Source organism: Xiphophorus maculatus, chromosome 19 (genome assembly GCF_002775205.1).
Source record: "Xiphophorus maculatus strain JP 163 A chromosome 19, X_maculatus-5.0-male, whole genome shotgun sequence".
NCBI classification, from domain to species: domain Eukaryota; kingdom Metazoa; phylum Chordata; class Actinopteri; order Cyprinodontiformes; family Poeciliidae; genus Xiphophorus; species Xiphophorus maculatus.
Window position 1 is genome coordinate 1557717 of NC_036461.1, and position 245546 is coordinate 1803262.

Sequence of the window (245546 nt, forward strand, 5' to 3'; positions counted from 1 at the left end):
GAACAGAAACTCTGAGATGTGTGTAAATCTTTAAATTAACTTCATGCAACTGTAAAATTGTGAAATCTAGAGGTACATTTGTTTGAACACTAAAAAGTCCAATCCAAGCAGAAAGGCTGGGATCATTTAGCAGCAGGTTACCTGGTTTCAGGTCATTTTGCTTCAGATCTCGGCAGATTTCTGCTTGGAGAGACGATCCGGTTGCCTGCTGGTTCTGATCCGTCTGTACAGCTGTAAATAAAATGGCTCCTGTAGCGCTCTGATGTCGTTGCACTGAAACGCCGCTGTGTCAGTTTGGCTTCGTTTGCACAAAATTACCTCCTGTAATTGTAGGTACCGTAATTCAAGATTGTATCCAAATAAAATGAAAAATACAAGCAAATTGAGTCGGATTCAGATTTTTTATTTTATTTTTAATCTTTTTGTGAATGGAATCAGTACAATTTTTACAATTAAAGCTCCCAATCCCTCAGTGGAGCGGCCGGGATCCGGAACGGCTTCATTTCCTCTTGGCAGCCAGCAGGTTCGGCGCCGACACCTTCACCTTCCCTGGCATGTTTCTGGAAAGGTCCGCGTCCTGAAACAGAACCAGAGAGACTGAGACCCGGACAGACTGAGACCCGGACTAACGGAACCGGAGAGACTGAGACCCGGACTAACGGAACCGGAGAGACTGAGACCCGGACTAACGGAACCGGACAGACTGAGACCCGGTGTGTTTAAAGCTAAACTATCGATGCGTAAAGTGACCAGAAGGTTAAGATTTTAACCACCAACCAGCTCAGCAGTAACCGGTTTGGACCTTCAGAACAGAACGAGATTCTGGTTCAGGTCCAGCATTCAGAGTAACTTCAGTCTTTTTTCTTCCTCAGACTTTCCTTCTCAGTGTTAATTACATTTTAAAATAAACTTTTGTAATAAAAGTTTTTATAAGTCTGTTGAATAAATTAGAAAAATGTGATGTAAAATGTATATATGATATATACATATATATGTGTTAAATATGAAATATTTGTTAATTATAAATGTGTTACATAATTTAACAAAAATATATAAACATAAAATGTTCGTTACATATTTATATACCTACAATAAATGTTTCCAATTTATTCAATAAATAATATAAAATAGCTAGTGACAGGGCGTGCTGCGGTGGCGCAGCGGGTTAGCATGCCCCACGTTTGGAGGCCTTGGTCCTCGACGCGGACGTCGCGGGTTCGACTCCCGGTCCCGACGACCTTTACCGCATGTCTTCCTCCCTCTCCTCACCCTCCTTCCTGTCTGCCTACTGTACAAAAAATACGAGCCGCTAGCGCCGCAAAAACTCTTCGGAGAAAAAAATGGGAAAAAAATGAAAGAAAAAAAAAACTAGTGAAATATACGTATATATTGGTTGAATAAATTTGAAAAATGTGTTGCAAAAAACACGTAGAAATATGTATCTAACATTTTTTTCTGTGATAAAAAGTTTTAAAATAGGTTTAGAAGATGTAAATATTTGTTAAATAAATGTAAAAAATATGAGGTTACATATATATTTCTTAAATAATGTGAGGTTTTCCTTCCTGTTGGTGTTTTGGGTGTGAATATGTTTTACCTTGACGCTGCGGAACAGGTCCTTCTCCCGGGTCGAAGCGTCTTTAGCCTTTATGAAGCTGAGCACCGCCGTCCGAGCCGCTTGAAAACAGAAAACGTCACGTCAGCATCGAGCCTCGACCTGCAGGAATCATCCGGGATCTTTTCTACCTTTTCCTTTCTTCTGAGAGCCTGGAGTCAGCTTCACTTTGTGTCTGCGGACAACAGAAGCACCGTCACACCGGGGCCGTGGCTTTGGTCCCTGAGGACGGCTTGGACAGTTTGGACACCTACTTATAGTTGGATAGGGCGGTGTAGGGGGCGCAGACGGGGACGGCGAACAGCAGGACGTCGTCGGGGTGCGGCTGGCCGCTCAGAGACGTCAGCAGGTTTTCTGCTTCCTGTCGCCAGGAAACAGGAAGCCGAGAGGATGAAGCTCCGACTAGCGGCGTTTACTCACCTGAGGCAGGAAGCTCACCTCCGCTCCGGCGTTGTCCTGGTCCGCCTCTTCTTCCTGCAGGAAATGACATCACTGCTGAGTCAGGAAGTAACTAAACCCACATTCTGTTAGAGCTGGGCGATAAATTGATCATCAATAGACCCTTTTCACAGTGACGTCAGACAATGGCCGCCATAACTCAAAACTGGGTATCTTTACTTCCGGTGTGATTTTGCCTTGGGAACCAAGCTGAAAACTTCCCGCATTCTCATAATCTTAAGGATATAATAAAAGGTAAGTTTAATAATAACAGCATTTAAGTGTTAGATAGCTGTTACTAATCATTGTAAATTCACCATTCTCTATCTGTGTATAAAATAAACAGCCTCCGATCGGAGAGTAAACCACCTAGCAGCAGCTTTAGCCACAGTTAGGAAAGATATACACGGCCGCCTGTCAGCGCTGTAACGTTAGAGGTTCACTCTCTGTATTTTATAAAACGGTGTTTACGTGTTAGATAACCGTTATCAGTCATTGTCAATTTACCATTCTCCAACTGTATTCAAAGGAACCAGCTTCCGATCATGAGTAAACCAGCTAGCAGCAGCTTTAGCCACAGTTAGGAAACATATACACTGTCACTGCTAACTGTCACAGAGTCTCTCCCAAAGACGCAAAGAAGGAATAAAAATAAATACACAAGAAAATATTAATGTGCAATGATTTGGATAAATAACTTTAATCTGATTACTGGATTTGAAATACGAACTCGTTAGATTATTCGTTACCGAAAAAGTGGTCCGATTAAAGACATTACAAAGCAGCGGCGGCACCGGACATCTCTGCTTATAACAAACAAATCCCTATTTTATGGGATGAGTGGCAACTCCAGTCTATAATTTAATAATCTGATCAAGATTAGAGCCTAAAACGTTAGAGTTCAAAAACAGTAAAAAGTTCTGGTTAAGGAACAGTTATGTCACGTAGTTAGCTAGCTAACAAAATTCACTAATGCTAAGCTAACGGTTACGCAAAACAAAAATACCTACCTTCATAGTCAAACAGGTATTGTTCGGTGAAGAATTTGTAGCCTTTGTCTAATTTAGATTTTTTTTGTCAGAGAGAACTGGTTTGCAAATCGTGATATATCTTCAAATCTTATTTTAGGCAAATGTTTTAGAGACTGTGTAAACTCCATGCTCCGGTGATCTGTCTGATCAACATATGCTGTCAGATTTATACATCTCTCTCTCTCTCTCTCTCTCTCTCTCTCTCTCTCTATATATATATATATATATATATATATATATATATATATATATATATATATATATATGTCATATATATATATATATATATGAAATAGACAACTTTATCATTACTTACTATGTACACCGGAACTAAGGATACACAGCTTCGAGCCAAAACGGAAGTTGTGTGACGTCATGTGAAAAGGGTCTATTAGTCAAATTTTTGGTTTTCAAAGATTTAATTTTAGGACAATCTGGATTTTGGGTGTTTAGAGAGGCGGCCATCTTGTTTGAGAAGCGTTTTACAGTTTGTGTTTATTTGGACTTTGAATTCAGATCAACAAAATATTAGAGAACTTTGTATTGCCTTGTTGCTGAAAATGTGCTATATAAATAAAATTACCTTCAGCCAGGCTAAAATTGTTTTTTAATTATGAGAATAAAGTCACAATATTAAAAACAATTTAAGTCCTATTACAAGAATGAAGTCATAATATTATGATTTCATCTCATCAATATTTGTTTACCAGATCAGATTTCTGATTTAAATGGATTTCCATCAAATTATTATAAATAGCAGAACTTTGAAACGATACAACTCTACACTGACTGAGCGTTCATGGTAGAACGTTTTTCACATTAAAACATATTTTTCTCGTAAATTTAAGCCGTTTTGGTAAAATTGCATCTTTATTCTGCTAATATTGTGACTTTTTCTCGTAATTAAACAGAAATTATCTGAAAAATCCCTCATGCTGTTGTACAGATCACAAAAGTTAAAGTTAGAAATTTTTTCTGTCATTTGTGTTTTCTACCTTCTCCTCCTGCTGCTGCTGCTCTCCGGCCGGCTTCTCCTCTTCCTCCTCTTCGTCTCCTCCTCCTTCCTGCTGTGGTTTCTTGTCGTCGGCGGCCATGTTTCGAGGTTTCTGCTGCGGTTTCGGCTGTGGTTTCCTGCCCGGCTCCTCCTTCCCTTTCCCCTTCCTTCCTTTCTTCCCTCTGTCCTTCTCCTCCTTGGCTGCCCCGGCAGACTGCAGGGCAGAAACGGGTCGGGCGTTAGCATCTGGGCCGCGTTGGAGCGGCGGCAGCCGGCGATCTTCCTCACCCCCAGCAGCTGCATCATCAGCTCCCGGTCCTCTTCGTCCTGGTCCTTGTACTTCTCCTTGATCTTCTTCAGCTTGTTCTGTCCCGGCAGCAGGAATATTTCATTTTCCACCTGAGCGGTTCTGGTTCTGGTTCTGTTGAGGCGTTTATCTCACCTTCTGGCCTCTCTTCAGCGGCTGCTGAGAAGAACCTCCTCCACCTTTTGACTCCAGATCCACGGAGGAAACCTCCGACTTCTCCTCGCCGTCACAACCTTCCTGTTTCTGCTTCTTCTTCTTCTCTTCTCTAAAAAAAAAGAGGCAAAAACCTCTGAGTGTCGTTAAATTAATCATCATTAATAATAAATCAATTCCTTCTTTGAGCTTTTCCACACGTTTTCCCATCACAAAAAAATAAATAAAAAGTTTTATTGGGATTTTAGGCTGCAAAAATACAAAATCAAGTGTCTAGTTTGTAGTTCACTTGAAATAAGACAAAACTAACTTACAAGAAACTTTTCAGCAAAATATGGAAGCTTGTTTAGAGTAAATAATTCCTTACAATTGTGAAAGAATGAGGATTTTTTCACTTGTAATTGATGACATTTTTGCCTTATAATCAGTTTTAAGGATTTATAGATTTAAAACAGGCTCCTAATTTTTGCAGAAAAGTTAGTTAGTTTTGTCTTGTTTCAAGTGTACTAAAATATTACTAAACTAAACCAAAAATACTTGGTGAGATTTATTGTTTTTGCAGTGCATGACAGAGCAATAGTTATCACAATATCAGTTTATCGTGATAAAGAAAAAGAAGGAAATGATAAATGGTTTTAGTTTCAAACAGAAATCTGTTTTTCTCCTACTTTTCCCCTTGAATATCATACTTTGTAGAACCTCATTTTGATACCCACTGGACATCTTTTTACTTTGACTAGGCCATTCCAACTCATGAATCTACATAAAGAAAAGGTTTGTAGTGAAAACATGTTTTCAGGTTTTTACTGTTTGTTTTTGTCAAGTTTTAGGAAATCTAATTCATGAGTCAAAACTACCTGATTAATATTTAATTATTTTGTACAAATGTTAAATTACACATGTACACATGTTTGAGACGTGATAATAACCCAAAGATATTTTTGAAATAATTTGATATTTTTATGCACATTTTCAAACCTGAACAGGTCCAAGCTCTAAGTTTGGGTTAAAAAAATCTGAGAAAAAATCAATATTTGTGCTTTTTGTGTTTGAAATAGAGACGTTGTAATATAACAACACCGAGTGCTACAGGGCTAAATAAGAAATTAAACATGTTATTGCTTAAAATGCAATAACAGAATTACTTTAGTGAATGTTTGATCATTAGTAGCAAAGGATGAATCTGCAGCTCAAAATACTTTAAAAAATGAGAAAATCTGAGGCCTGTTTACTGAACATTAACGGCTGATCTGGTGAGCTGAAACTGCGACCGGAGGAAGATTTAAGCTTTTTAATTTTAGCTTAAATACATATTGAGCTCACCTCCTCTGCTTGGCACTCATGTGTTTCTTCCCTTGTGAATCCGCCTCAACCTGAAGGAACAAAACATCAGAAATGAAATAAAATAACCTGATAAAACACCTTGAGAAGAGGAAAAGGTGCAGATATCTGCCTGAGTTGTTGCTTCGTTCTTGAAGCTGGGATTCTGAGCCATCCTAGAAACGAGGAAGAACGATTTGTTGTTTCCTTCACGTTCAAGCAGGAACAAAGGAGAACTTCCTGTTTGGACGGAGATGCTACCTGATTGGCTGTAAGTGGGAGAGGGAGATGGTGGTGTCTGGAAAGCTGAACTGGTCGCTCTTCGTATCGTCTTCCACGCCGCTGTCTTCGTCGTTCCCGTCGTCCTCCATGTCGCCCGGCTGCGCTGCGGCGGCCATTTCTGCTTCTTCACGGTTCTCCGCCTCGTCTGCTGCTCTGCCCTGGTCTTCATTACTGCTGTCGTCTCCTAGAAAACGAGGAGGAAACGAGTCCAGCAGCTTTTCACACGCGACACAAATCATTAAAAACGTCTTAAATTTGGATCATGACCAGGTTTAAAAAAGCTCTATGAAAAGCTAATTTCCTTCTATTCTGCCTTTATAAATGAAATTGTCATTTAAAAACTGATTTTTGTGTCACCAGTTTATCTGTTTCTGATAATAAAATGAGTTTGGATCTGAAACATTTGTCTTGGTACCGATAAGCTCCTCCCCTTCCTCCAGCAGCTCAGCAGCTCTCGATGTCACTTCCTCCAGGTCTTCCTCCACAGTTTTCACCTTTCGCTCGCCGCGGTGCCGAAACACGCTCTGCTCATCCACCTGTCAGCCAATCAGAGGAGCAGGTGGGAACCGGAAAGACCCCAGGTGACCCCAGGTGACCTCAGGCGACCCAGCAGTGCTTGCTTACCTTAAACAGGAAGCCAAAGCCCATGATCAGGTAGGAGGGAGGAAGGAAGTTTTTCTTCCCTAAAGAGCAAAAATAGGAAAAAAACAAATAAATATTTCCAGATAAATTTATTTGCTGCTCATTGTAACAAACAGGAAGTGATGGTATTATGGACAGGAAGTGATGAAGGCTCGTACCTCTGATCATGAAGCTTCCAGTGGTCAGATACTCCCCAGTGGGAGCCGTCTTAGACACCTGAAAAACACTCACTGTCAGGTTTTACAGTGCGATTCCCCACTTGAAAGGGATCGACTCTACGGTGAAACGTCTAACTGGATTTCACTCAAAGAGCCTCAGTTTAGCTGATCCATCTTTATTTTGTATGATGGTCACCATAGTGATTTAGCCTTTCAGCCACATGTGTAAAAAACCTCAAAGGAAACAGAAACACATCAATTACATTCTGAAATGAACAAGATAAATACATTGTGAAATAATCAAGCAGATTTCAACCCCTTTAAACCAGTTATTTACTATAAAATATTTTACTATATTTTATAGTAAAATTCAACACCAATAAATAAATTAGCATATTTAACATTTTGTTAAATATATTTTTATAGTCAAAATTCTATTTAACATTTATTCTTTTTCGTTTTCTACCATAAACGATAAACCCCAAGTGTATTTTTTTAAGTTTTGATTTCAATAATATTAAAACTGTTCAGTACAACAATCAGTCAGAGTCCATGAGCTGCTCCAGGGAGATTCAGGAAGTGAGCAGCAGCATTGTGAGGCCTTCACTGTCTGTAGGAAACTTTTCACAGTTCTGAATGTACATGTGCTGCCAGAACTGTTTGCTTCTCATGAGGAACTTTTTCAAACCGGAGCGATGGGTCAGGAGATTGAGTCCACATGGTTCTCATCGCTAAGAAGCAGCAGAAAGAGGGGAGTATATATATATATATATATATATATATATATATATATATATATATATATATATATATATATATAATACTCCGTCATAATATTTAAAGACAATTTTGAATTTCTTAAAAAATATTTCTCACCACCCCCTGCAGTACCTCCATGTCCCCCTAGGGGTTGAAGACCTCTGCTCTACATAATTAATATCAAACTCTTTACTTGACAGGTGACAAGTTGCTAACAAGGTTTACAAGCTGTGTTAGTAGAAAGTTGAGTGGAAGGAAAACTGTCAGTAACTGCAGCTTTTAAAGGATTCTGAAGCATAAAGTCGTTATTTTCTCGGTGGGAATCGACTGACCTGATGGTGGTGGACCCACCAGGCGCTGGTGATAATCTTGGCATCCCAGGCGGCGCTGTAGCAGACGGCCATGATGGCGGCTTCGGTCAGAGTCCTGGGAGGAACGGCATCGCCTGAGGACGAGGAGGAGAGGCGATGAAGATGCTTCAGCTAAAAACAAGAAGAAGAAAACTGAGCCATGAGGAGACGGGCCGGCAGACAGAACCTGACGAGTTCTTGATGACGCAGCTGGTCGCTCCGTGCAGATCAGCGTGGACGTAGATGTCACCTGCAGTAGAGGAGGTCAGAGGTCAGCGCTACAGGCCAGAGGTCAGGCAGATGACCCGGCAGGCGGCCTCACCTGAGCGAAGGTAGCGCTTGACGATGATCTCGTTCTGCTGCTGGTCTCTCCCTGCGATCACCAGGTAGTTCTCAGAGCTGATGAACCACAGGAACTTCTCAAACCTGAGAAACGGAGGAAAGCTGCCGGTTTATCGAGCGTCTCCAGAATATTCAGGCTTTAACGTTTCACATCCAGAAACCTGCATTAGATTTCTGCGATCTAATGTGATCGACCAACACAAGGTGGCGCAAAACTGAAGGGGAAGGAAAGAAACATCTTTTATCCTTTTATTGTTACGACTTTATTCAAATATTATGACTTTATTCTCATGTTTTTACAATTTTATGCTGGTAATAACTTTATTCAGGTATTTTTCATACTTTAATATTGTGCTATTACAACTTCATTCATATATTAAGACTTAATTCTGGTAATATTTTGACATTATTTTTGTATTATTACAACTTTATTGTCGTATGACTACTCGTAATAATTTGACTTTATTCTAGTATTGACTTTCCCGCTATCATTATGATTATTGTACAATATCTGATATTTTTATTGTATTGATTTATTCTACTGATTGATTGATTGATCTCATATTAATCAGATTTTTCTCTCGTATGACTCAGCCAGGTTCAGAACAATAATAATAATTTTTAGCCTCTCTTTAATACTTATAAATATAAAATAAATGCAAACGTCTCTTCTCTGTTTTTATTCCTAAAACCTTTTGAAGCGTATTTATGATTTTCCTTCTGCATCATAATTCTGCCTCCGTGTCGTCTGACACCTGACAGGTTTTCAGGGAGAACTCGTCGACTCACCAGTAGACCTTGCGGGCTTTCTGGATGGTGGTGACTGTCTGGACTTCCTTCAGGGTCTGCTGCGTTTTCTTCTCTGCAGATTTCATGGCCTGAACAATTTAAAAGGATCAAAGGTCAGAATAAATAAGATTACAGATTAAATTATAGTTGTATTAGCAGCTTCCCCACCTTGCCTGCAGCTTCCATGGTTTTCTGCTCCTTTTTCTCAGCGCTGCGTTTGTGGTCGTAGTATCTGAAAGTAACAGTAAAACTTCATCCACCTGAAGGATTTTATTCATAAATCCAGAATTTTCTGAGCCGTTTGCTGCAGATGAACCTCTTGGCGTTGGCGTACGCCGACAGGCCCAGATCCACATCCACCAGCATCGGCTTGTTCCTCTGCAGCTTCCTGTTCTGGCCTTTATTCTTGTTTTTCTTTCCTTTCTCCTCCACTCTGATCTTCCCTTCCTCTTCCTCCTGCTCTTCATCAGAAACGTAGGGATTCCTGTGGAAACGACGGCGGAGGTGAGCGCGTTCCTGTAAACCAGAGGTTGGTCTGCAGATCAGCAGCAGCGTACTTCAGCAGCATGGTGATGTGGTTGGTTTGTAGCTTCAGCTCCTTGATGGCGCAGGCCACCGGGTCGCCGGACGCCTGCGCTTCCTTCACGATGGCGCCGATTTCCGTCCAGTCCACCTGATTGGCCAGCGCGCTGCGCACCACCTGCAGCGCCCGCTCCACCACCGCCAGGTTCATCTCCACCAGCTCACCCTTCACTCTGTCCACTTCCTGTTACACACATTCAGCTGAATCCATCCACCTTACAGACTAAAACAGGGGTGTCCAAAGTGAGGCCCGGGGGCCGTTTGAGGCCCTTGGAATGATTCCATATGGCCCTTATGCACAGTTCAAGAACAGAAAAGATTTATTTCACCAAGTGAAGAGATGCCTAAAACAAATTCAAGCGAAACTTCCACTAATCAAAACAAATTTTTAGATCATCTTAAAATGAACAACTTAATTAACAACATAAACTTTTCATCTTTTATTACTTCAGCATTTTGCTTTTTTGGTAAATTATGGATTTGCAAAGTAGAATTAGTTTCAAACTATTCATTGCATTTTCTGATTTCACTTTAATTTAATAGTACATATTACCACAAACATCTGTTTATGAAACGACACTAGATAAGAGTTTTTTGTTTTTAAACACGTTTGTTTAAAAGAACAGTGTTTTTCTAAGTGGGGCCACTAGAGGGCGCTGTGGAGGCCTCACAAGGTTGGAGGAAAAATGAGAAAAATAAAACGCAAAAATTAAAAGAAATTCTTAAATTCTTACATTCTTCATATTTTTTTCTGCTATTCAATCTTTTTTAAAAGAAAATATAAGTTAAAATGATTTATTTCAATGTTTTTCTGATGCTCATTTTTTGATTGGCTGACAATCAAATTCATCAAAGCAAAAAAATTTAAACGTTTCCGACAAGAAAAAGACGAAAGGAACCATAAAAACTAAAATAAAACTGAATGTGATTCATATAAAATATTACATATTTTTATTATCTGGTAAAGTCGTAATATAATATTTAATAATAAAATTTTGGCCGTCTGAAATCAGACCGTTTGAGGCAGAAGTTATGCTAAATGAATGTAATAATTAGTGAATAGTGAATAAAAAACATGGAAAAAGTTGGATGTTTTTACATATTTCGCAGAGTTGTCTTTGGGTTTTGTTCCTGGCCACAGCTTAATGCTCTTTGGGGATAAGTTTGGACACCCCTGACATAAAAATCATCTAAATTGACATATAAATGCTTTTTATACAGAAATCAGGATATTTGTTTTCATTAAAATATTCAGCTTTTACTTGATTTTTAGAATTGTTGACTTCTCTTAGCTCTACAGCTGTGGCTCCTGTTGCATAAAGTTTGTACACCCTGGGCCTGAGAGGAGCCAGCGTTTACCTGCGCTTGGTGCAGCGCCTCCAGCCGCTGCTCATGGTCCTTCTTCACATTCTCCAGCTTCTTCAGAGCCTGCTTCTCCTGCTGCAGGGCCTTCATGTCAATCTTCTGGCTCTCCATCTTGGAAAAAAACTCATCCACCGCCTGCAGACAAACGACTTCTGTCAGCGTTCTCTCTTCACGGCAGGAAGTTATCGATCAGGTGATACCGGCCTTGTCGAACGTCTCAAACTCCAGATGGGGGCTGTTGGTGTGCTGGGCGAAGAGGAACGGGTGGAACTCGTCGTACCTGAGAGAGGAAAACGTTACTGGAGCGAACTGAAGGAAACTGACCAGCAGGAAGAAAACGTACGTCAGGAGTTCTTCACTGGGTTTCCCTGGAGCCAAGCTGGGTTTCTTCTCACTCTTCTGAATGATGTAACCCTAATTACAGCAGAAAAACTGTATGAATGGAAAATATGAAACTAAGAAGTACAAGGTCTTAGAAAACACCGAAACTTTTCACATTTCAAGGGGCTGCAACAATATTTATGGTATTTAATTTGGGTTTCATAAAACAGACCAACACAAAGTAAGATACATTTTATTTAACAAATCAAAATGTAAAGGCAGTGTGAGCTACAATAAAATGCTTTAAATCAAAGGTCTTCAACATGAGGGTCGCAACCCATTAGAGGGTCGCAGCAGTTCTGCAAGGTGGTCAGAAGATTTAAAAGAACAGTGTTTAATTAAAACACTGTTTTTAATTAGATATTTGTGTTTATTTTTAAAAAATTCAAAGTTATAGTTTTAAATATACACTAACCTGAATCCGAACATGTATAAAACTGATAAAAGGAGCAATAAAAAATGTATTTCAGTCAGAAATAAACAGTCAGTGAGCAAAAATCTGTTGATTATGCTAAAAATAGTCAGACTCTCACCAGGACGTTATTTTTTTACTCACTTTCCCGCTGAATTTCTCGGTTTTGTCCATGTACGTCTCACAGAGCTGCAGAGCCTCCAGGATTTTAGGAGCAACTGAGAAACAAATGAAATAAGACGCAGCTTGTTGACTGATGTGATGGAAGGAAAATTTGATAGAAGGAAAAAAGCAGAAGTTCCTACTGGCCCAGCGTACCTTCAGCAACGTCGGCCTGACTGTCGACTTTTAAGGAGCCTGGCAGGCCGGCTTCCATCAAACTGTGTTCAATCAGCGTGGCTCCGTAGGCTGCAGAGAATATTAAAAATAGATGTTTGTTTACATAATTAACTGATTTACAGCTGAATAAAACTTTTTTTCTTGATTATTATTTTGATTAATTCGCCACATTCTGCATATTTTTAAGCCTTTTCTTGTACAATGTCAGAAATATTTTAAAAGATGCAAAATGTATGTACTTTTTTTGTATTTTCCAGTTAAAGATTGATTGATTGTTTTCTAAATTAATTAATAAGTAATAAATCAGTTCATCTCATTAAAAGTTAAAATGAGTTTGATTATTTTCATTTACATAATAGTTTGTTTTTCTTTTTTCTCTCTTTTTTTAACCAAACCTGGAAAACAAAATTCTTCAGCCTGGTGATTTGGTCTCCAGTTCTACTGCTAAATGTACATTAGAAATTAAAATGTACTAACCTTTAATTTCTAATGTGTACTGCGATTATTACATCCTTACCATTATATTACTTGAAAAAAAGTCTCAACAACATTTTCATTTATGGGACAACTTATGATCCAGGAAAATTAGCTGCCATAACTTTCAACCCCAGTTTAGCCTGATAAATTATTGGAAAATGAGAACAACTGCTTGTGTTTTTAATCCAGAGTATCTAAATATCTGGTTCCAGCTGAAAGTTTCCATAAATAATGATTGAATGAGCCTCTGGAAGCTTAAGAGACAATGATTTGGACGAATACTCACGCAGATGAGGGTTCAGGACTTTCTTCACCTGCTCCCCATGTTGAGCTTTGCTCAGGATTTCTGACAGCCTGTAGAATATTTAGATGTGTTTCCATTGGTTACAGCTCAGTGGATTATGGGATGTTTATGACTGGCGCTACCTGTTCAGAGTGATGAGCGGTTCTGGCGGCCGGGCGCTCTCCACCGGGTACCGCTCCCTCACCGCTATCTTAACGTCTTCGGCCTCGGCGGTGCGAAACCTCAGCAGGTTCAGGATGGTGTACTCATGATCCGCCAGGATGATGTTACCCTGATGGACAAACAGCCGGGTCAGCGTGTTTGGTACCAGCACCACACGTGTCGTGGTTCCGAGACTGTTCTGACCCTGTCGTAGAGCTCAACGATCAGGTGGTAGGCCGCTTCGTCGGAACCGAACTGGATGTCGACGATCCTGTCGATTCCCAGCTGCTTGACCTGAATCAGCCGCCGGCCTTTCAGATGCTTCCGACACTACAGAGCAAAAACAGCTGCTTCTATTTTCAGATTCAACTCAATGAAGGAAAAAATGTGGGAAATAATGACATTAAATATCCAAATTCACTCAAAGACAGAAAAATAAAAACACAAACGTAACTGCATTGAGTTAATGTTCAGATGTTACAAACTTCAGTCGATTTTACTGAACAACATGAATTAATGATTAATAATGAAAAGGAAATAGTTTCAACCCCGGAGTCAACAGCTGCAGGTGTCTCTAACAGCTGTTAGAGACACGCCTTTCACTAAAAATAATTAAAAAAAACACATTTAATCCTTTTAAATTGGGATATAATAACAAACACATGTTTTTTTGTTTGTTTTTTTATTTAGCAGTTTTTTTGTTTATTCCTCAAATGTTTGCACTGAATTCCCACAAAGAATTACGGTACACTTACATACTAATAATATACTTTAAAATCTGTTTTTCTTGTCATTAGGTTGGAATATATGTAATTTTTTATTTTTGACATATTTTTTATCCCATAGAAGAGAAAATAAATATATCCTCTTTGCTAAATTTTATGTTTGTTTTAAATCCTAAAAATAGAAAAAAATGGATTTTTTTAAAAATCTGATACATTTTCTATAGTAGATATTTATCTAAAATTATGAGTTGTCTTTTCAAAAAAATGTGCAACATTTGTAGCTCTACACTAATAATATTTGGCTGGCCTGAAAGTACAAATGGTTAATTTAACTCTTTATATTTTGTGCAATTTTTTACCCAAAATACTTATTAAAGTTAAAGATGGGTCAATTACAAACTTATAAAACATAAATCATGTTTGAAATGCATAAATATGCTTTACTCTATGTTAATAAAAAAAACCATTGATGTTTGTGGTTGTAACATGAAAAACCTTTAGGGGTATTAATAACCATAAGTTGGTTGTTGAGGTTCTTACTTTCATAGCGAAGCCTGAAGGCATCATGTTCTTGGGCCATTCGAAGTCCGTAGAGTGAAAGCGGGTCCCGGACTCTATCAGCAGAACGGCTTTGCTGTCGGGCCTGAAACAGCAGCACAGCAGGGGGTCAACCCTGCTCAACATGGTGGCTTAATGCCAGACATTAAACAAAACTCCAACCTGTTGCACTGTTATTATTCATCACTGTAACTCAAATGGCTGGCTGTGGTTGAACATAGTGATAAAAATTTCCGTTAAACTACTAAAAATATTAATAAATAGCTGTCTCTGCAATCAATGAGTACTACTTTAAATTAAATATTTAATGTCTTTTCACACTGTTTTCATTTCAGACAAAAAAAAGCTGTGATTTGATTGATAAAATAATATTTAGACTCAACTTGTATTGTGAAAGTTCTATTATGTGGCCACATAAAAACTTATGGCGGGCAGGATTTGGCCCCCGGGCCTTAACTTTGACACATGTGGTCTACATAATGTACTACAATGTACTTTCTGAGCTTATTTAAAATCAATTAAAGATCTGAGATGCTTTGATGCATCAATTCTCTTGAATGAAAAAGCTTTTATATGTTCTGGTCTTGAGAAAGAAATGAGACAAAATTAGATCATTTTTAGATATAAATAGCATTAGAAACAAAATGTTGCTTTTTAATTGTATTGATATAGTCTCGATAAACTATCTAGTAGAAACCCTTAAAATATCAAGTAATAATTCCAGCAAAGAAGCCATGTCTGTAATAGCGTCATGTTCTTCACAGCAAAGGTTCATAAAACTTGAGTTCTCAAGCTGGCCTTACTTCTGTAGACGGATCAGATATGTCTTATTGTCGATGTCATAAACATTATTCACTCTCATGCCGACGTAGCTGGAAAGGAAAGGCGATAAATAAATGAATGAGTGATCAACATGTGTAAACAAATCAACATCAGCCTTGTTAGCAGATGGCTATGTTAGCATTAGCTCCGGCTAACAACCGTCACCTACTTGGCATTGATCTCGGCAATAACTGCCCGGATGTCCACGGTGGTAAACCTGGTTTTCATGGTGACTTGGTTCTACGTTGAAGTTATGTTTGAAATGTAATGATTGAGAACGTTACATATCCGAAGCAGCAACAAGAAAACCATGCAGGGGAGTTCTGCACATGCGCAAACACACAGGTACGAGCGACCGCGCACTGCGTCAACGTCGACGCCATATTGTGAGGTCAGGGGTATATTTGCGGAAACGTCCATAGAGCAGGTTTTATGCTGGTTCTATAATAATAATAATAATAATAATAATAATAATAATAATAATAATAATAATAATAATAATAATAATAATAATAATAATAATAATAATAATAAAGATTAAAGGGTTTCAGGCTGAAGCCACAGGTGCCTAACTCAAGGCCATAACTATTTATGTGACCCTGAAGGCTTTTGAGCGTTAAATAAAGTCAACTTTATGATAACAGTTGTGTGCTTAAATATAATTTTATCAGTCAAATCAAATCTGTTTTCATTTATATAGGACCAAATTACATCAATGTGAAAAGATAAAACTTGTTACATTTTAAGAAATACTAATCGATCTCATTTAATAAAATGTTTTTTATAAAACGTTTCTAAAATTATAAAATGTTTCACAATGTTTTACATTTAACATGTAACAATGTTTAGTTAAATGTTAAACATTTAACAAATTGTTAACGATTTGTTAACAAATCGTTTTATTAATATCACAACCGGCCCTTTGAGGACATTCATGATCCTGATGCGACTCGAAATGAAAATGAGTTTGATGCTTCAAGCTAATCTAAACACAGTTTATGATGTAGTGTAGCTAAATTAAGGTCAGTTCAACTGCATTCATATTGATTTACCAAAATGTTTCATTTAATCTCAGTTATTACAATATTAATTCTAAAATCGACATTTATATTTTATTTAAATATGAATCAAAATGTGTGTTTATTTTATTCTGAAAACCCAACTCTGGAGTTTCCGAGGAGAACTTGCCATTCGCAATATGGCAAACGCGCTCACGCCTCCCAACCCTTAAAGAGACTTTTACGGAAGCCCATTGGGTGCAAAAATGAAACGGTCCACGCCTTGTACTCGCATCAGTCAGCATCGGTGAATAGAAAGCTTTGTGCCCGACATGAACAGGCGTCTGGGAGCCTGATGCTGCTTTTATTCACCCAGTGAATGAGCCGCTTCATTCCTGTGAATCAGCGGGCTCATGTTCTGCTCTTCGCCTGTCTGTGTGCACCAATGATGCGCTACTCCAACTGGCTCATTGACGTGAAGAACAGGGCAAGCCTGAGAAATGCGTGCAGGACAACCCCCGACACGGACTGGATTAACAGTGTGCGGAACTACGGCGTGGAAACGCTGAACAACCTGCAGCCCAATGAGAAAACGTCAGAGGCGCTGGTCACGAGCCACCTCTGGAGAAAAGGTAAGACTGCGAATAAAGGTTCGGTTCGGTCTGATATCTGGGCCTGCAGCGATTAACAAAGCTTATCCCGCAGGAGGGCGGTTATTGTGCCTTTAAAGTGTAATATTTCCAGCCGAAGGTCCGGGCTGCTGCGGCGGTTAGACCTCCTGTCAGAGTTCCCGTCTCCTCTTCAGGTCAGCGCGGAGGGCGAAGGCGTGCTCCGTTACCACGGCAACGGTCAGCTAACAGGGCGCAGCAGCGGGGCTAGGCTAGCTCCAATCAGACCATTTCCGCCTCTTATTTAGAGCTTTTATGACATGTTCTATCTAGATACGCTGACTATTGATACCCGATTAAAATGCATAAGGACAGAATCAAAGGAATGCACTGTAAGTACAAAAAAAAAGGCTGACCGGTTTATTTTTCATAATTTAACTGCTTGAAGTTTCTCATTTTTACTTCAAATAATGCACGTTTCTGTGTGGGAAGCAGGTAAAGAGAAATAAATGGATAAAGCGACAAAAACTAGTTTTGATTTTGTTTTTATTCAAAATTAAATATGTATTTTTGTTGAGTGTTCGCCCTCCTTCCACTGGGGCAGTAAAACTGAGTGGGAAAGGTCGCTTTAAAAATAATAACAATAACAAAATAAATAAAATACAGTAAGAATAATTTAGGTTTCAACTAATAAATCTGCCTCAAAATGACCAAGTGAGCATGTCATTCAGAACAAACGTGTCATAAATTCATGGATTTCAAGAATTATTTGATGTCGATGGGCAAATGTATTGTTTTACCTGGTAAAGATGTGTAAAAATCCTCAAAATAATCGTGAATGAATGGCTCTTTAGTACCAAAATGTGACAAACCAAATAACCTGTGGCAAATTTTTGGCACCTCTGCTGTCAATACTTTGGAGAACCAACAACAAATTGATCAGAGACACAATATCTTTCTCACCAAAATCTAAAAAACTCCCCCAAAAAACCTAAACCGTTTTTAGTTAATTTAATGAACAGGACAAAATGAGGTTTTTCAGGATTTGACCTGCTGATCAGAACCGATGAGCTGAAAACTTGTCAATCGATTGAGGGGTTACACATTGATTGTGCCTGCTTTCTAAACCTTTTCAACTCACTTCCTGCTAAGGAGCGTTGTTTCTTTCCACTGTCGCCACATGCTTGCTCAGGATGAGGGTTTTTAAATAACATTATCAACTGAATTTGTGTTGTTTCATAATAATGACAGAAGGTGACTGTATGTATTTGAATCTGTCTATATGATGTGTTTGTACTGTTATGGAGTAACATGATTATTTATTATTACCATGACTGTAGGTTATAAAATAATCAAGAAAATTGGAGAGGGCACCTTTTCTGAGGTGCTGAAAACTCAGAACCTTAAAGATGGAAAGTTTTATGCGTGTAAAACCATGAAGCAGACAATTAACAGGTATGTCTTCACTTTAAATTCTGATTAATATGGATTTTATTATTTCAACTTTGCACTTTGAAGTTGTACATTACTTGAAGAATGTTTTATATAATTTAATATAGTGCAGAATATTACCGTAAATATATTTTAAGTGTGGACATAAGCATAAACGTTTGTATGTTCACCCCTTATGTTGCATGTTTTTCATCTTTCTCATTAGCCTCCTGAATTTCGGGTTGGCAGCCATTTTTCAAGATGGCCACCGTTTCCAAGCCTTTAAACCAATTATTGCCATAAAATGTTGTGTATTTTCATGATTTTAATTGATTTATTTTATGTCACATCTTATGTTTTCAACTGTGGCAAACTTATTCATAAAACTTTAATTCAATCTGATTTTAAAAACTTCATTTACTCCCAGGCAGGCAATTGAAGGAAGCACAAAGAGCAGAACTAAACATAATAACATAAAATAAGCAAATGGTGATATTAAAGTGTTATTAAAGTAACATGTAGCAAAGATGATAGTTTATGGCAAACCTTGTGGCAGTCATCTTAATGGTCACGGTTATCTTGCGCTAATTTTTTAAAATATATTTAGCAATGGCGTCTGCTAGTTTTTTTATGTAGGTAGCAGATTAGTTTTAGCTTCCACTAATGTATAATAATAATAATTTAGCTTTTTGGAATTGGCTTTCACTAATTTTTTTATGTGTTTAGCGATACTTGTCGCTTATTTTGTATGCATCTAGCGGCTAGCAGCTTAGCATCAGCGCAGCCAAGATTCTTGTTCAGCAAGCTAGTGGTTAGTAAAGCTAACCATTTGGTTAACTGTGTAAACACATATTCTCCATTACAACAATGGTGGCCATTTATTAAAAATGTCCACCAGGAAAAGGAAACACTAGATCAAGGAAGTATGTAGGATTTCTATGGTTCAAAAATATGTAGGCTGTGATTTGACATCAAACAAATTCATCTAATTGGTAATTTTAGTAAAAAAAAAAAAAAAAATTGCAACCATGGTGGAGATCTTGAAAATCAAAAAAAATATTGTTTAAAAATTATTTTGATGGCAAAAATTATGATTTGATACCAAAAATATTACTCTATGATAAATATTGTCAAATTTAGTGCAAGAATAAATTTTCCTTGACAACCATCTTGAAAAATGGACGCCATCTTGAATTTTTCAGTGTTTTTTTTTTAAACAAGCAAGCAAAATATTTATGCTAATACATGTTCTTGTATATGAAATTATATGTTCAATATAATTGAAATATTCAGTTATTTGCTCCACTAATACGAGCATCATTTGATTTGAAGTCTGGAAAAGGCCAACAATCTGCGGGAAGTCCAGGCAATGAAGCGGCTCAGCCCTCACACCAACATCATCCAGCTGCATGAGCTGATATAGTGAGTCTTCCTCACAGCCACATATTCACCTGCCACGTGGGTCGTACTAATTAAACCCAATGTTTCAGTGACAAAGGAACAGGAACGGTCTCTCTGATATGCGAACTGATGGAGATGAACATCTATGAGCTCATTCAAGGTAGGACGGCTCAGGAAGACGCTTTCTGTCCTCCCTGGAGCTGGATGTGCTTAGAGGAGGTTTGTGGCCCTGCAGGAAGGAGGACGCCTCTGCCTGACCAGACAGTGAAGAGCTACATGTACCAGCTGTGCAGGTCCCTGGAGCACATTCACAGGTGCAGCACAAAACACACGTCTGATTAGATTTAAATAATCAAAGTCTGATTAGATTTAAATAATCTAAATTTACACCTGAGATTTTGTTTTTATTTTTTAACAGGTGTGGGATCTTCCATCGAGATGTAAAACCTGAAAATATTCTCATCAAGGTAAAATCACTGACGTGTTTACAGCGGCTCTGAAAAGTTCAGACACCCAACAACTTTATAGAGTAAAACAATTTAAAAACAATTTAACTGTCATGAAACGTAAACAAAACAGCTGCAACATCCATCCATCCATCCATCCATCCATCCATCCCTCCATCCATCCATCCAACCATCCATCCATCCATCCATCCATCCATCCAACCATCCATCCCTCCATCCATCCAACCATCCATCCCTCCATCCATCCAACCATCCATCCCTCCATCCATCCAACCATCCATCCCTCCATCCATCCATCCCTCCATCCATCCATCCATCCATCCATCCAACCATCCATCCCTCCATCCATCCATCCATCCAACCATCCAACCATCCATCCATCCATCCAACCATCCAACCATCCAACCATCCATTCATCCTGAAGATGAGGAGGGATTTTATTTTTCTCGTCTAAATCAACAAAAGGAATTAGTTTGGGAAAGGCCTAGTCAAAGTCTAGAGCTAAATCTGACTGGGCTCACTTGAAGAGATGTGTTCACAGTCTGTGGGATCTGGAGAACTTCAGCCAGGCAGATGTTACCTGGTCATAATCTGTCCCTCCTCCCACATAAACCTTTGGACCGACTAATTGCAGCGTTTTGTTTTTTCATCAGATCTGTAAAAACTCATTAAATGACCCCAACATTTCAACACAGGTGTGTCAAAACCAAAGAGTCAAATTTCAGGAAACATGTCACCGATTTCCTTCTGAGTTGCAGCAAAACGTTTTGAAGCTGGGCGACTTTGGCTCGTGTCGCAGTGTGTACTCCAAGCCGCCGCACACTGAGTACATCTCCACGCGTTGGTACCGGGCGCCGGAGTGCCTCCTGACCGACGGCTACTACACCCAGAAGATGGACGTCTGGAGCGCCGGCTGCGTCTTCTTTGAGATCCTGAGGTGAGGAGACGTGTCTGCCTGTCCCCGGTGTGTCCCCCGGTGGGACGGGCGTGACCCAGTGTGTGTGTTCCAGCCTGCACCCTCTCTTCCCTGGAGCCAACGAGTTGGACCAGGTGGCCAAGATCCACAACGTGTTGGGGACGCCGGATCAAAGTCTGCTGCAGAAGTTCAAACAGTGAGTCCAAAGACTGATGACTGTGCAAAAGTATTCACACCGTTTTGACTTTTTATGCTTTTTTTTCACAGTCTACCACAGAGTTCCAGTAAACTTTGTAATGCATAAAACATTTCTTATTTCTGTGCGTTCAATCAGTGCTGGGCATCTCTGACTGAAAAGCTAGTGATGCTAATCAGAGACGTTAGTTCTGCTAATGCTAAAGTGCTAATTCCAGTCATGTTCATTCACACCATGTGTCAGCAGCAGGTTGCATATTTTTCTGTGTACTTCATTTGTTTGTTGTTTTCTTGCCAGATGCTCAATAAAGTTTCTCTAAAAATAAAAGGAAACATAAGGAGAGGAAATGGAGCTGAATATGAACATCTAACTTGAAGAATTATAATAAAACAGATGTTGAACTTTATTCGGCTGACAGGTTACAAAACAGCAAAGTAAATTAGTGCTTTAGAATTAAAAAAAATTAATTAATTTAGGGGAAGCTAAGTTTGCTAATTGTTATCAAGGTTAGCAAAATGTTAAAGCACTAAATGCGAATCTAGTGTATTAGTGGAAGTCTGCCCACCACTGTACAATATACACAGCATATGTTTTTAACACTTTTATTCTGTGCACAAGTATAAATACAAAAGTGATGCCCTAATTTTGCCACGAACAGTTATTTTGCATAAAATGCTGTTTCATCACCATGATGCTCATAATTCTCTGGTTTTTGGTTGAAATCAGTCAAAACGTGATAAAGGTAGCAGGTATAGACATAGAGTCAGTAGATCTAACTCACCTTTTTCCTGCTGTTAGGTCGAGAGCTATGCAATTCAACTTCCCTCCGAAGAAAGGATCGGGCATCTCGCGGCTGCTGCCCAGCTGCCCGGCGCCGGCCATCTCTCTGCTTTATCAGATGTTGGCCTACGACCCGGACGAGCGCATCTCCGCAGACACCGCCCTGAAGCACACCTACTTCAGGGAAATCAGGTGCAAATCTAACCATTACTTTATATATTGATTAATCTGTCGATTATTTTAACTACTAAATTGCTAAAAAAAACTTGGCACATTCTGCAGAGGCCCAGCCCATTACTTAGCAACCCAAGGTTGCACATTTGGTCAGCTGGTTTTACCACTCTATGCGCTGTACAATGGCTGCTGGAAGAGATAAGTGTTTTGTTGCTGACTTAACATCCAGAAATCATTTGCTGCATTCTTGTTGGTTGTGCAGGAAGCTCTGCTAATGCTTTTCAAAGATGGATGGCTGTATAATTGAGCATCTGTTTCAGCCATTTTCAGGTGTGTAAATGTTGATAAGGGGGGCGTGGCCATCAGCAGCTTCTTTGGATTTAAAGTGACAAGACGCCCTAAAACAGCTAAAAATAGGCAGAACTGAGCAGACTGAAATCTAATTATCTAAGAACAATTTTGTGCTGTCTGGTAGCTCATAGATCTAACCTGTTCAAGGAAGCATAATAGGCCATTTTTAAGAAGAAAACTGTTGGTTTTGTGTTTCAGGATGGGAGAGAAGAAATCAGAGACGCTTCAGAGGATCTCTGAGAATGTGGACGGGAAGGGAAACATCGTGAAGTTGGTGCACACCTGGCGACCGACCAAACTGGGCAAACAGCTGAGAGGAAGACACTCCAGACAGACGCCTCTAGTAAACGTAAGCCTTTAACAAACCCAGCAGGTCGGCCTGAGAAACGGATGAATCAGTGAAAAGCTGCGTCTCTCCTCAGCACAACCTGAAGCGAGCGGCAGACACCCAGAGCCGGAGGAACGCCCCCCACCCGGAGCAGCTGCCCAGACTCAACATGGCCGCTCACGGACATCAGTTTCCGTTCCCTTTCTCTGCTATTCCTGCTTTTACCTTCAACCACAAGCCGACACTGCCGCCCATCTCGCCAAAAAAGTGCCAGACACAGGTGCTCAAGGCCCCGACCACACAGAGACGACTTTAGGTGAATCCGTAAAGGTTTTTAGTAGTTTAGGCTGAGCGTCCGCACGGATTGGGTGTCTTGAGACCAGAAACAATCAGTTTTAAAACCAAATACATTTCAGCTGGTTTCATGTTTCCATGTGGCCATGCAACCCTGTCTTTTTTAAACGATGACTTGACAAATGTTAATTTTTTTAATTTATTTTATCTCATTTTTTGTGGTGCCAAGTGAATTGTATGATGGTTACGAGGGCCATTGTAGGGAGAAAAAAGAAACTAAAACACTGCTGAGTTTGAAAAGTTGAACATTTGGTCAAAAGAAACTCAAAGATTTTTAGATCCATCTCAGAAATTTAGAGTTTTAAAAGTAGAAAATGTTGAAGTTTTGAAACTCAGAAAAATCCTTGTTTTTTTCTAGAACATTTCTGAGAAAAAGGTCAAAATTTTGGCAGAAAATTATACTTTTTTTTATCCCCAATGGTGATAACACACCGTTGCACATTCTAGATCATGAAGTTGCATCGGGATTTCTGTTTTCCACCACATAGTGACACTTTCTTTACCAATTTTGACATAATTCCAGGCACTTAAAAAATGATTAATTGTACAGAAACTTGCCCAATCTGGCAACGCTGCCGTTGTGCGTTGTTGGTGTTGTTCTCTGGCAGAGTCACAGTGCCACACCATTTTCATTGCTGCTGCATTTCCTCATGTTTTCACCGCGTTCGTCTCCGTGTGGTCAGGCCCCAGTTCAGTCTTTTCATATCAGGAAAGCTGCTGCAGCTGTAAGCAGAAAAACATCCTGTCACCTTCTTCTCTCCACAGCCCGAGGATGAGATGCCTTGCATAACCGTGAAGACCTTCTGCATGCCACCTGTGGAGCGGAAAGAAGGAGAAACCTGAGCGCCAAAATCCAGCCGAGTTTCAGATTAAAATCCGCCTGCTTGAACCGGACCGACCCGCAAAATGGAGCCAAAACCCAGAGGAACTGCTACACATCAAGCTGCCGTCTTCTCAGTTACTGCTGGGATGGACGGCCAAATGTGCCGCAATTCAATAAATAAATTATTCAGTTATTACATTGCTGTGGAAAAGAATTCCCTCCCCCTACAGATTTCTTTTGTTTTTGCTCTTTTGTTATAACAAGAAACCGGAATAGTGTTTAATGATTATTTCATCCATTAGATAGATAGATAAATAGCATTTATTGTCATTAAACACAGGATTCAACGAAATTTCTGCCATAAATGCTCAATAGATAAAGGTTTTAATATTTTTTAGCATTTTCTTCACCTACTGTATTAGCCATTTGTAAGTTCTTAGCACACCCAACAATGTAAAGCCACTTTTGATTAAAGTATAAATATACGTGGTTCTGAGTGAAAAAGTGATCAACCCCTTAAAACTAGCAGCTGTTAAGTGATCATGATAAAAATTAGTATTTTACATGACGGACGAGAAACATCAATCCAATCTTTGCTGCATTGTTTTAAATTTGACACATCAGAGTGCAGACTTTGACTAGGTCACTCCAATAAAATCATGAAATGTGGCTGATCTCAGTTGATTCACGGTTTATTACTTTCTCTCATTATGCCGAGTTGGTTTGGAGAGATTTTCTCCCTTTAATGAATAATATAATCATTTTAAAACTTTCCTGTTGAGCCTCATCTGACTTTACATTTTTACGATTATAAAATACTCAATTTATATTTAATTGTTCTAATATTTAAATTAATTACATGTTGATAGTGAATAAAGTAATTTAATAGTCAAAGAGCGAAACACAGTGTTAGAGAAGAGCTGATTGGGAATCTGCTGTGGAGCTCAACCAATCAAATCTCAGTATTAGATGACGTATGTAGACGTCAGGCTACGTTCACAAAGCAGCAGATTACGAATCAAATCCCTTTACTTTCTTGTGACGACGTTATCGGCTGAACATTTTTAGAATGATCGATAGACGGCGGCGGCCATTATTACTTCCGTAAACAAAGCGCTGCTGTGTGACGTCAATGTTCTATTGCGCACGAGGGTCGCAAAACCGTCCACGCTGAAGTCTGCGGTCGCATTTAATTTGTAGCATGGATAAAGAAAATCGGAATTGATCAGCACCTGCTGTGTGAACGCAGCCTAACAAACAATGATTAACTTATTAACTTTAATTGTAATTATTTTATTTATCATTTTAAACTGATCTGCTTTTGTAATTGTTGTATTGTGGCACTTTTGGCCCCTGAACCTGAACATATTACCATATAACCCCTTGTTTTGTCTTGTGAAACGTGGTCCATATTTTCATGTGATATGTTTACATCTCAGTAATATCTCACAAATTATTTTCATTTTTTACCCAATGAACATTTTAGGTTTAAACTCGTGTCAGACGCCTGCTGGGATTATTCATGGCTGGTTTGCAGCAAAAACTCCAAACTTGAGGGAGTTTGGATAATAACTGACTTCCTGTGTGGTGTGGAGCGTGATGAGGAAATCAGCAATGCAAATCATTTTCCACACAAATTGTTCGAGTAAAATTACTTGCAGTGCCGTCAGAGTATTCACACCCTTAAACTTCACCACATTTTCCATGGATTTTGATGAAAAACAAAGTGGAAAAAATATGATGCATCACTTTCAACTTGTAACAGTGAAACACGGTAGTGGCAGCATGATGCTGAGGGGATGCGCAGACAGGAACACGTCGCAGTGGATAGGAAAATGAGCAGACCGAATTCCAGGATAATCCTGGAGGGAAAATATTTGAGACAGACGTGCATGCCGCACTTTTCAGATTTTATGGATTATTTACACTTTTGATTAAATAACAGAATATTAATTAGGCAACTTCAGTTAAATTTTCTTTAAATTTTCCTTTGGAGTCAAAGTATTTTGAATTTAATTTATTAGTGAAAAAGTAAAAAGCTTTTCTTTTCCAGTTTTTGGCTGTTGTGCAACAAAAGGTGGAAAAGTTTGTTGGGTTTGAAAACGTTTGCAAGGCACTGCGAGCTGATGAGATATAAACCGAATAAAACTTTGATTTTATCAGCAATCAGTGTGAAAAAGTTTCATTTTAATAATATGAAAATAAAGACAATTCAAGCAAAACATGAAATAAAGCTGCTGTTGTGTAAAATGTTTTTTTTTAAACTACATTGTTGGTGATTAAACTTGAAATATTTCTTAACACAAAATGATGTCAGTGCAGAGAAATAAACCACCAGAACACAATATATTCAAGATTATTTTAATATTATTAATATGTATACTTTAGGCTTTAGAAATATAACTATCAATGACAAAACTTCCACTGGAGTAATGGTAGTTTGCTTAGGCCCCCATCAAATCAGTTAATTACAATATACACATTATGATACAGAGCAGATTTGAATCTGAAATAATATTAAAATAAATGCTCAATAGATAAAGGTTTTAATATTTTTTTAGCATTTTCTTCACCTACTGTATTAGCCATTTGTAAGTTCTTAGCACACCCAACAATGTAAAGCCATTATTTTCTTCTAATAAACTAATTTAAGTGCAAACCATTTTTCCTTTAAAAAGACTGATTGCAGCGTTCCGCCTTCAGCCGAGTGCAACAAGGCAGCCAACCCTCCGCCGTCTCCATCAGAGTATAAAAAACTAAAGAAAATCAGTGCAAAGTCATTAATGGGGAGATTTCTAGTCACAGGAGACAGAAGTGGTGGGAGAACAAAGATGGACGTAATGTTTTTTTAATGAAGTTGTTCCAAAATGTGTATTTCAGTCGGTGGTTCTGAACGAAATAAACCGTCTGGATAACAGTCTGAGATCTGACAAATCTGACAATTATATTAATAAAAAAAAAAATCTAAAATGTGTTCAAAGTGAGTAGAAAAGAGGAGCGGTGCGACGGCAAAAAGGTCGCGGCGCTCCTCTAACTCCAGTGACGAACAGCAGAACCGGGAATAAAAGAAAACAGGAAAACTTGCAATGCTTGCAGGTGAAGAGCAGCATCAGACTCTGGGTTGCAGCAGAAATATTCTGGCTATACTACTGTTCCACTGGGAGAGCTGGCTTGGTTTTGGGATGACAATAAACCCTGGAAAAAGGAAAACAAGGAGATTTGCATTGGGAAAGTCAGAAATCAAGCAACAAAACAGCCCAACTTTCCATCAAACGTCTGGGAATAACAGGAGTTTTTCATCACCAAGGCACTTCCTGACTCTACGTCCGCTCCCTCAATGCTTCACACGTCTGGATATTATATGTTAACAGTTCACAAAAATATGTTAACTGAACTGGTAATCAGAGTTATTGCAGTTCAGTTTCTCATTTCAGGGGTTTAACTCATCGTTTCTGCTGAAATATGACCTGAAGCATCATGGGAATTTTTCTAAAAACAAATCACTTGAAGTCAGTCGGAACGGGACGCTTTCTGAAAGTTACTTCACTCCAGAATCAAAATAAAAAATTTTATTGATGGCATTTCAGCTGTTTTAAAGCAAACCAATCAGGTCAGATGTGCCAAATTTATTTTTCCTCCTTAGAACAGAGATTAAATATTCTTTATGCAGATCAGGATGTTAATTTAGGTTTTCTCTGCTGTCAGTTAATAAATACAAACAGCTTTAAATGCGGTGAGATTTCTGATAAATCTTGGCCTCAGTTTAGCCAACCTGCTCAAACATTTTGATTTCTGAGCCGAGTTTTTATCCAAAACTCAATAACGTGACGACAGCAGAGGAATTTTTACTCGTCTTCCTCTGGATCCCTGAACATTTCTGAATATTATTTTGGTTAAACTTTGGCTGTTTTGGTATAAAATCTGAAAGATTTTCGGTTGAATTTGGATTTTTTTTCTCCCGTTTATTCAAATCTGAGACGATTTCCATTTCACCTCCATTACCTGAATATCCACCAATCTTCACACATTGGACAAAAATAAATAACACATTTCCTGAAATTAAAACTAATCTGTAAATATTAAGTGTAAAACTGAAGTTAATTTTGGCATTTGCATATTTAAAAAAATGTCTATGCATCACATTTTGGTGGCCATCTTTAGAAGAGCAGCAACCTGATCACTTTTGACACTTGCTGTGTAATATTTAAGCAATCTTTAAAAATACACTTATTTTTGTCTGACAGAGTAAAAACAAAAAGATGAAAATGTGAAGTAAAATGTTTATCTTCTGTTTTTTCTTCTAGAAACAGTAGAAACAGAAAAGATGCAAGGTTTTGGAATAGATTCGAATTGAAAACTTTGAAAAAAATAAAATAAAATAAAGGAGCCACATTCTGAACTTGAGGATTTTCAGGCGACTTGACAAATTTCATCCCGTTTAATGATTTTTTATGATGTTTTCATCGAAACGTTTCAAACACTTCCTATGAAAGCAGTTGCACATTTAAGTTTCACCAGACGACCTGGCTGCCTGCCAAATAAAAACGTTGCTATAAAAGAACCGGAGAATCCAACAGAAGCAGTTTGAGAAGTCAGCACTCCAACCTCCCCACACTCCCTGTTAGAAAGAACTTACCACTTTGCCTGGCCTCGCCCATGTGCAAATAAATCCCTCCTGACAAGCAGTCACTAAACAGTCCTCTAAAAATATGAGTACAGTCAGCCTCTCGTGTGCTATTTTCTTACAGATGAGCGGCTCGAGGAGCGGCACGTCCTCCATGCGCGGGCACAGCAGCGTGCCCAGCGTCTTGGCCGGGTCCGTTTTGCTCTTGCTCAGCAGGTTGAGCTTGTCGGTGCTCTTGCTGCTGATGTGACCCATGCTGTGGTTGCGCTTGTGGTCCTTGTCATGGTGCCGCTCCTTGCGGTCGTGCAGGGAGAGCGTGGCGAACTTGCTGACACCAGTGGCGATGGCGCTGTCCATGATGCCGCCGCCTGTGCCGCCGCCGGTGCCAGAAGTCTTGGCGGTGCTGTTGGCGGTGCCGGCCGAGTGCGGCAGGCTGTTGGAGCGCGGCAGCGTGGTGACGCCTGGTGTGTTGGAACTGCCGTTGTTTCCGTTCGTAGTGTTGCTGGAGGAGATGATGGCGGCGCCGGCAGGCGGCCCCGTGGCGTTCATTACGTTGGTGTGCGTCCGAGTCCTAGACAGGGGCAGGTGTGGGAACAGGATGTCCTCGGTGAGGTCCCAGAGGCACAGTTGCGTGTCCTGGCCCACCGAGCCGAAGCGGTACGTCACGCTGACGGGTCGGCTGTCCGTGGAGTTGCGCTTGGAGAGGCGGGACTGCGTGCTGTTGGCGCGGTCCCGCCCAAACTGGACCACCTGGTCCTGTAAGTCCTCGTCGCTGCCGCTGAACTCCATGGGGTCGCTCTCCTCCACGCTGGTGGTGTAGTGGTCGAACGCCACCACGCTCACCCATGACTTGTGGCCGTGTCCGCGGGCGATGACGCGGCAGTCCAGGAAGGACCAGACGGTGACCAGGTCGTCCTCGCCGCCCGCCACGATGTACTTCCCGTCGGGGCTCCAGCACACGCACAGCAGGCCCCCGAAGTAGCTCTTCATGGTGCCGTGCAGCTCCACCGCATCGAAGTTGAAGACGCGCAGGAAGCCGTCCTGGCTCACACAGGCCAGGAACTTCCCGTCGGGCGAGAAGGCGAACTCGTTGAGCGCGCCGTCGCCGACGCTCCACTTCAGCAGCGGGTTGCGCGTGGATTTGCTCTTGCAGGTGTGGACGGAGTAGCTGTCGCCCTGCTTCAGCAGCTGGTAGTGCGGCGCCGCCGTGCCGCAGGTGTGCTCCACGTTGTACAGGTACATGCTGCCGCTGGCGTGCGACACCAGGAACAGGCTCTCTGACCCCGGAACCCACTTCACACACGTCACCCGGGATTTATCGATCAACCTCTGGCAGCGCAGAACCGAGGGAGGGAGAGGAAGATCGGGTTAGAGAAGCAACATGCATGATGACTACGCCTGGATGATAAAGTGTCACAGAAGTTATTACAATAAGCAATAATATTGTGTTCAGGCCATTTTCATGGAATATGTTATAATGAAAGAACACATTCTAATACATTGATAAACTTTAAATTATAGTGAACTTTGAATCTGGAAGACATTTCAAATATTCAAAATAACCAATAAAGTAAATGGTGAAGTTTCTGTGAAAAAAACTGTCCTTCAAAAAAGATCCAGTTGACACCAAAACACCAAACTGAAGACTTTTATCATCCAATGAGAGAAAGAAAAGAGAAAAACAATAAATCATAAAAATGGAAATTATTGAGCTTGTTTTAAATTATAATACGAGTAATTCAATATACTTACAAAGATTTTGTTTATATTAAGCAAATTGTCTTTTTTAGACTCCATTTAACAATTAATTGATTACTAAATCAGTTGACGATTGTTTCAGTAATCGATCTAGCAGAGGTAACGACCAGTGTGCAGCTAAACGTTGTTGTGTTTATCCGACTGGAGATGCCAGCAGCAGTGGGAACCATCAGGTCGGCTGCCTACCTCCTCGTTGAACAGTTTGCTCGTCTCCTTCTTGATGGGGTCGATGAGCTGCACCTGCCCAGCAGAGAAGCCCACCAGCAGGGAGACGCTCTCTGCCGTGGCCGTGAGGTGGTTGAAGTCATGGCACGTGGGCTGCGTTCCTTTGTAAATGCGCTTGTCTATCGGTTTGCTCAAGTCGGCCGCCTGAGGACAGACAGAAGTGCAAGCAATTAATGAAGTAGTATTTTTAAAAATCTCTCAATTAGGCCTGAACAATACAGAATACAGCAGCATTTACACTCTGCATGCTAATATGCTAATAATAAATATTTGGGGTGATGATGGATTCATTAAAAGCAGCCAAAATATCTTGATTATGGAAAAAACTGTTAGATTTCCTTTAATTACAACTGAATTCATTATGTAATATAAAATAAGTCCATCTCTTCCTCATGCAGCTCCGCTCTACTTTGTCTTGTTGTTTTTCTAGAAGATAATCGATGAATCCTTTCAGTTTAATTTACAACACTAAGTGCTCAGTTAAAGTAAACCTCCAGGGATTATTCAGTGCATTATTCAGACTCATCAAGCGTTTACACAGAAAAGAATAAAGACTACATCACAACACAGCAACCAAACAAATCCTTTCATAGCTTTCTTGATTAAATGTTGTTTTTTTTTTTTTTTTTAAATCAGAAAAACACATTTTGAACCTTTTAGATAAATACGTGTCAAACCAACCGAACCCTTTGAGTAACCTGTTCCCCTCCTGGCCTGTGGGGGCGCTGCACCAAGAGCCACTGAAGGAAACGACACAAAAACCTCTGAAGACACTGAAGGCAACTTTCTTCTTCACCAGGTGGAAACAAGATGGAGGCGTCAGATTTTAGTGGTTGGAGGATTTCTCTTTAGTCTTTGGCTAAAGACCAGGAGCCATTTTTCCTGCTAGCGGTAGGCTAACACGTTAGCTCTTGTTGTATTTACCCAGAATGCCCTGTGCTGTAGTCCACTTCCTGCTTTTGGAGCGGTCTCTGGTCTGCTTGGCATTCACATATCAAACCGAACCAGAGTTCCTTTCAACCAAACCTAGACTGAGTTTTGGAGGACCAGAGGTCAGAGGTCGATTAGCTTTCACACCTCAGAAAACAAACCAGACGTTTTAGAGAAACGGACTATAGTTCATGTGAATGCCACCTTAAACATCAGCGATCAGAAAACTGCAGTCGGTGCCCTGCTGGTTTTCATTAAATCAATAAAAGGTAAGAAGTCGTTCATTTCACAGAAATTTGTGTTTTCTTTGTTTCTTCTGTTTTAAATTGCTTTTAGTCCATTTTATTTTACATGAATATATTTTAGAATGTAAATAGTCTGGAAACGTCAACAGTTTCTATCCTCCGTTTCATTTTACCATGTTTTATACTTAAAAAATGATTACAATGAACTTTAAACTTTTCCACTGCTGAACACGACATCCATCAAAAAAACTGACCAGGCAATGAGAATAATAACAACTGCTGCTGCTATAAAAGTAGAAGCAGTATGTAAAGGTTACACTCTATAACAACAACGGATGAAAATTATCGCTTCAGATCCAGACTGAATGTCTCAGGGAAGAAAATCAATAAGAAAAACTGTAAAAGTGCAACAAGATCGGTCCAATAATCCGGCAGCCGACGCACACGAGACGTTACAAAGATCACTGAAGGCTGTGAACAAGTAACTGTAGATAATCGCAGCAATAACTGCCTAATTTGTTAACGATTTACGGTTAACACCCGATGGAACAGAAACTTCTTGGAGAGCAATAATGATGACTCTGCTCTTTTAACAAATTTAATCAAGTTTTAAAATCTGTTTTATAAAGAAATGTCAGCTGGCCTGAGATCTGCCTCACACCAAGCAGCTGGAAAACACCAAGATACAGAAAACAGAAATAAATGCAGGATCTAATTATTTACAATTAATCTGATTTAATATTTTACTAACACAAAAGGAAGCCTTGAAGTGTTGCACCAGAACAGAGAACGATGCAACATTAATGATGTTTTCCTCACTTTGTGTTTTTCCACCAGTGGTTGAAACATTTAGCACAAAATAAATGTTTTGCATTGTTTTATTACTACATATATTATAGCAGTGAGACACTGTACACATGTGTTTTATGCTTGGTGTTAATAAGTCAAGAACACTAATGTTGACTCAGGATACAACATTTATTCAAACCACTAAGAACTGACTATAATCTCCCACCAGCTGCATCCTTCGGCCTTGTGCGACACCCAGAAGCTCAATGTAAAATCATAATCTCGTATTTACTGGCATTACGTTGTCCAGAAACAACATATTCATTAGATATGTTATTATCAGCAAGTCTGCAAAGCCATTTATACTTCAATCGCCTGATTGAAGCTGTGAAAGTCCCTGAAATGTAGCTTTTACTACTGAACGTTGCTGTTTTGAGAATTGTTTTAACCAAATAGTCTGTTAGTTGATGAAAACTGAACTAATTTAAATAACGAACTGAACCAAATGCTTGATAACTGGGTTCAACTGGAAAGTATGTGTGATTGAACTGAAAAGGCTTTTTTTGTAAAGTGCCTTGAGAGACGTATTGTGAAAAACTTAATTGAATCTTACAAACAATATCAGTATTAGTTAACAGATGTTTTATTGCTCTTTTATTTTAAATTTATTGTTTTGGCAGTTTAACATACTTGCTTCCAGCCATCATAAATGTTACTGTGATCGTTCTTGAGTTTTTTCTTGTCTTTTGTGTTACAAACGAGGTTGTTCTGTCTTTAACCAATTAACCTCATTATACAATTATGATTAATATTATTAGTATCAACACCCTGACGCTTTTATCGCCACAAACTCCAATCAAACATTGGTAAACCTGGAGTTATCGACACCTGTCAGTCAAAACCAAGTCGACAACATAACTGTTGACAGCTTCCTCACAAACTGGACCTGAAACCAAATGTATTTACGTACCAGGTCGCTGTGTGTGGAAAAAGGTCGCCTTTATCCCTAAAATATTCATATAACCTCATAGAGTTAGTCTGAAGAAGAAGTTTAGCCTCTGAACACGGCGGAGATGCAGCCTTAGCAAGTCGTTAGCCGGCTAACTAATAGCCTAGCCTAAGCTAATTAGCTCATGCTAACTTAGTTGAAAGTCAAGCACCTGTCAGAGTTCTTCAACAGCGCAAAGATCAGCCTAAACTTCAGCAAGAGCTGAGAAAGCAGAGCCTGAATCCTCGTTGACACCAGTCTCGTCAGTACAGTACCTTTCTAACGCCTTTGTAGATGTAGAAGTAGAGCTCACGGCCCACATTGAAACAGATCCTGTCGCCGTTACCCGACTGGTCGTTGACGTTCACGAAGGAGACCTTGACGGGGTTGGAACCTTGCGAGTTGAAAGGCACCCTGTTGGGACGGCTGTATTCGGAGTGAGTGAGGAGTTTGTAGACGCCTTCCCGAGTGGTGAACTGAGTTTTAATTTCGTTCATCTCCTTCCCTCCTCCCTCCGCCGCCATCTTTGAAATTAACATTCATCCCTTTCCCCCAGGCCGGATCTTACGCACGGGCGACAGAGGGCATTCCGACTCCACCACTCCCCCTAACGGGGCACTACGGAACTGCAAGAAGGAGAAGTCAAAAGCTGCAACTTTTAAATGTTATTTCTCACATATATGTATTCCTATTTACTACACCTGTATCTTCAATAGAATAAAAATGAAAATACTATGGTCATAATAATAAAGTACACAAGATTCTATCAAGCATATTGTCTTCACTGTTTTGAAAACATGCTTTCATGTTTTGATATGATACAATATGAAAGCATATGACAGTTCTTTCATGTTGAAAGCACTATCAAAATATAATATGCAGTAATATTTTTCACTGTCATGAAAAATATAACTGGATTATGAAAATAATTATCATTTCCATTGCAGAATTTTACTGGACATGATGTTTATGACAGCTGTTGTTTCTGTTTTGTATGTATTTGGATTGATGACATCATAGGAGGTAACAGAGTTGATCAGTTGGCATTAGTAAAAACTATGACGTATAAGCAGCTTGGACAGATTTTAACTTTAATTTTGATTAGATTTAACTGTTGCGAGCTTTTTGTTTGTTTGTCTGTTTACCAAAGTTTTACTCTCATTGACTCTTGTGAAATATAACACGATAAAGCCCTGATTAAATCAAAAATAATACCAACAAACTCCTGCTGGCAGATGAGATCCTCTGGAGTCAGAAGTTTAAGTTGTTTCCAGTAAATTATGAGATAAAAACCGGCTTTACATCACAAAGTCAGCACGAAACTCCCCCTGGTGGCCAGAGTCTTCTATTTCTATTTCGTACCCGGAAAAAGTCAACTGAAACTTTAATATTTACCTCCACAGCTTTATTAAACCAAAAAGATATAATTTAGTGTAGAGATAACAGGTCGTGTCCATTTTTACATTGGACTCAATTTTCTAATTAAATACCGAAATATAATTATTTTTCGCCTACTCGACAGGAAGTAGTTTCTAAACCTCAACTATTCTGATTAAACATATTTTAAAATTAAGGTCAGAAAATGGAAAGGAACCACAAAACTTTCACTGAAGCTTTCCTAGAGTTGTATAATTATTGTTTTATTTTGAAAACGCGTTTGGCCGGACGTTTCAATCTGAGCAAATCTTTTCGTTCTCAGCTGTTTCCACATTTTGCTGCTTAAAATCACAAACACCTGCTGCCGCGCTGATTTAAACGAGTTTTCCTGCAGCGTGCTTCCATTGTTTCACCCTAATATTCATGAACCAAATGCACCAGTGGTACTGATGCCCTGCAGGAGATGACAGCAGCATTTACTTCCAGGTACACACATGAACGTCACTACAGATGAAACTTGCATTTTCGGAAATGTTTTTGTTAAATATGCAAAAGGAAAAGTGACCAACACGATGTCCTAAAGGTGCGTCTCAGAGTTAGAATATCATCTAATATTTATTTCCATAATTACATTTCAATTGTTGATTTAAATTTGGGGGAGAAAAAAGTCAAATTAAGTTTTTTTGTTGCAATTTTTAAAGAACCACCAAAATATAAACCGCTTGGTTTATATTTAAATTCTAAAAGGATGGATACATTTTCTTCTATAAAATGATGTAAAATAAACATTTACCAACCTAATTAGAGAAAACAAATTAATTAAAATATATATTACTCTGATTTTACTGTCATTCTGTTGAGAAAAATTTATATAATTATTCCCTGAAAACGGAAAAACTGCTAAAAACCTGCATTTATGATCTCTATTAGAGACAACTATTGTATAATTATTATAAAATATTTTTCGTCATGATAATTTAGATTTATGATAACTTAAAAACCCTAAAATCTGTCTGTATTGTCAGAATAATCTTTACCATTTTCTCTTCTGTTGATTCCATTGGAGTATCAGTAAATATGAAAATATGATCATGTGCAGCTTCTGTGTGCATTTAGTGATGAGAATCACAGTTTCCATGTTTTTGGTGTCCTGAAGATGCCTGTTCTAAACTGTTTTTAAGGGCTGCATTTTATGTTTGACTCCAGTTCCCTAAAATACTGAAAATAAATACTTTTTGTATCGCCACTTATGCACAAAATATATTTGAGATCCGTATAACATCTATAACTAAAAGTGTTCATTAGTTCTGTCATTTTAAGCCAAAGTTTAGTCATTGTGGAAAGTCCAAAGAGTTTTAACTTTATCATTTTCCAAGAGACAAATTTTGGTCAAAATTTGAATAAATTTTCTCAAACTAATACACTTTATAGTGACATCCTAATTTACTGAGAAGGCAATGTTTGCATTTAAAAAGCCAGATGTGACTTTATTTGTGTTTCCTGTCCAGACCCCAGAAACACTGACGCACCAAACCCGATGGACCAGCTGACTCTGAGCTGCATGGTGAGAGGAGAGAAGCCTCATCTGCTCCTCATCTGTTGACGTTTTACTGATTTGGTCACATGAAACATGCTTTTTCTCCCGCTGTGATGCTGATGGGAGATGTGTAAGATGGACTCCAGCACGGATTCAGACTCTGAGATCAGCCCCAGGTGGTCGGACACCAGCACTCTGGTACTCATCAATTCATAAACAACTGAAAGTCTGTAGTATTTGGAAGAACATCAGACCTTTACATAAACTTTTTACTCAGCCTTGATGTATCTGAACTGTTTTGTTTGAGGCTGGAAGGATTATCCAGCTGTACTGACTCTTAAAGGGACAGCATCATTTGTGTCCAGGCATATGATGACATTTTATGCCATTAGCAAGTAACTGTTACCTTCAGTTGTTATAAAAATGCTATATATATCAAATCTGATGTAAAAGTTAGATTTGGGATAATTTCCAACTTGGAAAAGGTATGCACTGAAACTCTACTTTGACTAGGCCATTCTGAAACCTTCATTTTGTCCTTCTTAGCTCTTCAGAGATTTGTTGGGCTTTGGCCACAGAAACCGACAGTTGGAGATTCTTCTTGAGGATTTTCTGCGTTAGAGCAGAAATCCTGGATCCATTAATTACTAGAAGTCATCCAGATGCTGCAGCAGCAAAAACAGATCATCACACTGCCTCCACCGTGTCTATGATTGTCTTTCTGTGAGTGGTAGATCAGATCAGATGGGACGCTGAGGTTGTTCTGGGTTCTTCTGGATGAGTTGTTGTTGAGCTCTTGAAGTAATTTTGGTAGGTTGGTTTCTCCTGAGAAGGTTCTCCACTGTTTATTTCTATAGAAATGGTTTTCTAACACTTTACAGACTTTATAGCATGGACAATGCTCTACTTTTGTGAAATAAAGAAAAGTAATACATTAAAACTTGTTGCAACAATTCAACTCTTTGAAGTTGTGTAAAAAATAACAATCAGTTCATATGCAGATGATGAAAGTATGTAAAGTTTTGGCTGCTGCTGTTTAGTTGTGTCTCCCAACCTGTGAAGGTCAAAGCGCCTGAGTCTCTGCTTGCTGTGAGCAGGGATGTGTGAGCAGCGCACCAGAAAGCAGAACCTCCTGCCGGACCGTGGCGTTGACATACAAGTCTGCAGGAAGACATGGCTGCTGTTCGCTGGTGAGCATCCTCAGATCCGGTCACCTCCAACGCTACAGCGTCCTGCTGACTCATGGTGTGGCTGTTGTCTTGGCTGTGCAGTTTTTGGACCCGTATGATGGGAGCTCAGAGGATTCTGAGGAGCCAAACGGTGCCAGCAGGGAGAAGAGGCAGCAAGGTGAAGGAGGAGGATTTGGGGGGATGTTTGTCAAAAATTAACAGCAGTAATTTCAGCTGTTTAATCACCATAAAATGGGTTAATTTTTCAAAGTCATATTTTTATTCATTCATTTTTTTTAAATCTCAGTTTTAAGCAAAATATTTAATCAAATTCTTAATATTAATTTAGCTTCAACCTAAATATTTGTTACCAAGATAAATATTTAGTTCCATAAATATTTTGTGAGCAAGCTAAATATTTGGCTAGCTGCATGCTAGCTAAATTTTTACTTAGATCTTATTTAGCTAAATATTGTTTACTAACTAAATGTTTAGCAGCTCCTAAATTAACTATTAACCAACATGCTAATTGGTAAGTGGAATATCAAAATAAAAGCTGGGTCTTGAGAATTTCTCAAGCTGAAATTCTTGCAGGTGAGACTGGATTGCTTCAAAGCTGATACGTCACTTACTTTTAGATCCATTGGTAAACGTCTGTATTGCCTGTAAAATGGCTAATAGTTTGTTTTAAACTGAAACATTCAAGAAAAGAGGAAAAGAAAACGAAGTCGGGAAGGCCCAGCTTTTATTTTGGTTGTCCACTTCCGGTTATCGGCAAGTGAATTTGCATACTAGCTAAATATTTATATTCACGCTAAAATGTTGCTTTAAACTAAGTATTTAGATTGCAAATTAATTCATCCAAATATAGGTTATCTAAATGTTTTGTTAGATATATCTGAGCTAAAAATATAGGTTAAAACTAAATATTTAACTTGGTAAATGGATATTTAGCTTGGAGCTAAATATTTAGCTTGCTAACTAAATATCTAGTTTAAATTTAAATATTTAAATATTTAATTTAAATATTTAGCTTTTACCTAAATATTTACCTTTGTAACTATATAGTTAGCTTCAAGCTAAATGTAAGTTGATACTTAATATTTAGTTAGGCTTATATTTGAGCTAAAAATATTGCTTTAAACTGAATATTTGGCTTGGTAATAGCCTTAAGGGAAATATTTAACTTGACTAGATATTTAGTTAGAACGGTGAGATTTATAAATGAATCTATTATATGGTGAAAACATGACTGTGAAAATTGGCTCTCATTCTTTTTGCTCTGACAGGCTAAAAACCCCAAATAATTGCTGTTAATCTTTGCCATAGGAGGACGCAGCGGCTCTGGCCAGAGAAGGCGATTGTTGCGTCACCACGCCGCCTCTTTAACAGTCAGTGAAATGGTGACAAACAGCAGCAGAGACTCTTCAACACATTATCAGTCTGTAGTTCATCAAAGTGTAAGCTATTCAACAAAGGGGAACCATGCTATGGATGTAGAGGTGCAGCTTGGTGGCTCCGGGTTGGATGCAGGTTGCAGCCCTGGATTTCTGCCCCCAGAGGAAAGGAGCTCCTGTCGGATCAGCAGCTGCTCTTCGCTCAGGCCGCTCTGCAAGAGGAAGGAACTCCCACCTGGAGGACAGGTGGAGGCGGAGCCAATGAAGAGGCAATGTGTTAGAAACATGGAGGAGGAAGCTGATGAACAATGATGGAGGCTACTGGTCACAAATGCTGTTAAGTCTCATATTGTATCCAGAAATGCAGGTTTGTTTTTGCTGAAATTAATGTTTAATTTGACTTGTTTTGATTTCCCAGGAATATTTATATTAAGTTTCATCTAACAGATTCATTGTAAAGATTAGATTCCTCCTGATTTTTAAAATCCCCCTAATTTTAGCCATAATTTGGTCCAATAAGTTGAAATTTATTTAATTTTCACTGAGCAAATGATTAAAATTCTCCAGGATTTGCTGTTAACTTGGACCTTTACGTTGCTGTGAAACCAAAGCTTTTACATTTCATTGAGTGTTTGGAGCAAAAAGACTAAATTAAAGATTATCACGTTTTAATCTGTGTGGTGTGTTGATTATGTGAGAACATGTTGGTGGGCCGGTAGAAACTCAGATAAGGAGCAGATTACCTTCAGTCTGTTGCTATGTTGATCAACTATTTTATTTATATAGCAGGTTGGGAATTACTTGACAGTAAAAGTTTTTCTTCATGTCAGTAAGTAACTTTCAATTGAAGCGGACAAAAGAAAAGTCACATTCGGAGTACCCCAGGGTTCCACTTTGGCCCCTTTTATTTAATAGAAACAATGGAAATCAGAAAAACATTTAAACTGGACCAGAACTGGCTGCTGCATTAAAACCCAAAACACATCCGTGAATCCACCCAGGACTGGCTGAAAAATGGAGATATGAGCCTAGTCAAAGCCCAGGTTATGGAGTTTAGGAAGCAGGGCTGTTCAATAATCTCGGATCAGCATAAATTAAAAGAAAATAAAGGCTTCAGTTTTTGTTTTTAAAAACATGGGATATCTATTCTCACATGTGATCAGATTAAAGGTTTCATTCATTTACATTTTCTAAAGAGCGATCATGTTGCTACAGTAACAGATTAAAGATGAGATTATTGGATGTTGGAAGCTAAACTCGCCTTTTATTTTAATTTTTTGCAATAAAATACAATTTATTTTTTATTGCAAAAATAACTTTTGACAATTCTTTAGGCCATTGTTTTAGAAAGATTAGGATCTGCCAATCCCACCCAGTAGGTGGCAGCATTTCTTTATGGTTTAACAATTTACTGGTGCAGCTTCAGGACATAATTATGTTAATATTTCCACAGGAGCTCAATTAATTTGTTGCACTAATTTCTAACTGAACTGGACAGTAACTGGTTGGGGTTGGGTGAATGTACTGGGAGTTTTTAAACTAGTTTGTTTTGTCAGAAAATCCCATCTGGTTCCCAGCTAAATTTAAATTTGAACATTTTATAACTTGAAAACATACATAAAATAAGTTTTTCATGTTTTTCCTACAGATATCTTAAGTGTTGTGTGAACAAAGTTATTGAAGATTTTATCTCTTACTCATTAACAAGACAAACAGTTTTTTCATTCCAATGCAAGAAAGCTTTATTCAGTCTAAAAACATCCTCTCTAAAATGTTTCCAACTTTCTTTCCCCAAATTTCATTTCCTTCCCAGTTTGACCATCTGACGACATCCTCCTTCACCTTAAGCCACTTTCCAGAAAACCGTACGAACGAAGCACAGCGGCTCCACTAGCATTTCTAACGCAACACGACTACAGCGACTAAATGAGTAATTAAAGTGATTAACTAGAGCGTAATAATTATATGATCAGGACTTTTAGGATGAAGTTATTCGGTGCAGAGAATGGCGACGCCTCGCTCGTAGAAGCTGTGCGGATCCTCCTTGGTGGCGATGTCGAAGTCCACGGTGAAGATCAGGTCGGTTCTGGTGAAGTTCAGATACACGGGAAGCGTCACCTGCAGACAGAGGAAACGGCTCAGAGTTAGGAGCTCTGATCCAGTGGATCCAGTGGTTCTGTTCTGGTGCTGCTGGTACCATGTGTCTGCTCTCGGCGCTGCTCTGCTTCAGCCAGCGGAGCTGCGTGAGCGGCAGCTCGGTGGAGATGGAGGTGGACAGAGACAGCTTGTTGTTGGCGCAGGTGGCGCCCTGCAGCTTCAGACCTGGACGGGACAAACCAGAACCAATCAAGATCAAATCTGATCCGCTTCTCATCAAATTCTGCACATTTCACTTTAACAAAATCATGTTGAACATGCAGCAGACGACTCAAAAACCATTAAAACATGAGACTGAAAGGAGAGAAGAGCCCACTCCAGAATATTCCCAGATCACAGAGCTCCGCTCCGATATGAAAGTGGAAAACATTTAAACTACAATTTGCCCAAAATACAGCAGCTTGTTCCAAAAACACAAATATTATCAGGATGCACAGCATCGGTTAAAAATAAGGTGATGTGTTATATAACTTAATTATTTTATCATTTTATGTGCTGTTTCTATTATGTTGAGAGTGTGTAGCTGTTTTTGTAATGTTTTTATGATGTTGACCTAAGGAGGAGAAGCCATTGCTACGGCAACGGCTAATGAGGATCCACATAAAGTCAAACGTTTCTCCGTGGAAACGGCAGACGCAGATTTAGTCAGACCTTTGATGCCGAAGCTGCAGGCGTCGAGCGAAGCGCCCTGAGCCGTCGTGACGTTGACCTCCAGGAACAGCTCCTCCAGAGACCAGCTGTTGGCTTGCGCCACATACTGGCGAGTGGCGGTAATGTACGCCTCTGGCACAAACAGGCTGCCCAGGCACACATGGATGTTCTGGAGGAGGGAAAACAGAAAATAACCTCAAACAGCCGTTTGCTACCATGACGTGTCAGGGCCACTGTAGATAGAACATTTTTGAAAAATCCCACAGAAAAATCTTAGAAATTTCTGAGTTTGAAAAGTAAAATATTTGCTAGAAAAAAATCTAATCTTGAATTTCTTTTGGAGAATAAAAATTAGAAATTTCTGAGCTTCAAAAGTGAAAATTTTACCAGGAAATAAATAATAAAAAAAAACATTTTCTAGAAATAAAAATCTTGGAATGTTCTGAGTTTGAAAAGTTGTAAATTTGCAAAACAAATGGTGGAAATTTGCTTGTTTTTTAAAATTTGTTGCCTTGGGGTACCTTCAGCTCTTTGGCGCCCCCACTGGCCGCTGCCTGGGAGATTTGCTGCAGCTGTTTGATCCTCTCGCTGAAGTCCGACACCCACTGGATGACGGTCATGGAGGTCGGGACGGTGTAGCGGCACCAGCTGCGGGGGAGGATTCCTGCAGCGACACGGGATCAGATTTACTCCAGACCAAGCCGATCCGGTTTATTCAGCCGAGAACGAATCGAACACCTTTAACGAGGTCGCTGATAAGCGTGCGCAGGTCGTTGGTCTGCTTCTTCTTCCCCTCACAGACGCCAACGACGTCGGTCAGATCCTGACGGACCTCCTGCAGCATCTTGCCGCCCATCTTCACCTCGCGCTCGAAGAAACGGAACAGCGGGTCCTGGTTCCACCGATCAGACCGAGAGAGAGTTAGAGGAAACGCTGCAGATTCACCAGAACCAGGAATGAACCGATCCACTTTTCACTTCCAGTACCGATATCTGAGCTTTAGTATCGGTCGATTCGGATCTGATACAGAAAAACAGCTTGGTGGAACATGAAGCTGCTGCGTTCTGACCCGTTTGCTCACCTTGATGTTTTCCACGGTGCGTTTGAGCGGATTGACCGTCTGCGGCATGAGCTGCAGCCAGTTGCAGGCGGTGCTGTGGAGCGTCCGCATCCAGGCCGGCTGGGTGTCGGACGTGGACGATGTTCGCTCCTTCTTCTCCGTCTCATAAGCCAGGTCATCCTCATCCTCCAACATCTGCATTTTCAGCATCTTACCCATCATGTCAGTGCCTGTGCAGCCCAGCAGAGGGAGGTGGAGGTGGAGGACAAGACCATGGTGGGTGGAGGAGGAGGAGGGACAAGACATTATATTTTGGAACAGAAAACCAAAATGGCTTCCCCTGAGGGTGTGGGAGTTGTGACAATACAAAATAAGAAAATCAAACAAGACAAACACAAACAGGTTCAGGCAACGCTGAGGCCGATTCCTCAGCTGACAGGAAGTAAAACGACGGCATGCAACAGGAAGAGGGAGAACCTGGGAGGATGCAGAGGAACCGTTCTGCTAAAGGGAGGTGGGGAGTTTCTGGGGCAACGGGAGGGAGTCGGATATCATCGCAGCAAAGCAGCAGGATGTGTGTGAAATACAGCTGCTGGAGGGTGAGGAGCCGCACCTGGTGGCAGCTAGACTACAGGAGGCTGCAGCTGGATTACAGATTAAACCCCGGCTGACAGGAAGAGGACAGATTATTAGAGAAACCATTCTGAAGGAATCTGCTGCTCCACGCAGGAATCCAGAGGAGAACATGGAGACAACCTGCTAAAACCAGGGCGGCCATGGCTGCTCAGAATCCACACACTTCAACATCTTCGTCAGCATCACGTTGTTTGAGGAAGTTCTCTCAGTTTTCTTCAAAGTTTTTGAAAAGACGTTATACTGAGCTAAAGTTTTTTGAAACATTTTTTTTACAAACTCAAAAAAATTATTCCTTTTTTACCCGTTTCAAAATTTGTTTCCACAAAATTTTTCAGTTTCCAACCTTTTTTTTTGTTTGTTGGAGTTTCAGATTTTTTCAGTTTGAAAACATTTTTAGTTTCCAATCTTTTCTTGTGGAGTTTTCAAAACTCTGTCAGTTTATCTTTTTTTGTTAATTTCAAAACTTAAAGTTTGCGGCTCCAGTTCATCTCCGATCGGTGTCACTGTTTGCAGATTCTGCTGCTACCGTCTACCATTGGAGGTCAGAGGTCAGAGGCTTACCCTGAGTGGTGAGCAGGACCTTCTCTGCGTTACTGGGCAGTCCCAGCCAAGATGGCGTCTGCGTGTCCGGCAGCATCTCCACCCAGTGCATAAACTCTTCGCGCCTGAAACCAGAGCAGCTCAGATGAGGCGGCGGCCATTTTAGAAATCATTCTGAGGGTAGAAATCGCGCCAAGCGCCACCGACCTGATGCCGTCGGGCATTTTGATGTCCTTCTGCCCGTCAACCTTCAGCGCCAGCTTGAACTCGCTGTCGAAGCTTCCCTTGGTGAAGATTCGCTCCAGGAAGGTGATGAGCAGCCGCTGGTCGAACTCGTTGTCGATGCGGCCGCCGTAGATGGACTGGGCCATGAGGGTCTTCAGCGCCGCCCAGGGGATTTTATCTGGAGCGATGTTCTGACGACCCTGAGCGACACAGACAACAGGAAGTAAACCCTCAGCTTCCTGCGTCTGAGTTTTAGCTGCAAACAGAGAAATGTGGGTCCGTTTCAACCTTGGCGGTGTCGTCCAGCCAGGTGTCGATGGTGTCGCAAGCGGAGCGGAGGTCCGATTCACCGAACTCATACTTCTTGGACCAGCCGAGTGGCGCGTAGCGCAGCCGCTCCTGGATGATGGCGTGGAACCAGGCCAGGAGGAAGTAGAGGCGCGCGCGCTCGTTGGGAGCCTTCAGAGGGAACGGAGGGTCAGAACATGGTGGAAACAGATTTCTGACCGGGTTCTGATCGTTTCCATCACCTTGCACATGCGCGCCACCGGGATGCTGCTGAAGGTCCGCAGCATGTTGGCTTTGACGCCGGGCGGCGGCTCAAACACGAAGATACGTCCGGCGCGGAGCAGATTGACCGGAACCTGGCAGAGAGGAAACTTCACTGATCAGTGACTGCAGAACACAGGAAAGACGACTGGATCCGAATCAATTAAAATCAATAACTGTGGTCTTTATTTAACACTAATTCACATACATTGTAATCTAAATTATACTAAAATAAAAAGTTCCTCAATTCAAACTTTTGGAGTAATTGCTAAATTATTGAAATCAAGTAACAATTATTCTGAAAAATGTTAAGGTCCATCACATTGGTGACAATTCAATATTTTATATCATACATAACATTTTTTAATACAATTTCAAATTTGAAATAGTTGGGAGAAATACTGTTTCATTTAGAGGAGAATTTCATGTATTTATTACAAGTTTGTTTAATAATAAGTTTTGTTTAGTTCATAGAACAAACTGAAAATTGTATATTGAGAAAATATACAATTTTCTAACATTAAAGCAAATTAATATTTATATTAACATTTAAAAATAATTTTATTTTTAACAAAAAAACAAATGAAAATGGATTAAAATATCTATTACTAATCAGTAGTATTAAAAAATTAGAATCGTTTGGTTAAAACAGACAGAAATATTATTTTGATGTATTTATTTTAAACTGAGTAGTATTTACATAAAAACATAATTTGAACTTCTAGTCAAATCAAAATTAAAATAGATGTTAATACTATAATTATTGACTATTATCAGCATTTAAATATAATTGTGTTTACAATAACACAAATGGAAATGGACACAAATATTTGCATTACTTATTAAATAATAGCTTGCTTTTTAGAATAAAGCAAATAAAAATGCATATTTAGGAATTGTTATTAATAACAAAAATGATGGACGTTTTTACCTTGGGGTTGATCTCCATGGTGAGGAACAGCCTGAAGCTGGAATGCGGCTGCATGGAGTGAAGCTTCTTCTCCAGTTGCATCAGCCAGCCGGGGGCCAGGTGAACGTTCTCCAGCATCACCCACCTGCAGGAGTTAAACATTCAGTAAAACCATTTAACACAAATAAAAACAATCATGAACAAAACGAAGGCCGCATCAGGAGCGTCGTCGGTCACCTGCCAGACTTGACGGCCGTGTTGATGTCTCTGTCGGCCTTGTTGAAGCCTTCAGCTGAACCTGTGGAGACGAGACGCATGCTAACCGTTAAAACCTTCACTTGGCGCTTCGTTCACACAGGAAGCAGAGCGCGAGCGTTACCGATGGAGACGGAGGTGATCTGCTTGTTCTGCTCAGCAGCCAGATCTCTGACCAATCCGCTGGCATCGTAACCCGGGACAGAACACATCAGAACCGGAGTGCTGGGCTTCACCTGCAGACGTGATCAGAGCCGTCGCCATAGGAGCTTCCATCACAATAACAATAATAATAATATTAACGTTATCAATACCTCGCTGTCCACGATGTTGCCCAGGTCCAGCGGCTGCTCGATGATGTTCATGAAGGTTTCTCCCAGGACTTTAGAGACGAAGATGTGGGACATGGCCAGCAGGCGGTCGGGCCGGAAGGTGTGGATCAGCAGCAGCATGTGGACGGCCTGACCGATGGGAGCTGAGGGCACAAACATCAACCATGACGATCAATGATCGATCAGGTTATGGCACAGATGGTTGGCTTTGATTGCTTGTGAAAATGGCAGATCCATAGATATACAGTCACTAGATTGGACATCACTACGCACAGAATCAGGAATATCGGTGAAATAAACACATTCATGCAAAGAATCAGAAAAAATTGACATTTTTAAAATTAATTTTCCACATCTGAACAGCTAGAATCACGTCAGGAAAGCGGTTTACTAAAAATAGTGAGAAAGTGGGAAGCAGGTGAGTTATGCCAATTTAAATAGTTTAAATTAGCTGATCCGCCATCTCTACCACATCTTAAAAATCACAAAATAAACCTCAACCAAAATAAACATAAAACTAACGGACAGAACATTCTGTTCTTTGTGGGAAACGTTAATTTTTGATACGACTGAAAATAACCCCTGTTGTCGGCTAGTTGCCATGGCAACAGTTGTGTGTGTTAGGGGAGAAAACTATTTTATTTTCTTAGCTTTAATTTGATCCATATGTTTTAGAAATTAAAATGAGTAATGGTGCTACAGTCATTTTTGTGACATTGGAACAATCTGGTTTTGTTGACATGACTCAACAGCGCCCTCAGGTGCGCGTCACTAGCTACAGCAGCTAACAGGCGCTGTCCAATCCAGTGATTTTACATCGACGGGTCGATCAGTTCACTGACTCGACTGCTTCTCCTCCGACCACAGATAAGGAACGGCCAGCTCTGGAGTGTTGCTCTGGATCCACATGAAGAATTGCTGAGGAAACAAAGTGAAAAAAGGAAGATAATCATAAAAAGAGGAGATTTAAAAATGAAATGAATAAGGGAAGCAGCAGGCAGGATGCGGCTCACCTCATCAGCTTCAACTTTGGCTACCAGATCCTTGAAGGCCGGCAGGCGGCTGAGGCGGACCATGGCCTCGCATTGCTCAGAGGTCAGACCTTTGACCTTGGGCAGCGGCGTTCCCGTCAGGACGATCTCCTTTCCACGCAGGAAGTGCTGGAACTCTGCGTCGTACGACGGCTCACTGAAACAAAACAACAATAACTCAGACATGTAAAACTTTTGATGTCGATTTTTTTCCCTCAGTAAAGTTCAAGGCAAGTTTTCCAGCACTGGAGATTAAAATGATACAAATAAACTAAAAGACAGTTTCAATTCACCATCACATGATATAATTTATTTCTGTTAATAATGTCTTGTGATCGTATTCTACATCTAAATTATTTGAAAAAATTATGTTTTGAATCCCGACTGATCTGAAAACACGTCATTAAAATTCCAGCACCTGTGTGCTGAGCCCTGATTGGACAGTTTGAGGATTGTTCACCTGGTTATGCCCTTCAGGCTGATCTTGGCCAGCAGCATGGCGAAGGTGATGTGGTCCTGGTGCAGCATGCCTCTGGCCACTCTGTTGAACACCACCTAACCCAAACAAACCCAAACCAGACGTTTACACCCAAGTCCGGTCAGAGGAACAGCGGCTGGCGGTTTCAGAAGACGCTCTAACCTGGAACAGATCCTTGGTGATGAGCGCCAGCCTCTGGGAATGGTCGCTGATGCTCTTCAGGTTGGCGTTCTCGTACAGCACGGTGTGGTACGTGTCCAGGAAGAAGTGGAGCGAGTACTGGTACAGGAAGTGCATCTGGCAGCAGACGAAAACGCTTTGTGAGCGGTAAACAAATGAGCGCTGCGGTCACAGGTGGGCAGACAGCCCAAAAATTATACTCAGGTAACAGCAGCACTACTTCAACTTCAAGGACAGGTAAAAAGTAGCCACCCAAGAAATTAATCAAATAAGAGCAAAAAAGTATCTGGAAAAAGTCTACTCAACTAACTGATCAAATTATCAATCCTTTAATATTTAAAAATTACATCAGACAAACCAGAATATAAAGTGGAAATTTTGATATTTTTAGGACCAGGAAAATCAAGCCAAAGAAATTTTTCCTAATCAGTTTCTTTAAAAAACAAACAAACAAATAAACTTATGAAACTTTAACCAAAACTGCGGGTGTGTCTCTGCTTCTGGTGAATTTTTGGTTAAAACCTGTTTGGGTAGTAACTAGTTACATTCACTCAATTACAAGTAACTTTTGAATAAAATTTACTTTTCGAAGCTTTTTTCCTACGCTGTACTTTTTACTTTCACTTGAGTAATTGTATTGTAAAGTATTGCTGCTTTTACTTCAGTAAAATTTCTGGATTCTCTACCCAAGTTAAAGTTTCATAACGTTAGACATTAAAGTTGTGAACTTTAACAATTTTTTTCTTTTCTTTTTAAATTGGAAAAATCTCTACAAATTAGAGATTTTTCTAAATCTGATTTATTTTGTGTTATTTTTGTTTTGGTACTTAAAATACCAAAATTTTCCACTTCACTTCATATTTTAGTTTGTTTATGTAATTTTTAAATATTAAAAGATTGATAATTGGGGCCTGCCATGCAAAGCAATGGCAGGAACCTATTGTTATTGTCGGAGAAAGTGTTTCTTTATTGGGGCCTGCCATGCAAAGCAATGGCAGGAACCTATTACTCTACACCCAACAAGCGTCTCTTTAATATTATTATAATTCTTTATTTTTCTTCCGTAACCGTTAATGCGGCTCGTACCGCTGGGTGCACACCTACAAATGAGGTATCAAAACGTGCAGAAAATTCACGCCATTGGAGCTATTATTTTTGGTGGGATTTGGGCTTAACGTGGCGACATAATTCGCAAAAAACTGCGAAAAAAACCCCATTATAACTCAATGGGAAAAATCCTAGAAATACCCTATTTTTGAGGATTTGCTGTGTCGTCACAAATTCACCTAGAAATGCCATTCAAATTTCATTTTGTAGATACGTCTGTGATCTCTTCGAAAGTGAAGACGGCTCGTCGATACCAGTTACGGTTTGTCCACAATTTGCCTCTAAGCGACCCAAAGTTTCTCATTTTTGCTCAAGTTAGAGTGCGTTTCTGGCTGCTTAGAGTGAGAGATGAAGACAACTTTTTCAACCCAAATCATTTTTGAAATCGCCATCACGCCCACAAATATCGCACGATTAGTATCAAAATCGGTCCTGACATTGATACGCCTGTCTGCTCCGGTAAAATGTTTTCGAAATTTATCTAGACCGTACGGTTTTCTGTCACGGTGCTTCAGAGCAAAGTCATGCGACAGGATTTTCTGAGGCTGTCTGAGGCTCTCTCCCATGTATTTGAATAGAATTTCAGATCTGGGCACAACATTTCTTTCTCTCATCGCTGTAAATGTTCTGAGTGAGGTACAGATATGAATCTCGGGACTATCGCAGAAGACACATTGAACTGTCATACGCTGCAAACGCTTTTCGAATATGTATTACGGTTCCCGAACAAGAAGGATTTGTTTCCAATGCTTTTTTGTCAGTAAAATGTGTTTGCTCAAACACACAATTGTGTGTTTGAGAGCTCAGCGCTCAGAGCTCACACCTGCTGAGACCATTATTTACCATAGCAACGGAACTCAAGAGGCTATTGGCTGCTGATTTGGACTACAGATACGCATCGCTGTAGTTCTATCTATCCTCAGTTGAAACAGATCAGGACTGAGAACTGGCCTTTAGAACTACCTGCTGCTATGGGCTGTATATAACTGATTGAACTCAGTAACTGTTACACATGGGATTAGTTTGGAACTTTAAAATTAAGCATACTGAAAATTTCAAAATAAAAGCCTTGAATATTTTACATGACGTAATTGCTCTTTTTGGCCGTATATGACTTTTTCATCCAAAGCAATGTTACACATGGGATTAGTTTGGAACTTTAAAATGGAGCATAATAATAATTTCAAAATAAAAGCCTTGAATATTTTACATGACGTAATTGCTCTTATTGGCCGTATATGACTTTTTCATCCAAAGCAATGTTACACATGGGATTAGTTCGGAACTTTAAAATGGAGCATAATAATAATTTCAAAATAAAAGCCTTGAATATTTTTACATCAGGTAATTGCGCTTTTTGGCTTTATGTGACTTTTTTATCCAAAGCACTGTTACACAATGGAATAGTTTGGCCCTCTGAAATGAAGCATACTGAAAATTTCAAAATAAAAGCCTTGAATATTTTTACGTCATGTAATTGCTCTTTTTGGCCGTATATGACTTTTTCATCCAAAGCACTGTTACACATGGGATTTGTTCGGAACTTTAAAATGGAGCATAATAATAATTTCAAAATAAAAGCCTTGAATATTTTTACATCAGGTAATTGCGCTTTTTGGCTTTATGTGACTTTTTCATCCAAAGCACTGTTACACATGGGATTAGTTCGGAACTTTAAAATGGAGCATAATAATAATTTCAAAATAAAAGCCTTGCATATTTTTACATCAGGTAATTGCGCTTTTTGGCTTTATGTGACTTTTTTATCCAAAGCACTGTTACACATGGGATTCGTTCAGAACTTTAAAATGGAGCATACTGAAAATTTCAAAATAAAAGCCTTGAATAGTTTTTACATCATGCAATTGCTGTTTTTGGCTTTGTATGACTTTTTCATCCAAAGCACTGTTACACATGGGATTAGTTCGGAACTTTAAAATGAAGTTTAACAAAACTTCCAAAATAAAAGCCTTGACAAAAATTTTAAATCGTACTGAATGGTGCACGTCCGCCTCGCTTAACGTTCTTGCGGTTCTCCGCGTGCCATTGATTACGTTGCGGCGTTCTTTAGCGTCGATGCCGATTTGTGGCGTGACGACGCCGGGCCCGAACCCCACGGGCGCGCCTTGGCAGGCCCCGGCTAAATTTCTTCCGAAATTTTCTAGTTCTTCTTTATTTTTCTTCCGTAACCGTTAATGCGGCTCATACCGCTTGGTGCACACCTACAAATGAGGTATCAAAACCTGCAGAAAATTCACGCCATTCCAGCTATTACTTCTGGTGGGATTTGGGCTTAACGTGGCGACATAATTCGCAAAAAACTACGAAAAAAACCCCATTATAAGTCAATGGGAAAAATCCTAGAAATACCCTATTTTTGAGGGTTTGCTGTGTCGTCACAAATTCACCTAGAAATGCCATTCAAATTTCATTTTGTAGATACGTCTGTGATCTCTTCGAAAGTGAAGACGGCTCGTCGATACCAGTTACGGTTTGTCCACAATTTGCCTCTAAGCGACCCAAAGTTTCTCATTTTTCTTCAAATTAGAGTGGCAGCCCATCTCGGTTCATATCTGGGCACAACATTTCTTTCTCTCATCGCTGTAAATGCTCTGAGTGAGGTACAGATATGAATCTCGGGACTATCGCAGAAGACACATTGAACTGTCATACGCTCGAAACGCTTTTCGAATATGTATTACGGTTCCCGAACAAGAAGGATTTGTTTCCAATGCTTTTTTTCAGTAAAGTGTGTTTGCTCAAACACACTTGTGTGTTTGAGAGCTCAGAGCTCACAGCTCACACCTGCTGAGACCATTATTTGCCATAGCAACGGAACTCAAGAGGCTATTGGCTGCTGATTTGGACTACGAATACGCATCGCTGTAGTTCTATCTACCCTCAGTTGAAACAGATCAGGACTGAGAACTGGCCTTTAGAACTACTGCTGCTTTGGGCTGTATATAACTGATTTAACTCAGTAACTGTTACACATGGGATTAGTTTTACACTTTAAAATTAAGCATATTGAAAATTTCACAATAAAAGCCCTGAATATTTTTACATGACGTAATTGCTCTTTTTTGGCTTTATTTGACTTTTTCATCCAAAGCACTGTTACACATGGTATTAGTTTGGCCCTTTAAAATGAAGCTTAACAAAAATTTCAAAATAAAAGCCTTGAATATTTTTACATGACATAATTGCTCTTTTTGGCTTTATTTGACTTTTTCATCCAAAGCACTGTTACACATGGTATTAGTTCAGAACTTTAAAATGAAGCATACTGAAAATTTCAAAATAAAAGCCTTGAATATTTTTACATCATGTAATTGCTCTTTTTGGCTTTATATGACTTTTTCATCCAAAGCACTGTTACACATGGGATTAGTTTGGAACTTTAAAATGAAGCATACTGAAAATTTCAAAATAAAAGCCTTGAATATTTTTACATGACGTAATTGCTCTTTTTGGCCGTATATGACTTTTTCATCCAAAGCAATGTTACACATGGGATTAGTTCGGAACTTTAAAATGGAGCATAATAATAATTTCAAAATAAAAGCCTTGAATATTTTTACATCAGGTAATTGCTGTTTTTGGCTTTATGTGACTTTTTCATCCAAAGCACTGTTACACATGGGATTAGTTTGGAACTTTAAAATTAAGCATACTGAAAATTTCAAAATAAAAGCCTTGAATATTTTACATGACGTAATTGCTTTTTTTGGCCGTATATGACTTTTTCATCCAAAGCACTGTTACACATGGTATTAGTTTGGCCCTTTGAAATGAAGCATACTGAAAATTTCAAAATAAAAGCCTTGACATATTTTAGATCAGATAATTGCTCTTTTGAGCAATAAATAACTGATTTAACCCAATGACTATTACACATGGGATTAGTTTGGACCTTTGAAATTAAGCTTAACAAAAATTTCAAAATAAAAGCCTCAACATGCCCCTGAGGTTAGTGCACCGCCGCAGGCAGTGCAATAATATTATTCTGCATTATCTGTTTCTCTCAGGTTAGGGAACTGCCTTGCACAGCAAGGCAGTTCATTAGCATTAGCATTTTGGCTTAAATAAGCTATTAGCTATTTATTGGACTTATTAGCCATGTTTAGTATACTGAATGGAGTAAGTCCATTATAGAGAACATCCTAGTGATGTCCCACATGCTAGTGACAGCAATGATGCTAACATTAGCATTTTGCTAACTACTTGCGTTTTCAGCATTATATAACTGATTTAACCCAATGATTGTTATACATGGAATTAGTTTGGACCTTTGAATTGAAGTTTAACAAAAATTCCAAAATAAAAGCCTTGACATATTTTACATCAGATAATTGCTCTTTTGAGCAATAAATAACTGATTTAACCCAATGACTATTACACATGGGATTAGGTTGGCCCTTTGAAATGAAGTTTAACAAAAATTCCAAAATAAAAGCCTTTAATATTTTTACATCAACTACTTGCGTTTTCAGCATTATATAACTGATTTAACCCAATGACTGTTATACATGGAATTAGTTTGGACCTTTGAATTGAAGTTTAACAAAAATTCCAAAATAAAAGCCTTGAATATTTTTACACCAGCCACTTGTGTTTTGAGCATTATATAACTATTTTAACCCAAGGACTATTACGCATGGGATTAGTTTGGCCCTTTGAAATGAAGTTTAACAAAACTTCCAAAATAAAAGCCTTGAGAAAATTTTAAATCGTACCGAATGGTGCACGTCCGCCTCGCTTAACGTTCTTGCGGTTCTCCGCGTGCCACTGATTACGTTGCGGCGTCCTTTGGCGTCGACGCCAATTTGTGGCGTGACGACGCCGGGCCCAAGCCCGACGGGCGCGCCTTGGCAGGCCCCGGCTAAATTTCTTCAGAAATTTTGTTTTTCTAGTTTGATCAGTTATTCAGTACTTGGATAAACTTTAATACATTTTTACTTGAGTATTTTGAAGTATTGCTTCTCAAGTACAATGTTACTCGAGAGTAAAAATACTCCTAAAAATAATGTCCTTCCAGAAAGTTACTGAAGTAAATGTAATTGAGTAAAGGTACTGGTCAGGAGGTTTTCCTGTGAAGGTCGGACCTGGTTCAGAGCCTCCATGGTGAAGTAGATGCTGCTGCAGGCGGAGGACAGCGACAGGTACTGCTGGGACACCGCCTCCACCTCCGCCATCACAATGTCCGTCTCCTCCACCTTCCTGGTCACCTCGGCCGCCTCCTTCTTCAGGTTCTCCAGGGTGGTGATGATGGTGTCGTCGTCCAGGATGCGACCTTTGACCTCGTTTAGAGCCTGGAGGAGGGATTTCTCCAGCTGACGGAGACGCAGCTGGAACTCACCTGAGGAAAGATTTCAAATTGATACCTTGGATTAGGAGAGGGAGATATGCCCCCCCCAAAAAAAAACATTATTATTTTTTTATTCCCCAGCAACAATAATCTGATAAAATCCTTTTTCAATCCTACTTGCTAACCAGAAGCACCATTTAGAACAAAACATCTTTATTTTGAATGTTCTTCATAAATCTTCTGCAAAACATGCAAATATATGTTGAGGTCTTCTGCAAAATTACTAACTTCAAGTTATGTGCAGGCTGTAAATAACTGAGGGGAAAATAAATAAAATTAATATATAATACATAATAAATCTAACTCCAGCTACGCCCAGTTATGCCGCACAAGGCGGGTTTCCTGTTTCAATATGGCCGCTCTTCACATCAACAGCAGTGAGCTGTGGTGGAAACATGATTGTTTTACAAGGCCGACATGTTAAACTCAACGCTACCTGTAGCACCTGCTAAATGTTGTCTGCTTATGGAAAGTAAAGATTAAATGATGTTTGTAAGAACTTCTGCTAAATGTTTATGCCCGTCACCATGTTGGAATACAAACTTCTTAACTAGAACCTTTCAGGTTTCTCATAAATAACATTTTTTATTTAAACTTTGATTTCTCTAATTTTGTATGGCTTTAGGTCAACAATTGCTGGTTCTTCTCTTCCATAAACTCCAGACTTGTGAAGTTCCGGTTTTCCTGTCAGACTCTCCCACCTGAGCTGTGGATCTCTGCAGCTCCTCCAGTAGGCCATGTTTTTTTTTTTTTTTTACCCCTCCAGGGGATCTTTTGTGGGCTCTAGTGTCCCTTATATGACAGCAGGCTGACAGGAAACAGGGAAGGAGAGGGGGGAAGACATGTGGCAAATGTCGTCAGGTCCGGGAGTCGAACCCGCGACGGCCGCGTCGAGGACTCAAGGCCTCCAAATACGGGTCGCGCTACGCCCTACGCCACCACGGCACGCCCCTAGGCCATGTTTAAAGGTTGTAGCAGTCATGAGAGGTTTAAAGCTTGGGATGTTGTTTGAGAAGCTAACTGTGCTTTAACCGTCTCCAGAACGTTCTCCCTGTTCTGCTGCTGGGTTCCTGGGTTTTTATGATGCCGACCGTGTTGTTCTAATAAAACACGCTGAACTTTGTGATTGTGGCGGCGTTTCTGTCCAGCTCACCCTGCAGTTTCAGGAGATCCGAGCGTTTCTCGTCGACGTCGGGCCGCTCGGCCTTCAGCACCTCGTTCAGACACTGGCTCTGCAGGCTGCTGCGCGTCACCGTGAAGTTCACAAACGTAACCCGAGAGCACAAGTCTGGAGGAAACTCCACCTGCAGAGACAGATCATCAACCACCAAACTGGGAGTTCAGAGGGTTTACTGACCGTCTCCTTACCGTTGGGTCTCGTGTGGACAGGAAGATTACAAACGACGGAGACAGATCGATGTCCTGGTCTCCCAGGGTGATGAGGACGCGCCCTCCGGTCCGGCGCACCTCTCTGTTCAGCACCGGGTTCAGGATCGGGTCGTAGCTCTCCACGTCCTGAAACATCACAGTAAGTTAGAGCTGATGGGTTTGAGAGACGATGGAGTTTAATTAGAGATGAACCAATCAGATATCAATATTTGTATTGGTCCTGATATAAAACAATATTTAGACTGAGTATCTGTGACAGTGTGCAGCTCTATCCAGTCTAATTCTATGCTTGTGCTCTGAGCAACGGCATGTTTTAATATTTAATTACTTTATATTTAGAGTTCTTAACTTCTCTTTCTGAACCATTTGAAAGAAGGTTTGTTCTGTTTAACTCTACATGTTTGACCAACACAGTCAACCAGTTTTTATCAGTTTCAGTTTATTTTACAGTCCTGAACAAATTAAAGTTATTTTTACATGTTTGATCAAACTGGTGAAGCTGTTGCTGTTTTTAAGTGAGCTGTACTGGTGCAGAGTTATCAGATAAATTTATAATTCATGTCTGTGTTTAAAAAAGAAACATTTTAAGCCAATTCAGTTGTTTTTCTGAATCGGATCAGTATCAGAAATGAAAAACATGGATCAGTGCATCCATATTTTAAATCGGGAGGAATCAGAATCACTGCTCTCACCTGGACCAGCAGCGGGTTTCCGAAACGCAAAGCGCTCTCCAGGTTCTTCCTGAAGGCGTCGTCCAGGAAGCTGGTTCTGGTGATCTTGCGGTCCTTGTACTCGTTCATGATGAACTCTGTGGCTTGGCCCGACGGGTCGATAATCAGAGGGTACCTGAAGTGGACGACATCAGGATTAAACTGCAGGTTCAGCTGCAGGAACATTTCTGTGACGTTTCGGGTTCGTCGGCGCCGACCTGTTGAAGCGTTTGAGCATGATGGCGTTCTCGGTGCAGAGGTCGTCAGCAGGCAGCGAGTTGGCCTGCCAGCGTAGACGCTCGTCTGCGTTGGACAGATACTCAGTCCTCGCGATGTCGGTGCGGAACTGGGCCAGAAATTAAACACAGGGATAAAATCATGCACAACCAGGTTTAAATATAATAAAACATAAACATTTCTCAAAAGAACTCTGGAGAAATGGCTTAAAATTCTGCATAGCTAGCATTTGAAGCCATCTCCATGGCAACAAGATGTTTGGGATTGATGACAAACATTTCAGTGGAGTCTGGCATCCATTGGTGGAGGACCTGTGATGCTGTGGGACTGTTGGTCGTTCATAAAGTCCTGAGAACCTTGTTATTGCACAAGTTATAATATGACAGTATTTGAGAAAAACTAAAAAGTAGTTTTTATTACATTAATAAAGTCATATTAGTAGAAAAAAGATGTAATGTTACCAGGAAAAAAACCTTGGAGTTATAAAAACGGAGCAGCTCGTCAGTCTGTGCTTCTCTCTTCTTAACAGATTAAATTGTTTTAAAATCCTGCTGCTGATAATATTTGATTCTTATTTCTTTATTTTTAAATCCAATACTACAGCATAACTTCACATGATTCAACATTAAACATTTTAATTTCTTAAAATTAAGAAATTAATTTACTTTATAAAGTATTACGTTTATAAACACAATACTTCGTCCTCTTAAAGTGACCTTCCCCTCGTAAAACTTTCTTCGAGTGTTATTGGGACTTTTTATTAAGACTTCTTTCTTGTTTATTACAACTATTTTCTTATTTTGACTGGCATCTGCACTCTGGTGCACTTGTTCCACTTTCTTCTTGTATTACAACTTTCATATTATTAAGCCTTCTTACTATTATCATTTCATAAATGTACCTTTATTTCCAGTTTCCAGATGTTTTGACTGAATGAGGTACCTGGATGTTGGCCTGCTGCAGGTGATGAGACCAGGTGGTGAACAAGTTCTGCCTCATCTGCTGCTCAAAGTAGCCGGCGTACGTGATGAAGGCCGCAGACAGCAGGCAGTCTCCGGCGATGGTGGACATCTGGTTCTTGAACGTCTCACTGGTTTTCTCCCAGCGCTCCCTTTCAGCAGAAAGACTCTTCAGCAACGCTGTGCTGCGGTTCACCTGCAGGAACAGAGAAACATCAGGAGAACCTCCACAAGGAGCTTTGGATCAGCTTAGAGCTTCTGAACGAAGCCGACAGGAAACGCAGACCTTTGCTTCGACGGCGGCCAGGTCGGCTTTGATGGCCTGGGCCTCTGAGATGAGCACGGCGTACTCCTCCTTGTAGCGGGCGATGCTCGCCTCCAGGTCCCTGATCATCTGCTCCACCTCCTCCGCCTTCGTCTTGTTGTCCTTTGCGTCGTCTTCCAGCTTCTGCAGCTCGTTACGCAGAGGCTCCACTCGTTTCAGCATGTCCGCGTAGTTAAGCTGCAGGAGTGAAGGATGTTGTTCTTTAGCTGGACTTTTATCTGCTCACCAGATCCATGTTCAGAGCGTTCAGGATTCCCGACCTGAGCAATGGCCCATTTCACCATGGGCCCACAGGCCAGAGACGCTCTGTTGACCTGGTCGTAGTTGTAGCTCGGGTTGGACAGGTAGTTCTTCTTCATCTTCTCACGGATGGAGTCACTGAGTAAAAAGCGAGCAAAAGGTCAGAGCGTCGGCTTTATGTGGAGAAATGTGGTAGAAATGATAATAAATCACAGAGAATTGGGAAGGAAATTTAAAGAGACGTTGCAGAGGATTGTTTTGATTTGTAGGGAAAAAGTTATCAAAATCAAACCTCCACTGATTAATCTACCTCCACCTCAGATTAAATGAAAATCAGTTCAGGAAAGAAATTAAAACATCAGGGTTCCTGCTCACTCTTTACTTTCTAACTTAAAACAAAACTTAATGTGAAACATTTGTTGGTGGCTTCAAATAATAACATATATATATATAAAAAAACAGTTTAAAATGTCTATCATGTTTCTACAGTAAACGTAAATTTGCAAACTGGAAGTGCAAATCTTCTGTTCTGGAACTCCAGGCTGTTTTCTTAGCCCGTTATTTTAGAAACAAAAAACAGGCTAAGAAAATAAACATTATGAGAAGAAATGTCATATGAAAATAAAGTCGTACGACATTATAGATAAAATATTACGAGAATATTTATAATTCAAGAAATAAGTTGAAATAATACCAGAATACAGTCATAATATTACAAAAATAATAATATGACAATATTACCAGAATAGTCATAACACAAGAAAAAAGTCAATTATGAGAATCAAGTCATTTGACACTAAATTAAAATATTATGAGAAAAATCATATGACAAAGTTAAACTAAAAAATAAAGCCATGTGGTTTGACTTTATTCTCACATTATGACTTTACTGTCACAGAGCTTTATTCTCATAAGACGACTTTATTATTGTAAGCAAAAGGTTTCAAAACTTTTCAATGATCTTTTAATTTACTGTTGAGTAACCAGAATATCCAGGATGGAAGTAAACTCGAGTCTATTTGGACCGAATTGTTCTGGAAATTTCAGATGCTTATTTAGAAGGAAAAACGTTTGGAGATAAATGTTTACCTTATACTCCCATCATCTGTTTCATAGCTGGAAAACTAAAATGTGTTAAAGAAGTGCGTAGGAAGCCTGCTGGTTTCTGATGGCAGTGATTAGTTCTCATCGTCTGGTTAAGACAAAACCTCCTTCCTGACCTCATTTCCTCAGAGGAGAAGTTGACTATGCTGCTGATGAAATTATCCCTGATTATAACTTGTCTGATTTTTTTCCAGTCTCCGGTCTCCTCGCCCAGCATGAGGCAGATAGACTCCAGGGCCAGTTTAACGGCAGCGGGGGGGTTGGTCATGGCCCGAACTTCTACCAGGTGCTGCCGCTTAATGGAGCTCACGGCTAATTAAGGACGAGGAGACAAACCCAGACAGAGAGAGAGCTTTTAGAGGACAAGCAAAAACCCATTTGTCTTATTTCACCTGATTTCTTCAGCTTCAAAGTTAACGATGGTGGGGATGAAGTTCTCCCTCATGATGATGGAGCGGATCTGCTTCCAGTCCGTGGTGCTCTCCCCCAGCAGCAGGCAGATGGACTCCAGAGCCAGCTTCACGGCGGCGGGGGGGTTGGCCATGGACCGCACCTCCACCAGGTGCTGCTTCTTTATAGACTTTACAGCTACCAAACAGGAGGGCAACGAGACGCAAACGGGCCAAGATGGAGGACGGATGTGGACAGAAAGCTAGCTGTTAGCTGTTAGCCATGTTTACACAGACAGGCGGGTAACAAAAGACACTCCACTTAAAAAATACTGATAAATAATCCATCAGATAAATAAATGTCCACATAGCATAAAAACAATTAATACAAAATATATTCTTTGATATTTTACAGCTTTTGTTAATGCTAACCTCACATTTGGATATAAGAACATTAAATAAAAACAGTCAAAAAATATAAAAGTCCTGTTAATATGCAACTATTCAAATTTAATTGTGACAAAGTAAAAAAAGAAACTATAAAAAAACATTGAGTTAACCAGAAAAAAATTATGAATAACTAAATACAAACTGAAACAAATGAAATACTTAAATATATAAATAAAAAATTATTAAACAAATATTGAATACAGTAAATATTAAAATTATAAAAAATTAAATAAATATCTAAAATAAATAAATGATTAAGAATTTAAAAACATTTATTTAAAGGAGAGGTTTTGTTTATTTCATGTGGAAAATGTATGAATTTGATGGAGTCTAATTAATAAACAAGCTGCTCTTCAGAGCAGCAGAGGAGCCATTTAAAGCCAACCTTACCGTTCTGGGCCTCGATGACGGCGGGCTCCACCTGGTCCAGGTCCTGCTTGACGCTCAGCTGCTTGTCTTTGATCACTTCCTGTTGCTTGTAAACTGCTTCCTGGATCTCCTGGCTCATCACCTGCAACCAAAGAGGAACAGCATGAAAACACGCTCAGCACCAACAGAACAGCAAAGCCTGCATGTGAAATGTTGGGCAATGTTAAACTGGGAAATTAAATATTCTATCCCAAATCTTTATACATAAATTCATACGCTACAGCAGCTGCATTGTCAGGACTTGATTTAAGGGATATTTTGGTATCTTCTTCCTCCGGTTTACCTTTTTCTTCTCGGCCTCCTGCTGGTCTTTGACCATCTTCTTCAGCTTGTCGTTAGCAGCTGCGTTCTTTGCCTCCAGCTCCTGGCTCTTGATTCTCAGATCACGGCGAAGCTCCTCCACCTTGATGAGGAAACAGACGCCATCGACACGATGAACCAACAGCAGGAACATTTCTGACCTTTTTTCCATGTTTTACGGCAGGAAAGCCGGTTCTACCTGATCCACCGTCTCCTTGATCTTGCGAAGGCCGACGTTGAGATGCATCTGCTGCTCCTCCAACTCGCTGCGCTTCTCGTTGAACAGGTTAGCGTACTGGTTGATGAAGTCCAGGTAGTGGCGAGGAGTGATGGCCATGGTGTGGCCGCCGCGCTTCGCCAGGCGATTGTTAGCCTGGAGGATTTGGTGACGAGCGTTAGCTTCAGCAACCAAAATAGAGACTTCCTGTTTACGTCATTAACTCCTGGTTAGTTTGATTCTCACCTGATGAAGAGTTTGATGAACGAACACGCAGCCGTTGACGATGGCCTCGCGGTGGGACGGCGGCTGCGGCAGTTTGTCGTAGACGATGGGCATGTAGTCTGGAACCTTGTAGTTGGGCTTCTCCAGGTCCATCTTGCTGGTGAACTCCTTACCCACCTGGTAAAGAGCCTCTGTTGACCAGTCTCCAAACCAGTTCAACACGCACCTGAAAGCAGAGTTTTAGTATTAAAACCGTTTCAATCTTTTCGTTTTCGCTCCAGCTGGTATTTATGATGATTGGACCTGTTGAAGAGTGCAGGAGACGTGGCAGCCCGGTCCTTCAGGCCCTCTGACGACGGGTTCATGGTAAAAACCACGTGCAGGTTTCTGATAACCTGGCTGGTGAACCACTTGTAAAGCTCCTCATGAGTGTCCAGCATCAGCCCCTCCTTCTGGGCTCCTTCCTTGCACTGAGTCATCAGCGTGGCATATTCATCTCCCTCAAACAAACCAGGAACCTACAAAAACAGCCATAAATATGATAAAAACAGGAAGAAAGCTAACATTCTTTAGTATTTCACAGGATAAGGAGTAAAATCAGCAGCATAAAGCATGAGGTCACCTCTCCGTTGGCTAGCAGCGTGTTCATTCTCTCCAGGAATCCAGAGTCCAGGACGTTGGACTCATCCATGATGAAGGCGATCTTCTCATTCTTGCACCCTGAGCGACGCAGCACTGTGCGAAGGTCTTCATCAAAGTCCTCCCCAGTGTACTTCCTGTGCACCTGATGGTACCAAACAGAAAATTAACAGAGAAATTTCAAACGCATTAAAATAATAAACGATCCTGGACTGACGGCACCAACCTTAATCTGGTAGACGCTCAGTCCGTTCATCCAAGCTACGAAGCGGGAAAGCGTCGTCTTTCCGGCACCGCTGACTCCGATCAACAGCAGATGACCCTGAGGCTGCCGGAAGATTCTGCACAGAAAAACATGGAAATTATAATATCCAAAGGGTTTGGGTTTAAACTGTCCACCAACGATATTCATATTTTGTCACAAAGAGTGGATTCTCTCAGGATTTTTGTGACGGAGAAAAACAAAGTGAAGCACATCTGTATTATCATAATACAGATGATAACACATCATCTACATTATGATAAGACGATGCTCGCAGTACAAACTACAGACACTGGGCTGTAGTGTTAAAATGTACAGCCTGGTGTCTCCAACTAGCTTCGTAAATCAACTAAATTAAGTCCTGGTGATTAATTGAAGCTCAATATAAATGCAGCCGTTTTGTTTCTGGTCGTTGGAGTTTGATTAGAGAATAGTCAAAGTCCAGACCTAAATTAAATCAAGGATGTGGCACAACTTTAAATTGTTTTTATTAAAGAAAAACCCAGCAACAATGTGATAAAATGTGAGCTGGATGGGACTGTACAAAGAACTTTTCAAAATAAAAGCCAGAACGCTCACCGGTCAATTCTAAGGACGTGGTCCAGAACCTCGTTGAACAGAACCAGAGGGACGTCCAGCTCCTCCTCGTAGAAAACCTTCAGACGGGCTTTCACGTAGTCTCTGAGTTCCTCCTGCTCAACGGGGATGTAGTCCTGCAAACACAAACAGAAAATTAAAAACTGCAAAACAAAAACTGGTCAAAAGGATCAAAATGGAGGACGGCGATTCACCTTGGAGAGCCAGTTGCTGTAGAGAATAGGCCTGTTCAGAGCTTTCTCCTTATCAATGTTGGGGAAATGTTTGAGAGCCACCATGTCGATGTTTTCATCCGTCCATCTTCTCTCATCGTCACCTACAAGCCTGCAGACAAAAACACAGTTTCATTACAGCCTGGAGTGAAACGATTAGTTTTCAGGCCGATTTCTGAGCTTTAAAACGTCTGACCTGCCGATTCCGATTTTGGACAATACAGATTTTTTTGTATGAAATATTGCTAAAAATAACAAGAAAGTTGCTGAGTTGGAAACAGTGGGATGACTATTGCTAACTATAAACCTGTAGACATGACCTGTTGGGCGGGGCCAACAGTCAAGCCTCTGCGTTTCTCTCACCTGTCCTGGAAGAGACGCAGCCCCTCGTGAGCCCAGATCCGGATGAGCCCCTCCACTGGCAGGGTCTCCAGAGGGCGCAGCGCCTCAAAGATGCCCCGCACCCAGCGGGTCATCTCTCTGGGGGAGTAGATGTAGTGTGGCTGAATGTCCTGGGTGAAGCGCTCCTAAAGGACGGAGAATCACGTTTAAAAAGCGGCATTATGATGGGAACGGTTCTGCTGACGCCGGGTCCACTCCTCTACCTGAGACATGGTGTAGAACTCCACCATGGCAGCGGTCAGCGGCTCGGCGTAGGTCCGCAGAGACGGGATGAGGCGCAGCATGGCGCGGTTGAAGGTCCCGTAGATCTGGGTGAGGGAGGCGGGGCCGGGGTAATCCACGTACACCACCGGAACGTGGCGCAGGAACCTGGACACAAAACGCCACGCATCTCTTATTCCTTCTCCAAAATTAATATACTTCTCTTTTAGGATGAACGACTAGAGCAAGGTTAAGGAGAAACAAATGTTAATTATGAGAACAAAGGCATAATAATAATAATAATGTTCTATAACAAAGTTATTATAATATGAAAATAAAGTTGCAGTGCAAGAAAAAAAAAGGTCAGACAGCAAAGTCGAAATATTACCAGAATAAATTTGTAATAATAACACAATATTAAAGTCATAATACATGAAAAATGTCATGTTAACAGAATAAAGTCATAATTCTATAATATTAGATTAACATTACAAAAATGTGGTAATATTTTTTTTATATATTTCACAAAAATTATGATATTGCCAGAAATAAGTTGTAATAATACTGTAATAAAATCATAATAAAAAAAAGAAAAAGTCAATATTTCTGTAATAAAATTGTAATATTAGAAAATGAAGTTGTAATTTTATGAGAACTCCTACATAAAAAACATATTTAATTGAGGAATGTTAAGAATCTTGTTAAATTTTACTTCTGTATCATTTTACAAATAAAATACTTGATCTTTTCACACATCAGCATCAGATTATCAGCAGCAGCAGGACTGTGAAACAACTGAAGAAAGAGGTAACATCAGACATAGAAAGTTTTTCCCTCATTAAAACATATTTTTTTCTGTAATTTGAAACTTTTTTCTAGTATTATGACTTTATTCTTGTGATAAAAAGTATCAGATTATATAATCTGTATGCTGTACCTGTGTGTGAGCGGCTTTCGGCCGGGATCAGTGGGAGGATTACAGGCTCCGACGAACTGAATCCGCTCCAGTTTCACCCAGGTCTGGTCTGAAGTGCGATAGAAGCCTCCATGTTCCACCATCTACCAAAACACAGGAAGTTAAACGCCCGGCCCGCTGCAGGCTGTCTACATCCACCTGCAAACGGAGCGCACCTGTCTCAGGAAGGAGATGACTCTCTGCGTGCCGTACTTGTCCATGTCCGGCAGGTTGATTTCGTCGCAGAACAGAACCAGCCACTTGCCCAGCTGGACGGGGGCCAGCACCACGCCGTTGGGCGTCCGCCGGTACTCGCAGTAATGGTCGAAGGTCTTCAGCAGCAGCTCCGGGGTCGTGGCGCTGGAGAAGTTCAGACCAACAACCTGCCAAAGAGAACAAGACATTCGTCAGTCGTCTCGTTCAAACGAGGAAACCGTCCCTGACTCGCAGGTTGGAGAATTTAATGTGCTAAAAAATGATGAACTTGAAGATGAACTTGTTAGTTTTGCTTCATTAGCTAGCGATAAAGAGATATTAAACTCATTAATTTATAAAAACTGTTTCAGTGTCCGTTTGTATTTAAAACACATCTCCACCTGCTCCTTATATATTATCATCAATCTTGTTTTATATGCTAATCTCATTATTTCGACATCTCAACAGATACGATGTCAAGCTGCTTTATTGCAGAATTTAGTTATTTTGAGATGAGGTATAAAGCTTGTAAGCTTGTTTTACCAAACACATTTTCTCATTCCTAAAAACAGCAGGTCAAGCCAGTTCTCCTGACTTAAAAGTTTTATCTTGACATCACAACTTTAATGTTGTTCAGTCGTCAGAGCTACATTTCTTTCTGAATATGAAGGCAAGATGTCAAGCTGGAAACCAGATTATCAGATTATCATCATCCAGAAAACCGCTACTTTATCTCGAGATTAGTGAGAACTCAACCTTGTGTCAGCATTCCTGTGACTTTTGACTCATTTAAACACCAAGATGAGACCTAGAGCTAATTTAGAGTCAAGTTATCTCTGTTCATTTTATCACAATAAGTTTCACTATCTGATTAGATCAAGAAAACTTTGATCTTGTTTTGCTGCTATGACTATTAAATTATATAAATATCTCCCTATCTTTAATTAATTTATTCATTTCAACACTAAAACTGTGACCGGGACGCTGCACAGAGGTGGAGAGTCCCCCTGACTGCCCTAATGGAGACACTTGATCACACCGGAGAACCATAAACCACATGCATATATACTGAGGTAGTTTCCTCCATTTTTCTCAAAATGTGGATGTTTTTATTCCTAAACAAAATCTTTATTTTTCCATATTTACTTAAATTTTTCCCACACATAGAAACTACTGTTGTGATGTTGTTAAGGAGCTGGTTAAATGTTTGAAACGGGTTTGTTGTCTCACCTCCATGTCAGGCAGAGCCCTGAGGGCGCTGAACAACGTCATGGTCTTTCCAGAACCTGGAGGTCCACACAGAACCAGCGGCTTGTGTTCTGCCAGCCACGTGTAAAGCAAGGCTTCATGGCGGACCGTGTCCAGCGTCGGAACTACGACGTCCGGAGACGCCACCTTGTGGGTTTCCACCTCAATCTGGGGCACTTTGCCCTGCCAGGACTGCCACTCGCCTGAGATGCAAACCTGAAGGAGGAAACAGCCCAGATGAAAACGAGTCGGGTTGGTCTCTTCCATCAGCGCCAAATAAAACCAGCTGGACCTCATAGTCAATGATGGGAACGTTGGGAGCAGATGGGAGGGGCACAGTGGTGATGCGTCGGATGTATTCTCCAAGCTCCGCCCTCATTTTCAGACGGCCATCACCAGAGAAGGACCAGAGGACGGCATAGATCAAATACCTCTGCAAGGCGAGGAGAAGAAACGTTTGAAAGTTTCCCTGAGCGAACGAAGCAGGCGAGAGGAGAAGGCGTCGCTACCTGCATGTATCTCTCCAGCTGGTCGATGGGCATGGGGAAGTCAGGGTGGTTGTTGTTGTACTGGGCCACGTTCCGGCAGGCTTGGTGCAGCATGGAGAACAGCGCGCCCAGGCAGCGCAGGCGCGTGAAGTCCATGATGTGCTCCATTTTGGAGGCGTGCTCCAAGGCTTTGATCACCAGGCCGGTAGAGGTGAAGTACGGCTGCAGGATCGCTGCGGCGTCCCTCTGGATCTGCAGCATTAACACAACCTCAGCAGGCAGAACCTCAGAAGCAGCTTTCAGCTTCTACGCACCACAAATCTGGAACAGACTTCCAGAAAACTGAGCCCAAACACTGAGTTCTTTTAAATCAGGACCAAAAACCCAGCTGGCTAGAGCCGCTTTTAAACCATAATAAATGAAACATTGACCAACATATTTGATGTGTATTATTTTGGTGATGTCACTCAGTTGTTGACTGTATGCCGTTTTCTTTATAATTTGGTAATTTTTTGTTTTATTATGTAAAGCATCTTGCTGCTGAAATGTGTCGCACAAATAAACTGGATTTAAACACGCCATCTAAACTTTTATCCACGCTTAATCACCTGCAGCATGGGGGAAGAAGCCTCCTCCTCATCCTCAGTGCCCTTCCTCTTGCGCTGAGCTTCGTCCTCGCCCTCGTCCAGCGGGATGCTGCGAATGCGAGCCAGGAAGTTGTTGAAGATCATGTCGGTGCTGAGCACGTCTTCGCTGAACCAGACCATGCCGCAGCGAGACACGGTGGCCAGGGTGGCGTACTTCAGGTCCTGCACCTCGAACATCACACGCACCTGGACAGAGACGGCAGAACGAGGTGAAAACGGACCTGAGGCTTCACGCTGCGACGGGATAAAGAGGAGGAGTGGGCCGGCATCAGGCCACTGCGTTTCACTGGATCACAGCATTTAGCTGCTTTAGCTTAAAACAGAAAATCAATAATTATTCCTACTGTACTGAGTATAACCTTTAAATCATTACCATCAGACTTACAATTATTAACAAGATCAAGAAAAGACGGCTCTAATTTGATCATAATTCTATAAAACAAGCCAAAAGAGTTCTGAAGAGTAAAAGTTCCCAGAGAACCAACGATGATCGTCTAACTTAAAGTGATTTAAAAATCTTTGGTGAGATTTGAAAGAGACGGTCATAGAAAAGCTGGAGGAAGAGGACCAGAAGCAGGAATCTGCTCATTAGACATGTTTTCTATCAATTAAGCCCTTAAGATGCTTTAAAAGTGGAATTTTGTATTTAACTATGAGAAATTACTTAAAAATCCATTTAAATGAATGTGCTCATTGCAAACAGCTGCAAGTTTAAATATTCTGTCAGTAAATTGGTGGCTCAATAGTTTTACCTGAAAAAATCTGCAGCAGCTCTCAGGTAGCAGAGCTTACTGCACAGAAAGTTATCCAAGTGAAAAACAAGAATGCAGCTGGTTGAATGTTTTTGCTTCTTCATTGTCCACCATGTTTGTTTACTCTGAACTCGTTTGGTCAAGACGATTTGTCAAATTTCCCATATGATATCTGAATGTTAGCAGGCGAAATCTGCCTGATATACCTAAGAAATATCACTGTGTCGTCCATCAAGTTTTAAAAATAAGTTTACAATTTTGCCATTTGAACCAGGCATAAGTTCCCAAGCCTTTCTACAGACCCACCTTTCGTTTTGTAAAAGAGGTAAATGTGTTTGAGTAGAACAGGTAACCATTAATGCTCTTACGTTTGGTGGTAAGCTCAGACGCTCTCCGTTTGGCAGAGTGAGCAGCTTGTTGTCGTCCAGCACAGAGTTCAGGTTCTCCACCCACTCTGGGTCGACGTCACCATCGAAAATGATCCACTGGCGCTTCTGCAGCTCGCCTCGGACGTTGTCGATGATCCTGAAATTAAAGGAAAATTATCTCTTCTGTGTTTTTCTGCAGACGGTAGTTTGTGGTTGGGATTCTGAAGGCGTCGTCGCTCACTTCCTGAGGATGTGTGTGAACAAGCCGTCGGTCCATTCGCGGGTGTTTGGGTCCAGAGTTCCGTACAGGTGGTCCTTGCTGATGGCCTTGGGGTCGATGATGTGGGCCACGCCCTCCACCCCCTCCAGCCGCTCCAGGGCTTTGAGGAGGACCCGCCACGCCATGGTCTTCCCACTTCCAGAAGGACCCACCATCATCAGGCCGTGGTTGATCTGGGTGATCTGGTACAGCTGGAGCACCTGGAGAACAGTTAAAGGTGCTCCAGGTTAGGACAGATCTGTGGCCTATACAAGACATGCTCAGTACGTTTTTGGCACAAAATCATTCTTAGATTAAGAGATTTCAGTCTGCTCAGTTCTGCCTATTTTCAGATGTTTTAGGGCCTCTGTCACTTTAAATTAAAATAAGGTGCTGCTGGCCACGCCCCCCAAACTCAATGTTACACATGAAAATGTCTGAAAACAGATGCTCAATTATACAAGCATACATCTTTGAAAAGCATTAGTAGAACCTCCTGCACAATGCAGCAAGTGGTTTCTGGATGGTAAGACAACAATAAAACACTTGTCTCTTCCGGCAGCCATTGAACAGTGCATATAGCGGTAAAACCAGCTGACCAAACATGCCGGAATTCAGCTTGGGTTGCTAGGAAACGGGTGGAACTCTGCTGAGGTTGCTAGGTAACAGGGCAGTATCTGTGATTTGTGACATTAATTCTGGAGGCTTTTGAAACGGCTCATTACCTTATTGCCAAAAACCAGCTGTTTGGTTTATTTAAGCGCTTTGGCTGCTTTTAGAAGCAGTAGAAACCAAAGGGAAGAACTAAAACATTCATCTAGAGAAGGTTAAACTGTTAAAATGTGTATATATCCTGGTGAAGGGGGCAGCCTTACCTTCTCCACCCACATGCTGCCCACATCGTCGCCGTCTCCGTAGGTGAGGTACATCTCACTGCAGACCTTCTTTAGCTCCTCCCTCAGCGCCGTCATCTCTCCTCGCTGGTACTGGACTCCAGGGAAGACGTCCGACAGCAGGCTGAAGAGCAGAGGGATGTCCTCCGCCACCAGCTTGGGCACCATGGTCTCACACACGCTCTGGATCAGGATCTAAAGCGACAAACCCAAACTCAGGACAAAGAAGGACACAACCTAACTAGTTTAATCCAACCTCAGTTTTTCTACCTCTTGTTCTGGAAGGTTCTCGGCTATTTCGTTCTCGTCGACGTCCTCCCCGCGCTCCTGCTTCTCCCTCTTGATCTTCTGGATCCGCTCGCGCTTGACGTTGCCGGCGCTGATCAGCACGCTCTTCAGGGCGCGGAGACCAAAATCATAATGGCTCTGAGACGACAGCTGCTCATCACAGAGCCTGAAGATAAAAACAGAGCGTAAATCAGAGGGATGCTTTCTAAATCGAGTTAAGCCGAGGTAAACCTGACACACACTTGAAGAAGGGTACGATTTTCTTGGCGAGGATCTCGGCAGTCCGGAAGCCCTGGGAGTAGAGCATGACCTGAGCGATGAGCTGCCGGTCGGGCTTGGTCATGGCCAGGCTGCGGAAAAGCTTCTTCAGGTTGTCGGGCAGGTTGGAGCGGCCGGCGTAGCCCGGGTTCATGGTGATGAAGATGGCCATGTCGGGGCTCACCTTCACCTGCTTGTTCAGGAGCTCCGTGGTAACGGGCACACCTGAGCCAGAGGGAACATATCCCACTCAGCGCATCGCATTTAGGACGAGCAGAGCACAGACTGTTCACAGATGACCAATAGAAATATTGATCTATAAACTTTACATCATCTCTGTGGAGAGTTTGTAAAAGTATTTGGACCAACTTTTTTATTGGTTTTAATATAAAAAATTTTTAGGAGTTTGATTGAACATAAATGAAATCCTACCTGGTTCTCAACTTTTTCATTTTTAAATAAGTAAATTTCTGAAAGCAGGGAGTGTATTTAGTAATCAGCCCTCGTGATTTCTTCTTTCAGCTCAAATTGTAGAACTAAATTATGTACTGTGTGTTAGTCTATCAATAAAATCCACTGAAGTTTGCAGTTGTAACATGATAAAATGTCAAAATTACAACAAGGCATATAAATATTTGTGCTGAACAATAAAATGCGATTGTTCAGTGACTAAAGGAAGTTTCTTTTCGTACGTACTCCTGTCTCTGTTGGGGTTGCTGTGCTCCCTCAGCGCCACCTGGATGTACTGGACCTGCTGGGAGACGGCCGACAGCATTCTCTCCTCCAGACGGTTGAACTCGTCGAAGCAGCCCCAGGCTCCCACCTGGCACAGACCCACGAAGATTCGACCCATGGCCTAAAGAGAAAAGAAAATATCTGCATGATGTCCAGACATAATCTCTAATATTTAACTAAAAAAGTCCTGGACCAGCCATGCTGCACCTGGAAGTCGAAGGTTTCATCACAGTTGAAGACCAGGACAAAACGTCCCAGCTGGTGACCCAGAGCTTTCACAGACTCCGTCTTTCCGGTTCCAGCAGGTCCTGCAGGGCGAACAAAGAGTCAAGATCAACTGTTCTGTTTAGAGAAAGGTAATTTAAAAAATGCTGCTCCACTTCCATACCGAAAGGTGATCCGCCCAGACGGGCCTCCAGAGCCTGGGTCATGGTGAGGTAGCAGCGGTCCGTCAGCGGGGTCTGGACCAGTTTGTCCTGAACACCCAGATACTCAAAGCCGTAGTTGAACTTGGCGTTGGCCATCTGGATGGACAGCTGCTGCAGGACGTCCGTCTGCTTGGGGTCGAAGTAGAAGCGCATCTGGCAGAGCCACTCGAAGGACTTGGGGTTGTCTATTTTGTTCTTGATCAGCGTCCTTGTGACGTCGCGCTGGTGCACCAACTCTGTGATCTGAACAGAGTGAAACAATTTTCAGACAGTTTATCTAAAATCAAAGCTTCAAGTTGATCTGACTCTCCGTTTACCAGATGCTCCAACTTCCTCCTGCGGAGAGGAGGCTGCTCCATCAGCACTGTGTCGGCCAGGATGTTCAGGGTGGCCTCGACGTTCGACTGCACTCCCTGCATGGGCGACATGTCGCCGCCTCCAGAAATGGATGTCAAGGCCGACTCGATGTTCTCAGACCAGGCGATCTGGGCGGACAGGACCACCAGCTGGGCCTGAAGACACACACAGCATTTTAACTCAACGTTTCTGTCTGCAACACAGCAAATCTTCAGGAATTCTGTCTTATTTTTAAATCAATACTTTACTTTGTTAGTAGCGACTTTATTTGATTTTAACTCCAAAGAATCACTTTAAAATGAAGTTTGTACTGCTTAGATTTGATTATTATTTAGTTTTTATAGCCATCTTTGATTTTCCTCTTTACCAAAACATTTTTATGGTAAATTAAAGACAAAACCAGCTATGAATGCATAAATGAACAAATGCACAGATGAATGAATGGATTCATAAATTAATGAATAGATAAACACATTTATGAAGGCATAGACGAATGCAGAAATGAATAAATGAAGACATAAATATGTGTATATATATTAATGAATGTATGCAAAAATTACCTAATGAATGAATACAATAAACTGATACATTTCTTGCTTTAATATATGATCACTTTCTGCAAGCATCACCATCTGAATACTTCCGGCCTCCTCATTAACTATCCATCTAATTGTCATAATTAATGTTACTTGGTTGAGGTTTGTTGTTTGGACTCCCAGTTCTTCCCAGTTAACCCAGACTGGATGAAAACTGCTCTACAAACGGTGAACTCTCCCAGTCTTCCCAGTTCTGACCTGGTAGCGATCGATCCAGTTGATGTACTGCGTGAGGTCGATGGCGGTGCCCTTGTTGAAGGCCGTGACCTCGGTGACGGACTCGGCGAGCAGCTTGGCCAGCGTCACCCTCATCTCCTTCTCCACCAGCGTCAGCCACTCGTTGATCTTGGGGTGATCCGTGATGGAGACGGGCGTCTTGTACAGAATCTCTTCTCCCTCCCGGGACGAGATCCCCAGAACCTCGGTGTTGTCTTCGTTCAGCAGGATGCTCGACACGCCGGCAAACATCTTCTTGAAGTGTTTCTGGAGCTTGGCCACGTTCTTGCTGTTGCCGATGATCTCCAGCAGGTCCTCGTCTCCCACAAAGTAGAACCTGTCAGCAAAGATGGAGGACAAAAGTCAGACACCGAACGGTTAAACGGCAATTATTGCTCCAACAACACGAGGCATTACTGACTTCAGCTCCCACACTGTTTTAGAGCTAAAATTATATTTATTTCATTGCATAAATATTTATTCAGCTCATTTTTAAATTTCACTGAAGTGATCAGGATTTATATCTGGAAAATAAGAGACAGAATAACGGATGGAAGAGTGGAGAGCAAAGGAAGAAACCAAAGAACAAGTGAAGAAAAGATGGATGGAAGGAAGGAGAGGAAGAAAGAGAGGAAGTAATTTAAGAAGTAAGGAAGGAAGTCAGACAATAAGCAAGGAAAAATGGATGGAATGAAATGGAAGATGAAATAAAATCAAGGATGGATGAAAGGAAGAATAGTGCTAGAATGAAGGAATAAATGGAATGAAGGATGGTGGTTGATTTTTAGCTTTGATAAAATATGAAATAAAAAGTCTGTAAATGTTTACTTAGACTTCCTGATTTGTTCCTATCATCAGCACCGCAGGATACTCTGCTTCCTCCGCAGCGCCCCCTACCTTGGGAAGGAAGATCTCTCCCTCTCCAGGTATTCTCCCAGAGCTTTCTGGATCTTTCCCAGCAGGTCGGCCAGTCGCTCCAGGGACCTCTGGACTCCCTGGATGTTCAGGACGTCCATCACCAGCGGAGACTTGGTCACCTTCTTCATGAGGGCCAGGAACTCTGTGCTGATGCTGCAGGACAGAGACGGTTCTGCTTCAGTTTTTACCTCCTTTAGCTCCATTTGCATCATTTTTAATCAGATTCTGCTTCACCTCTGGAATCTCTGCGTTTCTACAGGCAGCAGATGCTTGATGTCAGCGCTGCCGGTGAAGATGCCTTCCAGATAAACCCAGCGCCTCTGGACGTCGATCCAAACGTCAAACAGAGCCATGATGCGGTTCAGCTTGTCCTCCCAGCTCAGAGCATCTTCCTCAAACACCTGAAGAAGAAGAAGAGAAAAAATAAGAGTTAAAATATCATCCAACATCTGAAGCGTCTGAGGTTGAGATGAAGAGATGTTAGCCGTTGTTACCTTGTAGTAAGGAGACAGCTTCATGGCCGACACACTGTTGATGTGCTCCTTGACTTTGTTGAACAGATCGTCCCAGCCTCGGATCAGGCGGCACTTGTTCTGGTAGTTCACCAGGTCCAGTTCATACGAGTTCCACACCTCACGAATCTGATGGGACCAGAGACCCAGTTAGAGAACCGAGAGAGTCCAGGAAGAAGGACAGAAGGAAGGATGGAGGGCGGGGCTGATGGACGGTTAGACAAGTGAACTGTTGAACTGTTGGATGGATGGAGGGACTTGATGATGGACAGACAGATGAATGAAAGGATAAACAGACCAACGAATGAACAGAAGAATAGTTGGGTGGATAAACAGATGGATGGACTAACAGGAGGACAGATTAGTTGATGAAGGACGGATCATCAGAAGTACTAATTGGTCGTTAAATCTGTGTCTGGTCCAGACGTCTCACCTGCTTCAAGAACTCCTCCAGCGCCATTTCTCCCTGAGCCACCAGCAGGACGTCCTTCACCACCATCTCGTTCTTCTGCAGATCCACGTCCCAGATCTGCCCCAGTGTCAGCTCCGAAAGCACCCAGTTCACATGCAGCCGCTTCATCAGCTGCTTCCAGTGGCGATCCTTCAGCGCCTCTGACTTCAGCTCGATCACCAACATGTTGACCTGGAAAAGGGAAGAACAGGAAGTGAGCTCTGCTTCCTTTAAATATAACAGCTGAAAGCCCATTTCCTGACCTTCAGGTATCCCTTCAGTAGCCTCTGGACAAACTCGTAAGACGCGTACTGTCTCAGTCGGGCCTGGAAGTTCTTCAGCTGGTTCAGGAGAGCATCCAGACTCTGGCGAAGCTGCAGCAACAACAACAACTTTAGTCTCTACAGAAAACAGTAAACACCACAGAGTTTTTATCCGTTTACCTTGCGAGGCTGCACAGAAACCCACGGCTGCTCCTTCATCTGGTCGATCTGCTCCCACACCTTCGACAGCTCAGACCACACCTCCTTCAGGTCATGCAGCTCCTCCAGTGCCACCTTAAAATGAGAGGCAGAAATGGTTAAAATAAGCTCCTGACCATTATTTTTTAATCAATCAACATTCGAGGCGTCACCTGCACTCTCTCCTCGCTGCCGCTGAGCAGTCCGGTATCGGTGAGCTCCAGCGCCTCTTTGGCACGAGCGCACTTCTCCCTCTCCACCTTCAGGCGGCCGAAGTTGCCTTCATAGATGGTCAGAGACTGAAGGGCTTCTTCAGGACGCAGATTCCCCTACAAGAAAAAGAACGTCAGACGCTAAAGTGTCTGAAAGAATTTGGTGGTTTTGATGTGGGAGACGTTGGTCTTACTGCAACAGGTTTGGTCTTCTCCCAGTCGTTCAGGAGGTCCGTGGTGCGGTTCTCCACGGCTTTGTCCTCCTGGACTATCTTCATCTGAAGGTTGGCCACCTGCTGCTGGATAGCTGTGTCTTTGCGCTTCATGATGTCACTGAACGCACCCCATTCACCTTCGATGTTGTCGATGTAGAGCCAAGATGGAGGGAACTGGAAGCGCTGCTTCTCCAGCAGTCGCTGTCCATTTCGGAACAGCTGCAGGAATAAAAGTTAGTAAGGGACACGCAGACACCAGAGCCAGAGGACGGTGAATCTCAAGGCTTACCTCCACGTTCTTCTCAAACTGCTTGATCTTACGTTTCAGGGTCTGGACATACGTGATGAAGTTGACGGCATCCGAGGTGCTTGCCGTGTCCACAGAATGCTGCTCAAGATCTTGACGAGACTGGGAAAGGAAAAAAGCATTTCTGTTAAGTAATGATGACAATTTAATATATTAAGAGATGTACAAAAAAAATTATCCAATGAACTAAATCTGAAAGTTTTTAGTTTGTTTTCCCAAATAATGAACGCCATGCTTACACGTCACCACTCTGTTACCAATGCGAGGTGTTTAAAATTAATGCATTTTTATATCTATGCATTTTTATTGAAAAAGGTTACATTCTCACTTTATACATTTGTTTTACATATTTAATGTATTTTTTATTTTTAATATTTCTTGTTTATTTAATTCATTAAATTTTTTATGAAAATTAATGCATTTTTCTTTAACTGATTTATTTTTGTAGTAATAAATCTTTAATATTGTTTTGTGAAAAATGTCTGCATTTTCTTAAAGTCAATTTCATGCTGAATGAACAAACGGAGCACCATTAAATTTCACCCTCCGTCACTAAACATCCTGACTTTGCAGCAGCTTCCTGGAAAACACCAGCGCTGGTTTAAGGATCTACATTTTCTAGGCAAAACACTAAATGCTAATCCCTAGAACAAAATGCCTTTTAGAAATCATGAAACCTTTCTATATACTTGCTCATACAGAGACTGATATCTCTTCTGTTTGTAATTAAATATTCAAAGCCCACACTGATTTTCAGATCAAAGCTCACCTTGGAGATCTGGGAATGGAAATCCTGCATGTTCTGGCCGAGCATCTGACCGAACTTGCTGAGGACTTCTTTATGCCAGGAGTCGTATTTTAAGTTGACCTTAGACTGAACCTGTTGGTGGGGGTCAGAAAATAAAATGCTTAAAAACGCCACAACAGGAAGGGAATAAACCCAGAGAAGCTGCCGTCGTTGTTACCTTGCCATAGTCAATGATCACTGGTCCAAAATCTTTTCGAGTCTCTGCATTGTCGAAGGTTCCACGCGCTTTACGGATCTGGACCAGGAGGGCCTGCCACTTGGTTAGGTCTTCACCCAGACGGTTGTAGATGTTTTCAGCCTGCATGTCCCACAGGCACTGGTACTGCAGCCACACCTGGGCAGGAAACACAACAGGAGGATAACTCAGTTGTGTTATCCTCCTGCATCCCAGCTGTTCATTTAAAGTGACTCCTACCTTTACGTACTGCTCCACTTCTCCAACTATGTCCTCCACCGCGTTGTAGGCCTCCTCCAGGGCTGCAGGACCATCTGGCATCCTGGTGAGGGCGTTACGGTAGAACTTCTCCTCCTCTGAGAGCTCGTAGTGGACCCCCACCTGATGCAGGAGAACAGACTGGTTCAGGTAACAGCAGCAGCAGAACCAGTAGATGTTTTAGTAGACGATCCCTGCCTGGTATCTTTGGCTCTGGATCCTGGGCAGGGAAAGGATGATGGTCTTCCAGGCAAACATCTCCTGATAGAGCTTGTAGCGGCAGTCTTCGATCGGTGGATTCAGATAGATCACCTGGTTGGTGATCCTCAGCTCATGGACAATATTCTAGAAATTAAAAAAGGTGCGGTGTTCAGGTGCGTTCATATATTTATTTTTTTAAACTAAGAGGTGCGGTGACAGAGTTACCTTTATTTTGGGATCTCCTCCGGGTTTATGTCCGGCCTGAGGCGCCTCTGTGTCCATGTCCACGTCAGCTTTGTCCTCCACCTGTCCATGGAGCACCTGGGTCCAGGCCTTCAGACCGGCCTGGAGTCGCACGCCAAGGATGCGCTCAATCTGAGAGAAATCAGCGTTTATGAGCACACTTAGAGTAAAACAGCAAGCAGAGGTACTTATTTACATTTGACTAAACTACAACCAGAAAGTTCAGCAGGTTATGCTGGGATTTTAGCTGACCCATGACAAAAAGTTGGTTATAGTCATGAAGCTGAAGAAAAGTTTATAACAGTATGAAATGATCGGTGCTTCCCTGAGCCAATACTTCATAAAATCAACCTGTTTTTGATGTTATGTGGTTTTTGGGGAATATTCCTGCACCTGCTTTGCAAATTGTCTCAGATTGGATGGACAACATCTCTATTCAGTTTATCTTGCATAAAGGACAGATGTGTGGCGTTAGGCAATAGTTGAGCAGCAGTTTCTGCAGATCTTCTACAACAATTTATGTAGAACAGCATGTCTAAATAAGTTCACAATTATGTCACAATCTTTACATTTTGACTTGGATGTTGTTTTAGAACCTAATGCTGCTTTAAATTCTCTACAACTTCCTCCCTTTGGTCTTCTTGCTGCCATTTGTTCTCCAAGGTTTTCTAACAAACATCAGGCCTTCAGAGAACACCTGCAGTTACAGAGATTGATCAGATGTCTTTTGAAGGTAACTGGTTGCCTTAATAAAACTGGTGGTTTTATTTCAAAGCATTGTTGAACTTTGTGTTTGCAGCCTGAAGGGAGACTGAATACTTTTGAAAGCCATTTGGTACATTCTGACTTGCATACCTCAATGTCCAGCTTGTTGACCCAGATGGGCAGGTTGGAGTAGGAGTGCAGGTTGAGGTCATCCACAGCTTTCTGAACCCGGTTCAGGATGTCGGAGAACGTCCTGTGGTCGAACATGCAGGTCTCCAGAGAGCGGACCTCCAGATCGATCTTCTCTTCAATCAGCAGCAGGTCATCAACCTGGACGCAAGAGCAACACACACAGTTCAGCATAAGAAATTAAATCATTTTAAAGTCAGAATTTATGTCACAGATGGCTGACATGGTGGCATCCTGACCTTCTCCTGGAAGTTGAAGACAGTCTCAGCCAGTCTCTGGACATACGGATCCAGCTTGTAGGACTCCCAGACCAGCGTGATGCCCTCAGTGATGAGGGCCTGCACCTCCTTCTTCAGGCCGGCCACCAGCAGCGAGATGGAGGACCGCTCCTCCACCTTCTCACAGGTGCGCTCGTAGGTGCGCACGCTCTCGATCAAAGAGATTGCGAAGGGATAGAGCTGGTTGGCCTGGTGGGCCTTGTTGACGATGGCCAGAGGAACTCGGAAGCTGAGCCACTTCAGGTTGCGGACCTCCTTAGATAAGGTGATGATCTCTGGGAGGAAGTTGACTTTAAGCTTCAGCATGTTTCCGGTCCTTCCACGAGCTCGAGTGCTCTCAATGGTGAAGATCCGTCCAGACACGCCCAGGTTACGCTGCTGCACCTGAAACACAAAAGCACCACATATCAGATCTTTTTATAGATAAACTGTGTATATTGGTCCTTAAAGATAGCATCTGTATGTTTTGACATTTTTGTGCAAGTTTGTTTAGTTCTGAATAAGCCTGCAACAGAAAGAAATAAATCAATTAATTGACCATTTTTGTTCACCAAAGTACTAAACATTTTCCCATTTTCCCTCTCAGACCAATGATGAATATTTTTTGAAGGGAAACTATTTACAGAGACTTTATGATTAATTTTATTTATCATTTCATTTATGTGTATGTTTCTATTAAATTTGTTTAGTTCTTTGAATATTTAAAATGTCTTCCAGTTCTTTAGAAATTAAGGTTTTATTGGTCTTTAACAGAATGTACTTGCATTATTATGCCAATATTGTAATGATATTAGTTGAAAATGTAGTGAATTTTTAATCCCTCTAGTAACTCAAAAAAAAATTTAAAAAACACACGAGTGACAAATCTACAAACACTGAGGTGGTTTTAGGCAAAATATGGCAGAACTAGGCCCGTCACAATAACAAATTCTACTTGACAATAAATTTTCCCCAGAAATTCTTGCAATAAATATTGTTTTGATACCAGGTTGGTAACATTGTTGTCCCTGTTTCTGACTTCAGCTCGACTTAACTCTCTCAGATCATCCCCACACTTGGCCCTCGGTGTCTTTTCTCAGTTCCGCTTTAAAAAAAAAAGCCCAAATAGTTTGAAAAAGTTGTTAAAATATTCCCTACCTTGCGAGCCCAGTCGTCAAATATCTCCTGGGTGTTGAGCTTAGCTCTGAAGCTATCTCCATCCTGCTTCAGCTTCAGCCCCTCCACGTGGTTCTCCCAGCCTTTTCCCAGAACGTCCTCCACCCTCTTCATGTAAGCCGTCAGCTGCCGATCGATCTGCTTGGCCCAGATGATGGAGCCGGACACGGGCGGCAGGTCGCGGACGTGGCTCATCTTGCAGGCCTGGCTCTGGGGGTACTGGACTTTGAACTTGTCGTGCAGTGACTCGATGTCGTCCTTCACACGCTGGATGAGCTGCGTCTGGTACTCCCGGATGGCGCCGCGGATGTGGGGGCGCACGAAGAGCGCGTTGAAGCGGGAGAAGATGCGGAACATCTCGTTGGCGTTCTTGGCGGTTCCCAGCTGGTCGCGCAGGCGGGCGGTGATGCGGGTCTCCACGCGGTCGATGCGCTCGTCGTAGCGCTTCATGGCCGCCTCCCAGGCCTCCATCCCTTCTTTGGACACATCCAGGCCGTCAACCTCTTTGACGTTCTCATACGCCAGGTTGACCTCTTCGATGGCGTTGGCATCAGCTGCATCAAAGAGGACTCCAGCTACTTTCATGTCTTCAGGCTCAACCGTTTCTCCAGGAGCGTGCTGCTGCACGGCAGAAACCTGCAAACAACAAAACGTCACGAGGATTTAAATCAGATTAGTAAATCCAATCAGTAATGTACTAATAATTGAAGAGTAAACATCTGTTCACCTTTATAACTGAAGGATGAATGTGAAATCAATCATTGATATAGTAATAATTGAACCGGGGAGGTCATAAAACAATTAATATAGTAATAATTGATGGGTGAACATCAGAATAGGATCATTATCATAGTAATAATTGCTCGCCGTTCACCTGTGGACGCAGCACCCGGACAATGACGGCCCTCAGCTGCTCATGCTGCCTCCTGAAGCGTCTCATGTGGTCCAGTCTAGACTGGAGCTTCCTGTGGGCGGGGCTCAGGCGCCACACCATCTTCAGGTTCTCCTCCCGCTTCCTTTTCACAATGTCCCTCAGAAGCACCTGCAACTTCTCGTACTCATCCTCCCAGGTCTGGAACACCTCAAAGCAAGCCACCATCACCTGTGCAGGGAAAGCAGAAGGCTCAAAACTAATTCAACAGGAAAGAGGCTGAATGGAGATGCAACACCCCCAACCTTCTCAAACTCCTCGTAAGCAACATGCATGAGCTTTCTGGTTCCCAAAACTTTGAGGAGCTGGGAGCTCAGGTCCCTGGAGATGGCCTCCACCAGACGCAGCGCTCTCTGGATGGGGTACTTGGTGTTCCTGATCTTTTTCAGGTGAGTGAAGATGGCGATGAGAGCCTGGCGGATCTTATCCAGCTCTGAGGCGGAGAGCAGGTCGTTGAGAGGGAAGTCTTTCATCAGAGGATTGTAATCGTTCACAGTTTCCACTGCCTGCTTCAGACCTGCAGGACAAAAACAGGGTTTTAGGGCTGCAGCTGACGATTATTTTAAAAACTCATTATTCTGACAACCCAAGAAAAAAAGGTGGCCACATTGTGTAGATTTTTCATTTAACTGTGTAAGCCTGTTTTAAATAAAAGATTAGAAGTGCATTAAAAATGCAAATAAGCAGACAGTTAATTTTTTAAAAGGAAAACATTTTATCGTCTAAAATGCAACATTTTTTAATGAATGCCAACAAAGAATCCATCTACATCTAAATGATCAATACAGTGCATGACTGATCTGTTATTTTTGACTAACTGATTAATAATTAGACAACAAAAAGTACTTAAGAGATTTTTTTTTTTTTACTGAATTTGAATCAAACGAATCTAAAACTATTCTGCTTGAGGAGTTCTGGGTAGAAAATATTTATGGAAAAAGGGTTTTTCTACTGTTAAATGCAAAATGTTTATTTGTTTTATAGTTTTGAATCAACTACTGCTCTGGTTGCATTATTTTGAGTCTGTATACATCAGCTAACGATTAATCCATTACTAAATCAGTTAATGATTATTTCAATAATCAATTAGTCAGATCGTTTCAGTTTTAATAAACCGTAGATAGAAAATGAAACAACAGTGTTGCTGTGGAAGCAGTTTTTCCTCACCAGTGTCTGTATCAAAGCTGACGGTGGCATGGAAACGTTTGCCGTGTTTGAGGATGTCCAGAGTCAGCAGAACCTCGGGGCTCTCCCTCTTCTCCTGGATCCGGTTCAGAGCTCTCTCCAGGTTCAGCCAGAAGCTGATCTCCTGCAGGGCCGTGCCTGAGGCTGGATCCCGGTCCAGCTTCGTCACCTGGCAGGGGGAGTTAAAGAAGAGTCAGAAAAAATGTCTTCAAAATAAGTCAGAATTCTTGGAGGCTTTTCTCACTTTCTGGATTTCTCTGATCCAGCGGTTCACTCCGGACTGCAGCTGATTCAGGAAGGTGGGATCTTCCACTTTATCTCCAAAGTCAGTGACCTTAGGCTTCTCCCCATGCTCGTAGCACTGCTTGGCAACGTTTACGATGATGGGGTGGATGAGCAGGCTGATCTCAGGAATCTCAATGTTCTGCTGCAGGTGGAGAAGACCCATCTCCAGCTCTGCAATCTTTTTCTCCACAGAGGGAGCCATCTTATCCCCGTCTCTACAGGCCACCGCAGAGAACATTGTAAGATTACGTTCACCACCCATCATCTCTTCTCAAGAACAAAGGAAATTAATGATTCGTCACCTGTCGGCTTTGCCAGACTCCCGGATGTAGGACTTGAAGAAAGGAGCAACAGCATTGCTGATGAAAGAGTGAAGAGTCTCGTAGGGGGAATCCTCGCTCAGGGTCAGCACCCGAACCTGAGTGGATATGGGCTTGTCTGCGTCAATGACACCCGTCCTCTTGATCAGAGCCAAGCTGGAAAAGAGGGGATGAGATCCATTTGGGTCCAATCGAACCTGAGGTGAACCAAAGCTGTGCAACGTCCAGGAAAATGTAATCACCTGTTAGACTTGATGCCGTAGCGGATGTCGATGCTGATGTTGTAGCTGATGCACTCTTTCTCCTCTTCGCCTTCATCTCCAACATCCTCTGTGAGAAGAGCACAAAAACAAATCCAACAAACTGAACGAGAGGAGACTGGTGTTGATTTTGTATTTACTGTAATAACAATTAAAAGAGATGTTTTTAAAAAATCTAAAAATTAGGGTTGGGACTTTAATAAGTTCATTTCAATTAATTGCATAGATTTTGTACAGTAAAAATTTTAACACAATTAAAGATTTTTTTAAATACATAAACCGCTTCAGATGTAATCTATAACACGAGTTCAAATGGTATGAATACTTAGTTATTCATGCTGTCCTACTCACTTTCAAATAAGACAACCAGGAAAATGGTTGTCCCATTTGAAAACACAATAATATGAACTAAGTCAAAAGATAACATAAATCTATTCTCCAACATCATGACTGGACAGGAGGTTCACGGTGTGGCGGGTCATGTGTGATCTTGAGGAATAAAAACACAGCTGTAATAAAAATGTTAAAAAAAACATCATGCAGCTGAGAAGATGATTGTCTCGCCTGCAGCTGACTGAAAATAATGTTTCCATTGACAAAACAGGTTCACATGACAGAAGTCCAAAGATACAACATTCATTTGGAACAAATCATTTATTCATTAAGTTGTATAATCTTAGATCTTCTGTTCAATTTTGAAGAAAGCTTAACTCCAAGTGACCTGAAACGTGCAGGAGCATCTCAATAACTTTGAATATCATTGAAAAGTTATTTTGAAACTAGAGCCACTAGTGTCTGTTCAACCACATTTCTTCCTTCCACTCAACTTTCCAGTAATATCTTTTAATACAGAATTCAGCTTGTTTAGAAATCAGTGTTTGTGACTGGAAAACTGTCAAGTCAGCAGTCTAATGATTGTGTGGTTTATAACATGCTCACAACCTAACAAATCAGAATTAAAATTATTATTTTTATTGGTTTTAAATGTCATTTTAATTTTCTGAGAATTTGAACTTGGGTTTAATTAGATGAATAAGCAAAAATGACCAAATCTGACAAAAATGAAACACTTAATACATCTGTCACTGTGTCCATCCAATCTATAGAAATAAGTTAAATTCTTGAATTGAACCGCTGGATACAGAACTCTTCTGGTGATACTCTGTCGACATCAGGTCATAGACATCATAATCAGATGAAGCTTCGAGAGCAACTCCACTTTATCCACCACACCCCGTTTACAGGTGGAGAAGGAAAACTCCGGTTTTTACTCCGTCAGAAAGAGCAACCGGCTCTGATGGAGGCTGAATAACTGAACACTCAAGAGGTCGATTAAAGCCCCAATTAGTCAAACAGCTCATTTACTAACGTTTCTTTGTAAGAATATTAGGTTAAAAGTACCTTTCAGGGCACTTCTCTCCACCAGGACGGTGTGAATCTGGGGGTCGGATAGAAATTTTTTCATCTGCTCCACGGAGCTCTTCTCCTCCAGGGCGGTTTCCAGAGAGGCCGGGGCCTCGCCGCCATCTTCCAGCAGCAACGGCACCAGCTTCCGAATGTGTTTCTGCAGCACCGAGGTGTCCGCCACCGTTTGAACGGCCGACACCTCCATGGTGCCGCTGCCCTCCTCCGTCCCCCCGCCGTCGGACATTCCGTGGAGAGGTGGACGGTGACCAGAAGGTGTATGAAGGTGAACAAAGAACCGAGGAACGTCTCTGTGCAACCGGGTGTGATAGAGGCTGACAACCCGCTGTCAAATCACCGCAGTTGGGACTAGCTTCATTTATAGGCGCAAAGGATGCTGGTACTTGTCGTTCTGCGGGCGGGAGAATCACCGTGGTGTGCGGTTAGAATACTACACTACCCATAATTCTGTTCCAATCGTTTTGTCTCTCCAGATGGCCGCTAGAGGGAAGGAGGGAAGAGTCTCCAATGATGCAGCATTTTCTATGATCATGTCAAATCAATGTTTTTCTGTCCATATTTTTAGTGGCATTATTGCCTTTTGCTGATATTTAATCAATTCCAGACATTAGCGCACAGTTTTCTAATCTGATTTAATAAAAGAAAATGAAAATTTGTTTTTTTTTTCTTTTACATTTCTCATCAATAAAACCACTAATGAGTAAATACTAAAAAAAAATCAATAGCCTATCTCCAGCTAGGGGGTCTGCAACCTTAACAGTTATTTTATAGCTACACGAGCGTTGCATGATCATTTAAAAAGGAAAAACATATATATATATATTTTATAAATATCTACAAAGGAAATGTTTAAGGAAAACATTAAACTAAACATTAAAGAAGATGGTTACATTTTGTTTTTTCAATAAGATGTTGATATTCTTTTTTTTTTTTAAATCGCGTAGCTTAAAACTTAAGAAAAATAAATTTGAGCTACTATTCAGAGCTATTATTGGTTCTTTTTGTATCATCTTTTCAAAAATCAGAAAACATGATTTTCTGATCATCTTTTCAGGTTTATTTCATGAATAAACCTGAAAAAATACCCAAACCTGCATTTGTTTATTTGTTTGTTAAGAGCCATTGTGGAATGTCCAAAGAGTCACCCTAGGGTCCGGAGCCGCAGGTTGCAGACCTTCATGCTACAGTAAACGGCAAAAATCAACAAAATAGCTGCAGATTCTCCAACATTTAGATACACATTGTCTTGCAAAAATATGTCACTCCATTAACTTTTACACATTTTGTGTGTGAAACAATTTCAGTCTAAACGGAGCTGTTCTGTGAAGGTTTGTTGGAGAAGATTAAAAGACAAACGGGATCATGAAGACGAGTCAGAGAGGAACTTACTGGGAAGATTAAATCAGGGTCTATCAGAGAACTTTCCTAATAAAATACAATTAATTTTATGGTTGAAATGTGACAACATTAGAAAGTTAAAAGTATATGTAAGCACCAGAGCTCTGTCAAATGTTTGTTAAACTTTGAAATTAAGATAATGTCACAACCAAAGTTCTTTAAAAAGTCAAAAGAATTTAGTTCATCTAAGAGATCTATTTTTTTAATAAACAGAATCCTATAAGTTGGGCATAAGAGCATAAATAAAACACGCAGGAACAAAATAAGATTTTGTTGTTTTATTCAATAAATATTAAGATGATAATCATTTCAAGGAACACTAAAAGTTACAAAAGCTTTGAAGCCACCCAACAAAAAACATTGAGAAGAAAAGCTTGTAAACCATTTCCCTGAGTCAGAAATAAATATGTACAAGTTTTACAACCTTTTAATGAAGCATCTTTCTCAAATGTAACTCGCCGGGTCCGGGTTCGATTCCCTGACCCGGCAATATTTGCCGCATGTCTTCCCACCTCTCCTTCCCCGTTTCCTGTCAGTCTACTTTCATATAAGGGACACTAGAGCCCACAAAAGACCCCCTGGAGGGGTAAAAAAAATAAATTAACTGCCTGATTAGTTTAAAATGGCTTTTCATGAAAAATATGGCTTTAAGATTATTGACCCATCGGTAGGAGGCAGCTTTAGCCCTGAAGATAAAAGCCGTTAAAGAAATACAGATAGAAAATGTAAGAAAAATAGAACACTAGCGATACATTTAAACTCCAAATCCTAATTTCAACAGTTCAGAGGTCACTATAACCCTTTGTTTGAAGCCAGAGCAGCTTTTTCCAGCTGAGGTTGATCAACTACATGGAAAAGTTTCCTTTGGCATTTTTTCAGGTGCTCAGTCGTCTTCGGCAAACTTGAATTTAGCATACACAATAAGCATAACAATGGACATGACGACACACATGGAGCCAACCACGATGTAGGCGATGCCCAGGAAGTCATTCTTTCCTCCCATCCAAGACACGTTGCTGAGCACCACCTTCTTCCTGCCGTTGAACGAATAAACGGGGTAGTCTAAGGGAAATATGTTAAGGATATGCACCAGGTTTAGACTTCAGGGATCTTAATGAGAAAACTAGAAAAGTATAGACAAATCGCTCTGGCAGTAACACTACATTGTGCAGGCCATTTAAGAACCTTTCATTGTTTTATTGGAGGAGTTTTCATCAGTCATAATCATTAAAATTAACAGAAATATACACATTTATGAGTTTCACTTATGAACTGAGCTAATGAAATAAAATAATCCCCCAATGATGCTAATTGTAACCGACTGAGCTGCACCTCAAATGTTTCAGTATTTTGACCTCTCAACCTGTTACATGAAACTTACTTTTTAGAGTCAGTGACATAATGTGAGGAAACAAACAGGAGACAAAGTAATGAGTTTGAGTGATGTTGCTTCAAAAGAACCTGTTGACAGGTAATGGAGTGAAACCCTCAGCAGTACTGATGATGTGTAGAAAAATTTGACTTTCACCTGCTTCACCTTACACAATCACTGGCTCACCAATATAAAATACTCTAGTTATGGTTAAAAAAAAATTGTTAAAAAAAATAAATAAATAAATATATGAATAACAGACAAACCAGGCACACCACAGATTGCTTTTAAAATACTGGGTAAGGTGCCAGTTGGTTAGGTCTCTAAGCAAACTCTCTCAGATATTATTCCTGCATGACTTCTGGAGTTTAAGAAAAATAAACAAAATCTATCAATAAGTGTTGCTTGAGTCCAAACCTTTCATCAAGATGCAGCTGAAGTGGTTCAGCTTCTCAAAGCAGTGAGAAGGTCCTTTGCATGGCAGTAGTTATTTGCCTGGCTTGTTTGCCTGACTCAAAATATTTGCCTGATCCTCCTTCACCTCAGTAAACTCCTGAGTCATTTAAGATAAAATTCATCTAACCAGATAAGCAAGTTGGTATTATGAAGTTTATGCTTAACCCTAAACAGTAACAGCAGGATAAAAAGGTAAAACCAATAATAATTCATTATGTTTATAATGAATCCGAGCCTTAGTCACCCCTCCCAGAATTCATAATGTGTATTAAAGGATACTGTATTCAATTGTCAGAGTGTAGTTTCCAGCTGGTAGGCCATTTACATAGTCATCATGTGTGATTCGTCGATACAGTTTCCTGAAGTCTGGAAGAGCAGCCCTTCTCATCCAGACCAGAAAGTCTTGATTGATGAAGCCGTTGTTGTACACATCTGTGGTGTCCAGCTCATAAGCGGGTTTAGGCCAGTTTGTGGGCTTCTTGGTTCCTGGGAAAAAACACTGTTTAAGGCTAGCTCCAAAGAGAAACAGAGTTCATTTTGATTAGTGGTACCATTGAAGGCGTTGATCAGGGGCGTCACGCTGGGATTTCTGAATTTGACATTGTAGTCAGTCCACCAAGCAATCCCTTTTCCATTCAGAGGCACAATCTTTTGAGTCCCGTTGACCACATGACTGAGCGAAAAGGTGTCTTTCGAAAAAGGCAGAAAGAATAGAGGCAGTCAGAAAACGAGACAGTATTTATCATAGGGAATAACTGCTACATCATGCATACCATTAAACATGCTGTTTGCCAGCGCTCCACAAGGCACGATTGGTATGTTGCGGCTATCAAGGGTATACGGGTCACAGCTACTGGAAGGATCCTTTCAGAAGACACAAATAAATAACTGATCAGTTTGATGCCTGAAATATGTTATTACTTGGTTTATGTTAAGCACACTTTTACAAGATTAACTGAAACTATTGATTAGATTGATGGGAGGCGCTACAGAAACCTACGGACCAGAACCACCAGGCACCAGAACAGCTTATTTCCCACAGCTGTCACGCTTTTGAACGCCTCCTGACATAAAACATAAACTATAAGGACTGTACTCCCCTATCCTCTCATACAACAATAACACATGGACTATCCTCACACACACACACATCACGGACTGTTTTCTTCACACACACATACAACCTGTAAATTTTATCTGCCATTATTTATCTTGTATTATATTATATACATATATAATCCATTCCCTAACATTCTTATATATTCTGTATAATCTGTGCATATAGCTCCCATATTTATATTTATACACAATATCTATATCTCTTGCTATAACCTCTTATAGTCCATACATACATAGTCTTGTACATCTGTAAATAAATAAATATATCTCGTAGAGCACTTCTGGATAGATGCAAACTACATCTCGTTGCTTGTACTTGTGACAGTGCAATGACAATAAAGTTGAATTCTATTCTATTCTATTCTATTAGCTCCTCAAATATGGCCTTTATGGGAGAGAGTCAAGAACACAAACATCGTTCTAATGCTGCTCTTCCTCTGAGTAGATTGGTTCGGGTCAGTACATTATTTTGTGAAAGTGGCCCATACTGACTCATACCTTCAGTATGGTGGTATGGTCAGGACAGAGCTACTGGCATCACACAACACAATTACTGCTCAGTGAAAACAAGGCGTAAGAAAGCTATACAACATCCTGTTTACAATTTCCCACAAGCCAAGTAGGAGAGAGATCGAACATTGAACATCTGAATGGTGAAACATGGTTAAGAGGGGGGGTGTCATACTCTGCTTCTTCAGGATGAACTACAAATGGTTGCAGTTTATGAGAAGATGGATGGAGCTAAATCCAGGAAAATCCTGGAAGAAACCATGTTAGAGGCTGCAGAAAGCCTTCCAGCAGGACAACCGACCTAAACATACTGCCAGAGCTGCAATGAAAATGTGACGTTTTGAACAGGTATTCTGTTTAGCCCTTTGTGAATTCTTCTTTAAAAAGGTGTATCGTCTCACCTTAAAGTAATCTAGGTCTCCATACAGCTGATTATCGTCTTTGGATGCCCCGTACTTTCTTTGGTTCTGGAAGTAGTTGGTCAAGCCATAATAAAAGAAGACAGGTCCCTGTGTGGCAAAGAAACATGCAAAAACAAACAGTCTCAGATGACAAAAGCAGAAAGCTTAAAATATCAGATTGTAAAGCACGATGTGTGTCTAACCTTGAACAGATTGGGGATGGAGAACGTCATGCTGCACGTACATTTCTCTGTACTTGATCTGCACTTATAGCAGGGATGAGCAGAGTCATCACCAGTGTAGTCCAACTGGTAAGAGGGGAAAGGTGCTCAACAAATTGTTTTTATGGTTACAACACAAATGTTTGCTAATCTATAGTGTCAGAAAGTCAAGTGGGTCGCCATTTTAGCACTGAAAACTAAAGACTCTGTCGTGTTTGTTTCTTTTGACATTTGACTCTTCATTCTCAGACTGGTAAAAGCAAAAGTTGCATTAAACATTCCTGTCTTACCTCCTGCAACTGGATGTCTCGTGAAGCGATGAAGAGAGCAACTCCAACACCAATGAAAGCGGCCCCAATGAGGACAAACATTGGAATAACAATGCTTGCAGAGAGAATGGGCTGCCATGCTGGAAGCCTCTGCTGGGTGAAGGCAGTGTTGTCAGGCCGGTTGGGCGACTCTTCCTGCTCCTCCTTCACCATTGCCTTGATTCTGTTGGATTGTTTCATATCTCAAAAAATATGCTCCTGATTTATAGTTTAAGTTGTACTTTTATTTAAGCGGATATAGAATATCTTTGGCAGTGGAAAAAACATCAGAAACACCAAGTTTATGTAATTTAGATGGATAAACTACTGAGTACTCGACTTCCTGTTTACGCTCATTTTACTATTTGTGTTCTGTTTAATTTTAATGAATTACTGACCCAGATAAAACACACAAAAATCCCATATTTAACTGTCACACACCAGTAATTCAGCGCTGAGCAACACATAGACCGTTTATGAGCATTAAATATGACACTTAATACATTTCTCAGTCCCAATAATTCACTTTTTAAAATAAAATGTACCCTTGAGTGGGAATATATATCAATTAACTAGGGTTTCTTACCAGCAGTCGGCTACAAAATGAAGAAACGAAGAAGTCAAAATACGCTGGGACCTTTTCCTGGGTTGAAGGAACGATGTATCCGCTCACCTTTACCTGTCCTACTACTCCCTTCTTCTTCCTGCCCCGCCTTTCTTTCACATAGACATAAAATACATAGAAACCAAACATTAATGCGTCCGCCATATTGTGAGTGGCTACTTCTTGAAAACCAGTAGGATTGTGTGAAGAAAGTGTATTTTCCAAATAAATGAATAGAAGAATAGAAATATTCTTTCTTGTATCACAGTGGGAAGATCCACGTGTACCAGCAGCAAGTTAAAGGTAAGTGGAAGCATATAGACTCAAACTAAGGTAAAATACTAAAAATAACATTTAAAACAGAAAAATAAGAGATGACACAATACCAAAAATTAAATAACATGTACAGTTATTAAAAATAACATCCTTAGATCCAAAGAAATTTGCATCTGAATATGATTTAAATAAATGTATGAGATGTGCATATTTATGCATAGAAAGCAGCAATAGACTATTTGAAATATTTAAAATAAATGAACATAAAGTTGAGCAAGCAACAATAGGGATGTAAACACTCTCTCTTTGCTATTGTAGTGTTATTTTCTGTCTGCAGAGCCTTGTTTAAGGGATCAAGAAACAGTTAACACCATATATTCATTGGAAGTACTTTGCTCTGTTTGAACATACTTACTATGAGTATTAATTTCACATTATATTGAAAAAAATATATATATTTGGAAAAGTGTTTCTTTTGCCTGAGCTTACTTTGTAATTATCTTATTTGCATTTATTTACTTTTAGTTTAGTTTTTGACAATAGTTTTGTCAGTATGATGACATAATTTTAAAATATTAAATCAAATGTTTTGATAGGTAGCTGTTTTGCCAAATATGGTTTACTTGAACAACAATATGCTGAAATAGTGCTACTCTTATGTCAGGACAGTTTTTGGGTTCTCTACCCACCTCTACTCACCCCATTTTAACGGAACTATCTTGTACCGCTTTGTACCAGGTTCTACAAACATGCCCCTCACAATATGGCGGCGACGTTGCGGTACAACTGGGGCGTCAAATCTTATATCTCTGTTCTTCCACATCGACGTCAGTTCCAGTGGCGCTTGAATCCGTTTTCTCAGATTGATGAAAATCAACCTAAAATAATAGATTCAGACCAGCTGTTAGAAAAGAGTGTGGGGGGGGAAATCGTTTTTCGTATGGCCCATGCAGACTGGCTTTAACAAAAACGGACAAGCGTCTATCTGGTAAACCCCGCCTTCTTTTCATCGACGGTTTCGGCAGCCAATCATATCTGAGTGACATTGCATAACGTTTTTGTTATCCACCAATCACGGAAGAGTTCTTTGAAAAACCTGCATCTGTAACGTCTTTGTGTTGATATTTTTGGAGGATTGACAGGTAATGTCTTTAATTTTATTTTGCCATTATTAATCTTTGGCATTCAGTTTGATGTGTTAATAATAAATTAACAGTTTAATGCTCTCTAATGGGACGTATTTAGGACAAAACTGTTATTACGCAAACCCTGCGCACCTGCTAGCTGCGTCTCATTGTTAGCCTGAGCTAACGAAGCATGGTCTTCTTTGGTCATTTTAACGGGATGCATTTACAATAAGAGACTAGACGTATTGGAAATTTATTGTATAGTTTAATTTGGTTCTTAGATTATGAAATCTAACCAATATGTTGTAAATGTTGCTCGTTATTAGTAACAAAGCTATTGTGTGCGCTAGCAGGGTCCATCTTTCGGTGCTAGCATCCATTGCTAGCTGACGTTAGTTCATTGAACCAACATAATAATAAAAATAGGGAGCTAGGAAAGGCTATTTTAGTGATGATTAATGGCAAAGCTACGGAAGAGGATCAGTAAACTAGGACATAGATTAATATTAACTTTATTCTCATAACTATGTGCAAAATGGTAAAATGTCTGAAATTGAATTAAAAAATATTTCATTTAATTAAAAGGGAACATTTTTTTTAATAACTCATCATCCAAGTATGAAAGAGGTCGTGGATGGTGATACTTTGGGCAGGAACGGTCTCCAGTAGCAGTTGGTCTTGCTACGAATCTGAAGAGGCCTCTGACTGAACACTGCAGCTGTATGACAGTTGATTGTTATGACATGCTAACAGCTGCTAGCAGCAGAGACCATATTCCACAATAACATGTCATGGTTGACACCAACAATTGTTGGTGCTAATCCACCTCGCTTGTTTTTGCTGCTCCTCTTTTATTCTTTGTGTGGCCTAATGGTTAGAAACCTGGGCAGAGAGATGTTGGAGTAGGGGATGTGGAGTGGAAAGTCAGAATTCATTTTTTGTATTTTTCACTGGTCCTGATCCTCTTCCGTACAAAGTGATTACACAGGAAAACATGTTTATTTTTTTCAGATATTCTGACCAAATTGTCTCAAACATTTTGCCGTTTTGTCAGTGACATTTCGGGTGTTGTTGTTTTTTCTGACTTTGTTAGCTTGTCTTGAACAAAGTGTCTTATTAAAGGCCGACAGCGTTGTTCAGTTTGTGTGTGTAACCATATTTCTGGTTCTGTCTTCGTCCCTTAGTGTTTGAATGGATATTACCAGGTGTACGGAGAAATGGGTAAAACAAGACAAGGTTACTGTACCTTGGAGCTTTCATTTCATAAAGCCATCACTCCCATACGCACTGTACATCGTTTCTATCATCCAGTGAAGAGAAGTGTTATTATTTGGCGATGTATTTCTCAAACCTACATTGTATTTTGTGTATTTATGGTTTCATACAGTAGAGCGGTTATCTCATTACCTTTAATTTGACATGATTCTGTTTCATATCTGATTTTACTGCTGCTTGTTGAAAACTATAAACATATATATCTCTGCTTATCCATATTTGAATTAAATCCTGACTTTATTCATATTTTCCCTGAACTCTATTCATAATTATATTGTTGTGCGTGACTTTAATATTTCCAAAATAGTGCAGAAATATGAGTTGGGATAAAATAATGCACAATACATTGCCATTGCAAGATCAATTTTCTGCAATATTCATATAATTAAGAGCAGTTTTGAGTTCAGTAATTGTTGGCTAATAAATTCTAGTTTGCATTTTTCTTTGCTAATGTAATATTTAGCAGAGGAGCTAATGTGCAGAGTGACAGAAACACAGATGAGAAGGGGAGGAAAAAACAGGCAGATATCATCGTAGAATATTTACCAATATTATCGCCATTAAATGATTTTCTAACATTGAGCAGCCTCACTTCCATCCAACATGACTGAGATTCAGAAGAAGGTGATAAAAAATACTTTCTGTAAAGCTGAATACTAACGCACACCACTGTTTCCAGGTTTTTATTCATAAGAACATTTTAATCCATAAATTATTTTCTTTTCACTGAACAATGTTGGTCTAAAATCAACTCAAAATCTTATCACATTGATGTCTTTGTTCTCAGGGTCTGAATATAGTGGGAGATGTTGGTTGGATTTAGATTTGATTTTTGTTTAATGTTGCAAATTATCATTTTTTGCACATATATGATTAGATGCCATGCAAAAGTACTTATTTTGTTGTTCTATGCCTGCAACTCACACTTTGTCATTCTCATCAAATATTTTGAAATATTTTTATTTAAGCCGTTTTAAAACTTTTAAATTTCTTTCATTTCACTCTAATCGTCTTTTTCACAGTTATCTTGTCATTGTTGCTGCTGGGTGTCCATATAATCATATCCGTCTGTTGTTCAGGAGAGGCCGCCATCGTCTTCCATTATGCTGTCTAGCAAGAAATCAGATGCAGGCTCTTCGTCCTCCTCCTCTTCATCTTCTGTGGGAGCAGCGGGGGGCGAACGGCCGCTGGGAGCCGATGTCCAGAGCGGGCCGTCCGCCTCGGCCACTGGGCCGCTGGACCCGAAGAAGAAGGAGAGATCGTCCCCGAGCGGGGAGCCCGGAGGGCCCCCGTTCCCCCACCAGTCAGGGCCTGCAGGCGCCGACGCTGACTCGGCTGAAGTCCGCAGAACGAGTCGGCGGAAGCGAGCAAAAGTAAACATTTTAGGGTTCTGAAGTTGTAAAGATGGATAGATTAAATCTTCTTTTGAACATGCAGTCATGACTCCTGCTAATGTCCTGATTCTTTATTCAGGTGTGTTGAAGCAGACCCGCCGCCACTGCTGGCTGCAGCTTGAGGCCCCTGCTTTAAGCATTTAGGTTTCACTGTCGTCGCCTTTTCAACTCAAAGTTTAAGCTGTGTTTCTGTATTTTGGGCAAGCCTGACATCATGAGGTCTGACCTTTGACCTGTCGCCCTGGCTGAGGGAAGATAGCCTCGCCGTATCAATGTGTTTATTAATCAAAATGTATTCTGCTTCTGCGCAACGTTTTCATATGTAAAACTGAAAACAATCCTTGTAGTTTTGAGCTTTTTTATTTTCATGATTCTAAGTTTCAAATACTATTTTTGTTGTTTTGAAAAATTTCTTTAATTTCAAATATTTGTTCAGCTTTTAAAGATCCATCTATCCGTCCATCCATTTTCTAACACCCTTGTGCCCAGTCGGGTCAGGAGGAGCTGCTGCCTCTCCAGCTAACGTTTCGGGCGAGAGGCGGGGTCACCTGGACAGGTCGCCAGTCTGTCGCAGGGAAAGCTTAAAGGATTATTTTGCAATCACATTTTTTTTTTCTAATTATTTTTTTCAATTTCAAATTTCAAAAATTTTTTAGGTTCCAGATCTTTTTAGTTTAAAAATGATCTTTGTTTATCCATTTATTTTAAAAGTTTGAAATCTGTTTTTTTTATTCCAAAAAATCTTTTTTAGGTTCAAATCTCAGGTTTTAGTTCAGACTCAACCAATAATTTTCATGTTTAATTTTTTTTTTTTCAGTTTCAATATTTTGTTTCAGTTTTTAAATAATTTTTAAAATTCAAATCATTTTCACAATAAATATTTTTTTCTGATTCAAGTCATTCTTATTGTTTAAACAATTTTTCAGTTTCAGGTCCTTTCTTTTTGTCTCTTAGCTCTTTTCAGGAGCGTGAGTAAAGGCCGCGGTGGCCGTCTGGAATGCCGGTTTTAATGGTGCTTTTATTGTGCCTACTGTTGCAGGTGGAGTACCGCGAGATGGACGAAAGCCTGGCCAACTTGTCCGAGGATGAATATTACTCCGAGGAGGAGAGGAACGCCAAGGCGGAGAAGGAAAGGAAGCAGGTCATCCCTCCTCCAGCGCCGCCTCCTGAGGAGGAGAACGACAGCGAACCTGAAGAACCATCAGGTGAGTCTAACACAAGAAAACACTCACCTGTCCTGTTTGAACTCAGAAGATGTTTAGCGGGAATGTTTTTAGCATTAAAGTGAACCGCAGCGTCGTCTTTAGGTCTGGAAGGAGCTGCTTTCCAGAGCCGCCTTCCTCACGACAGAATGACGTCCCAGGAAGCCGCCTGCTTCCCCGACATCATCAGTGGCCCTCAGCAGACGCAGAAGGTCTTTCTGTACATCCGCAACCGCACCGTACGTCGCCTCCAGCCCGTCTCCTTTTGCTTCCGGACAGAAACGCAGCAGCAGCTTTCATGCATCACTGTCTCATGTTGATCCCTCTCAGATCCAGCTGTGGCTGGACAACCCGAAGATTCAGCTCACCTTTGAGGCGACTGTTCAGCAGCTTGAAGCTCCGTACAACAGTAAGCCGTCAGAAATATACATTTTTTTATTTCTCTTTCTTTTATCCAAGAAGAAAATCTCATATGATGATGTTTTCCTTTTTCCCAGGCGATACGGTTTTGGTTCACAGAGTTCACAGCTACTTAGAGAGGCACGGTCTCATTAACTTCGGCATTTACAAGAGAGTCAAGCCTTTACCCAGTGAGTCCATTTCCCCCGGATACTTTAAAATCTGATATGTATTTACCAACAACATGATTGGTGCTGTTATTGAGTACAAAGCTTTAGAATAATCTCATGTTTTTACTGTAGTTGCATAATCTCCCTCTGAACAAATTCACCTTTTATTTTCACTTCATCTATCTAGTTGATCAGAATTATTAACTTCTAACTGCGTCTATGTTTTAGATTCTGTTGCTGCCTTAAAAAGTTGATTTATTTTTTTCCTTCTTGGACAATAATCATGCACTACACTGACAACAACCTCACTAAAAATCCAAACTGATTCAGTGTTTAACACGCCTCTGGTTCCGTTGCAGCGAAGAAGACGGGGAAGGTCATCATCATCGGCGGCGGCGTTTCCGGCCTGGCTGCAGCCAGACAGCTGCAGAGTTTCGGGATGGACGTTACGGTTCTGGAAGCCAGGGTGGGTCATTTATTAGTTAAATCAGTCAATTATTTTTCCATTTATTGTTGTCCAATGCTATTTTTATTTATATTACACGGTCAGTTTTAGATTCTATCTATAAAGTCCAAGTTTTAGAAATGTGAAATAGTTTTCTGTCCAGTTGTGTTCACTGCTATTTTACTCTAACCCTTCTGTTTTTTGCATGAAGTTATGCAAAATCAACACATTTCTGCAAACTTGTGACTTTTCTTTTGGCTAATTTTTCAGACAAAAATGTTCAAACGTTGGGTTTATGTAATGCTAACGCTCACCTGCAGGTGGCAGTATTTCTTACTTGCACTACACTGCTGCCTCAGACTTACTTCATGTCAAGTTGCAGTCCATAAACGGTACTGTGTATAACAAAAAGTCACATTTACTGTCATCCATAATTTAAATATTTTTTACGAGCGTTTTATTTGCAAAACAATCACAAAATCCTGGATGTTCTATTTAGACTTCATAATAATATGTTGTGGTTCTTTCTGTTATGATTTTAAATAAATATGCTTCCTTTTCAAGTTTGATTTATTTTTCTGAATTTCTTTGTATTAAATTAACAATTAATTTAATTTCCATCTGTTTTGAACCCAAAGCACTTTGTGAAAATTGCTGCGTCTGATTTTAACAAACTTTCAGTTTAATCTCTTTCTCACACTGTTTGCTTGCAGGACCGTGTGGGAGGAAGAGTCGCCACGTTCAGGAAGGGAAACTATGTAGCCGACCTGGGAGCCATGGTGGTAACCGGACTGGGTAAGAATCTCTGAACAGCAGAAAACTTCCTGCTTTTCTCAACCTTTTTATTCCACTGAGTTGATCTTAGGAACCTTAACGATGCCAACAATTCGTTTTTTTAACATCCCTGTTTTACTGCAACTACATCTAGTTCCTGCAGTTACAGGATCCTCCAGCAGGGGGAGCTGTTTGTAACAGTTTGTTGTGTTAATCAGGAGGGAATCCCATGGCGGTGGTCAGTAAGCAGGTTAACATGGAGCTGGCTAAGATCAAGCAGAAGTGTCCTCTGTATGAAGCCAACGGCCAGGCTGTGAGTATGACATCACAGTCACAAGCTGCCCCCCGCCCGCATGTTACCCCAAAATCCCAACTCATCCAGACAGAAAATCAGTGAAAAGTTCATTTTTTGTTTTAGAAATTAGTCAAAAAGTGAAAATGATGTTTTATACAAATTGTTTTCATGATGATTCTGGCCTAAAGGTTGTAAAAACTCAAACTTTGAATATTAAACCAGTAAAAATAATTTTGGATTATTTTTGGAGAAATATGGTCTTGCTGAGCAGAGTGGAGGATCTGCACTCGGTACTTGGTCTGGGCTCCTTTGGCACCAAGAACTTAATCAGCTGAATCCGCTTGTGGCTCTGCTGAGGAAGCGGCGGCCTTCGTCTCGTCTGGCGTCTCTTCTTCCTCGTCCCATAGATTATCTGCTTCCTGTCCAGTCCAGCTGGTGACTAAATCAGATATTGGCACCAATTCCTTCTGCAAAATGAATTCCAATCTTCATACAGGTTGTTAAATGGGAGTTCTTCCTTCCACCTAACTTCCCAGTGCAATGCTTAGATTTATCAGCTGCTAAGTATCATTGTAGTTTTTGTCTTTTTTTGGTGGAATGAACTTTTCAGTGATTTTTCTGTTTAACAGGACATGTTTGAACATGTGTGAAACTGATCCTGTTGCTTTGTCTGAGCTGAACGTTTAATGTTTTTAATTCAACATGTTTCTGTTTTCTCTCCCTCCCTCTTGTCCTGCTGAAGGGTGAACGGTGCACCAGTGTATGTATATCTCTATTTACATGATCTAATTGTAATGTTGAATTGTTAAATTATGAAGATTTTCACCATTTGCCATGCAACCATTTCACAAACATGCAGGACCAGAAACAAGCAGCAGCTTTAATTTGAGGATTTTCCAGACAAAATGTTTTTGTATAAATAATGACTTTAAATAAAGAGGCATCTCTCAGATAAGTTTGACATTAGAGAAGTTCAGTGATCCAGCTGCAGAGCTTAACGACCTGAAACATTGTGTGTTTAACTTGTTTTCTGCTAGCATGGAGTGCAACTCGCTGCATGCTAATAAGAGAATAATCGATGTTTACAGAGATTCTGAGGGAAAGGCCATGTTTTCTGGAAAAACAGATGTTTACTGTTTTGTCAAACATATTTTAATTTCGGATTAAAAACAATGAGTAAATTTTAAATGAAGCCACACAAACAAACCTGATCTGTGTGGAAACGGAATTTGCTGCTTAATCAATCGACATCTTCAATTAATTGCATAATAAATTAAATTGAGCTTGATAAATTAACTTTTTTCTCTTTTTATTTATTGGTTTTGGTCATTTTATTTATTTTAGTCATTTAAAATATCTTCCACTTCCAGTTTTCAGTGTTTTTATCAAATTAAAGTTTGTTTTGGACAAACCTGCATTATACTTAAAAAATGGTTTCAAAACAACAACATGATCATTTATTGAAATAATTTCTGGGACAATTTATCATCCAGAAACGTTTATTATCATAACAGGCCTGATTACTGCCTGACCTGCAGAATCATTGTTTCACTTAGAGCCCGTCTGACAGCAGGAAGTAGGCAAAGAGAACTGAAGAACGGATAAGAAATAAAATAACTGACGTCTGTCAGTGTGGAAAACCTTTCACTACCAATAATACTAACATAGATTTAAAGGATTAAGGTGTAAATATTTCAGATTTATTGATGCTCGTATCCTGAGTCGTGTTGCTTCGTGTTTTCTTTCAGGTTCCAAAGGAAAAAGACGAGATGGTGGAGCAGGAGTTCAACCGGCTGCTGGAGGCGACCTCCTACCTCAGCCACCAGCTGGACTTCAACTTCCTCAACAACAAGCCGGTTTCACTGGGCCAGGCGCTGGAGGTGGTCATCCAGTAAGAACCACACAGACTTACTGGGGGCACTGGGATTGAGCAGCGTGCGTTAGTGCATTACTGCTGAAACAAGCGGCTCACTCACAGAGACTTTATTAGTTTTCAATTAGTGAAAAATTATTACAAACTGATTAAAATCTTATGGTGGAAAATGTTTGTAGTACAAAGGATACATCTTTTAATAACCACACTTTTTGGATTCTTTTTAATTTAACATTAAACAGGAACATGTTTAGTGACTTTGACTCCAAAAGCACCCAAATCTGCTTTTCATTTATTTATTAAACTTTGCCAAATACAATATGATCAAAAAGGGACCCAAATCCTGTTCTCTTTGTTTTCTCACCAAATGAGCCAAAAAAGATTCGCAAATTAGGTGCCATTCTTTTGAATTGGTCAAATTTGCTGAATCCTTTTATATTTTTGGCTATTTATTGATTTAAACATCCTTTTCTTTTTTTTTATACTTTATCAATTTTCACAGCATATTCTTTACAGCATTCAGGTTTTATACAACGCTGTCCTTCTTAACATACATAACCCTTACACGAAACACACACGCACACAAAAAAAGCCAAATTAAAAATAAAGTAAAAGTTTAAAAAACATACACAAAAAATAAAGACAAATGAAAATGCAAAAATTTGTTCACAGCTAACTAAAAGAAAATAGCATTAGTTTGGTTACGATGAGGTACTCATCTTGAATGTTTCCATGTATTGTAAAATCGGCTGCCATGCCGTGAGATATTTAGCAGTTGAACCTGCCAGTGTACACCTCATCTTTTCTAAATGCAAAAACCTCATGAGCTCTGAAAGCCACTGTTCATCGCAATCAGCGTAGCAAAAGCTACTGTATTTGAATTATACTTGGAAAGTAAAATATTCGGGGGTATGACTCCAAAAATTGCAGTTAGAGCAGAAGGTCCAAATTTAACATTGTTTATTTCTGAGAATGTATTGAATATAGATGTCCAATAGGTGTGAAGTTTTGAACACGCCCAGAAAGCGTGAATGAGGGAGCCGACTTCTGACCCGCATCGGTTACATAAGGGATCAGCCCCTGGATAAAACTTAGCTAGCTTTTCATTAGACATGCAACCGATGCAGGACTTTGAACTGAAGGAGCCCATGTCTAGCGCATATAGAAGAGGAGTGTACCCTGTGAAGAATGGATTACCAGAGCTCATCTGTTAATGTAACTGCAAGATCTTTCTCCCAATGCGACTTAATAATGGAGAGAGAAGGAGTTTGTAGATCTAGCAATATGGTATAGATCTTTTTAATCGCCCCCTTTGATGGATGTTTATACCTATGATTTTATCCAGAGCTGTTTCTTCAGGCAGTTCAGGAAATGTGGGATATCTATTTTTCACAAAATGCCGCAGTTGTAAATAGCGGAAAAAGTGTGTATGTGGAATATTAAACTACACATCCTTTTCTTACAAAAAATTATGAATTATTTCAGTTACTGTGTGCTTAGTTCTTTACTGAGACAAAAGATTGATTTATATAAATTCTTTGTGATTTTTCAATTGTTTTTAAAATTATATTGCTTTGGCCTGAAAGTAATTATGACTTTACAATTTTGGCCCACGTGACAAAAACATTTGGACACTACTGGTTTAGATCAAAGGATATGAATGGTCTAGAATGGCCTAGTCAAAGTTTAGCTGATTCTGTAGAAAGACTTGAACACTGATGTTCACTGATGTGCAGAGTTGGTAAAGATGAATCCTAAAACACCTGGTATTGCAGTAAAACCTGGTTCTACAAAGAATATAAATGCACTCCACACTTTTCAGATACTTCTGTTGAAATGATTGTATATAATCTAAAAATGTTTTAAAGATACACAAAAGCTTGTGGATGAAATATCAGAAAACGTGAAGAACTTTTAGAAGTATGTGAAATATCTCTTCCTGTGTGTGTGTGTGTGTGTGTGTGTGTGTGTGCAGGCTGCAGGAGAAACACGTTAAAGATGAGCAGATTGAACACTGGAAGAAGATCGTTAAGACTCAGGAAGAGCTGAGGGATCTTCTCAATAAGGTTAGCATCAGCGGCTAGCATCCGTCGGCTCTGCAGTCTGATCTAACCGCCTGGTTTCTCCTCTCAGATGGTTTCCACTAAGGAGCGCGTCAAGGAGCTCCACCAACAGTATAAGGAAGCGAGCGAAGTGAAGCCGCCCAGAGACATCACCGCTGAGTTCCTGGTGAAGAGCAAACACCGCGACCTGACGGCGCTCTGCAAGGTAACGCCGTGACATCAGTGGATAGATGCCCTGAAGCTGCTGGTTGTGTTGGTAGTTTGTATCTGAATTAGAGCAGAAACCAGCAGATCAGGATGTACGGCTCAGAGGACGTTAATGCCATGCTGTCTAAGAACCCAGAAGAGCCGTTTTAAGTGGTTTAGTCTCCTGCTTGGATGTATTATTAGGGAATGTTGGTGTTTTATTTCTGGTGCGGATAAATCACCTCCACCGCGGCTCTCTGTGTGGTTTAAACACAGCTGCTATCTGAACCAGAGACTGAAACCACTTCAAGGCTTCGCATCGCGCTCCGCTGGCCCTCATGTCTGCCGATCTGCTTACACTTTCTGAGCGAGGCGGATGGAGTCTGTGTAGCTGAGTGGATTTACTGCTCCTCCATGAGCGAGACCGCGGCTCTTTCCTGGGATTCCTCCCACAGTCCGCATCTCCGCTGCAGCTTGTCCTGACCTTTGGACGGTTCTTCCAGTTTGCACTGGAGGGACAAAAAGGTTGAGTCAGCCGTTTCTGCATGACATGAAGCTGTGTGGGCGTGGACTCACCACACACCCTCACCTGGTTTCAGGCACGGCTCTCCGAAATGCGGCTCGACTCGGCCTGAAACGTCTTTAAAGTGACAGAATGACAGAAGGTAGAGAAAAAGATTCTGTTATGAATGAAAACAAAGAAACATTTAAAAGTATCTGTGAAAGAACCTGAACACACCATCCCCAAGGTGAAGCATGGCGGTGGCAGCATCATGCTGTGGGAAGCTTCTCTCAATAGCAATAAATCAGTGAATCATATGATGAATTAAAAAGAGCTTAATAATTTCCATTTGCGTGATTTATTGTTTTCCTCTTTTCTCTCAGACAAAAGTCTTCAGTCAGTTTTGTTTAGAAAGACTTCATAAATAATTTTATTTGTTGTTTTTGTTTATTTATTTTTAATATTTAAAATGTCTTCCAGTTCCAGTGTCAAATGTTCATTTTCTCTGCTTCGGTTGTTAGCAGGCAGTTCAGCGCTGAGCGGAGAGTCTGAATTTCTTTGAGTTTCTCCGTGGTGGGTCCAACTCGATAGACTTGCTCAGCCTTCTTCAATTTGGATTCCAGAATTAATCTTTGTTCTGCTTGCCTGCGTCTTTTACCATTTGTAAAAGTAGTAATGAGGCGTCTGCAATAAGCTTTGGAGGTAATGATGGATCATCGGTGGATGCTGCATTAACTGAAAGAAAATGTTTGAATTCCTCTGCAAAATAGGTTTTAAATTTTCCATCATATAAAATAGAGGAGTCAAAGTGCCACCGTCTTGATCGACTGACCACAGTTCCTATGTTACATTTAATGTACACAGGCGCATGGTCTGATATTATTATGTTGCCGATTGAGCTGGAAATGACTGATGGTAGGAACTGCCTGGGGACAAAAAATAATCAATTCTTGTATAACAAGAATGTACTTTGGAGAAAAATGTGAATTCCTTATCTGCTATATGTTGCGTCCTCCACACATCAACATATGCCAACTCCTCGCACAGAGTCGAGACCATTTTGGCCTGAGATGAGATACGACATTTGCCAGCTGGGGATTTATCAATGAAGGGGGAGAGATGGCAATTAAAATCTCCGCCCACAATTGTATTCTTGATGTTCAATTCCACAAGTTTTGTAAAAGCAGACATTAGAATTTTACCTGGTTGACCAGGGGGAAAGTAAACGTTCATAAAGGCAATCTCCTCCCCAAACATAATACCCTTCACAATAATATATCTCCCACCGGTATCTTTTATGCAATCTTTACATTTAAATGGTACATTTTTCCGGATCAGAATGATGACACCTCTACTTCTAGATGAAAAGGAGGAGAAGAAGGCCTGATTGAAAACACCCTGTTGCAATTTTGCATGTTCTTTAGCATCCATATGGGTTTCTTGTAACAAAGGTACATGAACATGTGTCCTTTCAAGATATGTTAGGACCTTTCTCCGTTTAAGAGGTGTGCGAATGCCATTAACATTCCATGTACAAACATTAAGTACTGACATAATAGCATTTAGCTACACATAAAAAGGTGCATGGATAGTACATACTGTAGTTTCTTGGTGTAATGAAGTCGAACATTTTTATCCTTTCCTCCCTCTATATTTTAAAAAGAGCTGGAATAAAATATAACAAGCAGTGAAACTAACTAACTGCCAACAAACATTGCCTGACAGATGCACTATTTCTCCTCCAAACGGTGAAGTGCAAGTGTTTAAACCTGACAGCAGGTCTTCTGGCAACAAACAGTCACTTGTTTAGCTAAATCAAGAGCAACAACAAAAAAAAGAAAAGAAAAGGGGGCCGGCGCTTGGATAATATGACCCATTATTTACCCATTTTATAAAAAAATAACATATGACGACAAGCATAATGTCTCTGCATGAGAATACTATTCATCACAATAGTTTGAGTTCACATAGGCTATTAAACAGCAGAACGAAGTACCTCTGTGACAGCAGGGCTTATTTAAGCTGATCCAGATATCGTTCAACCTCAGCTGGGTTCTGATGCACCCTTGTAGTACCACGGTGAGTGACTTTGAGCCTGGCGGGGTAAAGGAGCCTGTAGTTGGCACCCGCGGTTTTCAGACGCTTCTTAACGCCATCAAAGCTTTTACGCTTCTGTGCAACAGCCGCTGAGAAATCCTGAAAGGTCATCACAGGGGCACCGTGGTGCTCCAGGGGTTGCCCACTCCTGCCCCTCTCCAAAGACGCGCGCATGATCCTCTCCTTGTCGCGGTAGTTGTGCCGCCTGACCAGGACCAGGACAGGCCTTTGGTCAGCGGCGGGAACTGGACCTCCGGTGCGGTGAGCTCTGTCCACTTTTAGCTTCCCGGCCTCCGTTCGGATGTTTAACACTTTTGGGAGCCACTTCTCAGAATAAAGCGGGGTCATTCCCTTCCGCGTATTCCGCAGACTCTCGGAGCCCAATTATGCGGATGTTTCGTCTCCTGCCCCTATTTTCCATGTCGTCCATATGATCCATGTGATCCGTGAGCTTTTTCACCTGCTGCTCCAGTAACTTGAGCCTGTTGACGATAGGAGCCGTTTCGTCCTCCAGAGTGGAGATACGGGATTCTGTCTCTGTGATGCTCTTCTCGTGTTCTTGGAGCTGCTCACGGTAATCAGGCATAAATCTCGAGATCGGATCAAGCTGGCTCCTTAATTTGTCTTCGAAAACTTTCGTAAGGTTTTCGGTTACCGCACGAATCACCTCCTGAAGAGCCGGATCCATTCTCTCAGAGTCGCTAACCTTTTCGCTAGCCAAACCACCAGTAGCCTCATTAACTTCTCCGCTCGATTCCTCTGTTGTCCCCGTCACGGTGGCTTGTTCTCAGACGGCCCTAAAAAATAATCACTAATACTCATTGCAAATTTAGCCAACGAAGAGAGACTGCCTTGTCGCGCCCCTCGTCCCGACTGTCCTTCAAGCCGCCATCTTGAAAACCCGTCAAATGTTCATTTGAATTTAAGGTTTATTGATCTTTGAGAATATGTTCTTGCATTATTATGCCATTATTACCATTTTATTACTGGAAAATGGTCCCAAATCAACAATATTATCGTTATGGCAAAAACGTCTGGGGACAATTTATTCAACAGGAAATTTTCCAATCGCAAAATGACAAACATTGCAACAACAGGAAGTAGAGGCAAAAAAACTTCAGTTGCCCTCCACCTGGAAAATACAATGGAAGGACGACACGCGGGCGTTCTGTTGCAGGTTAAGGGATAAAAAGCAAGTTTGAAGCGCTGCAAACTCTCTGCCAAAACGAAATTCCTCCAGGCCACTAGGGGGAGTCAATCATCAACTCTTATGGTAGCAGATTCTCAGTAAAGATGGAATTTAATGTGATTTCCTGATGAAAGATGGAGTAAAGATTTTACACACACATATAAAATCAGCATATTTGCCTCTCCACACTCCCCCTGGTGGCCTGGAGGGAGTTTGTAGTGTTTTATAAAATCTCTTTTTTGTTGTTCTCCATCCAGTCTTTAAGCTTCAATTATTTTCCAAAGATGAATGGAGAAGTTTCAGATGAAATATTGATGAAACATGGCAAAGGTTGCAGGAGTAAACCGTTGAATTTTATACTTTCCTGACAAACACACGACTCTACTGCCTCTGTGTGCCAGAATGTCCCTCTACTGGTTTAAAGAGGAGTTTTATCAGCTTTTATACTGTGTGTTAGTATTTATTCCTACCAGGAAAGTTGCTGTTTTGATGCATCAGCCTCATATTATTGGTGCTAAATGGTAATAATGAGTGTGGCTGTTTGTGTCGTTGTGTAGGAGTACGATGAGTTGGCAGAGATGCAGGTGAAGCTGGAGGAGAAGCTGCAGGAGCTGGAGGCCAACCCCCCCAGGTGAAACACCTCTCACTGCTGCTCACTCTGGTTAAGCTTTTTCATTTATCAATCATGTAACTTCATGTTTTTACTGCTGTATCGTAGTTTATCAGTAGTTTAACGTTAGCAGCAGCGTTGTTGGTCTGGAATGCAGTCGTCTCTACATCGTGTTTCTCTTTCTTTCCCACAGCGATGTTTACCTTTCATCCCGGGATCGGCAGATCCTAGACTGGCACTTTGCCAACCTGGAGTTTGCCAACGCCACTCCCCTCTCCACCCTGTCTCTGAAGCATTGGGATCAGGTAGCGACACGTCCAACCCGCCAGCTCACCGGCGTTCCCAGGACTTTATCGGTGTGTGACTCTGCTCTGTGTCGCCTCCTCAGGACGACGACTTCGAGTTCACCGGCAGCCACCTGACGGTGCGGAACGGCTACTCGTGCGTCCCCGTGGCGCTGGCCGAGGGTTTGGACATCAAGCTGAACACGGCGGTGCGGCAGGTCCGATACACGGCATCCGGTACGTTCCGCCGCACGACAAACCGAAACAGGAAGTTGACTTCATCCAGATGTGCATTCACAGGTTTCCATCTTGTCTCGCTGCAGGATGTGAGGTCATCGCCGTCAACACACGCTCCACCACGCAGACCTTCATATACAAGTGCGACGCCGTCCTGTGCACGCTGCCGCTGGGCGTGCTGAAGCAGCAGCCGCCCGCCGTCCAGTTTGTCCCGCCGCTTCCGGAGTGGAAGACCTCAGCCATTCAGAGGATGGGCTTTGGAAACCTCAACAAGGTCAGACATCTCAGCAGTCCATGTAATCACATAAAATCACATGGTTTATTTGCAACTCACATGCATAAATGTGAGTTTATTGCAAAGCTTCTGCAAAAATGGTGAAAAGCGTCTGGCTCATGTGATGCCAACTCCCTCCTGCAGGGGGCCGATCATACCCAATCTGTCTGCGAATTTTTTTCCGCGTCTTTTTGGAAAAAATATCGCAAATTCTCTTTGAATATTTCTAAAAGGTTACACAAACCGTAACCAAATATAGTTTAGAAAAAAACCCATTTAGCGCCATAAATATTTCACTAAATATTTAGTTTTCAAACTAAATCGTTAGCTATCTCTGAGCTAAGTAGCTTAGCTTGAAACTAAATATTTTGTAATGCTGACAAAATATGTAGCTTCAAAGTAAATAGTTTAGAACTAAATATTTGTCAATGTCAATTTTATTTATGAAGCACTTTAAAAACAGATGTTCAGCACTTTGGTGCCGTTAATAATATTTGTAAAACACGTAAGAATGAAACACAGATTAAAACAAACAGGGAAAGTAAATTACAAAGTCAGGCCTTATGGAAAAACTAAAGAATAAAAAAATGTTTTAAGAAGTGATTTAAAGTGTTCCAGACTGTGGGCAGGTCTAATGTGAAACGGCAAGTTGAATTGTATGTGCAATATTTAGTTTTCTAAATATTTAATGAGCAATCTAACTACTTCCCTCTGCGTCTTTTTTTAAACGGTTTGAGGGAAAATGCTCTTTTTGAAGCCCTGCAATAGTTTGACCCCAGCAGGGATCCGTATAGGAATGAGGATGGAAAAGATGGAGCCGATATTCACCAGTTTAAATTGATAAAGTTGTTTTTAACAAGTATGATAAATTAATAAAGAACTGAGTTATTGTTGTGATGTGCTTTGCAGTTTTTTGAGTTCTTTTTTTTACAGTGAAACTTTAAGAAATCCTGCAATAATAATTAGTAACTCAGTTTTCCTCCATGATCTGGGCCCAGTGTAGAGCAGGACCGGTTCTGGTTCTGGTTCTGCTCTGAGGCAGATCCGTACACTGCTGCTCATTCTGCATCACTGCTGTCCTTCCCGCTCCGGCTCCAATGTTGCTGCAGCAGAGAATGCTGCATTATTATGCAATCCCAGCTGCTTGCTCCTGGTTTCCCCAGCAGAGGGAGCTCTTTTCTGCTCTGCTGCAGAAAAAAACCTGTTTTAAATGAAGTTTTTGTTGTTTTGTGGCTTGTTTGTGCTGGAAGGTGGTGCTGTGCTTCGACCGGGTCTTCTGGGATCCGAGCGTCAACCTGTTTGGTCACGTCGGCTCCACCACCGCCAGCCGGGGCGAACTCTTCCTCTTCTGGAACCTCTACAAAGGTGAGATGAGATCATGTTCTTGCTCTGCAGGCTGCTGACGTTCTGTGTTCACCTGAAACCGACCGCTCCTCCTGCAGCGCCCATCCTGCTGGCCCTGATGGCCGGAGAGGCGGCCGGCATCATGGAGAACATCAGCGACGACGTCATCGTCGGGCGCTGCCTCGCCATTCTCAAAGGGATATTTGGGAGCAGCGCCGTGCCTCAGGTAGATACGCCGCCATTCTAGGGTCTTTTCCACAGAGGGGGAAAACGCGGTATGTTCCTGCCAAAAAACTCTGGAATTTGAAGAAATCTAAAAAACCTTTTGCTCAAAAAGTGAAAATTTGCAAGAAGATTCAGATGAATAGCAAAGATTTTCCAGAAAATTTTGTTTTTAAATTTCTGAGCTCAAAAAGTCAAAAAATTTGTAAGACAAAAAACATTAACCTCAGAAATTTCATTTAGTTTAAACTTTTGAAACTCCAAAGTTTTTTATCTAGAAATTTTCTGAGATTATTCTCAAAATTTTAGTTTTTTCTAAGAAATCTTCAACTTTGAAACTTACAAATTTCCGGATTATTTTCTATAACACTTCTCAAATTAATGTCAAAATTTCTGAGCATATTTTAGCAAATTTCCTACTTTCCAACATTTTTTTTATTAACATGTTTTTAACGTTTAGTTGAGTTTTAGTAGGATACTTTTACTTTTATAACAAAAAAATTCCATGTTTTTTTGTCTGGAAAATTTTTGCAATTAATAAAAAAAACAATTTTTGTCCTGTTAATTGTTTGGCCTTATCAGCTCATAAATTTCCAATTTTTTCTTCTTTTTTTTGGTAAATTTATGCCAAAAATCTTCATCCTTTTTCTGTTTTCCATCTATATTGGCCCTTACATGCCTCCGTAGGCAGAACATTCAGTTTTCCTCTCCTTCCTTCCTTTTCATATGTGACTCTATTTCCTGAGGAATTTGTTTCTGAGCGGACCCTCAGAACCAGAACCGCGGTCGTGCCTCTCAGACCGAGCCGGGTCCAAACCGCCGTCATTACGACTCATTTGCTTCTGGTTTCAAGTGGGAGGAAGGAATGCGCATGAAGGCCGGGGCTGGAGCTGCTCCCCGTCCAGCTGTTCACCGCTGCCTGCATCATGGAAAGTCTTTGAACTGTTGTTGTTGTCTGTTGCCATGGCAGCCGAAGGAAACGGTGGTGACGCGGTGGCGGGCCGACCCCTGGGCCAGGGGCTCGTACTCGTACGTGGCGGCCGGTTCTTCGGGTAACGACTACGACCTGATGGCTCAGCCCATCACGCCCGGCCCGGCCATCCCAGGAGCCTCACAGGTGGGAGGGGGCGGGGCTTACTGGGAGTACTGGGAGAGGGAGGAGTGGCATCCCAGCAGTTAATAACCAGCAGATGTTTGCCAGCTGTTGGACTGTTGCCATGCCGATTACTGTGAACAGGGCAAATTTTTATGTTCTCACTTAAAACTACTAAACTGAAGTATTCACACTTTCAACTTTTCCCGTTTTCTGAAGTTAAAACCACAAAATGTCACATTTATTAGTATTTTATCAGAACTGAATCGAATGATTGTGATTAAATGATTTTTTAAATAATCTTCAGTAGTCGATTAATCATTAACTGGAGCATGACAGATGCAAAGAAAACAAACTCAGAGAAACAATTAAGCCAAAACTGTACAAACATTCTCATACACTTTTAGATGAAGAGGAATGATGATGTTGCATTTAAGAGACAATAAAATATTTATTTTCTCTTTTAAAAAAGGAATCAAATTGTTTATTTGAATTTTTCTATTAGTTTGTAAATAAAGGCTCAGGTGGTTAAATGAAAAATGTTCACATTTTTTAAATCTGAATAATCATCAGAATAATCGATTCAGAGTTTAGATTGAAAAATATTCATGCTAGGATGGGACGGCCTAGTCAAATCCAGACCGAAATCCACCTGCAAACAAACTCAATCTGATGTTTTACAGCTAGAACTGATTACAACAAAAAATCAGCCCAGATTTCCTTTAATTTTCAGAGATCGGCTGATATTCACACCTGAAACTGATCTGAACCACCGAGCCCATTTACCCAGAATGCCTGAAAATCACCCAGTCATGTTAAACCAGCAGGTTTTGTCTAAGAGCGCCATTAATTACCTCACTGCTGCCAACTCAGCAACTTTTTAGAAAATATAATCAGAATCAGGTTTTTTGAAGATCGGCCAGAAATCTGCAATCGATGCACTGCTAATTTCAAACCGCTAACATTTTCACAGTAATGAGCAACTTTGTTGTTTGTCACATTAAGTATTATTGATTCATTGATTCTGCACTGATGTAATTGGTAAACGTTTCCCTCCTCAGCCCGTCCCTCGGCTCTTCTTCGCCGGTGAGCACACCATCAGAAACTACCCGGCCACCGTTCACGGCGCCCTGCTGAGCGGCCTTCGCGAGGCCGGCCGGATCGCCGACCAGTTCCTGGGCGCCATGTACACGCTGCCCCGACAGGCCACGCCCGCCGCCACCAGCAACCCTCAGCAGGCGCAGCCCGCCGCCGCCGTCTGAGGCGCCGCAGCTGCGCAGCGTAGCTCAAGCATTACGACAAAACCCAGCTGGGTTGAACATGAAGACTGTGAAAACGTTCCAGAGGTTCAGTTCATTCAGGATTCTGGGATTCTGTTTGGTTCCTGCAGTTTGGACCCGTCTGAAATTTGATTTGATAGGTTTTCCAAGTCAGGATGAGAATGGAAAAGACTCATTATCTAAAAAAGATCATTTTCATTCATCACATTCAGATGGTGATCTGTACTTAAACCTTGAGTTACTGACAGAAACACATTCACTGTAAAACCAAAAGAAGGGACATTTCAGTTTATTTTTACACCAGAGCCAAGATCTAGCTTTAGTTTAGAACCAGAACAAACTTCTGTGAAGCAAAGAAGTTACTGATCACAAACTGAATTAAAGGAAAGGACCTGTAGTTGAGATAATTCACTCCAGGTTTTAAACTGTGGAATAGTCCTTTATAACAGATCTAGAAGTCAGCTTCAGCAATGTGTTTATGGAAAACTGATTAAAACCTAATAAGATCTCATATAAATAATGGAAATCATCCAATATTTGGAGTCTGGAAAAGCTCAGACGTGTTGTAGGAACCCGATTTATAGTAAATCCGTCATAAATAAAGCAGAGAAATGGGATTACTTGAGGTAAATGATTCATTTTCGACCTTATGTAGTTTTTTTGTCTCCAACTTGAACTCTGAACCTAAAATGTGAGGAAATTTCCAGCTGCACTGAAACTGAAGACTTTTCCTTCTGTTACACTAGAACATGTTGGAGCTGGAGCCGTTTGCCTTCAACCTGGAGCTTGGATCAGTTTGGCTCTGAGCTAAAAACAAATGTGCTTTTGTTTAAAGAAATCAGATCTTTGCTAACTTTTACAAGTTTAAGTTTATTTGTTGTTGAGACTTTTTTCTTTAAATATTAAATGTTTTTTTTAATAAAAAGGACCAACATTAAAGCATCGTATTGTGGAATTTCTTAAAACACTGGTCTGTTCTGAGTCGCAGCTTTAAGTTTATTTTTCTGATGAACTGTCTAATACAGGTTAGTGCAGCAGAAATGGCTTCAGGTATCTTCATTTTGGGTGAAGGGTGTCATAAATATACAGTCAGAAATTTGGGTTACTTAGCTTGTCAAAAGAAAAAAGTGGGTGTTAATTTTTTGCCATATTTTTATGTTATTTGTAGATGTCAGTTTCAAACAAAATATTTAATTACCTAGCCAAAATTTCAGTTTGCAACATAAAAAATTGGCTTGCTAATTAAATAAGTAGCTCTGTGCTAGCTAAATATTTAGCTAGTTGGCTTGCTTATGAAATATTTATAAAGCTAAATAGTTTTGAATATCTTGCTAAATATTTAGTTCACAAGCTAGTAGTTTGGAGATAGTTCGCTTAAATATTTGTGGAGCTAAATTAAGCTTAGCTTTGAGCTAACCAAATATTGTTTACAAGTTAACATTTAGCTAGCCCGGAGCTAGATAGTCAGGTTGGAGCTCAAGTTAGCTTGCTCATTAAATATTTATGGAGCTAAATATTAAGTGTAAGTATTTAGCTCTGTTATAGTTCAATGTTAGCTAACTCGGAGCTAAATAGTTAGCTTGCTCATTAAATATTTATGGAGCTAAATATTAAGTATAAGTATTTAGCTCTGTTATAGTTCAATGTTAGCTAACTCGGAGCTAAATAGTTAGCTTGCTCATAAAGTTTTTATGGGGCTAATTATTTAGCTCTGAGTTTGCCAAATATTTTGCTTACAAGTTAAATATGTCACTAGTTCTGAGTTACATATTTAGCTTTATACTAAATATTTAGGTCAAGTTTATTTCAGCAGCAATGCAGTTCAGAGTGTTTTACATCATAAAAACAGAGTAAATTCTGAAATAAAATAATCAAAATTTATTGATCAATGTTCCAGTTATGAACCGAAGGAGGGGTTTTAGCTTTGATTTAAAGGAATTTGTTTCTGCTGGTTTGCAGTTTTCTGGGAGTTTTTTCCCCAGATTAGTGGAGCGCAGAAGCTGAATAATTCTTCTCCATGTTTGGTTCTGGTTCTGCAGAAAATCATTTTCCTTTCACTTTGGAATAAGATCCCAGTAAATGAGTCTGGTTTCCAGTCAGTGTGAATACTTCTGCACAGACTGGGAACATGATGTTCAGAAACAGGTTGGGCTGGGTTCCCTGTGAACAGGAGATGATCAGCAGATTGAGGTGTACAGTTTTTAAGAGTGGCGTTATGTGCTGACTCGGCATTCCTCAGCAGCTTGTGGCTTTCCCTCTTTGAACCCAAACAATTTGCCTGCTTGCTTATTCTGCACGCCGTCAGCTGTTGTTCTCTCTCTCTCACACACACATGCATAAACGCTCCGATCCCGACAGTAAGCAGAAAAACAGAAGTGGACATAACACAGACGTGTTGCAAACAGGTCGGTTTTTATTTTTAATGGAATACATATGGTCTGCTGTACAGTTGGCAGCTTTAAAGAGGCCTACATGCAGAGTGCGGTACGGTTAAAACATGCACATTGTTTAAATCTAAAGCTGAGAGGGGTAAAAAATAAAAAAGCATCCTCATTCAGCCCACCTGGCTCCACTCAGATCCAGTAATAACTCAGAGAATTTGTCTTGTGTAAAACTGAGAGGAAGAGAGGAGGGATGCAGTTAAAAATATCATCCTTTAATTCTCATTTCTAGATTATTTCGCAATTTACATTTATATACATATATATGTGAGGAGAGGAGGGATCTGAATGCTTTCATCAGATGTAAAAACCCTGAATTTCTGAGGGAAAGCAGAGTAGATCTGAGGCTGGAGAACCAAACGATCCGACTTTAACAGAAACAATCTGCTCTACTCTGATTAAAAACGCAACAACTTTCATTTTTAATAAAAAAAAACCCAGTGAAAGCCTCTCTCCTCTCTGACCTGTGAGAAAAACGCTCATGTTTAACAACCAGAACACAAAACCGACTCTCCAGGAGTGTAAGAGCAACGACAAAGATAAAAAAAAAAAAATCAAGATGGACAAATACTTAATATAGTTCAACAATAAGGCCCACTTTACAAAATTACACATTTCTCCTTAAATAAAATCTATCCAATATAGACTCAAAAATAACATTTTGTTTAACAAAGAAACAAAACCGGATATAGAAAACCCCTCAGAGTGAGCATCTCCCCTGTAATCCAGCATCTTGGAGACAGATTATCCGTCAGCATGGAGGGTTGGTAAATGTAAACCGTAAATACTGTGGAATGATTTTGGCACAAAGTTAAAAAAACAAAAAAGAAACAAATGATTATGATTCCTGTAATTCTGCAGCAGTTTTCCCTGTTTTTTTTCCAGCAATGGTGAAAAAACAGCACGTCCGGAAAAACAGGAAGTTTTTCTGACCGTTACGTTGAGTTTCTGACGGATTCCTTCAGGAAAAGTGGAGCGAAATGTCCTGACGACGGCGCACAAAAACCTCCGACTCACATTCCTGACACCCGGCATGAAACAGCAGCAGCTTCAGGGGATTTAATCCCAAACTGGAGCTTCAAAACATCCCAGCAACGTGTCACCATGAGACCGGAACCGGGTTCTGATCCAAAGGAACAGACGTTCACATCCATTCGTAGGAAAACAATGATTCATTTTGGGTTTGAAATGGTCCGACTGGGACTTAAAAACACTAAAATATTACCACATATTTTTAATTTCTGATGCAAATATTTTAGTAAACTTGAATTAAGAGAAAACCAATTTACAAGAAACCTTTCGGCAAAAAAAAAATCTTTAATCTTGATTTAAAACAGTGATATTTCACATAAAATATCTTGAAAAATGTGATATAAGTACTTTTAAATAAATATTAAGGAATTATTTATTTAAAACCCCCTATATCTTGCTGAAAAGTTACTTTTTAGTTTTGTCTTAGTTCAATTTGCACAAGAAACAAAAAATACTTTTGATTTTGGATTTTTGCAGTGAAAAACGCTCAATGAAAAAATTGCAATAAGTTATTTTAAGAAAAGGAAAAGTTTGAGTTTAGGTTCAAAATGCACCTATAAGATCAAACATATGCATACACCCCCACTAATATTTGGTTAAATGAGAAACTATAAACAATTATCTGGCATAATTTTCTGATTTATCCGTTTAAAATCCCGTCTGAATGTTTGGGATCACTGAAAACCCAACAAGAAAGAAAACAGTTTCCGATGTTCAGCCGAGACGCTTTCTGATCGTTTATCTAAATATTAGTGGAAGTTTTTTAATCTGAGCCTTTAAAATAAATTCAGATGAAAATGACAAAAGCAGACGATGAGGAACTTTACACAATCGCCAGACACTTGATCCGCCCGCGTGTTTAAATCGACCCGGGGCGACGTCTCCCTCCCGCTTTTAGAAACCCTGAGTCAAGACACAGAGACAGGATTAGACGCTGACCTCTGACCTTTCAGCCACGCCAGCAGCTGCTTTACACAGAGGGACCAGAAAAGACTGGATGTCAAAAAAAAAAAAAAAAAAAAGGTTAGAATGGCTCGACTGTAAAGTCAGCATCCTGGCCACAAATCCAAAAATGGAAAAAATAAAACATGAGTTACACTGCAAAAACACAAAATCTTACCAAGTATTTTTGTCTAATTTCTACTGCAAATATTTTAGTACACTTGAAATAAAACAACATTAACTTAAGAGTAACTTTTTAGAAAACAATATTGGCTTATTTTAAGTAAATAATTCCTGAATATAAATGAAAAAGTTCTAGTTCCATTGATAGATAAATTAAATCACAACAAGGGAAAATATTTTGTTCCAAGTAAAATGATCTGCTAATGAATCCAGAACTTTTTCATCAATATTAAGGAATTACTTGTTTTAAAAAAGCCTCTACATTTTGCTGAAAAGTTACTTGTAAGTTAGTTTCATTTTATTTCAAGTGCAGCAAAATATTTACACTAAAAAGTAGACTGAAATACTTGGTAAGATTTTGCCTTTTTGCAGTGCAGGACCTTCGTTCAACAGAGTTACACACAAAAAAAACACAAAATCTTACCAAGTATTTTTTCTACTTTCTGGTGCAAATACCTTAGTATACTTAAAATAAGATAAAAATTAACTGAAGTAACTTCTCAGCAACAAACATGTTTTTATTTTAATTAAATAATTCCTTAATATTCATGAAACCATTCCAGTTTCACAGGCAGATTATTTCACTTAATGACTTGGAAAAATGTCTTATTACATATAAAATAATCTGCCAGTGGAACTAGAACTTTTTCATAAATATTAAGGAATTATCTAATTAAAATAAAAACATATTTCTTGCTGAGAAGTTGCTTGTAAGTTAATTTTGTCTTATTTTAATAGTGCTAAGATGTTTCGGTGTGGAAATGTGAATCCTAACAGTTTGATTCAGGTGCGTTTGCATCGGGATGATCGGTTCAGAAAGCATAAAGTGTCGTCGTGGCAACGGGCTGGGCTCCAACTGGACCAATCAGGCTGCAGCGTTTCATGTCACGGAGAACACGCGTCGCTTCGTTTAATAAATCTGATTATTTCCGTCTGAATTCAGAACCGCTGTTCGGTTTGAAACTCCCTCCGCATGTTCATCGTGTTTTTCCACACCTGACCCCGAGAAGGAACAGGAAGCGCATCACACAAAAGTAAAACAAAAAATAATAATAAAATGATCCCAATTTCACCGACTGTTCCTTTAAGCAGCGCGCATGCCGAGTAGCATGCCGAGTCGCAGCCTTCAAGTGCTTTTCTTTTTCTACTTATAGCCATGCAGCCAGCAGCCATTATGCGGCGCTGCAGAAGCTGCTGGAGTCTTCGCCGCGCTCCAGGTTGTTTGTATGCATGAGAAGAAGAAGAAAAAGAAGAAGAAGAAGAAGAGTTGGGGCTGATGGAGTAACAGGATTAATTCCTGCTTTTGGTCACATGGGAGGGAGATGGTTTGGTTCTGCAGAACAATCCACAGAGTGTGGGAGGAAGAGGGGGAAACATTATGACATCATAACACATCCAACAGGAAGTAGAAGAGGAAGCAGAGGCTGATCCAGAGGGGGGCTGGGGGGGGCAGAGCCTCAGCTGCTCTAACAGGTGTTTTCTTTAGTTCACTTGGCGCAGGTGACCGGATCGCATGGCTGCTGGAAAAGTGGCTCAGAGCTGAACGGAGAGCTGCCGAGGAATAAATACAGCAACGTTAGATTAAAATGCTTTAGATTAAAAATAATCTGAAAGTATTTGCAGACAAATAATTCAGCTCATTTGGTGACAATTATGGGAAAAGATGTTTTATTTCGAGTAAATTTCCAGAAAATAATCTCCTGAAATAAAGATAATGATGTTAATTAAACAGCAGTTTGGAGGAAATTATCACAGAAAAATATAAATTTAATGATGCAGAAATCAAATTGTCTGAGTTTTTCTCTGTAGCTTCACCTGAAGCTGCCTCACATCGAGATATTTTACTTTTTATTCACCTTAAAACCACAAACATCACATAGTGCACAATTAAAAGAGGAGGAGATAAAAATAATTTATGGTTTTTAAACTGTTCATGAATAAAATCTGAAAAGTGTGGCATGCATTTATATCCAGACTCTCTACTGATGCTGCCGGGGGACAAACCTTTCTTCAGCAACCTGATTGGTCAGAGCTGATGGGAAGATGGACGGAGTTAAATCCAGGAAGAAAAACGACCAACAAGCATGATTTACTTCAGAGGTCTTCAACATGGGGGTTGTGGCCCACAGGGGGGACGCAGAGGAACTGCACTAGGGTCATGAAATTTCTGATTGGATTTTTTTTTTTCTAAATTTTTTCAAACTTCAAGTTATGACTTTAAATACATATCAACATTAATCGAACGTATAGCAAAATAATAGGCATAAACTGACGTATTTCAGTTAGAAATATGTCATTTTGTCTGTTCAGTTTGTTAAAAGTGCAAAAACATTGAAGACCCCTCAAAGGAGATGTGCCAAAATGGCCTAGTCAAAGTTCACATCGGTTTCAAGACTTATAAACATATTTTCTCTGTCAAATCTGACCAATAAAGCAACAATCATCCAGTTTGTAGCTTTAAAGTGACGAAATATGAAAAAGTTTTTCAAAGTTTTATCTGCAACATTTTTTAAAATTCAACATTTCTGAACCGTCTAGAAGCAAATCTCCTCTGACCTGCTTCCAGCCTAGCGATGCTCCGACTGACAGTGGCTCCAGGTTCTGTTTCCCGCTCCGGTTCTCCCGTCTGTCCGGGTCGCCGGCGCCGGGCCTCGGCCAGGCCACGGCTCCCCGCCTCGGGTCAAGGCGCCACCCGCCTTGGTCAGCCGGTCGTAGGAGGCGCCGGGTGGCGGGTGGCGCCTCCAGGAGGCCGGGCTGCAGCACGGGTTCGGAGCCGGATCCGGGGCGTCTTTAGCCTGGAAGAAAGGAGGTCAGAGGTCAAAACAGGGCCGGACTTAAGGTCCGAATTCATTGAAGCAGGTTGGTACGACGGCGTTTTACGGGCAATAAACCGAATTAAGAGGAGGAAATCTTCACCAAAAAAATGTTTGTTTTAAAGTCAAAGATCTGCAAAATCAAAAGACAAAACTGAGAAATTTCTAGAAAAAAGTGGAAATTTCTGACTTTCGAAAGTCAAAATTTTGACACTTAGAAAGTCAGAAATTTCAAACTTTCTTTCTAGAAATTTCCAGATTTTTTTTCTGCAACTAATAAAATTTCGTTTTAGATTTTCTAGGTTTTTTCTGAGATTAATAAAAGTTGTATTTTTTTTCTGTGAAATTTTCCACTTCAAATCCAGAAATGTTATTTTTTTAGATTCTTTTTAGACTAATCTCAAAGTTTTTCTTCTAAAAAACTTTTAGAGCTCAGAAATTGCTGAGTTTTTGTAGGATGTTTTCTGTGAACGGCCCTGATGCGCCGTGTTTATGAACATAAATGGCCTGTATAGAACATGGACAGATCCGTGTTTAATGTGTGGTTTTGTTTAAGCGGATTGGAACATAAACAGATCCGTATTTTCTCCTCCAGCCAGGATGTTTCTCATATGTGGCTATTAAACACAAGCTGCTTGGTGTGCGACACAGAAAGTCTGCCAGGGGAAAAATTCCCAACCAAAAACCCCAAACATACCCCAAGCTGAGAGATTTATAATTTTGGTGGGCTGACTAGAAAATAAAGCCCAAGTTACTAGCTTGCGGCTGCAGCCTCGGCACGTTCCCCGCTCGTCGCCCCGGTAACCCCGGTAACCCCGCTGCAGGAAGATGACGGTGCAGTTCCAGCAGCTCGCTCCTGTAATTTCAGCTTTTAAAAAAGCACCATAATTAGTGAAACTTGTTGGGCTGAAGCTGCCGCCGCTGTTTTAGAGCGAGTTCTGACTAACTGGCTCTAATGGAGCCCCGCTGGCCGGCCATTCCCGGTCTCCATGGCAACAGACGGGAAGCGAGTCACCGGCCAGCACCGCCGAGCGGCATGCTCAGCGTGGTCACTTCCTGCTGCAGACGCTGAGGGAGGAAACGGGTATTTTCTCCTTCTTTGGTAACTAAAAGTTGCTAAAACTTAGAAAATTGCTGATCCGACAACCTGAAGGTGAGCCGCGCTCCGGAAAAGTTTCTACATAATTTCATCACAAACCTCAGTCCGTTTATGTCAGACTCAGAAATTTACAAGTTGTTTTCTAGCAGATTTTTGACTTTTTTCTTTTTATATTTGTGAAGATGAACAATGAGCTCAAAAAACATGTTTACAAATAAAAATCTTATAAGTGTGGCAGGCACATGTACTCAGCCTCTCCTAATCTGATAGATAAAATCTACTGCTGTCAGAAATCAGGTCCTATTGTTGGAAAACTAGCATTTTTCAACACCCTGAACACAACACACCTACAGTTTTACATGGTAATGGCAGCATAATGCTGTGGGGATGCATTTCTTCAGCAGGGGCAGGAATCCAAGACAATCATGAAATAAAAACTAAGACTTGAATATTTTCTAATTGAATTAAATTAATTTTTGAAAAAACTCTGTTGTTAGCCAACATGCTACTAGCAGGGTTTCCGGTCCAGCGGTGGCCAGCCCCATTTTGTTTCAGAAGATCAAAACATCGCCAGTGAAACGAAGAGATAAAGGTTCTGACGGATCCAAAAGTCTGGTAAGGTCAACATCAAGAGATTCACCGTCATTGATATTTTAGAGAATCGGCTCTTCTGTCTGCTTGGTGAAAATGAAACCAGATGCAGTTAAAGGAGATAAACATTAAATTAAAGAAGTGAATTAAGCAGCAACACAGTTAAATCTGAGGCTGTTGGCAGAATCATTGACTTTCTGACCAAATCCGACTCAGAAACTCTCGTCTTTATCAGAGTTGAATTAGTTTCCTTCAGCCTGAATGGAGGAGGCGAGCTGCTGTTAAATAAATCACATCCCTGCTCTAACCGGCCCGTTCTCCTCCTCTACACCGGTGTTAAGGAATGGTGCGGCGCTGCCAACCCAAACTCTTAAATCAGCCTCAGCGCGCTGCGCATGGCGGGTGAAACGCAGTGGCGCAAAAAGTGGCTATGCAGTGAATGCAACGCATCGGGGCGCAAAAACGATGTGGGAACTTTTTTCTAGTCAGCATTTTATGTACTTAACAGCCGTTTGTGTATGAAATGATCAATAACAGAGGAACAGCATTGATTAGAAGCCCCTCCCACACCCTTTGGAGGTTCGGCAGCGGTTACGAGAAACCTTCGCGTCAATAATCCACGTAAAACAACCGCAGACCCGTCAGAACCTAAAGAACCTGAAGAACCAGACATCAGTCTCTTCATCCCTCAGTCATTTCCTGAGACCGAAAAATAATATAGATGGCAACTTAAAGAACAAATCATACAAATAGATTAATAGTAAATAAATAAATATTTTGAAGAGATCATTAAAAACGTTTGTTAGGATTGTGTAGGAAAAACATTGATATCTTTTATAAATAGTGTTTTGTGGTCAATATTATTTCACCGTTTTATTAATGCGGGTGGCCAGTTTATATAAGGTTTCCTATCAATCTATAAGAATGATAGAAAACATGCTAACAAAAAGCCTCAGACCTGCAGCCACAGGCGGTTCTAGACAGGATAACAGAAGAGGCTCTTTGGCTCAAATATATTAAATGATGAAATACTGCCTTGTTTTTTGTTTCTTTCTTTTTTAATTGCCCTGTAGGCAACGATTTATTCATATATATGTACATTTATTAGTATTGATACTTTAATTAAAAATGAGTTGTACAAATTTATGTGTGGGGACATAAATCCAAGAAAGAATTGGGAAATAAATCCTTTAAATCTTTTTCTGTCTGTTTTCACAATCAGATTAAATTCACACATTTTGACAAATCTGGGAAATTCTTCACCAAGATGGAGATTAATCAATATTAATCCAGATGTAAGATTCCCTGCTGAGCTGCGATCAGTCCCCCTGCGCTTCCTCCTACAGACCAACTGATCACACATTATTGATCCACGATCAGCTGATCCCAGATCAGTTCTGGGCTCAGCTGCTCACATGACGGATCAATTCTGCAGATCAACACGTTTTCTGTTGAAGATTAACTGAGAATGCAACTAACGATTATTTTAATAATCCATTATTCTGACAATTAATTGATTAATCAGATTAATTTATTAATCTAATGATTAATTAAAAATGGCTACATTTTGCTAATTTTTTGTTTAGGAATATAAAACATACTTATACATTAGAAATACATTAAAATATGCAAATACATGTGATATAATTAATTTTTAACTAAGAAAAGAAACACTTTGTTCCCTAAAATGCAATAGCAGCACTCCTTTAGGGAACGCTTTGTGGCACTATTTAAAGTAAAAATGTTACTATAAATAATGTGAAAAGCTCAGCTCATCAATATGTAATATTACATTAATATTACATCGATACTACATATTGATGTAATATTGATGTAATATTACATCAGCTTAATTTGAACTAGATCAAGCTAAAACTGCCACTTGAGAATTTCTGGGTAAAACAGATTTTAAAACAAAGATTTTCATCTTAAATGCAAAATGTTTGTATTTTATGTTCAGTTTTGACTTAATTATTCCTGTGTTGTTTTAGCAAACTGCATGTTTTAAATGATTATTTGATTACTAAATCAGTTTATGATTTTTTTTTATTTGATTAGTCACAATTAATCATTTCAGCCCTATGACAAAGTTAGATTATTTTATAATAAATGAGAAATTGCATGAGCAGAACCCAAAAATTATACTCAACTAACAGTAGCAATACTTCAACATATTTTTACTCAAGTAAAAGCAAAAGTAGCTGTTCAATAAATCACTCAAGAGTAAAAAAGTATTTGGTAAAAAGTCTGCTCAAGTACCGAGTTACTAATCAATTTATCAATTATTTAATATTGAACATTACATCATCAGATGGACCAAAATAAAAAGAATGAAATGACAATAATTCATATAAGTAACAAAACATAACAAAATGAGGCAAAAGAAAATGTTTCCAAATCAGATTCTTTCAATAAAAAGCTGATGAATCTTTAACAGAAACTGCAGGTGTGTCTGTTTCTGGTGAACTTTGGTTTAAACATCTTTGTTTTACTACCCAACTCTGAGTATGACTTCTGTCTTTAGAGCTTAAGACCAAATGTAGAAGAACGAAGCCATGAGCTGGACGTTAGCTCAGCCGCATGTCACACTGCGTTATCCACCCAACACCTCGATGTCATTCAGACCGCCGACATGTTGCTGAAGTCCAAACCCCACAGCCGGATCCGCTCCAAGCTTCGCCTCAGCGCCCGCCACCGCCGTGCTTCTGCTCAAAGCTGCTGTCCAAACGGACTGACCGGCATCAGGCTGCTGCACCACACAGGCAGTCAGCGGGTTTCAGCAAATCACCACAGAAATACAAACTGATTGGCTGACAGCATTCCTAACCCTAACCCTAACTTCAGTTGCTGTAAAAATGCTGTGTATATCACATGACTTAAAAGAAAGTTTGCTTTGTAATTTGACGCCATGAAATTGGGCCTGTGTCTCTTTAAGAAGCTCCTGCCATCAGCAAGTCATCCCAACATGGCTCCTCTAGTAATCCTTAACAACGTTCTTACCAGCATTTCACTGAGAAGTACTGTAGCTCCTATGAGGAGCTCAGCAGCTCCACCAGGTGTTTGCTAATTGCTGCTAGCTAGTCTGAAGGAGCTGAGAGGAGAAGTTGTGTCTCAGAGCCGGGGCCAGGTTCACCCACGCGTCTGCCATTTGATCAACTTGTTTGAAACTTCTGGTGGAAATTGGCAGTTTTTGCTATAACCTGGTGCCATGCATTTCTCCTTTTAAACTGTTAATAATGTACAACGTCTCTGTAAATAAACAAATTGAGCATCTTTCAACAAAAGAAATGTACACCACACTTTCCAGATTTACATTTACCTTAAAGTATAAAAGCTTGTATTATTTTACTTCCACTATACCCTAAAATGATGATAATTTGTACTTTCTTTAGCAGGTTCTGCAGGAAGATGCAGCAACACACCAATGCAGGACGTGGAGACAGCGAGTCGCTGCTCGAATGATGAATTTAACCTGATGGCATGTGTGTCATAACTCTGAGTTTTTGGACACTTCTGTTGGTTTTTAGATTCCAATAAACGGCAAAACAAAGCAGAACCCTGAAAATCAGGACAAATTAACCTTGTTGACCTGTGAGCAGCGGGTTTCAACACAAACTCGAACCTTTGCAGGAGTTCTGTAAACATCCAGAGGTATGTTTGTGTAAAACAGCACGGCACCGTCAATTTATAGCACTTTTAAAATGCAAAGCTCCATTTTTTCTTCTCCTTGAGGGTTTTGAACCTTCTTTTCCCACAGTTGGTGTCTGTTTTTTTTAACTTCCTTCCTTTCTTCTGTGCCCCACCCTTCTCTCTTTGTGCACTGAGGCAGCGGGAGGGAAGCCTGCAGAAACTGTTTCTGAAGTCGCAGAGCTCTGGCAGAAAAACACAAACTGCTTCTCCTGGACGGATCCAGAAAAAAAAATATCACGTCTGATTGGAGATGAACTTCAGTCACATGTTGGAGAGAAACGGCTCTTGGAAAAAGTTGCTGATTTAGAAATCATCTTGAGGTGCTTGGAAAAGATCTTTACTGTCCAACTGGGATGATATGATTTACAGTATTCACTTTTCCTTCTGGATTAATAAACTATTTTTGAATTTAATTGAGTCCATTGGCTAACATTTGACAAGAGAACCGCAGCAGCTAAAATGTGACAATCTATTTTAGCTAGCATTAGCTTTAAAGCTAATTTTAGTTAATGCACTGCTGCTGGCATTCTACATGTAGTAAATGTAATGATCTGTGTTTAATGTTAGCCAACAGGCTACTGTTAACAGTTTAACTAGCATGTTAGCAAATTTTAGCTTACAGGACGTGGCTTCAATATCAGATGGAGTATGCTAATGTTAGCCCATATGATACAGTTAGTATTTATGCTAGCATTAGCTTTTTAGCTAATTTTGGTTTATATATATATACTTCCGTTAGCATCGTACACAAAGTAAATTAATGCTAATCTACATGATAGGCTTCAATAAATGGGTAAAAAAGGGAGTGGTGTCAGAATTTAGTGGTTGGAGGATTTGTCTTTTGTCTTTGGCTAAAGACTACGAGCCATTTTTCCCGCTAGCGCTAGGCTACCTAGTGTTTGCATTTACCCAGAATGCCCTGTGCTGTAGTCCATGTCCTGCTTTTGGAGCGGTCTCCGGTCCGCTTGGCGTTCACGTATACATTCAAACCGAACCAGAGTTCATTTCAACAGAACCCAGACCGAGGTTTGTAGGCGGACCAGTTTGTTGCTTTGGTCTGTATCAGAGCTCGATTATTCAGTCACACCTCCACAAACGAACCGGACTCTAGACAAACTAATCCACTTTAATGTAACAAAACTGGTGTGAATGCAAGTTAAAATCGGCTAAAACTAAGATGATGGGATCAGACCGGTAATGGTATTTGCTTCATTAGTTCAGTCTGTAGATGATGTTACTATGAAGGCAGAATTTCCCCTTGAAACAGGCCTGTGTTGAAATTAAACATTAATTTTCAAATTAATATGAATGCTTGTTGTCCTACCAGTGGTCCCTGGGAATACGACCGGCTCCAGGACTGGGAGGTAACTGGTGCGTGGGGAATGGTCCTTCCCAGAATTCCTGCTTCCGTAACCGGAGACTCGGACCTCCGGTCTCGGCGCAGCGTCGGTTCTTCTGCTTCCTTAGCGCTTGTCACGCTGTTGTACCGCCGCATGTACACCTGGGACGGACAGCAGGAGGTTACTCGGTTGCTGTGCATTCTGGGTAAAGACGGACTGGCTTGTTCTCACCTCTGCTGGTTTAGTTCCTTTCTGCAGCGCTGCGTTGTTCACAGCTTCCTCCGAGTCGAAGGTGGTCGCCCGGTACGCCCTCCATGTTGTCGCCGTCTCTGCTTCGTCTTCGGACCCGACGTCCATCAGCGCCTTGCTCGCCTTGTTCCTCCAGGTGCTCCTCACGGTCACGTTCTTCATGTCTGATGACGCGTCGTCCGCGGAGAGCTCGGTTTGCCTCTGGCTTCTCCAGCTGGTCACCGTCGCCGTGCTGCTGCCGCTCTCGAAGCCCGACTCTGTGTCGTTGAAGTCCGAGGACCGGCGCCGGCCGCCGCCACGCTGGTGGCTCACATAGCTGCTGGAGATCTCCAGCCTGGAGGCGCCGTGGAGTTTGGACCTCGTTGGCACATCGCTGCGCTCATCGTCTCCACAGACCTGGTCTTGGCACGGCCGCAAAGCGATTTCACTCTTAGGGATGGAAATCTCATACGGGACGGAAATGCTGCCGCGGTGGTCACTGCTGGGTCCTGTCACACAACGCAATAACCGTAAATAATAATAAATCATCTGTGTTCTCATTTATTTCTGTTGTCAAAGACAGTCAACAGATTCAACTAATTAAGACCGACACACTTTATATCACATATATTTAAATTTATGTGTATTCTTCTATTTTTAATAGTAATACTTTCTTAATACATTAAAAAATACAAATATTGTTTTTCATAATAAATACTATTTAATATACAAGAACAATAAATAGTAGTAATAATAATCTCATTACTAACATTGAATAATAGTTTTAAGATACAAAAAAATTAACACCAAAAATAGTTATCAATACATTATTATGCTATTATCAAGAAGAAAAGCTATTTAACATAATAATAAATCGTAATAAATGTATCACTATAATTTAATGTTAATTAGTATAAGATAAAAAATTAGCAATACATTATTCTTGCAATTATTATTAGCAGAGGTGATAGTAATAGTAATAATAAGGATCATAATATTGATAAACAACATATATTACAAGAAAGAATAAAATGCAATAATTTTATTTATATTATTTAATAATAAAAATGACTAATAATCCTATAAATAATCACTTACAACATTATCATAACACTATACATTTTTGGAATAATGCTAATAAAACAAATAAAAATACTTTGTCATAAGAATTACATCATCATCATTATTATCAATATTATTATTATTATTATTCAGTGTAGACTTAGACTTAGACTGACTTTATTGTCATTTTGCATGCACAGGGTGTATACAGAACGAAATTTCGTTGCATTCGGCTCAGGACAGTGTTAACTGTCGCAGCGGACTCGCCTAGCAGCACTAGCCGGAGGAGGAGAAAGCGAAGGCGGTGCGACCGGCAGCGGAAGAGCGGCTGTCGAAGTGGACTAACAGCTAAGCTATTATTCAGTGTAAAGTCAGTTATTAAAATGATGGTTATTATGTCGATCATACTTTCTGCACCTACCTATGACGAAGTTGCTGGTGGACGTGTGGCGCTCCTTCGCCGGCATCGGCTCGCTGGATAAGCTGCTGCTGCGGCTGCTGGTTCTGGAGGAACTGGGGTCACTGGGGTAGATGGTGATGCTGCTGGTCATTTTGCTGCTGCTGGTCACAATCGGCTTGGTGGAGATCTTGGGTTTGCCGTTTGTTGACAAGGACTCTGAAATCATGACTTCCTTCCTGTCGATCTCAACAATCGCGGGCTTGATGACGGCCTTTGACCTCAGCGCCTCCCGGGGGCTGCACACTCTCTGGATCTCGATGGAAGACGGCGTCTGGACGGGAGTGTGGCGGCCTCCTCCGTCGGCCGGCTGCGCCCTGCAGAGCAACTCCTCGTCGAAGGAGCTCCTGGAGGAAGACCCCTCCGAGTGCAAGTCGTGGACGTGAGGGTATCTGGTGTACCTGGAGCTGGTCGTCCTGCTGCTCACCGACGCGCTAATCGTCTCAGCTACAGGTTCCACTTCTGAGGGTCTTGAGCCGGTGGATTCAGTCTCAGATGCAGATGAATGGCTGTCTGAGCCGAGGTCGTTGGGCAGCAACGGACTGACGTGAGATCTGTAGGCCGTGTACGACCCGTTGGCTGTGCACGCCGAAGACTCTTGAACGGTGTCTGTTGGTTCCTGATCAGAGGCGGACACCGCCTCCTTCTCCGCTGCAGACATGTTGTTCACGCTAACGCTCTCTGGCACAGCGTCGGAGTTGTTCGACTCCGTGTCACTGCCTCCGTACGCTTTAGAGAACCTCTCTCTGTTCTTCGCCTCTGCGTCCGTCTGCTTGAACGGCATCCTCTGAGGCTTCGGTTCATTAGCAGCTGGAGGGTAGCGGCTCAGGACGGACGCCTTCTTAACTTCGGAGGTATGCGAGGCTCCTTTAGGGCGTTCCTCAGGGAATTGAGACGTGACTCCATTGTCTGAAGAAAAGGTAGCAGTCGTGGTTTTGGGAGTCCGTCTGTTCCTCAGAGCAGGACTCAGAGGTCGCCTCGTCATCTTTGGGGAACTCTCGCCTTTGCCCCTCAGCATGGTTTCTCTCCTGTGCTGAGGGGAAAGCTCCCGGATCCGGTGCTTTGGAGAGCCCGGCTCTGGAAACGATGTAGAACTTTTAAATTTGGGCTTCTCTTGCCTGAAGCCCATCGATACCACCTCCTCGTTCTCAGCTTTGCCATTCTCCAGGACCTTCGCAGGGTTTCCATTTCCGTGTTTTTCAACATTCCCGATTCCTTTACCCCCAATCCCAGCTTTTCCACACAGCTGCATCCGGAGCTGCTCCACCTGTTCGCTCAGTTGGCGAGATCGTCTTTGCTCCACCTGAAACTTCTCATGAAGCTCTCCGTTCTTGAACTGGGAGTTCTTCAGATCCTCCTCCACTGCCTCCATCTGTTTGAGGCGGTTCTTCAGCTTCTCCACTTCCTGAGTCAGCTCCTTTACTTTGTTGTCTTCCTCCTGTGAGCCCTTCTTGATCTCAGACTTGTTGACGATGTCTAGCTTCTCATCTGCTAGCTTCAGGTAGTCAAGGTTCTTCTTGCCTCCCAGTTTACTTGTGAAAAGAGCGGTGGAAGAAAGTTCGTCCTCAATCCTTGAGCTCATGAAGTCTGAACGATCCGGGCTTTTTCTTTCCTCTGAAAGCTTCTGAATGATCTTCTCATCCTCTCTTTGCTTCTCCAGCAGCTTCTTCCGCTCGCTGACAAACGCCTGAGTGAAGGCCTTGAGCTTCTCCAGCTCTTTCGCCAGCGCCTGCTCCGCCTTGTCCAGCTTCGTCTCGGAGCCTTCGACTTCCTTCAAGCGCGCTCTGAGCGTCTCCAACTCCGAGGAGAGCTTCTTGGTCAGGTTCTTCTCCTCGTTGAGACTCAAGCACAGTTGGCTGCAGTCAGACTTGCTTTTAGCAAAAGCTTCCTCCAGTTTCTCCAGTTCAGCCATCCTCCGCTGAAGACGCTCGATCTCGCCCTTTAGTTCCTTGGTGAGGTTTTCCTCCTCTTCCAGTTTCTCGCGGACTGTGCGGCAGAGGTCCTCGGCTTTGCGTACCTCCTCATCCTTGCCCTGGATCTTCAGCAGACGTTTCCGTAGCGCCTCCACGTCACCCAGCAGGGACGAGTTGCTGCCTTCTGCTTGGATGATCTTGTCCTGCAGAGGAGGGAATCATTAATAATTTCTGTCCTAAAAAAAATCTCCAATTTGTCCCCTTCTTCATCAACCATTTATCAACCATTTCAGACACATTGAACTAGCAACAGAGTTATTTTCATGTTGGGTTTGGATACTAGAGTTCAAATTTGTAAATGGATATTCATTTTGTCTTTAAGTTAGCTTATGACAGGTAAGCTACATAAAAAAAATGCACATTTATTAATTTAAAAGACAAAATGTTTTACTGCAAAATATTTCTGGCCCCATGTTGATCTTGAAAACTAATGCATTCCTTTAAGCTCAGATTTCATTTTGGGCAACAATTTTCGTATTTTTGGTTGTCCACTAGATGGCTCCACTATTGCCAAGGCAGCAAAATTTTACTTTTTTGGGCAAAGTTGCTACAGAGATAAAAGTTGTGTAGATGTGTGTCACATGTCACACATCTTCACAGTTTTATGGAAATTAAATATTTTCTTAAGTGACTTTGGGAGATAAAAATAATAATGTGAACACAAACATAACAATACAGTTAATGATAATCATTTTAATCAATAAATTATTTATTATTGGGATAATAAAATACTATTACTACTGTTTATAATTCCATCATTTGTCAGTGATATTTTTACTAATGATATTTACCTATTCATCAATGTTTTAATAATATTTAAATAACATTATTATTGACAATTTTCAGCAATACTTAAATATTATTTACTATTTATAATATGCATGATTTTATTATCAGCAATATTTGTAATAAAGTCATCAATACGTTTTAGTAATATTTTAGTAATCATTTTACTACTAATATTTTCAGCAGTATTTAAATTATGATATATTCTACAATATTTTGTCATCAACAATATTACATGTAAGAATTATATGACTATTAATATTAGCTATATTAATGAGAATAATTACATTAATGTTAATATTGAATTATTAAAAAAATATTATTGATAATAGTATTTATTCTCGTGTAAAAAATAAAACCGTGGACAAACTGAAAAGATTCACTTTTGAAGGAATAAAATCCCCAAATATTATTAATATTATTAGTAGTATGAATATTTCTGGGTAAATTAGTTTTAACAAACTGTCTTGATGACAGTTTGTTAAACAATATTTGAATAATATTTTTACAGCATTTTGAGGAAACAGACTATTTTCCTCCTTAGGGTCTCGATTGGGAGTTTTCTTTAAAAATGTTTTTAATTCGACACAGTAGAAAAACTAATAATCCACCAAAATTAATCCTGAAGGCAGCTGATCCATTTCAGGGTCTAATAATTATCATTCATCTTGACATTAAAGAAATGATTGTAATAATCTGGTTCTGATTCCTGTAAAACTCAACCCAAACTCCTAAAGTCGTGATGTGAAGCGCCACCAACCTGCAGGTCAAGCAGCTCATCCTCCGACTTCTGCAGCTTGTTGGTCGCCTCTTCCAGCTCGTCCAGCCTCCTGCCAAGACTCTGCAGCTTGTGCCGTAAGTGGCGGTGCGTCATGTCTTTATGATCCGACATGGCTGCTAACTTCAGAACAGATTCTTTTCTCTCTGTTTTCCACGTCCGGGTTATTTGATAGCAGCGTTTTGGGACTTCCACATCTGCGTGGCAGTGATAGCAGGACCTCAAGGCGCTCTCCTGGTCCTCTTGTCAGCCTGACTTGTTGCGGTTGTTTAGGTCTCCAAAATTGCCTCTAAATGGTGTTTAGCAGACAAATCTGTCATCTGTAGGAGAGAAAGACAGGAAATGACACTAATTAGTCATCTATGATTTGTCAATGTCAGTTGCTGTTCCCAAAAGTAGCAAGAAAGACAGAAAAATGAGTCAAGAGTGGCTGATTACACCCCATTTCACACAGAGTAATAAAAATTAGAACAAGCTGAAATAAATTTGCTCTTCAACTGGAAAAGTTTGTTTCATCCTTTAAGTTAGCCAAGCAGCTCGTCCATCGGCTGAATCAAGAACAAGGTTTCCTCTGAGCAGAGATAAAACAAAAAATTTAAGTGTTATTATTCGTTTCAGTGTGAATTTTATGTGTTTGTGAATTATTAATGCTGCTACAGAACGCTGCAGTTGAAGCCATCAGTGGTTCAGGACTTCAAACTTCATTACATTGAGTGAGTTAATCACTGATGGTCCTTTTATGGGTATTTTTCCTTCAATTTCTTTCCACTAAGCTACATAAAATCGTCCTAAAAATGTTGTAAAATGTCCCATTTTCCCCTGGATGTTCTGATAGAACAGTCGGTCTGATAATTTCATGTTCTTATTATGAGCTTGTTATAAAACAATCAGTTGTTTTCACCTTGAAATGCAAAACATATGTAGGAAAATATGCAGCTTCATACATTTTTACCATCAAAATCAAATGTGTCAGTTACTTATATTCATATCAAGAGTTACTTTAAACAGTGAACATTAGCACAATTTTCAAATCAGAAACACTTTTTGCTACTAAATTATTGAATATGGGTTCTACAAAAAATATTTTTATAGTTTTTAATCTTATTTAGGTTTTTCAACCATCAGATTAAAGCAAAGTTCATCTTTCCAAAGTTTCAGGAACTCCTGATCATTCATGGAGATTTCTTTTAGAAATATGGACTGTCAACTCTGACGTTAGCGTTAGCGGCTACATGCTTAGCACTGAGATGCTAATTTAGGCTTGAAAAGCTTCTCTGATTGGCTAACTCCTTTTAGCACAACTTGAACACAACAGACGTATTTTCAGATCCAATCAGATCAGTGCAGAAGCAGAAATTAACCTCCAGCGGGTTTGATGTCACTTGTGCGTCAGATTTACGGATGAAATCAGAAACGTGAAAATGAAATGGAACTTTTGTATGTAAAAGTAAAACAGAAAAATAAATTAATTGTGTTAAAATCAACATAAATCATAAAAACTGACATGCTAAAGTCCCGGCCATAATAAGTGGAAAACTAAAACACTAATCATCAGTTTTTTGTTTGTTTTTTACTTATTCTTAGGAAAGACATGTATAGAGGACCAAACAAGTCAGATAAGTAAATTTGATATATTCCAGAACAAACCATGAATGCTTTTATAAATAATGGCTCTTTTTTAAGTTGTATTAGAGACACATTGAAGTGATTTGAAATGTTCAAACACTAATAATTTGTGTTGGAATCATCCAAACCGACCAAGGAAATTTCTCCAGCCTGTCTTTCACCTTGTCAGTCCTTTGTAGTAGGTTGTGCGTGTGCGTGTGTGTGTGTGTGTGTGTGTGTGTGTGCGGCTGCAGCTCTGTTGTCCCACATTGATCCCCTCTTCCTGCTGACAGCAGCACATCTCGACCCACCGCCCAGCTGCTGCTCCCTCAGGACCGTCATTAAGAACCAGCAGGTCACCAGGAAAGTCATGACTGCCACCAATATGGCCGCCTTGTCGGTCAGGGGGCGGGGTTAGTGGTTGCTACGGGTCACCATAGATCTCATGAATGATTCAGGTAGCGGCATCAGCCCCTCCCCCCCATCAGCTTCTCACATTGACCACAGAGGAAGAAAGAAGGTCCGTATCGACCCGATTGGAGGACGCCACATCTGGGCTCATCATCCCTCCCCCCCCGACCCGACGGCCGGCTCCACGGCTCCTCTTCCTCCCACTTTACAGCTTCACCATCCTGAAGCCTGAAACCACAACACAGGAGGATCTGTGCAGCTTCCTTTGACGTCTCGCCGTAAATCTGCGTCTATATGAACCATGTGTGCAGAACTCTTTGACATGTCATTACGGCTCCTTTAAGATGGAATAATACACTTTCTATACTTTTATTTGGTGCGATGAAACCCAAAGCTGTCTCCCCGCAGCTCATTAAAAGTCTTATTAGAAGTAAATATGCTTTGAACGTACACATGTCATCGGGTTGTGCTGGTTCAGTAACGCTGACATGTAGCAGATAAAGTCCTGGAGGACGGAGCCAGAAACACCTTCGCTTCGGAGGAATGCTCCGTATTTTCCTCCGCCGCTTGCTGGGATCCACGATCGTCCCTGCGACTGATCCCAGTCCAGCAGACTAAAAATACAGCATGAGATTCTCATAAATCCGTCAGAGAGAGATTTGGTCAGTGGTGGAAAATATTTCAGCTCTTCGTGGCGGATCAGGGCTGCAGAATGTGGCTCGGGTAAAAACGCTGCCACTGAAAACTAAAAGGACGAAAACGGTTTACCTGAGTTTAGCCTCATGCTATATATTTAGCTAGCAAGCTAAATATTAAGCTGGAAAACTAAATATTTAATAAACTAAATAAACTTCTGCTTGCATGAGCACCAAATTTCAAGTCTTTCCACATATTCTCAATAGGCTTTAACTAGGCCATTCTGTCATCTCTGACTGTACGTTTATTGTCGCCGTGATGGAAGATGAACCTCCTCCGCAGTCTCAAATCACTTACAGCCTCTCCACAGCATAATGCTGCCACCACCATGTTTCACTGTGAGCTTGATGTAAAGATCTGCTTTTTTTAATGTGGGCCATAAATTTACATTTTCATCCCGTCTGACCACGGAGCTTTCCTCCACTGGGAAGAAAACAGTCGATGAATCTAATGCCGTTTATGCGTCGCTGCTGTTTTCCTTTAATCTGAGAATAAAAGTCAAACATCTACAAGATGTGGCTGAAGTTTAGCAGAAAGGTTCTGTCAACCACTCCAGAATTTCTTAAAAACCCAAACACACACACACACCCACACACACACGTGCCAAGGTTACAGCAGAAAGCATATAATTAAGGCTTCAGGCCTGACCGTTCCCCTTTAGTACATTTTGTTCTGTTCATGAAGAGCAGCAGGGGGAGAAGACCCTCTCTCTTCTAGAACTTGACATTAACTTGGTTTTCAGGCTCATCTGCTTTATAAACACGATAATAAACGGTCCAATCAGAAAGCAGGTCTCCTTACAGGGAACGGGCCACACGAACGGTATTTATGCAAACGTACTGATGTGTGTGGATGGATGCTGGCGCAGCACAGGAACCACAAGATGGCGGAGACCTGAAGCTTGGCCTGCACTGTCCCGTTTTCCAAGATAAAGAAAGCCGGCGTCCTATAATGGTGGGTTTGCCGTTTCCTGTGCTGTCATGTTGGATTTTTTCCCGTTTCTAGCACTCTGTCAGTCTAGAAAAATGTCAACATGGAAGGTACGATTTCATTTCTGCAAAAATACGACTGAATGTACAAAAAAGGATCAATAAAGAACAAGGAGCTGTGTTTTTCCTCCACAGAATCTCACGGAAAAGGTGCCGACATGACGGGAAGTGGAGGTCGAGCTGAATGTCGTCTGCAGGAGAAGAAGAGTTTTGTTTTATGGGAGAAAGCGTGGAAGAGAACCGCATCACCACGGCGACTGAAGCTGGGAGGCTGATGTTCACCGACGGTGAAACGTTAGAAGAAGTTAAGAGTCAAAAAATAAAAGACAATTAACAAGTAATATTTAGTTTGAAGCTAAATTATTTAGCTTGCCATCAAAATCAGTAGGTCAGGGTTTTGAAGGATGTGTGACCGGCCAGAAAACTGCAAACGAAAAAGGAAAATAAAAAGAAAAAAGTACCAAAAAAGGAACAAATGGGAAGATACAAAGAACGGATGAAACAAAAGCAATAAAGGAAAGAAAGTAAAAAATCTGAAGGAAAAAAAGAGAAACAAGAAAAAAAATGTATTGAAATTTTTTAAAATGGAATAAATAAAACAATGTAAAAAAAATAAGAACTGAAATAAGAACAAAATCCAGCAAGAAATTAGTAAAACTGGAAAATGAAAAATATAAAAAACTAAAAAAAGAAACAAAGGAGATAAAGGAGAAAATAATATACAGTTCGTTGTCCGACACACATCAGATGTTTTTTGATAAATAGTTTGGTTGCTTAATGATGAAACAGAATTTTGTCTGAAAACCTGACCAATAATCAAACTAGCAGTGATTATTAATCGAATTTAGTCTGGATTAAAAACCCAAAGTGAAACTAAAGTAAATCTTTAATTTGAGATCATGGAAAGCTGACAGCAGACCTTCCCAACGATCCCAGAGCGAGCGATCTGCCCTGAGCAGAAACTCTGTGACCTGGTGAAAGGCGTGAGCGGCTGGGCCGCGCTGCCCTCCGTACCTATTTAAAACTCCCAGCAGCTGCTCAAACACTCCAGCAGACATCAACCGACCCGACCCGACCCGACTCAGGAGGCTGCGTCACACAATGAGCTGCTCCTGGAGGAATGCGAGAGCGTCACACTGATAAGAGAAAACACGGCGACACTCGTAAGAGTCAGCAGCACCGAGGAGCTGGGAGTGAAACCAGCAAACAGGAGCTGCTGCAGCCAGCAGGAAGCGAAACACAGGCCAGTTCTCACAGTCCTGCATGAGAACACCAAGGTCTGGAGAAAAATGACAAAACGTTTCATATTCCACTTTAAAGAGGCCATCAAACCTGCTGTTGGTTAGCAGGATGTTCCACATTGGTGCACAAATAATAAAACATCTGAATTTATCTACATTTATCTGATGGCCAGAAAATAATGAGTCCAGATAAATAAAAAAAAACTTAAAACCTCTAAATCAGAAAATACACCCCGGCATTCATAAAGTCATAAATAAATAACAATAAATAAAATCTAACCAGTGTTTTATGTGCAAACGGCTGACTTTATAAATGTGTTTTCTTTTATGTTGGAAGAGCAGAAGGAACATTTCCACCTCAGAGGGCAATAAAGTTTTATCTTACCTTAAAAAGGTAAAACACAGCAAGTCTTTATGATCAGTTCTGATTTTTTGATTATTATTATTTTGTTGTCCGGTTGTTCATGCTACCACCACTCCACATGGTTCTTTAGGACATAAAAAATCATTTCTGCAATAAAAATGTACTTCTGGTCTGATAACATTTGGTAATTTTGGGTTTGCATTATATGGAAGCATTTAACAGCTTGGAGATAAATTCAGGAGCCGAATCTCGTTTTAATGAGACGTAAAACTTTCTTGTAGCGGCGGATCTCATTTAAAGCTGAGATTTTGTTTTTTTGTTGCTATTTTATTTATTTATTCTCCTCTGGTTATGTATTGACATATGCACAGGTATATGAATTCATGTTCTATACTCCTTTTTATAATGTACAAATGTTTACCTGTATTTCACATGAAAGATAAAATAAAAAAATATCATAAAAAACCCAAGATGTAAAACTTTCTTGTTTTAATGAGTTTTATGCCTTGTTGTAACGACATGAAGTCCTCTCCTCCGACAGATTACGACTTGTTCAAAAGGAGTAAAGCGACTCGCTACGACTCTCCTTCTCTCCCTGTATGATGCTCAGAGGTCAATTTATCCCATCTGGGTTACCGTAGCTAAATAGAAAAATAGTTTTTAATGGAAGGTAATGCTAAAGCGCTACATCAACATTATATTTAGTCAAAACTAACGTTAAATCTTTATATAAACTTTGTATTTACTGCAAGCTAAATTCAACCATATTGATGCCCACCATGTGTCAGCAACATGCGTTACGTCGTATGTAGCATCAACAGCATGACATTTACCTATACCCACTCCAAACTAAAAGCAAGAATATAAACATCTAACGACTTTAGAAATGATTAACAGTCATCAACAGAAATTTTACAAAACAGCCAATTAATCAAGAAAAATTACCTTAGGGGAGCGATGAGCGAACTTTTTCAAAGTTAGCAAAAACTTTAAAGCGCTAAGGGAAAAGTTAGCGCTGCTAAGCCAGGCTGCTGGACTCTTCACGGTGCCGATTGTTCTCTCATGTTTGCGTTGGTCTAAAATGCCACATCTGGACACGTTTGTGGTGGAAATGTGACAAATTGTGGAAAAATTTTGAGGAATGTGAATGTTTTTTGGGGTTTTTTGAAAGCTTTTCTGCAAAGAGATAAAAAGAGGAAATCAGACTTACTTTAACGATTTGTCTTCAGGACGTTACACATCCCTCCAGAATCCCTCCATCCTGCAGGAACACACACAGAGGGCATGGGGTTAGTAAAAGAGGAGCAGTGGTCATCATGATATCAACAAACACACTCACACTCACACACACACACCATCTTTCACCAATGTCATCTGGGGCAGTTAGCAGGAGCGGAGGCTGACAATGCAGCCACTGTAGGGGAGATTGTTCAGTCAAGCTAACCGGCTAAGGATGAGCTAACGGCTCAGATATGGGACTCATGTGTGAGCAGACAGGCAATGTTTGGCCAGCACAACAGAAGGCCCCATTCAGCCGTCTGCAGAGGCACTTTTACACACACACCCCACACACACACATTATCTTAATCATCATCAACATCCTAGAAGCTCTTGTCTGCTTCAAACACACACACACACACACACACACACACACACACACACACACACACACACACACACACACACACACACACACACACACAGGAGGAGGAAACACTGCCGACTCGCAGCATTCCATGACAGTAGCGTTCCATATGTTTGGTTAAGTCGAGTCCAGATCCAAGAGTCTGGACTGAATTTAAAGGATGAGGGAGGAGGAACCGTGTTTCCACCGTTAGCTTTAGCCTGACGCTCCTCCGTGTTTCAGTCAAAACCGAAAGAAAAATAAAACGCAGCTTCCAAACCAGGATTTATTACGGTGAAGTTACTCAAACCAACCTGAGCCACCCAAGGTTGGTTTGAGTAACCAACTGGCCTAGTCAAATTCTGGATTTGACTAGGCCAGGAGTCTCACTATAACACTGCCATAAAGAACCAATTTTCTTTGTTTTTATTTGTTTGTGAGGTTGACAAATTCAACATAAACAACCAAATATAGACATAAACAGATCACTAGGCGTTTGCTGAACGATAAACTATTATTGCCATAACTTATTGCTAAAAGGCAAATCCATTAATCACATGATGAATTAAACAAAACAACAGAAACAAGAAATAAAATTTATGCAGACAAATTATCCAGACCGAAGACCTTATCACCGTTTTTGGTAGAAAAAGAGAGAAAAGACAAAAATGACTATTTTATTTATTTAAAATGTCTTTTCATCCTGTTCCAGTGTTAAAATGTTTATAAGAATTTAAATTGTATTGATCTGTGAAAATGTGTTCTTGTATTATTGTGCCATTAAATTGGTCTGAAAACCACAATATTATTGTTTATCGCAGTAACTTCAGACAATTTAAGCAAAATTTGTTATTGGACCAACAGCCGGCCGCTTGAGGACGTTCATCTCAATTAATCTGGATACATTAGTGTTATGAATTTTTATTTTTGCTTCATAAATAATGAGATAGTTATTTAAAAACTGCAAAAACAGAAGAAATCTGTAGCAAAGCAAATAAATGTCCACAGTACTTCATGTAAAATAAATCCATAAAGCATCAGTAAGCTAAACCTCCACGTTTTAAGCAACAGTGAAGTTTACAGCTGGAGTCGGCGATGCGCTCAGAGGGACGATCCGGTTACGGACGTGAAGCTCCAGGTTTGCAGCTCCTCCCGCCACTCAGCGCCTGCAGGACGGCGCCAGCGCTCAGTCAGACCCACAACATCAGGATTTGCTGAATCATTTCACTTTCTCACGCTCAACGCCAATCCCAACGTCAGCCGAGCGCCAGACTCTGCTGAGCACCAAAACATGCGTGTGTGTGTGTGTGTGTGTGTGTGAGTGTGTGTGTGTATGAGTGTGTGTGTGTGTGTGTGTGTGTGTATGAGTGTGCGTGTGTATGTGTGTGTGATTAGGTGCAATCACGGGTTTCATTTTGTTCGTCTAATTTGGTTTTAATTTGTTTTTAGAGTGTGTTTGCTTCTTTTTATTAATTAACTATAGTCTCGATTTCATTTAGTTTTTATTAGTAGTTTTAGTTTTTTTCATATTTTGGTTCATTTTTAGGTGCAGAATTGAAAAGGATTAAAATGTTGTGATGTGATAACACTCAACAGATAACATTTCCAAAAAAATTATTAATTATCGCTAAAAACCCAACTGAGTGTTTTGTCACAAACTTTTGCCGACCGCTGATGTAAACTGCCAGTGTGGGGAAAAAAATACAAAATCTATTTCATATTAGATTGAAAGGTTAATAAATAGATTCATAAAGACGAAAATCATTCTAAATCGATGATTTTAGAATGTTTTAGTTTAAGAAACGCACAGCATAGTTCCAGTTTTCCTCCAGTTGTTACTGTTTTTATTTATTTCGGCGCCAGTCGTTGCTTCCCAGCAGCAGATCCAGTTCACCTGCAGCTTGAGTCGCAAACTTTAACGCATTTTACTGGGATTCTACATCATAAACAACAAAAAGCAGAGAATAATTGTGAATTAGAGGAAAAACATGATTCAATCTGAAATGTGTGCCATGCCTTTTTCTTAAATTTTTTCTGATGAACTGATCAGACCAACATTCACCGATTCTCAATTGAATGTTGGTTGTTACTTTGACTAGGTCATTCTATCCTTACAATCTGCAGCCTGTAAAAAGTTTTCTCAAAAGGGTTTTCCTGGATTTAGCTCCATCCTCCTGAAGAGCCTCCTCACAGCATGATGCTGCCAACCTCAGGTTTGATATGAGGGATGACAGGCAGCGATTCCCAATGTAACGTTTAGCTTTGCTCTCATCAAAAAAGTGACATTGTTAAAATAATAAAATAATACAAGAAACAGTTTACGATAGTAATGATGGACTCTGCATCAATTTTAAAGTTTTCCAGAACAAGAACCAACAGAGAAACTGAAAATCTTTGCAACAAAATGAACCTTAAAGTGCAGGAAGGAACGTTTTCAGACAGATAAACGAGAATTTGAAGGGAGAAGAAGCAGCGAGGGAATGTTTGTTTTCCTGGAGAACATTTCATGGCCTTAAGGCCCATCCTGGCTTTCAGCAGCCAGGCGGGCCGAGCCTGCATGGGAGCCCATTTCCTGTGTGTGATTAGGGGAGAGCGTGTGTGTGTGTGTTCAGTGGGGTCAGTGGTTGTTTTGTCTGCTAAGGGGGAAAGGAATGCCCAAATCAAACACAGTGAACAGAATGCAAAGGAAGACCAAGGAAAAGCAATAGGCAGGAATAAAATTATTCATTTAGATTTAAGGGATAAAAAGACGCAGCAGCGATGAAAAGTGGAGCAGAGTCTGAATCTTCATCTGCATTCCTGCTGCATTCCTGCAGCGCAGCAAGGTGGGGTCAAACCTTCACCTCTGCACTCGTCAGATGGAAAACCATTCAGCTCCTGAACTTCACCGTGAACCTGCAGAACCAGCCCTAATGTTTAATAACTCCCAGCTTTTCAAAGAGCCGCCGAGACGTTCACACGCTACCGGCCGTTTCCCAGCAGCTCCTCATTATTCAGCCCCACTGACAGCTAACAATGTCACAGAACGGCTCCAGCGGCTGCGTCACGCGGCGCAGGAACGGCCCAGCGGCCGACTCAGCAGAACCTGGGGATGCAACACGTGTCGGCTCTCCCCCTAAACGTCGCATGAGGGATTTTCACGAGAAAAACTAGAACAGGAGAAAAAATGATGCAAAACCGAGTCAACCAATGAGATTGGTTCCTGTGAAAACATCGGTCTGATCTTTGATTTTCACTGTGACTGCTGACCTGGTGGTCAGAAACTCAAAAAAAAAAAGAAAGTAAAAATTACACACATTGTTTTCTCCAAGGCGCGCACCGATTGCTGGTCCACCAGAAAACGGCCATTTAAAAAATAAAAATCTGACCAGCCAATGCTGAAACAATTAATCGATAACTGAATTAATCGTCAACCAATTTAGTAACTGATTGACCGCTAACTGATGTATTCAGACTCAAAAACGGTCATTTACCAAAAAAAAAAACCAACATATGAAGAGCTGTAATCAAGCCAAAACCAGGAATTTAAGTTGAAAACATTTTTGTCTGTAAATATGTTTCAGCCTAAACTCCTAAAGGAAGGCTGCTATCCTGCATTTTAGGCAGTAAAATGTTTATTTTCTTAATTTAAAAAATGTATTCAATTATCTGTTTATTTGAATCTATTAATGTATTTCTGATATTTTATAAAAAAAGGCTTAAGTTACATAAAACATGTACACAACATGCCTTTTATCCAATTAATCGTAAAAAAAAAATCAATAGCTTAATCAATTACTAAGATAATCAATAGTTGCAGCCTTAATAAACTTTTAATTTTACTGAGAAAAATTCATACCTGTGAAACGTTTGTTGCCCTCACACATGCCCCCTGGTGGCCCAACCGATCAGTGCACCCAGAGATTTACCCCATCAGAGCTAACAGGCTGTAGCAACAACACCACTCTTCAGTGTGGAAGTTGTCCCTGGAGGAAGAACACCTAATGTCGGCCATTTTCACCATCAGTGAGGTATTTCAAGGTCAGAGGGCGCACAAAAGCTGCATTTAAAAAGCTAACATGTTCCACCGTTCAACCCAAAGAGGGCAGCACTGAGACGGTTTATAGGCAAAACACTGCAGAATTAAACAAATTTACATGAAAATGAATATAAATTCAGACAGTTTATCTTCAGTTTATTTGGGGGATTTAGGAATACGTTGAAGAGGAAATCCCAGCTGTCCAGAATCGGGGCTGGTTGGTTAAGTTTTACATAAACTGCAGAAATTGGCCACAAAGTTCAGATCTTTGCATTTCTAGCAGCTTGAGAAGAAGAGATGTTTTTTTTAAAGAACAGTTTCTTTGCTCGTTTTTTTCATAACAAACTTTCACTCTGAGCATTTAAGGTGAAACTGATGCAACTGCTTCCTGTTTTGTTTCTAAGCTCAAACATTAGAAACAGCAGCAACGCGCCAGCCGCATTAGTGAGGTTAGGAATTAATTAAAGAATTAATAACCAGTGCATTGTGCCGTCAGTTCACACACACTTCCTTGTTTTGTGCGAGCATGCCGGACTCTGCCCATGCAGCACGGAGTCATTCCCTGACTGGCAGAGCAGCAGCGATTGGCTGCTGCCGTTTCCTTTTAAGGCAGCCGTGTCTCAATGCTCGGCATGGCTGGGAGCTCAGCTGCAGATAAAACGCTAATTCAACCACATTCTTCTGAGATCCACACCTACAGAGGAAACGGGAGAGGACCGCCGAGTCATGCAGGGATGAGAAAGTTTTCAGAGTGTGGGACGGCTCTACTACTCAATATCATTGTTTTTTAACAGGTCAGGACTGTAAGGACGGGAGGGGAGCAGGAAGACGCCACAAAACAGCAAGAAAAGCCAACAAACATCAAACTTTTTCTTCCTTACACAGATAGTAAAGAAAGCAACACTAGTTGCAATAAGCAGTAAACCAATGAATCACATGATGAATTAAAACAACTCAATAATTTCCATTTGCATGATTTATTGTTTTTCTCTTTCTACCAAAAACTGGATGATAAAGTCTGGTCTCAACTAAACCAATGAAAAGCAGTCATAAGAAAGAAAATATGACACTAGTGCTGCTAATAAAACATGTTTAATTCACAAATTATCAATAAAGATGGCGGATTGTATAAAAGCAGGAGTTTTGGTTATTTTCTGCGTTGGAGAAAATAATCAACGCAGGTGTGGAAACAGGCCATTAATTTAAGGGGTTAAAGGAACATTTCCAAATTATTCTACAGCGAGAATAATTTTCACAACTGACAGACATTTAGAGACTCCCAACAAATTATCTGAAGGGTCAGACGGTCCAAAACTCAGAGAAGTGGCAAAAAAAACTCTTTGGAGAGCTAAATGAAACTGAATCTACCTGACGAAATGAAGTTTCGTTAAACCCAGAGAAAACAGACGCAGAGAAAGAGACAGAGGCGTCTGCAGGCCGGATAATGAAATATGCCTGGTATTCAGCTGTGTTTGTGCATGAATGAGCCACTCTCAGACTTAGGAGTGTTTAAGGGATTCCTGTGGAGGCTTCAGTGTCTGCAGGAGTCCACAGGTTATGATTTTCTCAGCACTCGCCTCCTTGCAGCAGCTGTCCCAACGTTACCTTTTGTGGCTCCGCAGACGGAGGCGAAGAGACGACGAAGGGAGAATAGAGAGACAAAAAGATGCAGACTACACTCCTAAAATCAGCCATTTAGTGATTAATCAATTAAATAATACATTTAAAAAACTATTATGTAGAGTAGCTAACCCCTTAATCAATCTTTTTTTGCAGATAAGACGAATAAATCGGTTCTTAACGGCGCTAGCTTTATGTTTCTGAGCAAATTGTAACTTTTTCATGTAAATAAGCATAAAACTGCCTCAGTGCTGCCCTCTGTGGGCTGAACTGTGGCTACTGCAGTTGGATTTTCCTATTGGTCCAACTTGGTTAGCCCCCATGTTTGGGATAAAACCATCTCACTCAGAGACGCCCCCTGGTGGTGAGTCAGCAGTTGGAATTGCAAGCGTTAGCATTGATCGGTAGCGTTTATTTAAAATGTGAACACAGAGTGGAGTGTGTTTCCTCTCTGCTCTGACTGCAGGCGAACGACAGACCAGCTGCGTTTTCATTGACTGAAACTGAACAAATCAGAAGTACAAACATATTTACTTAATGGAATCACACCATTTTGAAAGAAAAAATTGAGCTTTTTGATAAAAAGTTGCATCAAAATCTGTGGTTTTTGCAAAACTGCAATGAAAATACGTTTTTTGCATCATTCCAGGTTATTTCTAGCAAGTCATTGGTAACACGCTGCTCGTTTATTTCAGTGCGACTGATGCTGCATGTAGCTATCAAAGTCCTCAATGACAGAAAAAGTCACTAAATTTAAAATAAAAACAAATTCTGAAAAGTTGCTAAATACTGCAACAAAGTTGCTTAGTTGGCAACAATTAACCCCTTCCATTTATCCACACTTGGCCACGCCCCCCGTGGCTCTTGGCTCCGCCCACTTGGGATACATTTTTCAAAATGACTACGTTTTCAAATAGGGGTTAGTTGCACTTTAAACGTCACAAAACTCAGGCTGAAACAGCTTCCCAAACTTCTCTACATCTTTCCACAACACAACCATAACTTTAATGTTGTGCAAAATTATAAAATGCAAGAGAAATATGCAGTATCTTTAAAATTTGACAAGAAGAAGTTTTATGACTGCAAGTAAAAGCAGCTTCACCGAGTCTATTTTTATGAGCGTTGTGCTGGTCCAGTCAGATAATCAGCAGGAAAGGAAACGCCATAAGTATCCATGGAACCGAGCGAAAACCTGGAAACCCGGCCTGCAGATGCCCTTTAGGAGCGCAGAGAGATAACAGGAGGCAAACGAAAGAAAGAGCAGAAAAATAGGGAAGAGAAAATATTTTCTTGGCTTGAAAACTTATCCTAACATGAATGGCTTCAAAGTCCAGACCAACCTGCTAAAATACAGAAACAGGGGAGACAAACTCATCGGCAGGAGAGAGAACCAGCATTCCTCTCTGTGAGAACATGAATGTTTTTATGATCACAGGAAACAAAATCTGCAGGAGGAATTTTATTCAACGAGCCGCGGACAAGAAACTAAAACGTGTGAAAATCATTGTGGAAATTCCTCCAACTGTTCACAGAGACAATCTGAACACGAGCAAAGAACAGAGACTCAGAAACTAACTCCGACAGTCTTCAGTTGTTCTCTGCAAACTGATTAAGCCTCTGGTTATTCCAGTTCATCAGACCACCAAGAATCACTGAAGGAAACTCAAAAACCTCTGGAGACACTGAGACCAACTTCCTTCTTCATGAAACATAAAGGAAAATGGAGGCGTCAGGTTTTAGCAGCTGGACGATTTCTGTTGTGTCTTTGGCTAAAGACCATGAGCCATTTCTCCTGCTAGCGCTAGGCTAGCACGTTGGTTTTGATTGTATTTACCCAGAATGCCCTGCACTGTAGTCCACTTCCTGCGTTTGGAGCGGTCTCTGGTCTGCTTGGCGTTCACATATGAATTCAAACTGAACTAGAATTCACTTGAATCCAGGTTGAGCTTTTTAGGACCAGAGGTCAGAGGTCAAGTAGACATGCTAGTCTAGCGCCAGTGATAGAAAGACTAAAGAGAAATCCTCCAGCCACTAAAACCTGACGCCTCCATCTTGTTTCCATCTGGTGAAGAAGGAAGTTGTTCTCAGCGTCTTCAGAGGTTTTTGTGTCGTTTCCTTCAGTGGTTCTTGGTGCAGCGCCCCCACAGGCCAGGAGGGGAACAGGTTGGTTTGACTCAGAACCACAGCAGCTGGAGGTGGAGCAGATGATGGAGTTCTAGTTCCAGTAGAACCGGGTCGACCGGACCATCAGGTGTGAAAATTACCATCTTTACTCACCACAGCGTCTCTGAGTTTTGTCGCTGAACATCTCCATCCCTTCATGAACAAAGTGAACTAAACTTCTTATTAGCAGGAAATTTCTCAGATCGTCTCTTAACATTCATCTTCAACCTCGCAGTGACCTCAGCAAACCGCCAGGCCCTGAACTGCCAGCACATCATTCTGAGGCCAACCAACAGCAAATAACAGAGTCTAATACTTTAAACCGAGGCAGAAGTGACCGGAAAGCCACAGAGGCCAGGCTAGTAGAGGTCCAGTCCAAACCCGGTGCTGGATGAGGGAGTTTGGGTCAACATGTAGCCGTTTATGGACGTTACTGAGGTTGACTTGGTGGGGGGGCATCACAGCTGTGTGTTTCTGCCCTGGTGTGAGGCGCCGTTTTTATAACCGTTCACCACGTTGGTGGGTTGATTTTTGGGTCAGGACTCCATGGAGGTGAGGTGTGAGTCCCGCCTGCACCACCTTCAGAAGAAGACGTTCGGTTTTCTTCTGCCCACGCTTCGAGAACGCACCGTGAACCAGACGGAAAAGGCTCCTGAAATATGCCAAATATGCCCCTTCCCTCCCTTCCTGGAGACGGAGCCCACCCATCTCCCCCCAACCCGAGGAATTCCTCACAGCATCAACACACACACTGAAAATCACAGATGACCCACTCACACAGAAAATGTGCAGGCATTAATACCGCAAGTTTCCACCCAGCTGACCCAGACATGCCTTTTAAGGCTAAGCAGTTCAGATTTCTCTTTTCATTACGTTCCAAAAATACTCCTGGAGCGGAGGAGCGGCGGGGCGGAGCGGCAGTGTGGGGGGGTCTTCTGTTAAGTGAGGTGAAGGACCAGGAGACGGCACGACCAGATAATCACAGGGCCGGTTAATGAAGAAAAAGCACTTTGAGAAAATAAAGTGTCCCAGGAATTCACAAGCAACGTTAAAACGCCGCGCTCCCTTCCTCCACTTCCTCCCACAGGCATTTGAAGTCTGCTTCCTTTGCACCTCTTCCATGTTTTGTTTTTTGTTTTTTTCACAGGGTCAACTTGGCAGCCATTTTTGACAGGCCAACGAGAGCAAAGCAGACAAATTTATGGGCTGCAGTTTGCAAAAATACACAGTCAAAGATTTACAGCAATAATTTATTACAGTGGAAAAAAGTCACATTTTCACCATGTTATTCATTCATTTATAAATGTCAGTTTCAAACTACGTATTTAATTAGAAAGCTAAATGTTTAGCTTCAAAGTAAGTATATAGCTTCATCATCAACTTTATCTATAGAGGCTTTAAAACCAGGAACAGCAGAAAAAGTTTGGCACATGAGGAAATAAGAGAAAAAAACAGCTTGGGATCAATTATCTAGATATTTGGTTCCAAACTAAGCTAAATATTTATTTACACTTATAAATATTATTTTGTTTGCTAACTAAATATTAACTTGCTTATTTAGTTTCTAAACTAAATATTTAGCTTGGAGCTAAACAATTGCAAACTAAATTTTTCGCCTACTGAGTAAATATTTAGTTTGAAACAGACATTTATGAATGAATGAACAACATGGTGAAAACATATTTTTGCAAAAAATTAACCCCCTTCTTTCCCTCTTATGCTAAATAAACCAAATTATCACTGTTAAACTCTGAGTGTGAAAAACCCCAAAACACACAGGAGGAGTTTTAGTACGTCGGCCGTCGGGAACCTGAACCATAGTAAAAATAATCGACCGCTCCGACTCCCTGGTGCCGGTTTGTTAAGTCTCCAGGCTACTGTCTCTCAGATAAGATTTCTCCAGATTTCCTCCTCCTCTCTGAACAATTCACCATAAAAATCCTCACGTTATGAACTCACACTTAAGCTGCAGACTTTGCCATCACTGATAGCAGCTCTCCAAAGATAACATCACCGCTCCACCGCAACCTTCTGCTGCTGTTTTCATACATCGAACTGGAAAAGAACATAACTGTGGTGCGCTTCAAGCCCGAGCAGAGCTGAAAGGTTGCAAACATGATGATGCACGCCCGCTGAATGATCAGAACTAAACCCTTTTCATTCAGTTGAACTTGACAGTGCAAACAACAAGGCTACTGTAGCAGAGTGACCCACATTGTTGGTCAATACAGTCCAAACTCCAACCATGTGAGGCCTGATTAAACATTATCACAACAACTATCAGTCACTAGCACATTCTTCTCAGCAGTCTGCAGCAAACTGTGGGGGAAAGGAGGAGGAAGAGGCCACTGGCCTGCTGTGAAGACGGAAGGTTTTAAATCTAGACGCATTTGGTTTACTAAACGCTTTACAGATCAGAAAATGACTCCGATCAGAAACCACTTCCTCTAAAGCTCAACAACTAAACAAACCAAAGTGAAGATGATCCACCAATATCTGGACCTGATGCTGCGACGTCTTTGTCACGTTCTCATAATCCGACATCAGACACTCTGGGAACCCAAAGCAGCAGAACAGTCATCTGGTTTCAGGAAGCGTGCTAATAAATCCTGATAGGAGGAGTACGTTTGGATGGATGCTACTGCTGAGCGTTATATAACATGGAGATAAGTCTAGCAGTGAGAACTCATCTGTTTTTACAGCTTTTCGTAAATCATCTGAATCCTACGGTGGCTGACAGGTGCAAACGCGCAGCAAACGGTGAAACGCAATGCGAACACATGAATGAAACTCCAAAACACAAAAACAGAAAAACACTGCAACCACAGAAAGTAGAAGCAAAAAGAGAAAACACTGCAAATAAGAAAAGCTGCAAACGCTGAAGCAGAAGTCCTCCAGACCAGTAGGGGGAGTCTGGAGTCAGTAGTATTATCCATCCATCCATTTTCTAACACCTTTATCCCCTAGTGGGGTCAAGGGGTGCTGGCGTCTATCACCAGCTAACGTTCCGGGCGAGAGGCGGGGTCACCTGGACAGGTCGCCAGTCGGTAGCATTACCCATAGAAAGATCCTGATGAATTTTGCACAAAAGACATGAAGTTCAGCTATTCCTTCTTTCCTCCAACTTTCTTCTTAACATCCTATTAAGTCACAACATCCCATCTTTACTGAGAGTCTGGCCCCAGACGATTTGTTGGTCAACTCCCCCTAGTGGCCTGGAGGACTTATGTTTTATTCAGTTTTCAGCGTTTCATACTTGGTGTTTTTAGTATTTGTGGAGTTTTACCCTTTGCTCTCATTTTCTGTTGTTGCAAGATTTTGTTTGCAGAGTTTTTCTGTTTCATTTGTGTTTTTGTATTTGTCTGTTTTGGAGTTTGCATCATCCATGTTTGCAGCTTTGCTGTGGTTAAGTATGAATTCTTTGGGACAATAAAGGACATTTCTATTCTATGTTTTGTAGCTGTGCAAATATGATTAAACAGTCAAAAATGTCAATTAATCAGGTAACTTCTAAATGTTTTATTTAGGAGGAAATATTAACACATGCTTCACCTGCCAGACATCTTCTTTCCACCCTACACCTGTATTCTAATTTACATCTTTCTTTCACATTGAACCCAAATCAAATACACTGGATACTGCAGTGCACTGAATTTCAGAGTTGTTGTGTTAGTGAACAGATTATTTGGTGAAAACAATTCCCGATTCATCTGCTCATGTAACGTGTTTGATAACTACCCAGTGGCCCAATCAAATCCTCCACAGGTCAGTAAAGAGGAGATATGTCGGTTTGGAGGCTGGCATATTTGGAGAGCAGTTATGCAACGTTTAAGAGGAGAAACTATCACAGAAGACAGGAGGCAAAATGTAGTCTGACATAATAAATCCAAAGAATCCCTGCATGCAACGTCTTTAGTGTTGCTGCAGAAGCAACAGAAGGAAGTTTGGGTAATATTTAACGCAGCTCTTAAATTACAAATAAAAAAAAAATAGATTAAAACAGGTTCTGCATTTGGTTTTAGAAATCCAGCTATCAAAAAAAACTCCATAAAACTTTCAACAAACTAAAATCAGCCAAACATTTCTATAAAAGCAGAGAGGTTCGTGCTTTGACATGACCGGAGTGAGAGTGAACGTCACTCTGTCATGTGAACTCTGGGCTGAAAAAGTTCTTTTAGTTACAGCTCAGTGAGAGAAGGACGCCGAGTCTCTAGTATCTGATGACAGATCTACCTGGACGGGAACAAAAACAAGCAGAAGTGCCCCGAGACGTAGAAATACCTGCACAGACAACATATTCTGTCTCCTTTATATCTGTTTTTATTACTACGAGTTACTCTTTATGTGTAAATCTGTCACTTTGCTGCTGCTGCACTGAAATAAAGATAAACAGAAGGAAGAAACGAGGGAAAAGTAACACTTTTACAGTTAAGGTTGGACAGTGGACAAAAAAAGTTTGTATGATTACCACAATCATTTCTGACTGCTGAAATTAAATTACCATGAATAAATACTTGTTTGCTGTTAAAAACTGATGTTGCGAAGGGACAAAAAATGATTCAAAATTTGCTGGAAATTTGTTATTATTGTTTTTTTCATATTCAGACGTCCATGCATAGTGAAATAATTACAAAACGTTAGGAACGTTGATTAAAATATTACTCTTCCCTCGACTCCAGCAAAGTTAAAAATAACTGATGACTTATTATTCCATAAATAATCCGTTACTAAAACTGGTCTGAAATGCCAGAAAGGGACAAATTAGAGGAAAAACACAAAAACATTCAAAACGCATCTTTGTTCAAACTTCTCATCAACAACATCGACCCAGGCCCCATCACCGGCCGACATGAAAACTGCGGCCTCAACGTTTAGGGCTGCTAACGCGCCGCTGCTAACGCGCCGCTGCTAACGCGCCGCTGCTAACCCGACGCTGCTAACGCGCCGCTGCTAACGCGCCGCTGCTAACGCGCCGCTGCTAACCCGCCGCTGCTAACGCGCCGCTGCTAACCCGACTCTGCTAACCCGACGCTGCTAACGCGCCGCTGCTAACGCGCCGCTGCTAACCCGACGCTGCTAACGCGCAGGTGCTAACGCGCCGCTGCTAACCCGACTCTGCTAACCCGACGCTGCTAACGCGCCGCTGCTAACCCGACTCTGCTAACCCGACGCTGCTAACGCGCCGCTGCTAACGCGCCGCTGCTAACGCGCCGCTGCTAACCCGCCGCTGCTAACGCGCCGCTGCTAACCCGACTCTGCTAACCCGACGCTGCTAACGCGACTCTGCTAACCCGACGCTGCTAACGCGACGCTGCTAAAGCGCCGCTGCTAACCCGCCGCTGCTAACCCGCCGCTGCTAACGCGCCGCTGCTAACGCGCCGCTGCTAACGCGCCGCTGCTAACCCGACTCTGCTAACCCGACGCTGCTAACGCGCCGCTGCTAACGCGCCGCTGCTAACCCGCCGCTGCTAACGCGCCGCTGTTAACCCGACTCTGCTAACCCGACGCTGCTAACGCGACGCTGCTAACGCGCCGCTGCTAACCCGCCGCTGCTAACCCGCCGCTGCTAACCCGCCGCTGCTAACCCGCCGCTGCTAACGCGCCGCTGCTAACGCGCCGCTGCTAACCCGACTCTGCTAACCCGACACTGCTAACGCGACTCTGCTAACGCGCCGCTGCTAACGCGCCGCTGCTAACGCGCCGCTGCTATACAGTAAAGCATACATGACTGATGTGGTTTTCTTGGACACCATTATTATTAAAACATATTCTTCAACTACAAATAGAACCCAAGAGACAAGGATCCCTGATTCTAGTTTAGAGAGAGAGAGATTAGTTTTTTTCTAACTGTCCATCAAATGCAAAAGACATCAATGTTATCAGAGGAGCCTGGACTTTGGACTTAAAACTGTTTTGAAGATGCATGTCAAAACCTGCAGAAATGAGTCAAAAATTCACATGCAGAAGCTGCTATCGCTACCTAGCAGCTAACAGTGGCTAGGCTAATGTTTAGCTGGATGTTGATGGAAAGTATTCAAAAAGTGCTACAGAAAAATAATGAGAAAATAAAATTAATGCTCAGACAAATGAAATGTAATGAATTATTTTCCAGGTTTCCTGCAGAGACGCGTCTTTCTGGCGTCCAGCCACCTTCCTCTGAGTTTCTGTGAAACCGACGGCGCTGCAGCTGGCCTGCGCTCTGTCAACACAAACCTCTGTCCAGGATGCAGCTCCGCACTTTACTGCGTTATCACAATACACACACACACACACCCACACACACACACCCACACACTCACGCATAAAAGAACGTGAGTGGGCTTTTACACACTTTTACACAACGCTACATGGGAAACATCATGATTCATCGCTGCTATTTCAAGCAGGTCCGAGTTTGTAACATCACTCTGCATCCTCCGCTGCGCTATTCCTGGTCCAACAGGAAACCGAGGCTAAAAACTGGACCGCCGCTAATAAACCCCAACACCGACACCATCCGGTCCTAAATCCAGCCAACGTATCGATTGCAGCCAATCAGGATGTTCACTGCAGCTTACACAGCAGGAGTATTCAGGGATACATAGAGTTACATTAATTACATTTACTTTAGTAATTATTAAGAAGTATTTCTACTCTCACTTGAGTTAAATTTCCGAATTTTCTACCCACTGAATGAAAAACAAACCAAAAGTTCACCAGACACACACCTGCATTTATTGCCCAAGTTTCTGAAGGTTTTTATTGAAACAGACTGATTTGGAAACATTTTCTTTTATTAATTACTGTAATTTTGAAATATTGAATTATTTATAATTTGATAAGTTATTCAGTACTTGACCAGACTTTCTACCAAATACTTTTTTGCTCTTACTTCAGTAACTTCTCAGACGGATCCTTTTACTTTTACTTGAGTAAAAACATGTTGAAGCAAAAACATGTTGAAGCAAAAACATGTTGAAGCATTACACTCTTACTTTCAGTCAATGTTTGGATCCTCTGTCACCTCTGGGTGAGTTTACTTTACACTTTTAAAATGAAAATGTGAAAATAACAATACATTAGTATTTTAGTGACTGTAAAATAATTATTGTTTTTAAAGTACTGTAAGTGCTAGTAGTGGAGCCCTGTAAAGGTTTGCTCCTGATAAAATGGTTCTGCTCCCTCAACCTGATGAAGGAAGAGGAACAACAGTGTTTTAGAAAGTTCCTGGAGGTTTTCTGTTGCTTTATAAAGCCATTTACAAACGTTTTCTTTATGTTTGTGATACATAAACTTCTCCATACTGCAGCACTTCCAGATGCTGGATGTTTTAGAAACTGGTTAAGTTTCAGTATTTAGGGTTAATAATTTGACTAAGAAGATTTACTGTGTCCAATTAATTTTTCCACCAGCCGCCATTAAAACTTTGGAATTTGTTAAATTTGACAATTTCTTTTTAACATGATCAGTAAACGTAACATGCAGTCAAGGTTGATCCATGCAAGTGGGCGTGGCCTAATCCAAGCGATGCATTTAAAGGTTTTGTTTATTTTGCCATTATTCTCCAGTAACAGCCGGACCGGGTAACTGGTCCAGTAAGCCGACAGTTCTGTATTACATTGTTTTAATTAGTCTGATGTAAAACTCAGATGATAAATGCTGAAAAATCATCATAATTTACAGAAATAAAGGCTTGGAAACAGTCAGCTTTTGTGAGAAGACACTGAAATTAATTAACTTTTGACTATTATTGTAATTTATTGAAGAGTTGATGGCGGTTGGGTCGTGTTCTGGTTCTGAAGGTTTGGTTTTTGTCACCAGACGCTCACTGTGAGGGATTTCTGCAGGTCAAGGATTTGATACAATCTGCTCAGGTTCCTCAGACAGAAACTAATTAATTAATTTGAATAATAAACTGAAATTGACTGCAAAGTGTGATAACTGAGATCACATTAGGATGGATGTAACTAGAGGCAAAACAATAACTGTAGATGTAGACTATAAAAGAAGATTTGCTAAAAAAAAAAAAAAGAAGTAATTAAGTCAAAATGTGCAAAAAAAGCCAAACATTTTGCATTTAAGATGAAAAACATGTAAATATAAATATTTTCCACCCAGAACTCCTGAAGTGGCCATTTTACATTCACCTGGTTCAAACTCTGTAATTAGAAATCTCATGTTAACAATTATTTATTCAATTATTTATCAGTTAATCAAAAAAAAAGTCAAACTATCCCTGCGATGCCCTGGATCGTCTTTTCACATGTTGATGTCAGAGGTATTTCATTTTAGGCAATAAAATGTTTATTTTCTTATCTAAAATAAGAAATAGACTACTTGCATTTCCAATATTGCACCAAATAAGCTTAAGTGGTTGAATGAAAAATCTGCAGAATGCGTCAATTTCTTTTTATCCAATTAATTGACAATAATCGATTACTAAAGTAATCAGTAACTGATAACTCCCTGAAATAAACAGCTTCAAATCTGAGCTCTTAAGGCTGCAGGTTGAGTTACAGTTAAGAAAAAATTACCTTGACATAAAAAAACCACATTTTATTCATTTCCACTGCAGGCAGCTCTTTAAGTCCTTCCTGCTCTAAATGATTTTAAACAAAATCACTTTTTCTACCCACTTATTACCAACCCTGAGGAACCGGTAGCCATGTTCTGAAATTTCACATGTAACTGCCACACTGACAGCAGCGTCATGCAGAGTGGCAGGAACTTTACCACCGACATTCCCAGCGGTCTGATTCTCCCAGTCAGAAAGCCTCAATATTTAAATTTAATCCCCAGAGCGGTTATTCAGTCACTCGGTAATCCCCAGGTCCAGAGCTTAGGCTGATAATGACCCTTATTGGACACCGTAATGATTAGTTTTTGGTTTCACCCAGAGCAGCGTGGGCGGTTCCACAGGGCGCTCTGCAGAGGGCAAAACCAATCAAAAGAGAAGACGGAACAAACGTAGCAACTCCTGGATTAAAATCTCTTAATTTATTGGCATTAAAGTCTCTTTATATACAGGTGGTGGCTGCAGTTATACTGCTGTGTAACACCCGAGAGAATGTGCTGGAAATCATTCCTCCTTACAGTCAGCTTAACCAAACCCAACCTGGAGTATAATTTCCCAGGCTTGAAAAGCCTGGTTGAACCTGTAATCAGGGGGAAAATTAGGAATCTCACTCTTGATTTTCTCAAAAAGCTGCTGCCATTTCCCCCCACAAATGCTGTAATAAAATACCAAAAGAAAGCATTTTCTCACATCTACCCTCGCGACTAGCTGCCATGCAGCGGCCCGTGCCCAGAGGCAGGCAGTTGGCATAATCTGCAGCAGGCTGGGAGGCGAGCCTTTCTGAAAAGTCATCAGGGATTTTTTCCCCCCCATTTTTTGTCTCCCTTCATGTCTGAAACAGGTCAAGGCAGGTCCCCTCCGTCTCCCTTCCCTCCCTCATGCTGCTCTTTACGAGCCCCACCTGGCACATTAGTCCTGCACCAACCACCACAACCAGCCTTCATGCGCCCGCCTTCATGCGCCCGCCTTCATGCTCCCGCCTTCCAGCCCAGGGCATGTACTGTTCAGACTCTGACACCTTGTTTCTGCAGGCCACGCATCGCGGCACTTTCAATCTCATATGAGCAAAACGCAAACACAGATAGTCAAACAGAAAACGCTCCGCAGAGTGTTTACGCTGAATATCAACTTCTAACCTGATGAGTCAGGTTTAATCCTCCAAGGTTAAACACTTAACAAGCAAGTAAAAGTGACTGACTGCGAAAGGCAACAATTAACATGTCGCCTCCCTGATTTAAAGAAAAGCAACTAACACACAATAACCATCAACTAATTTAATAATTGATTAATCATTAACTGGAACATATGGACTCAAAAAGCAACATGCAAAACTGTATTAAAACCAAAACTGTGCAAAAAGTGTATAAATATGTATCAAATTCACTAAAAAGAAATTATTCCATTTTATGCAATGAATCTTTATTTTCTTATTTTATTCATTTGCCTCTTTTAATGTAGTTCTAATCTTGTACAAAAAATCTTAAGAGGTTAAATGAAAAATCTGTAGAATGTGATTTTTTAAAAATCCAAACAGTTTAATCATCAAAATAATCGATTACTAAAATAATCGTTAGTTTCAGCCCTACATGGCATATCCAGCTTTTAGCCAACAAGAAATGTGTTTCTCCAAGTTTCTTCATATTATTCATTTTTTTATTCATAAAATTTGGTAACTACTTTAGAGTAGTTACCATTAATATATTTATTTTGTGGATATTAAATATATTAATGCTTAAATCTAACATGAATAGTTTAAACTATTAGAGTGGTAGATAAATTATTGATGACAGTAATTACCGGGTCTTTGAGTTTTTTCTTTTAATTATTTTTGATTAACTGAAGCAAATATTCATACATTTCTTTAGCTTGTAGCACATTTTAACCTTATTATTAGTTCTTTAAATTTATGATAAAATTGTACAACAGGGAAGGCGGAAAAAATCCAATTTTGTTGTGTTTTATAATATAGCTTAGCATAAATGCTAAATATTACAAACATTTTGGCTTGAATAATATGATGGAGAGAAAATAGGACATTTTTGCTTTAGTTTATCATGACATGAAAATCTGTCTGAATTTACTGTGTGTGAAAGTTACATGAATATAAAACCTAATCTTTCTGTACATTTGAAGTTTTGTGCCAGATGGGAAACTTTTGACAGATTTCATCTGAAACATTTGAGTTGAAGGATCTTTAGTGTTTTACCAGTTTGACCAGTGAGCCATGATGGATCAAGCAACAGAAAGTCCAGTAATTATTGTCACCACAGCTGTGACCAGGTAAATCTGTGTACATTTCTATTTAAATTTTTCCGTCATATTGCAGTTTCTTTCCATTCCCACCAGTCATAAAACAAATCAACTCATCACCTTCACGCCTACAGGTAAGGGATTTTCCATGACATGCTGTCATGCCACTTTTCTTCATCATCATCTCTTCTGACAAGAAGATTTTGGGGATTTATTTTTCCTGGCTTTTGTATAGATTGGAGGCGCAGACTACAGGTGCATGCATGGTGAAGCTAACAAGTAGCACCAGGAACATCTAAAAGCAACACCAAATGGTTGCTACGCTGACCAAGCGGTTAGCGTAGCGCTAACTGAAGTTTAATCCAACTTCAGTGCGGTTAGGGAGGTATGAACGCAGAATCAACCTCTGGGCCGCCTACAAACCTCAGTATCGGTTCGGTTGACGTGAACTCTGGTATACGTGAACGCCAAGCGGACCAGAGACCGCTCCAACAGCAGGAAGTAGACTACAGTACTGGGCATTCTGGGTAAAAACAACCAAAACAAAGGTGCTAATCCAGTGCTAGCAGGATAAATTACTTGTGGGCTTTTACTAAAGACAAAAGAAAAATCCTACAACCGCTAAAATCTGATGCCACTCCAGGTTTGTTTAGGAAACAGTCTACCCGACTGTCAGGTGGAAAAACACCTCAAATCAACTTAAACTGCAAGTTTTATATGATTGTTCTGAGCAGTATAAGTGAACAACTTTGGAGGAATTTAATTAAAACATACAAATAAAGGAAGAAAATCTATGAAAAATACACAAGGTCGTACTGGAATAAACCAATCAGTTGACTTATTCCTTGTGATGTCACCAGATTTATTTACATTGAGAAATAAGAAAATAACAAAACTAAAATAAAAACTGACCATGGAATCTTGTTCCATATGCAACAGTCCATAGTTTGGTTGACTTTACAGAAAAACCTGGCATGTAGCTTTAAGTAGACTTAGAATAGTATTGCAGTATTTTGAAGTATTGTTGTGATAATGATAAAAAATATGGTAAAAAAAAACAACAAATATTGCTTTTTTAAACTAAACTGCATGGAGAAACAAACAAATGCTGCTCCTGAAAATCATTTCTATTTAAATTAAGCTTCTTCAGGATGCTGCATACTTAAAGTGTGATTTAAATCAGTAAACTTTATACAGAGACTTTGTTTAATCATATTTTTGATTTACTGAAAACCCTGGGCAACAGTAAAAAGAACATTTTAGTCAGATTTTTAAACTTTAACAGAAATTTAAAACAATAAATCAAAATGATCATCATGACAATAATATCGTCTCGATAAATGACAAACATATACGATAAATGCCCACCCTTCGGTGGGGACATTTTGGGTAAGGAAGTACCTGTAATCTTAATTTCAGCAGGACTTCAGGAACTGAAAGGAAACTGCAAAAACCCCCGGTGACCCATATGACGGGGAAACCCAGAACAGTCCAGGCTGTTTCTGACTGGGCTCAGAAACAGCCAAACATCAGCCAGCAGAACAGCAGTGAGCAGCAGCCTGCGCTTCATTACAGCAGCATCAAATGCAGCGGCCCGCGGTGACGTCGCGCTGACGTTTAACTAAAGTCAACATGAAATAAAAGCATCAAACCGGGAGAAAAACACCAGAATCCCGCATGTAGTCGGGATATAAAATGTCCCAGTCACCTGGGCTTTCCTCTGCAAACCTGGATGGTTCCCTTCAGAGCGGAGAAGGAGGAGGAGGAGGAGGAGAAGGTCGAAGACGCGGAGGAAGGCTAGAAAACTTGCCGCAGTTCAGACCCTGCAGTCCCAACTGACTGGGTCCAACTCGGGAACCCGAACACACATTCCCCTCCACAAACACGCTTCATTCCGGGCCCAGATTTACCTGAACGGCTCCCCCGCAGGGTCACAAAAGAACCTCGAATTAATCCACAAAGTTCAGGCGGACGGCAGCCGACACGAACCGGGACAAGTTGCTCCTCATATTTCCCAGGCTGGACCGAAGGAAGAGGAGGGGGCTGTTTATTCTGCTCAGTCCCGCTCCTTCGCGCTGGTTCTTCCCCTCCCTGGTCCGTTTGAGATCAAACCATCACATTCCACCGCGTCCTTAACAATGAAAAAAGGTGGGCTTTCCTTTTCTGCCGCCGGAGGACCCACCCCTCGGGATGACTCTGCCCGGCCCGACCGCAGAGAGAACGCCCTTCCCCGGCTCAGACGGCCCGCCCCTCTCTGCCTCTGAGCGGCCGCCAGGGTTCCTACAGGTTTTACTCTGCCAGTCCAACAAACATCCACATTTACACAGTTACCGCACTTAACTGGACGGATATGACGTCACACATACAGAGAATGAGAAGGAATGAAAGTCTAGAGATCTTAAATATGGAATCTAGAAAAACAACTAGAGAAAGGAAACAAGAACGGATGGACGGATGGACGGATGGATGGATGGATGGATGGATGGATGGATGGATGGATGGATGGATGGATGGATGGATGGATGGACGGACGGACGGACGGATGGATGTTCCACTTCCATAAAGTGAACTTTTTTCACCAAATTTTGACACGTGAACATATTTTTACCACTAACGGAGGCCCATATTGCTAAAGCTGAAAGTTGCCCCAGGTTGCTTAAAGTTGCCCTGGTTGCTGAAGTTGCCTCAGGTTGCTGAAAGTTGCCCTGGTTGCTGAAAGTTGCCCTGGTTGCTGAAAGTTGCCTCAGGTTGCTTAAAGTTGCCCTGGTTGCTGAAGTTGCCTCAGGTTGCTGAAAGTTGCCCTGGTTGCTGAAAGTTGCCTCAGGTTGCTGAAAGTTGCCTCAGGTTGCTTAAAGTTGCCCTGGTTGCTGAAGTTGCCTCAGGTTGCTTAAAGTTGCCCTGGTTGCTGAAAGTTGCCTCAGGTTGCTGAAAGTTGCCCTGGTTGCTGAAAGTTGCCTCAGGTTGCTGAAAGTTGCCTCAGGTTGCTGAAAGTTGCCCTGGTTGCTGAAAGTAGCCTCAGGTTGCTGAAAGTTGCCCTGGTTGCTGAAAGTTGCCTCAGGTTGCTGAAAGTTGCCCTGGTTGCTGAAAGTTGCCTCAGGTTGCTGAAAGTTGCCTCAGGTTGCTGAAAGTTGCCTCAGGTTGCTGAAAGTTGCCTCAGGTTGCCCAGATTTAAATCCTGTTTCGGCTCTGCCCTGTTTTAATAATCATGACACTTGATGCTAAAACATCATAACTATTTATTGGTTCGTACTAAAGATCATCAGCTGATTAAAACTATTAGATCATCGGTTATGCAGATGAGCCCTTGATGTGGTTGCCATGGTTACCGCATGGTGTAAATCACCTTCTGCAGGTAGAAAACATTCCTGAGATAGCAGAACATCACAGAGGAGGCCAAGGCGTAACCGGGCATGCTCAGACACTCTGATGCCACGCAGCAACGCCAGCGCAGCTGCAAGGGAGCCTGGCGAGGGTTGACGGTTTGATTCCCTGAGCTGACTGAAGGGAATCCTCTGATTGGCAGAGAGACGGAGGAACCAGGAAGTGAAGGTCAGTGTTTACCGCCAGAGCTGCTGGTTCAGGAAGAGACGCTTTCTGTCCGACATCCTTCCCAAACCCAAACATCCTCCACCAGCCAGGAACACAGGGCTCAGGGGCAGCCAGAGAGCCTGGAAAAGCCTGGAAAAGAAACTGGAAAAGCCTGGAAAAGAGGCTGGGATTTGACTGAATGTTTTCCAGGTTTGAATAAGAAACAGAAGCTATTTTCCATCCATCCATCCAACAAGACGTTGTCATTTTTCCTTATTGTCCTGATAAAGGCAGAGTTTGGAGCCTCCTGGCTCCTGCTGGAGTTTTCCTGCTTTCTGTCCTTCAGTGAGGAAGAGGATTAGCCTGGCCTTCCTCTCTCAGTGGGTTGCAGCCAGTATTTAAACAGATGTAACTCTGCTGGGTCAAAATGTGGGGCAGGAAACATGTGATTATCCAACAGCCATCTTTGAAGGGAGTGAGCTTAAAATCACTGATAAATCTCAGAGAACTGACTTCTTATATTTCATATTGTTACGTTTTAATCTGAAAATACACCAAATGTCCCCAGAGACTGACTGTCAGCTCCTGTACCATCAGCCTGTCTTCTTCTCTGGTTCTCACAGCAGGGGGGCATTCCTGCGTAAATCTGCCCTGAGACAGACCTGCAGCCTGCGGCCTGTAGGGACTCTGCCAGGCAGGACGCACAGATTCCCCCAGCCGCCCATTTTCTCTCCGCCGTCCCGCAGCTATGGAGCTACATTAGGGGCATAGAGTTTGTTAAACAGAAGAGAAAATCAGAAACTGACACAAAAAAGATTTGAAGCTGAAAAAACATGTAACTAAAAAAATGTGGAACTGAAAAATAATTTGAAACTGAAACAAGGTTTAAAAACTCAAAAACATTTAAACTAAAAAGAAATATTTGAAAATGAAAAAAACTTTAGACTGAAAAAATCTTCAATCTTAAAAGTAGTTTTGAAAATTTTTTCAGTTTCTTTTTTTTTTCCAGTTTCATTTTGAGTCTATTTATTTATTTATTTATTTTTTTTTTTCAGTTTCATTTTTTGTTTTCTTTTGAAGAAGCTTTCTGGCCCTAATGTAGCTCCATACCAGCGGCCTGCGCCTCAGCCCCGGGGTTGAGCTGAGGTCAAGGTGCGCTGTTAAAAGGTGTTAATCAGACAAGCTGCGCTCTCTTCCTGCTCTCGGCTCCACACACCTGGAGGATTCCTGGACCCTTCACAGCGACGCAGAACCTCAGCAAGCGCCTGCATGGACCTGCACACCATCACCAGGCTCCTTCAGTCCCCTGGAAGCGGCGCTGAGCTTTTACTGCACAGTCTGAGGATTTGCTTTCATTCTGTAGAATTAATAACCGGTTTTCCATAATCTCAAATAATTCCTCTCTGAACATAAAACAGTAATTATTGGCCATGAGACTGAGCAGCTGGACCCGTAACTAGGATTGGTCTATGTGCAAAACTCAAATTGGTGGTGGCAGCATCATGCTGTGGGATAGCATCCATCTATCCATCCATCCATCCATCATCCATCCATCCATCCATCCATCCATCCATCCATCTATTCATCCATCATCCATCCGCTGTTTCACTTTGGTCTATCATATAAAATCCAACTAAATTACTATTACATAGTAAATTTCACATGGGGTAAATCATAATTGCCCCTTTAAGTTGCCCCTGTTAGCCTTTGCTACAAGCAGCAGCACCAGCATGGAACCAGAACCTCTAAAGCAGCAGCATGGACCCAGAACCCGGCCCATGCAGGCTGATGAGCGCAGCATGTTCAGAAGCAACACATACCCAACGCAGAGCTTTCCACCAAACCACATCTCACATTAGCTACTCTCCATTTCATGACCAAGACAAATCTCTGCGACTTACAGAGGAATGCCTCCAATCCACACCCAAACCATGAGTCGCCTGTGAAAAAAAGTTACAGTGCAGAAGCCCGTATACCCAGGAAGGCTGCAGCGTTTCTGGCAGCCGTGCAGGGCACACAACCACCAAATGGCTCTGCTGTCATGTCCCACTGCCAAGCCATAATAACAGCAATAAGGTTGGGGAGGCTCGTTACCCTTAATCCAGGAATTATACTGAGGCACCAGGGAGTGGAGGATGTGCTGTTTCGTGAACTTGAACATAGAAGCTGAAATTAAACGTTCACCACAGGAGGGGGAGGCAGACAGAGAGGTGGTTCATGCAGTTCACACTGAAAATCTCTGCATCCAAACAGCCTGGATCAAACTGTCCGCGTGCTCAATGTGCAAACAGAGTCTCTGCCTCCCCCTGGTGGCCGTGGGGCGTTACTTCATCTTCTGCTGGTAAAACATGGCAGAAGGTAAAATAATCTCCTGAAATATTACAATCAGAAAGGATTAAGATTTAGATTATTGCAAGCTGTAACGTCATTTTGAGGCTAGTTCTCTATATTGAAGCACATGACATACATTCATACTATGGGGCGCCGTGGAGTTACACATTCAAAAATAAACAGAAATCATTTGGGTTATTTAGTACAATATTTATAAAAGAAAAAAATGAGGGTTAATTTTTTCAAAGTTATATTTTCACCATGTTATTCATTAATTTATAAATGTCAGTTTTAAACGAAATATTTAGTACTCAATCATATTGAAGTTTAGCTTCAATATGATTTGAAACTACACTTCAAATCATATTTAGCTAATATGACTTTTGCGATTTCCGCTGGGCAGCAAGAGAAATCGCATATTATGTAGATATTGAGGTCAGAGCTAAATATCTGGAAATAGTTAAATAGAGCTAAGTAAACATTTAGCTAGCTTAGCTAATATTTTTAACTTGAAGCTAAATAGTTTGCTTGCTCACTAAATATTTGTTAACTAAAGGTTGTTGCTAAATATTTAGTGATTCAATATTTTTGCTTTAACCTAAATATTTAGCTAGTTAAGATACTTTTCGTTGGCCTTTTTGATATAGAATAATTCTCTGAGAAACTTCGTTTAGCTTTTTTTGATCAGCTGTAATTCAGAATCAAAACAAACAAAAAATACTTTGAATATTCCCGACTGTGTGTTTAAAGAATCAACATTATATCTGACATTTGGAATCAAACTAATGAAATCATTTTGATGTGCTTTAACTTAAAACGGATCTTTGTTTTTTGCTGTTACCTGCTGGCGGACTCTTCTGCTGTTCACCAGGTTCTGACTTTCTGTCTGGAAGTTCTGATCTTTAGAAATCTGCTCCTTTACCCGCCACCTGCCTGCATTTCGGTCCTTTAAGTCAACAAAACATGAAAGCTAAATAATGTTAAAATACATTTCCTTTGAAACTCTGATTCATATTTCTGTTTCATCAGAAAAGAAATTGTGTGGCTGTCATTAACATGTCATCTGCAGAGGTAGTCAGATTTACTCATTTACTTGAGCAACTTTTTGAAAAAAATAACTTTTGTTTTGGGTTTTTATTCTCCTGTTAAACTAAAAAAACTAACTATGGTTCTGTTCTTTATCCGTCTTGCATGAACTCGTCTTCTGAGTCCTGTTAGCAAATCTCCAGTGACGTTTAGGTCAGCAGTTATAAAACCTTCAGCTTCCCCATCTTAAGTTTGTCCTTTTCTGTGTCTTTTAAGTTTTGGATCAACATCATTCTGAAAAAAAATTCTCCCCTTTTGTAATTCAACTTTTTTATTAAACTTGTCTGCAGAAACGATGGCATTAGATATTAATCTAATCCATCCAAACCCATTCAAACGCTCCTCTCCACACTGCAATTCATGTGTCTAACAGCTCTGGATCCATTTTTTATGTCTATCAGTCCAAAAATAAGTGAATCAGTGCGAGTTGGTCTGCAAACAAGAAGAAAATTAAGAAATGAAATGAATCACTGAAACCTTACAAGTCAAAACAATGTGCATAAAAGTTGCTTGAGTGTTTTTAATATTTCCTTAACTTTATCTGCAGAACAGAGAAAGTTACAAACTGTTGAACTGAACTGAGTCATGCTGATAAAGGAGGATCATGCAGAATGACACATTATCGGGACAAGAGAGGTTCCTGCGCCTGCAGACATTTTCATGGAGAACAAACACAGTTGGATGCAGGTCAGTTCTGTTAATGTAGCAACATTTCAGGGATCGGTGGCTGACAGAAGTATTCACACCCTCCAACAAGTTTTCCTCCAGGATTGTTCTGATTTTATCCATCTTCACTTCAACTCTGAGTATTTCTCTGTTCATCAGGAGAAAATTAGTTGCATTTGGTCTGCATAGAAATTCTTGCCTTAGTTTTCAGGTTTTTCTCAGTAAAAGTGATGCATGTCCAACAACCAGCATCTTAAAGAGTAACTAACCCCCAAGTCAGCTATTAGTTGCTGATAAACTGTATACATTGCTCCTTTAGGGTGCTATCTGTATGTTTCTATGCAATTTTTCTGACATTTTTGTGAAAATGTATTTAATTCTACAATATTTTCCCTTAAAACCGTCTCAGTGCTGCCCTCGTTTGGTTCAACAGCAGCTGCTGCAGTCTATTTTCCTATTGGTTACAACAATAGGAAAATTGTTGCAACTAACAATTGTCACACAAACCCATAAAATTATCACAGCCAGACATGCGCCCCCTGGTGGCGAGTCGGGGGCTGGGATGGCGGAGAACATTGATCGGTGGTGTTTCTCATAAAATGCATGTCTGATTCATTTCCAATGTGGATTCAGACTGAAATAGGTTTCCTCTCTGCTCTGACTGTAGACGGTGATGATTTCTTTATTTCTTTGAATGTTGACAAGTGTTTAGTATAAACTTAGCTAGTTTGTTGTCACCATAATGTCTCTAAAACATAAGATATAGTGGCAAAGTCAGTAAGTCGGCAACAGTTCTTTCCCTCATTTTGATCACACCCCTCAGCTCCTCCCTTCATTTGGACACGCCCCATAAAATTTATTGGCTCCGCCCACTTCAATGGAATTGTTTTAGCATTGTTTGGGGGTGTGGCTAAGCTTCACAAAGGAGTTAGTTACACTTTAACTTTTGGGTCCAGTTTGTCTACAACGCCGTCTCCACACATGATGACCCTCTCCTGATGTAATACCGCCTTCTGTCCTCCCCGGACTCAGACCAGTGGACGATGAGAGCTGGGAAGAATCGGGCGTCCCTGTAGGTCGGCGGACTGTTGCTGAGCGCCAGCTGGCTGGAGTCGGACCTGCAGCACTGCTCGTCCAGGCAGCAGGGGTCCGATAAGCTGCTGCTGCGGCTTCTCCACGGAGCCACGGTGCGACGGGAGCCGTACATTCGGCACAGCGACACGTGGGACGTGTCAGAGGAGAGGCGGGACAGCAGCAGCGCTCCGTGGCAGGAGAACCCTGAGGAACAGCTGGAGCTGGCGACCGTCCTCCTCCTACCTCCTGAACCATCGTCCCAGTTCAGGGGCACTCCGGGGTCCACCAAGAAGCGGGTGGAGGAGGCGGAGGTCGTGGTGTTGGCGCTGATGAGCATGGCCTCCGAGTAGCTGGGGATGAGCTGGCGGTTGCAGCGAATGTGCCACTCCATCTCCGTGCTATCCAGGGTGTCCACTCTGGGGATACCGCAGCTAACTTCGTTTAGAGGGGACGGACTACCGCAGATGTACTCCAACCCAAACAACTTCTCCACCCTGTAATGGACATACGCCGTTCGGTACTCGATGAAGACTCTGAGAGGCCAGGAGAGCATGAGCAGCGCCGCCAACCAGAAGGCCACCCGAGACGTGTACCACGGCATCTGGTCCGGATCAACGCAGGCAATCATGTTGTCCCGGAAGTCCACGTTCCTCAGCTGCATCCCCTCCCGAGCTTCCATGTAGTCGTCCAGACCTTCTGTTTCGGAGAAGAACCGGGACCTCTGGTTGAGGTAGTCGTTCTCTGGGCCGGCCTCCGTGAAGCTGAAGCACTTGGTGAAGCGCAGGCGGGTGGTGGGGTGACCCTCCAGGCCCGTAAGTTCCCGCGACACGTCTTTCATTCCACAGTGGGCATAGTCGAACTCCCCTTCCGCCACATGGGTGTTGACCCGCTCGTTGTACACCTGCGTGGTGGTGTAGGCATCCCCATTGCGGTACCTTGTCACCTGCCGCGTCCGTCTGACAAAGTGGTAGCTGATGGCCTTCCACCATATGCAAGGCTGTGCCTGTCGCATGCGTAGCACCCGCTCGTACACGCTGTCCACGTCCGCTTTGGACTGCAGCTGGTTCCGGGCCATGCAGTGCCAGCACTCCACCATATACAACCCGTAGAGCAGCAACAGGAAGGCCAGCGGGATGTAGACGTACCCGTCCGAGCACGGGCTGTCGTGGTAGATCAAAGAGTGTCCGCCGCCCCGCAGGGTGGAGGGGAAGTTGGAGGTGAAGCTGATCTTGGTGACCCGTGTCAGCTGACACCAAGCCAGCGCAGCCAGGCAGCTGATCATGAGGACGGAGAGCAGCAGGCAGCGCCAGTGGGACTCCCGGCAGACGCAGGCGCCCAGGGACTGCTGGGCTGGACGCTGCTGCAGAGGCAAGAAAAAGACAAACAGGAGCCATGATTAGGAAAAAGCACTTAAAGCGATGAAGCCTGTAAACATGCCAGGGAATCCGTGGCATGCAGCAGAAATGCAAACGACTCCAGCTAGCGGTAAATTACAGAGCAGCTCAACGTAAATCAGACCAAAGAAAATTCAGCAGAATCTAATCAAAGGAGAACATTATTGAGGTGTTCTCACACACAAACCCAAAGGTGATTTACAGTTTTACTGCATTGAGCACCTCAGGAACCAATAGGAATGAATCTGAAAAGGTTTCAGCAGATAGATGTTAAATCTGTTCAAATAAATGCTGCCAGTTCCAGCTTACAGAAGGAAACTCAACTAAGTGATGCTTTGTAAAGTCAGTGGCTTTTATTTGTTTGTATTTTATTGTAAAAATAAACTCAAACTTAGCCAGAGTTGACAAATGTTTCATTGCATTTTAGGTCTGGACTTTGACTAGACCATTCGAACTACTTTAATGTGTTAATTTCATTTAGTTAATTATATGGATGCAAATTATTGATTAATGAGTTAATTTGATGTTGATTGATTTTATTGATTAATCAATAAGTGGCCATTTTCTCTTCTATCAAAATGGCCGACCACTTTTCCATAACATCCAGAGGCAAATCTTTCATAACATACTGAATTTGAAGAAAAACATGTCATCAGTGGTATTAAATATTGACCGAATAAACAGAAAATTGTGGTTGTCCTGTCGGAAGATGAACCTCATTTTTGAAAAAGTAACTGAATTATTTGTTCTGTTTTTCTAATATTGTGTAAAATCGGCTTAAGAGGTTAAATGAAAAACATGCAGAATGGGAATTTTTGTAATCGATTAATCGTCATAATAATTTATTACTAAACTAATTATTGGTTGCAGTGCTACATAAAACATGCATGTTGAAGGTTGAGGGCACTGCGCTGTTAGTGTGTCTAAACCGGATGCCCTTTCAGTTTCACATCTTTCTGCTTTATCTGCTTCTTAATTCAACCAGCAGAAACACAAAGCGACACATTTGCAATAATGTTGAGCAAAGAGGGTTTCCCATTCAACAGAGACTTTGGCAGCAGGCTGTTTAATCAGTAACAGTGAAAGCTAAAGATGAAGCAGCCAAACTAGAGTTAGCAGAGTTTACTGCTGCCTCTGTGCAGCTATTATCCTCTGCATGCCTCCAGTGGAGACGTTCGTCCACATCACTGCCCCTGGTGAGACACAGAGTGAGAGGATTTATGGTGACAAGCAGCCATCCACTGCTGCGCTGCGATGTCACACGCTGCAGCTCCTGCGTCAGTCATTCAAGGAACGACTGAATTTCATCCAGAACTCGTTTACCTTCACACAGAGGGATGGGTTTTATTTGGATGTTTTTGGTGTAAAAGTTGAAAAAGATCAAATATGTTTGAGTCAAAATGTTTATTTTTCCCAGAATGTGAAATATTAAAAACAAACCTTCAAAATGAAACTCCTAAAATACACAAGAAAGTGATGTGTCATTACTCAGAAGTGAGGAAAATGTGATGGAGTGCAGAGCCGGCCTAAGTCATAGGTGCACTAAGCCGGCTGCTTAAGGCCTCAAGACCAGGAAAGTTTTATATTTGTTTACTGAGAAAGAGAATACAAATAAATTTAATTTAAAGATTTCAGCAGAGACACATTAAATTATTTAAAACATAAGCTAAACTCGCAAGTTTACTCAAAAATGAAAATAATAGTTTGATTGTTGATTGTTACCATAGTGACAAACTGTAGACACAAGTTTATTAAAAAAAGAGAATACTAACACATTTAATTAAAATACTTTAGTGCAAACAGTAATCCTAATAGTTTTATTGTTTGGTTATCACAGTAACAATCTGTAGCTACAAGTTTAAAACCTTAAAATTCCTGCACTTTTTACACAAATTGCATTATTTTTTTATGTTCAAAAGTCAATTAATGTCTTTAAAAGTGCATTTAATCATTTTTATTCAACCAATAAATGTATTTCTGGCAGGAAATGTCACTAAAAAAGACAATAAAGCTAAATACTGTTTGTGGACAATCTCCAGATTTATTTGAAAAATCTTTTGAAATCATTTGATAATTTCTTCTAATTGCTAAGCAACTTTTTTATTTTTAAATAAAATTTCCTCTGGTATTCTCATTATTTATCTTTAGATGAGCTTCCAGTCTCTGAGGATTGAAGGTCTCTCTACCATCACCCTAATCTTCAACTCCTTCCACGGATTGTAAATCAGATTAAAGTCAATATTTGGTCCAGTTAAAGTAATATAGTACAGTTAAAGTATTGCTTTAAATCTGGATAACGGATAAGGGATGAATGGTTTTGGATTAACTTTACAAAATTTCAACTTTATTGTTGATTTTTAACTATGTTTAAAACACAGAGAGGAAATAAGAACTTTAAGTTGAGGAGGAAATCTGGACATGCAAAAATAGTTATTCTAGACTTTTCTGGAGAGCAGGAATCATCTGCCTACCACTTCTGGAAGATCGCTGTCTGCAGGTGAGTCTTCCTCCTGCTCTTCTTCCTCAGCAGCACTGGGAACACTGGTCGCCTCTTCCGCGGAGTCCTGGTCAGAGGAGAGCATGCTGCAGCTTTGCATGTCCTCTCATGCATCCTGTTTTACCTTCTTCCCTCCGTTTGCATCCTCCTTCCGGGTCCCGCATCAGATTCTGGCCCAGCAGACTGATGCTGCTGCTGCAGCTGCTGCTGCTGCTGCTGATGATGCTGCGGTGCGGTGCGGGAGTCCCGCGGTGCTCCTGGCTGGCGGGGCGGAGGGAGGCGGGGTTCAGCCGGGAGTTGGCCGCAGCAGAGACAGCAGAGGTTCACCATGGTGATGCAGGGCGCGGTCCGATAAAAAGACGCATAAATTAGCGCAATAAAACCCAGAACTGGTGTTAGAAATATAAAACACTGCTCTGAGAAAAAAACAAAACAAAACAAACTTCCGGTTGAGGAAATGTAATACTGCTGCTACTTCACAATAAAAGCTCACTTTTCTTACTGGTCATCTTCATCCACCGTATTAAGATTTTAAAAAGTGTGAATACCTTCAAACAGTCGATTAAAATGTTAATTCACTTTAAGTGAAGAAATTCAGTGTGTTTGAAATTTTATAAACGTGGGGCTCTGTCTTTTGCCAATGACACTGAACTTCAACAATGGCTTTTAATAACTTTTACTGATAAACATAATAACCAGGAATAATTATGAATATAGATATAAAAACAAGCGCAGGTTGTAGCAGTCATAAAACGTTATCCATCATCTTTTTGCAAATGTATGTTTATCGTTATTTTAAAATAATCTAAAAGAAAAACATAAATGACACGACTGTTCTTTAAAAGAATAACGTCACTTTTACTAGTAAAAATTGTAAGTCCTTTATTTTTCCTGTAACATTTGTGGCTCTAAATGTTTGGATTGTAAAAATTGTCCAGTACTTTCAGCTGATGGTACACTGTATATAACTAGAAAATTTGTTTTAAAATGTTAAAATGTGTGAAATTGCTTAAAACCACTGTCCTAAATTACCCAAAGACCCTTTTCCTAACTCTAATAATGCTATCGAATAAATTAAAAGTGAGCAAGAAAGTGGTAGTAATACTTAATCTAGAATTAAATGAATTTTGACTACTTTCAATGTAATTAAAATTCATGTAAACCAAAATAAGTCATTTTATTTACCTATCAGTGGTCATAATGTTTTGCTTGGTGTAATTAATTTGTTTTGACGTTTCTCCACCTTACCGCTGGGGGCGCTGTGGCTTAAATTCCTCCCTTCCTTCAGCCGGTCTCCACCAGAAAACATCACTATTAGTGATGGGATTTACGGCTCCTTTTCGAGATGCGGCTCTAATGGCTCTTCTTACTGTGGAGAGCCGGCTCTTTCGGCTCCCAGACGGCTCCCCATATATATTTTTGACATTATTAATTAATTAATAGCTTAAACCTAATTTTATAATATTTTGTTTCATTATTGACATTGTTAAGCACTTATGATGAGTAAAAATGCCACATAACAATGCTTTATAAATAAACCTTTTATTATAACCAATTAAATTATCACAAAATAGCACCACTTCCACAAAAATAACTTAAAATAAATTAAACAGTAAAATATAAATACAAACACCCACCACAATACGAAAAAGTATCAAAGCAGCGTCATAACAGAAAAGGTGCCACAATACAAATATCAAATAATATTCGGTGTTATGTGTGATTGGTCAGACGTGTGGAGCACACGCTTGACATGAGGGCAGTGGACCGACCGAGGGAAAAAACTCTCCGCTGTAGCGCTGGCAGAAGAGCAAAACGCGCAAGGAGAAGGAGAAGGGGAGGAGAGACAGCAAGGCACCACAGGACAAAAACAAACGATGTGGGGAAAAACTATCGGCTCTGGCACTTGCAGAGCACAAGCACAACGACAGGGAGGCGGAGAGACAGCGATATACTGTAGAAAAAACCCAAATAGGATCCTAAAACGGCTCCTGGAGCCGGTTCCAATCGTTCACTTCAAAGAGCCGGCTCTTAGAGCCGGATCGTTAGCGACCGACACATCACTAATCACTCTGAGAAAACATGGCGGAGGTCAGGCACTTTGCGGGAAGGGGAGCGTGTGAATTTGGACTTAAAATGTCTAAACTCTACCCTCTGCAGAACCGAATCCGACTCGGAACAAAGGCGCTACACCCTGGCTTTCTGTCGGCTGGGTTTCCGTTGGATGACAATAAAAACCGTGAGCGGAACGGAGCTGGAAGAGCAGCGGAGCGGGCAGCTGCTGCTCGCTGTCGGGACGGTTATACAAAGGTGAGCCCGCTGCCGGGTGGAGCAGAAACCGGTCCGGAGAAGCGAGACACGCCTAAAAAACGCTGTTTTCTGGGACATAAGAATGATTTATGTTCAACTGGGACTCTGGTAGAATTCACTAAGCGGATTGTTCCTTCGTATCGGAGATGTAAGAAGTTGTGGAGGACTTTGTCCCTCTTTCCCCCGAGCCGGAGTCTGCATCTGGATCCTGGATCTCCTCCATTTGTTTTCATCAGGAGCTACAGCGGAAACGGGTCCAGATCTGATCCGCTGTACAAAACCAAAACCGGCTACTACGATGTCCTAGAAGTCCCACCCACCGCCACCAAAGCCCAGATCAAAACCGCCTACTACAAGCAGTCCTTCGCCTACCATCCGGACCGGAACCCGGGCAGCGCGGAGGCCACCGACCGCTTCTCAGAGATCAGCGAGGCCTACACGGTGCTGGGCAACAAGGTGCTCCGGAAGAAGTACGATCTGGGGCTCCTGAGCCTGTCGGACCTCCGCGGCAGAGCCAAACCCTCCACCGGGGTCTTCACGGGGGGCTCAGCCGAGCAGCAGCCCGGGAGCAGGCGGTCTGTGACGGGCGCAGAGTTGAGAGACAGGCGGTATGACTTCGATGAGTTCTACAAGGCCCACTACGGAGAGCAGCTGCAGAGGCAGAGAGACATCCGGCTCCGGAGGGAGGAGAGGCTGAAGAGGGAGGACAGCTACCAAGACACGAAATTTGCCAACATGATGGAGTTCGGAATTGGGCTGATGCTGCTGTTGGCCGTGGGGATTGTATTTAGCTTAGGGAAGTGAGGAAAGTTTGGTGGATGGATAAGCTTGAATAGGCTGCTGCTCGTTTTATGCTTTAAAGCTGCAATATGTAACTTTTAAATAATTATTTAATCATATTTGTCAAAACTCTCACTATGTTGTGACAGTGCATTATGAGACAAATAATCTGTGAAAAGATCGATCTCCTGATATTGCCATCTACTAAAATGTACCACTCCCACAAAATCAGAGCCAGGAGGAGGGTCTTAGTGCTGCTCATTAAGCTCATGTACTCACTGCTCAATGTGCCAATGGAGGAGAAACAACTTACTGTCCGCCGTCATCAGTAGCCATGCTTACCAGCCTTAGCATTCACTGCAGGCTCTGCTATTAGGAAAAACGGGACCATAGTAGAGAGAAAGGGGAGAGGAAATGAGCAGCACCACATGGAGGTGATTGACAGCAGTAAGACCCTCCTTCTTCCTCTGCTTTCTAGAAACAACCACAGATTATCTGCTTCATTCCATTCTGTAATGACAGACAGTTTCAACAAATGTGTAAAAAAAAAAGAAAGTTACAAACTGCAGACAAAATGACAGACACTGAACATCCAGACACACTTAGTCTTACACAACCCATACTTTGATCATTTTGGTTTGATTAGAGTTCATAATGTATCTGTTTCATATTTTACAAATTTTTTCACTTGCTAGTTTGGAATGTCTGATATATAATTTATATATATCACCAGAAAATGCAGTAATCTCATGTATATTTATTTCAGAAAACTTCTGCATTTCCTCCTATTTCTGTTTAATTTGGTTCATTTGAACTATATAAAACGTGGCAGAATGTGAAACCTGATCAAACCAAAACTATTTTAGACACATAACCAGATTTCCTTGCATTAGGCTTGATAAATGATTATAAATCGTCAGGGTAAAAGTGGGTACAGAAAGTTTTGTGGAGGAAGGATTCAAGACAATTTTGTACCCAAGTGTGTCTTTCACAAATACAAAACAACAAAGATATTAGTTGATGGAATTTTAAGACAATGGTACTGTAAGAACATATTAATTTATTTCCACATTTCTTTAGTGCATAAAACGTTTAGCATTATAAGATGATCCGTTACTTTTTTGCACATTGGTGGACAAATGTTGGATTCAGGAACATCATGTTTTTCACCTAATGGATGTTTAAATCTATTTACTCTGGGAAGTTTGGTGGCTGGGATTCCTGATTTCTCTCTCTGCACATGAAGTTTATAATTTGACTCACAGCCTCTGGATATTTTATTTAAACTGTTTTTGACTTTCATAAAGTCATGTATCCTTTAATCTTGTAAATTTTATTAAGTATTTATGAAACGGATAAAGCATTGTAAGCACTTTTAAACAACTCCAGTGATCTAAGATCAGGTTGTCATTCTAGGGGAAGTGCCTTTTATGTTTACTTAAATGTTGAACGTTATATTGTTCCAAAGATTAAAAAATAACCCACAAACAGCTCTGGAGCCTTTGACTTTGCCCCTCCTCGCCAACACCCTCCATAAAGCAGCTGGGCGACGTCTCCAGGCAGCTCTATGACGGTGGATTGTGTGCATAAGTATTTGTGCCTTATAATCCTATAAGAGTTTTGTAATTGTGGATATTTCTTTTGCAAATACAAAACAGTTACAAGTCCTTAAATTTCTCAGTACAAGAACACAAATGTATTTTTTGTCCATCTTGCATTATTTCGTATCTTTAGTTTGAAGCTCATTTTTTAGCTTGTTGACTAAATATTTAGGTTCCAAACTAAATAGTTTAAAACATTTGCTGACAGTAAAAATCTTTTCAAAATTAACTCCCACTGTTATAATCTTATTGCAGGCTAAGTAACCCAAATCATTGCTGTTCATTTTTGACTAACTTTATAAATGGCACTTTGTACTACAGGAAACATACAAATCTGGCTAATGCTTAATTTTTTAATCAACTTTTAAATAAAAACATTTTAACATGCAACAATCACCAGCCATATGTTCACACAGGTAGGCTAAATCAATGCATATTTGTAGAAATAAAAACTACAGCAAAGCTACACACATACAGTTAACTTAAAGTGCTTGTACATCAGCTAAAACATGTAAAATCAAGCTTATTCTTCTGTTCTACAGTAGTTCTGTTAAAAGATCCAGTTTCTGGTTGGAGACCTGAAACTGGATCGGGCCCATCTGGAGGCCCGTCCTCAGAGTGCCGGGTTCAGGGCGTCGTAGAGCCGCTGCACGGCCAGCTCCACCATCTCTCTGAGGGAGTCGTCCTCTGAGACGTCGTCCTCGCAGTAAACCGCCTGCAGAGTGAAACCAGACTCTAGCTAAACCTGCAGCAAAAGCAGCATTCTGTTCCCAACAACCAGCCGTCTCACCCGCGTCTCCAAGCTGATGTGGACCGTCTGTCCGTCCACCATCACAGAAATGACTTTCCCATCGCTGAAGTCCACACAGTCCTCTCCAAACATGTCCCTAAAATCAGAGACAGGACAATGCACTCTTCAAGACAAACAGCTTTTCCTAAAAACGTCTTCTATTTAAAAGTTAACATGTCACTCACTGCAGCATGACCTCTAACCGGGTTTGGAAGACATCCATGTCCATAGTGGTACTCTGCGTCTCCATGACTGGTCATGACACACGAAACGGATCCATGATGTCAGAGCATCAGCTATTTAATGCTTCCACCATTCAGAACCAGCAATGCAACAACAATTCTTAATGTGTTTCTGCCTTAAGTACTATGTTGATATAGCATTTTAGCTGAAGCTTCCACTAAATACCGCATCAGAACAGATCTTTAGTTAGCTACCACTAAATATTGTGTTGACATAGCACTTTAGCATTAACATCCACTAAAAACTGTGTCAGTGTAGCGCTTTAGCATTAACATCCACTAAAAACTGTGTCAGTGTAGCGCTTTAGCATTAGCTTTCACTAAATACTGTCAGTGTAGCGCTTTAGCATTAGCTTTCACTAAATACCGTGTCAGTGTAGCGCTTTAGCATTAGCTTTCACTAAATACCGTGTCAGTGTAGCGCTTTAGCATTAGCTTTCACCAAATACCGTGTCAGTGTAGCGCTTTAGCATTAGCTTTCACTAAATACCGTGTCAGTGTAGCGCTTTAGCATTAGCTTTCACTAAATACCGTGTCAGTGTAGCGCTTTAGCATTAGCTTTCACTAAATACCGTGTCAGTGTAGCGCTTTAGCATTAGCTTTCACTAAATACCGTGTCAGTGTAGCGCTTTAGCATTAGCTTTCACCAAATACCGTGTCAGTGTAGCGCTTTAGCATTAGCTTTCACTAAATACCGTGTTAGTAAAGAAAGTTACTGCTAGCTTCGACTAAATACTGTGTTGTCGTATCACTTTATTGCTAGCTTACACTAAATATTGTGTTGATATCTGCTTAGCTTTCACAGAATACCATGTTGGTGTAGCGCTGTAGTGTTAGCTTACACTAAATATTATGTAGGCATAGCGCTTTCAGGTCTAAGTCAACCTGAAGTGGCTCATGCCCTCTGGGGCTGGTGGCATGGAGGGAAGATGAAAAAATGTGATTCTAATAATTTTTTTAAATCACAAATTTTTAATTATATTTTTAAAGTAAAATCTAATCTGTTTTCAATCATTAAAACAGATCAATAGAGGCCACCACCAGAACAGTGATAGTTTGACTCACCTTTCTGAGCCTTTGGGTTGGACTGGACCTCCAGCACCACGGTGGTGACGGCGTCAGCATACATGTCGTTCAGCGGATTGGCTACCCACTGAAAGAGAAAATAAAATAACAGCCATTAATAAAGAGCTTCTGTTTATCTGGTCTGATCTGACGCTCTCACCTCCAGCACCACCATGCCGACCTCGTGGACCAGAGTGATGCTTTTAAAGATCTTCAGCGTTTTCTTCTCCGTGCCGTCCAGCTCCTCCACGTCCCCTGAGACAGACGGCGAAGGCGGGTGAAGCTAAAGCGTCTCGCTCGGACTCAACGGAGCGCCGGCCGAACGCTAGAGGCTGACCTGTCAGGTTCCTCAGGTGGCAGACGAGCAGCGAGTACGGCCCGGTGAACGGGATGGCCTGGTTCTGCTTCACCGTGCTCATGGCCAGCTCTGTGTACGCTGTGGACACATCGCCATGGAAACAACTCTCCTTTTCTGAAATCTCACCAAATCCTTCATGGATTTACTGCTAGTCTTTAGGCTGGCGGGATTCAGTTCTGCTTCAGCTGTCATTTATTTTTAACACATTTAAGGGTTGACCAGGCCAACCATGACTCCGCCACCACCGTGCTTCACAGCTGGGATCAGGAATGGTTTCCTGGAAAGCCGTACTTGGTTTATGCCAAACCTCTGCATAATTTAGTTTTAAGCTAATTTTTTCAAAAGGAATATTGTTCCTCCAGTTCTCTGTAACAAAGTATTAGGGTAAGGCTTTTATCGCAATTTGAATTATGAAAATAAAGTCGTAATAATATGAGAACAAAGTAATAATAAAATTAGAATTAAGTCATAATTAAAAAATAGTCGTAAAAATATGAGAATAAAATAAAGAAACAATCACAGACTTGCCTAGTTGATGACTCTTGATAACTTTTCAAAGTTTTCTCTCATTAAATTTTTTTTCTCGTAATTTTATGACATAATTTTACAATACTGTGTCTTTATTCTTTTTATCTCATAACATTACTATTGGAATTTTAAAAAAGTTCTTATCCTGGATCTAATTGTGATAAAAAGCACATGGTGCACAAGGACTATTCTCAGAGTGTTGTATGCAGGCATATTATTGGAAAGTTGAGTGGAAGGAAAAACTGATTTAAAAATGGTGCAGAAGGACTTTGACTGGATTTTAGACTTATGATTATATCATACAACAACATATAAGTGTGAGTAACTTACTAGAGAGGTCGGATGGATTCAGGATGTGGTAATTGAAGTTCTTCTTGACGAGTATGCCAGACACCCTCTGACCCTGAGCACATTTCTTATCAGCCAGGGAACCCATCACCTGTGAGGACAACTTTCAGTCTGACAGGCTCAGCAAAAACATCAGTAAGCAGCAGCTCAAAGAAAACCCAGAACCTTGGCCAGCTTCTCTCCCCTGAAGTTGAGAGTGACGGCCTCCGTGTTGCGAGGGTTGTGCACTTCGATGTGGACCTGGTCGTTATCCTCGTACTCCCGGATCAGCGCTGCCTTCAGGCGGGCCATCTCGTTCTGCTCCCCATGAACCAGGATCTGAGAGAAAACACACACGGAGTCAGAAAAGGACGAGCGCAGGCGATTTCTACCTGCCAACCCACCACATGAGGCGGCTTGAGGGCCCGGATGAACTCGCTGGTCTGCTGGTAGTCGGTGTGGGCGGAGAAGGAGATGTAGTCCACTGACATCTTGAGTGGCAGCTTCTGTCCGGACATGGTGGTGATCTCCTCTGGCTCAGACATGATGTGCTGCAGAGGAAACACGCAAACAGGTCTGTTAAATGTTAATAAACTGAGTTTATGTCAAAGAATAGAATTAATGAATAGATTCTACACATAGGTCCCACTGGAGGCAATAGGACGCCATCTTGGTAGGCAAGCGTAGCGCAAAGCACAGCGAACCCATGGCATCAAGATCAACAAACAGAAAATATGTGGACATTCTTGACTAATGTGCGAGAGAAATATATATGAACAAAATGACTGCTGTCGGGATCGCCCCATTGAATGGGAACATGTCAGACGATGTGGATCTCCTGCTATGGCATAGTTCACCACTTAGTGAACACAAAGACTGCGTACAGCATGGAGCTTTGTGGACACATAAAATCAGTATTTAAATGGATTTGTACATGTCAGTATTAGCTACCAGCTAAAAACTACATTAGCTAAGCTAACTTTGCTAGTTCGGCAGTAAGTACTACAGTAAATATCACTGCTATTTATTGTAGTATTACACACAGATTGGTAGAGAACTCAAAAATTGTAATCTAGTAATAGTTGGAATGTATTTGTATTGTTTACTAGTTAGACAGAAACGAGGTGAGAGCTAGTTCTCAGCTTGTGGCTTGCTTATTGTTGTTACAGCAACTACATAGCAACTGCCTACCAAGATGGCTGTCAGGCACAAAGTTCTAGGAACTATGTATTTGTGGTTCTCATGTGATGTCCACTTCTGGAAACTTTGTAGCTGGCAGCCATCTTGGTAGGTATCTGTATCAACTGCGCCACTGTGCAGCCTCTGTAGGAACTATGAATAAAAAAAACCCACAAACACAAAATTCAGTTTATTTTATTCAGATTTTTGGGACAAACGATCACAAAGTAGAGCAGAATTGTCAAGAGGAAGAAAAAATAATTAATGAGAATCTGAAAAGTGCAGCGTGCATTTACATTTAGCTCCCTTTCTCTGTCTCATGGTCCTAAATAAAGTTCTGCAGCTGTTTTTGAAGAGGTGATAAATGAAGCTAGCTTCCTACCTTAGCTAGCGTTCCCTCCACACAGTATCCAGCGATGATGACGCCGTTCCTCTTATCGGTGCACCAGCTCTCGAACAGCTCCCTGGAGAGGCCACTCTGCATCATACCAGGCGACGCCATCACCACGCTGGGGCCGATGTCATCAAAGTGGTCCATGCTCTGGGACAGGACAGAAACTGGATCATAACAGCACTGAAGTAGCAAAGCTTTCGCTACAGAGTGTCTGCAGTCCACCAACTCAAATGTAAGACTTTTTAAAAACATTATGGTTGGAATTTATGGTTTCTGTATCATGACCAGTGGCGCAAAAAGTGGCTATGCAGTGAATGCAACGCATAGGGGCGCTGCACTAGAAGGGCGCAAAAACGATGTGGGGATTTTTTTTTCTAGTCAGCATTTTATGTACTTAACAGCTGTTTATGTATGAAATGATCAATAACAGAGGAACAGCAGTGATTAGGCGCCCCTCCCCTCCTGCCAGCCTCTCCCTCCCATACAGGCAGCTTGGCCAGCGGCCCTTAGAGAAGCGCTGAGGCGCGTTTTTTTTTCCTTTTAAATTTGAATTGTAGGAATGAACAGGGAGCTAAAGATGGCGGCAGATAAACCTGCGGCGCACAAAACAGAAAACAGAAGAAGGGGAGGATAAATATGTTGAGAGACTAAGAAAAGCTTTTCAAAGTGGCTGAAAGACAGAAGGTAAGTAATGTCAGAGTATCAACTAGAGAGTTAAATATTCAGGTTAGCTTAAGCTAGGCTACAATGACAGGTGGTTGTTGTTGTCCAATACGGGACGCGATTTATTCCGTATTGCTACAAATGTCAGATAGACGCACCTACCACACACACCTCAACAATAAGTGTAACAATAATGACCAAAACAAAACACGGGAAATATTAGGGTCAGTTACATTTTCGTGTTCAGATGGAAATGCTGCACATAATTCTTTGTTCACAAAGATAAATCATTCTCACTGCTCACTCAACGCTCCTCTTCAAGCACAACTACATGTTATACCTGCAGTTCACATCGAGCTGCACAGCAGAGCAACGCAGTGGGGTTTCATCTTGACTCCTACCTTGATGCAGGAGGTCAGGGGGCTTATAATACCCTGGGGGAAACCCTGGATATATGTAAACACATCAGTGACTCCTGGATTCCTGGGCTTCTCACCCCGTCTCTAAGGGAGCCCAGAGACCCTACGGAGAAAAGCCCTCCAGTATAACAAGGCAGCTCCCAGGAGGGGCACTCTCCAGTACCCCCTCCAAGGACTTAAAAAGGTGGGTAAACAGTCAGAACCCGACCCAAACCCGTAGGTAGAGGGAGAGGCTATCCTCTTGTTCACCCCAACGTACAGGCACCAAGATGGAGGCAACAAGAAAGCCCACTCCTGCCCAGCGCCTCTCACAAGGGGCAACTCCAGGGTGGGAGAACATCCAACCCCTTTCAAGGAGACCGGCTCCAGAACCAGAGCCATGCACTGCAGTGAGTCCGACTATTTCTAGCCGGAACCCATGGGCTCTTTTCAGGCTGAGCCCGGCCGGGCTCCGTGGGTTAAAGCCCGGCCACCAGGGGCTCCCCAACGTGCCCCGCCCCCAGGCCTGGCTCCAGGGTGGGACCTCATGTAGGGGCGAGTAGAACCACTGTTTCCAACGGTCGTATTCATCATAAGGGATCTTTGGGCTGCACTTGGTCTGGTTCCTCACCTTGGACCTGTCTGCATTGGGTGGCCCAACCAGAGGCATGAAGCCCCGACAGCATAACTCCTAGGATCACTGGGACACTTAAACCCCCCCACCACGATAAGGTGGCAGCCCATGGAGGGGACGTGTAAATGTGTGCATGTATGTGTGTAAATATTAAGTAACCTATTAATTATGTAAGAAAGAGAGAAAATGAGAGAGAGGAAGAAAGTTGTTATTTAACACGAGGAAACGAGCACAATGTGGTGGGAAGCATATTCTGACTGTTGGTCCAGTTGTGAGGTGAAATGTATGTTTTAGTTTTTTTAGTCTTTTAGGCTCGAATAAAGTTTTTTAGGCCGTAATTTAACAGGTTGAACAGGAAATTAGGAGGAGAGAGAAGGGAAAGACATGCAGCAGATTCTGCAGGACTGGGAATTGAACCCAGGTTGACAAACCAAACCTAGAAGTAACATCAGAAATAAAACAGAATTTGCAGTTTTACTATAAAGCTGGTTAAAAAATAACTGGATTAGGCATTTCCTGCCCCTTTTCTTCTCTTTTATACAAGCAGACAACACATAAGCTCAACAACACAAAAGCTTTATATTTATTACAAAATGTTCATCTAAGAATTGATTTCTTCCTGTAATGGAAATAATTTCTGATTAAGTTCTCTGTTTTCATACTTTCATAGATTGTTCTTCTTTTTACCTTTTCTACAGTTTTTCATGTTAAATTGCACTTTTTTGTTAAGTTTGTTAAACTATCTTGAATCTGTATTTCTAAATAAAGACTAACAGAAAGATCACAGTAACTTTTATTTATGATAAAACCTGTTTTTTCCTTATAACAAACAAACCAGATATAACAAGTTTGAGCTTCTTCATGGTCCGGAGTATTAAATTATGATTACAATTATAATCTAATATTATGTTCAGATTAACTCTAATCTTAATTTAACATCCTGGAACCTGAAGAATCCAAACCTGTTAAATCAGCTTTTTTATGTTTGGTATAAAAAGAAAAACAGGATTTATCAAAGAAAAAAGGTGAATGGACTGAACTTGTGTCGTGCCTTGCTAGTCATGTTGACCACTCAAAGCGCTTCACACTACAGTCACATTCACCCACACACACATTTACACCCACATGCAGGTCGGGGGGCAACTTGCCGCTAAGTGCCCCGCCCCGGGGCACCTCAACATGTGGCTCAGGAAGCTGGAATCGAACCTACAACCTTCTGGTCATAAGACGACCACTCTACCACCGAGCCACAGCCGCCCTAAAAAAGCCACTGCATGATCCTTTTGCTAATCTTCTTTAAAATACAGATTTAAACAGAATAACGAGCTACAATTCAGTGCAATTTAATATAAAAAGTGAGTAGAAAAGGTAAACTAAAGGACAAACCATAAAAGCACAAGTACAGTGAAAATAAACAGAAATTATTACTATTAAAAGAAGAAATTTTAATTCTTAAATCAATACGTTGCTATAAATACTGAGCCTAGTTGCGGCACTGAGCCGCCTGCCACTAAACCAGCGAAGGGAAAAGGGCTAACGTTCGGCTAATTCAATTCATTTTACAGGTTTAACAATAATACTGGACATGGTTGGAGTTTCTTAAAGTGTTTTGGGGGCAATTTACAGTGACCAACTGACCTGACCTACATGTTTTAGGAGATGTGGGGGGAAACCGGAGCACCCGGAGAAAACCCACGCAAACACGGGGAGACCATGCAAACTCCACACAGATGGTCTCTGTGAAGATGCAGCGCTAACCGCTGCACCACCGTGCTGCCCACGTTTTTTCCAATCGGGTCGGGAAGGGATCTATTTTCTAGTTAGTGGATGGGGAAAAACTTCATGGTTTTTAAATTTCCTCTTGACGGAGCGTGGCATGGCGCCCCGTTCACAGACCTCTCACGTCTTTCTCCTCTAATTATCAAAATCAAGAACATTAAACATGTTCTTGATCGTCTTCAATCTTTTGGGGTTTTTTTGGCTTTTTCAATCGCAGAATGTTTTGGACTTTTTTCCAAATTGAAAATTTTGATTTTTTCTTTTGACCATCCTGCAGGGTTTTAATATCTGGATTGTTTAAATCCTCCAGGATGGTTTGTCCAGCGATCTCAGTCTCTCCTGTTGATTCTGGATCAGTGGAACAACTTGATGACGTTTTTTCTGAGAGTTCCTCCTCCGAAGAAACCTCTTGACTGAAGACTTTAACCAGGTCGACTTGGTTCTGTGAGTCTTTCTCCTCTTGGGAAACTGGGACGTGTTTTTGATGGAAATCGTCTTCCTCAGCTTTCAGGGTGTCGGGCAGCAGTACATCCTCTCTTGCTCCGTCCAAATCATTTATCACACAACTTTTCTCCTGCTGGTATTTTGCTGCTTCCTGTTTCAACGCAGTGATATCAGTTTCATACAGACGGTTTAACTCCAGGTACAAACTGTTAACCTTCTCTAACTCAGCCTGGACACTCCTTTCCTTGTCTTGAATGAATTGAATCTCAGTTGTTGTTTTATCTTGGAGGATGGCAAACTCAGCTCTCATATTGTCTAGACGCGCCATGTCCTCCTCTGATTTCTCCAGATTAATTTTCCTCTCCTGGTTTATCTCCTGCTGGTACGTTTCAGCCTGCTGCTGTAAATCCATAATGTCTCTTTCATATTTACATTTTTGCTCCTCGTATGAAACATGAACCTGATCCAGTTCATTTATCAGCTGCTTCTCTCTCTTTTGCAGAACTGTGATTTCTCTGGACATGTTTTGATAGAGCTCCTCCTTCTCAGCTCTCAGGTTCTCTAGATGCTCCTTGTCCTCCTCTGATTTCTCCAGATGATCTTTTCGCTCCTGATTTATCTGCAGCTGAAGGTTTTCGACTTGTTGTTGCAGCTCACAATTGTTTCTTTCATGCATAACCTTCTCTTTCTTTTCTCTGTTTGAAAGAGCAGTTTCCTCCTGGTTTATCTTCTGCTGGTATTTTTCACGGTGCTGCTGTATATCCATAATGCCTCTTTCATATTTACATTTTAGCTCCTCGTAGAAGAAGTTAAACTGGTCCAGTTTTATCATCTGCTTCTCTCTCTTTTGCAGAACTGTGATTTCTTTGGACATTTTATGAAAGAGCTCCATCTTCTCAGCTCTCAGCTTGTTGATAAGCTGCAGATTTTCCTTCGTTCTTTCCATGTTGGCGTCTTTCTCATCTGTCGCCTCCTGCCGATATCTTTCTACGTCTTGTTTTAGTGAAGAAACTTCGCTTTCATATTTGCAGGTCAGTTCATTGTATGAATGTTTGATCAGATTTAATTCTTCCTGCAAAAGTTTCTCGCCGTCTTGCAGGAATGAAATCTTTTGGGACATTTCTTTAAACATGTCGTCCTTCTCAGTTCTCAAGTTCTCCAGCAGTCGTTGTTCTTCACTCAGCCTCGCTTCATAAAGCTTCTGTGTCTCGGCCTCCTGCCTCAGCAGAGCATCGGCTGCTTCATACTTAGAGCTCAGTTCCTCGTAGGAAGTCTGGAGTTGGTCCAGATCTTCTTGGAGTCCCTGACTTTTCTTCCTCTCAGCCTGTATTTCAGCCACAAATGCTTCCTGGCTGAGGAGGTGGGCCACCTTTAACTCCTCCAAGTCTTGTTGCAAGTTCTTCTTCTTCATGTATTTCACATTGTTGTGAACCTTGGAAGCAATGACCGCAGCGTTACGGACTGCTGGATCACTGAACTTCTCTAGTCTCTCAAGTTCCCTCTTTGCGTCTTTGGCCTGGTTGATAAAAGTTTCTTTGAGAGCTTTTTGCTTTTTTAACTGGAGTTTGGTCTCTTCCAGCTCGGCCTCCAGGTGGGACAGTTTCTGGTTGTCTTCAAACCTCCCGGCTCTCTCCATTTCCAGAAGGTAACTCAGCCTGTGGATTTCCCCGTGTAAGGCATTCGGGTGTGCAGGAGGGAACCTGCCTTGGGGGTTTTGCTGGCCTCCCCTTCTCGCGTGGGGTCCCATCATCCCACTGTGGTATCTCGGCGTATAATGAGACATTTTCTCCTAAATACAATCACTAAAATCCTCGATTGGTAAACTACCTGAAAGAGCTTTGCGTCTGAACTGGTCAGTGATATTGCAAGCAATGAAAAATATGCAGAATTGTGTTACATACAATCCTAGAGTTGATGACATCACAGACTGAATCGCCAGTGACATCACAGAATCTTCCTTTGCTGGTGGAGTGACATCATCCCACCACCAAATATCTTCCTCTTTATTCTTGTTTACATTCAAAATAGTCCAGGATTCAGTGGTTTTTATCCCAAATATCAGGGCATCAAACTCATTTCCATTTGGGCCAAAATCTGAATGTTCATAAAGTTCCTGTTGCGCCGGATCGTATTGATAAAAACCAATTCAATTGTTAAAAGTGTTCCTTAAAATAACATAATATTGAACATCTTTTCACACTAATCAGTCCATCCAGGATTGTTTTTGTGGTTTTCTGCCATCAACATCACAGATTTTGTGGCGCTAATTTAGAAATATTTGTAAGGAATTTTTACAATAATTGCGCTAATAAATTATGTTAAATGTGACCTTTTATTAATCGCTCTATCGGTCATGGACTATAACTTGACATCAAGTCAGGCTGAGACAGCGGCCACTTGAACCAAAATGTTTTTGGACAATTTTGAGAAAAAATGTTGATAAACTCAGAAAATTGTGGGGATTTGTTGATTTCTGTGTGAATTTTGTGGTTATTTGTGAAAAACCACCCGTCACGGTTGCTTAGAGACGGTTGCTACGCAGCAGCGGTGAGCTGCTATCAACCCGAGTCTTTTTAAAATGTCCGCCCGATAAAACACCGTCCTTAAAGTAAAACCTCTGGCAAAAATACAGACGGTGGTGGGAAGAAACAGGCTAAACAATCACAGTGACGTTTAATAGGGGCATTTAAAAAATATGTGTATCGATATTCAGTGGGTTGTTTGATATCAGACAGAATGGATCAGGAGAGGAACCGCAGACCCGTCAGAACCTAAAGAACCTAAAGAACCAGACATCAGTCTCTTCATCCCTCAGTCATTTCCTGAGACCAAAAAATAATATAAATGGCAACTTAAAGAACAAATCATACAAATAGATTAATAGTAAATAAATAAATATTGTGAAGAGATCATTAAAAACGTTTGTTAGGATTGTGTAGGAAAAACATTGATATCTTTTATAAATAGTGTTTTGTGGTCAATATTATTTCACCGTTTTATTAATGCGGGTGGCCAGTTTATATAAGGTTTCCTATCAATCTATAAGAATGATAGAAAACATGCTAACAAAAAGCCTCAGACCTGCAGCCACAGGCGGTTCTAGACAGGATAACAGAAGAGGCTCTTTGGCTCAAATATATTAAATTATGAAATACTGCCCTGTTTTTTGTTTAATTATTATTATAATTTTTATTTTTTTTCCCCTCCAGGGGTCTTTTGTGGCTCTAGTGTCCCTTATATGACAGCAGGCTGACAGGAAAAGGGGAAGGAGAGGGGGAAGACATGCGGCAAATGTCGTCAGGTCAGGGAGTCGAACCCGCGACGGCCGCGTCGAGGACTGAAGGCCTCCAAATATGGGTCGCGCTACGCCACCACGGCACGCCCTTGTTTAATTCTTTTTTAATTGCCCTGTAGGCAATAATTTATTCACATATATGTACATTTATTAGTATTGATACTTTAATTAAAGAGGATTTGTACAAATGTATGTCATTGGGACAGGGTGCCGATAACGTGTTCGCATACAGAAAGTATGCAGTTGAGCCCCTGATCATGACAGAACGTACCAACTTCATCAAACCAACTGGCGATAAAGTAGCACTGACCCATGACACGCACAAAAAAGCTAGCTAGCTATCAAGGATATGTTAGCAGCTAACTAGTGGTAGCCTCAACTGTCTCAAGTCAAGTCACCAAACAAAATGAAGATATCTGTGTGCAACTCAAACTTTTGCCTATCAAAAAAATACATTAAATACATGCAGAGATTTTAAGACTTTCTAAGGACCGCCTACCTTCAGATTGCTGATGTGTTTGAACACAAAGGGGTTGTTGATGTTGATTGCTTTGCGGATTTTGTCGTTCATTGCGTTGACGTAGGTCTGGTAGACAGCCATGCACTTCTTGGCCAGAGATGAGGCGTAATAGATGGGAATGTCGTGGAGTTCTGGGTGATTCTGCCAGTATTCATCTAGGAAACAAAACAAACACACATGCAAACATAATCAACAGTAATCAATAGTTCAGGACAATGTTTGCTCAGATGAATTGTTTGAAATAAATGTTTCACAGCAGAATTTAATTATTACATCAGACATTTTGTTCATGCGAGTTCAATCTAGAATTTAAGTTATTCTATCTTATAATGAGTTGTTGGTTTAACCTGATAATGTGAGCAAAAATAATACAGAAGTGTGTATTTGGCTTAAATTACAGTATTAATTTTAAACAACTTGTGTTGCAAGATTAATAAACTATCAGACCTTAAAAAACAAAGTTCAGACAATATTAATGTTGCTAAATTAACTTAATGAACTTTAATTTCTGATTTAAAACTAAAACAATTTTCTAGCTGGTGAACCTTCATTTTCTTCAAATGTTTTACAGTGTAACTGATTGGCTCTGCAGAATGAAGCGAAGTGGGCCGAGACAACAGCCAGGGGTTTTCCTAACCCAGGATGAGCAGCAGCTCCTGGGCCCGTCCCAGGGCGAACACGGGAATCAAGCAGCGGCCCTCCCGGTTGACGATGTCGTGCACCGTGTTGCAGAAGCGAGCCTCGCGCTCCTCCCTCTTCTCGTGGATGTGAGTCCCGTAGGTCGACTCCTGCAGTCAGAGACAAACCCGCTCTGCGTCTGCTTTTAAGATGCTTCAATGTTTCAGATCATCAAACAATTTTAATATCAAAGAAAACCAGAGTAAATGCAAAAAAACTATCCAAACTAAGCTGGCGCTCAGTGGAAAAGTAAACCCAAGAACTTATTGTTAACATTATTACAGATTTTAAAGGGTTTCCAGATTAACTTTGACCCTCTCGGCTTTGCAGAATTGTTCCTGTAACTGCATCTAAATCAAATTGAAGTCCACACTTTGACTAGCCCACTCCAAAAACTCAACTTTGTTCTTTCTAGCGCTGTCAATCACCCTTGTGTATGCTGTAGGCTGCCATGATTGCTCAGGCTAGTTAGCATGGCCATCGATGATGGTGAACAAACAGTTTTTCTAATGTTCTCTGGCATTAGAACATTTAGCATTGTGTACATGAGCATGATTGAAAACACTGAGACCCGCCTCCTGGCGCTGATTGGTTGTTTTTGACCTAGTGGTGCATTTTTGCACATTGCTATAGTAGCCATTGCAGCTATCTGTCACAATGTAGTGACTGTTTTAATAAATATGTAAAAAACCCATACATTTGTAAAACACTGCAACTTCAATAAATCAAATCACCATTTGAACCTTGTTGTATTTACTCTACTCTGAAATTTGAAAAATGTGTGACAAACAGACCAAATCTGTATAAATGACTTGATTTGTAACAAACGTGGGATAATTATTATGATGTAACAGGGATTGATGTCATACTATAATTAAGATGTCAGGTTTGACACTCGGGATCTCGGCTGCCATCAGATGTCTGTCCTCCTGTCTGGAGAAGTCTCCTGTGTACAGCAGCTTCGAAGAGACAAAATGCAACTTGGAATTTAAATATTTAATTTTTCACGGCAGCATTTCCACACGGACTAAGATTATTTACCTTAACTCCAGCTATTTCGATCATGAACATGGCCGCTCCCAGCACATGACCAGCATGGTAGCACCAGAACTTGATCCCAGCCACTTCCTTCACCTCATGGAAGTTGATGGTCTCTATTTTATCCATGCTGTCCTCCAGGTCGGTCTCAGTGTACAGCATGTCATCTGCAGAGATGTTACTGCAAATAAAACAATAAAGAAAACATGTTTTTTAAAACGTACGACATAAATATGTATGATCCTCCTTCGATCTTTCCCCTAAATAAATCCAGTAAAACCAGTTGCCTTTAGAAGTCCTATTATACTGGTAATCAGAGTCTGTGGTGGAGGAGCAAAATGAACGCATTTCAAAATAAGAGCATGAGCATAAGCGTCTAACTACTCGATAACAAAACTTCAACATAGATGTTAAACTTTATTCAACAGAAAGTTTACAAAACAGTAAAGTGAATTAGTGCTTTGGAATTTATCTGGAAAAGCTAATCTTGAGGAAGCTAACTATGCTAAATTTTTTCCAAACTAGCAAAAATGCTAAATGCTAACTGGAAAATTCGTGGTAGCAACTGGGACACATCCAACCCAAAGCACCGGAGTTTCAGAGATGATGGGAAGATGAACAGAACTAAATCCAGGACAATCCTGGAACAAAATCTGCTGGCAGCTGCAGAAAATCTGAGACTGGGATGAGCTGTTTTATTTTTCTCTATAAAAATAAAAACCTTGCAGCTTTTATCCACTGGTTTATGTAAATCTTGCACATAAAATCCAGTGAGGACCTGAACATAACTGATAATCAGTGGCAAGACTTGAAAAATAAATGTTCACAGATGGTCTCCATCCAATCCAGAGCGGGTAAAATTTAACTCTGTAGACGTACAAACATGGTGAATGCCTTCGCACGGAAATGTAACATGTTAGCATAGCATGGCTGTTCCCACCTGACTTTGACGTAGTCTGACAGCAGCCAGCGGTAGATGGCCTTTGTGGCGTGCGTCATGAATGTCCGCCCCTTAAAGCTGGTTTTCTGGAGGAACCAGGGCAGAGCGCCGCAGTGATCCAAGTGAAAACTGATGACAGGACAGGAGTGTGAATTTAAGATTATAACTTAGAGGCTACAACCAGTGTGAAACATGTGGAGGGAAATGTCAAGAGTTTTTTACTGTTAAATAGTGGAGAAAGTAAAAAAAGCGAAGGGAAGACTCACTGGCTGATGAGGAGGAGGTCGATCTCTGCAGGGTCGATCAGGTCGATATAGGGAAGAGCATCCATTCCCTCTAAACCCGGATGGATGCCGCAGTCCAGCTGATAAACACAAACAATCCTCTATTTATAATCTAAATACCACAATGTGCTCATTGAGGCTTGGAGGAAGATTATCTTTGCATCTTCAGATTTGATGCCTTGAAATTGGGCCTCCGTCTCTTTAAGAAACTCCTGCTCTTTCTGAAACTTCGCCTTCAGGAAGTCGTCGCAACATGGCTCCTCTATTAACCCTTTAGCAACGTTTTAAACAGCGTTGTTCTGACTAATGGCTCGTATAATGAGCTAATTGCTGCTGGCTAGTCTGAAGGAGCTGAGGGGGGGAGGAGCTGTGCCTTGAAGGCGGAGCTAGGTTCAACCAGGCGTTTTGCTCTGCTGAATGGTTGCCAAGGAGATTAAATGATTTCTCAAACATTAAGAATCAAGGCAACACTTGACATAAGTTTAAATGAAGGAATAACATTAATGTATTACATTTAAATAAACCTTACATGATGTCACAACATCAAAAAAATGACATTTACACGATACTGTCCCTTTAAATACTTTTATAAGACAATCAAAATAGCTCTTTACAGTTATGATTATATAAAACCATCTTAAATGAGTTTCTGCCACCTTCAACAAAGACTGAAGATATTTGGATGATCTGAATTATCACATTTAATTTCCCTTTTTAACAAAATATTTAAAATTTGAACTGAATTAAAGTAAAAACTTGCAGGACAGTGATTATCTTTGACCAGTAGAGGGCAGCACTGATTGTGAAAACAGAAAAATGTACGTTATGCTTCATAAATAGCAGCTCTTATGAGGAAGACTCGGGGAAATAACGCGATTTTGATGAAACATTATTTTCTAGACACGTGTTTTTATCAAGCTTCAGATTATGAATGCTTCTGAAAACAGCATAAATATCGCATTACAATTAAAATAAAGCGTCATTTTCTCGATTTGAGATTAATCTGTATATGTCAACTTTTTAACATTTTCTTAGCATTTCCTCTGCTTGTTATAATAAATAAAAGGAAAACCAGGAGCTTCTCATATTTACCATAATTTTCCTCCCTTTGAACTCCAGGATTATACAAGATCTCCCAACTTCCTGGCCTGCGCCACTGTAACATGACGAAAAAACAAATAATATGTAACATCATAATATAACATTTTCAAACGATTTTATTTAGGAAAGGATAAAATAAAACTGAATCAGGTCGTCAGAAATAAACAAATTAAATAATTGTAACTCACAGAGGGCGGATGAGGAGCTGGTCGCTTTCCTCAGCAGGGACCACCATGTCTGCTTTTCGCTTAGACGCCATTACACTTCAATTATACGGCTTAAATACGTGAAATTACACAATAATACAAATAAAATCGGTATACTGGGGTAATAATAAAGGGACAGTGTGGCTCAGGGTCCGTCTGGAAACAACACTTTCTTAAAAACAGTTCCGTAAAATGTCAGCATCACGTTTACATGCATAAAATGAAGTTTGGCTTGTTAGAAATATTTCCTTAGCGTATGAATATGGCATTAATATAAATTCAGTAATTTTAATGTTTACTGGTTTAATTAAATGTTTTTATTATTATTATTTTTAGTTTGGTTGCGTCCCCTTTAAGGCGGCTTGGGTGTCGGCTCAAAGAGAAACCGAAGAGTCAAAACTGGAAACTAGTTGAAAGAAGAAAAATATCCAAAACAAACATCTGAAGTTTGGCGGTTCGGACAGGTAAGCCGTGACTGTGCCGGTTCCGAGCAGAGGGTCCGGTTCGGTTCTGCGGTTCTGTTAAAACTCCAGCTGTAAATAAACGTGTTGCTCCGGGAGGAGTTTAATTTAGAAACATGTTGCTGAAGTTTAACGGGCTTCAGCAGGAAGCTGCAGCCTAGAGCTGGTTTTAAACCTGCCCTGGTTCTGGTTCTGATCCACCACCGGTCCGTTCTGTCTGGTTCCAGACGCTAAACCAGATGATACAGACGTGTAGTTTGATCCAGCCAGACATCAGTGTAGTAAGTAGTGCAGAGTTTGGAAGAATGAAGTAATACATAGTTTTCATATATTTTACCCCCGAAAAATCTAAAAAGTGTGGCGTGCTTTTGTACTTAACCTCTAAATAAGATGCACAACTAGAACCTGAAAGCTCTACTTGTTCTTCAGAGTAAAATAACTTAAACAGAAAATGTCTGTGGAAATCAGTTTTCATGTCTTAAGGAAAAACATTCCCATATCATGACTCTTCCTCCACCGTGTTACACAGCAGATTCAGATGTTTTCCTACACAAATAATCATTTGTATTTAGAAAGTAGAGTTTGGTGTTTGAGGTTTCTCATTTCTTTGTCTTTTAAACCTATATAATTTTTAATTTTGCACTACTTTCTACATCAATTTATTTAAAAGCCTTGAGTTCTGTGGCAGAAAATGTTATTACCAGATAACATGTTATAACTTTATTACCACATAATATACATGTTCAACAATCCTCTCTTTTGATCAAATATGTAATATTTGATTTCATTCCCAGATTTCTCTTGGTTTCTACAGTTCCTTTGCTCTTTTTCTTGTCAGAAATATTTTTATTTCTTGCTAGCTTGAAGAGCAAAACAGCTCGATAAACTTAACTGGCAGTTGAAATAACATTTAAATAAATTATCTTAACTTTTTTTAAATTAAAAAACAGAAAAAAAATTTGGATGAAAATAGACCTGTCACAAATTTTGCTGGGCGATAAATTGTTCGAGAGCGTATTGCGATAAACGATAATATTGTTGTTTTTAATGGCATAATAATGGAAGAACACTTTCTCAGAGATCAATAAACTAATACTGGAACTGGAAGACATTTTAAAGATCCAAAACAAATAAATAAAACAACAAATAAAATTATGCAAGCAAAATTATCCTTCAAGAAAAGGCTAGTTGCACCACACTGAAGATTTTTAGCATCCAGCTTTAATTTATCATGCGATTAATTGATTTATTGTGACATTTATTATGATGAATTTGTTTTCTTCTCATCTAATGCAACCTTTCACAGCGCCCCCTGGTGACGGCCAAGGTGTAGAACACCGCAACATTTCTGCTGTTGATCCGTTTGTTTTGTGGCGATGCAGGTCAGCGGGCCTGAGGCTTCGGATGCGGTCGTCATGGTGAAGGATGTTTCGGAAAGGGAAGAAGCGGCACAGCAGCAGCAGCTCTCAGAGCAGTGAGATCAGCACCAAGAGCAAGGCACGAAGAGACGACACGCTCCATTACGCCAGAACCAGAACCTCCCGGCGCCATTTTAACCCAGCATTTTGTCCCTCCACAGTCCGTCGACTCCAGTTTGGGAGGACTGTCCAGGTCCAGCACCGTCGCCAGCCTCGACACCGATTCAAACAAGAGCTCAGGTCAGAGGGAACGCCGTGAAGATGAGCTAAAACCTGGCACAGGTGTCGTTCTCTGTCTGCTAACTGAAGCTGATTCCCCGCAGGAAACAACACGTCGGAAACATGCGCCGAGTTCCGGGTGAAATACGTCGGATCCATCGAGAACCTGCAGTTTGAGATGAGCAAAACCCTCCAGGAGCCTCTGGACCTCATCAGTTACATCGATGCTGCGCAGGTAAAAAACCAAGACTTAATTTAATTCAGTGACTGCGGCTTAAAACAGAGGTGTGCAAACGTTTAACCATGAAGGCCAAAATTAGTGGCGCACCGCCTGCAGTTTTCTGGCCGATTAGCGATCTTTAAAAAGCCTAACCTGCCCTTTCCAATTTTGGCCAAAACCAGCTTTTTGTCGGAAATGTCGCTGGGTTGGCAACAGTGGGGCGATTATTGTTACCTGTAAACATGCAGACATGACCTGGTGGGCGGAGCTTATAGTCAAACCTCTCACTGCAGAGCAGAAGAGGACAGTGGTTGGTTTTTAAACCTTTGCCAAGGTAGATAAGATCTGTGGATAAGATCAGCTTCACAAGTATCGGTCAATCACTGATCTCCCAAACTCAAGGAAATCGGCACCGATAAATCGGCTGGCTGATAAATCGGTGCACTCCTAGACAAAATCATTAAGTTGAAACCACATGGGGCAAAACAAACATGTTATATTTGGTGTAAGAACTAAATATTCTGCATTTCTTCACAGCAAGATGGAAAGCTGCCGTTTGTGCCCGGAAATGAGGAGATGGTCCTGGGAGTGTCCAGGCACGGGGTCAAAGTGGCGTCAGTAGACCAGTGTGTGAGTAGCACAGCAACCATCTGGTTTTAAAAACAAAACAGTTTGCTTTTCTCGCATGCAAAGGTAAAACATATTTACAAAGATTTTTTGATCTTTTCTGCAGCTAAACCCCCCCAGTCTGTTCTGCTTGACTATTATTGGATTAACCAATTAATAATTGGATAATAAAAGATGCTTAATGGGAGATTTTCTTCAGAGAATTTTAACCAGGTGAAGCTAAAATGCCACTGGAGGAATTTTGTGTAGAATTTACAGACAGAGAAGGTTTTCCACCTCCAATGCAAAATTATATATATGTATATATATTATACATTTTTGACTTAATTACTGCTGTGAGTGTTTCAGGAATTGGCATGTTTTTCAGTCTGTAAAGACTTTATGATTAATCGAATACTAAAAGACTTGATGATAAATCAATTGATTAAGTGATCATTAAATGAGCTGACAATTAATTGAACAATTAATCACAACTAATCAATAACTAATTTAGCTGACAATTAACCAATTAATGACTAATCAATTGTTAGCTAACGATTAGTTGATCTAACTAAGTTGACTAACCAATAAGTGAATCAGCCCTTCATGTATTCGGTGTGTTTGTCGTGTCCTCTGGGCAGGACGTGTTGCATCGACATCCTCTCTACCTGATCGTTCGCATGCTGTGCTACGACGACGGTCTGGGCGCCGGGAAGAACCTGCTGGCTCTGACGACCGCCGACACGAAGCAGCAGCAGTGCAGCATCTGGGTGTACCAGTGCAGCAGCTCGGTAAGTGGGCTTAAATATTAACGCACCTGCTGGGGATTCGTTTTCATCGTCACCTGATCCGTCTGTGTCTGAACAGGAGCAAGCTCAGAACATCTGCAAGGTGCTGTCGGCCTCTTTCGACTGCGTCCTGTCGTCAAACAAACCCTGACGCCGCTCCGCTTTTACACCCGTCAGCTGCCGGCGTAGCATTAGCTTACCCAGGATGCACCTGCTTTGTAGCAGAAGGTATCCAGGCTGCTGCGTCTGATCACCTTTCAGTGTTTTAAATATTTAACTAACCCGTGGTCGGCGGATTTACGTACTGTGAGTGTTTTATTTACCCCCTCACTGAATGTATTTCTGTTTGCTTTTATATTTTCAAACTAAACACCAAAAAGCAGAGCATTTCTAAAAAGTGCATTAAATTGAAATGCTAAATGGTACAAAAAGCTCCAGGCCATCTGCAGTAGATGGGAAACATTAATCGGCACCAAAACAACAGGGTACAAGTTCAAAGGTTGCTCCTCTCTGAGGAAACGATGATCGTGTGTTTTACTCATGACAGTATTGGTACAGTCAGTCACTTTTTAAAACCTTTTTTATTAGGTTTTTAGTTTAATTGGTAAAAACTTTTGGTACCAAATCCTTGTTTTTATTTCATTTATTGCAGTGATTATGTCTGAAGATATTCTGACATGGTTTTATTTGCATGTTTACGGTTCTGGACTTCATGTTGTACGATAAGTTTTCTGTTTCACTTTGTTCAAAATGTGAGAAAAAAATAAATGACTTGATGTGGTGCTTATGTGGGATTTTTTTATTTTTAAAATCAACTAAAGTTCAGTCAAATTGGATGGAAAGCATCCAGCGTCAGATTTAGGTTCTTTCTTTGACTAGGCCAACCAAACACAGTAATGTACTGCAGGAAGGTGAACCACGACCTCAATCTTTATTCACATTGTAAAACCGGTTTTCTTTATTTGTACTGCTCAAATTCTCTATACAAATTAACCAAAAGCAACCCCACAGAATGATGCTACTACCATGTTTTACTGTGGAGTGGGTGTGTTAGCTGTGTTAACCTTAAAGCACTGATCAAACAACGCTAATGCTAAAGCAGTAGTTCCACTAGCACGCTATGCCAATATGGTACTTATGCTAACTTGAAAGCACTAATCAAACAGTTTGGCTAACACTAAAGAGCTACACAAACATGATGTGTAGCAGAAGCTAATGCTGAAGCGCTAATCCAACATTAGTGCTGCTAATGCGCTACTTTATGGTTGAAAGTTTGTTTGTTCATGTGTTTTTCTGTACATTTCATTTGTTTGTTGTATATTTGTCACTTGCTCAGTTTCCTTAAAAAAAAAGAACAAGAGGAGGAAACAGAACTACGAAAACAGTCTTCACTCACTACAAAATGTGAGAGTAACTATAAACATCTGGCCAAGTTTAGCAAAAACTAAAACTTCAGAGATGATGGACTTTATTCAACTAAACATTTGCAAAACAGCCAAGTAAGTTGACTAGTTTGTAAACCAGAAAAGCAATTTATGGGAAGCTAACTGTGCTAAAAGTTAGCAAAAAAGCTAAAAAAAAAAAAAAAAAGTTCCCCATACAAGCGCCGTATCCATCACTACATCTGAAGCCAAAAACAGAATAATTGTATTTACACAGAGGTTAATTTTCTAATTAACATTTGAAGGCAATTAGTTGCATCAGATTTTATTCAGGGTTATCAGAGTGAAGGAATAACATTTTTCAGATATTTAAAACTGTAATATTTCCCTTTCACTTAATTACTCACCACTATGTGTTGGTATAACCCAAATAAAAAGTGATTTAATGGGCCAAAGGGTTGTAAATATAAAATACAGAAGGCATTCCAGATGTATTTATTGGGGTTTTGATTGGCTTCATATTGTTTCAACTCTCTCCGCCTGGATTTGTCTGTTCATATTTTGGGAGAAGGTAATGTGTGCATTTTTAAATTCTCACCAGTAGAGGGAGCCATCGGTGCATTATTTTAAAGCTTTGAAAACGTGTTTCTCTTTTTGCCTGTTTGGTGGGAAAAAATGGTTGCAGTTACAGTAAATGAGTTAATTAAAAACTCCAAACAATCACACAAAGCTTTATGACATTATTCCATCATTTATTTTTCCAGTTGAACTTTTCCCATTCCCTTGCACGTTAGGAGTCAGGTTAGTGGTGATCAGACAGTTTGTCTTGTGGCTGCAGTTCGCTGGAAGACATTAACTGCTCTGACCTCTTAAATACTCAAACAAAACCCAAATCTATTTACATGACATAAATAGGTGATAGATCTCGTCTCCAGTGAGTTCTTACATTGAACGAAGAGACAGATTCTCTTCTTGTCATTCACAAATCCATGGAAGGCTCCGATTTCAGGTTAAATGCTTAAATATCGACAATATGAACAATAAGTTGCTCTGCAACTACGATGAAGTTAATTACACTGTATTTGTAAAAGCATCTACATCTCATGAGCCCAAACAGCGAGTTCCTTCCTGGCTGGTTGTCGAGAGTCTCAGGTTTGATGCAGACTAAAGTAAGCAACCTGTTAGTGTCCTAAAGGCAACAGTTTTAAATCTCTTCTTGTAACTTGCAGCTCATTCTGCACAGACGACTCATCACCTCCAACACAAACGTCTCCTTCTTTTCATATGAGATGAGAACCAAAGACCTTCATGATTTATCAAGAACGCAACAACCAGCTTGACTAGAAATTGATGTCTGATCTAAAGGAATGGGGCGGTTAAAGGTACAGGCCTGGTTTGGGGCAGTTAAAGGTACAGACCTGGTTTGGGGCAGTTAAAGGTACAGACCTGGTTTGGGGCAGTTAAAGGTACAGGCCTGGTTTGGGGCGGGTAAAGGTACAGACCTGGTTTGGGGCGGTTAAAGGTACAGGCCTGGTTTGGGGCGGGTAAAGGTACAGACCTGGTTTGGGGCAGTTAAAGGTACAGACCTGGTTTGGGGCGGGTAAAGGTACAGGCCTGGTTTGGGGCGGTTAAAGGTACAGACCTGGTTTGGGGCGGTTAAAGGTACAGACCTGGTTTGGGGGGGTTAAAGGTACAGACCTGGTTTGGGGGGGTTAAAGGTACAGACATAGTTTGGGGCGGTTAAAGGTACAGACATAGTTTGGGGCGGTTAAAGGTACAGACATAGTTTGGGGCGGTTAAAGGTACAGACATAGTTTGGGGCGGTTAAAGGTACAGACATAGTTTGGGGCGGTTAAAGGTACAGACATAGTTTGGGGCGGTTACTATCTGAGCTCATAGCCTGTCAATAGAATAACCCAACAGTGGCTGTTGGCAATATAGGCAATACAACTCTCCTCCCAGGGTGTCATTCCACCAGTGGGTAACATAAGCAAACAAACAAAAAGTTTGTCAAGTGAAACCAGAATGAGTTTTCTATTGCTTCACCTGCTAGTTTTTACACAAGCAGGGCAAAAACAAGCCCTGCCGCCCCCGCCCCCCCAACACCACCAGCTATTGCTGGCATGTGACAACTGAAAGGTTTTGTTTCACACTTATATTGAACAGATATTATTATAACTGTAATAATTATTTTCTGTCTAAATAAAAGCTGTTTGACCATTTTGATACATTTCTGTTTGACTATGAATCTCACACCTGGGACTAAAACAGGTGTGTGTGTGTGTGTGTGTGTGTGTGTGTGTGTGTGTGTGTGTGTGTGTGTGTGTGTGTGTGTGAGAGAGAGATGCATTATCATAAATTCATCACAAAAGTCAGGAAGTGTTTTTCTTCCAGCTGCGATGGGATGGAGGATGAGGAGCTCTGCTGGCTGCAGCTTGGAGAATACTCTGAGGTTAATTTAGCACCATTAGGAAAATCCTCCACACAGGAGCATCACTAAAGATCTACAAACACTGCAGCTACATGAACAGGTATGGAATGTAAGCATGCTGTCTAAGTTCACAGTTACAGGTGTTAAAATCGATTTCTCTGCGCACTGCGGCTCTAGAGATGAAATAACCACTGTTCATGTGACCTTCATTTTGTTAAAACTTGGTTTGTGGCAGAAAGACTTTGTGTATTGCCAGAGATTGTTCAGTGAAAACATCGTTTTCTTTAGATTCTGAGTCTGAGTCTGAGGAACCTCATGGGTCCTCAGACGGATGGCTGGCGACTAACGCAGCATCTCGTGACGCCTCCGCAGGACCCAAGCGGTCCGTCAGTCGGCGATGAAGAGGACAAATGTGACGGGGAAGGCGCCTCTTCTCATTGGATCTCCTTCAATGTGGCCCAGCTGTGCAGAAGAAAGACAGAAAGAAGGTTAGGAAAGAACTGAAGATCAAATGGAGGAAAAATAAACAGCTTTTACTGGATTAGACCATCTAAAAAACACACAATTATTTATTGCAGCACCATTATCTCACACGGAAAATTTAGAAAAATCTAAATTTTAAGGAATAATTGCCAATAAAGTGATTGGTCCCCTAACAATCCATGACTTTGTAGTAGCACACAGTCCATGTGCCACTAGTCAGTAGAGGAAGCTAATCTCCAAAGATCAACAGCAGCGAAGTGACATCTTGTGGTCTCCATAGAAACCATGAGACGCTAATGGAAGCCATTTTGTTGGGAAGCATGAAAGGTCAAAGTTTTTCCATCAAACAGTCACAAAAGTAAGTAGAGTTTGCTATACTGGGACTTTAACAGTCTGGGTTCACACAGCAGGTCTTGATGCTTAATTACAATTTCTTGTTGAAAATATCCTATTTTTTATCTGCATGGTCGTTCTACTAATTAAATGCAATCGCAATTAGACTTCTGTGTGAACAGTTTACGCAGCGCTCCGTTTAGGCAGGAAAGATGGCCGCTGCTGACCATGGACGGGTTATAAAGTTGTTCACGGTTTCCAGGTCAGAATCAGACGAAGGAAACTGATAAAGATAAAAACGGCCTTTGGTGCAACACTGACTGCAGCTTCTGGAGAGAAGTCTGTTTGGATGTGATGCTCTTGGTTGACAGATGTCTTTTATAATTATAATTTTTTCAGCCATTGCTTACATCCAGATTTACTGCGTCGGATAAAATGCGTCATGACCGTCAGACTGCAGACGCTTTTAAAGAATGCAATGTGATTCAGTTCCACATGTGGAAGTGGCACAAATCAGATTCATTAGAGTGAAAAGTTTGGAATTGGGCAGTGAAAAAGTCGGGCTGAATGGATAAATCTGTAGGAAAATGACCTCATGCCCACCGTTCAGTGTGGCGCGGGATCTGTGCCACAAACCTGTGGAATTATCAGGACGTTTCAAAATAAAAATCTCCTGGACTTGGCCTGTAAATTAAAACTGGGACATCATTGGGTCATTAAATATAAATAAACTGAATACTAAATGTATGCAAATTATATTATTAGGATATAAAATGTGGCCAAACCAAGTCATAAATATCTCAAACACAAAATCAACCATTTCAGACCCCAGATCCTCTGCAGCCTCAATGCTGCCCTGCAGGCAAAAGAAGGTTATTAACAGCAGTAATAAACATCTTGGGCTAAGTGGGCTCATTTAATTAGAGCTAATGTTTCTCAGTGTGATGTTATGGTGTTGCAATAAAAGATACATTCATTTTAAGCCTTTTCACAGATCTTTCCCAGACCAGCCAACAAATGTGGCTGGATGTTAGATCCCTGCTGAACACACACACAGACACAACTGGTTGGTTCTAATGAATAACCATTTTCACTCAGATGATCCAACACCAATTCATTTAAAACCAAATCATCTGACTAAGTTGTGATAAATGGCTAAACATACTGGAAGGAAAAAAGACGAGCTGATATCCAAAAGTATTATAATAAAAACAAAGTAATTTGTCGTTTTTGCATCAAATTTATTGCTACATTTTTATAAAGGTTTTTTTATTTTTGAAATTCAGTTCTGTGAGCCTTTTGGACAGAAAACAAAAGCAGCCATCAACGCTACCTGCTTTAAAATTGGTTTGCTTTAGTTTTTGTTGTTTTACTTCTATAAACCTTTTGGAAATCAGATCATTTTCTACTTCCAACTAAAGTTACAGTTTTCTTCCTGACTACCAAAGCAGCTTTTAAATTCAAACCTTTCCAAACGTATTCACATCACGTTACATTACAACCACATTTTTATTGAGATTTTATGTGCAAGAGAAACACAAATTAGCGACGTTGAAGGAACAGATCGATGGTTTTCAGTGACTGATGAACTGCATGTAAAGCATATTAACAAACGGCAGTAATACGACGGTAACATTTTTACTTGAGGAAAAGAAATTTCCTGGTGGCCATGTCTCCAGCAGGTCGAATAACACAGTAAAACACACCATCCCTGATAGTACATGGTGGTGGCTGCATCATGGAGAGGGAAATGGTTTCCTTCAGATTAGTGAGAGTGGAAGTGAAGATGGATGGAGCTAAATACACAACAAACCTGGAAGAAAACCTGTTGAATGCTGCAAAAAACTGTATCCAGAGTTACAATTAATGGTTTAGATCAGACGTCTTCATTGCCAACTGCTAAAAAAAACTATTTCTGACGAGACTAAATGTGTTGCATGAGTGTGAATACTTTTGTAAGGCACAGCAGATCATTTCCTTTAATCAACCACATCCTAATCAACTAAAACCAGGATTTTCTGAAGCAGAACTGAATCGAAGTGAACATCTAAACGGCACACAGGTCAACCAGAGTCTAGATCACATCAAACTTCCAACTACTGAGATTCCCTCTTTCATATTACCTGGGGTGGTAAAGAAGAAAGCAAGTCATTTAAAACGTTGTCTAGACCTGAAAATAAAAAGCTGGGACATGTTCTGCTCCGGTAATGTTCACAAATAAAAGAAACAAGTCAGGAAACAAATCAGATTACTGAGCGATGCAAAGTCTGCCTCAATATCACCATCAATACCTTCAGAGCAAAAGCAGCACAAAAAATTGCTGCACAAACACAGTGGAGTTGACTGACACTAATGTTGTTAGATTTGAAGAAGGTCAGGAGCTGGTTCTCATTGCCTCTGGAAACATTAATATCATTAAAATAACAGCTGCACAAACGTTTGACACCAATGTTGTTAGATTTGAAGAAGGTGGGTGAAGGAAACTTCACTCAGGCAACCTTAGCGTTGATCAACTCAACTCCATTAGTGCAGCAAAAATGTTTTGTTTGTGCTGGTATCATTTAAAGATATTAACAAAAAAAAGTTTCCAAAGGTCACCAGAGGTCAAGCACTCAAATCTACAAAATCAAACAAATTTGGTGTCAATCAACTCAGCTGTTTTTGTGCTGGTTTATACAGCAAACATTTGTGCTGCTTTTGCTTCGAAGATATTGATGATGACCTCTGGAAACACTTATTAATATCTTTGAAATATCAGCACAAACATTTGACACAAAGTTTGTTAGTTTTACAGAAAGGGAGCTTGATTAAATACAATAACATCTCCATACATGGCTCAGATGAAAACAGGCAGCTGGACCCGACTAACAGAGGAATCAGCATCAGAGGGCGGAAAAAGAGGAGGACAAGGTTGGGAAAGTGTGTGGGTGGTGTTGGCTAGGATGAGGTCAGCTTTCTGATTTCAGCCAATATGGCTCTAAAGAGGTCAGAGAGAGTCACACGGACTGGCCACGCTTTGTGATTCCATGGGAACAGTTTCGAACGATACTAACCCACCACTCCTGGTCCTCCTCTCCATCCACCACGATCACCTCGCCCTCGGAAAACGTCAGCTCGTCTGGGTTGTCAGCTATGCAGTTGTAGATGGCCTTCACCCGCTTTGGTCTCTGCTTCTGAGACAACAAGAACAAAAACAGACAAAGGTTTGATTTGAGTCTCAGGCCCATTTCCTAGGGTTACCCAGACTTTTCTCTCGGCGATTTAATTCAGGTAGGGGTTAAAATATTGAACCATCATCAGGTAAACGGTTACTAATCCTGCAGCGTATTATTCATGTGCAATACATCAAAAGGTGTACGTGTTACCGATTAAAATAAAAGAGGAAAACCTTCAAACTAGGGATGCAACTAACAATTACTTTAGTAATCAATTGCTGACAATTGGAGAAAAATATTGTCACATTCTGTAGACTGTTAATTTAATGATTTATGGCTTTTTATACAATATTAAAAATACATTAAAAGATGCAAATAAATAATTCACCTCATTTTATGAATAGTAAAAGAAACATTTTATTTATTTGTGAGTCTGTAAAACTATTTTAAAAACTGCCTACTTTCCTAAGTAATCAGTAGAAAAATCTTTACTTATTAACTTTCCTATATTTGCAGCTAAGAAAAAAACATTTCTTAATATTTGTTTTTACAGTTTAAGATAATCTTTGACTTTGTTCAACCTGTGCAATAACAGCTGCAAATCCTAGAACAACAAACTCTGTAAATGTGTTAATTATCCATGCTAATTGTTGCTGATGGGATATTTAAGGACATTTTATCAGTTTGGTTATGTCTAAAAATAAGAGGAACAAACAGATATTCCATGTTTGCATGTTCTACAAGCTTAAGCAGCTTCTTTATTCAAAGTGAGAGAGGAGAGTCTTAGTCAAAAGCCACATGTGGACCACAGGAAGCAGATTTACTGGGCAGGAAGTCAATATAAACTCTGGAACAACAAGGAGAGATTACAAAACACAAATTAAAAAAAGAAATGAAAATATAATCACGCTGTGGAACAAAATAAATAATTAACCAAAATACAACCTGGATGAATATGAAGACAAATGAAAGACTTACTGGATTTGCTTTCCTTGATACGTGGGCCGGAGGCACCGAGTTCTGGGGGCATCCTGGCACTTCCTTAGCTGGAACAGGAAACAGGAAACTACATCACACAAACAGCAAAACTTTCCATACTTTCAAAGGGAAGGTGGAAAAAACTTCAGCAGATGGACAGTATGACATGCTACATTCTGCTATCTGGATGCCTTCCTGTTTATTTACTCACCTGCTCGTTCTACAGATTCACTTTGATTCAGGAAACCTCGGCTGAAGCTTTTATCGTTGCTGAAAGTAAAATAAATATTCAGCTAACCATTGAAGATTCCAGCAGCACTGCTGCACATTTACTACATTAATGTTAGAGCCGTGATGTTTACATGACTCCACCGTTTTTTTGTTCTTACCCAGCAGGGGATTTGGGTGGCACTGACCGGGTCCCCAGCAGACCCTGACCCGACTTGGACTGGATGTTCATGGCTTCCATCTTGGCTACGGGGGCGGGACCCAGACCTGCAACACACATCAGAACAAGAGTTTAGAATAATAAACCTCTCAACAATGGACTCTTGTTTAAGATAATGGAAACCAGTGACTGTCTGACTGAAATGCAGCAGTAAAGGGAAAGATGAGACTGTACTTCATGAGGAAGCTTAGATACTGCAGGAGATGATGGTGCAATGAGGGATTTTACATAAAATCATTACTGATAATAAAGAAACTGAAACAAACAAATATCTTATTTTGAAAATGCTAACATTAGCATGTTTCCACTGCATAGATGTATGCAACATCTATTATATAGCTTTTTATAGTATGTTGGCTAACAGGCTAATATGCTATTAACAAAATGCTGACATTAGCTAATATGCTCCCATGATCATATCTAGGCCTGTCATGATAGCAAATTTTGCTGAGCGATTAATTGTCTCAAAAATTATTGCGATAAACGATAATATTGTCTGAAGACCTTTTTACACTGATTTAATGGAAATGATGTAATAATGCATGTGATTTCCTGCCAAAGATAGATACACTTTATTTTCAAAATAATATTTAACACTGGAGCTGATAAACTAAATAAATAAAACAACCAAAAACAAAATGGATTCTCAGTCTCCATTAACAAAAAATGTACTTGATAAAAACTAAACAACATAAAGCCAAAGTGGAAATAAATACTGCATTCAACCAAAAGATTATGAAGTCTGTATATTATGTTGCCCTTCAGTAATAATTAGATTTAAATAGAGAAGATGGGCACATCGACTACCTGATGCAATAATTCACACTACAGGATTTTTTGCTCCTATTTTTCCCCTTACAACAATCTTAGCATGTTGGTCTTTCTAAGAGTGTGTGGTGTGTTACGGTAGATCGTCGTTGCCCTCCGATCTAAATCAGGGGTTTTCCCGACTGGGATCTTAACTCAGCCTGAGGGGAAATTAGGAGGGGAATCCCAAACAGCTGACACAGCGCAACCTGAAGTCCAGCCGAGATTGGAGATGATATGTGGAAACAACATTAATGCTTATTCAACATGCAAAGAATATAGAAATGACAAGAGGAGGAGTTGGAGCGAAACCTGTAACTTTTCAGCTGTTCTGCGTTAACGTGACGTAAACAGGTTCTAATGATTTTCATTCAGTCAGGACTTTACTCTGACACTAGCCACATGCATTGCAGGTAGATTGTAGTAAAGCATTGATTGATGTCTGGTTTTAAAATTAGTTCACTGAACTTGTAGCCATTATTTTGTGCCCATTGTTGGACACCACAGGGCAGGACCGAACCCGATGGAACCGTTATACCTAGGATTTCTGTCGGCTAATGTTTGGTCTGTCAGGTTTTGAAAATGGGCCGACAATCGGCCGACAGCTCTAAGATTGTGTCTCTGCGCTGGGCTTTACACTAAGGAAATGAGGTCAGAGGTCAGTGGAGAGCACCGGAGTTGAGCCTTTTTTCATTCAGTGTCATCAACAGAAAGAGAAAAAGGTCGGAAGAGACGATAATGCCGATAATTAAATTGACGTCGGTAGTTTTAATTTATTGTGCGATTAATTGATTTATCGTTTATCGTGACAGGCCTAATCATATCATCTATCGAAAGCAAACATGATCTTCTAGCTAAGTTTAGCCAAAGTACTACTAGCATTTTCTAAATGCAAGTAGTACATTAGCCAACACCATCTGCCATTGCCTGGCTTGAACGTATCACAGACAAGGATTCTACATATTTTGTTTGGTAAAAATAGTCTGTAAAACAACAGGACAAGTACATGTGATCTAATTTCTTTTAAATGATGTTTGTTGCCTTGTAATGTTTTTGTATTGTGTGGACTGTTGGAGGCGAGTTGAGTCTGTTGTGTTACAAATTGACTTTTCCAAATTGGACAATAAATAATGATAATTTGGTCTCATCTCTCGGGTTCATACCTCCAGTAGAAGTGAGCCTCATTGGGGGAACAGGAGGGTGCATGTTGGGAGGGTCTGAGGACGACCGCTGCCGGCCAACCAGGTCTATAGAACCGGGTTTCCAGGTGCTGGAGGTGGCGGACTGACCGATTCCCCCCACAGAGGAGAACTGGGCTGAAAGACATGGGAATGGAGGAACTTCATGCTTATCTGGACTTTATCTGATTACATTTATTCTCACAAATTACATCTAGATATTTCTGGCCCGTCCTGGTCCTGTGTTTCTGTCAACACAAGGTCTCACCCAGGTTCCTTGGGGGCAGGGGCGGAGCAGAGGGGGAGGCCGACTGAGGGGAGCCGGTGTTCAGGATGGTTCCGTAAGTCTCGTTGTTCACCAGGCTGGGCATAAAGAGGCGGTGCTTGTCCTTGCTGAGGCCCGCTCCGTCCCGGCCGGCGGGCCCCAGACCGGCCTGCAGGTGGGCGTTACTGCTGGGGGCGTAACAGCTGACGGGACGGTCGTCTCTCCGATGGGGGCTCGGCTGGAAGACGTTCAAAGGAAGGATAATTGAGACACCAGCAATTTAGTCTCAGATGTTCCAGCAGGAAACTCATTTCCACAAAATCTCAAAATTTTAGAACTTAAAAAAATCTTCATTGTAGGATTAGATTGTAATGGTTTCCCCATACAAATGTTGAAAAATGTCATCAGTGGGTGGAGCCAAATTACTGGGGGCGTGGCTAAGTGTGAACAGGTGTGGACAAGATGAGGGAACGCACCGTTTTTCTCACCTTCTCATCCAGATCCTCATCGCTCTCATCCAGGTCCTCGTGCTTCAGGCGCCACTCGTACTCAACGTGGACGTGAGCGTTGAATTTTCCTGCCAGAGCTTGGTTGAGCTGTAAACACACACATGGCTTACTGGCAGCTCCTGCAGGTCTGAGGCACGATGGAGACTCTGGCAGGTTTTAATACTCACCTGCTCCTCACACTGAGCATGTTTGAGCCTCCGGGCGATATCCAGCGGCGTCTCGCCAGCTTCGTTCGCTTAAAGTGGAAATAAAAACAGGAGTAGCGTGTTATTGCTCTCTAATTCCCGCTGCAGACGAGGACAAACATGCTGCCCATTTTCTCTCCTGTGTAATTAAGCCGTTTCCCACACCGAGCAGCTTCTCTGAATCTGTTATCTGGCTGTTTTGTTGATTTCAGAGCACAAACATGAGTGTTGTGAGAGAAAAGGCCAGAATGGTTTGTTCTCTGTGTGGGAACCTGGTTATGAGGAAATGACTTTTTCTAAATAAATTCAACATGCTGAACTTACCAATATCTATGGAGGCTTTTCCTCTCAGCAGCAGCTTCAGGCATTCGCTGTTGTCGGTCAGGCAGCAGTAGTGCAGCGCTGTGCTGCCTTTGGCCGTCTGCTTGTCCAGATTCAAACTAAATAGGAAAAAAAAAAACACTTTACGCTCTGCATGATGTAAGAACCTACAAAAAGACATTTTTGTTGCATGAAAACAGTGGAGTCGCAACATTTTTGGGCCAAATCTGGCAAATTGACACTATTGGGCCACAAAATTCATTGAATTTAAAATGAAAACATGAGTTTAATGTGATTTTTCTATTTTGTTTTACCTGCTCAATAAACAAAAATGTTTATGAAATCTATAAATACTTACGCATCTAAAACATAAAAAAGACTTTGGACTGTAGCCTTATTTTAAAAACAGTGAAAATGTGCAGGGCTATCAGTTGTTTTCCATTTTGTTAGCAAAATTTTAAAGGGGCGTCCAATCAAAATCATTTCCAGGGCTGCAAATGACCCCTGAATCACACGCTGGACTCCCATATTTTAGACCCATGAACCAGAGAAGTTTGTGTGTCTGAAGTAAACTAAACTGAGACATCTGTAAAAATATTTCTCTCCTCTGCCTTCTCTCAGTGCCAACTAGAAACAACCAATCATAGACAGGAGGCGGGTCTTAGCGCTGTCAATCACAATCTGCCACTCTGCAGCTAGCAAAGGCTGTCAAGAATTCTAAAGCTTGTTAGCGTAGCCACCGATGGTGCTGGATAAACGGTTTTTGTGCAACAACAAGTCGTTTCTCCACCATTAGCACATTTAGCAGTGAATACATGAGAATGACTGACAGCGCCAAGTCCCGCCTCCTGATTCTGATTGGTTGTTTTTGGTGCATTTTGTCAGACGGTGATAGCAGCTCGGGGAGGTGAAAGAGATCAATCGTTTCACAGATTATCTGCCTCACAAACTGTCAAATATATAAAAAAAAATATTTTTTATAAAAGTTACGTCCTGCAGCTTTAATGAGCCGTAGCGGTTTTTTTGTTTTGTTTTCCTGAGTCGTCTTCGCTGCGTTTACCTGTTCTGAGTGAGAAAGTCGACGATGTGAAGAGACGTTCTGTCTACCAGCCTGACGGCCAAATGAAGAGCCGTCTCTCCCTGTTCCTGAAGAGAAACCGCCATTTTAGAAATATGGAGGACAAGCGGAGGAAAAGCTGAAAAGCTTGGTTCTGTTACATGTCCGTTGGCAAGCGGAATCGGCTCCATGAGGTCCAGCCCCTCGGCGTAAACCTGGATGAGGGAGAAGATGTCCCGCGCCTTCACCGCCTCGCACAACGTGTGCAGGCGAGCCGCCGCGTCGGCGCCCTTCTTCCTGGCAAAACGCTTCTCGATGTATTTGGACGTGATGAAGTCTTTCCTCGTCTGCCTGGTGAAGGGAAGCAGTGACATAATTACTCGATGAAGACGAGGTTCACCGCCTCTAACAATTCATATTTTGTCACAAACTGTGAGAGACGAATATAAAGTTGGGTATAATAATAGATCAGTATCTTAAAAACCTGGTTTTCATTAAGTTGTGGTTTACATTTGTTCACACCTGCTTTGTTTTGTTTATTTGTTACTAGATCATAAACCAATCCAAAAAAGACAATGGTTTGTGCCAGTATATATATATATATATATATATATATATATATATATATATATATATATATATGCGTCGTCATTCCTACGAATAAATGAGAACATTTTGGACTTTCCATACATTTTTGTGTTTTGCATTGTGTGATTTCTACCTCTGAAGAAAAAAATAGTATTGAGATACATTCAGATGTATGGTTTCTCCCTCCACTTGTAAAGTTAAACATTTTACATAAACTCTGATGTGTGATTTCTCCCTCTGCAAGGAGAATAAAGCAGCTAAATTGGGATGAGGAATCTTACTTCTGGAACCAGAGGTTGGGACCAAAGGGTTCTCATCTTTGACCAGCTTTTATTTTTATTATTTTTAATATTTCACAGTATGTTTTCCTTCTTCCACAAAGACCAAACTGGTGAAGAGAAAAACTGATATTTGCTCTGGGGACAGATTGAATCTGGTTCTCCACAGTGAAATGTAACAAAAACGTGAAAAATCCAACAGGTGCCAGTTTTTTGTTTGTTTTTACTTTTTACAAGCTTTGCTCCGTGTCTGATGAGATTTTGGTTAAAACATGTTTGTTTTTCACTCAGTGGGTAGAAAATCCAGAAGTTTCACTCAAGAGTAGAAATACTTCATAATATTGTTACTTTTACTCAAGTAAAAATACTCCTAAAAGTTTTTTGTTTTTTCTCAAAAACGTCACTCTACTAAATGTATTTGAGTAAATATAACTAGTTAATACCCAACTCTAAATATGAAGTGAAATCTGTCATTTAATCTCTATCTTCCACTGAGCCAGTTTAGTAACTTACATGTCACTCGCTGGGTTCGGTTTCACCACATTTTCAGCATTTAAACAAGCTTCCATGATTTCATTAAAGCCTGCATTCCCCACGTTCTTGGCCAGCTGTGGAGCAAAAACACACACAGATAAATTCAACCGAGTCATGTTTCTGAACCGAGCGCAGCAGTGCGGCTGACACGCCCCTGTCCGGAGCGTTGACAGAGGAGCCAGCCGCGCCTGACTGTGGCGTCTTAACGCAATCCTGACTGGAAGCGTTTAATCCCAGATGTCCCACAGGCTGTAAATCTCTGCACCAAACCGTGAAAAAAACAGCCTAACACAATCTCAGCTATCCTCATTTTGAGAGGAAGAGTGAGGATGAGGATGCTGCAGCCTCTTATTGACCTCATTGTTTCCACACAGACAGAAAAAAATCAATGATACAGAACAGAGGAGAATATCTGTACCAAGAGCTCAGAGGTGCTGAGGACATCCAGAGTGAGGGACTGGATCCGAGAGTAGTGGACTCCGAGTTCCCTGTGGATCCCTGAACATTCGATACAGGTGAGGACGCCCAGGTTGGTGGACAGCCACGTCGGATCTGAGGAGCAAAAACAACAGATTATCTAAACATGGACATGATTTCTGCAACTTCTGAGAAAACTTTGAGGTTTTTTCAGAAAAAGCTGGAAGTTTGAGATCGTGATAAAAGCTCCTGATGTCAAGCAGCATCTTTCAGCTTTTACAACCCTTACATTACATTTACACTAAAATGCAAAAGTAGTCGCATACCTTCATTTGTTTACACTTATTCATGTATCAACTACAAAATGGTGGCCGCACTTACGCTAATCTGTAGTGGAGCTAATTTTTTCATTTAGCACTTGAAAACATTTAGTGCTCTAGGCTGCTAGGCCCATTATGCTTTTCTCTGCATATGCAGTGTAAACAACCTTAGACAGACCACTACACATTCATTATTTGCTGATGAGACTTTAGTTTTCTAGACACAGGATTTTAACTCGTTTATTTTGACACTGGTTTCTCCTGCCAGGAGCAGCAGACTAGAATTAAACAGGCCAAACAGAAATGGCATTTGTTAAATTTGACATGAATTAATAGTTGTTTGTTTTTATAGATGTTTAACCGAGTATTGTTATAAATTAACAATAAATCTGGATTTGTCCAAAGCTGTTAATTTTTTACATAACTATGCTGCCGAGCGGCAGAGCCAGAGTCATGGGACGGTTTCTGTGTTCATCTTTGCGACTCACTGGGCGCTCCGCAGTCGCAGCACACGTCGTTCCCCGTCATCCTCTTCACTTCCCCCAGGATCGCCTTCGTCAGCTCCTGAACGATGTTGTTCTCGCCGACATGGTGGTCGCCTTTAAACGCCTGATTTAACGCCTCCTCCTTACTGTTCTGCAGAACTGAGATCCAGCTGGAGCGAGGAGATAAAACAATAAAGCAGATTTAGAGTTCAGTGGGAAAAAGAAGAAGGCGAGGAGAAGAGGGAGGAAAACGGTGGCTGGGTGTGAGATAGAAAGCGTTGGGAAAGATGGTAAAAAGGATGAAATGAGGGAACAGCTACGTACATCTGACAGTCCTGTTCGTCCTCAGCTTGAAAATGATACGTTCGGTCATCTAGAGCGAAAACAAAATGAAACATATTTAATTTAGTCAAATATTTCTGGTTTAATTGTCAAGCTAGCTGCATCCATTCCTTATTACACAAAACCTTACATTGATATGCAGAAGAAGCCACATTCCTGCATTTGTTTCACATTTTGTCACATTACAACTAAACAGTGGTGGGCAGATTTCCACTAAGGCACTAATAGCACCGCTAAATTTTTAGCACTTTACCATTGGTCATCAAAATTAATAAGAAATAAAGAGATTTACATCTGCATATAATCACTACAAATAAATATCACATTTATGGAGTTTTAATAAAAATGTGTCTTTTTTTCCACTTCACATTTTGCACCATTGGTTTTGATTTATCACATAAAATCCAGTAAAATAAATGAACCTTGTGGGTGAATAAACCAGGAACTCCATGTTTTCCAATCCAACAAAGGAAAATGTAAAATTATTGAGCTGTAATTCAGCTCATTATCATCTGTCTTAGCTTTCCGTCACATGGATCAGAAATCCTAAGTGTGAACTTCTGCTACTGCTGAACTAAAACTCAACTCTTCACAGTCACAGTAGTGACCAAAGTCTGTGGGAAAAAAGCTGATAAGAGCTGAACTCAAAGTAAAAACAAAACAAAAAGCCACAGCTGACAAAGCAAAGCCAAAGATATGAAACCTACGTGAAATGAGGTCGAAGCTCCTCTTCTCCTCAGGGTTGTGCTTCACCTGGCAGGTCAGCAGGTTGAGTTTAGCCGGCGGCCTGTTAGCCTAGCAGAGACGAGCCAAGTGAGCGGGAATGTTTAATGGAATGCGGCCGCAGCCAAAGGAAACATCTGATAAGCTGCTGCGAGTCGGACGCCTGTGATGCGTCCAAACATGGGAACAAGCCTGAGATCTCCCTGGGTTGCTGGGATACGTTACAGGCCTGCAGGTGACGGGGTCAGAGGTCAGAACTGAACTTACTGTGCCGTGTGAGATGGTGAGGTATCCGTTTTTAGCCGTGCATTTTCTCTTCTGCCAGACTTTTCTCAACCTGAACACAGAGGATTCAGTCATAAGCCAACAAAGCCAAACAGATTCATTATTAACCAAAAAAAAGGTTAATTTAAATATGCAGTTACATCTTAATAAATTAGACACTTCAGTATTTCAATTTAAAAATTCTAATAACAGAAAAAATGCTTCAAAACATCAACAAAAAAAGCAAGAAAACTATACTTTTCCTTTTGGCTGATTTGCTGTCAGTGCAGCGTGTCGGGAACATGATCAGCCTGTGGTTCTGCTGGTGGTTCTGCTTATCATTTTCCTCTTCATAATAATAAATACTGTAAATAAATGTATAATAAACCAAACCCAGCGCTAAAAGGGTCATTAAAGCAAAATTAAACCTGTAATAGCTTCTTCCTTCCACTTAACTTTCCATGACTATGCTTAAATCTCACTATCTGAGCAGCCATATTCTTTAGAAAAAACCTTTTCTGGGTTAAAAATAATTTATATTTGGTCCCATATGGATGAATTAATTATTAAGATGAACAGAAGAAACATGGAGCGACGTGTAGATCGTCTCTCACCCGTCGCTCTTCTTGAACAGGAAGCCGCTGCGCTCGGTGCCGTGCTCCTTGTTGCCCTGCGGCTGGTGCAGGCTGTACGTTGCGCTCTGCCGCACCTGGGAATCCTGGGAAAACACAGCCGGCACAAACGCCACGTCAGGGGGAAGGAGAAATCTAAAAACGCATAAATTAAATCAAATTAAATCAGCCGATTTTTCTAGATGAACTTCCACTAACGCACGCCCCTGAGCTTTGAGTTAAAAAAACCCTCAAAGTTCATGTAAATCATTTATTTTCTGTCTGATTAAGGAAAAATTTTTGCTTCTGATGCTTCTCAATTTTTTCTAACCATTTTTTGGAAAAACATTTTTGTCCTCAACTTAAACAGCTGAATTTGTGATACAACAGTAAACTGACTGAAAAGTGTGCTAGAAGTAACAAATACTTTCACTTAAAAAAACAACTAATTTATCAGATAGTTTGGATGACATGAGTTATGACATGACATTTAATTTCCTTTTTGGGTCATTTTTTAAATTTGAGTCAAGACTCGAGGCCGGAAGGTTCTTGGTGGGGATTCAAACCCACAACCTTCTCTCTGTGCTCCACGGACGCATCTGGGTGTGAAGTTAACAGACACAAAGGCCTTTTCTGGATTTCTTTTCCTCCTCCAGCTTTTAGACAAATTAATCAGTATCTAATTAAGGCCATTTGTTCCTGTGAGAGGGGAGTATTCTCCATGCCAGCGGCTGCAACAGATGGCGCAAATATGGCAGATTCAGCAGCTGGAGGCCAGTTGTTTTCAAGACGATTCAAAAAGACATCGGTCTAAATCTGATCTAACCTAAAATCTATTCATGTTTAAAGTTCAAGTTTCCAGACAAAAGAAATAAAAAAAGAGGAGATAATCTGCATCAACGGATGGACACAAATGAGATTATTCCTATTTAATTATAGCACAACAAAAACAACAACCACTAAATGGGATGGAAAGAGAATATTTCTGTAAGAATGAGGTCATTTCCTTTATGACGGAGAAAGAACTGAAGTCTGACTCCATCTGCAGACACATGAAATTCCTGTAAGAAAAACAAGTCTAACTTTGTCATGAAAGAAAATAACCGACAGAAACTAAATAAAGTTTTTAAAGTGTAAAAAAAAGCACAAAACCAACAGAATAAAATGTAAAGGCAGTTTTTTTTTCCACCACTGGAGCCTTAAAGTAACAAACAGAGATGGGAACAAATCCACTTACTCTCCTCGCCTTGTTTTATGAACCGTGACGGCAGCAGCAGGAGAGAGGAGACATTTTTAGACAAAAGGACAAACTTTACATTGTTTCACTTCAAAAATATGTCAGATTTCTGCATATATGCATGTAAAGGTTATTAAACAACAATGAATGTCGCCACAGACAGAATCTGAAACAAAAAATTTACCAAAGATGTTAAAGATTTCCACTTTTTAATGATTACCACAAACATCAATGTGTTTCTTGGGAGTAAATGTAAAAAACCAACATACAGTAGAGCATAAATTATTTTTTATAAACCAAGATTACAACTGCAGGCCCTTTTTTTCCCACCAGGTGTGAAGAAATACAGGCTGAAAGTTTTCCTGGTTTTTCGTTGTAAATCAGCTCAAACTCAGTCAGACTGGATGGACTGCACTACGTTCAGCTGGACATGAAATCAGAGCAAAACGCGTTAAGGTTTGTGGTTGTAGCCTGACTACTTGTTATGCGTCTCACCTCCTTCTGCTCCACCTGCAGAGCCGTTTTCAGGACGTCTCTCAGCTGAGTCAGCTGCTTCCTCTCCTCATCCTGCGCCTGCTTGATCTGACCCACAGAAAGAAAAACTGACGTCAAACACAGAGCAGAAAAAGCAGGAGTCATAAACAATCCAATCAGTAACTCTATGTTGTCCCGTTTATGTGAGTTTATTGCAACTTTTTCTCAAAAACAGACAAAAACATAGGGTTCAAGTGACGCTAACTCCCACCAGCAGGTGGTAGTATACTGCACCTCTATACTTCTACTGCATTCCTGAGTCAAGTTATCGAAGCAAAAGTGGAGCCATTAAAGTTTGTTAAAGATAGAAATGTTTGTGTCCAGTTTGTCTGATTCTCGTCTGTTTTCCTCTAGATTTTGGACGGGATTAAATACGGGAAACAGGAGGAAACTCACAGTAAACAGCTGCAAACGATGCAAACTCCAAAACACAAATGCAACAGAAAATTCTGCAAGAAAGAGGACAGCAAATAGCAAAAACAACCGCTAATATGAAAAGCTGCAAACTCGCTCCACCAAACGGAAGTCCTCCAGACCACTAGGGGGAGGAAGTATAACAAACCTTTTCTTTTACTCCATTTTGGTTTAGTTTTTTAGTCGACTCCCCCTGGTGGTCTGGAGGACGTCCGTTTTGTGCAGCGAGTTTGCAGAGTTTCATACTTGCTGTTGTTTTTACTAATTGCAGCTTTTCCCCTTTTGCTCCTATTTTCTGTGGTAACATAATTTTCCATTTGAATTTGTTTTGTTTTTAAATTTGTGTAATTTGGAGTTTCACCTGTCGACCGTTTAAAGCTGAAGTATATAAATATTTTGAAAAATTTTCACATATTTGTTGAAACTGTCGTCATATCCTGACAGTTTGATATAAGATAGACAAATATCAAGCTGCTCTGCCGTCTCCCACTGCTAACTAGAAACAATCAATCAGAGCCAGAAGGCGGGTCTTAGCGCTGTCAATCACCCTTTATTTTGGTTGTCCAACATAATGAACAGGTCATCAAAAGAAGTGGTGCAGATAAAAGCGTTCTTACCGTGTGCAGATCTGTAGCCAGTTTCTCTATCGACGGCTTCAGGTTCTCCACGGCCTTCAGGCCGTCCTGAAAGAAACTGCACAGCAGGGTTAACGACGGGACGGAGCTGCACAGGCCGGCCCGCTTGCAGAACCTTACTTGCACTGTGCGTGGAAGTACTTGATGAGGTTCTGCAGCAGGTCCACCCCCTTCTTGATCTTGATCTCGTTGACTTTGAGGAGGTACTGTAAACAGATCAGATGCAGATCAGGGTGGAGCGGTCAGGCGGGGTTCAGAATCATCACTTTCATCTTCCAGAGACGCTTCAAAGAAAAACCCTCAAAGTGAAGCAGCGCTACAGTTTCCTCTACATGGACCTGTGTGGCTCTTAAAAATAAATGTTAAAACAATGGAAACCTTTTGATATATACACATACATTTACATAGCCTACATTTGTGCACTTATGTCAACCATAATCAGATTTTGAATTTGATTCAAGTATAATTACAATTTACTTTATTTTGAAAAACCAAAAATGGCTGCCTGTGTGGCTGTGAAGCTGCGCTGCTTTCAGCAGTGAAGTAAAACCAGAGAAGACGGGAAAAGGAGCAAGAGAGGAACCAAAGGAAGGCAAAACTGAACGCATTTTTAGTTCAAGTCTGTGAAAACGACATTAATGTTAAAAAATGTAACTTTTATAAAAAAATATGTTTTTTACATATTTGTTCAAACTCTCCCCATGTCAAGACATTATGAGACAGATAATCTGTGAAAAGACTGGCCACCTTCACCTCCTCTGAGCTGCTACTGCTGTCCAAAGACATGCACCAAAAACAGCCAGTAAGACCCAGGAGGCAGGTTTCAGTGCTGTCAATCATCCTCATGTACTTGTTGCTAAATGTGCTAATGGCGGAAAAGCAACTTACAGTTAAAGGAAAACCGCTTATCTGTTGTCATCGGTGGCTTTGCTAACTAGCCTTAGCATTCAGAACGTGCTTTGCTGACGGGAAAAACTGGCAGCGCCACACAAGATTGTGATTGACAGCGCTAAGACCTGCCTCCTGACTCTGATTGGTTGTTTCTAGATTTTTTTCCACAGATTATGTCTCTTACCAAACTGTTGCCACATAATGGCAGTTTCAACAACTCTGTAAAAAAAATTCAAAACTATTCTATTGTTCCAAAAGGAAAATTAAATAAATTAAAAAGTTGCATACTGCAGCTTTTAAATATGTTGCCTTTGAACGACACTACTATAGTTGGTTAGCATAGTTTGGCCTTCATGCACAATGTTTCAGAAACATTTCTAAATGTCGGTTAGTTTTTCCCATTAAAATTAATCTCTGGCTGCATGTTCAGATGAGAATATTAAAATACTTTCAGAAGAAGATGTTGAGGTAACGTTAGATGGAAACGATAATCATCTGTACAGTGACATGATGTGCAATATTTAAATATAAACGTTCATTATGTGATCTTGGAGACTGAAGCGGATTCTGACCTCGCACATTTGCAGCTGGAAGAAGCGTCTCTCCTTCTCCATCTCCTCGGCTATTTCCGCGCCGCTGATCTCCGTCCGGATCATCCCGTGCTGCCGAGCGTGCTCCTTCTTCTCCTTCTCGATTTTGGTCCTGGCAGGAAGAAACGCCGCCGCAGGTCAAAGCACCACAAACACAGAGACGGAAAAATATGGCAGAAAAAATTTAAATAAAAAAAAAAAAATCAGCCCTGCAAGCCGTCAGCTGGAGGCAAATCTTAACCTCTCCCTCAGTTTACAGAGTCAAAAACACTCACAGGCCAAGAAAAGAAAAACTAAAAAACTATTTAAAAAAAAGTTAATTAAGAAGTTTGATCTACAGCCACATTTACTGTATTAGAATAAAAGGCATCTAGTTTTCAAATTATCTTAGGCTCATTTTTATTAATTTATTCTGTTATAAAATTTGTAAAATTTGGGTCAAACTCTTTCAGAAACCTGATATATTTCGCTGTGCTTGATGAATTAAATTAAAGCTAATTTGGTGCAGCAAAGTCGGATTTTCACTGGAAATATCTGGATGAATATGGTTTCACTAATTATAAAAGTTATTTATGTGGTAATTAACATTTTCCATTGTAAGAAAATTATGGCAATGAAAATTTTACTCTGATTAAAAATTTATAAACTAACATGTATCATTCTTGAACTGCAGTTGGGGGCCACAAAAATCATTTCAAGGGCCACAAATGGCCCCCGCGCCGCACTTTGGACACCTCTGTATTAGAAGAAGCATCAATAAAACCGGTTTCAGTTTCAGGAACAACCCTGGGTCGTTAACCAACCAATTAACTCCAAATAATACAAAATAAATGGACAAACCTCATTTTGAAAGGTTTAATTCAGAGCGTTTCCTCGTCAAATTAAGAGAAATTATTTGACTTATGAGTTAAATTAAGCACCGAGTTGCTCGTCAGACAGCATTTAGGGCTGATTTTTAACAAACAGAAACAGAGACGATCCCATGCAGCGGCTCAACATTTTTTAACTTGCTGTTTATTTATGCCTGATCATCAACTGCAGAAAATCCAAGAAATTTTAAAAACTGTTCTGAAAGCAATTCACATTTGAATTTCCTTTTATGAAGGAAATCGCAGTTTTTTTTCACATTTCAGAAACATTTCTTGGATAATCTGAAATCTATAAGGAGGGTGAATACTTCCTCACAGCCTTAAAAGTCCTGAAGCAGGATTTTAAAGCAAGTTTCTGGTTGGTGTGTTTAATGTCTGCTGGTGACCGGGAACAACTGAAACAACAAACTGATGCAAAAGGCTCAGAATAAGAAAACTGTTCTTATTAAAGCAGACACAAAGATGAGGCGAGGATCCCGGACGAAGGAGGAAAACAAGCAGGAAACGGGCCTCTACTGACGGTTTTCCCATGAGTAGAGTGAAATAATAAGCTGAGACAGCCGGGAACATTCACACCACCATGTCCTCTGTGTCAGCACAAAGCCGAGCTGCATCACAGGAAGACGGGTTACCCTCTCAGTAAAGAATGTCCTTTGCTGCTTGTAAAAGACATAAAGGTGCCATAAATACTCCTGGTTTCTCCAGGCGACAACAAGGACGTGTTGAGACAGCAGACAGACATGCAGAACAGCAAAACACAGGTACTTAAATTATTACAGCTATAGTTAGTTTATTAAAAAGAAAATTAAGACGTCCGTTCCTTAGACGCATAAAAATGGGTTTTCTTACACTTTGGTTTCGTAGTCCTTCCAGGCTTTGTCAAAAGGCTTTTTCAGATCCTGAAAAGTGAAACAGGAAATAAAAAACAATTCAACGAATGTAAATAAAACCAAATAGCACAAAATGCTGAAGTAGGAGATAAAGAGTAGATGGTGTTTAATTGTTTTATATTCAAATTAGTGCTGGGATTCAATTAGACATTTTAGTCAGATTAACTGCATCGCATTTTAATCCACAAAATAATCAACATTTTCAACCAAAAACAAATTTTGGCTGCTAAATTATTGAAGTAAGAAACATATGAGCTCAGTTTTAATCTTATTTAAGTTTTTTAATCATCAGATTGGAGAAAAGTTTATCTTTCCAGTTTCAGGAAGTCCTGATCATTGATGGTGAACTGTGGATGCTAACATTAGCGTTGGCTACGTGTTTAGCATTGAGATGCTATTTTAGGCTTGAATAGCTAAAACAATTTGGACACTTTAATTAGGATCAAACAACTGGGTTACTTTTCTTTTTTCCAACAATATTTTTATTGTATTTTTTACAGATATACCTGCCATATAACCAAGACCAACAAACGCCCTCTTAGATACATATCTGCTTACATTCCTTTAACTGGGTTGCATTTTTAACGAGTTATAATGATGTAGTTAATTACTTAACACCCAGTCATGTGTCAGAACGGCTTAGTCAAAGTCCAGACCTAAATCCAACTGAGAAACTTAAGATGTCGGAAATGATTTCACTGGACTTATTTCGATCAGTTCTTAAAGATAGGCAACAAGATTCTATGAAACAGTGTCAATGTTTTTAAATTGTTTTTATTGTTTTATGCTTGTGCACATGTGTCAATTGTTTTTATCTTGTAACCAGGTTGCTACGTATTGCAAATTTTTTGCTCAGGTCCCTTTTGAAAATGAGATCTAGATCTCAACGGGGTTTACCTGGTTAAATAAAGGAATATATAAAATAAAGGAATATATAAAATAAAGGAATATATAAAATAAAGGAATATATATAATCTGAAGCAAGATTTCAAAACTGATGCTCTGCATCCAGCTGGAGGTACTCTGTAGTAACGATGGCTTAACCACTTCACAATAAAATCCCAATAAAATATCCTGAAAACAAAAAACTGTAACTGTATTTGCTGAGTCATGCTTGGTGCTGATGAAGGTTTAACGGAGAGTAATCCTCATTCAGCAAAATATCTGCCTCCACTTTCATCTATCATGTTTGATCTGCTTTCTAAGGAGAGAGTTTGTAACTTTGGATCGACCGGTGACCTCAACCTGTTAGCATCCAGGCTCTTCCTGTGTCACTCCCACCCATCCACTCACCAAGAGGAGCACAAAGAGACACGACAAAAGCTGATCCCCCAGTGAAAGAGCGGGGCTGAGAAGGAAACGGTGAAAGAAAGGCAGGCGGTGAGGGATTGAGAGAGAGGAGAAAGGTTTAGCGGAAGGAAGTGTCAGAGCCAAGGAGAGGGGAAAAATGGCAACAATGGCTAAAAATACCACACAGATATTTCTGGGAAGGGCAGAGAGTGCCGGGCAAAGAACTTCCCAAGAGGGCAGAGGACATCCTGGACTTTCCTCCTGAAAGTCACTGCAGGATGGAGAAGGAACAACGATCCACACTAAACCTCCCAGATGTTTCTACACAGCTGTGTGTGTGTTAGCGCTGTGGGACGGGTCGACTTCGCCGCCTCAGACCTATTAAATCAACATCAGTCCTCAGTCCTCAAACCTCAGTCTGGGTTTGAGAAACGGGTGATTTGGGGTCTGGAGAAGAATCTCCATGTTCATTTTTACAGGTTGTGGATAGTGGTGGGCTTACTTAAGCTAATCTGCAAATAGCTAAACTAACTTTCCATTTAGCGTTTTGCTAATATTGAAAATGTTTAGCGGATTTAGCTTCCCCTAATTAGTTTGCCTTGATAAATTCTAAGGTGCTAATTTACTTGACTATTTTGTAACCTTTCAATTCTTCAAGTAGTAGGATGTTTATATTCATGCTCTTATTTTGAAATGGGGAAGACCGTTAACACAGCAGTTCCGTTTCCTGTCCTCACATTAGCTTCTGTAAGTAGCCAAGATAAAGTCAAATTTATTTAACATTCTTGCTTTCAATGGGAGTAAAACTCACTGATTCCAAACAGAGAAATAATGCAACTCACTGCTAACTACATGCTAACTACCCATCCCTGTCCCTTCGTCGCTCGCGCTCCAAGAAAGTGAGCAGTGATTGTCCAGGAGTGGGAGAACATGACTGCTAAATTTAAAACAATTTAACCAAAACAAATTCAGAAAGAGTTTATTTATAAAAACGACATGCATGAGAAAAACGGTGGACTGCGTCAAACTTTGATCATCACTTAGAAAAGAAGCACAAAGAAACGTTAGCAACGCTAGCTAGCTAATGTTAGCAAAGCTAGCTAGCTAATGTTAGCAATCTGCCTCTTTAGCCAGCCCTTACACAAAGATTTAGTCAATATTAGCTACAAATATTAAGCTAGCAGCCCGTTTAGTGTAAATTGGTGGTTTCATGGCGCTAGCTAACATCACCTAATATTAGCTAGCATGAGTCTTGGTTTTGATTTCAGTGCACCTGTCCCTCCTTCAGCTGAATTCCTCCACACCATGACTCTGCCACCGCCGTGCTACAGCTGAAGCTTGTAGCTTTCCACCATTGTGCTCTGGTTACTTTTCAGTTTTTTTTTCACCAAAACCTTCAGATTTCCAGCAGAAAGCAGAAGAAAGGTTTTGTTTTTTAGTGACTTCATGAGTAATCTGTTGTTAGCAGGTTCTTCTGTGCATCTCGGAGCCACTAGTCCCTAATAGCTGATGGTAAATGGCTGCAACTTCCCATTTCCAAGGTCCAGTAAATGCAGAATGACTTAAATTAATTTTTTTCTTATCTGAGCCACATTAACTAATGCAAATCTGAAGGTTTCACCATCAAAAGGACATTTCTTTATATCCAGAGTCCAAACTTCGGCAACAAGGTTTTAATATTTATTACAGATCAATTTAATCTGAAGCAGAAAGAGTAATGGCTGCATAATGTGCTGCTTTATCTCGTTCTTGAGTTAATTTGTCTCTGTTTTACAACATCCACTTTAACCGTCACTTAATCATGCTGTCCTGCAGCTCTGGACACTTTCTCAGACCAAAGGAGGCGGGATAACTGAAGCAGTTTCAGGTGACTACTGGCTGGCAGAGGTTTCCTTTCCCCCCGGGTTAATTTCTCGAGATGCGTGTCCAAAGAAAAAGCAGCCAGCAGATCATTGGCTGTCGGTCGGGTAATGAGAATCATCTGAGGCGTAATGAGAGATAAGTGGGAAGAATTAGAGAAACTGAGTCGTACTCCAGGGAAAGGAAAGAGCTGCGGAGTTAAAACACAGACGAGAAGACAAAGACAGGAAATGACAGACGGGAAAAAGTCACGGGACAAAAGAAAAGCAGCCGAGGTCATGAGGGCAACACATGTATCCATGGCAACCGACTCGTTAGACCGCTTTCCTTAATCACATCAAACTTCGTGGAAACCAAAGCCAATCATGTGTCTCTGGGGTGAAAGGTCACAGACCGTCAGGGACGGTAACGAGCTGCGATTGGATTACAGAGCTGCAGACGAGGGTTAGCCTGGTTGCCGGTCACTCGGCTGTCTGGCTCAGATTATCGCTCCTTACTGGACCTTAATCTCCGTATCAGGCACCAAAGATCCCAAACTGTCAGACGGGTCCGACACGCAGCAGATTCTGTACAGGTGTGGATTATTTTAACGTTATTTTATCCAGTTATAAGCCTCACATCCTTCTGCTGCTCAAACCGTTTGGTTCCTTTTTACTTCTACTGTTTTAGCTGTTGAGTTATCCACAAGTTACCAAGTACGTTTATTTTCTTTGTAAATAAATACTTTCATGTATGACTTAATATAATTCCACATTTTCTGAAAAGTTTCTAATGCATCTTGTCTATATTCATCGTTTTGCTCCTGATGGGAGCGATTAGGATTCCTGAGCAAAAAACAACAAATATTTCCATGGAAACCAAACTTTAAATACGGACTGACGGTTGGATGGCTGTTTTGAACTAAAGGAAACCTACGTATTGTTTTCCAGTTTCCTGTCTCGTCTTGACCTCCAAACGTTTAATGTTCAGACTTTCAGACTTCATGAACGCGGTGGATAAAACCTCATTTCATAATTTATTTGAAAAAGAAACAACAAAAGCCTGAAGGAGCAACAGGAAGAGCTGAAGTGTAGCATCACTTCTTGGTTCATTTCCAAACCCGTTCTGGTTCCTTCAGAACCCGGGCGGTTCTAGAATAAAGTCCTGCGTTTCATAAAGACTTTCAGTAACCAGCAGTTTACCCCTTTGACGCCCTTCAGGTCTCCTTTCAGCAGGCTGTCCAGGGGGAAGGTGATGATGTTGTTCATGTTCTGGAACTGGAGGAAGACGGGAGGAAATTTTACAGATCAAAACTCAGCAACTGCTGGAATCAAACCAGTGAAAACAATAAAACCTTCGTTTTAATTCAGGAAGAGATGAGAATCTGATCAAAACCTTTGCTGGATTTCTGTGAGAGAACGGTTTACGTGTTGGGATCCAGCTGGACCTGAGATGTTTTAGTCAGCGCACACAGGGTTTCTCACACACACACACACCCCACACGCACACGCACACACACACACACACACACACTCACCAGGTTTTTGAAGAGTGCCGTCAGCTCCTTGGTGAAGACGGAGAACTTGAGGAAGGCCGAGCCCAGGTCGGGATCGTCGTGGCACACACAGTTTTCCCCGAACTTCTCCAGCGCCTGAGTGTACTGCTCCTCGTTCTCCACATGGGCTGGAAGACAAACGCACGCAGGAACATGTCAAAGGTCAGTCATCAAACTGCACAATAATCCACCCCAGGAACAGTGGACAAACTACCGCTAATCCGCTAGCAGTGGAGCCACATTTTTGCAAACTTTGAAAACATTTAGCGGGCTTAGCTTCCCTTAAATTAAAGCAATAATTTGCTTTTCTGTTTTGTAAACCTTTAGTTGAATAATGTTTGACATCGGTGAAATTTTGGTTTTAGACTTCTAGGAATTTTTCAAAAAATTTGACGTTTATATTTCTGTTTTTATTTTGAAATAGTTAAAGATGCAGCAGTTCAATTTCCTTTCCTCAAGTTCTCTCTGTTTTTATTCCAATAAGTATTTCAAACAAGCAGCATATAGGAACAAAGTAAAACATGTACAGTAGAGAACAAGACATTAATTAAAAAAATACCTGAGAGCAGAATAGAATACTTTATTCATTAAAAATAACTTATTTATGTCAAAATTAAATTATTGCTAATTATTGAAGTCAGTGTTTAATATGTTTCCGCAGCGCTTCAATGTTACTTTCCGCTAAATAACAACATGGAGCTAATGCTCCGAATTAAGACCATGTTGGTGTAGCGTTTTAGCGTTAGCCTCCATTAATTACCATGCTAGTGGAGCATCTAGCATTAGCTCCAGATAAATACCATGTTGTTGTGGTACTTTAGCTTTAGCTTCTGCTAAATACTGTGTTGATATAGCGTGTTAGAGTTAGCCTTCACTAGATACCATGTTGGTTTAGCTTTTGCTAAATAACGTGTTGGTGTAGCATTTCTGAATTGAATTTGGAGGAGCTAATCTTCATCACTAGTGCATTGGATTAGCTAAGTAGCATTTCAGCTAGCGGCCCACCACTGCCCTCACCGTTTAGTCCCTGAAGTTCTGGCCGAGTTCAGCAGAAAGAAACGGCTGGTTTCTGAAACCTGGACTCCTTTCCTTTCACTCTTCTGAAGCTTCAGTTAAATTTAAACTTCTCATTAAATCAGACGTGTTCAAACTGCTGGCCCCCGGGGTCGTTTGCGGTTTGTGGACGAACAGGAAGGGTCCAAACTTTGCCCTCCAGCCAATAACGACACATCTGAACATTTCCTCTGGAGCACTCTGGAAGAGGAACACTAAACCGCCTTGATTAATTTCAGAGTCATAAACCATAGTTTTATTCAAACAGACTCCTGTTTCATTCTGGCAGCTTGGAGGAAAGTTTGTTACTAAAAATCTGTTGTATTTTCTCTTCATTTGTTTTGATAAATAGATAAATATAATAAAAATGTAAGCCTGAATGTGAGATTCATGCTTTGGATTAAAGGGTTTTGGTATCAAGAGGTTTTTGAGTCATCATAGACGGTAAAGTTTGTTGCAGAAATTTCACCCTGAGCTCCCATGTTCTGTCTCTAACTTCTGCTGAACAACAATCCTGTTTCTACTGCATACAATAACACTTGGCTGCAAACACAGCTTACATCTTATCAGTTTGCATAGCAGCAAAGGAGAAAGAAAAACAAAGCAGAGCTTTTGAGGCATCTGCAAAGGATTATCCAACGTCCCAAGAGTTTGTTTTGCAGCTTCTTAACTGCTTTAATCGTGGGACAACAGGCCGGCTTCTGCTTCCTGGCTGACGCATACAGAACAATGTGTGAGCTCAGATTAACGCCGTATCTCTGCAGAGACGAGCCAAAACAAGAAAAGTCTTAAAAGTCCGCAGCTATTTGTGTGCAGCTTAGAAAAGATGCAAAGTGCAAAATTAATTTGCACCAGAAGCTTTTAAAGGGAAACTTGGTAAAGTTTACATTGTTTGCTATCCGGGAGTGAATTCAAACACAGTTCTGACATTTTGTTGCAGTAAAGTCTCAACAATCTTTCAGGAGTATTTACGCCTCTTTATCTTTTTGCTCTGCTGCTCTTCCTCGTCATCACTGACTCAGCTCCTGCAGACTCTTGAATTGTTATTTTTACAACCTGAAATATTCTCAATATTATTATTCCTCAAGGAAAAGGTGAAATATTCAGATTTACAGTCAGACTCCCAGCAGTGTCTTTGTTTCCTCTGTGCAACACAACAGGTTTTCTTTTTGTTTCCAGAGATTGAGTTTAGAAACAACATGAACAAAGTTTCTATCTGTCAAATCCTGCAAAGTTGTATCCAAAGATTAAGTTCACTTTCAGTGTTTTATTCATCTTAAAGTTTTGGAAAAACAGCCGAGTGAATTTGATGTTTTCTAAAATGAAAATTACAAATGTTTTTTTAAGAAACTTACTTTTATTTCAATCATCTGACTTTGAAGTTCAATTAAATACAAGTGGCAAAACAAGATGGACTGAAATCTCTGAACTACGGAAGCCCAAAGAGTCCATTGGTGGAAATATTGTATTATGCATCACTTAATGTGATAAATTTGTTAACATAATAAGAGTTTTGATTCATCACTGTCACGATAAATTCCAATCAACGATATTTAAAACCCTCCAAAGCTGTCCTTATTGTCATTATTGACACTTTTACTATTTCTCCACTGTTTGTTCAATGAAAACATCAGTAAATAATACATTTGAAAATATACTGTAGTTACCAGGTGCAGTTTAGTGAAACAAATCAAACTTCTTTCTGTGACTGGTGTCCTAAAAACAGCGCGTTACAAATGGGAATGTTTTTCAGGAGCAGCATTTGTGTTTGTGGGACTATAATTGCTGTGACACAGAGTTACAGTCACCTTGTAACCTAAAAAACATGTAATAAATAATTCTTATTTTCACTTTTTGCATATTACAACGGTACCACAAAATATCGTAATAAACTTTAAGTCCATATCACCCAGCCTGAGGTGGAAAAACATCCAATAATTAAATCTTTATGAATCTTTTTAAAAGCAGTTTAACACAGAAATACATCAGCAACGACTTTAAAGATGCAACTGTTGCTGCCCATAAATCTGAGAAGGGCTAGGAACCTCAATTTAGTTTAATTTAATCAGCAAAATGTACAAAAACATTATTTTATGAAATCATTGCAGCCAACGTGTAACCAAATTGACTTCTGTTGAGATTTATGACCACTTAAACAGAAAAGCTTCTCCGTTCCTGAAATTATTTCACTCTGACACAAGCAGCTGCATTCCAGCATTAATCTCAGTCATCATCCACATCAGCAAGTCAAACTGAAGAATCAAACGACAGTTTCAGTTTGGAGGAACTTTGATTTTATCGGCCGGTTTCATCTCGTCTCGGCGTTTCAGCCGCACCGCATGAAAACATGAACCATATTTACACTACAAAGATCTGAACAAGATTCCTAATTAACGTATTCAATAAACTTTACATCTGACATCATTGTCGACAAGTTGCATTAATAAGCCTTCAACTTTTTGAATTACTTCTAGATTTTCACGTGTTAATGTTAGCAGTATTTTTAGCTGCATAATTTGCTACAAATGATCAAACATTGACTAAAGGAATGCTGTTAACGTACTTTAGAAAACAAAACGGAATTTAATTATTTGTCATTTTAATATTATACAAAATAAGATTATCAGCTTACCAATTTTTTATCTGATTAGTGGAATAATTGGCAGAATAAGTTACCTGATATCAACGTTGTTTCATCACTCAGCGAGTCTTTCACTTTATGGAATAACATTTTTTATACGTTTGTTTTTAAATTGCAGTGGTTTCCAGTTTATGTTTTCATAAAGAGTAGCGCCCAGGAATTTGCTCTTTCTCTGAACTTAATCCCAACCTGATCGACATCGATCAGGCCCGTCACAATAACAAATCATACTGGGCGATAGACGATAATATTGTTGTTTTAAGACCATTTTCAACTAATATTTTGATAATGACATGGTAATGTAAGTTGTTACCTAGCAACTCACTCACTCTTTGGTTACCTAGCAATAAACTGGTCAGTTACTTGACCAGTTACTGCAGCAGTTTCAGGTTTTGCAGTTGTGCCTCATAACGGCTTAAAAATAAAGAACAGTAAAAACAGGAAAGGTCCACCAGCCTGCCGATATTTCAGATATTTAATACAAAAAACAAATCAATAATTCTATAAAATGTTTATATCGTGATGCGTTTTTCAGCCATGGCAACACATCTCTCTGCTGCTACGTATCCAGGATGAACTGGAATATTCTGCTGCTACTGGAAACAGGCCAGAACCGGGGCGGCTTTGTCGGCCATGACAGTTTCTACCAGACGACGTCAGTTGGAGTGAAAACTTTCCACAGACGGGGAAAAGTTTCGACCGTCAACACTGATAACAACACTGACTCCCCGGAGATCATTAACTCAAACTCAGCCTGAAAGGTACAGTGAAGAGAGAACATGGCCGCCATCAAACATGGTTGCCATGACGCCCCTCCCCCCCAGCTGTTCATTCAGAGTCTGAATCAAACTGCCGGCGCTGTGGCCTGAACTGAGCGCGCTCTGTTCAGAAAAAACAAACCCGCTCAGCAAATTGTTTGGGTTTTCTAACAGAACCCTGCAGAGGGAGAGACCAGAGCACTCAAACACACACACACACACACACACACACACACACACACACACACACACACACACACACACACACACACTCTCTCTCTCTCTCGGTAGGAAAGCTCTGAAAATGCAGCGCCCTGTTTTTGAGGTTTCGGGTTTGAATCCCTGAAGCGGGCCGGTCTGCGTCTGGAGGAAATGAGAATCGCCGTGACGACTCACCCAGGCCGGACGTGTAGATGGCCTTCACCGACTTCTTCATCTTGTAGAGAACGCTGCGGTCCACATCCAGAGCCTGAACACACACAGGCACAGACAGGAACTCAGTGGGGTCAAAGGTCATCGGCTGCTGGGGTTTTCCTGCTATGATGTCACATTATAACCAAAATAAACATTATTTTATTTTACTGGGATCTGATCTGCACATCATCTCAGTCAGACTGGAAGGAGGGCACGTCAGCCTCTGTTTTAGAATGCTAGGCTTTGACTAGGCCATTCTAACAAATTATGCTGTGATTTAAACCATTAAGGAGCTAGCTGCATGGTCAACTGGAAGGAGAACCATTGTTTTGTTTTTAGTTCCTATCAACTTCCCCACAGCATGATGCTGCCACCACCATGTTTCACTGTTTCTATGGGATGTTGGATGGATGGATAGATGGATGGATGGATGAACAGACGGATTGATGGATGGATGAACAGATGGATGGATGAACAGACCATAAAAACAGGCACAAATATCCTGAAATATCAGTATCTCTCTTCCCATTATTCTCCACAGTCTTTATGTTTATTATAAATTTGAACTTTCAGGAGTTTTTCTCTGGATTTCAGTTTTTATTTTCACTTTTTAACTTATAAATGTCAATAAACTAAAACAATAGTTGGAGAAAAATTATTTAAAACTCGTTTCCAGACAGGATATGAACCATCGTCTAAATCAGGGGTGGGCAGTCCTGGTCCTGGTCCTGGTGGTCCGGTCTCCTGCAACTCTTAGACGTCTCCCTGGTCCAACACACCTGAATGCAGTCAGGTTCTCCAGAGTCCTGCTAATGACCTCATTATTTGACTCAGGTGTGTTGAAGTAGAGAAACATCTAAAAGTTGCAGGAGACTTTTAGGCCCTCCAGGCCTGGAGTTGCCCACCCTGGTCTAAATACTAAACATCACTCCAATTTACAATTTCTCAGGAGACTTGATTAGTGGATCATTAACAATATCTAAACACCAACTATAAAATCTTAAAATAAAACTTGAAATAAATAGAACAATACTGAGCCTGGTGGGGACACAAGTAAAGCCTGGTGGCCCGCCAGGCTGATCTTATAGTGCTTTTAAAACAACTTAAGCAAAGCAGAAACTAATTTGCAGAGTAATGTTGACACTGAGCCACCAGGCCCGGTTTGTCTTCACAGCCTCTTTCTGCAGACGCTGAGGAAGAAACGCATTCCAGCGGCTCTGACCGGCAGGACGGAGATCCAGCCTCATTGTTCTCACCAGAAACTATCTGCTGACGACAGCAGGTCTGCGCCGGAGGAGGCTCATCGCCGGCCAGCACACACACACGGCCGTTTCCAATACCCAAGCAGAACCAGGCCCGGTTCTGTCTGCGGCGTCACTGCAGACGGGCCGGTTCTGTCTCGTCCCTTCATCTGCAGCGACCTTGGCTCACCTTGTAAGCTCCCCGGCGACAGATTGCTGTGGCGGCAGCAGACAGTCGGCGTGAACTCGCCAGATTTACTTACAGTCAGACTCATGTGGGATGTTGGGCCATATGTTGTACTAGGAGGACCAGATGCTGTGTAATAAATAAATGTATTTTTCAGACTTATTCTGAATAATAAACACAGAGTATTAAATATTTAAAAGCTTTGAGCAGAAAAGCTTCATGCCTTTTGATGTAGAAATACCAGAGTAAAGTCATAATGACACAACAGAATCATACAACAATAATTCACCACTTTCTTCAGGTGATATTATGACTTTATTCTTGTAATCTTTTCAGTCTGGGTCCAATTCTCCGTCACAGGGAGGTGAACCTTGAGGAAGAGTCTGACTCACTGAAAATATGTCAAATATTTCACATTAAGCAGATAGGAAAACACTTCTTTATAACAGACTGGAACAAAAGCAACACCTCTAGATGTTTGTTTGTGACCGATGACCAGAAAATGATTTATCCTCATGTTTCCCCAACAGTCAGTCAGACTAACTGTTGTAATGGAAACTCATTTAACTTTGCTGCTTTTCCTGATATTTGTTTAAATTAAAAGCGGCCATTTTTATGCAGCAGCCATTAAAATGCATTTATTTTAGGCTTTGACGCCTGGAGTGCTGACAAATGCATCTGGGTCGGCGCTCTCAAGAGGTTCATTCACAACTTTTCTCTGTGCCGAGTGTGAAAAGTCAATATTTAGACGGAAGGTGGCCAGCGGGGGCCGAGTTTGCAGTTTTTCTTCAGCAGCCTGCATGGAAAACATCAGGCTGACCGAAGACAGACGGCCTGGAGTCCGAAACTAAAGAAGGTCTAGAAACTTTGGCCTTTTCTTCTGAATCAATTCAGTTCAGGTTTCAGTTCATGTTTTCTATCTGACAGAGGTGAAGAAAAATCTGTGCTGGGCAGTTTTAACTAAAAAGTTACTTGTACTAACTGCTAATAAAGTGCTAATAATAAACATTTGTTATGCTAACGCTAATGAGCCACACCAACACAGTATTTAGTGGAAGCTAATACAAAAATCGCTAAGTTCAACTCAAAATATTCAATTCAAACTCCAGTATAAATTTGACATAATTTAAATGTTATGTAACGCTCTTAGACATTGTATTTATGTTCATATCTTGTTCTTTGCTGTACATGTTTTATTTTGTTTCTGAATGTTCTGCGTTTGAAAAAAGTAATTGGGGGAAAAATAAGTGAGGATGTGGGGAGAGGAAACAGAACTTCATCCACTTCAAAATAAGAGCATGAATATAAACATTTAACTACATAAATTCTTAACTAAAACTTCAACACAGATGCAAAACTTTAGTCAACTGAAAGTTTATTAAACAGCCAAATAAATTAGCGCATTAGAATTGATCTGAAAAATTTAATTTTGGGAAAACTAAGTGCGCTAAACCTTTTCAAAGTTAGCTAAAGGGCAAAGCTGAAACTTAGCTCCATTATTTTTGCAAAAATTTATCAAAAAAAGTTTGGTGAAGCCAATATCACTAAGCATCTTCAAAGTTAGTAAAATCTCTAAAGCAATCATTTAAAAATTAGTTATGTTATTGGCGCAAAAGATTTTAATAATTTAAGGAAAGCTAAGTGTGTTAAATCTTTTCAAAGTTAGCTAAAGCACAAAGCTTTAAAAAATTAACTTCATTAGCATTTATCTGAAAAAATTTATTTAGAGGACACCAATAGTGCTAAACGCTTTGAAAGTTAGCAAAAATGCTACGCACTAAGCTAACAATTAGCTCTGCTATAAACAGATATGTTCCTGCCGCTGCTGAACACAGCAGCCAGACCAAAGTGTTGGCTAGCAGCTGCCAGGAGTCACATAAGGCGACAACATCAACTGTCAGAGGAAGCAACCTCCATGTTTACTGCTGAGGCCTGTTAAAAGTTTACAGGGTGATAAAACTATGAGCAGGATTCTGTCCACCAAAGTTCCTGGAAAGACGTTTCTGTGAAGAAACGTCCTTTCAGACATTTAACACGGCTCTGCCGAAGAACAAGAAGTAAAGGAGACCGCAGGGCCCTGATGTAAAACCTGTTAAAGTCTGCCTACGCTTTGACGCTTTTAATAAAACTTACAAACCAACTAGAGGCTCAAAAGAATCTAGTTTTAGGGCGAGGGTTGCAGCTTTTGGAGAAGAAAAACAACAAGATGACGCTAATAGTACAACATGGCGTCCCTGCAGAAGACTGTGTAGAAATCACCCAATGAAAGATGCACACGTCGATGTGATTGAAGCCAAACTTTAGAGCCACTAAAAAAAAGTCTGCATTTCATAAAAGCCTCTCTGATCTCCACTGAGCAGCACAAAAACTTCAACTGACATGAATCAAGTCACTTCACAGAACCGATGGTTCTCAAATGGTCTCTGAAGATCAAACCTGACATGCCTGGAGTAGAAATGTTTTCTTTTGATGAAGGCTGCAGCTCATTTTTCTGCTATGGAAACATCTAAAGGCACATGAAGGACTACATTTGGAAGAATCTGCACTAGAGAGACTGATTCAGTGCTACAGGAACAGATTTTATATCCAATACTGAAGCAAAACGCTGCGTTGTGTTTGTTCTGGCTGAAGGAATCTGATAGCGTCACCATGCATGCAGCTCATTAATGGAAGCAGTGCTGCGTTTTATTTTCATCTCTGTTAAATGTGACCCTTTCATTCACATTTTCCTCCCAGAGTGACGAGCGAAGCACTGAAACATAAAAAGTGTCTTCAACAACGTCCACACTAAAGAGGGTTGATGTCAAACTGAGCTTTGGATGAATTTTTTTTATCCTTTTTTATGTAAAACATAGTATGTGTAAATTATCAAATTTTTTCTTAAATGTTTAAGATTATTATTAATCTTTGTCAAAATTTTTACCTTTGAAAAATTGTGGCATTTGTCTCAAAATTTCTGATTTTTTTCTAGCGACTTTTTGACTTTTCAAGCTCAGAAATTCCCAAGATTTTCTCTCCAAAATGTTTTAGTTTTTTGGTGAAAATTTACAATTTATTAAAAAATTTTTTTTGTCTGTAATGGCACTAATACAGTATCATATAAAAGTGATAATTTAGATTTTTTCTTTAGATTGAACTGTGAGGTTTGAACAGTGGCTGTAATGTGAGACATCAGATTCTCAGATGTTTTTTAGTCCTTTATGACTAAAACCTCCTCATGCGTCTCGTTGTTGCACCTCTAAATTGAAGTATGATGAACCTGACCTTTTGGAGTCAGAAGCCAGCAGATCTGAATCCCCTGAGATCCTCTCAGCAGTTTCTGACATGTGGGCTGAGTGTCTCCTGTGAGTGAGAGTGACAGCTGGACAGCGCAGCTGAAAACCCAAACGGAGCGCCGCAGACTACAAATCAGAGCAGGAGTTCATTAACGAAGACGGCCGGCCCACCGGGCAACAAAAGCCCTCAACACGAGTCGTCTCTGATCATCTGGACCAGAGGGACAGTGATGGATGAGCTTTAGGTGTTCATCTTCCCCCAATGACTCCTGTTCAACCTTTGACCTCTGAGGGGTATGGAGAGGTTTTTCCTCTCGGCTGGACTGTCGTAGACGACAACACTCCAACGTACAACAGAATCAGCGTAAGGTTATCAACTGGCATCAACAATATAAAAACGTCCTGATGGTGCAAATGGATTAGGATGCTACCATGACCTTTAACCCCGACAGATCCACAGGAATGGCTGGTAATAGAAAGGCAGGTGTGATGACCCCACTGAAGGAAACGACACAAAAACCTCTGAAGACTGACCACAAACGGAAATCAGTCCAGTCCAGAAAAAGATTTGATCAAACTGAAGGAGAGTTCCCTTGTGAGCCATTTTTTCTCTTGATGGTCCGGTCGACCCGGTTCTGCTGGAACCAGAACTCCATCATCTGCTCCACCTCCAGATGCTGTGGTTCTGACCCAAACCAACCTGTTCCCCTCCTGGCCTGTGGGGGCGCTGCACCAAGAACCACTGAAGGAAACGACACAAAAACCTCTGAAGACACTGAGAACAACTTCCTTCTTCACCAGATGGAAACAAGATGGAGGCGTCAGATTTTAGAGGATGGAGGATTTCTCTTTAGAGTTTGGCTAAAGACCAGGAGACATTTCTCCTGCTAACGCTAGGCTAACGTGTTTGTTTTGGTTGTATTTACCCAGAATGCCTTGCGCTGTAGTCCACTTCCTGCTTTTGGAGCAGTTCGGTATTCAAATTGAACCAGAGTTCACTTCAACCAAACCGAGGTTTTAAATCGGACCAGAGATCGATTAGCATTCACAGATCACCAACCGAACTGGACTTTAAAGGCAAATGGACTGGAAATGGATTAAAGCAACTAATTTTCTGGTAGGAATGTAAACGATTCTAAACAGGTTCCTAAATTCCTAAAATGTTTTTCTCAAAGCTCCATATTGGGATCCAAACTTTTCAGGAGCTGAATCCATTGGTTTATCATTAGCAGTCCTTTAAAGAAACTCCTGTTGAATTAATACATAATACTGACGTAAACAGAAACTTCTCCTACAGCAAACATCCACACCACAGTGACAGGACGGCAAATATTCAAGGAGGAGAGAAGATCCTGTCATTAATCCGACTTCAATTATCAGAGGCATTAAGCCGCCCAGTCGGTGGTTTGAGCCAAACTGCCTTTCAGGCCATGTGGTCATTGATCCCTCTGTGAGGCTGTTGGAGGAGGATCGTCTCTGCACCGATAATCCTGCTGTCTGAGTGCTTGTTAAAACTTCCCTCAGGGCCTTTGCTCCACACCGAGCAGCTGCTCTTCCTGACCCGGCCACAGCCTTCAGAGGAACCGGACTGAACCAACACCACACCTGGGAGGCCTCTTCAGGCCCTCAACACATTGGATTATAAATCGCTGCACTTCAAATACGACAAATATTATCAGAGGAGAGCAAACATCCTGCCAGAAAAACCGGTTCAGTGGCAGTCACTGGTTGGATGGAAATTAAATCAGAATTCTTTTCAACAGAAGTTGAGTTGGAGCATGGTGATAAAACCTCTGCTGGCCTGAGACCAGAGGATGGAGAAGGAGGCAGACTGAAGCTGCAGCAACCAGGAATAACCTGGTGCAGCAGCAGAGTCGTCGGTCGGAGACGTCCACCGCCTCCCGCTTCACACACACACACACACACACACACACACACACACACACACACACACACACACACACACACACACACGTCAATTTGGCTTCATGTTCACCTTCAGCTCAGGCTTAAACGTCCCGTCCAGAAATCAACTCTCAAACATTTCCATCATGATTTCTTCTGGTTTAGTTTACATCCTATGATAATATAACAGTATTAAACTGATATTTATTTATATTTGTCATGCAGGAGATGGATCTGTGTGCTCCATTTTATTTTTTAATTTTTAATAAATGCAAAACTTCACTATTAAAAAATCTTTTTTTTAGAAAAAATGCTCCAGTGTTGTTTTTTCAGCGCGTTGATGATGCATCACTCCATCTTTACGCCGATGACATGTTTATTTTCTAAAGTCTGCATTTCACATTAATCGGTGGTTTTTGGGCCGCCCCAAACTGATTCTGAACTCAACCAAACAAGCCAATGGGATTTTACCCAATAGATCATTGATTGGTTTTCCTATTTTTGTCATGCAGGAGGTGAACCGTGCAAACCTTTCTCCATTAGTTGGAGGGAAAATTAGTCGAGTCATCTAAAAATTAGTCGTTATTTTGAAAGTACAGCACAAAATCTTTGAATTGCACCAATTAGAGACTGAAATAAAGACGTAAACATGTTATTTTTCCAAAAATGAAGACTAATTCTGGGTTTCTGAGAAGAAATCATAAAGTGTGTCTGGTGACCTTACAGGTTGTAACAGGTTTATCACCACAAGCTCCAGCTTTGAAAAGGTCTGAAGCCAGAAACAGGATCCAGAAGCTCTTATTTCTGAGCGTGAGCAGAAGAAAGTCAGCACAAAGGGGCGGGGGCGTCCTGACACAAAGCTCCATATCCTCTTACTGGATAAACTGGTTTTTATGGCTGTGGTTCTGGCACACACAGTGTCTGAGCGATAGCAGCCGCTTTAAAACTACCAGCCTAATTAAGTGATGCATTTAAGTTTAGAGCAGATTGGCTGCACAGCCATTAAGGCCTGGGGGCGATGCATTCAAAGACTGTCTGGAAAACCCATTTACATGGAAAACCAACACTAGGAGAGAAGATTACAATCATTTTAGGATTTTAGTGATTTATATTAATGAACTTTGGAAACGAGAACCAAACCAATAATTCAAAGGAAAAACTTCAAAAACACCTAAATGAAAAATAAAAAGTATCAGCATCATTGATTGAGGCTTTATTTGTTCGGTTTTGGATTTATACCAAAATATGCAATATTCCACACCTCTATTAGAAATTGCCCTGGTTTATTTTGAATGTAGTGGAAATGGAAATGAAAAACTAAAAGGCAAGAAAGGTGGAGAAAAATGTTAAAAAGGAAAATAAAATACAAGTAGAGGAGGGAAAATAGAGAGAATACAAGTGAACACCCTAAAAGTAAAAGTCTGCTTCTACACCTGCAGAAAGAGAAAAACAAACAAGAAACCTTAGCAACAAATTATATATATATATATATATATGTTAATAAAAGCCTTATTTATTGCTATGCGCAGTCGTAACGCTCCACTTGTGAAAGTAAATCTGTTGAGACTCAGACAATGAGCAACAAAGTCTTTTAAAGGCCAGGACACATTTAAATTTTTTTTTTTTTAAAAGTACAAGGCCTCACTTCTACTCCTCCAAACATACTTCTTATCATTTTGTCACATTGGCGGATAAGTCAATATTAATCCCGTTTCATTGGGACTTGAGCCAGAAGCAGCGCTCCTCTCTGGTTCTGGCTCCGTTCTCTTTGGTACCAGGATTAAGTAGCAGGTTTGTCCCAAACTAACCATCTGGAAGGACAGATTAGCAGCTGAATAATCTCACCTCGCTGCATCTGATTAAAGGTTCCCGCAGACAAACCGCAAACATTTTTAAACTGAGACCACCGGCGATCGCAAACGGCTTCCTTCGCAAATATAGACATCTCAATGGTTTAAAATGCAACTCATGCTGCGAAATGATACAGAAACTATAATGGTTATTATTACTATTATTAACAATAACTACTCAGTCCTGACACAAAACACAAATATTACTCCTGACAAATAAACCCATTATTATAGCCCTTCTTAAGGACACCAGTCACAGTCACTAAACTGTCGCTACATTTAATCTAATTTATTGACATCTATTGACGCTTCCTTCGAACCAACAGTGGAGAAAAGCGCAAAAGTAACATTTCCGATCATACTGACAGTTTTGTTTTTTTTTTTACTACAAAAACTGAAATTTATTGTGACAACAAATCAAAACTCTCATCATGATAAAAAAAAAAAAATCACAATAAATGATAAACGATTTGATAAATGCCCACCTAGTTAGCTAGCCATGAGGCTGAGTGGCTAACGCCTTTTCTCTGCCTACATCTCCCAGAATGCTGTGGGGTTATGGATCAGAGTTCAGTGAAATTATTTAATATTCTATCAGATGTATTATATTATCCAATAGAGACTGTTATTGATTTATTGTCCGGCCGTATGTGGAGTCTTTGTTGTCCGATTTAAACAGACGGTTCCTGAATGCCTCACGCTGCCACAGCAGAATACATGAAACTCTGAATCTGCGAGTAAAAACCTCAACTTTATGCACTTTGTTTGGGATTAACGGAGTATTGACGACGTTAACAATAAGCGGAAGTGTTCCCGCCGGCCGCGCTGGTTAATTAGTCAAAGAGAACAAAGTTTGCAGCGCCAACAATGGAGCCTTGTGCTGCCTGAGGTCAGCAGCGCCAAAACAAGCTGCTGAATTAGATTCAACACCCAACAATTCAGCCGCGCAGCCGCCAATTACTGCTGGCCTGCTACTCACAGGGCGCCATGTTCGCACTGTTAAGTGGAAAAACACACATTCCTCCTGCCGGTTTTACACAGACACCTGCCGCGGTGAGCAGGTGTAAATCTGCCTGGATCACCGAACAAAAGCGTCAAAATAAAACCACAACCTCTGAAAGGTGCGGCGGGTCAGGTTAAAATTTAAAAAACTGCATCTTTTCCTGCATCATTCCTGCGCCAACATCCTCCCTAATCAGCGCAGCAGGGACACAGTAACGCAGGGAGACGCTCATGTGGGAAAATCTATTTTTACCGAGCAGCAGGGCGAGGCTCTGCCGCACCGTAACAAAGTAGGGAAGCTGCAGGGAGGGGGCCGAAGCGGAAGTGTCCTTCCTCCTGATGAACCGCCAGTTTCAACACAAAACGCTCCTCTGTGACCAGAAGCTAAAGAAAGTGGCTCTGCAGTGGAGCTGAAGACGAGCCTCCGTCTCTGCATGAATAACAACCAATTTAATGCGCCTCAGATGAGCAACTTTGTCCCATTTTGGCTCCAAACAACCAAAAACCTTAAAGGAGGTTTATGACAGAGCAGCAAGGGACAACATTAAACATAAATAATACACATATTCTTTATTTAATGTTTTTTATTTTCCAAAACAAGCTGACATACTAAAGTGAATGCAGAATTTTAACATATCTTTTGCTCGCTGAATGTGAATTTTTGTGTAAAATACATTTTGGTTTTTTACTTTATCAACTTATTACATGTTGGATTCATGTTAAAGTATAACTTTAAATTAAAAATAAGTACAATCAGAAATCTCATGACCCCTCCAGCGCACATCCACGACCCTTGTAGGGTTTGCAACCCCCATGTTGAAAACCTCTGATCTAAACTATCCTTTTTATTTCTGGCTGCATGTTTACGTCGGTTATCCTGCAGCCCAGTGTAAAGTTTTCTGCAGCCTCTAACTGGTTTATTCCAGCACTATCTGTAAGGATCCCCACAGCATTATGCTGCCACTACCATGTTTCACTGTGAGGGTTATTCAGGGCGATTTCCTACAAACAGCGTTGGCTTTTACAGGTGCAGGAAATACGCTGCAAACACATAAAGGATTCTAACTTCAAAACACACAAAGACAAAACGCAACAGAAAACCAAAAAATGGAGCAACAAATAAAACAAATGCAACTACCAGAGATGGACGCAACAGAACAAAAATGGACCAGATGTGCTGCAAACAAAACGAAAGTCCTCCAGACCACTGGGGGAGTCGAGAACCAAACCGTATAGGACCAGACCAGAAGTCGTGATTTTACAAAGAATTGGAGAAAGAAAGAAAAGGTTATTTTTACAATAAAAAACAGCAGCATGTTTACATAGGGAAGGGAATATTACCAATTCCAGACTCCCCCTAGTGGTCTGGAGGACTTTGCAGTGTTTTACATTTCCTGCTTTTGCTATTTTCAGCGTTTTTTCTGTGATTGCAGCATATTTCTGTTCAGTTTGTAGTTTTCGTCATTCATGTGTTTTCTGCACGTTTTGACCTTCTGGTGACTGAAGCATGTAGCCTAAGCATTCAGCATTTTAGAGGAACTTCTACCACATGGCATTTTGGAGAAATGCAAACTTATTTACTTTATGGACAACTGAAACTGATTCTTACACCTTAGCTGTGGATCTCTGCTGCTCCTCCAAAGTTACTATGAGCATCTTGCCTGTTTTGGATTACAGGTACCTGCTCAGGTGGACTATATTTACTAATTAAGTCACTGATTTGTAGGCGGTAGTCGACTAAATGGGAGTAAAGAAATACTGAAATCCTGTATTTTGTTTTAGCTGTGAAAATAAAAGCCGCAGCATGATCACCCACCTCCTCCAGAGCAGCCACTGTGTTCCTGCAGTGGGACATCCTGGTGGTGAAAATAGAGGCTGTAGGAGATTTATAATCTTCATTTGTCTCCGCGACAAACTCTGAAACTGTGATTTGGTCCGGCATTGTTAATCCACAAAGCGATTTAATCTAACCTCCTTCCTGTCAGTTCAGTTTTTAAAAAAATCTGATTTTAAAGCGCCGTCAGCAGCAGTAAAGTCACCGAAGGTCCCCGCGGAAAGTGAACCATCTCCGGGCTTATTTACGTCCCTTCCCCGCTGTTTGTTCCCGACACCGGAGCTCAGCGCCGCGCCGCGCCGCAGGGTGTTAGGTCAGCCGACCAGCAGGCTACTCTTTCCCCATCCAGTTCACCGGCTCATCCTCGGAGCTCGGAGGGGAAAGAAAAGCGACCAAATCGGGGGCAGATATCCGACAGGCTGAGCTAACTTCTTCGGTCCTCCGCCGGGCTCCGAGGAACAACGAGCTTGGCGATTCAACGGGAGCGCAAAGTGACAAAGGTAGAGGAGGGCACTCAATGAAGCAGCACCAGCCAATGGGAAGCAGCGGCTGGAAACGGAGAGCCAATCGGAATTCAGGAAAAATGATGCTTTCCAGTACTGTTCGGAAATTATCATACTTAACTCGAAACACTAAATCTAACCAAAATTGAACGATTTTTGTACTTTGTAAAACTTAATTGTAATAAATTAAAGTATAATACAGTTTTTTACAATAACAACGTAAACAGAAAAAGAAAATAACTAACATTTGTATAAATTGTAGTGCTGCAATTCCGCCTCACCAGGCAATATAATGGATTTTCAAAACAACTGGATGCACACGTTATAAATCTACTCAGACTCAAGAGTATAGTAATGTTCAATAAATTAAAGTATTATTTAAGAAAAAACTATTATAATAACTCAGTGAAATGCATCATATAGAGTAATTACACTCAGACTAGTGTTTTCAAGACCTTATTTAAAACAAGACCTTGTTTACTGCTAACATTGAATAAAGATGTCCAAATATCCATCCATTTTCTAACACCCTTGTCCGTAGTGGGGTCGGGAGGGGAACTGCAGGGACCCTATCTCCAGCTAACGTTCAGGGCCAGAGGCGGGGTCACCCTGGACAGGTCGCCAGTCTGTTGCATGAATGAAAATATAACAGTTACTATTAGAATATTACATCAAACTAATAAAAATACATTTTATACAGAAATGTGGGCTTACAAGGAGTATACTCAACACCTGCGTAAAAGTTATTCTTACAATGTCTGAGTAAAACGAGCCTCATCAGACTCAGATTTTGGCTCACTGAGACGTATTTGAACTGATATTTGGATTTATATACATGAACTGGTTGGTTTCCTGACAGAAATGTAGTTTAATCTAGTTCACAGGTTTTCTGAAGGAAGAAAAACTGGTTTTTCATATGCAACATTAAAAACAAGATCTAGGTCAGTCTTCAATTCAATTCAAAAATACTTTATTGACCCCAAAAGGAAAGTGAATGTTGTTGTAGCTCATTTCAAAACACTAGTTGTACTCAGCCAGGTTCTAATAAAACAGCTTGAAGCAGTCCACTACTTTGAATTAAAAGTCAAAGCTTTGTCTTAATTTATTCTTGAATTGTGGTTGGGGGCTGTGAAAAAATCCAATCAGGGACCACAAATGGCCCCTGAGCCCCACTTTGAACACCCTTGATGTAGCAGTTGCACAAGTTATGATCATTTAAATAGGCTGTTCTTTTCTTATTACCTTGATGCTATAGAGACAGCATTAATCTAATGGGGTTTCATATGAAAAAATCTCCGTTCATTAAAACAAAAACAAATTTACAAAGTATTTTCACTGATTTTGAAATTTCCAACAGCCCTTGAAGGCAGCACAGAGAGTGCGCAGTCTATGGCCTCTTTGTTAAGGTGGAAATGGGTGAATCAGGCAGATTTAAGATGATTCAGGGCTCAATTCATATTGTTTGTATTTTATAACTATAAGGGAATTACCAATGTAAGTTTCATTACAGAAACACATTAGTAATTTGTCTATTGTGGCTGAATCATTGATTTAACTGTGAATAAATATATTTAGAAGTAAAAAAAAATTTCAAAAAAGAAAACTTTCACATTTTTAAAGATGTTTTAAGATCCCTGGAATTTAAAACCTGATGTTTTGAGGCTTATTAGTGTCTGATCTGCACAGCAACAGGAACCAACAGTGGATCCTCATCAGCAGCAGCAGCAGCAGGCGAAGCTAAACCCTCAGATCAGGAACTGGGCAGCGTTCACACATTCTTTCAGCTCTGCAGCGTCTCCTGGCAAGCTGCTAAATGAGGAGCCAAAGACCCAGGCTGACCCGGACAGGCTTGTAGGCGACTTCAACTAACTCATGAAAATTAATAAACAGGCTGTGTGTGGACATATGCCACCCAGACAGAGCAGCAACAAACTTAACAAATTCTGCTGCAGGAGGTGAAAATCACTGCAAACTAAATTACAAGATATGCAAAAAGCACAACCTTCATTTATTAGTATATTATACCTCAAATTTTGTTGCAAACTGCTTGAAAAAAAGCACAAGCTGTCAGCTGCCTGAACAGAACAGAAGCCTCATTCAGCAGCTCAATGTACACTTTGTTTGCATGCAGGCTGCATGCGGCCTCATGCAGCAGCACAGGCATGCAGTTGTTTGGAGGCGCTTTGGTCACGGCTGCCGTGTTTTTTAACATCTCCAGATGATTTAGTGAAACCGAAAACCTCCACGTTAATCACTGCTCCGCTTGGGAATCTGTCTGTTTCCTGCAAAATCAGAGCTAATTTGCTAAACAACACAGAACAAAAGCTGCAAACAGATACGATTGTGCAGGGCTGCAGGGTGTGAGCCTCAAACGTCCAACACGGTTTCTCTGGATTGCCATTTTGGAGTCTGCAGGAACATGTCAAAGCAACTAACAGCACAGATGTCTGAGTGGGAGTCACTTTTTCCCTAAATGCACAGGATGACATCATAGTTGTGCAACAGGTGGGAAAACTTTAGCTTTCCGCTCATAACATCTTGAGTAATTCAGAACAAATGATTTCTTTGTCATAATGAAATAATTTGCAGTTTGTCGAAAGACGTATTTTTAGCCCAACTGGGTCCTAATTAGACGATGTGATGCTGGAAACTCATCTTGTATATTAAAGACTGTAAGACATGTTTAAACAATAGCTGGTTGCAGACAGGAAGCTGGCAGCAGCTGAGAATATTCAACTAAAGAAACGGGACGAATGTTTAGGAAGACGTTTTAATGAGGCATAGGCAGAACTCCTAATTAAATCAATTTACTTTATTTAAACTGAAACCCTTAAAGTCTGCCATGGTTTCCCCCAAAGCTCTGATCTGGGCTCTCTTCTATGTATTTATCTGTCTGGGTTGTTTGAGTTGCTTTGGAGTTTGGTTATTATTTCTATGTTTCTTATTTCATTAGATCAGTCTTGTTTCCGTTTCTCCCCTCACACCTGAAACTTGATAGACAATTAGCCTGATTTATTGTTTAGAGACAGAGCTGATTTACTGGATTTAATCACCAATAAACCAATAATTGGGAAAGAGCCTCCTCACTGGTTCCTCTTGTTAAATCCTGTCCGATTCTGTTCCCCCACTCATGCTCCTTGCATTTTTGTTTGTTTCTGGTGTTTTTTGTTCTCCTTTGTTCTATTTTTTCCATTAAATCTTCAAATCCGTCTGCAATCATCTAGAGTATATACATTAACTCCTTTTTCTTGATCAGATATTTCATAAATTTAGCAGTAATGATCAGCCTTATGCAGATGACACCCAGTCACACCTTTCCACCAAACCCACCTCCACTCTAGCTGCGTTTTCATTAAAAATGTCTGAAAAACTTTGTCATAATGTCAAAAAAATACACAATTTCACAATTGCCATTTTTAAATTGTGTTTCTATTTAAAAATGAAACACAATTAAAATCAGACGTGAGAAGCTTTGTTCACGTGAAAACATCCTTCAACTACTTCCTGTCGTCGTCTTCTTTGTGCTTTGCGTCAGTGGTAACATCCACTTGTTGGTCATGTGACTCGTGATAAAAAAATCAGTTTCAAATGCAGTTTTGAGAAATAAACTAATTTCAAACATAAATAAAAAAACACCTTATCATAGCCCAAAACACATAACCCAAAAAACAAGATTTTCTAAAAAAAATTGGTGTGTTTCCATTAAGTGAATTTATTTTTGCAATTTCAAGTTGTGCAAACTTATGGTTAATGGAAATGCAGCTACTGTGAATTATGCATAAGAATAAACATTATTAGCTGCATTTCTATTACAAATATGTAGAAAACTTTGTGTGTCACAGAGGAATGACATCCAATAAAAAATTGATGTGTAATAAAAGCATCACATGTTTTATTTCTGGTGAAAAGCTGCTGCTTCCCCACCATCGCTGGGAATGAGTGACTTTCAGAGTAATTATGAGCCATCACAGGATTGGTTCTGCATTTATTCACTGTTCCTCATTAAATCCTGACAGGCTGCTCGTCACGTTGCCCCAACCTGACTCTCCTTCATGGCTGCTTTCACCCAACATGCTAAATATAACATTCATATCTCCACCAGAGAATAAACTCCTCTCTGTTCTGAGGGAGAGAAGTAATTCTTTAATATCCTGAATAAGATCATTTATGCTGTTTTTTCGTTTGTACATTTAGATTAAGGTTCCTGAACTTAGTGTTTATTTACTGTCTACAACCTAATGGTTCAATAAACTCGGTTCAATTTTAGGCCAAAAGTTGCAACATTTGTTCCATTGAGTCAAATGATCCAAACCCTTTAAGCAACCTGTTCCCCTCCTGGCCTGTTGGGGGCGCTACACCAAGAACCACTGAAGGAAACGACATAAAACCCTCTGAAATACACACTCAGTTTCACTTCTTTATTCACTAAACGTAAACAGAAATGGATTGAAGTCAAATTTTAGCAGTTGGAGGATTTCTCGTTCGTCTTTGGCTAAAAAATACGAGGCAGTTCTCCCGCTAGCCTAGCATGTTTGTTTTGATTGTATTTACCCAGAATGCCCTGCGCTGTACCTTCATATAGATACTTCAACCGACCCCATCGTCATAAGAATCCTTTCTTCATTTTCTTTCTTTCTTTCTTTACGAAAGTTTTCACAACCTTAAACTTTTCAACATCTTCTGTGTATTTAATCGGAATTGTATGAAATTACCAACACAAAATCGAGCAGGGTTGTGAAGAGGAAGGAAAATGTTAGGTGGTTTTCTAAATGTAAACAGCAGTTATGAACCTCCACCCAACCTCAAGTCTTCTGAAGCTCCTGACTGTTTTTTTTATTTAAAATATATTCTATTATGAAGATTTGCAGTTGCAATGTGACATAAAGTGAAAAACTGGACTGTGTTTGATCTGCTTTTTGTTTTTTTTAAGTCTCTCTGGGTTTGTTCAAATTTATTTGGGTGAATTTTGCATCCAAACAAATAAAACCTTATTATTATGATCAGCCCGTTTATGGTGGAGGATGAATCAGCAGCTCAGCCTCTCCATGAATCCAAAGCAGCCTGTTTGGTTCCCAAGGTGAGCCGCTGCTGTCATGGTGCAAATCCCCAGGCTGGACCTGCTTCTAACGGCCGAGCTGAGGATGAACTGGGCCGGAATAACGATCCAGAGTCCCAACGTAAAGAAGAGAGCCGACAGCAGAGCGCTGCACGTTCAGGGTCTCTGGATCCCTCTGGGAACGCTAATGGAGGGGCATCGAGTTCAGGGCATTAAACTCAGCCCCTGCAGAAACATTTCCAGCCCAGGCAAACACAGAATACAATCTTAGACCGCTTCCATCTGTAACAGTTATTACATTTTATTTAATCTGATTAGCAAATGATTTATCTCTCTGATTGACCTTAAATCCTCACCAATTAATCACCTTTCTGCTAATTAGTTTAACTTGCAGGAAACAAAATTTATAAAATGTAAAATGCCCAGATTATTGATCCTTTTTTAAGTTTTACCAGCTTGATAATAAACAAAATTTTCATGAAATATAAAAATCCTCAAAGATAAAGAAAAACAGGCTTTGGAAAACAAAAAATGTTTGCTGACAGAAATTTTGGCCAATCAAAATCATTTCAAAGATCGATATTTGATTAATTGTGCTTCCAGTAATCACTCTCCCCAAGTGTAAATGCACCTCTGTTCAGATCCCTCTCACTCCCCGGTGTTACTCATTTTCTCTTCATGCCTCCATTATTTTCTTTGTTTTATTGCGTATCGATTCGGCTTTATTTTGCCTGAACACGTCACCCTCTTGGCAGCATCATGCTGTGGTCATGGACGGGTTAATGAAGCTCAATTCAGAAAAATCCTTGAAGAAAGTCTGTTGGGAGCCTTAAAAGAACCTATATTCACAAGTTAGAATGGCCTAGTTAAAGTCTATAACTAAAAGTTTGTGATAAAATTTTAAAATTTAACTTCACAGACTCCCTCTGTGCATTTTTTCAGATCAGTAAATAGACCAATTAAGTTTGTTTGTGCAGCACATTTGAGCAACAAGGCAATTCAAAGTTCAAAATAAAAACATAAAAATAAAAAAATCATAAAAACGATAAACAGTCGACAGTAAAGAAACCAGTAGAAACGTTGCATCATCAATACATGTTGA

The 245546-nt window shown here is 40.7% G+C and overlaps 13 protein-coding genes and 1 long non-coding RNA gene across 28 annotated transcripts; 6 read left to right on the plus strand and 8 right to left on the minus strand.

Moving 5' to 3' along the window:
* Nucleotides 1-387: 387 nt before the first annotated feature.
* Nucleotides 388-15641, minus strand: nemf (nuclear export mediator factor). The gene is made up of 32 exons (XM_023353054.1): nt 15456-15641; nt 15268-15336; nt 14447-14549; nt 13386-13511; nt 13163-13311; nt 13023-13090; nt 12239-12328; nt 12065-12138; nt 11471-11541; nt 11332-11407; nt 11122-11262; nt 9738-9946; nt 9497-9664; nt 9349-9412; nt 9181-9269; nt 8372-8475; nt 8237-8299; nt 8032-8144; nt 6941-6998; nt 6765-6823; nt 6556-6676; nt 6120-6324; nt 5992-6034; nt 5862-5911; nt 4521-4650; nt 4367-4444; nt 4080-4292; nt 2054-2089; nt 1870-1976; nt 1747-1790; nt 1598-1677; nt 388-577 (listed from the first exon to the last, which is right to left on the minus strand). The coding sequence occupies exons 1-32, from the start codon at nt 15512-15514 to the stop codon at nt 500-502; spliced, it is 3138 nt and encodes a 1045-aa protein (XP_023208822.1). The 5' UTR covers nt 15515-15641; the 3' UTR covers nt 388-499.
* An 850-nt stretch (nt 15642-16491) lies between these two features.
* Nucleotides 16492-26279, plus strand: mok (MOK protein kinase). 3 transcript variants are annotated; one of them, XM_023352677.1, is made up of 13 exons: nt 16827-16916; nt 16990-17284; nt 18233-18347; nt 19656-19745; nt 19814-19884; nt 19960-20038; nt 20143-20191; nt 20950-21128; nt 21202-21303; nt 22102-22275; nt 22807-22957; nt 23031-23216; nt 24056-26279. In XM_023352677.1, the coding sequence occupies exons 2-13, from the start codon at nt 17254-17256 to the stop codon at nt 24131-24133; spliced, it is 1305 nt and encodes a 434-aa protein (XP_023208445.1). In that variant the 5' UTR covers nt 16827-16916; nt 16990-17253; the 3' UTR covers nt 24134-26279. The 3 variants fall into 3 exon arrangements, with proteins under 3 accessions (XP_014325106.2, XP_023208444.1, XP_023208445.1); XM_023352676.1 differs by lacking the exon at nt 16990-17284 and having other exon boundaries at nt 16493-16916; XM_014469620.2 differs by lacking the exon at nt 16990-17284 and having other exon boundaries at nt 16492-16916; nt 19814-20038.
* Nucleotides 23225-34220, minus strand: wdr20 (WD repeat domain 20). Of its 3 annotated transcripts, none has more exons than XM_023352675.1 (4): nt 33948-34220; nt 30682-30864; nt 28860-30066; nt 23225-24013 (listed from the first exon to the last, which is right to left on the minus strand). In XM_023352675.1, exons 1-4 carry the CDS (start codon nt 34209-34211, stop codon nt 23991-23993), a joined length of 1677 nt encoding a protein of 558 aa, XP_023208443.1. In that variant the 5' UTR covers nt 34212-34220; the 3' UTR covers nt 23225-23990. The 3 variants fall into 3 exon arrangements, with proteins under 3 accessions (XP_023208443.1, XP_023208442.1, XP_005801348.2); XM_023352674.1 differs by lacking the exon at nt 23225-24013 and adding an exon at nt 26461-27308; XM_005801291.2 differs by lacking the exon at nt 23225-24013 and adding an exon at nt 26461-27308 and having other exon boundaries at nt 28750-30066.
* A 1214-nt stretch (nt 34221-35434) lies between these two features.
* On the plus strand, nt 35435-39824 carry LOC102232350. 3 transcript variants are annotated; one of them, XM_023353235.1, is made up of 6 exons: nt 35435-35535; nt 36558-36613; nt 36706-36784; nt 37684-37776; nt 37858-37933; nt 39085-39824. In XM_023353235.1, the coding sequence occupies exons 3-6, from the start codon at nt 36713-36715 to the stop codon at nt 39462-39464; spliced, it is 621 nt and encodes a 206-aa protein (XP_023209003.1). In that variant the 5' UTR covers nt 35435-35535; nt 36558-36613; nt 36706-36712; the 3' UTR covers nt 39465-39824. The 3 variants fall into 3 exon arrangements, with proteins under 3 accessions (XP_023209003.1, XP_005801376.2, XP_023209002.1); XM_005801319.2 differs by having other exon boundaries at nt 36713-36784; XM_023353234.1 differs by lacking the exon at nt 35435-35535 and adding an exon at nt 35589-35632 and having other exon boundaries at nt 36713-36784.
* A 1044-nt stretch (nt 39825-40868) lies between these two features.
* Nucleotides 40869-84438, minus strand: dync1h1 (dynein cytoplasmic 1 heavy chain 1). Of its 2 annotated transcripts, none has more exons than XM_023352763.1 (78): nt 84072-84438; nt 82653-82740; nt 82393-82566; nt 82050-82305; nt 81788-81974; nt 80866-81137; nt 80564-80791; nt 79672-80325; nt 78496-78918; nt 78218-78397; nt 77345-77494; nt 77117-77263; nt 76901-77041; nt 76643-76819; nt 76447-76557; nt 75660-75779; nt 75350-75589; nt 75117-75272; nt 74926-75039; nt 74746-74856; nt 74465-74674; nt 74014-74160; nt 73754-73920; nt 73499-73672; nt 72584-72938; nt 71750-71944; nt 71393-71675; nt 71212-71312; nt 70966-71125; nt 70254-70494; nt 69994-70177; nt 69706-69918; nt 68813-69051; nt 68572-68728; nt 67413-67637; nt 66826-67056; nt 66609-66749; nt 66299-66532; nt 65050-65256; nt 64856-64977; nt 63921-64086; nt 63679-63842; nt 63298-63427; nt 63086-63219; nt 62471-62585; nt 62228-62389; nt 61909-62123; nt 61627-61831; nt 61363-61536; nt 61147-61266; nt 60825-60945; nt 59712-59907; nt 58512-58629; nt 58213-58428; nt 57910-58122; nt 56949-57076; nt 56713-56866; nt 56000-56146; nt 55785-55935; nt 54369-54622; nt 48139-48273; nt 47959-48053; nt 47481-47655; nt 47310-47385; nt 46450-46610; nt 46260-46371; nt 46118-46178; nt 45902-46025; nt 44952-45065; nt 44710-44880; nt 44404-44621; nt 44218-44321; nt 43042-43250; nt 42699-42852; nt 42482-42624; nt 41961-42129; nt 41350-41474; nt 40869-41270 (listed from the first exon to the last, which is right to left on the minus strand). In XM_023352763.1, the coding sequence occupies exons 1-78, from the start codon at nt 84319-84321 to the stop codon at nt 41142-41144; spliced, it is 13923 nt and encodes a 4640-aa protein (XP_023208531.1). In that variant the 5' UTR covers nt 84322-84438; the 3' UTR covers nt 40869-41141. The 2 variants fall into 2 exon arrangements, with proteins under 2 accessions (XP_023208531.1, XP_005801347.2); XM_005801290.2 differs by lacking the exon at nt 59712-59907 and adding an exon at nt 59988-60183.
* A 1318-nt stretch (nt 84439-85756) lies between these two features.
* On the minus strand, nt 85757-90574 carry LOC102232096 (cell cycle control protein 50B-like). The gene is made up of 8 exons (XM_005801318.3): nt 90467-90574; nt 89863-90064; nt 89555-89659; nt 89352-89459; nt 88095-88185; nt 87873-88010; nt 87601-87807; nt 85757-86555 (listed from the first exon to the last, which is right to left on the minus strand). The coding sequence occupies exons 2-8, from the start codon at nt 90052-90054 to the stop codon at nt 86377-86379; spliced, it is 1020 nt and encodes a 339-aa protein (XP_005801375.1). The 5' UTR covers nt 90055-90064; nt 90467-90574; the 3' UTR covers nt 85757-86376.
* A 1260-nt stretch (nt 90575-91834) lies between these two features.
* Nucleotides 91835-111997, plus strand: kdm1a (lysine demethylase 1A). 2 transcript variants are annotated; one of them, XM_023352805.1, is made up of 22 exons: nt 91835-91902; nt 93072-93123; nt 94242-94535; nt 95593-95761; nt 95864-95997; nt 96089-96167; nt 96256-96348; nt 96687-96793; nt 97486-97567; nt 97765-97859; nt 98584-98601; nt 99590-99732; nt 101690-101780; nt 101848-101982; nt 106309-106382; nt 106555-106666; nt 106750-106882; nt 106969-107156; nt 108407-108521; nt 108599-108726; nt 109693-109839; nt 110877-111997. In XM_023352805.1, the coding sequence occupies exons 2-22, from the start codon at nt 93079-93081 to the stop codon at nt 111075-111077; spliced, it is 2583 nt and encodes an 860-aa protein (XP_023208573.1). In that variant the 5' UTR covers nt 91835-91902; nt 93072-93078; the 3' UTR covers nt 111078-111997. The 2 variants fall into 2 exon arrangements, with proteins under 2 accessions (XP_023208573.1, XP_023208574.1); XM_023352806.1 differs by having other exon boundaries at nt 95596-95761.
* Nucleotides 111998-116360: 4363 nt separating this feature from the next.
* luzp1 (leucine zipper protein 1) lies at nt 116361-158232 on the minus strand. 2 transcript variants are annotated; one of them, XM_023353271.1, is made up of 8 exons: nt 157956-158232; nt 137027-137077; nt 130493-130830; nt 126938-129089; nt 125458-125963; nt 125211-125387; nt 118250-118488; nt 116361-117244 (listed from the first exon to the last, which is right to left on the minus strand). In XM_023353271.1, exons 3-7 carry the CDS (start codon nt 130622-130624, stop codon nt 118261-118263), a joined length of 3195 nt encoding a protein of 1064 aa, XP_023209039.1. In that variant the 5' UTR covers nt 130625-130830; nt 137027-137077; nt 157956-158232; the 3' UTR covers nt 116361-117244; nt 118250-118260. The 2 variants fall into 2 exon arrangements, with proteins under 2 accessions (XP_023209039.1, XP_023209040.1); XM_023353272.1 differs by lacking the exon at nt 157956-158232 and adding an exon at nt 141279-141299.
* Nucleotides 158233-163496: 5264 nt separating this feature from the next.
* On the minus strand, nt 163497-169014 carry LOC102226872 (transmembrane protein 151B-like). Of its 2 annotated transcripts, none has more exons than XM_023352705.1 (2): nt 168596-169014; nt 163497-166087 (listed from the first exon to the last, which is right to left on the minus strand). In XM_023352705.1, exons 1-2 carry the CDS (start codon nt 168719-168721, stop codon nt 164618-164620), a joined length of 1596 nt encoding a protein of 531 aa, XP_023208473.1. In that variant the 5' UTR covers nt 168722-169014; the 3' UTR covers nt 163497-164617. The 2 variants fall into 2 exon arrangements, with proteins under 2 accessions (XP_023208473.1, XP_005814839.3); XM_005814782.3 differs by having other exon boundaries at nt 163497-166090.
* A 1656-nt stretch (nt 169015-170670) lies between these two features.
* Nucleotides 170671-173204, plus strand: LOC102227127 (dnaJ homolog subfamily C member 30-like). The gene has a single exon (XM_023352706.1). It carries the CDS (start codon nt 170704-170706, stop codon nt 171733-171735), a length of 1032 nt encoding a protein of 343 aa, XP_023208474.1. The 5' UTR covers nt 170671-170703; the 3' UTR covers nt 171736-173204.
* A 96-nt stretch (nt 173205-173300) lies between these two features.
* Nucleotides 173301-190330, minus strand: cpsf3 (cleavage and polyadenylation specific factor 3). Its single transcript, XM_023352704.1, has 18 exons — nt 190158-190330; nt 189961-190024; nt 188851-188948; nt 188585-188713; nt 187648-187825; nt 187476-187565; nt 186566-186716; nt 185908-186083; nt 178184-178342; nt 177027-177173; nt 176809-176961; nt 176626-176734; nt 175747-175845; nt 175570-175664; nt 175410-175497; nt 174288-174354; nt 174103-174199; nt 173301-174027 (listed from the first exon to the last, which is right to left on the minus strand). The coding sequence occupies exons 1-18, from the start codon at nt 190226-190228 to the stop codon at nt 173926-173928; spliced, it is 2073 nt and encodes a 690-aa protein (XP_023208472.1). The 5' UTR covers nt 190229-190330; the 3' UTR covers nt 173301-173925.
* A 212-nt stretch (nt 190331-190542) lies between these two features.
* Nucleotides 190543-194674, plus strand: itgb1bp1 (integrin subunit beta 1 binding protein 1). Its single transcript, XM_023352707.1, has 7 exons — nt 190543-190639; nt 192019-192133; nt 192216-192294; nt 192378-192508; nt 193031-193123; nt 193741-193890; nt 193967-194674. Exons 2-7 carry the CDS (start codon nt 192062-192064, stop codon nt 194036-194038), a joined length of 597 nt encoding a protein of 198 aa, XP_023208475.1. The 5' UTR covers nt 190543-190639; nt 192019-192061; the 3' UTR covers nt 194039-194674.
* A 1941-nt stretch (nt 194675-196615) lies between these two features.
* Nucleotides 196616-197044, plus strand: LOC111612252. Its single transcript, XR_002754490.1, has 2 exons — nt 196616-196679; nt 196820-197044. It is a non-coding gene; the product is annotated as an uncharacterized LOC111612252 (long non-coding RNA).
* Nucleotides 196949-239359, minus strand: asap2 (ArfGAP with SH3 domain, ankyrin repeat and PH domain 2). 5 transcript variants are annotated; one of them, XM_023352846.1, is made up of 30 exons: nt 238868-239359; nt 227574-227646; nt 222708-222853; nt 222373-222447; nt 218001-218050; nt 217784-217807; nt 216265-216394; nt 214922-215007; nt 214784-214859; nt 213714-213800; nt 213219-213227; nt 211985-212088; nt 211374-211443; nt 211091-211178; nt 210366-210414; nt 210045-210211; nt 209238-209371; nt 208799-208893; nt 207581-207770; nt 207423-207508; nt 206366-206481; nt 206024-206091; nt 205836-205943; nt 205351-205585; nt 205068-205220; nt 203039-203144; nt 202861-202919; nt 202650-202717; nt 201570-201689; nt 196949-198162 (listed from the first exon to the last, which is right to left on the minus strand). In XM_023352846.1, exons 1-30 carry the CDS (start codon nt 238991-238993, stop codon nt 198088-198090), a joined length of 2973 nt encoding a protein of 990 aa, XP_023208614.1. In that variant the 5' UTR covers nt 238994-239359; the 3' UTR covers nt 196949-198087. The 5 variants fall into 5 exon arrangements, with proteins under 5 accessions (XP_023208614.1, XP_023208613.1, XP_023208616.1 ...); XM_023352845.1 differs by having other exon boundaries at nt 201570-201695; XM_023352848.1 differs by lacking the exon at nt 217784-217807 and having other exon boundaries at nt 201570-201695.
* Nucleotides 239360-245546: the final 6187 nt, after the last annotated feature.

What these genes read in the sequence shown, in the direction of transcription:
- luzp1 (XM_023353271.1), bottom strand. Translation starts at nt 130,624, where the DNA reads ATGTCGGATCATAAAGACATGACGCACCGCCACTTACGGCACAAGCTG. An exon ending in CACCAGCAACTTCGTCATAG is followed by an intron (nt 125,964 to 126,937) that starts GTAGGTGCAGAA and finishes GTTGTGTGACAG; the next exon opens with GACCCAGCAGTGACCACCGC. An exon ending in CGTATTCCCAGGGACCACTG is followed by an intron (nt 118,489 to 125,210) that starts GTAGGACAACAA and finishes CCTTTCTTCCAG; the next exon opens with GCTAAAGACGCCCCGGATCC.
- LOC102226872 (XM_005814782.3), bottom strand. Translation starts at nt 168,721, where the DNA reads ATGCAAAGCTGCAGCATGCTCTCCTCTGACCAGGACTCCGCGGAAGAG. An exon ending in ACAGCGATCTTCCAGAAGTG is followed by an intron (nt 166,091 to 168,595) that starts GTAGGCAGATGA and finishes TTGCCTCTGCAG; the next exon opens with CAGCGTCCAGCCCAGCAGTC.
- asap2 (XM_023352845.1), bottom strand. Translation starts at nt 238,993, where the DNA reads ATGCCGGACCAAATCACAGTTTCAGAGTTTGTCGCGGAGACAAATGAA. An exon ending in AAAAGCCTCCATAGATATTG is followed by an intron (nt 206,092 to 206,365) that starts GTAAGTTCAGCA and finishes TTCCACTTTAAG; the next exon opens with CGAACGAAGCTGGCGAGACG. An exon ending in TATCAAGGAAAGCAAATCCA is followed by an intron (nt 201,696 to 202,649) that starts GTAAGTCTTTCA and finishes TTGTTCTTGTTG; the next exon opens with TCTCAGAAGCAGAGACCAAA.
- wdr20 (XM_005801291.2), bottom strand. Translation starts at nt 34,211, where the DNA reads ATGTTAATTTCAAAGATGGCGGCGGAGGGAGGAGGGAAGGAGATGAAC. An exon ending in TCTACAAAGGCGTTAGAAAG is followed by an intron (nt 30,865 to 33,947) that starts GTACTGTACTGA and finishes GTCTGTCCTCAG; the next exon opens with GCGGCCGACTTGAGCAAACC. An exon ending in GGGCGAGGCCAGGCAAAGTG is followed by an intron (nt 27,309 to 28,749) that starts GTAAGTTCTTTC and finishes TCCTTTTTCCAG; the next exon opens with GGTTTATTGTCATCCCAAAA.
- kdm1a (XM_023352805.1), top strand. Translation starts at nt 93,079, where the DNA reads ATGGATATTACCAGGTGTACGGAGAAATGGGTAAAACAAGACAAG. An exon ending in CTCTGAAGCATTGGGATCAG is followed by an intron (nt 106,667 to 106,749) that starts GTAGCGACACGT and finishes TCGCCTCCTCAG; the next exon opens with GACGACGACTTCGAGTTCAC. An exon ending in GCTTTGGAAACCTCAACAAG is followed by an intron (nt 107,157 to 108,406) that starts GTCAGACATCTC and finishes TTGTGCTGGAAG; the next exon opens with GTGGTGCTGTGCTTCGACCG.
- itgb1bp1 (XM_023352707.1), top strand. Translation starts at nt 192,062, where the DNA reads ATGTTTCGGAAAGGGAAGAAGCGGCACAGCAGCAGCAGCTCTCAGAGC. An exon ending in AGATCAGCACCAAGAGCAAG is followed by an intron (nt 192,134 to 192,215) that starts GCACGAAGAGAC and finishes GTCCCTCCACAG; the next exon opens with TCCGTCGACTCCAGTTTGGG. An exon ending in GTTACATCGATGCTGCGCAG is followed by an intron (nt 192,509 to 193,030) that starts GTAAAAAACCAA and finishes ATTTCTTCACAG; the next exon opens with CAAGATGGAAAGCTGCCGTT.
- nemf (XM_023353054.1), bottom strand. Translation starts at nt 15,514, where the DNA reads ATGAAAACCAGGTTTACCACCGTGGACATCCGGGCAGTTATTGCCGAG. An exon ending in AGTCCTGAACCCTCATCTGC is followed by an intron (nt 12,329 to 13,022) that starts GTGAGTATTCGT and finishes TATTCTCTGCAG; the next exon opens with CCTACGGAGCCACGCTGATT. An exon ending in AAAGCCCGCAAGGTCTACTG is followed by an intron (nt 8,476 to 9,180) that starts GTGAGTCGACGA and finishes TCCGTTTCTCAG; the next exon opens with GTTTGAGAAGTTCCTGTGGT.
- dync1h1 (XM_023352763.1), bottom strand. Translation starts at nt 84,321, where the DNA reads ATGTCCGACGGCGGGGGGACGGAGGAGGGCAGCGGCACCATGGAGGTG. An exon ending in TACGGCATCAAGTCTAACAG is followed by an intron (nt 82,567 to 82,652) that starts GTGATTACATTT and finishes CCTCTTTTCCAG; the next exon opens with CTTGGCTCTGATCAAGAGGA. An exon ending in CTTACGAGGAGTTTGAGAAG is followed by an intron (nt 80,792 to 80,865) that starts GTTGGGGGTGTT and finishes TTCCCTGCACAG; the next exon opens with GTGATGGTGGCTTGCTTTGA.
- cpsf3 (XM_023352704.1), bottom strand. Translation starts at nt 190,228, where the DNA reads ATGGCGTCTAAGCGAAAAGCAGACATGGTGGTCCCTGCTGAGGAAAGC. An exon ending in GGGGAGAGAAGCTGGCCAAG is followed by an intron (nt 176,735 to 176,808) that starts GTTCTGGGTTTT and finishes TTGTCCTCACAG; the next exon opens with GTGATGGGTTCCCTGGCTGA. An exon ending in GAATCCATCCGACCTCTCTA is followed by an intron (nt 175,846 to 176,625) that starts GTAAGTTACTCA and finishes ATGTGTCCACAG; the next exon opens with CGTACACAGAGCTGGCCATG.
- mok (XM_014469620.2), top strand. Translation starts at nt 16,664, where the DNA reads ATGAGCCGCTTCATTCCTGTGAATCAGCGGGCTCATGTTCTGCTCTTC. An exon ending in ATGAAGCAGACAATTAACAG is followed by an intron (nt 18,348 to 19,655) that starts GTATGTCTTCAC and finishes TTTGATTTGAAG; the next exon opens with TCTGGAAAAGGCCAACAATC. An exon ending in CAAAAAAGTGCCAGACACAG is followed by an intron (nt 23,217 to 24,055) that starts GTGCTCAAGGCC and finishes TTCTCTCCACAG; the next exon opens with CCCGAGGATGAGATGCCTTG.
- LOC102227127 (XM_023352706.1), top strand. Translation starts at nt 170,704, where the DNA reads ATGGCGGAGGTCAGGCACTTTGCGGGAAGGGGAGCGTGTGAATTTGGA.
- LOC102232096 (XM_005801318.3), bottom strand. Translation starts at nt 90,054, where the DNA reads ATGGTGAAGGAGGAGCAGGAAGAGTCGCCCAACCGGCCTGACAACACT. An exon ending in GAGACCTAGATTACTTTAAG is followed by an intron (nt 88,186 to 89,351) that starts GTGAGACGATAC and finishes GTCTTCTGAAAG; the next exon opens with GATCCTTCCAGTAGCTGTGA. An exon ending in CACTCTGACAATTGAATACA is followed by an intron (nt 86,556 to 87,600) that starts GTATCCTTTAAT and finishes TATTTCCCTTAG; the next exon opens with ACTACCCCGTTTATTCGTTC.
- LOC102232350 (XM_005801319.2), top strand. Translation starts at nt 36,587, where the DNA reads ATGGACCAGCTGACTCTGAGCTGCATG. An exon ending in AGCTGACTCTGAGCTGCATG is followed by an intron (nt 36,614 to 36,712) that starts GTGAGAGGAGAG and finishes TGCTGATGGGAG; the next exon opens with ATGTGTAAGATGGACTCCAG. An exon ending in GACATGGCTGCTGTTCGCTG is followed by an intron (nt 37,777 to 37,857) that starts GTGAGCATCCTC and finishes TTGGCTGTGCAG; the next exon opens with TTTTTGGACCCGTATGATGG.